The following is a 274302-nucleotide window of genomic DNA, read 5'->3' on the forward strand; positions in this document are numbered from 1 at the left end:
CAACTTCACGGCTTCAGTAAATTGCGTTTTTTTCTCTTTGAAGCATAAAAAACGTTAATAAACATGTCAAAATCCACGCTGAAACTCGCAAGCTTAAGGCATAAGATGAAAAGTGGCAGTGAAAAATGGTGGAAGACCGGGCCCCGCTTCTTCTTCGGCGCTAAAATGGGTGGCACTCGGTGCAGAAGAAGCGAAATTTCATCGTAGAAGAATGACGGATCGATAACACAAACAGTGTCGTGCCTTTTCTTTGGATTACATTACATTTCCCATTGTGAAGAGAAAGGCTAGGGTTAGGGTTAGAGGTAAGAGGAAACCTTTGAAGAGTGTATTCAGTTGATTGAAGTCAGGTGCTACTTATTTAGGAAGACACCTGATTGGTTAAACTGTTGGCAATAGATCGGTTGGAACAAAGACCAGGACCAACTCCGGAATCGGTTTGACACCCTTGTTATACATTTTGAATCGGCATTGAAAATGCCTCTTAATCGTCCTTCGTCATCTAATGCATCATAGATGAATCGACCGTGTGTTGGATTGGATAACTTTATTCATCCCGTATTCGGGAAATGTCGTTGTCACAGTAGCAAGAGGGTGAGGATGGAGAAATAGGAAAGGCATTTTAGACATAGATAGGTAAGTAAGTTAATAAATAAATACATGAATAAATACATAAATAAATAAGCGTGTTGCTGAAACATATACATATATATACACATATATATACATATATATATATACATATACATATATATTTACACACACATATACATATACATATATATACACACATATATATACACACATATACATATATATACACACATATATACATATATATATATATATATATATATATATATATATATATATATATACATATATATATATATATATATATATATATATATATATATAGATACAGTGGTACCTCGTCATACGACCGCTCGTCACACAATATTCTCGTCTTACAAACAGAAATTTCGATCGAATAATTCGCCCGTCATGTGATCAAAATTTTGTGATGCGACCAAGCCAGGTCTTTTTTGCATATCTTTCGTGTATAACAATATCTACGAGCACTGAACGATTAATTCAGACGAGTTTATCCTAAGCATCGACCAGGAAACGCACAACGCGCATGCGCGGGAAAAAAGCGGGCTTTCTGGGTAATGAAGTATACTCGTGCACACAACGCCGATAAGCAATGGCGCTCTTTCTCAGAATGAAACTTCATTACCCACAATCAATACGTGGGTAAGATGAGCTGTTGCATTTCCTGTTATTTTTATTATCTAATACGAGGAGTATTATCTTACTTCTCGTTCGCTGCTCCTAAGAACATCAGCGGCACTGGCTCGCAATTCCCTCTGTAATATTTCTGGTCGCAACTCTCTCTCATAGGCGCCGTTCAAAGCGGTTGCAACCAGAGCCATTACGACGAGGGAGTTGCGAGCCGGTCTTTATGAGCAGCGGAGCGATCGCTAAAATGTACAACAAGACTTTATCGTTGGCAAGTGGTCGTGGGTTATCCTATTGTGAGGACATTTGTGTGAATCATTTCCGGAATATTTTGAAGGGAATACGTAGTACAACAGCAAACAGCCCATCGATAGCGAACGTGAGGGTGGAGGCGTGGCAAACCGCCAACCAGGCAAACGAAGGTAACAAAAGATTACAACAAAATGAGAATTCAGTTTTGTGTAAAGTTACATTAAACGTATGTTTGAGTGTCTGTATATATTAATCCAAGTTAATTTAAATGTGTTTGTTCCGTTTACGAGTGCATTGTCGTGGGAAAAAAAACTCCACCCCCCACGCCCCCAAACGTCTCTGTCTCCCGTCGGCGAAATCTGCCCAATTTTAGTTAGATTAAACACATTTTATTACTATTAAACCACTAGTTATGTGTTACTTTGTTAATAGATGGCGAATTAGAAGAAATAAAACATATTTTTCAATCCAATATCCTGTTATTGGTGTTTTTTCAGTGGGTTGGAACGAATTAATTCGTTTCCCATTCATTTCAGAATGCTGACCAGGATGATGTCCATCATGGACAGCACCTCCCACCCCCTGCATGAGTCTGTGGAGTCCCTCCGAAGCTCCTTTAGCAATAGACTGCGGCACCCTCATTGCAGGAAGGAGCGCTTCCGCAGATCCTTCCTCCCATCAGCTGTCAGGCTCTTTAACAAAAAAATGGCTGAGTGTTGAGACCTACCGTATGCAAGCATGTATATATATGTGTATGTATGTACATATGTGCTAAGCAACACGCTTATTTATTTATATATTTATTCATGTATTTATTTATTAACTTACTTTTACCTATCTATTTATGTCTAAAATGCCTTTCCTATTCCTGCATCCTCACCCTCTTGCTACTGTGACAACAAAATTTCCCGAATACGGGATGAATAAAGTTATCCAATCCAATCCTATTTCAATGGGAAACGTCCGCTCGAGTTACGAGAATCTCGTCATACGATCTCAGTCCCGGAACGGATTAAGATCGTATGTCGAGGTACCACTGTATATATACATATATATACATATATACATATATACATATATACACATATACATATATATATACACACATACACACACATATACATATATATATACACACATATATACATATACGTATATATACATATATATACATATACATATATATATATATATATACACATATATATACATATATACATATATATATATACATATACATACATACATATATACATACATACATATATACATACATATATACATACATACATATATACATACATACATATATACATACATACATATATACATACATACATATATACATATATACATACATATATATATATACATACATATATATATATACATACATAAATACACAGATGTACATGCATACATACAGTAGGTCTTAACACTCAGCCATTTGTTTTGTTAAAGAGCCTGACAGCTGATGGGAGGAAGGATCTGTGGAAGCGCTCCTTCCTGCAATGAGGGTGCAGCAGTCTATTGCTGCAAGAGCTTCGGAGGGACTCCACAGACTCATGCAGGGAGTGGGAGCAATGTTCCCTTTAATTTTTTGTTTGTCTGGGCAGAAAGACAACCTTCCTGAGCACACTGAGTACCAATGTGAGCAACATCATCATTGCTCGCTATGGGCACACACCAGTATCACACCTGCCGTAAGCAGGTGCATGTCTACTACACATAAATGATTTAGTAATACTAAAATGTAATGATTAATATCTATGAATGGGCGGCCTGGCGGATGAGTGGTTCGCGCGTCGGCCTCACAGCTCTGGGGTCCTGGGTTCAAATCCAGGTCGGTCCACCTGTGTTCAATTTGCATATTCTCCCTAGGGCTGTGTGGGTTTTCTCTGAGTACTCCGTTTTCCTCCCACATCCCAAAAAGATGCATTGTAGGCTGATTGGACACTCTAAAATTGCCCCTAGGTATGGGTCTGAGTGTGCATGGCTGTCCGTCTCCTTGTGCCCTGCGATCGGCTGACCACCGATACAGGGTGTCCCCCGTCCCTGGCCCAAAGTCGGCAGGGATAGGCTCCTGGCCCAAAGTCAGCAGGGATAGGCTCCAGTACCCCCCTCGAGTGATAAATTGGATAAAGCGGTTCAGAAAATGAATGAAAAAATGTCTATGAATAAAACATCTTCATAAATGCCATTAGAATATGCACAAATCCAACTTAAATTTTACCTTATTTTACACATCTGTCCTTCTCACTTCTCATTCTCGTTCAAATGACTTTTCTGCTGACCGTGTTACTTGAGATTGTCAAGTTTCCATTTATATGCAATATTTTTCCATGATTTTGCTTTGATTTATTTAATAAGGGATAGCACATATAATGAACATATTTATATTCCTGTTAATGAACATATATATGTAAGATTGTAGCCGAGGGCTAATTTCCATTTATAGTCCACTGTGTAGGTTGAAGACAAACAATCACACATACAAGACACACACGCACGCACACAACCACACACAGCAGATTTAGACAGTTCTCACCTGATTTCGCCACTTGTTCTTCTATTTGCACAGTAAAGTAAAAAGGAATGTATTAAGAAATATTAAAAAAAGATAGAAGGGCTGTAAAACACGAAAAACATAAGAGCGGACAGACCTACTGCTACTGGCTGCCGCATGAACGGCGCCATCATGAGGAAAGAGGGGAAAAAGTTGGAGTTTTATTTTATGCGCGCCATATGATTGCTGCTGCGCGGAGAAGACGAGAGTAGTGCGCAATTGCGCACGCACGGAGCTTAGACGGAACATTGCACGGGGGGGACCTAGTGAATAATCTACAGAGAGCTGGGACCACAGTAACAAAGGCTAATATCAGTAACACAATGCACTGCCAGGGACTCATCCTGCACTTCCAGACGTGTCCCCCTGCTGGAGCCAGTACACATCCAGGCCGGTCTACGGTTCGCTGGAGCATTTGGATGAACCAGAAGAGGACTGGGAGAATGTATTATGGTCAGATGAAACCAAAATAGAACTTTTTTGGTAGAAACAGGTTCTCGTGTTTGGAGGAGAAAGAATACTGAATTGCATCCGAAGACCCACATACCCACTGTGAAGCATGGGGGTGGAAACATCATGCTTTGGGGCTTTTTTCTGCAAAGGGACCAGGATGACTGATCTGTGTAAAGGAAAGAATGAATGGGGCCATGTATCGAGAGATTTTGAGTGACAATCTCCTTCCATCAGCAAGGATATTGAAGATGAGACGTGGCTGGGTCTTTCAGCATGGCAACAAAGGAATGGCTTCGTAAGAAGCATTTCAAGGTCCTGGAGTGGCCTAGAAAGTCTCCAGATCTCAACCCCATAGAAAATCTGTGGAGGGAGTTGAAAGTCTGTGTTGCCCAACGACAGCCCCAAAACATCACTGCTCTAGAGGAGATCTGCATGGAGGAATGGGCCAAAATACCAACAACAGTATTTGAAAAGCTTGTGAAGAGTTACAGATAATGTTGGACCTCCGTTATTGCCGACAAAGGGTACATAAAGTATTGAGATGATCTTTTGGTATTGACCAAGTACTTATTTTCCACCATGATTTGCAAATAAATTCTTTAAAAATCAAACAATGCGATTTTCTCTTTTTTTCCACATTCTGTCTCTCGTGGTTGAGGTTGACCTATGTTGACAATTACAGGCCTTTCTAATCTTTTCAAGTAGGATAACTTGCACAATTGGTGGTTGACTAAATACGTATTTGCCCCACTGTATTATCACAGTGAGTACAGTACTTAAAGTATTTACATTTTTTTATATATAGATTATATTTAGGTATAAATACATTAGTATGTTCATATGCTTATTACTGTAGTATTTGATCATACACTTCATGAGAATTGTGCTTGTGTACTTGCATTTTGTATAGGCACAAAAACATGCAGTATTGTAGTAATAATAGGGGTGATCCTACTTCGTGGTTTTTCAATTATCGCGGCCATGTCTGGTCTACATTATCCGCGATATTTGAGGGAATACTGTAAATACATAATTTCCTCTTTAAAAGTGTTTGTGTGGATGCTAATGTGTGATTTACCTCCAGTGTGATTCCGCAGAATGGTGACACATCTCCACTGCTCCACATTAGCTAGTTTACTGCTTGAGCCAAACACTGTGCTGGGACCAATGAACCTAAACAGTACACCGTTAACATAGCATGAACAATGAGAAGTGCTTCTCAAATAGTGGGGGGATTTGGGGGCAAAAGTGAGGCCAAGGGAGAGTGTAAAGCAATTCTTTGGAACATCTGACTTAGAAAAACATACTTTTTTACTACAATTAAGCATAATTGCACATTTACTCAGTGGATGGCAGTGGCACACTCACTGTCAATGATAGCATCTTATGCAAAAGTGGAATTTTTAAACAAATATACTATTTACAGTGGCGGCAGAGAGTTGGGGGTATGCAAAACGTTGAATTTGTTCTGGGAAGGGTGAAAGGGCGTTTGGAGGCCCAACCAAAAATAAATAATAAGCACTGTCAGAGAAAGATGTAACAAAATCAAAGTTAGCGCAGTGTTCCTAGAGTGGAACAATCGTCAGCCAATCACAAACTTACTTAGAGGTCAAACACACGCTACCTGCTCGCTTGCTCTTCTCTTCAATGTGAATGACCAATTTCATTATATAATAGAATTTTGTGAATGATTCAATATTTGCCGATAATCCAAGTTCTGCCAAGATTGAAACCAAGTGCCTTTTTATTAATACAATAATTAAAAATGTAACAATCAGATACACTGCACTGAAAGTAAGGAACAACTCTGAAAAATGACAGTGATACAATGTAATTAATTAGACATTGTAGAGTGAAAATCTCAAATTAACCCAGAATTGAGACAATTTCGGCCAGTGGTTCTTAACCTTCTTGGAGTTACCGAACCCTACCAGTTTTCATATGTGCATTCACCGAAACCAACTTTAGTGTAAAATAAAATGTGATTTTTTTTGATGCCACAACATTCCATTGTTCATCAGCTCTCTCTAATTTCATTACTTCTGCAATATCCTCAGTTTGAAGCATGAAGAACTCTTCTTGTAGTTGATCTAGAGTACAGCTTGCATAAGAGCAGGGCAGTTATGAGAAGATATCTCACAGATTCAAATTAAGATGTTGAAATGACATCCAAATCCGCTACTTCTGCATGCTTCAGGAGGGTGTTCTTCATTAATTTCACTGTGTGCCACGCTGAGGCTGCACTTGCATGTGGAGCAATGTGAAAATGTCGGTCCTTTTCGAGACGGCGCCAATATGGGATATTTTGTTGAATAAGAAGCGATACATTTCTGAGTGTCTGGATTTCTTAAACATTTCGTCCAAATTGTGATCTATATCCATTTTGCGTTTATTCCGAGGAGTCATTATTGAGAAGTGCTGTGTACGCCAACTTGAACTTCCTTTAGAACAACCCCGGAAATGAAAGGATTGTTTCAAAACAAAAGACTGGTAGTTTAGTCAGCCTTAATAATACTTACTTGAAATTCCCTTATGAAAAAAAAAAAACAAATGTTAATGCAATCGTGGCCTACACCTATGCAATCGATTGCCACGCTGAAGTCGCACAAGACAAATCATTTGTCAGAACTTGTAACTCGGATGATTCACAGTCCACTTGTGTAACTGAATTCTTCTGGTTTAAAATGCAGTTGAATAAAGATGGCGGAAGCCGTAGCAATGGTGTGAATTTCGATGCATTTAAATTTGAAATTTGGTACTTTTCCAAAATAGTTGCTTAAAAAAAAAAAGAAGTGACAATTTCTTTGGATTTACGGACTTTAGGGAGGCTGTCTTGAGTCTCATATGTTGCGTTGTATTTCCGGGTTAACTCCGGAAATTCCGGGGTAGTTGGCAGCTCTGAATGATTGGCCAAACAATGTCACGTGATCATCTGCAGCCAGTGATGGTCAAGCAGGGCATGTCATTGTGTATAGACATGAGTCGATGTGTCTTGACCTTCGAGGCAAAGGCTTCACCAAACCTGAGATCGATTCAACGAACCTCTAGGGTTCGATCGAACCCAGGTTAAGAACCACTGATTTAGGCATTTCCCTTCCCTGTGTAATGTGACGAGTGACGGGATTGGCAGCCCAAAATGTTGAAAGAGACACATTGGACGAAAAAAAATGTCAGTTTTTTTCTTATTTTATTATACATTTGTCTGCAACGAAGTATGAGCTTGCCCTTGTATTGAAGAACGCTTTACTCGCCTTCAGTTATGCGCACATTATTATTATTATCATACAAGCTTGCTTGTGTAAGCTTTGCTCCGCTTGGAAAATAGACTGAAACCATGGATCGAACATGATATAACAGCAAGGAGGAGCATTGCGAACAGCTTGGGAGTGATAAATGTCGGATGGTCGACTCCGAGGAATACAAAAATAAACCAGCCTTATGATTGGTTTACGCCGTAGATACAGCCGTGAAGCTGGCATGACGAGAGGACGTCAACACACTGCATGGGGCCACATGGCCATGAAGCTGGCATGGCGAGAGGACGTCAACACACTGCATGGAGCCACTCGGAAGGAGACTGATGATGACGTGGTCGCTGCCAATGAATTTGGCAATCGTCTTGACTGTGTCAAGATGACAACAACAACAGCAATATTTCTACAAGAAAAATGCCTCTCGAATCTGATGAGGACTTGAACTCAGGGCTGCCAACTACTCCGGAATTTCAGAAGTTTCTCCGGCAATGCAACACAAACACCGGGACTCCGGACAACCTCCCTAAACTCCGGAAATCCCAAAACATTTCCCCCCCCAAAAAAATTCTGAAGCTGATGTGTTTTTTGAAGATACAATACAGTTCTATTATACACGTTCTACAGTGACTACTTTAGATTGTATCAGTGTCATTTCTTCACTTTTGTTCCATGAAAGGATAATTTTTTAAAAATGCAGAAAGCGGTGGGTGTACTCACTTCTGTGAGAGCCTGTATATCTATCTGTATGTTGATCCAAATAAAGTATCATGACACCACACACAAAAAATACTTAAAAGCGGGACCCTCGAAAATGTCCATGACATATTACAAACTTATTGGAACAGTGCAAGTCTAGGTAATATTAGTCTGTGCAAAAAAAAGGTTTCTGGGCAGAAATTGATTGACTTCTTTGGAATCAAATTATTCGAGAAATGTATTCAGCAATGAAAGAACCACTAGCTGGTATCTATAAATTCAATAGGTGTGTGTGTGTACATACGCAGCTCGTTTCCAAACCATCACCAGCTTGTCATCTCCCCCAGAAGCCAGGTACAGGCCGTTGTTGGACCAGCGCACGCAATTCACGCACGCTGCACACAAACACAATTCATATATTATATATACCCACAAACACATAAGGAGATCAGAATTAAAGACCTTGTTTCCACATCTCCTCGTTCCATATTTCCAAGTCACCTCATATTTTCTCTGTCAGGTTTGTATTAACTACTTGACGCCAAGTCTTTTGTTATGTTCTTTGCCTCCAGTTTAAGTTATTAAAGTTATTAGTATTTTTTTCCCCAAGATGGAACCGTCAGGCGGCAGCCGGTAGCAGTAGCTCTGCGCATAAAAACACGACATGCAAAAAAACTGCAAATAGAAGGCGCCGTCCGTGCCTCGATGACGTCACGATAAAATGGCACCGTTGCGTGCACCGTGACGCAAGCGAATGCCGATAGTCATTTATTTCAAACTAGAGAAAAGATAAACAGATAAAACACTAAACAAAATTCCACTTTGATTGTTATAAAAAATACGCTGTTTTCTGTTGTTTTCATTAAAAGGCATGTTATATCCTTTTCGTTCAGGCAGCTAGGCGGACAGCTTCGGTCCTATAATCATAGTTTGAGTTGTGGTCTTTAGTAGAGAACACCGCAAACGTTTCCAGCGGAGTTTGATTGTGTTCATCAAAGTTGACTGTAATGTGTTGTGAAAGAAGAATGCTACGGACCACGGGCCACATGAGGCCCATTAAACGTTTTAATCTGGCCCGCCGAACATGATAATATTATATTAATAAACCTTGTTAATTGTTATTTTCCCTACAATTCTGGTTTTGTCCACTAGGTGACACTGCAGATGCATTGGCTTCGTTGAGGTGAAGCGTAAGGCTTTTTCCTCCACGTTTGCTATTATTTCCTCTTTAACCCTTCTCAATCCATCAGCCCTTCGGTAAAGATGAGCGGACCTAAGAAACGGAAAGTGGACAAAGAATGTCGAGTGTTCAATACGGATTGGACAACTAAATATTTTTTCACTGAACACTCATCTGCTGTTTGCCAATTATGCCAAGAAACTGTTGCGGTTTTCAAAGGGGATAATTTTACCCGGCACTTTGCTACAAAGCATGCTAATGATGCTAGCAAGTTGTCAACAAAAGAAAGGGAAGCTGCTGCTCAGAAGTTGGCAGGTAATTTAAAGGCTCAACAAAGTTTTTTTCAAAGGCCAGCAAAACACTGTCTGAGGGAGAATTTTTAAAAGAATGTACGGTGGAGACAGCAGGTATTTTGTGCCCGGAGACCCAAAATTTGAGAAAATCAGTTTATCACGGCAGACAGTGACTCGGCGTGTGGAACTAGTAGATGAAGATATCAAGAGCATTCTAAACAAAAAGATGGAGTCATTCACATTGAACAGTGGTACCTCGACCTACGATCAGCTCTACCTACGACATGCTCGAGGTACGATGAAAATTTCGATCGAATAATTCGCCCACGATACGATCAAAATTTTGAGATGCGACCAAGCCAGGTGCCCATGACATGAGGCTGTTTATCATTGTAGCGCACTGTCTTTTTTTGCTGCATCTCTTTAGTGTATAACAGATATCTACGAGCACTGAATGATTTATTCAGACGAGTTTCCTCCTACGCATCGACCAGGAAACGCACAATGCGCATGCGCGGGCAAAGAGGGCTTTCTGGGTAATGAAGTATACTCGTGCACACAACACCGATAGGCAATGGCACCCTTTCTCAGAATAAAACTTCATTACCCACAATCAATATGTGGGTAGGCTGTTGCATTTCCTGTTTTCCCTGTTTTTGTTAAATGATAGAACCCATTGTGGCCCGCAAATCAAAAAGTTTGCCGACCCCTGCTCTACATTGTTAATTAATTGGATTTAATATAAAGCAAGCTGAAGAATCATCTGTGTGCCTTCCTCTCATTCTCTTACCGGAGTATCTGTGTAGATGGTGTCTCAGCGCGATCAATAACATCGCAACGCTAAGCTAACTGGCTAATATTGATTTTTTTTCTCGTATTTCTTGTTCGAAGGAGACAACTATTGGAGTAATATGAACCATCGAAATAATTTTGATATTTTGACATTAAATCAATATGGCTGCCACAACATCAACTTCTGGTAAGAAAATTGTAATTTCTGTAATTAGAAAGCCTCAGGTTCTCATCAAGATACTTATTTCTTTTATTTCTTTATATATATGCATATATATAAATATGTATATGTATGTACAGTTGTGGTAAAAAGTTTACATACACTTGTGAAGAACATAATGCCCTTGCTCCAAAAGCGGCACCTTAAGGCTCGACTGAAGTTTGCTGCTGATCACATGGACAAAGATAAGACCTTCTGGAGAAAAGTTCTGTGGTCAGACGAAACAAAAATCTAGCTGTTTGGCCACAATGCCCAGCAATATGTTTGGAGGAGAAAAGGTGAGGCCTTTAACCCCAAGTACACCATGCCTACGGTCAAGCACGGCGGTGGTAGTATTATGCTGTCTGGCTGTTTTGCTACCAATGGAACTGGTGCTGTACAGAGAGTAAATGAGATAATGAAGAAGGAGGATTAACTTAAAATTATTCAGGATAACCTAAAGTCATCAGCCCAAAGATTGGGTTTGGGTGCAGTTGGGTGTTTCAACAGGACAATGACCCCAAACGCACATCAAAAGTGGTAATGGAATGGCTAGATCAGGCTAGAATTAAGGTTTTCGAATGACCTTCCCAAAGTCCTGTCTTAAACCCCATTGAGAACTTGTGGACAATGCTGAAGACACAAGTCCATGTCAGAAAGCCATCAAATTTAACTGAACTGCACCAATTCTGTCAAGAGGAGTGGTCAAAGATTCAACCAGAAGCTTGTGGATGGCTACCAAAAGCGAAAAGTGCCTAATTGAAGTGAAAAAGGCTAAGGGACATGTTACCAAATATTTGCGCTGCTGCATGTATATTTTTGACCCAGCAAATTTGATCACTTTTTTTCTGTTCACCCACAATAAAGTCATAAAAGAATCAAACTTCATGAATGTTTTTGTCACAAAGAAGTATCCGTTCCAATCACTCTAGAGAAAAATCAGAGTTGTAGAAATAACTGGAAACTCATGAGAGCCATGACATTATGTTCTTCACAAGTGTATGTAAACTTTTGACCACAACTGTACATGTATATATATATGTATACAGACGCTCCCCTACTTACGAACATACGACTTACGAACAACGGTACATACGAACGTCTGCAAATTGCGTTTAAGTCCAAAAATGTTCGCAAGTCCAATTTTGTATTTCGCGCCTTTTTCGGAGTAGTACTTCTTTCCGCCGCTAATACCGACGCCTGGCGCTGTGAGAGCTCAGCTCACCCAGCATCTACCTTCTTCTTCGTTGCAATGCGGAAGTGCGTGAATGTATCTCCAGTGTGCAAAGAACCTTTTTCATTTGTATCATTAAATATCTCATGCATCCAATATTGAATATGGTTGGTAAAAAGCTAAAGGCTTCTATTGAGGGAGTTGCAAGGAAGAGGCAAGCCATTTCATTTGAAACGAGTGGCAATAATAACGAAGCTTGATGCGCGTGAGAGTGGTGAGCGTTTCACGGGCATTTAATCGTTCGACCGTCGGTACCATTTATAAACAGAAAGATCGAGCAGCAGGACCCAAATATTGAACGTTGCACAAAGTTTGCAAATCAATTGAATGATCCCATACAGTGCTACCGCATCATTTATGATGAAAAAAAGAAGAAAACTGTGCAATCGTCATTAGGTCGCTTCTTTTGGCCAGTTTCTAATACATAAATCTCTCTCTACAGTACTGTACATATTCTCTCCATTTTATTAAATGTTTTTTTTTCAGTACAAACCAATGCGTGTTACTTATACAAGCCTTAAACATACAAATGCACTTATATAAACCTTCAATATACTTATATCGGCCTTAAACATAAATTATAATACAAAATATAGCACTGAATCAACTTACAAACAAATTCAACTTATGAACAATCGCTCGGAACCAATTGCGTTCGTAAGTAGGGGAGCGTCTGTATATGTGTGCGTGTATGTGTGCATGTGCGTGTATATGTGTATATGTATATGTATATATATGTATATATATATATATATATATATATATATATATATATATATATATATATATATATAAATATATATATATATATACATTATTATATATATATGAATAAAGAATAAAATGAGTATGCACGTGTGGAATTTATTGTTGGTCTTGAGCTTAGAATGAAGTTATGTAGTTTATTAAAAACCATACCTAGATGATTGTCCATCTGGCAAAGCATTTTGGGAATGTTCTCACTCTGTTCATCTTCCTCACGGAGGACAGGAGCCATGTTCCAGATCATCACCTTACCCGAATCCTCACCTGACAATCACAAATAATCTCTTGATATCAGTCATGATTTTGACTTGTACATGAATGTGCTTGTTGTCGATGTGCTTGATACCTTGGCCACCGGTTGCAAATTTGCTTCCATCTGGGTGAATGTCAACAGAAAAAATAGGCTTGCCTGTTAAAAAAATGTATTATTAAGAGACAAAATAGTGAATTATTGAGCAATTAATAGCCTCTCGCTTAGTTGAAATATCCTCTGGACTTAGGGTAACAAAAACCTGAGAGACATACCCCAAGCGACTTGCAGCTGTAATTTCAGCACAAGGTGGCGTTACAAATTATTACTACCAGGCGGCCGAATAATTTAGCACAACCCACTTTTCAGATTTTATTTGTTGAAAAAGTTTAAAATATTGAATTTATTTCGTTCCACTTCACGATTGTGTCCCACTTGTTGAAAATTGGCCGAAAATGTTAATTCTATATCTTTATGTTTGAAGCTTGAAATGTGGCGAAAGGTTGAAAAGTTCAAGGTGGCCAAACACTTTCACAAGGCACTGTATCTTTATTTATACACAGTCATACCTTGAGATACAAGCTTAATGCGTTCCGGGACTGAGCACGTATGTCGAATCAACGTTTCCCATGAACTCAATACAAATTAATTAGTTCCCACTCTCTGAAAAAAAAACACCAAAAAACAAGATATACAATGGAAAAACATTTTTATTGGTTGTAATTTACCATCTACTAACAGAGTAACAAATAACTGGTGGTTATGAGGTTTAATAATAAAATGAGACATTATTCAATACAACGCGGTGTTCTCGGATGGGGGAGAGAAAGAGTTCACGGATGCGCTCGTAACGTAACATAAACTTTAAATTTAACTTAAGTGAACTTAGATTCCTATACACACTTTAGTTTTAATCTTACGTTACACTAAATTTAAACCTTGTGCAGTAACCAAGGCAAAGAGGTTTTCCACCGTGGCTTTCGAGGCGAACTTCCTGCTTCTCTATACGTATTGGCGAGCCAGTTCAGTCACGCGTACACGCTACAGTAATCCCTCAAATAACGGTTAACGTGGACCGGACATGGCCGCGATAATCGAAAAACCGCAAAGTATGGTCACCGCCAATGTTCCCTCTAATTTTTTGTTTGTCTGGGCAGAAAGACAACCTCCCCGAGCAACATCATCATTGCTCGCTATGGGCACACACCAGTATCACACCTGCCACAAGCAGGTGTATGTCTACTACACATAAATGATTTAGTAATAATAAAATGTAATGATTAACATCTATGAATGGGCGGCCCGGCGGATGAGTGGTTCGCGCGTCGGCCTCACAGCTAAAAAAAATAAAAATGGGGATTTTATTTTGTGCGCTCCATATGATTTGCTGTGCGCAAAGACGAGAGTAGTGCGCAATTGCGCACGCGCGCAGCTTAGAGGGAACATTGGTCACCCCTATCAAAAAAATGTAAAAAACAAAAAAATTCTTCAGTGCTGAGTACTAGTAGCAAGAGTGGCTTCTGGTTACGAGTTTCAGGGTGGATTTTCACATTTTTAATAACTTTAAAAACGTTTTTTTTTCAGTGCTGAGTCCTAGTAGCAAGCGGAAGTTAGGGGAGTTGCTCCTGCTTGCGAGTTTCAGCATGGATTTTCACATTTTTGTGAACTTAAAAAAATACGCAAAAATAAAAAAGCATTTTTTTTTTTTAATCCCCAGAAAAAAATCTGCGATGTAGTGAAGACGCGAAAGTTGGACCGCGAAAAGGCGAGAGATTACTGTACTCATGTTTTGCGATTATTTCGTGCTTAATATCGATTGACATCATATGCCTCGTCTTCACACTACCCTTCATTGCGCCGGCTTGCTTTGGACCCATTGTGTTTCCCTTAATTCTGCACTGACTAATGCAAAAAAACACGGAAAAAATGCAATGCTCCGCCCAGTGCTCGTAGAGATCTTTGCACGAGGGAGATGCAGCGAGAAAGACGTTGAAATCATAAGCAGCCTCTCGCGGCCACCTGGCTGTCTCATATGCTCGTATCTCAAAATTTGTCTCGTATCTCAAGGGAAATATTCGCTCGGAATTTTACTCGTGTCTCAAATTCCTCGTATGTCGGGGCACTCGTATGTCAAGGTATTACTGTATATGTATACAAAAGGCGTGCAGAAATAATAGGCTACTGAGTATTTTGACTATATCACAAAGCTGCCAAACACCGAAAATCGTATTTCAGAATGGGTTAAGAGAATTTTCAGATTTTGGGAGATTTTTTTTCCTACTGGCGTTTAAGAGCACAAGTTCAAATTTTAAAGTCATTTTTTGGATAATTTTATCACTTATTTTGTTTTAAAAGCCGCAAACAAAACAATGATTATTGAGAACTTGAATACACAAAATTTGTGTGAATGCAATCATGTCAAAATATTTGTGGCAATCAACATTTTCAATTCAAAAATGAATAATGAAAGACCTACAAATGTTATACCACATGCAAATGTCTGGTCTACATTATCCGTGATATTTGAGGGATTACTGTAGGACGATCTTGCCAACCTCAATTCTAGCCACTTCACAACCATCTGATGACAGAGACAATCTAGAGAAAGTGGCGGGAGCTATAGATATTACCTGGAAGATCTCAGGATGAATACTGTCAGGGTGCAAATATAGACCTAGATCGCTAGGTCAGAAATACACTTAATTTCCCCCAAATAAAAGAGCAAAGAATGTCACTTAAAATATTTTTCTAACGCGTTTAGATCCATCATCCAATCAGCAGCTCTATATTGTTTGAAGATTCCTCCAATGGAAAATGTCTCAATTGCCTCTTGTTCAGGTTGAGCGATGTCCTCACAATAGGATAACGCACGACCACTTGCCAACGAAAAGTATATACGCCATCCGCACTGACAAACGGGGAAAAAATGCAACGCTCCGCCCAGTGCTCGTAGAGACATTACACGAGGGAGTTGTGACCAGAAAGACAGTGCCAATTATGTTCTTATGAGCAGCCTCTCGCGTCCACTGTATGCTCGTATATCAAAATTTGTCTCGTATCTCAAGATAAATATTTGCCCGAAATTTTACTTGTATCTCGAATTGCTCTTATGTTGGGGTACTCTTCTGTCGAGATACCACTGTATGTTGGGACACTCGTATGTCAATGTATTACTGTACGCGTATTTCCGTATAGTTGCGAAAATGTAATATGGTAGTAATAATAGGGGTGATCCTCCGTGTTTTTTTTTAAATTATGATGACCATGTCTGGTCTAAATTATCCATGATATTCGAGGTATTACTGTAGTACCATCTTGCCAACCTCAAGTCCTGCCACTTCACAGCCATCTGATGACAGACCCAATCTAGAAAAAGTGGCGGGAGCTATAGAAATTACCTGGAAGATCTCAGGATGAATACGTACTATATCAGAGTGCAAAGATAGAGCTAGATAGCTAGGTCAGAAACATACACTTTGATTCCTCCAAATAAAAGAGGAGCAAAGAACATCACTAAAAATATTTTTCTAACGCGTTTAGATCCATCATCCAATGAGCAGTTCTATATTTTTTGAAGATTCTTCCAATGGAAAATGTCTCAATTGCCTCTTGCTCAGATTGAGCGGTGTAATATTTTCGCAGTGGAGATATGCAACAATCAATGTTATGTCTCAGGTTAGATCCACAGACTAATTGACGACACAGACGATTGCTGCTCCAAACGAACCTATGCTTTATTTTCTGAAGACCATGTTTTCTTCACTCTTGAATAAACTAATAAAATCAACCCAAATAACCATGGCTCACAGAAGTCTTAACACCTGAAGTCGTGATCGCAGTTGACCATGCCAACGGCTAACTTAGCAAAGTGACAGCAGTTAGCCGTACCGGCCGACGTCAAAAGCTAAGTTGGAGGGGGCTACCAGACTCGGGAGCTCGGGTGAGTAAAAATTTGGGGCCGAGGGACACCCACCGTAACTAAGGCTACTCGTCCGCTTCGGGTTGAAGACGTACCGAGCGCGGATGTTGAAAGAGTGTGATACCACCAACCCAAACGCTAGCCTCCGGAGCCCCCAACGACAACAACAAAAGCCCCAACTTGGTCAAAGAGAGACTCCCTTAATTACCGTTGTGGCTCACCCAGCTCGGCTTCAGCAGCTTCATAATCTTCAAATCAGTTATTTTTTCTTGTGGCCTATTTTAACTTTTAATTGTTATAACGTTATCACTCCTTGTCCAGTATGGCGTCTGGCTTTTGTGTCTCAAACTCCGGCCGTCGTTCCCGTGTTTTTGTGAAGCTTCCACGCCATCGCGGTTTAGGGCTGCAGTAACCCCGCCGAAGCGAACCGGACAGACGACGCCAAACTGCGCAGAAGCGGAAGTTTATTCGTCTCATTTCCAGCGTCGAATGAAGTCCATTCCCATCCTTTTCAATATTAAGTCATCAACTGTAAATATTTTTCCGAGGAAAATCAAAGATAGTGTTAATTTTTCTTATCTATGACTATAATTTTGAAATTACGAGTTATAGTTTAGAGCTAATAAGATTGCCCACTCCCTTAAACATTTGACCTTTAACTTTGAAACTTTACGTCAAAGCGGAAACTGATATTTAACCGGATTATAATTTCTGAGTACTTGCCGACGTTTGCAAACTATATATATTCTCACCAGCCTATAACCCTTTTGACATTACTCACACTAATCATGTATTGTTTATATTATTATTTATGTCTTGGAGGTGTTCACATTGATGCTTATTTGTCCTACACTTTCCACACTTATATTGAGACCCATAATTCCTTCTCCGTTAAGCCCTGACTCTCCAGGAAGGTATGATATATTTTTCAATTCTGGCATGAAAGATCCTGCCATTATTCTCAAGACCCTAGTGCTCAATCTTGTTAATTAACAGACCAGCTGGCTGGAGAAAAATCCTTATATGGATATTCCTTTTTAACTGAAACCCACCCACTGATATTCAAATTAACCCCAACAGGCAAAAGTGGGTAAATAGTCTATAAACGGGAGTCAGATAATCAGGGGTTGTCTTTTCTCTTGCTAATAAAGAATGTTGTTTTGTGAACTGACTCACAGCTCTGGGGTCCTGGGTTCAAAGCCACCTGTGTGGAGTTTGCATGTTCTCCCCAGGCCACTGTGGGTTTCTTCCGGGTATTCTCATTTTATCCTCATTAGGGTCGCGGGGGGTGTTGGAGCCAATCCCAGCTGTCTCCAGAGGCAGGGGGACACCCTGAACTGGTGGCCAGCCGATCGCAGGTCACAAGGAGACGGACAACCATGCACACTCACACCCATACCTAGGGGCCTGTGAGGCCGACGCGCTAACCACTCGCTCCACCGGGCCACCTCCCTGTCTTTATTAGTTCTGTTATTATTTCCTCATTAAAGTCCTAATTTGTGCACTAGCACTTCCCTCGTTTTTCTGCTTCCCACTCCTAGGTTCCATATCGCAGCCGAAGGTGAATTCATGACAATAGCAGTGAGAAAGAAACGAGAGGAAAATAAGAGAAGAGACGACAGAAAATGGAGAAACGTAGCGAGAATCAGGAGAATAGTGGGTCGAAGATCGACCAAGTTAGCCAGCAGCTGAGAAGTTATGATGCACATTTCAAGATGATGGTGATAAATGAGGCAGTGCCTTCAAACAATTGCAAAGCGGCTGTGAACTATGGCTTCCCAGAGCTCGACAGGAAATGAAAGGACGGGATGCCCATCAGCAGAGCTGCCATTCAGCTCAAATAGCCAAAGAGCTAAATACTATACTTTGCTAAGTTAGCCGTTGGCATGGTCAACTGCGAACACGTCTTCAGGTGTTAAGACTTCTGGGAGCCACGGGCTATTTGGGTTGATTTTAATAGTTAATTCAAGAGTGAAGAAAACATGCTCTTCAGAAAATAAAGCATGGGTTCGTTTGGAGCAGCCATTAAGTCACCTGTCGTCAATTGGTCTGTGGATCTAACTTGAGACATATCCATTGATTGTTGCAAATATCCACTGCGAAAATATTACACCGCTCAATCTGAGCAAGAGGCAATTGAGACATTTTCCATTGGAAGAATCTTCAAAAAATATAGAGCTGCTCATTGGATGATGGATCTAAACGCGTTAGAAAAATATTTTTAGTGACGTTCTTTGCTCCTCTTTTATTTGGAGGAATCTAAGTGTATATTTCTGACCTAGCTATCTAGCTCTATCTTTGCACTCTGATATAGTACGTATTCATCCTGAGATCTTCCAGGTAATTTCTATAGCTCCCGCCACTTTCTCTAGATTGGGTCTGTCATCAGATGGCTGTGATGGCAGGACTTGAGGTTGGCAAGATGGTACTACAGTAATACCTCGAATATCATGGATAATTTAGACCAGACATGGTCATCATAATTTTAAAAAAACACGAAGGAGGATCACCCCTATTATTACTACCATATTACATTTTCGCAACTATACGGAAATACACGTACAGTAATACATTGACATACGAGTGTCCCAACATACAGTGGTACCTCGACATAAGAGTACCCCAACATAAGAGCAATTCGATATACAAGTAAAATTTCGGGCAAATATTTATCTTGAGATACGAGACAAATTTTGATATACGAGCATACAGTGGACGCGAGAGGCTGCTCATAAGAACATAATTGGCACTGTCTTTCTGGTCACAACTCCCTCGTGTAATGTCTCTACGAGCACTGGGCGGAGCGTTGCATTTTTTCCCCGTTTGTCAGTGCGAATGGCGTATATACTCCTTTTCGTTGGCAAGTGGTCGTGCGTTATCCTATTGTGAGGACATTTTTGTGCATCATTTTCGGAATATTTTGAAGGAATACAAAAGCAAACAACCGTCGATAGGTTGCATCCAATGTTCCCTCTAATTTTTCGTTGGTCTGAGCAGAAAGTCAACCTCCCTGAGCGCACTGAGTACCAGTGTGAGCGACATCATCGGTACTCGGATGATTCGCCTAAAGACGTTTCGCCGACGGACGTTTGACAGACGGGCAGGTCGCCGAATGGACGTTCCGCCGAACGTTCATTCGGCCGAACGGAGGTTTCGCCGAAACGGGATTTGCGCGCTCGCCCCGCCCCCGGATCCTGTGTGTACAAGTCTTTCAACCTCGGCCCGCGGGCCATATACGGCCCGTTAGGATTTTTAATCCGGCCCGCCGCCGGTGTTGTCCAAATTATAGTAAAAATCAATGTTAGTCTACCATCAATGGCAGCCCGGGAATAAGCACTCTTGGGCGGGCAGATGTAGCAGAACCGAGCCGTAAAATGACAGCAATCGGGTCAAATCCATCCTAAAACAGCATTTAATGATGAAATACAAATACTGCAGCTCTTCGGACATTGGAACCGAGCCCAGGGAAGTGAATTCCTTGGTAAAATGTCGTGATGATATTGCGATGGAGGCAAAAAAACGTCTTTATACGTCCATTCGCCAAACGGCTCAAAATGCTCTCAAATTCGGTCAAATCCAGCCAAAAACAGCGTTTAATGATTAAATACAAATACTGGAGCTCTTTGGACATTAGAACCGAGCCCAGGGAAGTGAATTCCTCGGTAAAATGTCGCGATGATGTCCTCTCGATGTGTCTCTCAAATTCGGTCAAATCCAGCTGAAAACAGCGTTTAATGATTAAATACAAATACTAGTATTTGTATTTAATCATTAAACGCTGTTTGAACGAACGTTCATTCGGAGACCTGTCCATCTGTCAAACGTCCGTCGGCGAAACGTCTTTAGGCGAATCATCCGGTCACGACATCATCATTGCTCGCTATGGGCACACCAGTATCACACCTGCCACAAGCAGGTGCATGTCAATGTTCCCTCTAATTTTTCATGTAAAACATGCTGTAAAACACGAAAAACATAAGTGGACAGAGCTACTGCCACTGGCTGCCGCTTAAACGGCGCCATCATGAAGAAAGGGGTGTAAAAAAAAAAAAAAAAAAAAAAAAAAAAATCCGTTTTTTTTTTTTACTGCGCGCCATAGGATTGCTGCTGCGCAGAGAAGACGAGAGTAGTGCGCAATTGCGCACGCGCGCAGCTTAGAGGGAACAGTGGTTGCATCTGAAGGTCAGGGTAGAGGCAGGGCAAATAGAGCCAACCTGGGAGAAGAAAGGTATCAAAAGTTAAAACAAAATTAGAACTAAGTTTAGTGTAAGATTAAATTTAGAGTGTGTCATCGTAATCCAAGTTCATTTAAATTTGTTTGTTATGTTACGAGCGCATTGCCGTGCAAAAAGTCCCCCCCCCCTCTCTGTCCGTCTCTCTCTCTCCCCTCTGTGAAATCCGTCTAATTTTAGTACTATTGAACACATTTTAGTACTATTAAACCACTAGTTATTTGTTACTTTGTTAATAGATGGCGAATTAGAATAAATAAAAATGTTTTTCCAATCCAATATCCTGTTTTGGGTGTTTTTTCAGAGGGTTGGAAACAATTAATTTGTTTTTAGTTCATTTCTATGGGAAACGTTCATTTGAGTTACGAGCAAATCGACATACGAGCTCAGTCCCGGAACGAATTAAGCTCGTATCTTGAGGTACCACTGTACGAGAAATTTGAGATACAGTGGTACCTGGAGATACGAGCTTAATCCGTTCCGGGACTGAGCTCGTATGTCGATTTACTCAATTATCTCAAATAAGCACGAAATACCAATAATTCGTTCCAACTCTCTGGAAAAAAAACACAAAAAAATGGATAACATTTGTATTTGTTCTTATTCGCCATGTGTGGCACCGACAGGCGGCAGCCGGTGGCAGTAGCCCTGTCTGCTCTTTTTTGTTTTTTGGTGTTTTACAGCCTTTCTATCTTTTTTTTAACTACATTTTAATATTTATTAATACATTGTTTTGTGCTTTATACTTTTTACTTTAATATTTTTACAACTTTCTTTGTTCTATTAGCTTAGTTTCTTTCTGCTAGTTCTTTTCTGGAACAATTCAGCCATGCCTCCACTGTCATACACATGGGATCGATCAGCTGTGAACATTACGCAGCAGAAAAAGCAACACGTCGATGCAGCTGGAAATCCGGAGCTGGACAAAAGTGCCGGGAGAAGAAGGGATGCTTCAGACCAATCATTCCATCTATTATTGTGGTGAAATTGAGATCCATCCCCGATAAAATGGAAGAGTCGTCAGTGATTACCAGGGCGGAAAGGGAGTATCGGGAGTGTTGTACTCTGTTACTGTTGATTCTTCAGCCAGACTAATGAAGGACTGTGCGGTTAAGCTTGGAAGAGTGATTCTGCATATTTTCAACTTCTGTCTCAGTCTGCAGAAGGTCCCCAGCTTGTGGAAGACTTCCTGTGTGTGGTTCCAGTTTTATCTAGCTTTACAATGTCTTTTTTTGTGTCTGCATCTGTTCCTGCTACTGCAACCAAGACGGCGCCGCTCAAGTGGCAGCCGGTAACGGTAGCTCCGCCTGCTCTTGCATGTTTTGTGTTTTTGCTGCTTTTCTATCTTTTTTAATTGCTATTTAATATTTCTTAATGCTTTCCCTTGTACTTTGCTTTGTTTTTTTGCGACCTTGGGTTCTTTGTGCTAGTCCTAGACGTCTTTGGAGCCGTTCAGCCATGTCTCCACTGTCCTGCACGCGGGATCAGCTGTGAACAGCGGACGATAGTGCAACCAAGGGAATTTCCCAAATAGGATGAAATAAAGTAATCTAATCAAATCCCAACCCCAATCCCAAAGATTAACAGATACAACGCTAAATGACATTTATTTTGACGTCTATGAATGAAATTCAAGAAAAAAATGTATGTATCTTGCATAAAACGTGAAAAAACTCACGTTCCCGTCACTGCTCGCTCGGGACACAGCCATTTTACCTAGGTCCCGGGGCAGCCATTTTACCTAGGGTGCTGCCATCTAAACCTAGTTAAACGTGCTCTGACTGGCCAGACGCGAGCAGCCTTGATTTTGAAATAAAACAAAATTCCACTTTGATTTTTCGTTTAATTTTTTGTTCGAAAGTGACAAACAACTATTGGAGTAATATGAACCATCGAAAGAATTGAGATATTTTGACATTAGAAGCAATATGGCTGCCACAACATCTTAAACTTCTGCTAAGAAAATGATAATTTATGTAATTAGAAAGCATCAGGTTCTCATCAAGGTAGACTTATTTCTTTTTTCAGATTGAATAATTTGATATTTTGCATTTACAAAGACAGGCATATTAACTTCCTTATGATATTGATCCTAATAATATGCTTTTGATTCATACAGTATCTCAGGAATACCACTTGTGATGATTTTTCTTAAGATTTTCCCTTCAAAGTAACACATTTGTACTCCCTTTTAAAACCATGAATATGGAGGTGAAAATTGGGAATCAGGGTTCGGCTTATACGTGAGAAATTGTAAAATTAAAAAAAATTAAGGGTGCGGTTTACGCGCGTGGGCGGTTTATATGCTAGTAAATATGGTAGTACTGTTCTCGTATTGGCGAGCAAGCTCCCGCACGCTTACACCATTGTCGTTCCCTTTATTCTGCACTGACTAACAGGGAAAAACACAGGAAAAAAATGCAACGCGCTGCCCAGTGCTCGTAGAGACATTTACACGAGGGAGTTGCGGTGAGAAAGAAAGTGCCCATGCTGTTCTCACAAGCAACCTCTCGCGTCGGCCACCTGGCTGGATGCTCTTATATCAAAATTTGTCTCGTACCTCAAGGTAAATATTTGCTTGAAATTGTACTTGTGTCTTAAATTGCTCGTATGTCAGGGCACTCCCATGTCAAGGTGTCACTGCACAAGGAAAATATCGAGCAAATTTTTACCTTGAGATACGAGACAAATTTGAGATACGATAATACGAGACGGTTCCCGATGAGGCTGCCAAAAGAAAGTGCCCATGCTGTTCTCACAAGCAACCTCTCGCTTCGGCCACACCTGGCTGGATGCTCTTATATCAAAATTTGTCTCGTACCTCAAGGTAAATATTTGCTTGAAATTGTACTCGTGTCTTAAATTGCTCGTATGTCACGGCACTCCTATGTCAAGGTGTCACTGTACAAGGAAAATATCGAGCAAATTTTTACCTTGAGATACGAGACAAATTTGAGATACGATAATACGAGACGGTTCCCGATGAGGCTGCCAAGTGGCCGAGTACAGACGCTCCCCTACTTACGAACGAGTTAGGTTCCGAGCGATTGTTCATAAGTTGAATTTGTTCGTAAGTTGCTCAGTGCTATATTTTGTATTATAATTTATATTTAAGGCCTAAATAAGTATATTGAAGGTTTATATAAGTGCATTTATATGTTTAAGGCTTGTATAAGTAACACGCATTGGTTTGTACTGAAAAAACATTTAATAAAATGGAGAGAATACATACAGTACTGTATACATACATTAGAGAGAGAGAGAGATTTACAAGAAACTGACCGAAAGAAGGTATCTAATGACGATTGCAGTTTTCTTTTTTTCATCATAAATGATGCGGTAGCACTGTATGGCATCATTCAATTGATTTGCAAACTTTGTGCAACGTTCAATATTTGGGTCCTGCTGCTCGATCTTTATGTTTATAAATGGTACTGACGGTCGAACGATTCAAGTTGTATTCCCGTGCAACGCGCATCAAGCTTCGTTATTATTGCCACTCATTTCAAATTAAATGGCTTGCATCTTCCTTGCATCTCCCTCAATAGAAAGAAGCCTTTTGATTTTCACCAACTATGGATGCACGAGATATTTAATGATACAAATGAAAAAGGTTCTTTGCGCACTGGAGATACGTTCACGCACTTCCGCATTGCAACGAAGTGTGCAGAAGAAGGTAGATGCTGGGTGAGCTGAGCTCTCACAGCGCCAGGCGTCGGTATTAGTGGCGGAAAGAAGTACTACTCGGAAAAAGGCATGCAATACAAAATCGAACTGACGAACATTTTTCGACATAAACGCAATTTGCAGACATGTTCGTATGTACCGTTGTTCGTAAGTCGTATGTTCGTAAGTAGGGGAGCGTCTGTATGCGAGAGGCTGCTTATGAGAACAGAATTGCCCTGTCTTTCTCGGCACATCTCTCTCGCGTAAAGATATCTCTGGGCACCATCGTACAGGTTCCATTTTTTGCATTAATTTGTGAAGAATTAAAGGGAAAAACAATGGGTCCAAAGCCAGGCAGTGCAATGAAGGGCCAACCATCAGCAGTGACATTCATAACGAGATGGAGAGCCTTTGTTTAATATGGTTCAAAGATAAACAGTTTGCGGAAGATAGCGTGCCCATATCGATAATCTGCGAATAAACCAGCGGAATCAACTTGAAAGCAAAACAAGCATCTGAAAAAGACATCATTCAAAGCAATTCGTGCCTAGTTCGATAATTTAAAAAAAGACGAACACTGTTCTGAGGCATGTAAGCAGCAAGTTCCGCGTCGAAAGCCGCGGTGGAATACATTAACATCTTTGCCTCGGTTATCACACAAGGTTAAAATTTAGTCTAACATAAGATTAACTTATTTTTAAGTGTGTTTATAGTAACCTAATTTCATTGAAGTTAAATGTAAAGTTTATGTTATGAACGCGTTGCCGTCAAGTCTCTCTCCCTCCTTCTCCCTCCCTCCCTGCCTCTCCTTCTCTCCCCCTCAAACTCCCTCCCTGCCTCTCCTTCCCTCCCCCTCAAACTCCCTCCCTGCCTCTCCTTCCCTCCCCCTCCAGGTTTCTTGGTGCTCCCTGGAACTTTTTTTCTGTTGGTACACCCATCCATCCATAAATTACGCTTTATTTATTCTATAATCCTTACAAAGCGTGATATATGGATGGATGTGTGTGTGCACCTGGAAACCACACTGGAGTGCTTCCGCGTAGTCATTTCCAATTGAAGTTAGTTGCATTAACTACGCAACGACACCGCTATTGTGAGTATTTATTTTTGTCATATTTTCACTTTGGTTTACAATGTTTTACCAAAAATAACACCCAAACATTGCTTGGATACATAAAATGCGTCAGCCTTTCTTTTGAAATTGACCGTCAATTTTCCTTACTTTTTCCTAAAAGGCATACTCCTGCTTCTGTATAATTATACATTCCTTTTTTGCAACAATTATGGCACATAAGAGTTCTCATTTTGTATCGAGTTGGGAAAAGGCATAAACAATTCAACCACACCAAGATGGCAGAACAATCTTCTGCATTCCAAAGTGGTGGCGAGGCTTCGACCTCGGCGGTCATCTACCATCCTTATAAAGCGTGATTTATGGATGTGTGTGTGTGTGTATGTTAAGATTCTCTCGCTACGTTTGTCCAAACCGTGCATTGTAGAGAGTTGAATTTTTTTATGGTGCCTAGAGACGGGTAGGGATACGTCATCGCTTTCACCAACTTTGATTGGCTAGTGATAGAGTGGACGAGCCAGAGCTAACAAACTGTATCTGGAGCGAGCTGCACAAGCAAATATATTGTTGTGTTGATTTAAAGCCATTTTCAAGAAGGACTATGCCAAAAATACGACAGGACAGGCTCAACTTTCAGCATTAGCTTTGATGGCGATAGAAAAGAAGGAAGAAAGAAAGGAGGATGGATATTGTGTACAGTTAAAAAGGATTTTTGGTGAGTAAAATATGGCTATATTCCTATATAATATTTCAATTGTATGAAATTGCCGGGGAAAGTCGTCCTCCGGGCCCGGTTTCGATATCTGAAAAGCTCCAGTGTTTGTATTTAATCAATACATGCTGCTAGGAAGTGGATTTTACCCCATTTTAGTGCAATTTTTGCCGTTTCGCCATTGACGTCCATCGCTGTCTTTTCCCGGGGAAATCACCCCCCTGGCCCAGTTGTAATGTGTGAAAAGCTCCAGTATTTGTATTTAATCATTAAATGCTGCTAGGAAGTGGATTTTACCCCATTTTTGTGCAACGATTTATTGATTATTTTTTTTGTGTCGCAGCTGTAGATGCAGTAGAGGTTTTATATCCGTAAAATAGTTTCTGCTGAAGGCGTCACTAGGAAATGCACGGACCACCACTGCTGTATACCCACCGTTGGTGTAAAAGAATGATGCAGTATAACGGCCTAAAACTGCGACGCAGAACAAGTCTAGCCCAGCGGCTTGAGAAAGAGTGTACTTGGAAACTTCTACTGCAGTGGGTCCTATAAATCCAACAAAAGCATCAGATAATTGGACTACATCTACATGTGTGTTTCAACCAGAATAACTGAACCTATTGAGAGGATGAGTCTGTATGATAGAACTCAATATGCTGGGAAAAGGGACACTACTGTGATTAAAGGGAAATCCAAAACAACTATGGATGACAAGGAACATTGTTGCGTGTTGTTTGTAATGAAAACACTATTTTCAATTATTGACTCACAAATATAACTTTCAACTAAATTTTTATCCCATTGCATTTCAATGGCAATGCACAAGTTCATAAACCATGACAATGAAATAAAGAAATGCAATGAAGTTTGGAATATCTCATCTCATTTTCTGAACCGCTTTATCCTCTTTAAGGTCGCGGGGGGTGCTGGAGCCTATCCCAGCTGACTCCAGGCCAGAGGCGGGGGACACTCTGAATCAGTGGCCAGCCAATTGCAGGGCACAAGGAGACGGACACCCATACCTAGGGGCAATTTAGTGTCCAATCAGCCTACCATGCATGTATGGGATGTATTTATGTTATAAAATGGATCAAGATCAGTGGTGAGTAAACATTTGTCTTGCCAGGTAGGTGAGGTTATTAGTAGTTCAGGTAAAAAAAAGCATTGATGATGCATTAAATTACTAATTTCCATAACTCTTATCCTCATGAGGGGATGTGTAAACATGACTAATAAAAACTCATTGTTAATCTACTTTTGTTTCTTATAAATAGTACGTTTGGAAAATCGGCATGACTGAGCACTCGTTCGAGATTTAAAAATTGCTGTCAGTGTATAACTTTTCGTCAAATTTTCTTAACGATTCAAAAGAAAATACACATTGTTGTAGAAACACTTCAACTTCCTTTTAAAAAAACTGCATAAACAGCCATCAATCAATTTTTCCCCACAGTGGTGATCTTAGATTGATTAACATACAGTGGGGCAAATAAGTATTTAGTCAACCACCAATTGTGCAAGTTCTCCTACTTGAAAAGATTTGAGAGGCCTGTAATTGTCAACATGGGTAAACCTCAACCATGAGTGACAGAATGTGGAAAAAAAAACAGAAAATCACATTGTTTGATTTTTAAAGAATTTATTTCCAAATTAGAGTGGGATATAAGTAACGTATTTTCACACTAATAAAATGTGCCATGTGATAGGGTGGTCTCATTTGTAGGTATATTTTCAGTTTTTTTTTGTCAATACATTGGCTGCCTCGTCCGATAGGGTGCTACCATGACACAGGGCTAGCGTATGTTATGCTAGCCGCTAGCGTATGTTATGCTAGCCGCTAGCGTATGTTATACCATCCGCTAGTGTATGTTATGCTAGCTGCTAGCGTATGTTAGGCTTGGCACTAGCGTTTTTTTTAAAGACAGCACGAGCAAAACTGAGTTTGATAATGCTTTATTGAGGTCAAAGGTACACTCTGATATAAAGAGTTTGGCATTTAACATGCTAGGCTCCACTGTCAGTCAGAGTTGTGTATTCCGGGAACTTGATTCCAGCTTTGGCGAAGGCTCGAACAGTGCTGGCTGACACTGGAGCCGTCATTCACAATCCATTGTAACTCCCGACATGCATCACTCCCAAGCCTTTGATTCTCTTCACTGTTATATCGGCATCGACAATTCATTCCAAATCGTCACATAACTCGTAAGACGCTGCCTGCCCGAACTACAATGTTGGCCATCCGTTAGCAAAGCTGTTAAATTGTGTTCGATCCATGGCTTCAGTCCATTTTCCAAGCGTTCACACCCGCATTGTGTTGTCATTCATGCCGGGCATTTCCTATGTATAGCTCTGATATGCTGTTTCTTTACCTATTGAGTGTTTAGAGGGTTAAAAGCGCTGCAAACACACGGAAGTCAAATGCCTTGCCACTCCCCTGGGATGTTTTGAATGGATTTACCATAATGCTTGTAATGCATGGGGACTATTTTTAGGTGAACGTCCGCTGGGTTGATCGCAATAAGTAGCGTGCCGGCAAGAAATAAAACCAGTCACTCAAGCGGTCGGGGCCATACAAAAATTGAGTTTAGTGCACAGACGAAACGCACCGACCGTTTGGGCGCATCGACCATTTTAGAGAAAATTTTAGACTTTTAAGTGCGCCCTATAGGTGTGAATATACGGTATTTGGTCACCTACAAACAAGCAAGATTTCTGGTTGTCAAAGAGGTCTAGCTTCTACTAACGTGGTCTTCACTCGTTACCTGTATATACAGCATCTGTTTTAACTCATTATCGGTATAAAAGACCTGTTCACAATCTCAGTCTCTCACACTCCAAACTCCACTATGGCCAAGACCAAAGAGCTGTCGGATACCAGAGACAAAATTGTAGACCTGCACCAGGCTGGGAAGACTGAATCTGCAATAGGTAAAACGCTTGGTGTAAAGAAACCACTGATAATCTCCCTCAATCTGGGGCTCCATGCAAGATAAAAACCATGTGGCATCAAAATGATAACAAGAACGGTGAGCAAAAATCCCAGAACCACATGGGGGGACCTAGTGAATTAGCTACAGAGAGCTGGGACCACAGTGACAAAGGCTACTATCACTAACACAATGCGCTGCCAGGGACTCAAATCCTGCACTGCCAGACGTGTCCCCCTGCTGGAGCCAGTACACATCCAGGCCCGTCTACAGTTCGCTAGAGAGCATTTGGATAAACCAGAAGAGGACTGGGAGAATGTGTTATGGTCAGATGAAACCAAAATAGAACTTTTTGGTAGAAACACAGGTTCTCGTGTTTGGAGGAGAAAGCATACTGAATTGTATCCGAAGACCACCATACCCACTGTGAAGCACGGGGGTGGTAACATCATGCTTTCTGGCTTTTTTCTGCAAAGGGATCAGGATGACTGATCTGTGTAAAGGAAAGAATGAATGGGGCCATGTATCGATAGATTTTGAGTGAACATCTCCTTCCATCAGCAAGGATATTGAAGATGAGACGTGGCTGGGTCTTTCAGCATGACAATGATCCCAAACACACAGCTAGGGCAACAAAGGAGTGGCGTCGTTAGAAGCATTTCAAGGTCCTGGAGTGGCCTAGCCAGTCTCCAGATTTCAACCCCATAGAAAATCTGTGGTGGGAGTGTAAAGTCTGTATTGCCCAACGACAGCCCCAAAACATCACTGCTGTGGAGGAGATCTGCATGGAGGATTAGGTCAAAATATCAGCAACAGTGTTTGAAAAGCTCGTGAAGAGTTACAGAAAACGTTTGACCTCCGTTATTGCCAACATAGGGTACATAAAGTATTGAGATGAACTTTTGGTATTGACCAAGTACTTATTTTCCACCATGATTTGCAAATAAATTCTTTAAAAATCAAACAATGTGATTTTCTTTTTCTTCTTCCACATTTTGTCTCTAATGGTTGAGGTTTACCCATGTTGACAGTTACAGGCCTCTCTAATCTTTAAAGTAGGAGAACTTGCACAATTGGTGGTTGACTAAATACTTATTTGCCCCACTGTACATATGATGGGGAACATGAGAACATTTGTTTCTCACATTTATGACATTTCTGGTAATCATCACGGTCCAGCTGTTCCTCGGAAGCTTGCTTCGATCTGCTCCAGTGTCTGGCCTTTGGTTTCGGGAACAACGGTGATGGTAAAGACCACACTGAGGAGGCACATGCACGAAAAGAGCCAGAAAGTTCCCGCAGTGGTGAGGAGAGTCTGAAAGAGACCCGTTGAGCTCATTACAAAATAACTGACAACCTTTTGCCCCTAGTAACGAGAATTATAATTACGGAATTTATTACCAACATAATCCTCGACATTCCAGTTGGTATTATTTTAGATAATAATAATAATAATAATAATAATCGGACATAGGCCATGTCGTCATACTACTTCCTGTAGCACATCTATGTTGAAATATTTGCCTGGTCAGATTGATCAGCGGGCAACCCGGTGGCGCGAGTGGTTAGTGCGTCATTCTCACAGTTCTGGGTTCAAATCCAGGTCACGTCCACCTGTGTGGAGTTTGCATGTTCTCCCCGGGCCTGCGTGGGTTTCGTCCGGGTACTCCGGTTTACTCCCACATTCCAAAAACATGCATGGTAGGCTGATTGGACACTGCCTCTAGGTTGAACGCTCATATATTGATTAACAACAATAATGAGCAACAAACAATGTTTTATGATTTATTTGGAATTTAATTCTTTACCCATTTTATTTCTCGCTACTGTTTCTCACCTGTTTGAATTTAAGGTGCCCTTCTACAGTGCAGGTTGACGGACGTTTTGGAAAAAAAAAACTATCCAAAGACGATTGCCTTTTAATGTTTCTATAATGCAAAAGACAAACGTAATCAAAGTGGGCGATCGCACAACTCATGAACATATTTTCTGGTTGTTTTTTTCTACGGAGACAAAAAGTTTGTGAAATTTCTCCAGCGTTTCTTTGATTTTTGTTGTTCTCCTCAGCCGCCTTCTCGTTATATTCCTTCTGTTGCCGAGTGTTCCATTAACTCTTCAGAGTTCGTTTTTGTGCCCCTTGACCAACTCGTCAATGTCCTCCTCGCTGACCACTTCTTTTCATTTGCACTGGTAATTTTCACAAAGTGAAAAAGTTAAAAATACAAAAACCAAACTAACCCCCCCAAAGGAACCAAAACCTAACAGAAGGGTCGCAGATCATTATGGTCCCTGATACCAGACATTAAAGGGAAATATTTTAAAATTCTTGGTCTAAAAAAGATTGTTATCATAGATATATAATAAGTCGCAAAATAAGGTACAATCTGACTGGGTAGATTGCTTCCTAACTAGTGAGGTGAAAAAAGTCAGGAAACCAACCGATTGACTGACATTATTTGTGCACTTAGTGATGTGTTAGGTGCTGACCATCATGTCCTGGAAGTTTTTGGTGACGATGAAGGCCATGCCCCAATTAGTCAGCACACAGACAGCGCTAGCGAATCCACGAACTTTCACAGGGAAGATTTCAGACATCACCAACCATGGGATGGGGCCCCAACCCAAGGCGAAGCCTACACATAAACACACATGAAACAGAAACAGACAGTAGGTTGTTCTTTGGCGCATAGTGCACTTCAGAAAAATAACACATGTTAAGCTGTAACTCCTGAGTTTCCTCTCTGTAGATCATCTGACGTAACTAGCTATTAGTGTAGATGCTATTTTTTGTGTACCGTATTTTCACGACTATAAGGCACACAAGTCTTAAATTTTCTCCAAAATCGGTAGGGCGCCTTTTAATCCAGTGTGCGTTATATATGGACCAATACTAAAATTGTCATCACGATAAAATAAAATAAATCAGTCGATAGGGTGCACCATCCTCTACAGCTCTCACAACTACGGCAAGCAGCCCTCGACTCTACTATTTTCCCCGTAGAAAAAGTACTGCACAGTGACTGCTGGGATTTATAGTTCTTTTGTCAATACACCCAATGGATTGTGGCCTGGACATCGACATCAACACAGCTTTACGAAGCATGGAAGGCAGCATTGGAATAGTTACGCTAGCTACTAGCTAGCTACTATTTGCAAACGGATTGTGGCCTGGAGATCGACATCAACACAGCTTTACGAAGCATGGAAGGCAGCGTTGGAATAGTTACGCTAGCTACTAGCTAGCTACTATTTGCAAATGGATTGGGGCCTGGACATCGACATCAACACAGCTTTACGAAGCATGGAAGGCAGCGTTGGAATAGTTACGCTAGCTACTATTTGCGAATGGATTGTGGCCTGGACATCGACATCAACACAGCTTTACGAAGCATGGAAGGCAGCGTTGGAATAGTTACGCTAGCTACTAGCTAGCTACTATTTGCAAATGGATTGGGGCCTGGACATCGACATCAACACAGCTTTACGAAGCATGGAAGGCAGCGTTGGAATAGTTACGCTAGCTACTATGTGCGAATGGATTGTGGCCTGGACATCGACATCAACACAGCTTTACGAAGCATGGAAGGCAGCGTTGGAATAGTTACGCTAGCTACTAGCTAGCTACTATTTGCGAATGGATTGTGGCCTGGACATCGACATCAACACAGCTTTACAAAGCATAGAGGCACCGTTGGAATAGTTACACTAGCTACTATTTGCGAATGGATTGTGGCCGCCTGGACGAACGTATAAAACTCACTTTTCGATGACTCATTCGGACAATTGTTCAATTCGGACACAGAAAATTAGGACTTTGATGGATTTGTGGGTGATGATGACGTGAGTACATTGTAAAATGGCTAACTAAAGTACAACCGAACTCAGTTTTGCTTCTGTTGCCTTTTTAAAAACGTGTTTTTAGCATGTGTCCGTATGTTCAAGCTGGTGTATGTTTTGCCATGCCTGGCTGCGTCTTTAAAAACGGTGCGTCCTTTGTGCGTGTCAAATACAGAAATAGCACTCGTTACTGATATTGCGGCTTAAAATACGATGCGCCATATAGTCGTGAAAATACGGTACTCATCCGCAAATAGAGCTCTGTGAGTGGACTGGACGGCCAGGAGCCTCGGTGAGGGTGGATTTTTTTTCTGAAATGCGAGCCCCTGGCAACTTTACAGCGGACGCTGTCGCCCTTATCCGAAAATAGAGCTCTCGGAGCAGACAGCCGACAGCCTTGGGATAGCGAAGCTGATGATGTAGGAGCAAAGGGGAAATTAAGTTTCCGTTTAAGTCCAGGCAGCGGGCGGACGCCATCCCTCTTATCCAAAAATAGAGGTCTCTGGGCAGGAGCGAAGTGGAACTTTAATTTCCCTCAAAACAATGACGATAATAACGATGAAGAAGGTGGTCTTAGTACTTTGAGAAATCGGCAACAAATTTTCAATATGCCTCACAGTTTGAAACAAAGCGTCCCAGAGATTGATGACAACATGATCATGTCTTTGTACAAAAGCATATTTGTATCAAAAAAGAAGCAGGGATTACAACTTTGCTTCTTGAAACTGACGAAAAGTACTTGGACGAAAGCTCCCTGTTTTGGGGAATTTAAATGAAGCGAAGAGGAATTTTTTTCATGTGAGTACAGAACTTAAAGTATTTTCATTTTTTTAACATATAGATTATATTTAAATATACATACATGTCTTTTCACATGCCTATAACTGTAACATTTAACAAATACACTTCTTGATAATTGTACTTGTATTTTTGTATAGGCGCGGAAACATACTACTAGTATGTTAATAATAATAGGGGGATCCTAATTCGCAGTTTTTCGATTATCGCGGCCATGCCTGGTCTACAATATCTGGGAAATTGGAGGGATTACTGGAGAACAGTCTAGGCCCCCTCTCTGTGCACCCTTCAGTGGGTTCTGGGTTGGACTCTCTCAAGATATGTCCACTTTTAAGTCTATATGCAAATGAACAAATGGGCCCATTCCCAGTGAGTGTAACAAATGTGTGTAATGAATAGAAAGACTACTAAAAAAGGAGATGGGTTGAGAACAAAAATGCAATCAGTACTCACTGATATCAACAATGCATCAAACCAAGCATTCTTTAAGGGTCCCCTACAAGGTAAAAAAAACAAGTCAAGTAAGAAACTTGTTTTCCTTACATATATCGGAAAGGGAATTCCATATGCCTCCAGGCTACAAAACTACAAATCATTTCAATGACAGAATTCAGTGGAATATATGAAATACGTCTATTGGTGTTTTCTATTTTTGAAAAAGTGTTGCGTGGACTGCACAGCTCACCGGTGATGAAGACAACCATGCTGAGGAGGGCCAACCAACCCATGTTGGCGTGATGCTCCTCCGGTGAGGCACTCCTGGACATCAAGTGGAAATATAGCCCAAATGCTGCTGTGCTTATCACCATGACCAGGCCTATAAATAAACACAGTGACACAGGAAAAGGGAAGTCACAAGTAGGCCCAGGTCAAGTCATGTGAGTCCCTGGCATCTAACAATTTCTTCGACGATTTTGACATGTCCAAAAATATCTTAAAAATCTCACCTGAAATGACGAGCAGCACTTTCCTTCCTGCCTTGTCCATGATGAGCGCCGCCACACAAGTAAAGAACAACTGAACTGTGCCCACCATCACCGAGGCCAGGTCACTCTCCTAAAGTAAACAGCATCAACAAGGCATCCGTGTTAAGGGGAATAACACTTAACACCCCGCATTAACATTTAAAATGAAAACACTGAAAAATTTATTCAGTACTTAAGCAGGGAAACCCCGGAATCGCAGAAAGCACAAGAGGGGCCTGAAACGGATGGGTATAAAGGAGAAAATTGACCCCTTTCTATTGATCAGCCCTGGAGCAAAAGGAACACAATGGGCCCCTTTCTACAGATATTCCAGAGAAGGAAGCAAGAGGCACCAAGAATTTTCATTCTTCTTGTCGGCAGATCTAATAAGGAACATCTTCCTCACCTGGCTGACAACGGGCAGGAATTTAAGACACTGTGGCCTAATCAGAGACAGACACAATATTTCCTTGGGCTTTTACTCCTGTAATAGGGTTTATGATTGGTCAATCTACCACATCTCTGCTAAGGCTAGGATAGTTGTAATAATTGACGGATCATGCTGAACTGTAATCCTCCGTCATGGGCAATAAATTGTTTGGCTGTTAAAATGTTGTTTGAGGCGGCCTGGTGGGGCAAGTGGGTTGGTTCAAATCCAGATCACGTCCACCTGTGTGGAGTTTGGATGTTCTTCCTGGGCCTGCGCGGGTTTCCTCCGGGTACTGCGGTTTCCTCCCACATTCCAAAAACATGCATGGTAGGCTGATTGGACACTCTAAATTGCCCCTAGGTATGGGTGTGAGTGTGCATGGTTCTCCGTCTCCTTGTGCCCTTTGATCACCTGGCCACCGATTCAGGGTGTCCCCCGCCTCTGGCCCGCAGACAGCTGGGATTGGCTACAGCATCGCCCGCGAACTTAATGAGGATAAAGCGGTTCAGAAAATGAGATGAGAGCTGAGATGTTGTTTGTTATTGGAGTTCTTTTATGGAAACGAACACGCATGGAACCTTGAGGATTAAAGATTTAACAAAAGACTTAAAACACAGGTTCCTTCGCTTGACAACTCATCTTGACTTGGCTGACCTTGAAGTGCGCCTCCGTAAAGATATTCTGTGCGTAGAACATGACAGCGTTTATGCCCGACATCTGTTGGAAGATCATGAGCATCACACCAATTACCAAAGGCTTGTACACGCCCACATCCTTCAGGTCTGACACATGGAAGCTGCAACCCTGTTGATGCCATAATAGACAGAAATTATCAGGTGGATAAATTTCTAAAGAATAACTTTTGTGTTCTGTTTCCGTTGGGTGTATTAAGCTTATAACTTTTTTACAGCCTCTTCTCCTGTATCAAAATGCTATTATTCTTTTGCTAGTAATGAACGAAATTGACCTTCACTCGATCATGTGTTAAAAATAGTCTCCGCGACACAAAATGAAGTTTTTCTTAAAACCTATCAACAACCAGAATAATATCGGGGCCTGAGCACCAATGTTCCCTCTAAGCTGCGCGCGTGCGCAATTGCGCATTACTTTCGTCTTCTCCGCGCAGCAGCAAATCATATGGCGCGCACAAAATAATATCCAAACTTTTTTTCCCTCCTTCCTCATGATGGCGCCGTTCATGCGGCAGCCAGTGGCAGTAGGTCTGTCCGCGCTTATGTTTTTCGTGTTTTACATCCCTTCTATCTTTTTTAATATTTCTAAATACATTCCTTTTTACTTTACTGTGCAAATAGAAGAACAAGCGACGAAATCAGGTGAGAACTGTCTAAATCTGCTGTGTGTGGTTGTGTGCGTGCGTCAGTGTTCCCTCTAAGCTGCGCGCGTGCGCAATTGCGCACTACTCTCGTCTTCTCTGCGCAGCAGCAATCATATGGCGCGCAGTAAAAAAAAAAAAATCGGATTTTTTTTTTTTTTTTTTTTTTTTTTTTTTTTATTTTATTTATTTTTTTTTACCCATGATGGCGCCGTTTAAGCGGCAGCCAGTGGCAGTAGCTCTGTCCACTTATGTTTTTCGTGTTTTACAGCATGTTTTACATGAAAAATGGACAGGTCGCCGAATGGACGTTCTGCCGAACGTTCATTCGGCGACCTGCCCGTCTGTCAAACGTCCGTCGGCGAAACGTCTTTAGGCGAATCATCCGAGTACCGATGATGTCGCTCACACTGGTACTCAGTGCGCTCAGGGAGGTTGACTTTCTGCTCAGACCAACGAAAAATTAGAGGGAACATTGGCGTGCGTGTGTGTCTAGTATGTGTGATTGTTTGTCTTCAACCTACACAATGGACTATAAATGGAAATTAGCCCTCGGCTACAATCTTACATATATATGTTCATTAACATGAATATAAATATGTTCATTAATATGTGCTATCCCTTATTAAATAAATCAAAGCAAAATCATGGAAAATTATTACATATAAATAGAAACTTGACTATCTCAAGTGGCACGTTCAGCAGAAAATATGAGAGAATGAGAAGTGAGAAGGACAGATGTGTAAAATAAGGTAACATTTAAGTCGGTTTTGTGCATATTCTAATGGCATTTATAAAGATGTTTTATTCATAGATATTTTTTCATTCATTTTCTGAACCGCTTTATTCACTATATCACTCGCGGGGGGTGCTGGAGCCTATCCCTGCTGACTTTGGGCCAGAGGCGGGGGACACCCTGTATCGGTGGCCAGCCGATCGCAGGGCACAAGGAGACGGACAGCCATGCACACTCAGACCCATACCTAAGGGCAATTTTAGAGTGTCAAATCAGCCTACAATGCATCTTTTTGAGATGTGGGAGGAAAACGAAGTACTCAGAGAAAACTCACGCAGGCCCAGGGAGAATATGCAAATTCAACACAGGTGGACCGACCTGGATTTGAACCCAGGACCCCAGAGCTGTGAGGCCGAAGCGCGAACCACTCATCCGCCGGGCTGCCCATTCATAGATATTAATCATTGCATTTTATTATTACTAAATCATTTGTGTAGTAGACATGCATCTGCTTATGGCAGGTGATACTGGTGTGTGCCCATAGCGAGCAATGATGATGTTGCTCACACTGGTACTCAGTGTGCTCAGGGAGGTTGTCTTTCTGCCCAGACAAACAAAAAATTAGAGGGAACATAGCTGAGCACCCTTCAGTGCGATGGGCTCTATTCTTCTAAAGATAAAATAATCATTCATAGCAAACTAAATCGCTTTTATGGAGTACACTTAACATTCTCAAATGTTGACCAATCATGCCGGATGAATAGATCTTGGTGAAAATTTAGAAATGGTGGTGTTTTCGAGAAAATCGTACAAAAACTCTCTAGAAATTTCAAAATCACATCTTAGTCCCTTTTTTTCAACCTTGAGCTATGGAATTTGGTGAGTCGAAACATTGCCCCAAGCTGCACAAAAAAGTCCCTGCCACCCGCAATTTTTGGCCCATTTTGGCCATTACCAGCGTCAACATTTTAACTAACTCGTTCTAGAGAACTTCAAAATTGGTGGGTGGGTTCATGAGACTTGGTAGATATAAAGTTTTCAAAACGGTGAGTATTCACCAATAAGGGGTAATATTTATAGGTGGGTCTACATATATGTTATAGCTACAACATAAAAAACACAATCAGGGTAAAGATAAACATAAAATAAGCCACTAAATAATAATAATAATACAGTGGTACCTCGTCATACGACCGTTCGTCATACGGAATGCTCGTCTTACGGGGGAAATTTCGATCGAATAATTCGCCCGTGATGCGGTCAAAGTTTCGTGATGCGAGCAAGCCAGGTTGCCATGGCATTTTTTTTGGCATATCTTTCGTGTATAACAATATTTACGAGCACCGGATGAGCTATTCAGACCAGGAAACGCACAACGCGCATGCGCGGTGAAAAGAGGGCTTTCTGGGTAATGAAGTATACTCGTGCGCACAACGCCGACAGGCAATGGCACTAGGCGCCGTTCGAGGGGATGCGAACACAGATGCTACAAGCTAAAAGGAGCCGCTAGCCAGCGCCCCCGAAGCTCCCATGCGAATCCAACAAAACCACCCAGAGCTGCCACCCAGGAACGTGGCGCCCTACGTTTTTCATCCAGCCGGAGATATTCGCACTGCCCCACACCTCCGGCTACCCCCTGGATGAACTAATCCGCGTTCCAGTGACAGCTCTAGCGCTGCTGAGGGTAATCCTCAAGCGCCTGAGGTGGCCCAACAACAACAACAACATGAGCAGCGGCGCGATCGCTGATAAAAGACTGCTGCTCGTTGGCAAGTGGTCGTGCGTTATTCGATTGTGAGGACATTTGTGTGCATCATTTTCGGAATATTTTGAAGGGAATAGTACGACAGCAAACAGCCCATCGATAGCGAACGTGAGGGTGGAGTGTTTGTTCCGTTTACGAGTGCGTTGTGTTGAAGAAAAAAAACGAAGCCCCCCGCCCCTTTTGTGCCCCTCTCCCCTCGGCGAAATCTGCCCAATTTTAGTTAGATTAAACACTTTATTTCTATTAAACCACTCGTTATTTATTACTTTGTCAATATATGGCGAATTATAAGAAATAAAACTTTTTTTTCAATCCAATATCCTGTTTCTGGTGTTTTTTTCAGAGAGTTGGAACGAATTAATTTGTTTCCCATTCATTTCAATGGGAAACTTTACCTCGAGTTACGAGTAACTTGTCATACGAGCTCAGTCACGGAACGGATTAAGCTCGTATCTCGAGGTACCACTGTATAATAATAATCGGACATAGGCCCTGTCGTCATCATCAACAACAAAAAGCCTACTTGTCATCACACCCAGAAACTGCATATGACGAAATTGGTGGTGCTTCTCCATAAGCTGCGTTTACTCGGCAAAAGACCAAAATAAGTGATAGTTACGGACTTGTAATTTGCCGATAGTGATTAAATCCTGGCGACTGTAGGATAACGAACGACACCGAACTGGAGAGCATAGAGCCGCTGCGTCAGTGCGCGACGCCATCTTGGATGCATCCCATGTCAAATGAAAAAATGTCAAAAAAGCGGTAAGATGTTCTTGTTCTTAGATGTGGTATACATTTTCTGCAATAACCCAAGAATGTATATACAGTTAGCTCTATTTACGAATATCTCTACTTGTGAAATATTTTGCTTTCGAAAAGTGTCAACGGGAAAATTTTGTTCCAAGATACAAAAGAAATTCAAGTTAAGAAAAATCAAACATCAAAGAATAAGCTTGAACTTATTATTAATCTGGCTTTGCTTATCATTATTAGCATCATATTTGCTTGCAAGTAAGTAAAAGTTTTGCTCCTGATAACCTTGGTTAGTCTAAACCAGTGGTTCTTAACCTGGGTTCGATCGAAGCCTAGGGGTCCGGGGAGTCGGTCTCAGCGGTTCGGTGGAGCCTCTGCCGCGGAGGTCAAGACAGATCGACATATCATGTCTATACACGATAACATGCCCCGCTTACCATCACTGGCTGAAGATGATCACGTGACATTGCTTGGCCAATCAGTGCTGCGAAGAATTTCTATTGTACATATCTTGAATTTGAAAAAAAAAATCATATTTTATTTTACACTAAAGTGGGGTTCGGTGAATCCGCATATGAAACTGGTAGAGTCCGGTAACTCCAACAAGGTTAAGAACCACTGGTCTAAACAAAGAGGAGCCAGAACTCCTTGGAAGCTGCACCTGTGACATCTCCCTCCACCATAGACACTCCCCAATGTTTCCTGAAGTTTGGCTTTGCTAATAAGCTTTACTCCTGCAAGACTAAACAAAGAGGACCCAGAACGTCTTGCAATGCTGGGAATTTGGTCTGGGAACTGTACCTTCGTCCACCACAGACACTGCACAGGGCTTCCTGACCCTTGGGTCCTCATCTGTTTTGACTTTTGACTATTGACATTTCACTTGTGTTTCCACCCACCCCTTAGAGCCGAGACATCCATGTAATCAGGTAATAAAACAACTTCAAAGATGTGTAAGGTCAGAACAGAGTTGGGAAGCTTCCTCAGCGGCTGTTCTCCTTGCAAGTAAAAAATCCTGAAGACTGTCTCTTCGTCTTGTTTTGTGTGAATTTGGGAATGTCTAATGGCGAACTTGACATTTATTTGGTCCTACTGAGCTGGGAGGCAATATAGCGAAGGAATCCAGAGCCTGAGTCAACATCCAGGAATAACGTTGCCACGGCATTTTCAGACATTTGTAACAGCTGGACTTCGGCTCCGCACCTGGGTACCGGAGGTTAACGACTGATCCGAAAGAGTGGAAGACATCTCTGTTGAGTAAACCGTTCATATGAATGTCCATTCGTGAGTGGTATCCTGAATGTGTAAGTCCGCGTCTATGGGACGGTAACAAAAATCCAGGGAATACTAGTCACTAGGTGTACAGACAGTGAGTCTATAAAACTGATAAGAGGGTTTCATTGTCCTGTACTAGTACTTAAACGCTGAGTGTATGATTGTGTTGCATGTGTTTTGATAACCTAAGGAAAACAATAGGATGAGGAAATTGCTGCCCTGATCCAATATAAAATCGATTTTGTCACTATGGGTGATATATATTTACACAAAAATGGGTAAATCCGACAGTAAAGCAGCTAATGATAATAGCCTTGAACAACGTCTAACAATGTTAGAGTACAAATGTAATGATTGACAAGGACAATCTTAGAGAACGGGAAATTGACATTTTTCTAAGCTCCAAAACCTCTAACTAAGAAACAAATTACCGTAATTACTCGAATATAACACGCATATTTTTGCTATATAATTAATTCCAATAGTTGGGGGTGCGTGTTATAATCAATAACTAAAATAAATTACAAATTTTCGATCGAAAAAAGCATTGTCAAACTCACTTTGACGCAAGGACATTGTGCAATTTCCAACTTTGAATTCAAAATACACGCATATTAAAGATCGTCAAGCCTCACAAACATCACAATCCTGCATTAATAAGCTGGAAAGTAGAATACTACATTGTAGTGTAGTACGTACTTGTATTTAGAAATATGTCCAGCGGGGAGCAGTACATTCCCTTGTTACATGTGATAGTCTTTTCCATTGTGCATATCTTCAAATCATTTATTTATTCAATTTGTATGTTCCTTTTCTTGTTTGAGAATGACAATAGATATTTGAATTAAAACATGGTATTGTCAATTGAAATGTAGTCAATGTTCAAGGAAGTCTAAAAGGTATTGCAACATAACATGTCTACATGATGTTTGTCCACTCTGTGTATCATCTATTGCCCTAAAATTCAAACGCATAACTCCATCAACTGCACGACACTCGACACGCTCGTACCTGAAGATTTCTCTATCCGGTTTTGAACAAAACAATCGTGAAACGAAGAAAAAAAGGTAAGATTTCTGATTTTCGTCAGCGGGAAATTTTAGGTGCGCACTATATTCGAGTACTGCGTTTTTCCAGATTTTTTTGGCCCAAAATTACCTGCGTGTTATTTTCGAGTGCGCGTTATATTCGAGTAATTACGGTATGTCGCTTTTGGGTTGGACAAACTGTTGTGGTGAATGTGTTCTAAATTACTTTGGGAATGTGGCTCCCATTTCTAAAATAATGTGTGAGGAAAATTTGGACATTAGTCCTATTTTGCAATAGACGCCCAAGATTGAACAGACCTTTCAAGGCATTGAACAAGTGCTAGTTTATAGTCAACATTAGCACTTCTGAAATTATTCTTTATGTCGACGTGTCATCGAAGAATTAATGGTATGGGCAAAGCTCAAACTGGATATAATATATTGACCGCTACTAATATTTTAAAAGCAGAACCATTACTGCTTCATTACAATGCACAAGTAGCAAAACCGATAGCATTAACAGAGGTGTATAACGTAATTCAAAACGAGGAGTTTAAAATTTATACGGTTAATGTTTGTGTGTGGGGGTGTGTTGTGGATGTGTCACGTTTTTTCAACCCCAGAGATAAGAGCCTGCCCCAGAGTCCCTGGCTCTGCTTCCTCATGGGAAGGCGTGTCGGTGGAATTGAGGTCTACATAGTATTCGGCCCACCAACATCCTGAGTCAAGGTCGGCAGCGCTCCATCCCCACTATAAACTGTGTTGATGGTGCACTGCTTCCCCCTCCTGAGACGTCGTATGGTGGACCAAAATTTCCTTGAAGCCACCTGGAAGTCGTTCTTCATGGCCTCACTGAACTCCTCCCATGCCCTGGTCTTTACCGCGGAGGCAGTCCCATGGGCCAAAAGGGTCCGATAGGACTCCTTTTTCAGCCTGACGGCATCTCTTACCGACAGTGTCCGCCAGCGAGTTCTGGGATTGCCGCGATGACAGGCACCGACCACCTTGCAGCCGCAGCTCCGGCCTGCTGCCCCAGCAATAGAAGCGAGGAACGCTCAATGTCCCCCGCCTGTTCCCAGAAATTAGAGAAACTCTGTCGGAGGGGAGAAATAGAAACTCCTTCTGACAGGGCACTCCACCAGGCATTCCAGCATACCCTCATAAAACGTTTGGGTCCCCCGGGCTGCACGGGCATCTGTCCCCACCATCGGAGCTAACTCTCTTTACCCGATTGTCCCAGACATGCGGCCACAGATCCGATCACGTGACCACAAAGTCGATCATCAAACTGCATGCTCAAATTTGTCTGGTCCCTCAGAGCAGTTTGCCTTAGGTGACCCTACCAGGGGCACAAGGCCCCAGACAACATAGCTCCAAGTATCACTGGGACACACAAACCCCACCACCACAATAAGGTGATGACTGATCAGGGGACAATGGTATCTCTATTGCCAAAATTAAATTGGTAGTGGTAGCTTTACACACGTGCTTCAACATACAAATTATTCAAGGTACAAAAAGCCTAGATGGGAAAGCTTTTTTCTAAGATACAAAAAAACAAATACCAAAATGTAAACTTTGAAGCCCCCCTTTCCGCTGCTGCTGATCAGGTGATAGGACAGCTTTGGAGGATCAAGGCAAGGAAGATGATCACCTCCAGACTACTGAGGGACTCTGCGGATCAGCTTGAAAGAGTGATTCTGCATATTTAAACTCAGTCTCAGTCTGTAGAAGGTCCCCACCTTGTGGACTTCCTGTGCTTGGCTCCAGTTTTTGACCTACGTCTACAAATCAAAATCAAAAGCTTTATTGTCATCATACACAGCTGCGTATAACGACATTGGTGGTGCTACGCCACAAAGTGCATTTTCCCAGTAAAAAAAATAAAAAATAAGTAATATAAAATCTAAAATGTCACATCCTGGCAAGGTAAATTCTAAAATATTGCACAATCTAAGACATTGCACATTGTTATTGCACATCCCGAAGTTATTGGACAGAAGGGATTGTGTGTCGTGCTAACGCAAGTTCAGAGTCCTGATGGCTGTGGGAAAAAAACAGTCCCTAAGTCTATTTGTCCGTGCTTTGTGAGACCTGTAGCATCTGCCAGAGAGCAGCAGCTGGAACAGGTTGTGACCAGGGTGGTATCGGTCCCTAACAATGTTCCCGGCTCTGCTGAGGTAGCGAGGGCTGGCGATGTCATCCAGTGAGAGCAGAGAGCAGCCGATGATCTTCTGGGCGGTGTTGATCACTCTCTGCATGGCTTTTCTGTCTGCTGCCGTGCTTCCAGCGTACCACACTGTAAGCTTAGTGTGGCCAAGTTGTTCCTCCAGAGTACCCTCAGGAAATTGAGTCGTTTTTGGGCCTTCTTCACCACTGCCGTGGTGTTGGTCGACCAGGAGAGCTTGTCCGTGACGTGGACCCCCAGGAATTTGAAGGACTGGACCCTGTCTACGCATACTCCATTTATGAGGAGTCGGGCCAGATCTGTGCCGTGTTTGCGAAAGCCCAGGATTATTTCTTTAGTCTTCGTGGTGTTCAGTGTGAGACTGTTCACCGAGCACCACGAAGACAGTTTGCTGACCTCATCTCTGTAGGCCGACTCATCCCCTCCTGAGATGCGTCCGAGCACAGTGGTGTCATCGGCAAATTTGATGATGGAGTTAGACTGGTGGGTCGGTGTACAGTCCTATGTGTACAGGGAGTACAGAAGAGGACTCAGTACACAGCCTTGGGGGGAGCCAGTGTAATGGAGGAAGAGAGGTGGGGACCAAGTCTAACAGTTTGTGGACGGTTGGTTAGGAAGTTCTTAATCCAGAAGGAGATGGAAGAGGATAGTCCAAGGTGGGAGAGTTTTTCAGCCAGAATGTCTGGTAATATAGTGTTGAAGGCTGAGATATAGTCAATGAAAAGCATCGTCACATAGTTTCCATGGTGCTCCAGGTGGCTCAGTGCTGTGTGTAGAGCTACAATGTCTTCTGTGTCTGTGCTTGCTTCTGTCTTGCTACTGCATGCAACCAAGGAAATTTCCCGAAAAGAGGATGAAATAAAATGATCTAAAAATCTAAAAATCTAATCTCAAACAGAAATACACTTCCTGTAACAGTTATTTATTTTTTGTTTTAATTTAGCTTTCTCAACACCTCACTGGCCTCCCATTCTCCAGAAGGAAGTTGCGTCTTCTGATGCTGGAACTGAGGTTAGCGCGCTGTAGGCAGACTCTAGAGCCAGCTCTGGCCCCGAGCACGGCTCCAGCCCGGCTTGAAGACTGTATGCTCCAGATGGACAACAGTGCCAACCCAATATGTGGTTGCGGCCACCAGTAGTGTTTGAGCTCAACTGTCCAACCAAAAGCCCTCTTTTTCCAGGCACTTTTATTCTGGGAGGTAAGGGAGCAGCTGCAAAAGCATCTGCCTCTGCCAAGGAAGAATATAACTTCCTGGCCCCGTATTGTTTCACAAGAGGAAACCTGGGGGTAAACCCCTGCAAGGTTTTTCCCGCCCCCTGCTCATGGCGCCAGGCGGAGACGGCGGCGTAGAGCTTCCTCAGGCCGTCCTGCCGACTTGGACTCCCAGCTGTTGACCCCCAAGAAGTGATTTTATTTACATACTTTTATAATGGGTAAACGGTGGGGTGAGCCTTCTCGGGACTCTGAGGAGGATGGCAGCCAGGCCACTAGCCAGAACGTGTCGTTTGGCCGGAGGAGGAGGCGAGCACCATGGTGAGGGAAGAAGAGTTATCGATGACCGAGCTGCTGAGCTGGCACTCCATTCGACAGCACCAATTTCTGCTCCACGGTCACCATCACCGGTGCCTTCTCCACGTTCACCAGAGGCGGTGCCTGCTCCTTGCTCGCCAGCACCGGTGCCTGCTCCTTGCTCGCCAGCACCGGTGCCTGCTCCTTGCTTACCAGCGCCGATGCCTGCTCCTCGCTCACCAGCACCAGTGTCCGCTCTTCGCTTGTCAGTGTCAGTGCCCGCTCATTGCTCGCCAGCGCTGACTCCTGCTCCTCGCTCAACAACGCCCACGCCGTCGTCTCACCAAGCCCCGGTCGATTCAGCTCCTATGTCGCCAGCGTTCTGGCGGGTAGGCGACAGCGAGGCCAGTGAGATGGATGCCAGTGATGGCCATGATGGCGGAGACCAGGACAGCGCCCAGGACGGCCGAGGACATGACGGTGGAGGCCAGGGCTGCGGGCATTATGGCAGTGATGGTGGCCATAACAGCCATGATGGCAGTGACTATGGCCATGACGTCAGAGGCCAGGACGGTAGAGGTCAGGACTGCGGCCAAGACGGTAGAGGTCAGGACTGCGGCCAAGACTGTAGAGGTCAGGACTGCGGCCAAGACGGTAGAGGTCAGGACTGCGGCCAAGACGGTAGAGGTCAGGACTGCGGCCAAGACGGTAGAGGTCAGGACTGCGGCCAAGACGGTAGAGGTCAGGACTGCGGCCAGGATGGCAGTGACGGTGGCCTTGACGGCAGAGGCCACGACCGCAGGTAGGAAGGCGGAGACCAGGACATCATAGAGGCAGACGCCGGCGACGTGGAGGACACGGATGCAGGGTAAGGCGACCTGCAACATTGCCATCTCTCCTCCATAGACCATTCATAGCGAGGCAACCTGCGACATGGCCGCAGCTCCTGCAGAGACTGTTCAGGAGACTGTTCAAAGCAAGGCGACCTGCAACATTCCCATTAGGGTGAGGTCCCCAACTGCTTGCTCGTGGGCCGGGCCGGACGACCGCCGCTTCTTCGTGGGACGGCCCGGACGACCGCCAAACCGCCACTTCCTTATGGAACGGCCCGGACGACCGCCAGACCGCTGCTTCCTCATGGGATGGCCCGGACGACCGCCGGACTAGCCAGACCCCCACTTCCTTGTGGACGGCCCGGACGTCCACCAGATTGACTTAGTTTCGTGTTTGGTAACACTAGAGAAGCAATACTTCACAGCCTGTTAATTTAACTCATTCCTGTTGTAGGTACAGTATTCCCTGGATTATCGCGGTTAATATAGACCATACATGGCCGCGATAAACGAAAAACCGCAAAGTAGGGTCACTCCTATCTAAAGAATTTTTTTTTATTTTAGTGCTGAGTTCTAGTAGCAAGCGGAGGACAGGGGAGTGGCTTCTGCTTGCGAGTTTCAGCATGGACGTTCACATTTTTGTGAATTTACAACAACAACAAAATCCCCCAGAAAAAAATCTGTGATGTAGTGAAGTCGCGATATTCGAGGGATGACTGTACTTGTTTTCTTGTCAGCCTGACAGGCTAAGTTGGCTTGGTAAACCGTAGGTTATTACTGATCCATTATCACCACGGAGAGGGGATGACCACAGTGTCCTGGAAATTACTCATGTACAATGGGTCAACGCTTCTTACATTTTGTTCTGAGCATTTGCTTTTCAAGTGTGGCATTTAGTTCACGTGATGAGTGAACATTTAAAGCAGGGGTAGGTAACCTATGGCTCGGGAGCCATATGTGGCTCTTTTGATAGGTTCAAATGGCTCCGCTATTGAGAGAGCTCAGTCCTGAATGCATCAGTAGGAGCATTACAAGCATTGTGGCGCCAACACTACCTGAAGTGCGGCTTGAAACTTTTTTTCAATTAAATTATTCTGTATGCATACTCCCATTGATTATCATTGATTAGCAACTGCGCGACAATGTTACCAAAAGATCTCAGAGAACGTTTGTGGTGACATTACTACAAATAGCAAACATTTTAGTGTATTTTTACTTTTAAATTTTGAGTATGGCTCTAAAGGAATATTTGAAAATATGAATTTTGTTATGGCTCACTCCGTCAAAAAGGTTCCCGACCCCTGATTTAAAGGGACCGTCCGCTAAACGTACCACGCCTTCGTTTGTTAAGAGAAGTCTCAGAAATCACAGTATAAGTCAGTGAACTTCCGTAAACCACAACAAAGCGGTAGTTTTAAATATCCTGTAAAAATTCATGCTAATTCAATGTAAAATTATGATTCTACTTACAAAGAATCAAGGTTACGTAACGCTTTCTGGAACTAATTACAAGTAGAGATACCATTTTATAAGGGAATTTTTAAAATGGCGTATTTAATGTACCTGTATGCATGTTATTGGGTAAGCAAGTGTGTGTATAATAGTGTGTGGATCTATGTCAGAATTTGTTCGTGAGTACGTAAGATGGTAGGAGTGAGTGTGTGCGGATTCACGTGTGTGAGAAACAAGGTGTGTATATAGTGCTGTGTTTTAGGGAATGCGTGTGGTTATTTTTTCCTATCATTATTTCTGCATATGCGAGTAATTATTCTGTATGTATTAGTTCATGTCTACATTAAAGTGTTTGGGAGAATGTATGTGCATGTGTTAATGGAATGTTTGGCTTTGTAAGTACATCATGCATGGACGTGTATACAATTGTGTGTTTATACGTATATATACAGTGGTACCTCGAGATACAAGCTTAATTCATTCCGGGACTGAGCTCGTATGTCGATTTTCTCGTAACTCAAACGTTCAACCCTCTGAAAAAACACCAAAAACAGGATATTGGATTGGAAAAACATTTGTTATTGTCCTCGCAATAGGATAACGCACGACCACTTGCCAACGAGAAGTAATACAGACGCTCCCCTACTTACGAACGAGTTAGGTTCCGAGCGATTGTTCATAAGTTGAATTTGTTTGTAAGTTGATTCAGTGCTATATTTTGTTTTATAATTTATGTTTAAGGCCTATATAAGTATATTGAAGGTTTATATAAGTGCATTTGTATGTTTAAGGCTTGTATAAGTAACACACATTGGTTTGTACTGAAAAAAACATTTAATAAAATGGAGAGAATACATACAGTACTGTATACATACATTAGAGAGAGATATTTACTAGAAACTGGTCGAAAGAAGCGATCTAACGACGATTGGACAGTTTTCTTCTTTTTTTCATCATAAATGATGCGGTAGCACTGTATGGCATCATTCAATTGATTTGCAAACTTTGTGCAACGTTCAATATTTGGGTCCTGCTGCTCGATCTTTCTGTTGTATGCCCGTGAAACGCTCACCACTCTCACCCGCATCAAGCTTCGTTATTATTGCCACTCGTTTCAAATGAAATGGCTTGCATCTTCCTTGCAACTCCCTCAATAGAACCATTTCGCTTTTTACCAACCATATTCAATAATGGATGCACGAGATATTTAATGATACAAATGACAAAGGTTCTTTGCCCACTGGAGATACGTTCACGCACTTCCGCATTGCAACGAAGAAGGTAGCTGCTGGGTGAGCTGAGCCCTCACAGCGCCAGGCGTCGGTATTAGCGGCGGAAAGAAGTACTACTCGGAAAAAAATACTAAATTGGACTTACGAACATTTTTTGACTTAAACGCAATTTGCAGACATGTTCGCATGTACCGTTGTTCGTAAGTTGAATGTTCGTAAGTAGGGGAGCGTCTGTATATATAACTCTCGTATTAGCGATCGCCTCGCCATTCGCAATGACTAACGGGAAGAAGAAAAAAAACACTGAAAAAATGCAACGCTCCCCTCAGTGCTCGTAAAGACATTACACGAGGGAGTTGCGACCAGAGACATTACACGAGGGAGTTGCGGGGAGAGAGACAGTGCCCATGATGTTCTTATGAGCAGCCTCTCGCGTCCGCTGTATGCTCGTATATCAAAATTTGTCTCGTATCTCAAGATCAATATTTGCCCGAAATTTTACTCGTATCTCGGCGCACTCGTATCTCGAGGTACCACTGTAGGTGTGTCATGTGCATTAGTACTAGCAAGTGCGAGTGCCTGGGTCCTCTATTAGACGACCAACCTGCCTGTTGGCTGCAAGCATCCTGTATGCGGGTGCACTCCCACGCCACAGCTGCATGAGGCCCCCGCAGAAAGCGCAACGCCTCTTCAGCTTCACGCTGTTTGCCCTGTGAAAGCAAGAAGCGCGGGGTCTCTGGCATGAAGCACATGGAGGCTACCAGCAGCGTTGGCGGCACGGCTGCGCACAGTGCTAGCCAGCGCCAGTCCACAAACAGACCTGAAAGAGGCCACATAACACAAAAACACAATGACTGATGGGCTTACTACTTAACTAACTCTAAAGAAACAGATACCAAAGTGCAGTGTCTCTCTGGCAAGATAAACTTAAAGGGAAAGGCAGCGCATCATCGTGTGGATCCCATAGCTACTAACCTCCATCGACCCCATTTCAGGAGTTTAATGTTTTCATCAGGAGTGAATGCGATTCGCGCAAAATCAATTTGAAATGTAAAAAAAATTACGGAGGACAATTTAAATCAAACTATTATTAGCATGCTTGGATAATTCCCCATGCACTCGTTACCCAATTCATCCAGTTTACAGTGCAGTTGAATCAAATGCGTAAGAAAAATGGCAGAGGCTGTAGCGATGGTGTGAATTTTGAGATATTTAAATTGGAAATTTGGCCCTGGTGACCTGCGTCCGGGCGAGGGAATACGGCGTTCAACAGTCTTTCTCATCATAAGAGGTCTTCTGAGCCATTCTTTGTCAGGTCCCTCCCCTTAGACCAGTTTACCATGGGTCACCCTATCAGGGGCACAAGGCCCCAGTCAACTTAGCTCCAAGAATTACTCGGACACACAAATCCCACCACCATGATAAGGTGATGACTCATCGGGGGGCTGCTGTGATATTTTTTAGTAATTTTTTTGTAATTTTTTGGATTGTTTAATTTCTAAATCAGTACTACTTTTCTCACGCAAAAAAATACATTATTAGCTCTGATATGGTAAGGGTATCTTTAGTGACATGCATGACTTAAAACTCAACCTACTGTGATCCTCCACCACTTCGGGGCTTCAGTACATCGCATTTTCTTTATATTATTTTTTTAATTTTTTTGAAAGTTCATAAAACTGTCAAAATTACGCTAAAACTTGGAAGCAGAAGACACTTCCCTCTCTTCCACTTGCTAATATAAAAATGGCAGAAGACAGAGGGCTGTCACGAAATTTTCAACTTACAAAAAAGTTCTGGAACCAATTAATTTTGTAAGTAAAAGCTATGACTATCTTCAACAGTTCCTAGCAGTGCTTACACATACAATGGTAGCCAATAATTAAATCTACATTAAAATTTTGAGGTTACGAAACCTTTTTCTAGGGCAAAAACAAGATCCAAGTTACGAAAATCCCCCTAAGTTTAAATACATTTACTCTATCTGTTATTTTATTTTGAAATTGTTGTACCGTTGCATTCTGCTTGACAATCTCCCAACACTCCGCTGGCCTCGTATTGGCTGTCTAACAAAAATAACTCTCTTGAGCGACGTTTGTCATCACGGAGGTTGAACAGGATTTCTTTTTTTCGTTTTTTTGAGTGTAGCTAAAGCAATTTTGGTCTTTATTTTAAATTATTTTTGTGAATAAAATGAAGCGGGCTGGTGATCGACCCATGACTGATATTGTAAGGCAATACGGCCCTAACCCACTTACGATTGTTACGATATTGAAACAAATGGAAGCATTAGAAGCGACAACTCCTTGGCACGGCCTCTCTGTACTGAACGATGAGATGGAAAGATTTTTACTCTTTTGGAGTTCTATTTATTGCTAAGTTGTTTTTAATTCATAATTTGAAGCTATTTAGTGTTTATGTGCATGTGTTTATGTGCATGTGTTTATGTGCTTTGTCTGTTGCCTAACGGTAGCTTCCTCTTTCCACTCCTGATCGAATAGGAAATGTTTTTGCATGTTTGTTATTCATTTTAATATATTAATAAATAATTTGCTTTTCATTTTTCTCAGTTTTGTGTGTCACTCAAGTCTTTAATGCAAAATTGGGACACTGACAAAGTGTTGAGTAGGTAGTTTTTTCAAGGACCGTGGAACAGATTAGAGAATTTACATATCAAGTAGGAGAGGTCCAGTGCCCGAGAAGTTAGTGCATCGGGCCCACAGTTTTGAGATCAAGGGCTCGATCCCATGTCTGGACCTTCCTGTAGGGAGTTTGCATGTTCTCCTTGGGCTTGCGTGGGTACTCCAGTTTCCTTCAACATCCTAAAAGCATGTATGGCAGACCAGTTGAACACACTAATTGCGTATGAGTATAGCACGAATGATTTTCTGTCACTTTGTGCCCTGTGATAGGGAGAAGAAGATAACTCTGGATCCCAACATGATTAGAACTGAAGCCAATACCTTTAATGATAGTTTATCTCCCGACAAAGTCATGGCATTCTTCTAATTCGTCCATTTTTTCTTCATCCAACCGTTTATTCTTCGGGTCTTGTTCAACGAAGCTATAGCGCTTACGAGATTCAGCGCTTACGAGGTTCAATTTTGAATCCAGGAAGTGGAGAGTGATGACTGTATGTCTGAATTTCCATTCATCAAGCTGATACCAAATCTCTTATTAGGGAGTACAGCAGTGACGTCACACAACATCCCAGCCCAAGTGATTGGGTGCAGACAGGCTCAAAAGAAAAACAAATTTACTTTTGTTTCTCTGTTGTGCAAGATGAGTCTCCAAACGGTTCTCACACCCGTAAGTGCGGATTTCAAACGCAAAGCATATCATTTGTGGACGTAAGACCATTCACACACACATTTGATTAATCTGTGAGTGTTCCGTGTCAGATGTTTATAATCCAAAAATATGTGTTAGTTCCTGGCACACGTGTTTGTAAATCACAAATTCCCAATGTGTTTCTCTTCTGAGCAAGATAAGACTCAATTATTCTTACCCGTAAGTGCGGATCTCAAATGAGTGTGTGAGTGTGTGTGTGTGAGAGTGTGTGTGTGTGTGTCTGTGTGAGTGAGTGTGAATGTTTCTTTTAAAGCGGATCTAGCCTCATACTTGTGATTAAGCGCTGCTGTGTCGTTAAAACAGCCTCATGTTTCAGCACTTTTTTAGCGATGGAATAGTTACGCTGGCTACTAGCTAGCTACTATTTGCGAATGGATTGTGGCCTGTACATTGACATCAACACAGCTTTACGAAGCATGGAAGGCAGCGTTGGAATAGTTACGCTAGCTACTAGCTAGCTACTATTTGCGAATGGATTGTGGCCTGTACATCGACATCAACACAGCTTTACAAAGCATGGAAGGCAGCGTTGGAATAGTTACGCTAGCTACTAGCTAGCTACTATTTGCGGATGGATTGTGGCTTGTACATCGACATCAACACAGCTTTACGAAGCAAGGAAAGCAGCGTTGGAATAGTTACGCTAGCTACTAGCTAGCTACTATTTGCGAATGGATTGTGGCCGCCTGGACGAACGTATAAAACTCAGCGTTTTCGATGACTCATTTGGACAATTGTTCAATTCGGACACAGAAAATGAGGACTTTGATGGATTTGTGGGTGATGATAACGTGAATACATTGTAAAATGGCTAAATAAAGTACAACCAAACTCAATTTTGCTTCCGTTGCCTTTTTAAAAACGTGTTTTTAGCGTGTGGGTGTAGCGTGTATGTTTAAGCTGGTGTATGTTTTGCCATGCCTGGCTGCATCTATAAAAACCGTGCGTCTTTTGTGTGTGTAAAATACAGAAATAGCACTCGTTACTGACACTGTGGTTAAAAAATACGATGTGCCGTATAGTCGTGAAAATACGGTATATATTTCTTTCAATTGCTTCCATGATTGTGCATGAGCTTGAAGAATCACACATTTATGGGTATTAATTAAGCAAACAAATCTTTCTTGCTAAGCATTAGTAATATGGTTTTATAGGAAAAATACCTCGGACAGTACCCAACTGCGGTCTGTTTTCCATGTCTCCCCCCATGAAAACACCTGAATCAAATAATCAGGATCGATATCAAACTTGTGGACAACTTGCTGATGGGTTTATTATTTGATTCAGGTGTGGTAGAGGAGGAAAACAGACTGTATAATTTTACTCATATCAGTGAATGGTGCCAATGGTAAAATTAAACAAAACTCCTCCTGAGATGTTCATCACAGGACCACAGTTTTTGTTTGTGCATAACAGCTTAGGGCATCTGAGATGCTACGCCTTTGCAGTATATACAGTTGTGGTCAAAAAATTACATACACTTGTGAAGAACATAATGTCGTGGCTCTCTTGAGTTTCCAGTTCTTTCTACAACTCTGAATTTTCTCTGAGTGATTGGAACAGATACTTCTTTGTCACAAAAACATTCATGAAGTTTGGTTCTTGTATGACTTTATTATGGGTGAACAGAAAAAAGTGATCAAATCTGCTGGGTCAAAAATATACATACAGCAGCGCTAATCTTTGGTAACATGTCTCTTGGCCATTTTCACTTCAATTAGGCACTTTTGGTAGCCATCCACAAGCTTCTGGCAAGCTTCTGGTTGAATCTTTGACCACTCCTCTTGACAGAATTGGTGCAGTTCAGTTAAATTTGATGGCTTTCTGACATGGACTTGTTTCTTCAGCATTGTCCACAAGTTCTTAATGGGGTTTAAGTCAGGACTTCGGGAAGGCCAATCGAAAACCTTAATTCTAGCCTGATTTAGCCATTTCATTACCACTTTTGATGTGTGTTTGGGGTCATTGTCCTGTTGGAACACCGAACTGCGCCCAAGATCCAATCTTCAGGCTGATGACTTTAGATAATCTTGAAGAATTTGAAGGTAATCCTCCTTCTTCATTATCCCATTTACTCTCTGTAAAGCACCAGTTCCATTGGTAGCTAAACAGCCCCACAGCATAATACTACCACCACCGTGCTTGACGGTAGGCATGGTGTACTTGGGGTTGCTGGGCAATGTTGCCAAACAGCTCGATTTTTGTTTCGTCTGACCACAGAACTTTCCTCCAGAAGGTCTTATCTTTGTCCATGTGTTTAGCAGCAAACTTCAGTCGAGCCTTAATGTGCCACTGTTGGAGCAAGGGCTTCCTTCTTGCACGGCAGCCTCTCAGTCCATGGAAATGCAAAACACGCTTGACTGTGGACACTGACACCTGTGTTCCAGCAGCTTCTAATTTTTGACAGATAGGCTTTTTGGTGATTCTCGGTGGAATCTTCACCCTCCTGACCATTTTGTCTCAGCAGCAGGTGATAGCTTGCATTTTCTTTCTGAACGCGGCAGTGACAAAACAGTGCCATGCACTTTATACTTTTAACTTTAAACAATTGTTTGCACTGTTGCTTTCGGGACCTGCAGCTGCTTTGAAATGGCTCCAAGTGACTTTCCTGACTTGTTCAAGTCAAGGATTCGCTTTTTCAGATCCATGCTGAGCTCCTTTGACTTTCCCATCGTAGCGTTCGTGGACGTTTGCATCCAATGAGCCCTATTTAAATGGCCTCAGAGAAGTCACCAGCTGTAGTCACTCGAAAATAAAATAAATAAAATCAGACATAGGCTTGTCATCATCATTGACTAGTCAAAAGCCTAATTGTCATCATACCCAGCTGAGTATGACGAAATGGCAGTGCTTCTCCACAAAGTGCGCTTTTCCCAGGCAAAAGCCCAACCAAGTGATAGTTTCAGACTCGCTGGCACTCTGCCGTGATGGATACATCGCATCACCTCCCGAGCGCAACCAAATCCCGGCGACTGCGAAAAGGTTTGCCTCACCGATGCCAACAAAGAATAAAATGGATCACTTACCTCCCACTGTCTTCTTACTTACCTTCAGTCAGCCAGCAGGAAGCAGATCACTCACAAGAAGTTAAGAGGCCATGCTATGAAGCTCATTTCACTGACACAACTTTCTAAGTCACCAAAATTGCTAATTTGTGTTGCTGTATGTATATTTTTGACCCAGCAGATTTGATCACTTTTTCTGTTAACCCATAATAAAGTCATAAAAGAACCAAACTTCATGAATGTTTTTTGTGACAAAGAAGCATCTGTACATCTTAGACCAGCAGAGGCAATACTGATACTTCCTGTCACTGAACCTACACTTATCATGGCAAGGTAATATCAGCCAAGATGCTGTATTTTATGTTTTCAATACCGTGGATTGAAATACACAGAGCAAGTTACCATCCGTGTTATACTTTATACTGCCTGAGCGACATTTGAGCCCTTATAGACGTCCAGGTAAGCCCGAATTTCCAAAAAGCCCGGGGTAATTTGGGAAATGCTTAACTTTGAGCCCTGACACACAAAAGCTCAGCCCAACGAACAAACCGAATTGATGGCTTACAATTTGGCGAGGGAATCTTAATCTTATCTGAGACAAAAATAATCAAGTAAACGCTAAAACACATAAATAATAACAAATGCACACTCATTCAATCGCTCCTTCACATCTCAGTAATTTGCTACTAAAACTTAAGCCACGCACCAGCCAAGTAGACTCCAATGATGCCGAGCACCACCATTAGCTGCACACATGAGCCCAGAGTTCCTCGCACTCGCTCGTGAGCCATCTCTGAGATGTACAGCTGCCATAGGAAAACACAAGATCGAGATCATTTGACAAGATGCTACATCAAATTGACAGGAAGTTGTTATGAAAAAGGGCATATCAAGAAGAAAAGGAACAAAAAGTGTGCAAAGGGGCACTAAGGCTAACTAGAAAAGTGAAAAACTGGGAGTGTGGGAAAATGTAACATATTGAAAGGTGACAGGAAACAAGGGAAGAGGGACAGTAAGAGATACAACAAAGAATGAAAAGACAGGAAATGTCAGTGTCATAACGACTCTAACCGGAACAACGAGCGATGTGCCTCCACTAGCAAGCCCAGTGAGGACACGTCCGGCGTAAAGCATCCACACATCTTGGGCGGCGATGATGATGGTGAAGCCAAAGACGAACGGCAACGAGCAGAACATGAGTGTCAGCTTCCTCCCTGCCCGGTCCACTATGCAGCCAGTAAGCAGCCCCCCTGCCGCTGCACCTAGTGTAACAACCGACTGAGGGCAAAAGCAGCATTACCACAGAAGACAAAGCAAAAGTGATCTTTCAGAAGATACTCAAGCCAGCAAATCATGCAATGTCCCTTTCTCTCTTACCCCAAACCAGGACGCCTGCACATTGTCCAGCCGCAATCGGGGGTCCGTGCTCTCAGCCAGCTCCGGAATGGCAGGCGAGCTGTAGCCCAGCACAAAACCGAAGCTCAAAGGGCCAAGCACGGACACCAAAGTGGCCAGATACAACTTGCTGTTATTTACTTTGCTTCAAAATAAAGCAAAAGATGGTAACAGAGGAGCATGTTAAAAATTAGCACTAAACAGGATAATACAACTTGATTGCATTCAGAAAGTCATGGAGGCCATTCATGGCATCACACATTAAAACATCACACAAACCGCCAACTTTTCATAATACACATAAAAACAAATAAATTCTCTCATATTTACTTTGAAATCTTTTTTCTTTTATCTGGGTTTGATAGTTCGATCCCAGGTCGGTTCTCACATGTTCTCCCTGAGCTTGTGTGGGTTTTCTCCGGGTACGCCGGTTTCCTCCCATATACCAAAAACATGCAGGGTAGGCTGGTTGAGCACTCTACATTGGCCCGAAGTATGAGTGTGACCGTGAATTATTGTCCGTCTCCTTGTGGCCTGTGATTGGCTGGCCACTGATTCAGGGTGGCAATTGCATGGTGGCCATAGTTGGCTGGGATAGGCTGCAGCACCACCCACGAACTTGAGTAGAAGTGGTTTGGAAATTGTATGAATGAATGGAATTTATTTTTATTTGTGTTTGTGTGTGTATTTGTGTGTGTGTATTTGTGTGTGCGTGTATTTGTGTGAGCGTGTATTTGTGTGTGCGTGTATTTGTGTGTGCGTGTATTTGTGTGTGCGTGTATTTGTGTGTTTGCGCGTTTGTGCGTGCGTGCGCGCGCATGCGCGTGCCTGCCTGCGCCTGCGTGCCTCCCTGCCTGCGTGCGTGCCTCCCTGCCTGCGTGCGTGCCCGCCTGCGTGCCCGCCTGCGTGCCCGCCTGCGTGCCCGCCTGCGTACCCGCCTGCGTGCCCGCCTGCGTGCCCGCCTGCGTGCCCGCCTGCGTGCCCGCCTGCGTGCCCGCCTGCGTGCCCGCCTGCGTGCCCGCCTGCGTGCCCGCCTGCGTGCCCGCCTGCATGCCCGCCTACGTGCCCGCCTACGTCCCCGCCTGCCTGCGTGCCTGCATGTCCGTGCGTGTCTGCATATCCCTGTGTATGTCCCTGTGTATTCGTATTAGACACAGACACAGAGACAGAGACAGAGACAGAGACAGATACAGAGACAGACACAGACATATACTGGGCTCAAATCCAGGTCACGTCCACCTGTGTGGGGTTTGCATGTTTTCCACGGGCCTGTGTGGGTTTCCTCCGGGTACTCCGGTTTCCACTCACATTCCAAAAACAGGCATGGTAGGTTGATTGGACACTCTAAATTGCCCATAGGTATGAGTGTGTGTGCATGGTTGTCTTTTGTCTCCTTGTGCCCTGCGATCGGCTGGCCACCGATCCAGGGTGTCCTCCGCCTCTGGCCTGGAATCAGCTGGGATAGGCTCCAGCACCCCCCGTGACCCTACTGAGGATAAAGCGGTTCAGAAAATGAGATACAGTAATAGTTTGCCATACGAGTGCCCTGACATACAAGGAATTTGACATACGAGCAAATATTTACCTGGAGGTACGAGACAAATTTTGAGATAAGAGCATTTGAGACAGCCAGTTGGCCAGGCCGCGAGAGGCTACTTAAGATTTCACTCTCTCTCTCGCCGAATCTCCCTCGTGCGTGACTTGGCAATACGTATGGAGAAGCAGGAAGTTCGCCCTGAAAGCCGCGGTGGAATACATTAACCTCTTGCCTTTGTTATCGCACAAGAAAGTTTAAATTTAGTGTAACGTAAAATTAAAACTTTTTTTAAGTGTATGTGTATAGTTTAAGTTAAATTTAAAATGTATGTTACGTTAGGAGCGTATCCGTCAAGTGAATCTCTCTCTCCCCCATCCGCAAACTCCCCATTGTATAGAAAAATGCCTCATTTTTTTATTGAATATCATAACAACTTGTTACCATTTGTCACTATGTTAGTAGATGGTGAATTGCAACCAATACAAATGTTTTCCCACTGTAATATCCTGTTTTTGGTGTTTTTTCAGAGGGTGGGAACAAATTAATTTGTATTTAGTTAATTTCTATGGGAAACGTTGCTTTGAGATACAAGTCAATCGACACACGTACTCAGTCCCGGAACGCATTAAGCTCGTATCTCAAGGTACCACTGTTCATACATATATACACCATATTTACTCTCATATAAGCCACTTTTGTCGGACAAAAAATGATGACTGACTCGAGGGTACGGTTGATATGCACATAAAAACACAACATGCACGAAACTGCAAGTTGACGACACCATGACAAGATAACGTCATGACAAACTGGCGCCGTTGCGTCATGACGCAACAGCTGTGACGTCATGACACAAGACAATGCGGCCGATACGGTAAGTTATTTCAAAGTAAAGAAAAGATAAACAGATAAAACGCATATTTTTACATCTATGAATATAATTCAAGGAAAAAATAAACCGTGTCTTGGATAAAACGAGAAAAAAAACTCACGTTCCCGTCACTGCTTGCTCAGAGCATCGCCATCTTACCGTAGTGTTGGAGTAATCATTATTATAAATGTGTTTGCAAAGCTTATTTAGGAATATAAAGCCTTATTATTAAGATGCTTACAACATTAATCAATATATTTGCTTATTAGGAATAGTAATGCTCATCCTAAATGTGTAACAATATTAAACAATATATATGTGTTGATCGCTGTGCTTTTATGTTAGAGTTATTGGCATTAATAAAAGCCATTTTAATGCATCTCTTGCTAAAGTAAGGACTGTGGTTCACATCAAGAGGACAGGGAATGGCCTTGGGCATGGAGAGTGCTCACAACAGGTGCTCTTGGGAACTGAGGACTGTTTACGGCTTCGGAAGATGGTCTCACAACAAGCGCTCTTGGGAACCATGGACTGTTTTGGGAAGCACCTCTTCACTGGAGGGTTCGCATCGAAACTCTCCTGGGAAGATTCGACAAGACCTACAATTGTTTTGAGAACTGTACAAAATTGTTGTGAGACTCTACGAATGTTTAGACTTCTGTGGGGCATGGCGTTAAAATCTTATGAATAAATTAGCAAGACGGACTTCGAGTTGTTAGAATAATCTTGACCGGACGAGCGGGTGGATGTATTCTCTTCTTGCAAGAATTAAATGGAGATGTGACTACAGATGCCTTTTTTTATTGAAAGCTGAGTTTGGAAATACCTAAGGATAAACCTAACATTTGGTCCTTTGAGCCTGTGGTCAAGATACCGAAGCAGAATCCAGGTCGCTTCCGTTCGATATCTGGAAAGACCGTGCACGGCGCTTAAATACCCTTTTCCGGGCAGGATGACTAGAAGGGGCGCCTGGATTCTCGACGGTTGACAACTAACCCTCTGAAAAAGACATCTGGTGGCATATCTGGTAAGTCCACGTGAATGTCTGCGTTTGTTGACGGGTTCCAAATGCGCGAAGGGGCATTGCACGTGAGGTCCATTTTTTAAATGAGACTCGCGTCCAGGGGACTGCGTAAAACCCTGGGCATACTAGTCACTACCAGGTAAAGAGACAGAGTATGAGTCTATAAAACTTGGGGCAGTTCGGGGTGTCCTGTGCCGCGGTCCGGAAAGGTACAAATATAGCTCTGACAGTATTTCACGCTAGGTTATACATTAGGAATTTGGGGCAGTTCGGGGTGTCCTGTACGGAAAGGTACAAATATAGCTCTGACAGTATTTCACGCTAGGTTATACATTAGGAACTTGGGGCAGTTCGGGGTGTCCTGTACGGAAGGTACAAATATAGCTCTGACAGTATATCACGCTAGGGTATACACTTGTGTTGCGTGTGTTACGTGTGTCGTTCCGCGGAAAAGAAATTTGCTAACTGATAACTGAGTGCACGCGAGCTCCCTTCAAAATGGGCAGCTCGAATATCAAAGCGGCTAGAGACGACGATCTGAAACAGCGTCTGCGGTGTAAAGATTAGAAATTGTTGCAAATCAAAGCGCTACAAGGGTTAAACACCTAAATTTATGGATAAACAAATATGGGTTTGCTGGCCAGCTTAAATATGCATGAAATATTAAAACCTGCAGGATAAAATACGCACTAAGCATAGAAGTAATCTATATATAATATGTGAAGGGAGATACAAGCGAGGCGGCTTGTTCCACAGAAAGAAGGGTGATAAAACCGGTCCGTTGTGTGAAAAAATAAAAGATAGCGCGGCCTCCTCGGCTGACGGGGAGAGGATAGGAATGTAAGCCAAGAGGTGGGAAAAAACAAATGAAATCGGGTTTTCAAAAATGCTAAGTGCTGGGTTTGTGGAGAATTGGGGCATATATCGCGTGATTGCCTGGACAAAAAGGTCTCTAAAAACAAGACAGGCCTGCTCAAAATGATTTGAATGAGGATTTTGAACATGAGGATGTTGAGCTAATTTTAAACCAGAGATCACATCCTTTGTGAATGAATTCAATTGGAATTTTTTGTGTGATGCTGAAAGTTGTAAAACGGCAATTAAAATGGTTATTTCCAAGTGCTAGGCATACTTTGTTAATAGTAACTAAATGTACTGTCAATGTACTGGAATGAAATGGCTTATTGTGGCTTATCCTGGTTTCGTTCCCGTCTGCTAGCGGGAATATTTTGGTTAACAGAAATACAAAACGGCCAATTAAATGTTTAGCGGGGTTGCCAAAACTGTGTTTTTGTCATACTCTAGACTTGCCAAATAATGCATCGATTGCGGGGGAAGCGCTCTGTTTTGGTGCGGCTGATTTGACGGTGTTAGACATTATAATACAGTATAGTATGCGCGCGGACCGCACAAGCGACTAAAATTTTTGGGGGACCCCTTCCGTGGAGAATATTACAATAATTGGCCTTGGGGTTGCTGAAGCAAACTTGAGGGCAGAAATGGGTTTTTGCTATGATATAGTTATGCTTGCAGCATATTGTGATTATGGGGTCTTGGCAAAATATTGTGATATAGTTGGATATCGGGAGAGTAATTCATTTAGTCTTCTCTAAAAAGCGTTATAATTTTGCACAGGAGGCGAAGCATTGTGCTCAAAAAGAAAAAGAGAGCACTTAGGAATGTCAACAAAAGATAAGCTGCTTCCCAGCATTCGTGAAGGTCACAGTTAGCGGCTAAGAGCGCGCTTCCGTTAAACACTTCATAATAAAAGCAGCAGGGTTTCCGCAATGACCTTCGCATTTATTTTTGGGATTTAATAAGAAATGTCTTTTGAGGTGATAGAAAATCTGTTTGGAAAAAGAGATTTGGTAAAAGCTTTGGAATTGGGAATAATGCTATTATTATTATTTTTTTGTTTTGTGAAGTTCAAAGGGCTCTTAATTGAAGAGAGCTAGTTTTGGAGGATAAAACGATATTATTACTGTTTTTGAATGGTTGGATTGTTCAAAATACTTTAATATAGGAGATTGGCTGGTTAAAGAAAAATGAATGGATTTTTTTTTACAATATTATGGCATATTGGTGACAATTTGTGGGTCCTTTATTAATTGAAAATTGTAATTAGGAAATGCCTAGTAAAAGGTTGATTTCTCTAATTTAATTATTGCAGATTTTTATTGTGGTAACAGAGAGCTATAGGAAATAGCTCTTATCTTAAGTAAACATAGTATGGGGTGATTTGCAAATTATGTCTTAGGTATTAAGAGTTATTTGGTTGTTAAAAAGATCAGACATGAAATTAACAATGCAGAAATGGCATGAGAAATTTCGTGGCATTCGTCCAAATTATTAGGTAAATTGAACCTGGCTGGAGTAGATAAGATAATTGATTTAGGATAGGCATAGTTTCCCTAGAAGAAACATGGGGCGTCTTTATTAAGTGCACAAAAGACATTCCCTGTTTGGCCTGAAGGGGGAATATGCTTTGGTATAGGTCATATTGATGACTATTGGGACATTACTGTCTATTACTTTAGGGGCATACAAATTAAGAATTTAGCCAAAACTTACTGCATTGCAATTATGGGGTTAATACACCTAAATATTACGGTGATAACGATTGGCAATAACAAGCTTAGATAAAGGGGAATATCTACAACAAATTCTGGTGGGGCCTTTCATGGTGTGAAACAAGTGATGAAATAATGTCTGTGTTTAGAAAATAACATCTCCAAATTATAAAATATCAACCTTTGAGAAATGCTTTAAGTAGATGGGTTTACTAGAATGGGCAAATTCGATAGCGTTGAAAGGGGGCAATGTTCCCTCTAATTTTTCGTTGGTCTGAGCAGAAAGTCAACCTCCCTGAGCGCACTGAGTACCAGTGTGAGCGACATCATCGGTACTCGGATGATTCGCCTAAAGACGTTTCGCCGACGGACGTTTGACAGACGGGCAGGTCGCCGAATGAACGTTCGGCAAAACGTCCATTCGGCGACGTGTCCATTTTTCATGTAAAACATGCTGTAAAACACGAAAAACATAAGTGGACAGAGCTACTGCCACTGGCTGCCGCTTAAACGGCGCCATCATGGGTAAAAAAAAAAAAAAAAAAAAAAAAAAAAAAAAAAAATCCGATTTTTTTTTTTACTGCGCGCCATATGATTGCTGCTGCGCAGAGAAGACGAGGTAGTGCGCAATTGCGCACGCGCGCAGCTTAGAGGGAACACTGAAAGGGGGTGTAACTTAATGCAGAACATGGAGATAAAGTTTTTACAAACGGTTAAAATACTTAAAGGGGGTGTGTGTGTGTTTCAATGTGTCACTTCCGTTATTGCATTATTGGCGAATAGATAGTTAATCACAGCCACTAGCATGGCAGTCCACATACTGACTGACTGGGGTAAGGGGCGGTGGCAATTGAACAAATTTCTATTTTTAGATATGTGGCACGTGAATCTAATACATTAATTACCTAGTTTCTTCAGGCATCAACCTTGCGGTTCGAGGATCTACTAATGCGGAGTGGATCCAGACCTTCCGGAGTGTGGAGTATTCCTGGTGTCCTCAAGAATTCGTAGGTTTTCTCTGGGTACTCCAGTTTTACTCCAACAAACCAAAATTATGGATGATTGAGGGGAGCACTCTAAATTTCTTGATTATGAGTGCGAGCGTGGATGAGTGTATGTCTTTTGTGTTTTAATTGGCTGGCCACCAAGATATATAAATATTCTAATATCAAGGTGGAATATTTCTGAAATCGCTGATAAGCCTTTCGAGGACGGCGGTGGCAGAGTAGGACAGAAACAAAAAGAAAAGAATTTCGCCAAATGAATTTTTTTGATTTCTACAATGGGACATTTTGGGAACCTGGGGGACTAAACAAAAACAAAAGACTTATCTAGGAGGGCTGCCATTTTGAGTCATGGTAAATTTCATGCCTCAAAAAAGGGGGAGGTTATGGATTCAATCTATTTGCGGAATATATGGCCAAAACACGGGCGATTCCCCCTTATGTCAAGCTACAAAAGCTACATATCCATTTCAAAGGATACATATGGATTTTATAGAGAATATGTGTGGTACATAACAGTCCTAAAACAGATTGGGGAAACCTTGTTGCAGAAACTGGTCTAGATTGGCAAGCTTGGATGACACACGCGTGCGAAGAACCATCAGGCCTTTGATAAAATTAACCCATACGGTGGGGGCATTACAAATCATTATTCAGACTGACAAATTAACTTGTGGATCCTTGTCTGACGGTTTTCCTAAGTCCATGGGCAGGTGGAGAAGACTCTTTTTACAAAATTCTACAATTGCGTCTCAACAACAATGACCATGTCTATGGAGACGGTAAGAAAATCGTCAGAGATGGAAACACCCGGATCCGCCATAGTAAAATTAAAATCTGAGATGACCAGAGAATTCATTTCCGCAACAGGGAGTTCCCAAACGGGAGGCGGTGAGAAATAATTGGTTATTGTTGATGGAAAATGCAGCTATTATAAATCAAACCTGTATAACATGTAGGGGGCCGACCTCTCTTAAGAGTAGTGCCCGCGCAAATTACTCCTTATTGTGTAATGGAGATAATGACAAATGTAAGCCCCAATTGTGAGAAATGGAATAATGTATACCCTGTTACAAGAGCAGCAAAGGACAAACCTAACTTTTCAACACATATTGCCTTTGATCATTTTACCTGCTTACATCTTACAGGGCTTGGTCTGAAGCTGGGCGCGATAAATGAGACGTGGTGCGCTCGAATTCTAAAAACAGACTGCACCCCTGATTCCACGTTCTGACCTGTGGTGGTGGTGTGGTGGAAATAAATTATACGACTCCTGCCGAAATTTGGCGGGACTATGTGCTTTGGTCTCACTGCTCTTACCAGTATCTGTTTTTCCATCTACAGTGGAGGAGATACAATTGGCTGCGCAGAAATCCAGTATGTTGGCGGGCCCCTCGTGACGGCGTCGATCGGCATCGAGAGAGGGTGATCCGACATACATTGATGCGATTGGCATCCCCCGGGGCGTAGCAGATGAGTATAAGCTGGCTAATCAGATCGCAGCAGGTTGGGAGTCTATTTTTCTTTTAATTACTCCAAACAAAAATGTTGATCGGTTAAATTACCTGCATTACAATGTCCAAAAACTTGGAAATTATACTGAACAGGGATTTGTGGCGATAAAGGAACAATTGGCAGCCACCAGTCTTATGGCGTTCCAGGATCGCATAGCAGTTGATATGCTGCTTGCGGAGCAAGGGGGCGTGTGTGCAATGTTTGGAGATCAATGTTGCACCTTCATACCGAATAACACGTCACCCGGTGGGTCCCTCACCCGGGCCATTGATGGCCTGCAGACCCTCAACCGCATTATGAAGAAGCATTCTGGAGTCGGAGCATCCGCCTGGGAGAGCTGGTGGCATAAGTCTTTTGGAAAGTATAAGGATTTGGCCCAATCTGTTGCATTTTCCGTAGCCCTTTTTGCTACGATTTTGACATTATGTGGGTGTTGTATTATTCCCTGCTTAAGATCTTTGATAAGCCGACTTATAACCACTGCGATTGCCCCTACAAATTCTAAATTGCATGAATTATATCCTCTGCTGATGAAACGTACTGAGGAGAGCAGTAAATTCCAGGAGCATGGTAATTCCGAGGATGAATTGGGCGAAAATGATTTTGTTTTCTGCTTTTCAGACCAGCCGTGCCAGTAAGCGGGTAAAACTAAAGCCAACGGGAAACGGACATTTCCTCTCCATTTTTATTTTTGCCATAAAATGAATTAATGGAATAAAGCCGAAAGGAAGTTTTATTAAGGAGATCATGTGCAAATTTATAATATAGGGGGGAATGTTGGAGTAATCATTATTATAAATGTGTTTGCAATGCTTATTTAGGAATATAAAGCCTTATTATAAACATGCTTACAATATTAATCAATATATTTGCTTATTAGGAATAGTAATGCTCATCCTAAATGTGTAACAATATTAAACAATATATATGTGTTGATCGCTGTGCTTTTATGTTAGAGTTATTGGCATTAATAAAAGCCATTTTAATGCATCTCTTGCTAAAATAAGGACTCTGGTTCACATCAAGAGGACAGGGAATGGCCTTGGGCATGGAGAGGGCTCACAACAGGTGCTCTTGGGAACTGAGGACTGTTTACGGCTTCGGAAGATGGTCTCAGAACAAGCGCTCCTGGGAACCATGGACTGTTTTGGGAAGCACCTCTTCACTGGAGGGTTCGCATCGAAACTCTCCTGGGAAGATTCGACAAGACCTACAATTGTTTTGAGAACTGTACAAAATTGTTGTGAGACTCTACGAATGTTTAGACTTCTGTGGGGCATGGCGTTAAAATCTTATGAATAAATTAGCGAGACGGACTCCGAGTTGTTAGAATAATCTTGACCGGACGAGCGGTTGGATGTATTCTCTTCTTGCAAGAATTAAATGGAGATGTGACTACAGATGCCTTTTTTATTGAAAGCTGAGTTTGGAAATACCTAAGGATAAACCTAACACGTAGTTAAACGTGCTCTGACTGGCCAGACGCGAGTACACATACTTGTGTCTGCTATTGCTCGCTCAGGGCGCCACCATCTTACAGCAGTTAAACATGCTTTGACCGTAGCGTTTACCATGTCGGCACATCACAATAGTTAAGGCTGATCGAAGGTCTTGTGGTTGATCGTTAAACTATAAACCTTGATACCTGCATAATGAATATGCTATTATTGCACTCAGAGACTTGGTGAACGCTACGTATACCATACCTGTCAACCTCTGCCGATAACTGTCCTTATAAATGATTATTGATTCCCCTTACAAACCCCCAAAAAAACTTACAAACACCGTACGAGTCGTACGGTGTTTGTAAGGTTTTTTGGGGGTTTGTAAGGGGAATTAATAATCATTTATAAGGGCAGTTATCGGCAGAGGTTGACAGGTATGCGTATACAGACGCTCCCCTACTTACGAACATTCGAGTTACGAACAACGGTACATACGAACATGTCTGCGCATACGGCATATGTCGAAAAATGTTCAGAAATTGATGCTGTAAGTTCGTATGTTAGATTTTGTATTGCGCGCCTTTTTCCGAGTAGTGCTTCTTTCCGCCGCTAATACCGACGCTTGGTGCTGTGAGAGCTCACCCAGCATCCACCTTCCTCTGGGAAGAGGAGGAGGAAGAAACGCCTGTCCCCATTAAGAAATTCGAGACGAAACTAAATAAAGCCATCGCACTCTTCGAGCAGCAAGACCCAAATATTGAACGTTGCACAAAGGTTGCAAATCAATTGAATGATGCCATACAGTGCTACCTCATCATTTATGATGAAAAGAAGAAGAAAACTGTGCAATTGTCGTTAGATCGCTTCTTTCGGCCAGTTTCTAATAAATCCTCCGAGGAAGATACTCATCAACCCTCATCTTCTTCTCCTCGACCCTCAACTTCTTCCTACATTGAAGTTACGGAGGAGGAAGTAACTTTTGAAGTCCATTCCAGCGACGACGAAGACCCTCTGATGATATAAAATCCTCCTCCTTCTCCTCCATCATCTCCTTAAGCATCGAGTACATCTTCCAAAAGTAAGTTAAACTTCATTTTAACGTACGAACGAATTCACCCTACGAATGATCGCTCGGAACGTAACTCGTTCATTAGTAGGGCAGCGTCTGTACCGCTCTGGGCATATTTCTTGGTTGTGCTTAAGTTATTTGGATTTGATTGGATAACTTTATTCATCCTGTATTCGGGAAATTTCATTGTGACAGTAGCAAGAAAAGGCATAGTTATAAGTTAGACAGTACAGTCGCAAAGGCCGCAAAACAACAAAGCAAAAGCAAAAGCACAAAGTACAAAGCAAATCAAAGTCAATGGGATCATTAAGAATCACCAGAGCAAAGCCACAAAACGAGCAAGAGTGGACGGAGCTACCGCCACCAGCTGCCACATGAACGGCGCCATCTTGGTTTGACGGATAGACGTTGTAAAGTTGGACAAAAACTGGAACCACATACAGGAAGTCCTCCACAAGATGGGGAACCCCTACAGACTGCGACCGAGGCAGAGAACATGCAGAGTCACTCCTCCAAGCCCATCCGCACAGTTCCTCAGTAGTCTGGAGCCGTAGACAACAGCAGCAGAGTAGGGCACCTCGACTCCGTTGCTGGTAAGCGCCGACAGCTCTTCCATCTTATCCCACGGTGGGATGGTTGGTCAGAAGCGTTGTCTCTTCTCCCGGCACTTTTGTCCAGCTCCGAATCTCCGGCGGCACCGAGGTGTTGCTCCTTCCGCTGCGTATTGTAACAGCTAGTCCCATGTGTGTGACAGCGTAGGCATGGCTGAATGGTTCCAAAAAAGAAGTAGAAGAAAGAAGCCAGGCTAACAGAACAAGGAAAGTTGTAAAAACATTAAAGTAAAAAGTATAAAGCACAAAGTAAAGTAAAAAGGAATGTATTAACAAATATTAAAATGTAATTAAAAAAAAAGATAGAAGGGCTGTAAAACACGAAAAACATACGAGTGTACAGAGCTACTGCCACTGGCTCCCGCGTGAACGGCGCCATCTTTGATTTTTTTTCTTTTTTTTTCTTATTGAATTTGTCTACGTGCAGACAACGCCCTGCCTTTCAGAACAAAATGGCGCCGTTGAATGCGCCGTGACGCCATGACGCAAGCGAATGCCGATACGGTCATTTATTTTTAAAATAGAGAAAAGATAAACAGATAAAATGCTAAACAAAATTAATTTTGACGTCTATGAATGAAATTCAAGAAAAAATACGAACGTATCTTGCATAAAACGTGGAAAAAAACTTACGTTCCTGTCACTGCTCGCTTGGGGCACAGCCATCTTACCTAGGTCCTGGGCAGCCATCTTACCTAGGTCCTGGGCAGCCATCTTACCTAGGTCCTGGGCAGCCATCTTACCTAGGTCCTGGGCAGCCATCTTACCTAGGTCCTGGGCAGCCATCTTACCTAGGGCGCTGCCGTCTAAACCTATTTAAACGTGCTCTGACTGGCCAAATGCGAGTAGCCTTAATTTTGAAATAAAACTAAATTCCACTTTGTTATAAATGTCCTATGTTTTACATTGTTTTCATTAAAAGGCAGGTTATATCCTCCTTTTTGTTCAGGCACCTAGGCTTGGGGTCCTTTAGTTGTAGTTTGAGTTGTAGTCTTTAGTAGAGAGCATCGCGAACGTTTCCAGTTGATTCAGTGTTCATTCAAAGTTGACTGGAATGTGTTGTCAAAGAAGAATGGATTGGATTGGATTGGATAACTTTATTCATCCCCTATTCGGGAAATTTCGTTGTCACAGTAGCAAGCGGGTGAGGATGAAGAAATAGGAAAGGCATTTTAGACATAAATAGACAGGTAATAAGTGGGTTAATAAATACACATATACACATATATATATATACACATATATATACGTATACGTATACGTATACGTATACGTATACGTATACGTATACGTATACGTATACGTATACGTATACGTATACGTATACGTATACGTATACGTATACGTATACGTATACGTATACGTATACGTATACGTATACGTATACGTATACGTATACGTATACGTATACGTATACGTATACGTATACATATACATATACATATACATACACATATATATATATAGTGGTGCCTCGAGATACGAGCTTAATCCGTTCCGGAACTGAGCTCGTATGACGAGATTCTCGTAACTCGGGCGGACGTTTTCCATTGAAATGAATGGAAAACAAATTAATTTGTTCCAGCCCTCTGAAAAAACACCAAAAACAGGATATTGGATTGGAAAAAATGTTTTATTTCTTCTAATTTGCCATCTATTAACAAAGTAACACATAACTAGTGGTTTAATAGTAATAAAATGTGTTTAATCTAACTAAAATTGGGCAGACCCTCACGTTCGCTATCGATGGACTGTTTGCTGTTGTATTGCCTTCAAAATATTCCCAAAATGATGCACACAAATGTCCTCACAATAGGATAACGCACAACCACTTGCCAACGAGAAATAGTCTTTAAAGAACAATCGCGGAAGATTCTTTCCTTAGAAAGAATAACAGGAAATACAATAGTTGAGCTTACCCACGTATTGATTGTGGGAAATGAAGTTTTATTCTGAGAAAGGTTGCCATTGCCTATGGGTGTTGTGTGCACGAGTATACTTCATTACCCAGAAAGCCCCCTTTTTGCCCGCGCGTTGTGCGTTTCCTGGTCGTATGAGGAAACTCGTCTGAATTAATCGTTCCGTGCTCGTAGATATTGTTATACACGAAAGATATGCAAAAAAGACCTGGCTTGGTCGCATCACGAAATTTTGATCGCATGACGGGCGAATTATTCGATCGAAATTTCCGCCGTAAGACGAGAATTTTGTATGACGAGTGGTCGTATGACGAGGTACCACTGTATTTATATATATATATATATACATATATATATACACACATATATATAGATACAGATATACATATACACATACACACATATAAGCACACATATACATACATATAGATGTACATGCATGCATACGGTAGGTCTTAACACAGCCATTTTTTGTTAAAGAGCCTGACAGCTGATGGGAGGAAGGATCTGCGTTAGCGCTCCTTCCTGCAATGAGGGTGCAGCAGTCTATTGCTGAAAGAGCTTTGGAGAGACTCCACAGACTCATGCAGGGGGTGGGAGGTGCTGTCCATGATGGACATCATCCTGGTCAGCATCCTCCACTCTCCCACTTCCTCCACAGAGTCCAAAGGACAGCCCAGAACAGAGCTGGCCCTCCTGACCAGCTTATTCAGCCTGTTCCTGTCCCTCTACGTGCTACCGCATCCCCAACAGACCACTGCATAAAACACTGTAGATGCCACCACAGTGTCGTAGAAAGGCCTTAGCAGTGTCCTGCACACTCCAAAGGACCGTAGACTCCTCAGTAGGTAGAGGCGGCTCTGGCCCCTTTTGTACAGGGCATCTATGTTTGTGGACCAGTCTAGTTTGTTGTTGAGGTGAACACCCAGGTACTTCAAATTCTCCACGATTTCAATGTCTGTACCTTGGATGTTCAACTGAGTGGTCTGTTGAGGATTCCTCCGAAAGTCGATGGCCATTTCCTTTGTCTTACTGGTGTGGATGTAGAGGTGGTTTTGCCTACACCAGTCAACAAAGGCTGTGATGACTCCCCTGTCCTCCAGGTCGTTCCCGTCCGTCACTCGTCCAACAATAGCGGTGTCGTCAGAGAACTTCTGGAGGTGGCAGGAGTTCTCTGACGACAACGCTATTGTTGCTCTTTATTGTCAATTACTTTGATTTGATATAAAAGCTTCTGTGCGTGCAGCGCTTTTAACCCTCAAAAACACTCTCAATGCTTAAAGAAACAGCATATCAGAACTATACACAAGAAATGCCTGGCGTGAATGACAACACAAAGCGGGTGTGAATGCTTGGAAAATGGACTGAAGCCATGGATCGAACACAATTTAACAGCTTTGCTAACAGATGGCCAACATTGTAGTTCGGGCAGGCAGCGTCGCACGAACTACGTGACGATTTGGAATGAATTGTCGATGCCGATATAACAGCGAGGAGAATCAAAGGCTTGAGAGTGATGCATGCCGCAAGTTACAATGGATTGTGGATGACTGGGCTCAAGTGTCGGCCAGCACTGTTCCAGCTTTTGCCAAAGCTGCAATCAAGTTGCCGGAATACACAACTTTGACTGACAGTGGAGCCAAGCATGTTAAACGCCAAACTCTTTATATCAGTGTACCTTTGACCTCAATAAAGCATTATCAAACTTAGTTTTGCTCGTGCTGACTTTAAAAAAACCATGCTACTGCCAAGCCTAACATACGCTAGCAGCTAGCATAACATACACTAGCGGATAGCATTATATACGCTAGCAGCTAGCAGCACATACACTAGCCTAGTGTCATGCTAGCGGCTTATTGGATTGGATAACTTTATTCATCCCGTATTCGGGAAATTTCATTGTCACAATAGCAAGAGGGTGTGAATGCTGATAGAAGAAAGGCATTTTAGACATAAATTGATAGGTAATAAGTAAGTTAATAAATAAATATATAAGCATGTTGCTGATATATATAGATATAGATATAGATATAGATATAGATATAGATATATATATATATATATACAGACGCTCCCCTACTTACGAACGCAATTGGTTCCGAGCGATTGTTCATAAGTTGAATTTGTTTGTAAGTTGATTCAGTGCTATATTTTGTATTATAATTTATGTTTAAGGCCGATATAAGTATATTGAAGGTTTATATAAGTGCATTTGTATGTTTAAGGCTTGTATAAGTAACACGCATTGGTTTGTACTGAATTTTTTTTTTTTAATAAAATGGAGAGAATATGTACAGTACTGTAGAGAGAGAGAGATTTATGTATTAGAAACTGGCCAAAAGAAGCGACCTAATGACAATTGCACAGTTTTCTTCTTTTTTTTCATCATAAATGATGCAGTAGCACTGTATGGCATCATTCAATTGATTTGCAAACTTTGTGCAACGTTTAATATTTGGGTCCTGCTGCTGGATCTTTCTGTTTATAAATGGTACTGAATGTGCAACGCTCACCACTCTCACGCGCATCAAGCTTCGTTATTATTGCCACTCGTTTCAAATGAAATGGCTTGCCTCTTCCTTGCAACTCCCTCAATAGAAGCCTTTATCTTTTTACCAACCATATTCAATATTGGATGCATGAGATATTTAATGATACAAATGAAAAAGGTTCTTTGCACACTGGAGATACATTCACGCACTTCCGCATTGCAACGAAGAAGGTAGATGCTGGGTGAGCTGAGCTCTCACAGCGCCCGGCGTCGGTATTAGCGGCGGAAAGAAGTACTACTCCGAAAAAGTCGAAATACAAAATTGGACTTGCGAACATTTTTGGACTTAAACGCAATTTGCAGACATGTTCGTATGTACCGTTGTTCGTAAGTTGAATGTTCGTAAGTAGGGGAGCGTCTGTATATATATATATATATATATATATATATATATATATATATATATATATATATATATATATACACATATACAAGTGGCGGGCCGTGCATTTCACACCTGGGCCTTCAATAGTGCTACGTGTGAATCAATCCAACCCTCAATAAGTATTTTATGTCTATAAAACCTTTAATGCAGCTACAGCTGCGACACAAAAAGAATCAATAATAACCTCAAATATTTAAATATTATTTCAGAAAATAGACAGTTTACTCAACAAAAATTCTTTTTATTTATACACAAAATCCATCCTCCTTTCTTTCCTCAAGAAATTTTCAATTACTCTGTCCTACAGATTACACGTGCGTTTCAGGTCCATCAAGAAGTTCCTTTCTATGGCCATCAAAGCTAATGCTGAAAGTCTAGTCTGTCCTGTTGTATTTCTGGCATAAATTTTGATTCTATTTAGGGCTGAAAACGTCCGTTCGACAGAAGCAGCGGACACGGGGATGGTCACTGCCAAACACATTAATGTGTACAGCTGCCCCATACTCTCACTCAGATTTTTCTGCTGAAGGAAGTCAAGGAGATCAGTGGGAGATTTTCCTGCAAAATCATCCATGGCATACATAACTATCAGTTCTGTTCTTAGCCGAGGCAGTTCGAAAAGTGTTCCGTGGCTCTGCGTTAAAGTGGAGAAGGCTGCATGTGGGAAAGTTTCCTGGTATTCCTGAAACATCTGCGAGTCGAGAAGGGAGAGAAACATCAGTCTTTCGTGGTCTTGAAATCTGGTCCGCATCTGGCAAATAATATTGTCCAGAATCCTGTCGTGAAGTTGTTGGTAGTGCACGCGAGAATTTTGCGCTTGACCTCTTCGTGCGCTTGGAGCACCCGCACTGTGTTCGGTGGCCTCGTAGATTTCCTCATATCGGCTCCTCTCGCATTCAACTGTGCCACAAAACTCCTTTACTCTTGCAAGACAAAACTGTACATCCATTTTGTCGTTCTGTAGTATTGAAAAAAGCACGTCTGAATGCTCAAAAATGCCATTAAATGTGTGAAGCAAAAAACAAAATTCTAAATCATCCAGACGTGCTTTAAATCCATCAGCACACCGCACAGACTCCTTGTCGTACTTGTCATGATGCTCCAGGATGTGATGAAACAGTTCCTTTAGAGCAGCTCTCTTCTCAAATACTGTATTGACCACCCTGGATGCGTACTGCCACCATGTTGGTGCCACACGGGGCAGACGCCGCTGGCAGATTTCGTCCAGCAGCTGTGTGCGTCGAGGCGATCTCGAAAAAAATGCAGCAAAGCCATTCAGGTGAGCAAAAAATATCTTGCATTCTTTAAGCTTTGAGGCCCCCTGAGTCAGTACTAAATTGAGCCGATGGGCATAGCAGTGTATGAATAAAGCTAACGGTGCTCTCTCCTTAACTTTACCCTGCACCCCATTTAATCCAGAAGACATGACCGCTGCACCGTCATAACACTGTGCCACAACTTTACCCAGACATTCATTTTCCACCAAAAATTGAATGATGAGACCTGCAATGTCATCGGCTCGCTTCCCACTGGTAACATTTTCAAATCTGATGAACCGCTCCTTGACACCTTTGCCCGTGACGTAACGCAGAACCAGTGCGAGCTGCGCTGCGTTACTCGCGTCTGTCGTCTCATCCACCTTTACAGAGACAAACTGTACTTTTTTTATTTCGCTTCTGATCTCTTCATCCATCACTTGAGCAATAGCAGTGATCAGGTTGTTTTGTATTCTGCCCGACGTGCCACTAAATACTTTATTAGTGGACAGGTGGTAATGTAAATCCGTGTTTTTCTCAGCAAAAAGAGAAAGAAGTTCCACATAATTTCCTTATTCGTGTTTTACAGCCCTTCTATCTTTTTTTAATTACATTTTAATATTTCTTAATACATTCCTTTTTATTTTACTTTGTACTTTTTACTTTAATGTTTTACGACTTTCCTTGTTCTGTTAGCCTGGCTTCTTTCTGCTACTTCTTTTTTGGAACCATTCAGCCATGCCTACGTGTCATACACATGGGACTAGCTGTTACAATACGCAGCAGAAGGAGCAACACCTCGGTGCCGCTGGATATTCGGAGCTGGACAAAAGTGCCGGGAGAAGAGGCAACGCTTCTGACCAACCATTCCATCATGGGATAAGATGGAAGAGCTGTCCGCGCTTACCAGGCCAGAAACGGAGTCGAGGGGTTCTGCTCTGCTACTGTTGTCTTCGGCTCCAGACTACTGAGGAACTGTGTGGATAAGCTTGGAAGAGTGACTCTGCATATTCTCTACCTCGGTCACAGTCTGCAGAAGTTCCCCACCTCGGTCACAGTCTGCAGAAGTTCCCCATCTTGTGGAAGACTTCTTGTGTGTGGTTCAGGTTTTTGTCCAACTTTACAACATCTTTTTGAGTCTGTATCCGTTTTTGCTACCGCAACCAAGATGGCGCCGTTCAAGTGGCAGCCGGTGGCGGAGGCACCATCCACTCTTGCTCGTTTTGTTTTTTGCTGCTTTTCTGTCTTAATGATTTGATTTGGTGATTCTTAATGATCCCATTTACTTTGATTTGCTTTGTACTTTGTACTTTTGCTTTATTGTTCTGCGGCCTTTGCAACTGTACTGCCTAACTTATAACTACAGACGCTCCCCTACTTACGAACATTCAACTTACGAACAACGGTACATACGAACATGTCTGCAAATTGCGTTTAAGTCCAAAAATGTTCGCAAGTCCAATTTTGTATTTCGCGCCTTTTTCGGAGTAGTACTGCTTTCCGCCGCTAATACCGACGTCTGGCGCTGTGAGAGCTCGGCTCACCCAGAATCTACCTTCTTCTTCGTTGCAATGCGGAAGTGCGTGAATGTATCTCCAGTGTGCAAGGAACCTTTTTCATTTGTATCATTAAATATCTCATGCATCCAATATTGAATATGGTTGGTAAAAAGCTAAAGGCTTCTATTGAGGGAGTTGCAAGGAAGAGGCAAGCCATTTCATTTGAAACGAGTGGCAATAATAACGAAGCTTGATGCGCGTGAGAGTGGTGAGCGTTTCACGGGCATTGAATCGTTCGAGCGTCAGTACCATTTATAAACGGAAAGATCGAGCAGCAGGACCCAAATATTGAACGTTGCACAAAGTTTGCAAATCAATTGAATGATGCCATACAGTGCTACCGCAACATTTATGATGAAAAAAAGAAGAAAACTGCAATCGTCATTAGGTCGCTTCTTTTGGCCAGTTTCTAATACATAAATCTCTCTCTCTCTCTACAGTACTGTACATATTCTCTCCATTTTATTAAATGTTTTTTTTTTAGTACAAACCAATGCGTGTTACTTATACAAGCCTTAAACATACAAATGCACTTATATAAACCTTCAATATACTTATATCGGCCTTAAACATAAATTATAATACAAAATATAGCACTGAATCAACTTACAAACAAATTCAACTTATGAACAATCGCTCGGAACCAATTGCGTTCGTAAGTAGGGGAGCGTCTGTATGCCTTTCCTGTATCTGCATTCTCACCCTCTTGCTACTGTCACAATTAAATTTCCCGAATACAGGATGAATAAAGTTATCCAATCATATCAAATCCAAAAAGATTAGATTCATAACTGCATTTAGAATGATCTAATTTTTATTAACATTATCATTTATTTGATTGTCTAACAATTTAATATTATATGGTCATATTACATTACAAAATGTATTGAGTCAAATAAATTACATTACATGTGTGTACTCCATCTTGGATATAATGGAACATATTCATTTTGTGAACCGCTTATCCTCACAAGGGTCGCGGGTGTTGCTGGAGTCTTCACAACTTACTATGGGCACCAGGCAGGGGACACCCTGAAACAGGTGCCAGCCAATCGCAGGACACAAGGAGATGGACAACCATTCACGCTAACACACATTGTTTTTCATTCATTCATTTTTCATTCCACTCAATCACTCGAGAGAGAATTTAGAGTGCTCAACCAGCCTACCATGCATGTTTTGGGGATGTGGGAGAAAACCGGACTGGCTGGAGAAAACCCACTCAAGGCCGGGAGAATATGCCAACTCCACACGGCGAGGACCGACCGGGGATCGAAACCTCGACATAAGAACTGTAAAGCAGACGCGCTAACCACTCGCCCTCCGGCCGTCATAATTTACTTTATTCGCCCGGTCCATGCCGCTTATCCTCTCACGGGTTGCGTGGGGTGGTGGAGCGAACCACGGGCATTTTGGGGTTATTTTTTTAAATTAAAAGGAAAATCTGTACGCAAACACATTGCGTTAGAATTTGGATTGTTTACCTGAGATAAGCCTCGTACTCTGATATGAGACCACTGGGATTATCATCTCGACCGTCAGCATTCAACAGACTCTTGCGCTGCTGTTGGATGTCCATCGCAATTTAAACTTATTTTGACTTTCGTTAACGACGTTAAAACTGCGCAACACAATGCATTGATCACGTGATTCAGTTTGGTCGCGTCAGCCAGGAATTACCCAGAGCCAGAGCCATATAGAAAGAGAGTTGCTACACTCCCGTAGGGACCCATGATACAATTTTACTCTGGAGCACTTCCGGGACGGGCGCCTTTCATTTGAATGGCCGAATGTGAAGTATATTTAGAGACCATTTGGTTGAATAGCTAACTCATTTTAAGTTTTAACTCTCCATTTTATTATAATCTATATGACGTATATGTTGAACAATATTTTTATGTGCATGGCGTATTTACTTTGATTTTTTTTTATCTTGATTAAGGAATAATTTCCTCCTTTTTCATGCTGACTGGGAAGGATACAGTGCCGTGAAAAAACGATTTACCCCTTCTTGATTTCTGTGTTTTTTGCATATTTATCACACACACACAGGTTTTAGACCATCAAATCAATTTTCACACGACAACCCAAGGAAAGAGAAAATGTAGATTCTAAATGATGATGTTATTTACCAAGGCAAAAAAATACAAACTTGTTTGGCCCCCTTTGAAAAAGTAATCGCTAAATTGTTAAATGGCAAAATAACTGACTAATCACATTGTAGGAAAGCTGAGTTCAATTTCACAGGCCACGCCCACACCTGATTACCACCACGTGTGTTGAATCAAGAAACACTTAACACTTAAATAGAATGTGTCAGACAAAGTGAAGCAGGCTACAAGATCGGACAGACATTCAAAAATAAATTCGAGAAAAAAAAGTGATGGACATCTATCAATCTGGAAAAGGTTGTAAATGAAGGGAAATATTTCTCATAATCACATATATTCTTTCATTGCATTCTATACGTAGGTTCTGCACTGGACCATCACTGGCTGCAGATGATCACGTGACATTGCTTGGCCAATCAGTGCTGCGAGAAATTTATATACAGTGGTACCTCGACATACGATCGTAATCCGTTCCGAGACTGAGATCGTATGACGAGGTTCTCGTAACTCGAGCGGACGTTTCCCATTGAAATGAATGGAAAACAAATTAATTCGTTCCACCCCTCTGAAAAAAACACCAAAAACAGGATATTGGATTGGAAAAAATGTTTTATTTCTTCTAATTCCCCATCTATTAACAAAGTCACACATAACTAGTGGTTTAATAGAAATAAAATGTGTTTAATCTAACCGGGGATACTATTGCGGGGAGTTGCGAGCCAGTGGGTAAAGTTTTATTCTGAGAAAGAGTGCCATTGCCTGTCGGCGTTGTGTGCACGAGTATACTTCATTACCCAGAAAGCCCTCTTTTTCCCGCGCATGCGCGTTGTGCGTTTCCTGGTCTGAATAACTCATTTGGTGCTCGTAGATATTGTTATACACGAAAGATATGCAAAAAAGACCTGGCTTGGTCGCATCACAAAATTTTGATCGCATGAAGGGCGAATTATTCGATCGAAATTTCCGTCGTAAGACGAGAATATTGTATGACGAGCGGTCGTATGACGAGGTACCACTGTATCTTGAATTTGGAAAAAAATCATATTTTATTTTACACATAAGTAGGGTTCGGTGATTGTGGATATGAAACTGGTGGGGTTTGGTGAAGGCGCATATAAACCTGGAGGGGTTCGGTAGCTCCAGCAAGGTTAAGAACAACTGACCGACAGGCATTCGTAAGTACAGTCATACCTTGAGATACAAGCTTAATGCGTTCCGGGACTGAGCTCGTAGGTCGATTTACTCGCATCTCATTTTAGCTCATCTTCTGAACCGCTTTATCCTCATTAGGGTCGCTGGAGCATTTCCCAGCTGATTCCGGCCCAGAGGCGGGGGACACCCTGAATTGGTGGCTAGCTAATCACAGTACTCATATCTCAAATCAATGTTTCCCATAGAAACAAACTAAATACAAATTAATTCATTCCCACCATCTGAAAAAAAACACCAAAACAGGATATTACAATGGAAAAACATATTTTTATTGGTTGTAATTCACCATCTACTAACAGAGTAACAAATAACTAGTGGTTATAATGTTTAATAATAAAATGAGGCATTATTCAATACAACGGGGAGTTTGCTGATGAGAAAGAGAGAGAGAGAGACACTTGATGGATGCGCTTGTAACATAACATAAACGTTAATTGTAACTTAAATGAACTTAGATTCCTATACACACCCACACAGTTTTAATCTTACGTTACACTAAATTTAAACCGTCTTGTGCAATAACCAAAGCAAAGAGGTTAATGTATTCCACCGCGGCTTTGAGGCCAACTTCCTGCTTCTCCATACGTATTGGCGAGCCAGCTCAGTCACGCGTACACTGTTTTTCAATTATTTAGGGCTTAATATCGATTGTCATCATACGCATTTTCTTTGCACTACCCTTCATTGCACCGGCTTTCTTTGGACCCATTGAGTTTCCCTCAATTCTGCACTGACTAACGCAAAAAACATGGAAAAAATGCAACGCTCCACTCAGTGCTCATAGAGATATTTGCACGAGGGAGATGCGGCGGGAAAGACAGTGCGCTGAAATAATAAGCAGCTTCTCGCGGCCTGGCCACCTGGCTGTCGCGAATGCTCGTATCTCAAAATTTGTCTCGTATCCCAAGATAAATATTTGCTTTGAATTTTGTTTCAAATTCCTCATTTGTCGGGGCACTCGTATGTCGAGGTATTACTGTCGAGTTTTGACTGTATTTTATAATGCTATGCTGGCACTCTATGCATTAAGAACATGTTGCGTTTCCTCTGCATGTCACTATTAAAATGTTCCAACACTTTTACTATATTAATGAAATGTATTTAGTTTAGCTGGGTTATATAATATTTTTTTAATTTACAACTGCATCTCTTAATATTTGAACATTAAATGTGAAAATTCAGCTATGTTTCCAGGATGACAGGTGAGGCAATGCCTCTGAGCATGCATTGTGTATGAGCACGAGGGTTTATAGGTTTGTGTATATGACAGCCTGCACCTTCTTCAATGTGTGCCTTTTAATTATCCACCCCCCAACCCCCCAGTTTGAAGTGAATGAGTCTTTCCGGTCTTGGATCCGAAATGTTCCAACAACAGCTAGATACAACAGAACCTTTTGACCTGTCCTTGTTTTGTTTTTCTGCTTCACTTCCACCCATTCATCTCCTTCAGCTTGCTGATACTTGTGCCATTGACAGGTGTAGCGGGAGGGGGAGAGAAAATGGGCAAAGTTGATGTCTTCTTGGACACGCCAAAGGCATTCAAAAGCGAGCGGCACACCGAGAGCTTCTTCTCCTTCTTTGTTATGTCTTTCTTTTCCAGAGTTGTTGTTTTTTCAGTGGCACCTTTCCCCTTTGATGTAACTTTTATCTCCGGTGTACCTTTATTTTCTGGTGTATTTTTCTTCTCCTTTTGTGATGTCAGCGACATGCTCTGTGGATGTTAGTCAAGACATAGAAAGTTTTTAAACCCCCAGGAGTCGATACACGTGCCGGCATATCCTAAGCATATGTCATTTTCAAGCTATTACAAAATCTTCCATCACTGAGCTCCTCCTGAACTGCAAAAAAATGTTTAAAAAATTCCAACAGATCAACGCTAGTGGTGAGTGTGTAATTCCCTTCAGAAAGAGTGCATTTGGCCAAAGCACCTTCTCTGTTTTACCATACGTGAACTCCCGTCCCTGAACCTCTTCGCCAATCATCTTAAAACCTGGCTGTTAGACGAACAAAATTGCGATCACAACTCTGTCTAAAACTGTGCTACTTGCGTGTGCGTGTGTGCGTGTATGTGTCATCGATTACCTTCAACCTGCACAAGCAACTAAAGATGGAAATTGGCCTTTCCCTATAATTTTACATATATTTACATAGATATGTTCATTAATATGTACTGTGTCCCTTTATTAACTAAATCAAACTCAAACGTTCACATCCATGCTTGCTTCCCTTGACCCTCATTTTTACCCAGCATCAATACACCACGTAAAACGGTGCATAGTGTCATTTAAGTTTTAGTCTAATTGCCCTCATAAATAAGCTTTTCAAATGCTGCATGAATAATGCATTTCTGTCCATATTTTCCCAAATCTGAAGTCTAAGTCGAATTACAGTTCTAGTCAAACTAGAAATGGCAATTCTTACACGTGAGGACGGGGGAGGGTTGCACCAACTACCAGCTCATACTTTTTTCCACCAAGATCTACTTCTCAAGTAGCCGACGTACCATGATCTACCTGTTTGTTTCCAGGCTCAGCTGTTAGATATGTTGATTTACTAAAGAAATGACCAAGTCATGATCTATTCTACCCATATATTTATGAAGAAAAATATTGAGGATTCTAGCAATTAATGTGAAACCACAAATGTACACTACTCTGTTTTTATAGTGTTGCGTTTGTACGTGACTGCGTACGTACAAGTTAACACACCGGTGCTTGAGAAGAAAGAGATATGCTGCTGCTCCTAAAATTGTCAAATTCACTCGGAACTGAGTTCGAAGGGAGGGCTGCTGAGACGGCTCTCATCACCACCAAAGGTGGCAGATTACAGCACACGTTTGAAGTGTCCAAGATCAATATATCACTTAACATGCAGCGGTCACAGCTTAATTAAGTTAAGGTCATTGCTACCACACATAAAAAGAGGGTGATGATTGTTAAGAGTCAGATATGCATGTTGAAAATAAGTGAGTATTGCGCTGGGCACATTACGATGTCGCTGTACAAAGAAGACATTGATCAAGCATAATGGAAACTAACAGACTGGATCAAATCTTACTGTTATACAATCTACCAATAGTATATATTGGCGACTGAGTTTGTGAAAATTTGGGGGATTTTAGGTTCCTCCTGAAATTTGACATCAACCACAAATACTACTGTGATCCTTCACTATTTCATGGCTTCAACATTCACGTTTTCAGTACATTGCATTTTTTATATGTATATAATATGTATTATAAGTATAAAAAACAGAAAATTGTCAAAATTCATGCTTAAACTCGCAAGCGGAAGACAGGAAATGAAAAATGGTGGAAGTCAAGGGCGCTGCTTCTTTTTTGGCACTGAAACGTGACCGGATGATTCGCCTAAAGACGTTTCGCCGACGGACGTTTGACAGACGGACAGGTCGCCGAATGGACGTTCCACCGAACATAGGTTTCGCTGAAACGGGATTCGCGTGCTTGCCCCGCCCCCGGATCGTGTGTGTACAAGTTTTTCAACCTCGGCCCGCGGGCCATATATGGCCCGTTAGGATTTTTAATCCGGCCCGCCGAGTAGGTAAATCATATCCCTACGGTCATCGGAGGGGTTTCTCCCCGGGAACAGTGCTTTGTGGGCGGATTTTAATGACACATGCTGAGTTTCATTATCGAGCTCCATATATTTCCCGAGTTTGAGCACTTTAAAAATCGGAGGGGTTCCCCCCGAGCCTATCCGAGAATAGTGCACCGTGAGCGGACTGGGTTGGACGACGCCCCGCTGAATTTCTGCAGCTCCAGAAATTTTTCAAATTTGAGCAAATTCGGGAATAAGCACTCTTGGGCGGGCATGTCAGCCCAGGAATAAGCACTCTTGGGCGGGCATGTCAGCCCAGGAATAAGCACTCTTGGGCGGGCATGTCACTCTTGGGCGGGCAGATGTAGCAGAACCGAGCCGTGAAATGACAGCAATCTGGTCAAATCCATCTTAAAACAGCATTTAATGATTAAATACAAATACTGGAGCTCTTTGGACATTAGAACCGAGCCCAGGGAAGTGAATTTCCCGGTAAAATGTCGCGATAAGGCAAAAAAACGTCTATATACGTCCATTCGCCATCGGCTCAAAATGCTCTCAAATTCGGTCAAATCCAGCCGAAACAGCGTTTAATGATTAAATACAAATACTAGTATTTGTATTTGCGACATCAAATGTCGGATAGGCACTGGGGAAAACACCGTTGATGTGTGTGGTGCTCATACTTTGAAAAAAAATCTGGAGCTCGAGTCTTCAGCGGGGCTTCAGCAACCCATATCCACCCATGTGTCAATATCCTCGGATAGGCCATGGGGAAAACACTGTTGATGTGTGTGGTGCTCACACTTAGAAAAATTTATGGAGCTCAGGATTTCAGCGGGGCATCAGCCAACCCAATCCGCTCATGTGTCACTATCCTCGGATACGCTCGGGAAAAAACCCCGCCGATGTGTGTGGTGCTCAAGCTTAGAAAAAAATTATGGTGCTCAGGATTCCAGCGGGGCATGTGTCACCCCTGTCCGCCCACAGAGCACTGTCAAACGTCCGTCGGCGAAACGTCTTTAGGCGAATCATCCGAGTACCGCACTGAAATGGTTGGTACTCAGCGCAGAACAGGGTTAGAACTGTTTTCATTGTTAGTAGAGTATTTAAAGTATTTTCATTTTTTATATAGATTATATTTAGATATTGATACATTAGTCTTTTCATATGCTTATAAATGCAATATTTAATAAATACACATAATTTTACTAGTATTTTGTCTAGACGCGAAAACAAAATTACTATGGTAATAATAATAGAGATGCTCCTACATCACGATTTTGCAAAATTTGAGGGATTACTGTATCCCTACCTTGTTGTAAGGCACAACAAAAAATGGGCACTACATACACAGCAGCAAAGCATCCAGCAGCTGAGCTTGGCGGCGTTGCGTCCCGAGCCGGCGTAGCGGTTCTTCTTGGGTAGCAGCAGAACAAAGGACAGGGACAGTGACAGGTGGTAAAAGCTGTGCACGTAGGCATAGTCCCATTCCTGACACACACATACACAGAGTGATGCAGCACAGGCACAAAAAACAACTAGCTGGTGGCGTGTTAATGACAAACCTCAAAGTAGAAGCGCAACATGAGGGCCAAAGCGCCAAAACAGCAACCAGGACCGACCTGCTGAGTGTAGACATGCTTGTCAGGGTACACTGCTCGCAGCTCTTTCATCTTTTGAAGCTGAGGGTAGGAAGAGGAGAGATTAGGTGAAATTTTTCTTTAGCTTGAAGTCAGATGGGATAGACTCCTGGACCCCGTGAGCCGGACAAGGATAAGAAGCGTTTGATAATAGATGTATTATTAGAGTTGAAGATAAAAAGGGTGTGAGAGGGAGGAAAAGAAATTAAGAGGAAATGGAGGAATGATGAATAATTGAAGACAAAGTGGAGGGAAAACAAAGACCGAAGTAGAGACGATGAAAAGTAGGGGATAAGGAGGACGTGATGACGATTGTCAAGAGGGGTGGGGTGGAAAAAACGATAGACAGTATTTGGACAATGAGTGAAAGAAAAGGAACAAGTAGTAGTGTGCTCAAAGCAAATGAAGCATGTAAATTCATGTAACAGGAAAATAATCTGGAAAGGCAGGGTAAAAGAGGAGGAAGAGAGGGTGAACGGGAGGTGAGATAAAGATGCAGACCACGCACTAGTTGAAGTAATAGAAAACAGATTCATCTGGTACCCGAGATTCCACCGGTTGCATCGTGGTAAAGAAGCTCACCCATTTGACAGTGATGATAAAGACAGCTGAGCCAATAGGAACCGAATAGATTCCGTATCCCCAGCGGTCCTGGTAAATCCGTACTGCAATGCTTAGAACTCCAAACATGGTAATGCTGGAACGCTGAGGCTCCTCAAAGTCACCCACAGCTGAGCATACAAACCTAATTAGAAGTCATCAGACTAAAAACCACCTCCAATTGTTATCACAAAAAAAATCAGTCCATATCGATAATTATCACGATAACTATCACATCTTTTTGTTTCAAATTTGCAACTTCTAACTTCTGTGAATAAATGAATAAATTACTTTTGTCATTATTGAAATATGAAAGTAACCATGTGACCTTACTTTATGAGAAAAGAGAATATGAAATAATGATTTTAAAAAGTATTTTTGTTGTTCTGTTGTGCAATAAAGATAAGACCTGCAGAAATTTTGACAGGCATCTTTATTTGATTAAATTTGCCTTCAAACCAAAAGTTGCTTAGCAATATGAAATAAATAAAATAATCAACTGAATACATTGACAAGCAGACTACTTTCAGCCCTTTGGAAAAGAAATAAAATAGAAAAGTTGGATGAACTTAACCCATTTTAACCCATATTATTTTTTTCATTCATATTCAGATTTTGTCTGAAATCTGCCACCATCATCCCTGTCCCCAAAAAGCCAACCATTGGCGGCATGAATGATTATAGGCCTGTTGCCCTCACGCCTGTGATCATGAAGTGCTTTGAAAAGTTGGTAGCCCGCCATATCAGGAATACAATCTCTCCCTCAATTGACCCTCACCAGTTTGCTTATAGAGCAAACAGGTCCACTGATGATGCTATTGCCATTGCTCTTCATACAGCACTGAGCCACCTGGAACACCCTGGGAACTACGTTAGGATGCTCTTCATTGACTACAGCTCAGCCTTCAATACCATTAAACCGGACATTCTGACTGACAAACTCTCCCACCTTGGACTATCCTCTTCAATCTGCTGCTGGATAAAGGACTTCTTGACCAACCGCCCACAGACTGTTAGACTTGGTCCCCACCTCTCTTCCTCCATTACTCTTAGCACTGGCTCCCCTCAAGGCTGTGTACTGAGTCCTCTTCTGTACTCCCTGTACACCCACGACTGTACACCCACCCACCAGTCTAACACCATCATCAAATTCGCTGACGACACCACTGTGGTCGGACTCATCTCAGGAGGGGATGAGTCGGCTTACAGAGATGAGGTCAACAATTTGTCTTCGTGGGGCTCGGTGAACAATCTCACACTGAACACCACGAAAACTAAAGAAATCATCCTGGACTTTCGCAAACACGGCACAGATCTGGCCCCACTCCTCATAAATGGAGTATGTGTAGACAGGGTCCAGTCCTTTAAATTCCTGGGGGTCCACGTCACGGACAAGCTCTCATGGTCTACAAACACCACGGCAGTGGTGAAGAAGGCTCAGACACGACTCCATTTCCTCAGGGTACTTAGGAAGAACAACTTGGGCACCAATCTTCTGAGAACCTTCTATAGAACCACTGTAGAGAGCATCCTGGCGTACGGCATCACAGTGTGGTACGCTGGAAGCACGGCGGCAGACAAAAAGGCCATGCAGAAAGTGATTAACACTGCCCAGAGGATTGTCGGCTGCTCTCTGCCCTCACTTGAAGACATTGCCAGCCCTCGTTACCTCAGCAGAGCCAAGAACATCATAGGGGACCCTTACCACCCTGGTCACAATCTGTTCCAGCTGCTGCCCTCTGGCAGACGCTATAGGTCCCACAAAGCACGGACAAATAGGCTTAAGGACAGTTTTTTCCCCACATCCATCAGGAATCTAAACTCGCGCTAACATAACACACATTCCCCTCTGCGGTATATGAACAGATGTTTGGTTGGTGATCTGCCTCCTACTAGCTGACTGAGGAAAGGTAAGTGGAAGACAGTGAAAGGTAAGCGCGAGGTAAGCGACCTGTATCCTCAACAGCGGAATGACATATTACAAGTCCGTAACTTACACTTATTAGGTCTTTTGCCGATTAAACGTAGCTTATGGAGAAGCACCATCAATTTCGTCACACGCAGTTTCTGCGTGTGATGACAAGTAGGCTTTTGTGTTGTGATAATGACGACAGGGCCTATGTCCGATTATTATCATTATTATTATTATATTAACCCAAGAGAAGTTTTACATTTTTGCAACGTTTTCAGAACATTTACATAAAACCGGAAAACATCTTGATATCAGGCGGCGAGGTGGAACCAGTGGTTAGCGCGTCAGCCTCACAGCTCTGGGGTCCTGGGTTCAAATGCAGGTCACGTCCACCTGTGTGGAGTTTGCATGTTCTCCCCAGGACTGCGTGGGTTTCCTCCCACATTTAAAAAACATGCATGGTAGGCTGATTGGAAACTCTAAATTGCCCCTAGGTATGGGTGTGAGTGTGCATGTTTGCTCGTCTCCTTGTGCCCTGCGATGGGCTGGCCACCGATTCAGGGTGCCGGGTTCGCTCCCTCTTATGAGGGGGAGGTAGACAGAGAGTTTACTGAAAGCGAGCAACTAGGTAATCTCTCGCTCTCAAAATTATAATCATAAGAGAGAGAGTGAGTTTGTAATTGCATTGACAATGTAAAAGCATTAATATCAAAATATCGCTCGCTCCCGGCAGATCTATTGGCGTGTGTGTACATGCTAGTCAGCGCCGGATTCGCACGCTCGCCCCGCCCCCGGATTCGCTCGTATTGGCGTGTGTGTACAGTTTTTCAAACTACAGCCCGCGGGCCATATACAGCCCGTTAGGCTTTTTAATCCGGACCGCCGACGTTGTCCAAATTATAGTAAAAATCAATGACCTCATTCATTTCCCTTTGCCCTGCAATACCGGCTGCCATTGACGGCGATGGACGTCAGGCTGCCATTGACGGCGGTGGACTTCCGGCTGCCGTTTACGGCGATGGACGTCCGGCTGCCATTGACGGCGGTGGACGTCCGGCTGCCATTGACGGCCATGGACGTCCGGCTGCTATCCATTCTTTTTGACTTGCGGGCCAGAATGGATGGCAGCCAGACGTCCATCGCCGTCAATGGCAGCCAGACGTCCATCGCCGTCAATGGCAGCCGGACGTCCACCGCCGTCAATGGCAGCCGGACGTCCACCGCCGTCAATGGCAGCCGGACGTCCATCGCCCTCAATGGCAGCCGGACGTCCATCCTAAAATTAGACAGCATTTGGACACGCAATGTAATTCATCAAACCTGGGGATTGAAATATAAGAAAAAAGACACAATTGAAGGTGAAAAATTTATTTTCAAATTTAGTTTCAACATTAAGAACATATTATTATTCAACGAAAGAAAGCAGTCTTTAAATTGAGAGTGATGAGCGGTATTGCAGGGCAAAGGGAAATGAATGAGGTCATTGATTTTTACTATAATTTGGACAACGTCGGCGGGCCGGATTAAAAAGCCTAACGGGCCGTGTATGGCCCGCGGGCCATAGTTTGAATAACTGTACACACGCCAATCCGAGCGAATCCGGGGGCAGGGCGAGCGTGCGAATCCGGTGCTGAATAGCATGTACACCCGCCAAAAGATCTGCCTGGAGCGAGCGATATTTTGATATTAATGCTCTTTTACATTGTCAATGCAATTACAAACTCACTCTTTCTTTCATGATGATAATTTTGAGAGTGAGAGATTACCTGGTTGATCGCTTTCAACAGTAAACTCTCTGTCTCTCTCCCTCTCATAAGAGGGAGCGAACCCGGCGGCCAAACGTCCGTTCAACCAAACGTCTGTCCTACCAAACGTCCGGGCGACCAAACGTCCGGGCGACCAAACGTCCGGGCGACCAAACGTCCGGGCGACCAAACGTCCGGGCGACCAAACGTCCGGGCGACCAAACGTCCGGGCGACCAAACGTCCGGGCGACCAAACGTCCGGGCGACCAAACGTCCGGGCGACCAAACGTCCGAGTACCGTTGCTCGCGGACCGGTACCGGTCCAAGGACCGGAGCTTGGGGACCACTGTCATAGAAAACCAAAAATATCCTCACAATCTTATTACCAATCATTTAAAATCATGCAAGGTGTAGTTTAGCAAGTTGACAGAGATTATAAGTAAACGTACCTATTAGCGTAACCCACATCGACAGCGCCGTTCCATACACATTGAAGTACTCCAGAATGTCATATTTCATGAAGCATAAAATGGCCAGACCCGGCCCTTCACAAGCATGAAAGATCTACACACAACACACAACAAACAAGAGTTTGTATCAGATTCAGAAATGGTAACCAAAATGTGCTATTTTTATTTTATCTGCATGCTTTAATTTATTACAATTTTCTACCTGGAAAATGTTAATTAATAGACAACTATCCACAAGTATGTTTTTGGAAGCTCACAAATAAGCATTTTGAGCAAAGGTTCTAACTGAAATTTAGCCTGAGTGTGAGTGAATAATATGGATTCAAAGTAAAGACGAGTTCAGAAAAAGTAATCCAACATAAGATCGAGGTCTCACCATACTGAAGAACATGGTGAAGAAGTAGACCATGGCCTCCATGTGGAAGCCTCGTTTGGCAGCCACGCTGGCGGCGGGTAGGAATACCACACTGCTAATGGTGGGCAGCAACATCTTTGCAATGTAGGCGCCCATCTTGGTGAAGGAAATGATGAAAATGCATGTGTTGCACAAAAAGATATGTGGATAGAAGCAGGAGATTGAGCCAGCTGTCGTGATGGAGCTTTAACAGCCTCAATGGCTGCTGAGCGTGCATGGTATGCACAAGCATTGAGCATGTGTAGAGTAATCACATGGCAGCTGTTTGTGCAGCAGCTGTGCCTAGTGGAATGTCACACATAACCCATTTGCTGATACACTTCTTGGTGTCGGTGCTAGCTTTAGCTTTAATCCTTGAGTGGAATAAAGAGCAATGTTAATGAGAACATTTGAATTAACTAGAATAGAATTGAATTGAATTGAGGCGGCCCAGTGGTGCTGGTGGTTAGCACGTCAGCCTCACAGCTCTAGGGTCCTGGGTTCAAATCCCGGTCGGTCCACCATTGTAGCGTTTGCATGTTCTCCTCGGGCCTGTGTGGGTTTTCTCCGGGTACTCCGGTTTCTTCCCAAATTCCAAAAACATGCACCGTAGGCTGATTGAACACTCTATATTGCCCCTAGGTATGAGTCTGTGCATGGTTGTCTGTCTCCTCGTGCCCTGCAATCGGCTGGCCACCGAAGTCAGCTGGGATAGGCTCCAGCAATGCCCCTAATGAGGATAAAGTGGTTCTGAAAATGAATGAATGAATGAATTGAATTTAATGCTTTTATTGTCATTATAAAAGTATAATCAGATTTAAAGCTTTCACCACGTAGTGCACAAATAACAACAAACAGACAAATAAATAATCAATAAATAAGAAATAAGTAAATAAGTAGTCCAAGTTAGGTCAGCAGAGTGGAGCGGGCTTATTCCGTCTGAAGTCCAGGATGAGTTCCATGGTTTGGGAGATGTTCAGCGCCAAGTTGTTGAGAGCACACCACTCGCTGAGTCTATGGATGCAACAAGGTCAAAAGTCGAAGTCAAGTCAAAAGCTTTTATTGTCATTAGACAACAACTGCGTATAACGAAATTAGTGGTGCTATTCCATAAAGTGCATGTTTCCCAATAAAAACATAAATGAGTAATTTAAAAAAGTCTCGTCCGGGCAGGATAATAGGAAAAAAAAGAATATTCTAAAATATTGCACATTGTTATTCCACAACCCAAAGTTATTGCAGAGAAGGGATTGTGTGTCGTACTAATGGAAGTTCAGAGCCCTGATGGCTCTGGGGGAAAAACTGTCCCTTAGTCTATTTGTCCGTGTTTTGTGAGACCTGTAGCGTCTGCCAGAAGGCAGCAGGTGGAACAGGTTGTGACCAGGGTGGTAAGGGTCCCTGACAATGTCCACAACTCTGCTGAGGTAGCAAGGGCTGGCAATGTCATCCAGTGAGGGCAGAGAGCAGCTGATGATCTTCTGGGCGGTGTTGATCGCTCTCTGCATGGCTTTTCTGTCTGCTGCCGTGCTTCCAGCATACCACACTGTAATGCAGTATGCCAGGATGCTCTCCACAGTGGCTCTGTAGAAGGTTACCAGAAGCTTAGTGTCCAAGTTGTTCCTCCTGAGTAGTCTCAGGAAATGGAGTCGCTTCTTGGCCTTTTTCACCACCAAACAAACAAACAAACCAACCAACCAGCGGACCAGCCGACCAGCCAACCAGCCAATAAACAAACAAACAAATACCAATATACTATATTTTCACACCTATAAAACACACCGTGTGGTAGGGTGCAGTCTCATTTGCGGGTATATTTTCAGTTTTTTGTCAATACATTGGACGCCTCGTCCGATAGGGCGCCAGCATGACACTAGGCTAGCATATGTTATGCTAGCCACTAGCGTACCTATGTTATGCTAGCCGCTAGTGTACCTATGTTATATCTGCTAGCGCACCTATGTTGTGCTAGCTGCTAGCGTACCTATGTTATGCTAGCTGCTGGCATATGTTATGCTATCCGCTAGCATATGTTATGCTAGCTGCTGGCATATGTTATGCTATCCGCTAGCATATGTTATGCTAGCTGCTAGCGTATGTTAGGCTTGGCTCTAGCGTGTTTTTTTTTAAGACAGCACGAGCAAAACTGAGTTTGACAATGCTTTATTGAGGTCAAAGGTACACTCTGATATAAAGAGTTCGTTTAACATGCTAGGCTCCACTGTCAGTCAGAGTTGTGTATTCCGGGAACTTGATTCCAGCTTTGGCGAAGGCTCGAACAGTGCTGGCCGACACTTGAGCCCAGTCATCCACAATTCATTGTAACTCGCGACATGCATTCTCCTCGCTGTTGTATCGGCATCGACAATTACTTCCAAATCATCACCTAACTCGTGCGACGCTGTCTGCCCGAACTACAATGTTGGCCATCCGTTAGCAATCCGTTAGCAATCCGTTAGCAAAGCTGTTAAATTGTGTTCGATCCATGGCTTCAGTCCATTTTCCAAGCGTTCACACCCATATTGTGTTATCATTCATGCCAGGCATTTCCTCTGTATAGCTCTGATATGCTGTTTCTTTAACTATTGAGAGTGTTTTTGAGGGTTAAAAGTGCTGCAAGTACACAGAAGTCAAATGCCTTGGCACTCCCCTGGGATGTTTTGAATGGATTTACCGTAATGGGGCGAGCCGGTGCTGAGCGTTTGGGCAGATGAGAGGTGGTGACTGGTGACCCAGCTTCACGTGCTGGGGTCGGTTTACCAGAAAGTCCTCATTCCAGGAGCCCCAGGTTGGCCAACTTGGGGATAAGAATGTCCGGTCTTATGGTGTTAAAGGCTGAGCTGTAGTCGATGAAAAGCATTCTGACATAGCTCCCTCTTTTCTCAAGGTGGCTCAGTACAGCGTGGAGGGCGGTGGTTATTGCATCTTCGTTGGATCTGTTCGGGCCGATATGCAAACTGATGCAAGTCATGGATGAGGGGAAGACAGGCTTTGATGTGTTTCAGTACCAATTTTCCAAATCACTTAGTGATGATTGGTGTGAGAGCTACTGAGCTGTAGTCGCTCAGATTGTTAGCGGATGACTGCTTGGGTACTGGGATGATGTTGACCAATTTCAGACAGGCTGGGACGGCGGCTTGTTCTAGTAAAAGGTTGAAAATGCCTGTGAAGACTGGTGCTAGTTGGTCAGCACAAGCCTTAAATACTTTGCTTGGTATCCCATCCGGTCCTGTGGCCTTCCGGGGGTTGACTGTACGGAGCACACGTCTCACATCCACTACCTCCACAATGAGTGGGGTGTAGCTTTTTCCCAAGCTTGGTGTGGGATGTTGAAGTGGTGTGACTGGTTGGTGGGCTTGGGACTCAAAGCGGGCAAAAAAGTTGTTTAGGTCCTCTGCCAGGCCCTTTTAGATGGTGAGAGTCCGTATGCTCTGCCACATCGGGGGTTGTCAAATTGCCGTTCTATCTTCACCTTGTAGTTTGCTTTGGCAGCCATAATCCCTCTTTTCAAGTTGGCGCAGCTGTGCTGTAGAGTGCCCTGTCACCAGAAGGCTGCATCTCGGGCCCGGAGAAGTGATTGGACCTGGCTGGTCATCCACGGCTTACAGTTTGGGTACACCTGGATGGTCTTCTCCACAGTGACCGTAGCCAATTTGCATAATAAGAATAAATCTGATGAAGTGTGATAGGTTCACCAATAGGCATTCCCTAAATGCACGCACAAATAAAGAGAAAAAGACAGTATTCTGTAATTTTGAACTGAAGGGGGAATGTGCAGACATAGGAAAGTTCAGTTCAATAATGTACGGAGAAGGAACGCAGTGTGCAGAAGTCTCCGCAGCTTGCATCATTATCAGCAAAAACTATCAATAACCAAAGCGTCAGCGGCTCCCAGCTGGCTACGGGGCTGAGTCATCATAAAGATTCACCACCAATCCTACTTCCCAATATAAAGGTTTTGTCTCGCGAGTGAACCATCGACGGACTTTCACTCAACATTTGGTGACCCCGACGCTGAAAGGGGGAAGAGACCTCCTCTCCATATGCACTTAGCTCTTGGATGAAATCGTGGCGCGACAATTGATAGGGTAAGAAGAAATTTATCTTCTTAAGTTTGATTTTGCTCTGAGCCTTACAAATGTATAAGGAGACTTGGAAATGAAATGTGAGTTTGGAGTCAGATGTTAAAATAGTAAATCTGTCCAAATGCCATTTAGAACTGTGCGGCCTAAGGCAGTGATATAATAAGGGAAATACCGTTTGGAACGGGACGACCAAGGGCAGCGATATCATCGAAACAAAACGTTTGGAATGTAGTGCTAATCCATAAAATACAGTGAAAGGTGCGATTCAGCTTTCAAGACGGTTTAAGAGATAGTAATTTGGTGTAGTGACAGTACTGAGATGGACAGAGAATTTGATCGTGAGAAACAATGGTTTGACCTAAGGATTATACCTGAGAGTGACCATAAGGTGTTGCCAAGGGACCAGTTGAAAAACGCTATTAAGGTGGGTGTGGAGGCCCTCCCTGAATGCAAGAGAAAGGAGCGGAAAAAAAAAGCGAGTTGAATAAATGAATGCATTACTGTTGTAAGGGTGAATGGATACCACCATTGTTGTCTACAGCGTCATTGGTGTTTATCATGAAGGAAATTGAAAAATGTTTTTGAAGCGGAAGGAGGAATTAGAGATAGAAGTTGTGGCAACCTATTTTTTTTCTGTGAAAGGCAGGAAGGCTAGAGCGGGGTTGAAAAAAGTCAGAGAGTTGCTAGAAAAGGCCTGATTACTGAGAATGGGAAGTTCTCTTTGGATAGCATTAGGATAGCGCGTTTGCAAGTTGCCTCTCTGATTGAGTTGGGAGATAAGAAGGCACCCAGTGCCCCTCCCGCTGCTCCTCTCGCACCGCCGCCCCACAATCTGAAAAAAAAAAAAAAAAAAAAAAAAAAACCTCCCTACACTGAGAGTAAGGAAATGCTGAGAGAAGCGACCGACTTGGCGTGCCCCGTTTTGACGGTGTCAAAAGGCTCATTGTTGTGTGATTGGGACAAGTAAAAAACTAACTAGATGAAAATCGCAAAACTGCCGATAATATAGCAGCGGCTTTGGCTTCAGGTGTCACTGCTGCAATAGAAGACATGCAGGTATTGTTTGACCGCCTGGTAGAAAAGAGCAACCATAATACCGATTTTCGACAACAAAAGTTCATCTCAATACTTTGTTATGTACCCTATGTTGGCAATAACGGAGGCCAAACGTTTTTTTTTGTTGACAACTTGCTAGCATAGTTAGCATGCTTTGTGGCAAAGTGCTGGCTAATATTATACTCTTTAAAAAACGCCACATTTTCTTGGCATATTAGGCAAACAGCAGATGATGGGTGTTCAGCGAAAAAATATTTAGTTGTCCACTCTGTATTGAACACGAAATATTATGTCCACTTTTGTTTTCTTAGGTCCGCTCATCTTTACAGAGGGGCTGATGGGTCGATCGAGAAGGGTCAGAGGGTAAAGTGCAAACGTGGAGTAATAGGCCTGTGCTTCACCTCAACAAAGCCAATGCATCTACAGTGCTATCTAGTGGAGAACATTACAATTGCACGGAAAATAAAAAAATAACAAGGTTTATTAATTAAATATTATCAAGTTCGGCGGGCCGGATTCAAACATTTAACGGGCCGCATGTGGCCCCCGGGGCGAAGTTTGCCCATGCCTGCGCTAACCACACAGCCGCTGGGCCGCCCGGTCAATATCATAAGGAAGTGAATATGCCTTTGTAACTGCAAAATATCAAATTATTCAATTTGAAACAAAGTAAGTTTATCTTGATGACAACCTGATGCTTTTTAATGACAGAAATTACAATTTTATTACCAGAAGTTTAAGACGTTGGTTCTAATGTCGAAATATCTCGATTTTTTTCGATGGTTCATATTACAGTGGTACCTCGAGATATGAGCTTAATTCGTTCCCGGACTGAGCTCATATGTCGATATTCTCGTAATTCGAACGAACGTTTCCCATTGAAATGAACTAAAAACAAATTAATTCGTTCCAACCCTCTGAAAAAACACCCAAAACAGAATATTGGATTGAAAAAAAGTTTTATTTCTTCTAATCACCATCTATTAAGAAAGTAACACATAACTAGTGGTTTAATATTACTAAGATGCAGTGGCGGTTGGTGCATTTCCTAGTGACGCCTTCAGCAAAAACTATTTTATGGCTATAAAACCTCTACTGCAGCTACAGCTGCGACACAAAAAATAATCAATAAATCAATGCACAAAAATGGGGTAAAATCCACTTCCTACCAGCATTTAATGATAAAATACAAATACTGGAGCTTTTCAGACATTACAACCGGGCCAGGGGGGTGAATTTCCTGGGAAAAGACAGCGATAAATGTCAATGGCGTGCCGGCAAACATTGCCCGAAAATGGGGTAAAATACAGCCGAAAACAGCATTTATTGATTAAGTACAAATACTGGAGCTTTTTAGACATCAGAACCGGGCCCGGAGTATCATTTCCCCAGGAAAAAGACAGCGATGAACGTCGATACGTCCATATGCGAAACGGCAAAAATTGCACTAAAATGGGGTAAAATCCATTTCCTAGCAGTATTTATTGATTAAATACAAATACTGGAGCTTTTCATACATTACAACTGGGCCACAGGGGTGATTTCCCTGGGAAAAGACAGTGATCGATGTCAATGGCGAAACGGCTAAAATTGCACTAAAATGGGGTAAAATCCACTTCCTAGCAGCATTTAGTGATTAAATACAAATACTGGAGCTTTTCAGACATTACAACCGGGCCAGGGGGGTGATTTTCCCGGGAAAAGACAGCGATGGATGTCCATGGCGAACCGGGAAAAATTGCACTAAAAAGGGGTAAAATCCACTTCCTAGCAGCATTTATTGATTAAATACAAACACTGGAGCTTAAATACAAACACATATAACAAACAAATTTAAATGAACTTGGATTACGATGCAGATACACTCAAAAATAAGTTTAATCTAACCTTACACTAAACTTAATTCTAATTTTGTTTTACATTTTTATACCATTCTTCCGGCCGGGTTGGCTCTGTTTGCCCTGCCTCCAACCTGACCTTTAGTATCGATGGGCTGTTTGCTGTTGTATTCCCTTCAAAATATTCCAAAAATGATGCACACAAATGTCCTCACAATAGGATAACGCACGACCACTTGCCAACGAGAAGTAGTCTTGAATTAGCGATCACTCCGCTAACAGGAGCTAACAGGCTAAGGGAGGAAAAAACACTGAAAAAAATGCAAAGCTCCGCCCAGTGCTCGCAGAGACATTATAAAGAGGGAGTTGCAACCAGAAATATTACACGAGGAGTTGCGGAGCCAGTTCCCCTGATGTTCTTATCATTTTAAGTAATATAATAATAATAATCGGACATAGGCCCTGTCGCCATCATCAACAACAAAAAGCCTACTTGTCATTACACCCAAAAACTGCGTATGACGAAATTGGTGGTGCTTCTCCATAAGCTGCGTTTACTCGGCAAAAGACTTAAATAAGTGATAGTTACGGACTTGTAATTTGGCATTCTGCTGTTATGGATACAGGTCATTTACCTCTCACTGTCTTTCACTTACCTTCAGTCAGCTAGTAGGAGGCAGACCACCACCCAAACATCTTTTCATATTACCTCAGAAGGGAATGTGTGTTGTGTTACCGCAAATTTAGAGTTCTGATGGATGTGGGGGAAAAACTGTCCTTAAGCCTATTTGTCCGTACTTTGTGGGACCTATAGCGTCTGCCAGAGGGCAGCAGCTGGAACAGATTGTGACCAGGGTGGTAAGGGTCCCCTATGATGTTCCTGGCTCTGCTGAGGTAACGAGGGCTGGCAATGTCTTCCAGTGAGGGCAGAGAGCAGCCGACAATCCTCTGGGCAGTGTTAATCACTTTCTGCATGTTCCATATATACCTCGTAGTAGCGATCGCTCCGGCATTCGCACTCAGTGACGGAAAAAAACACTGAAAAAGATGCAACACTCCGCCCAGTGCTCGTAGATATCTGTTATATACGAAAGATATGCGAAAAAAAAGCCAGTGCGCTACAATGATAAACAGCCTCTCATGTTTTGGCCGCCTGGCTTTCTCGCCTCTCGAAATGCTCGTATGTAGGGGTGCTCGTACGCCGAGGTTCTGCAATAGTTGTCACTTTCGAACAAGAAATAAAAAGAAAAAAAATCTAAGCGGAATTTAGTTTTATTTCATTATCACACATTTACAATCATTTCCTTTCTGTTTTCGAAAGGAAGGGTGTTGGCTGCACGTAGACAAATTCAAAAAGGAAGTAACGTAAGCATAACCAGGAACTGTGTCCATAGCGTTATAGTGTTCATCAACTCTCTGGGTGCAATAATAGCATGGGATGCACATTATGCAGGTATCAAGGCTGATATTTTAGCAATCGACCGCAAGACCTTCGATCAGCCTTAACAACTATTGGGATGTGGTGACATGGTAAAAGGTACGGACCCATCTATCAAGGCTACTCGCGCCTGGCCAGTCAAAGCACGTTTAACTAGGTAAGACGGCAGCGCCCTAGTTAAGATAGCGACGTCCTGAGCGAGCAGTGACAGTCAAAAAAGAGTTTTTTTTCACGTTTTATGCATGATACGTTTTTTTTTCTTGGATTTCATTCATAGACGTTGAAATAAATTTTGTTTAGCATTTGATCTGTTTATCTTTTCTCTATTTTGAAATAAATGACCGTATTGCCCGTATTGTCTTGCGTTATGGCGTCATGGCATTATGGCATTATGGTGTCATGTTTCGTCTTCGTCACCTTGCAGTTTCATGCATGTCATCTTTTTATACACATAAACCATGCCCTCGATTCAGTCATCTTTTTTTCTACCAATAAATGTGGCTTATATGCGAGTAAATACGGTAAGCGTTTTACCAATCACATTACAGCCATTATTTGTGTCCAGAAATCTCCCTGGAGGCCATCACAATCAGTTCTGTGGGCCCTGTAGCATAAAATAAGTGTCGATAAAACTGTTGCTTTAACCAATAAGCTTTCGAGTTGGCGACACCAAGGCCTTCTCGCAGGCGTAGTTTTAACAAACTATGTTTGGCTAGTGATAAAGCGTACTAGCCAGACCTAGCAAACTGTAGCTGTGGCGACCTGCACAAGCAAATATTTTGGATTTAATAGCGGTTTTGTCAACCCACAATGGATGACGGAGGAGAATAAATGGATTTGGTTGCAGATTTAATGTCAAGGCCATTTTTCAAGACGGACTTTTCAAGAAAAGCTGGACATCATTAAGAAAGGTTGGGCAACTCCGAAAGTAGGCTGCAGTAGCTAGCCAGTTTAGCAGAAAAAAACTGAAAATCACTTTGTTTGATTTTTAAAGAATGTATTTGCAAATCATGGTGGAAAATAAGTATTTGGTCAATACCAAAAGTTCATCTCAATACTTCGTTATGTACCCTTTGTTGGCAATAATGGAAGCCAAACATTTTCTGTAACTCTTCAAAAGCTTTTCACACACTTGCTGGTATTTTGGCCCATTCCTCCATGCAGATCTTCTCTAGAGCAATGAAGTTTTGGGGCTGTCGTTGGGCAACACAGACTTTCAACTCCCTCCACAGATTTTCTATAGGGTTGAGATCTGGAGACTGGGTAGGCCACTCCAGGACCATGAAATGCTTCTTACGAAGCCACCCCTTTGTTGCCTTGGCTTGTGTGTTTGGGATCATTGTCATGCTGAAAGACCCAGCCACGTCTCATCTTCAATGTCCTTGCTGATGGAAGGAGATTTTCACTCAAAATCTCTCCATACTTTGACCACCCTCTTCCCCCACCGTAACAATTGTTATGGGCACAGGAAATGGCCAAAAATCAGGCCAAAATAGCAAATTTTTCCAATTTCCTGCTCGGTTTGGGACTTGGGTGCCAGAGACTTTTTTGTGCAGTTTGGGGCAAAGTATTGACTCACCAAATTTTATAGCTCGACATTGAAAAAGGCCATAAAACTCAATTTTAATTTTTTTTAGGGAGCACTGCTGTCTTTTTTTAAATGATTTTCCCAAAATCCCCACCATTTGTAAAAAAAATTCCAAGATCTATTGATCCGCCAATTTTTTTGCACACGGGTGTTAAGGTTCTCCAAAAAAGCAAGTTAGTTTAGTCAATGATCAACCAATGTTTGCCAACGTGCCAGACTTACTATATTGCCAAACACTTCCAAGGCCAATGTTCAATCATTCAGATCTTTGACCTGATTGACAAGTGTCATATTTGTCTTGGTTTTGTAGGTGGGTGTGGCTAAACAACAGAATGATGCCCCCTTTAAGGTTTCATCGAAATTTCAAACTGACCTAACTCAGCTGTAATTAAACAATTTTAGTCCAAACTTCCCAAGTTCATTGAGTCGTGCCCTAAACAGGCAAGTAGGGATGATATTCAACAATTCTACACCGCCAACATTCATTCGTTTTCTGAACCACCTATCCTCACTAGGTTCGCAGGGGGTGCTGAAGCCGATCCCAGCTCACTTTACAATCATTACCTTTCTGTTTTCGAAAGTAAGGGTCACCCTGAATTGGTGGCCAGCCAATTGCAGGGCACGAGGAGACGGACAACCATTCACTCTCACAATCATACCTCGGAGCAAGTTAGAGTGTTCAACCAGCGTACCATGCAGGTTTTTTGGAATGTGGTAGGAAACTAGAGTACCCGGAGAAAACCCAGGCAAGCCCGAACATGCAAACTCCACACAGGAGGACCGACTTGGGATCGAACCCTTTTTTTCTGTCTGTGAGGAAGCACGTACAGCCAGGAAATTTTCAATGTGTGTTCCCGGTGGCCCAAATCGAATATTGCTTTGGTTTCAGTGGCTCCTCTTCAATTTTTGTCATTTTGAACCACCACAACTTGCAACTTTATTGCAATGTATCTGCCCCAAACTTTGTATGCTTTATCATAGTTACATCCTGAATAGGGTCATTTGCGAATACTCTACTACGCCAATTAGTAGCAACAAAAAGTAAGTTTTTTCCACTCAGTTTTAGTCCAGGTTACCTTTGTTATACCATATTTCAAGCCATGCGAGTTCTGTTGCAAAATTGTTTCCAACTCTCAAGATGTTCTTTCAGGCATTTGAGTGTAGGGTGCATTGTGAGTCCTACAATAGGTTTGTTGTGGAGTTTTGTAGAACAAAACTTTGTTGAACAAAAGTTCTCTTTTTCGATTGGTTCTTTCATTGTTTCTCCTCTTCTTTCTTTCCTTGCATGACTTCTCCCATTAGTAGCTAGATTATATGGTTCTATATCTAATAAAGGTTCTATTTGAGATGTCCACAAATGATTTATTAAATATTTTTCACAGCTTTTATGAGCGCTGTCGGATCGTGATGGTAAACCCAAATTTTATTTTTTTAAAGTTTTTCACACAGTTTCTACCAGACATACAATTATTGGTGATCTTATGGTGGAACCATTGTAAGTACGATCAGTGTGTATGTGTGTTTATAGGTTCTGTTTCAGATTCAGATTTTTTCCTATGAGGGTTATCTGCACGTCTTATGTTTAATCAATGTACATGGTGTAAAATGCTGCCCCCTAGCACACGAGGACAAATCCCATTTTGAGCATTAAGAGCCAGTCGAAGGTTCTTGTTTTTGTTGTTCTTGGGCATTGGCCACTTTCAGCTCCATTTTTATCGAGGCATAGGGGAGCATTGTGGGAAGTAGGGACTCGTCAAGGGAGGAAACGGCGAGGTGTGAAGTACACGTCCATGGCCAGCTTCAGACTTAAGTCCCATTTAGAAGTTTCAGCGACCACCTCACCCAAAATCCCCCACTCCTCCAAAGCACTACAAACAGCCTGCTGATTTAAGAGGAAGACGGATGCGAGCAAACACCTTACCACCCTCTTTCCTCCCTCACTTTCAATTTTCCTAGCTCTCTTCCTTGCGTCTCCTCACTCAATACTCACTCAGACACGCACAACTCAACAACCCCATCATAGACATAAAAAACACGCATACCCACTCACACGCATGCATGCGCACACACCACACACACATACTGAGCGCTATCCCTGACACAAAATCAGACGCCCTTGGACTGCAGTGGGGGAGGTGAGTTTGAGGTAATATGTGAAACCTGCTGCGTGAGTGTGTTTGTGCTTATTGATCTGTGTTCATGAGCCACACCACAACCACTGTGTGTTGCATGTTTCTTGTGCAGAGAATTGGCGTTCCTCTTTTAATTAGTTATTTTAAAGGTTACATCTGAGTTTCTACCAAAGATTCTAATCTAATTCTGTTTGCATTTCTACCAGACCATTCATCAGTTTTGCAAAAACGGTTTTATGGCAGGTTCCACCCATAAGGTATTTTAAAACATTTACTATGAGTTAATACTAATAATCTTTTCATGGGTTCATCTTTTCATCAGAATCTTTACCATTAGTAGAACTTTGTAATACTGTCCTGTAGAATGTTTGATACACATTTTTGAGGACCGAAGAGAAGAAAGATATTAGAGCTATTTTACTTGTTGCAACTTACATGACCAATTCTATCCCAAATGATCTACTAGGTTGTGTGCAAATTTTCCACCTGACAAGTGGAACTTTCATAGGTATTACTTGAGGATCATTGGAAGTTATTTTTCTTTATAGTGGCTCTACCATCACGTGTGTGTGTGTGTGTGTGTGTGTGTGTGTGTGTGTGTGTGTGTGTGTGTGTGCGTGCGTACGTGCCTAGCTACAGGTTCCATCATGGGTTGGCCATGAACCTCTATTATCGGTTATACTGTAAAAAGTAGTACACGACACAAAAGTTCTACATTTTCCAAAAAAGGTTTTTAAGAATTTATTTTATAGATTCTACCCTTGGTTAAGGTCATAGATTGTGCTCTAGGTTCTATCAGACATTCTTTAACAGCAGATATTGGAGGTTCCGTTTCTGATAGAGCTGTCAATAGCCTTATTATAGGTGCATTCATTGGCCATCCCAATGGCTCAATCAGATGTTCCAGACATGTTTTGCATTATATTTTTGTTTTTTCTTGGGTTCTTACATAGGGCCCATCAGAGGTTGTACCAAAGGTTTTATTGTAGGGGTAAGCCAGAGGCCCTCACACGTTTTTCTTCCAATATCTACTTTTCAAGGAGCCAACCTCCCACAAAGTTAATCTGTTATGGATTTTAATATACTAAACAAATGACCAAGTCAAAATGATTTATTTTAACCATATATTTATTCAGAAATAGATTGGGTATTTTTTAAACTCATTTTGGTACAAATTGAAAAAACACAAATGTACAATTCAACTTTATTTGTAAAGCATCATTTGTATGCGTGCATGTTAACAAAAGACAAGAGAGTGGTATTTTGAGTGGTTTCACCCAACATCTGATTCAAAGTTCATCACTCCTACACTTGAATCAATTGGAAATTCTATAACTGGCTATCATTTATTTATGAGTTCTACTCTAGGTTTTGACAAAGAACTTTTATTATAGCAGAGCTGCCAACCTCCATCGACCCCATTTCAGGAGTACCCTTGTCCCTTTTCCGGAGTATTTCCGGAGTGAATGCGATTTACGCAAAGTCAATATTAAAAAAAGCGTAGAACAATTTAAATCAAACTGTTATTATCATGTTTTTACATTAATTGAAATATTGTGTTTTTGTAAACTATTGAAAAAGTATAGCACAATGAAAATAAGTATCTTACTTACCAGTGCTGTGTACGCCTACTTCCTTTCGAACAACCCCGGAAATCATAGGATTTGTTTCAAAACAAAAGACAGATGGTTTAGTCAGCCTTAATAATATTTACTTCTCTGATGAAAAAACGAATTTCGAGGCATTTAAATTGGAAATTTGGTACTTTTTCCAAAAAAGTTGCTTCAAATTTTTTTTTGTGAACATTTTTGGGGATTTCTGGAGTTTAGGGAGGTTGTCTGGAGTCCTGGAGTGTGTGTTGCATTTCCGTAGAAACTCGGGAAATTCCAGAGTAGTTGGCAGCCCATTTATAGGTTCTACACAAAGATTTTCCATCATCTAGAATTTTTATTAATTTATTTTCCAAACCACGTATGCACACAAAGGTCGTGGGGGGTGCTAGAGCCTATGCTAGCCAACTATGGGTTGCAAGTGGGAGACATCCTGATTTGGTTGCCAGCCAATTGCTGAACACAAGACAATGGACAAACATTCACGTTCACATGCATACCTTAGGACAATTTAGCGTTTAACCAATTGACCAAACTAGAGTACAGTCATACATCTACTTACCAATGCCTCTATGTACGAAATTTTCAGGTTATGAAATTTTCTATATGCAAATTAGGGACTCGAGATACAAAAAGGACCAAGTTACGAAATCCCCCAAAAGTAAATGCATTTCCTTTTCCGTTATTTTATTTTGAAAAATATTGTCGCTGATGCGTTGATTCTCACTTAGGAGACCTGCTAACCTCTACTGGGGTCTCATTTCATCGCTCTTATTCTATCTCATATAATGACAATAAAAGCATTCAATTCAATTCAGTTGGCTGTCTCACAACAACCACCATCCATGTTTCAAGATTCTCTCTTACATACCTGTCCACCTCAGCTAAATGCTCCCCTTATTATCTCATCTCATCTCATCTTCTGAACCACTTTATCCTCACTAGGGTCGCGGGGGTGCTGGAGCCAATCCCAGCTGTCTCCGAGCCAGAGGCGGGGGACACCCTGAATTGGTGGCCAGGGGTCGCAGGGCACAAGGAGACGGACAACCATGCACACTCACTCATAGGGGCAATTTAGAGTGTCCATTCAGCCTCCCCTGCATGTTTTTGGAATGTGGAAGGAAACCAAAGTACCCGGAGGAAATCCACGCAGCACATATTTTCACACACACACGCACATAGGGCACAGTGGAGAAACATATTTTTATTGGTTACAATTCACCATATACTAACAGAGTAACAAATAACTAGTGGTTATGATGTTTAATAATAAAATGAGGCATTATTCAATACAAAGGGGAGTTCGCGGATGAGAGAGAGAGAGAGCGAGAGAGAGAGAAAGAGAGAGAGAGAGAGGGAGAGAGAGCGAGAGAGAGAGGGACTTGATGGATGGGCTCATGACAACATTAACTTTAAATTTAACTTAAATGAACTAAGATTCCTATACACACACTTTTAAAAAGTTTTAATTGGACATTACACTAAATTTAAACCTTTTTGTTCAATAACCAAGGCAAAGAGGTTAATATATTCCACCGCGACTTTCGAGCCGAACTTCCTGCTTCTCCATACGTATTGGCGAGCCAGCTCAGTCACGCGTACACTACTCATGTTTTTCGATTATTCAGTGCTTAATACCAATTGTCATCATATGCCTTTTCTTTGCATTACCCTTCATTGCACCGGCTTTCTTTGGACCCATTGAGTTTCCCTTAATTCTGCACCGACTAACGCAAAAAAACACGAAAAAATGCAACGCTCCACCCAGTGCTCGTAGAGGCGAGAAAGACAGTGTGCAGACTCTTGCGGCCACCTTGGCTGTCTCGTATGCTCGTATCTCAAAATTTGTCTCGTATCTCAAGGTAAATATTTTGCTCGTAATTTTACCCGTATCTCACGAGGGCCGTGGAACGAATTAGATAATTTACATATAAAGTACACCTCTACTTATGAAACTTTCAAGTTGCAAAAAAAGTTCTGGAACCAATTAATTTCGTTGGTAGAGGTAAGACTGTACTTGGACAAAAGTCACGCAGAACATGCAAACTCAGCAAAGTAAGGTCAGATCACGCTGAGGATTGAATCATAGATATCAGAACTGTGAGATGGATGGAGTCACTACTCTTCCACTGGGCCACTCTAACATTTTTTATTAAAGGAATTTCTCTTCTTTTCTGGTTTTCCCTGAGGGTCCCTCTGTAGTTTCGCCATCGGTTCTATTAGAGAGTCCATCTAACTTTGTTTTTAGGTTGTTTCAATGTTTGAGCACTGGCTCCCCTCAAGGCTGTGTACAGAGTCCTCTTCTGTACTCCCTGTACACTTATGACTGTACACCAACCCACCAGTCTAACTACATCATCAAATTTGCTGATGACACCACTGTGGTCGGATTCATCTCAGAAGGGGATGAGGCGGCCTATAGAGACGAGGTCAACAAACTGTCTTTGTGGTGCTCGATGAACAACCTCACACTGAACAACACAAAAACTAAAGAAATAATCCTGGACTTCCGCAAACAGCACAGATCTGGCCCCACTCCTCATGAATGGAGTTCCTGTATACAGGGTCCAGTCCTTTAAATTCCTGGGGGTCCACGTCACGGACAAGCTCTCCTGGTCCACAAACACCACCGCAGTAGTGAAGAAGGCCCAGAAACGACTCAATTTCCTGAGGGTACTCAGGAGGAACAACTTGGACACTAAGCTTCTGGTAACTTTCTATAAAGCCACTGTGGAGAGCATCCTGGCATACGGCATCACAGTGTGGTACGCTGGAAGCACGGCAGCAGACAAAAAGGCCATGCAGAGAGTGATTAACACTGCCCAGAGGATCGTCGGCTGCTCTCTGTCCTCACTGGAAGATATTGCCAGCCCTCGTTACCTCAGCAGAGCTGGGAACATTGTTGGGGACCCGGATTACCCTGGTCACAACCTGTTCCAGCTGCAAGTCTGAAACTATCACTTGGTTGGGCTCTTGCCTGGGAAATGCGCACTTTGTGGAGAAGCACTTTCAATTTCGTCATACGCAGCTGGGTATGATGACAATTAGGCTTTTGTCTAGTCAATGATGATGACAAGCCTAAGTCTGATTTCATTCATATTCTAGGCAGCAGAATTATTTCCACAAGATTATTTGGGTCGAGATTTTTTTTTTAGATGATCCTTCATGTATTCTACTTTGTGTGCTCATCAGAATTTCAACCAGAGCAGGGGTGGTCTGTCAATGTTTCTCATGATCTTAATAAGAATAAGAATAAGAATATATTGCAGAGGCAAAAAATTCTAAATCTTGGATTGGATTGGATTGGATTGGATAACTTTATTCATCCCGTATTCGCGAAATTTCATTGTGACAGTAGCAAGAGGGTGAGAATGCAAATACAGGAAATACATTTTAGACATAAATAGATAGAAAGAAACCAAGCCACGCGACGGGTGGGGCCGAGTCGCAAAGGCCGCAGAACAACAAAGCAAAAAGCACAAAGTACAAAGCAAAGCAAAGTATATGGGATCATTAAGAATCATTAAATCAAACCATTAAGACAGAAAAGCGGCAAAAACACAAAACAAGCAAGAGCGGACGGAGTTACCGCTACCGGCTCCCACTTGAGCGGCGCCATCTTGGTTGCAGTAGCAAAAACGGATACAGACTCAAGAAAAAGTCATTGTAGAGTTGGATAAAACTGGAACCACACACAGGAAGTCTTCCACAAGATGGGGAACTTCTGCAGACTGTGACCGAGGTTGAAAATATGCAGAGTTACTCTTCCAAGCTTATCCGCACAGTTCCTCAGTAGTCTGGAGCTGAAGAATCAACAGTAGCAGAGTAGAACCCGTCTACTCTGTTTCCGGCCTGGTAAGCGCCGACAGCTCTTCTATCTTATCGGGGATGGATCTCACTTTCTCCATAATAATAGATGGAACGGTTGGTCTGAAGCGTCGCTTCTTCTCCCGGCTTTTTTGTCCAGCTCCGGATTTCCAGCGGCATTGAGGTGTTGCTACTTCTGCTGCGTATTGTTCACAGCTAGTCCCATGTGTATGACAGCGTAGGCATGGCTGAATGGTTCCAAAAAAGAAGTAGCAGAAAGAAGCCAGGCTAACGGAACAAAGAAAGTTGTAAAAACATCAAAGTAAAAAGTATAAAGTACAAAGTAAAGTAAAAAGGAATGTATTAAGAAATATTAAAATGTAATAAAAAAAGATAAAAAGGCTGTAAAACACGAAAAACAAATAAGAGTGGATAAAGCTACTGCCACTGGCTGCCACATGACGGCGCCATCTCAGAAAAAAAGTCTTCTCCAGTTATTGATTGTGTTTCTATGTTGAAATAAATGAATTAGATATTTCCATATTTTCCAGCTTCTGTAAAAAATATGTCATTCTTAGATAATGGCAGCGTTGTTCGACAAAAAATATTTATTCAGTGACATTTATGCAAAACCATGGTAATTGTGCAAAAGTTTAGTTCTTTTTCGATTACAGTAACATGACAATGATTTTGCTTTTGACTTTTTATTGAGATATCACAATGTATTTGTATGCCAGTATACAACAGAAACATTTTTTTTCCACCTGCCAAACATTGCAGAAAAAACCTAACGAAACTGCTTCCATTGGATTTTGTTGTGGTATGTTTTGTATTTTTTTTTATTAATGAGAAAAATCTAGTCTGTTATTCCTTGAAGTAACATGAGTAGCGGTGCCACGCCGTGAACCTTACAACTCTCATCTAAAGCCAAGGGGAAGAAAATTAAAACTTCCCACTTCACGTTGAGCTGAAATTGGAGAATCTCGGCGTTTTCCTCCACCCCTATGGTAACTGTTCACCTGGACAGCAGGACTTTCTCAAATGCTTCTATTTTTTTCTGGACATATTAACACCCCAGAGTCCATAAAGCACTCTAACAAATCCTCCATCTGAAAATAGATTATAATTCTTTGCGATTATGGGGGATATAACAACTCTGCTTCCCGGGCTCCATGTGGCCTTGTTATTTTTCTTGCTCTGCTAGCAAATATGCGAATATCGGTCGCCCCGCGGGCCACATGTACAAAGTGACGTAGCACTTCGCTCCTCTGATCGTATGCCTTGTATAATACAATGTGTGGAGTTGACCATTCAAGGAAAAGGGGTTCCAACCTCTCAGGCAACTCAGGTTTACCCATATCAAATGCCAGTATTTCGGCTAAATTTAGCTGAACATCTTCATATTGAAAGTCTTTGTTCAATTCCTCTTGAGGAGGCATGCCGGCTAGTCATGCCGAATGGGCCTCGTTTTTAGACGCCTTCTTGTTTGGGCAATCAGGCGATATATGACCCAAATCTCCACACACCTAGCAGGCAGCATTTTTGAAAACTCGATTTCTGTTTAACCATTTCTTTTCTCCCAGTCACTCTACCATTCTTTTGGGTAACATTCCTACGCCCCCGCCACTTATCTTGGTAAAAAAATTCTCCTTCAGTCGAGGAGGCCCCCTATTCTTTTTTCCTTTCTGTTTCAGAACCCTTTCAGCATGCAACTTTTGATTTATGTATTGGTCAAGCGTACCCATAGGTTTATCGACCCAATGTTTCTCAATCCATTGCCTAAGTAAATAATTTGAATGAGCGTGGAGGACATTTTTCAGCTGCTCCTGATAAAGACCACCCACAGTGTGATCTTCAGTCATGCCGCTGTTGGCTTAAAACATGCCGACATCCTGATTCTATAGTCTTCAAAAGCTTCACCATATTTTTGCTTAGCTCTGCCAATAGCGGTATAATTTGCTCTTGTCTTAAATTTCTCCGTGGACCGTTCAATCATGACACGCACTCTTGAGTTCAGTTCATGTCTGTCATGATCTAATGGGCCAAGATCAGTTTTTGGATTCCAATCCCCCCTAATAGTGTGCCAATCACCCTTTAACGCGGCCATCCAAACTTGCTGTGTTTCCACCCCGTTTAGATGATAAGATCGTCTGATGTCTTCCATTTGTAGGATAAATTCCGCCACATCAACGCTATGCGACGTGACGCCATCTACAGCCTTTTTCACGTCGTCCTGTGTCCAAGTTCTATGAACCAAGATAATAGGGGGCTGCTCAACATCCACATTAGGGTTGGCAACCTCGATCATGGGATATTGATCAGCAAAAATGTCCCTTGATTGTGGCGCACTAGGCTGGGGGGATAGTGTTTTTCCCCACACTTTTGACCATTCTCCCACAGCCCCCCCTGACCTCGTTAAACGGTCAGGTGCATACGTCGGAGGTGGCAACAACGGATACAACTGTGTCCCTTCTGTATTCACCGATAAATTTCCCTCGACATTTTCCCTTTTCAGGCCCCCTTTTTTACCCACCGGACCCGTCTCATCATTCTCATTTCTTTGGAAGAAAATAGCATGTTCTGCTTTTCCAGCCGCCTCGCTCTTATCAACATGCTCTTTCCCATTCCACTCAACTTTCTTTGCATTTGCATCACATCTTTTTTTGCCATCAAAAACCAATAATTGGAATCATCATATCCATCTTTCTCCATTTTATATAGATCACCCCTTCGTTTAGTGTGAATTTTGTCCTGCAGGTCTACTATTTTTTGTCTATTAAGCTGGCCAGCAAATCCATATTTGTTTATCCATAAGTTTAGGTGTTTAACCCTTGAGCGCTTTGATTCTCGACAAATTTCCAATCTTTACACGCCAGCCGCTGCTTCGGATCATCTTCACTAGCCGCCTTGCTATTCGATCATCCCATTTTGAAACAGCTGCGTAATCAGTTCAGAAAATTCCCCCTTCATTTTTCCTGCTTTCCTTAGGTTACCACGACATACGCAACACACAACTATACTCTTGGAGCTTAAGTACCGACCGGCTTAGGTACAGGACAATCGATGCCCTCACAGTTTTATAGACTAATACTCTCTCTCTTCACCTATTAGTGACTAGTATTTACAGGGTTTTACTGTCGCAGTCCCCCAGACGTGATCTTATCCATTTGGCTTTCCCTCACAAATGGACCTTCACATGAATGCTTCCCCCACATTCGGAAACTCCTCACGAATGCATACATTCATGTGGACTTACCAGAGATGTCTTCAACTCTTTTAGGATGAGTCTTCAACCGTCGGGAACCCAGATGCTCAGCTGAATTCCAGCCCGCAAAGGGTCTTAGATGCCGTGGCCACGGTCTTTCCTAGATGTTGACTCAGCGCCTGGATTACTTCGGTATATTGACTCCCAGGCTCGACGGACCAATATGATAGGTTCACCTATAGGCATTCCCAACGCACTCACAAATAAAGAGAAAAGACAATCTTCTGGATTTAAATCTTGCAAGGAGAAATCGAACTAGTGAGGTCAAGTCCCCGCTTCCTTCTGGCCTCACATGCTTCTTTTCTTGTTTATTAACTTCAAGGACCCTAGTTACACTGGACGTCTCAACTCTCAATGGAGGGGTGGGAAACAGAAGTGAGACGTCAAATAATCAAAACAATTGAAGGTCATGTGCAGCCGAATGATCTTCTCCACATTCCAGCAGTCCAAGTGGATTCGGCTTCCCTTTTGTTTAGTCTAATTAAGGAGAAAAGCATTTATTTCGTTGCAAGCAGGCATTTTAGATGTTGTAAGCAAAGCACTTTCTTCATTGTAAGCAGATCAGGCCTATAATAACTTTTCTAATGTTAATGAGCTAAGTAAAGCAAAGCGTTCTTCATTGCAAGCAAGTATCAACATTAGCCAAGCATTCTTCATTGCAGATAATTATAATAATAATGTGTGTGATGGATTAATTATTAATACAATGTAATCATTATTAATACAATTTAATCAAACAGGAAGACATCTTTAAACATACACTGGTTACAAATTGCAAGGAGAATCACTCTCAACTCGCCTTTGTTCAAGAGGATTCTGAAGAGCGGCATACTCTTCTCTCCATTTAGTCGCGCCATACTCAAAACATTTAATGTAATCAGATTCAAAACAATTGCATAAGCTAACCGAATAACACCATTAAGGTCAAAAAACAACTGCCTCAACAATCTCATATTAGATCGAAACAACATCAAAAACAACTGTGTAAGAATTTGCAGAATAAGCATAATACTTTCTTTATAAGGTAAACAAAGCAGCCGTATTTTTAAACAATAATGAGTCCAAGTCAAAGCAATTTAAGAGTCCCTTGAAGATCAGCATCCTTGGCCTGGAACAAGGTGTTTCTGTTCAGTCAATAGTCCTGAAAACAATTAACTGGCCTCAAAAGCAGCTGTGGGGGAAAGTGTCTTACTTGGTCCCAACATAAAGCACAAATTAATTTATAGCATTAATACAATTAAAATGCCTAATGAACATATAAAACATCCCAGAATAAATCCAACAGTGTGACCAACAACCCTGACACCCAGCCTCAGTCATGTGTCTTTACTCATTTTTGCATGCTTTGTTTTATGATGCCAACTCATGATATACTCATAAACACGGCAGTACAAAAAACTGGGTTACCACTGACTGAATAAATATTTATTTGTCCATATTTTCTTGCAATTACGACATTAAGTTCATTTGAGCTTGATTTATTTAATAAAGGGACAATACATATTAATGAAATACACGTTAATAAGCAAGATTATAGCTGAAGGCTAATTTCCATCTTTAGTCCCTTGGGCAGGTTGATGTAAAAACAGGATAAAATAAATAAGGCAATGATAGTGTGGAAGAAAAAAAAGACAAAAGACTAGAAAGCAGCATAGAAACGATGAGACATACACAAATAGCACAGGTCTATGGAGTGTTGTGGTAACAATATTGTTCATCCAGCAGCCATGCTTTAAGATGATTGATTGGCAGAAAGGTTGAGAGACATGATTTCACATATGGTATTTGGTTTTGAGTTGCGGGTATATGAGGCACGAACAGAGAAGATGGTTTGGCTAAGTGTACTCTTTCTAAAGGGAACTATACAGTCACCTCAAGAACCAGTTCTTATTGATCTGTGGGATTTTTTTTACACATTTTTGCAGTGGAGGAGGAGCTTTGTGATGGAATATTTTGGAAACCAAGATGGCGTCAGCATATTTAAAAGTAATGTCCCAATGTGTTTTTTTTTAATATCTGACAGTGGTGGTACATTTTAGTTTTTTTGTCCAATAATTTCAAAGCTTGGTTATAAACGGCAACAATTGTTTTTATTAGGCAGTAAGACGTGATATGATCAGTGTGTCAAAATACAGTTTTGCTGACTCAGGAGTTAGATTGTTTCTAATGAACCTAAAGTTGGACATTCTATTCCGAGTATTTTTATCTGTCATTTAAAGATAAGTTGTGAGTCAAGAGTGATCCCTAAGTATTTAAATTCTTGGACTACATTGATTGTTTTACCTCGGACAAAAACGTTGGGATCACTGTCAGTTGACGCTCTTTTTGAGAAGTACATACAGACAGTTTTAGATATCTTTAAATACAGTCGGGATTTTTCAACCCAGTTATCACCTCAGCCTCCTGGTGCATGCAGAGCTGGACCCTCTGCAGTTTGCCTATCGTCCAGGCATTAGTGTGGAAGATGCTACCACCTACCTGATGCACAGGTGTCTTTCACACCTGGAGAACACGGGAAACACGGGGAGAATAATGTTTTTTGACCTCTCCAGTGCGTTTAAAACCATTCAGCCAGTCCTGCTGAGAGGGAAACTGGAAGAGGCTGGAGTAAGGAACCACCTAGCCCAGGAATGGGCAAACTACGGCCCGGGGGCCACATGCGGCCCGTTAAACGTTTTAATCCGGCCCGCCGACCTTGATAATAGTGAATTAATTACTAATCTTGTTATTTTTTATTTTTCCTACAATTCTAATGTTTTCCACTAGATGGCACTTGTTAGGTTCATCCAATTGTAGGTTTATCCTTAGGTTTTTCCGTATTCAGCTTTCAATAAAAAGGCATCTGTAGTCACATCCACATTTAATTCTTGCAAGAGAGAATACATCCATCCGCGTCTCCGGCCAAGATCATTCTAACAACTCGAAGTCCGTTTCGCTAATTTAATCATAAGATTTTCACGCCATGCCCCACAGAAGTAAACATTCGTAGAGTCTCACAACAATTTTGTACAGTTATCAAAACAATTGTAGGACCTGTCGGATCGTCTCACAACAATTCTGTACAGTTATCAAAACAATGTAGGACCTGTCGAATCTTCCCAAGCGAGTTTCGATGCGAACCCTTCAGCGAAGAGGGGCTTCCCAAAACAGTCCTTGGTTCCCAAGAGCGAATGTTTTGAGTCCATCTTCCGAAGCCGAAAACAGTCCTCCGTTCCCAAGAGCACCTGTCGTGAGTCCTCCTTCCGAAGCCGAAAACAGTCCTCAGTTCCCAAACAGTTCGCAGTTCCCAAGAGCAATTGTTTTGAGACCTCTCCCTGCCCATGGCCATTCCCTGTCCTCTCGATGTGAACCACAGTTCTTACTTTAGCAAGGCATGCATTAAAATGGCTTTATTAATGCCAATAACTCTAACATAAAAGCACAGCGTTCAACACATATATATATTGTTTAATATTGTTACACATTCAGGATGATCATTACTATTCCTAATAAGCAAATATATTGATTAATATAGTAAGCATGTTTATAATAAGGCTTTCTATTCCTAAGTAAGCATTGCAAACACATTTATAATAATGATTATTCCAACATTCCCCCCTATATTATAAATTTGCACATGATCTCCTTAATAAAACTTCCTTTCGGCTTTATTCCATTAATTCATTTTATGGCAAAAAATAGAAATGGGGAGGAAATGTCCGTTTCCGTTGGCTTTAGTTTTACCTGCTCACTGGCACGGCTGGTCTGAAAAGCAAAAAACAAAATCATTTTCGCCCAATTCATCCTCGCAATTACCATGCTCTTGAAATTCACTGCTCCCCTCAGAATGTTTGATCAGTAGAGGATATAATTCATGTAATTTAGAATTTGTAGGGGCAATCGCAGTGGTTATAAGTCGGCTTATCAAAGATCTTAAGCAGGGAATAATACAACACCCACATAATGTCAAAATCGTAGCAAAAAGGCCTACGGACAATGCAACAGATTGGGCCAAATTTTTATATAGGGGGGAATGTTGGAATAATCATTATTATAAATGTGTTTGCAATGCTTACTTAGGAATAGAAAGCCTTATTATAAACATGCTTACTATATTAATCAATATATTTGCTTATTAGGAATAGTAATGATCATCCTGAATGTGTAACAATATTAAACAATATATATATGTGTTGAACGCTGTGCTTTTATGTTAGAGTTATTGGCATTAATAAAGCCATTTTAATGCATGCCTTGCTAAAGTAAGAACTGTGGTTCACATCGAGAGGACAGGGAATGGCCATGGGCAGGGAGAGGTCTCAAAACAATTGCTCTTGGGAACTGCGAACTGTTTGGGAACTGAGGACCGTTTTCGGCTTCGGAAGGAGGACTCACGACAGGTGCTCTTGGGAACGGAGGACTGTTTTCGGCTTCGGAAGATGGACTCACAACAAGCGCTCTTGGGAACGAAGGACTGTTTTGGGAAGCCCCTCTTCGCTGAAGGGTTCGCATCGAAACTCGCTTGGGAAGATTCGACAGGTCCTACATTGTTTTGATAACTGTACAGAATTGTTGTGAGACGATCCGACAGGTCCTACAATTGTTTTGATAACTGTACAAAATTGTTTTGAGACCTCTCCCTGCCCATGGCCATTCCCTGTCCTCTCGATGTGAACCACAGTTCTTACTTTAGCAAGGCATGCATTAAAATGGCTTTATTAATGCCAATAACTCTAACATAAAAGCACAGCGTTCAACACATATATATATATATTGTTTAATATTGTTACACATTCAGGATGATCATTACTATTTCTAATAAGCAAATATATTGATTAATATAGTAAGCATGTTTATAATAAGGCTTTCTATTCCTAAGTAAGCATTGCAAACACATTTATAATAATGATTATTCCAACAGCACTGTAGACACATTGGCTTTTTTTTTAGGTGAGGCGTACTTTACCCTTTGACCCTTCTCGACCCATCAGCCCCTCTTTAAAGATGAGCCGACATAAGAAAAGGAAAGTGGACATAAAATGTCAAGTGTTCAATGCAGAGTGAACAACTAAATATTTTTTCACTGAACACCGATCATCTGCTGTTTGCCTAATATGCCAAGAAACTGTGGCGGTTTTTACAGAGTATTCTATTAGCTGGCATTTTGCCACAAAGCATGCTAACTATGCTAGCAAGCTGCCAACAAAAGAAAGAGAAGCTGCTGCTCTGAAGTTAGCAGCTAATTTAAAGGCTCAACAAAATCAAGTAAAAGTCAGTTTTATGCTTTCATTCAAAATAGCAAAGGCCAGCAAAACACTGTCTGACGGCGAGTTTTTAAAAGAATAAATGGAAGAGACAGCATGTATTTTGTGCCCGGAGACCAAAGACAAATTTGAGTTTATCACGGCGGACAGTGATTCGCCGTGTGGAACTAATAAATGAAGATATCAAGACGAGCATCTTAAACAAAAAGACAGAGTCATTCACATTGTAGTCTTAAGACACTGTTCAGCTCTTCATTTTTATCCGGGGTATCAACGACACTTTTGAAATAACGGAGGAGTTTTTGACAATGGAGTCTCTGAAAGGACAAACACGGGGAGAGGAATTGTTTGACCGGGTGTCTGCTGTCATCGAAAATGTGAAGCTCGGATTTCGACAAAATTGACAAGTCACTTCAGTTGGTGGCCTGTCCTCTGTCACAAACCAAAACTGCTCCAGTGGAGTTGCAGCTCGAACTGATCGACCTTCAGTCCGACCCTGTCTTAAAAGAGAAGTTAAACTTTCTGAAAGTAAATGAGTTCTATACTTCACTCAATGAAGCAGCGTTTCCAAGGCTCCGGCGTACAGCGTAGAAGATACTGGTGTTGTTCGGCTCGACCAACGTGTGTGAACAGACCTTCAGCATCATGAACATCAACAAAGTCAGCCACAGATCCAAGTTAACAGACAACACCTCAGATCCATTATGAGAATCGCCACAACAAAACTAAATCCAGACTTTGATGCGCTGGCTAAAAAAGGAGACCAACAACACTTTGCAATAAAATTAAAAGTGTCTCTGTGATGCGTTGTTCTCCAAATAAATTAAATAGTGCGCCGATCAAATATAATTCCACTCCACAGAGTGATTTGGTGCCATTGTTTCATCCTTGCACTTGTCGTTGTTGTGTTTTCAAACCGGGGACACAAATTAAATAGAAGAAGCAGGACCATCTCCTATGGTTTTTGGAGAAAAAAAAGACAGGAGGAGAGGGATGGTGATATCCTGATATCCTGAAGGATAACAGAACTTTCCGTGCTTTAAAATAGAAATGGTTAGTAATTTAAAAAAAAAACCATTTTATTCATTTGATTTTCAGTGTTTTAAGACTCATTCCAAAGTCAGATATTTCGTTCTAATGCTCATTTTCATATGAAATTAAAGCACACGGATGACATTGTCAAGATGTGTATTTCTTTTTCTCCACTGAAGTGAGTGGGTTAAGAGATCCATCCATCTGCTCCTGGTCCGGCCCCTTTGTCAAATGTTAGAACCCATTGTGGCCCGCGAATCAAAAAGTTTGCCCACCCCTGACCTAGCTGCATGGATCATAGACTTCATCACTGACAGACCACAATATGTGAGACTCCAGGACTGTACGTCTGATGTGGATCAGACTTCAAACATAATACAGACACCTGCCACCTCCAGAAGTTCTCTGACGACACCGCTATTGTTGGACAAGTGATGGAAGGGAACGACCTGAAGTACAGGGGAGTCATCACAGCCTTTGTTGACTGGTGTAGGCAAAACCACCTCTACATCAACACCAGTAAGACAAAGGAAATCGTCATCGATTTTCAGAGGAATCCTCAACAGACCACTCAGGTGAATATCCAGGGTATAGACATTGAAATCGTGGAGAATCTTAAGTACCTGGGTGTTCAGCTCAACAACAAACTAGACTGGTCCACAAACATAGATGCCCTGTATAAAAGGGGCAAGAGCTGCCTCTACCTCCTGAGGAGACTACGGTCCTTCGGAGTGTGCAGGATACTGCTGAGGACTTTTTACGACACTGTGGTTGCATTTAGTGTTTTATGCAGTGGTCTGTTGGGGATGCGGGAGCATGGAGAGCGACAGGAACAGGCTGAATAAGCTGGTCAGGAGAGCAGAGGATGCTGACCAGGATGATGTATAAAAGGGGCAAGAGCCGCCTCTACCTACTGAGGAGACTACGGTCCTTCGGAGTGTGCAGGATACTGCTGAGGACTTTTTACGACACTGTGGTTGCATTTAGTGTTTTATGCAGTGGTCTGTTGGGGATGCGGGAGCATGGAGAGCGACAGGAACAGGCTGAATAAGCTGGTCAGGAGAGTGGAGGATGCTGACCAGGATGATGTCCATCATGGACAGCACCTCCCACCCCCTGCATGAGTCTGTGGAGTCCCTCCGAAGCTCTTTCAGCAATAGACTGCTGCACCCTCATTGCAGGAAGGAGCGCTTCCGCAGATCCTTCCTCCCATCAGCTGTCAGGCTCTTTAACAAAAAATGGCTGTGTTAAGATCTATCTATGTGTATGTATGTATATATGTTTATATATAGGTATGTATATATAGGTATGTATATATATGTATATATGTGTATATTGATATGAATGTATGTGTATATGTATATGTATGTATGTGTATATGTATATGTATGTATGTGTATATGTGTATGTATGTGTATATGTATATGTATGTATGTGTATATGTATATATGTATGTATGCGCACAATAATAATAATCGGACATAGGCCCTGTCGTCATCATCAACAACAAAAAGCCTACTTGTCATCACACCCAGAAACTGCGTATGACGAAATTGGTGGTGCTTCTCCATAAGCTGTGTTTACTCGGCAAAAGACTTAAATAAGTGATAGTTACGGACTTGTAATTTGGCATTCTGCTGTTATGGATACAGGTCACTTACCTCTCACTGTCTTTCACTTACCTTCAGTCAGCTAGTAGGAGGCAGATCACCACCCAAACATATTTTCATATTACCTCAGAAGGGAATGTGTGTTGTGTTACCGCAAATTTAGAGTTCTGATGGATGTGAGGAAAAAAACTGTCCTTAAGCCTATTTGTCCGTACTTTGTGGGACCTATAGCGTCTGCCAGAGGGCAGCAGCTGGAACAGATTGTGACCAGGATGGTAAGGGTCCCCTATGATGTTCCTGGCTCTGCTGAGGTAACGAGGGCTGACAATGTCTTCCAGTGAGGGCAGAGAGCAGCCGACAATCCTCTGGGCAGTGTTAATCACTTTCTGCATGGCCTTTTTGTCTGCCGCCGTGGTTCCAGCGTACCACACTGTGATGCAGTACGCCAGGATGCTCTCTACAGTGGTTCTATAGAAGGTTATCAGAAGCTTGGTGCCCAAGTTGTTCTTCCTAAGTACCCTGAGGAAATGGAGTCGTTTCTGAGCCTTCTTCACTACTGCCGTGATGTTTGTAGACCATGAGAGCTTATCCGTGACGTGGACCCCCAGGAATTTAAAGGACTGGACCCTGTCTACACATACTCCATTTATGAGGAGTGGGGCCAGATTTGTGCCGTGTTTGCGAAAGTCCAGGATGATTTCTTTAGTTTTCGTGGTGTTCAGTGTGAGATTATTCACCGAGCACCACGGAAACAGTTTGTTGACCTCATCTCTATAGGCCGACTCATCCCCTCCTGAGATGAGTCCGTTCACAGTGGTGTCTTCACCGAATTTGATGATGGCGTTAGACTGGTGGGTGGGTGTACAGTCGTATGTGTACAGGGAGTACAGAAGAGGACTCAGTACACAGCCTTGAGGGGAGCCAGTGCTCAGTGTAATGGAGGAAGAGAGGTGGGGACCAAGTCTAACAGTTTGTGGTCGGTTGGTCAAGAAGTGCTTTATCCAGCAGCAGATTGAAGAGGATAGTCCAAGGTGGGAGAGTTTGTCAGTCAGAATGTCCGGTTTTATGGTGTTGAAGGCTGAGCTATAGTCAATGAAGAGCATCCTCACGTAGTTCCCATGGTGTTCCAGGTGGCTCAGTGCTGTATGTAGAGCAATGGCAATAGCATCCTCAGTGGACCTGTTTGCTCTATAAGCAAACTGGTGAGGGTCAATTGAGGGAGGGATTGTATTCCTGATATGGCAGACTACCAACTTTTCAAAGCACTTCATGATCACAGGCGTGAGTGCAACAGGCCTATAATCATTCATGCTGTCAATGGTTGGCTTTTTGGGGACAGGGATAATGGTGGCAGATTTCAGACAGGATGGAATGATGGATTGTTGCAGGGAACAATTGAAATTTTTTGTGAAGACTCCAGCCAGCTGGTCTTCACAGTCTTTGAGCACCTTCCCAGGTACTCCGTCTGGGCCAGCAGCCTTCCTGGTGTTCACAGACCGCATTACCAGTCTCACTTCCTGTTCCCGGAACGTCAGTGTATTGCTGCAGGGTGGTGGTGGGGGTGTTGAGACTGGGTCTGATTTGTCAGTCTCAAAGCGGGCAAAGAAACGGTTCAATTCCTCCGCTAGTGAGGCATCTGCGTTAACAGACATATTATTGTTATTGTAGTTGGTAATATGTCGTATTCCTTGCCACATCTTCTTTGGGTTATTTTCTGTGAAGTGCTCCTCAATTTTCTTAGTATATGCTGCCTTGGCCTTTTTAATGCCTCTTTTCAGCTCAGCTCTGGTAGCTCTATATTTTATCTTGTCCCCTGATCTAAAGGCGGTGTTACGGCATTTGATGAGTGCCTGTGTCTCATTGGTCATCCAGGGTTTTTGGTTAGGAAAAACCCGTATTCGTTTATTTATAGTGACGTTGTCAATGCAGTTTTTTATGTAAGAAAGTACAGAGTCTGTGTAGTCCTGGAGGTTGTCGTGTACGAAAAGTTCCCAGTTGGTGCGGGAAAAACAGTCCTGCAGCTGAGAAAGTGCGTCCTCGGGCCAAGTTTTTATTATCTTTATTTGTGGCGTTTTTTGCCTCCGGAGTGGAGTGTAAGCGGGGGTGAGAGATAGGCAGAGGTGATCTGATCCATCTAGGTGAGGGAGGGAAGTGGGTTTATAAGCATGTTTGATGTTAGAATAGACATGGTCAAGAGTTTTGTCTCCTCTAGTATTACAATTTATGTATTGAATAAACTTAGGTAAAACAGTCTTTAAACACGCCTTGTTGAAATCACCAGCGACAATAAAAACTCCATCGGGGTGGTCAAGCTGTTGTTTGTTTACAGCCGTTAGCAGGAGGTTAAGTGCCGTGTTAACGTTAGCATTCAGAGGTATATAGATCGCCATTACTATGACGACCGTTAGCTCTCTCGGTAAATAATAGGGCCTACACCAGGGGTCCCCAAACTTTTTCCTGTGAGGGCGACATAACTTTTCCCTTCTCTGATGGGGGGCCGGTGTAAGTTTGTAACAGAAAAAGTGTGACGATCGTAGGGGAGCTTAAAAAAATTATTGTTTTCCAGAAAGCCACACAACCAAATAACCCTTTCCAGGTTCTTTACAGAAAAAAGTCAGGAAACAAATAATAACACTATTAATGAAATAAATAATAACTAAATAACCCTCTCTGAGTTCTTCACAGAAAAAACAGGAATTAAATAACACTGTGTGAAATAAATTATAACTAAATAACTCTCTCTGGGTTCTTCATAGAAAAAAAGCCATGGAACATTAACTTTCTGTTGTGCCATGCACAATCTTGTCCCTTTGCTCTGAAGTTTATGCACGACACCACAACCGTCATTAGCCTGAAATTGGTCCAGAAGGAGCTGAAGAGAGAGATAAGGAAGGGTAAGACCATCTACAGGAGGAAGCTGGAGAACCAACTCCAGAGAGGCAACACCAAAGAGGTCTGGAGGAGCTTGAGGACTATTTCGGGCCATGGAGGCAACAGCGAGAGAGACCCGGAGTCTGGCGGCAGGGAGTGGGCCAATGAACTGAATCAGTTCTTTAACAGATTCAGTCCTGCCCCCACTCCCCTGACCCCCCAGACCAGGAGCAACGCTCCCCCCTCGTTCTCCTCCTCCTCTTCCTCCCCCTCTTCCACCGGTCTCTGCATTACTGTCGATCAGGTGATAAAACAGCTAAAGAAGATCGAGGCAAGGAAGGCTACCGGTCCAGACGGCCTCAGCTCCAGACTACTGAGAGAGTGTGCGGATCAGCTTGGTATAGTGATTCTGCATATTTTCAACCTCAGCCTCAGTCTGCAGAAGGTCCCCACCTTGTGGAAAACTTCCTGTGTGGTCCCAGTTCCTAAGACTGCGTACCCCAGGGAGCCAAACCACTTCAGGCCGGTAGCATTAACCTCTCACCTGATCAAGACATTGGAGAGAATCATCCTCAATCACCTCAGCCCCCTGATGAATGCAGAGCTGGACCCTCTGCAGTTCGCCTATCGTCCAGGTCTTGGTGTGGAAGATGCTACCACCTACCTGATGCACAGGTCTCTTTCACACCTAGAGAACACGGGAAGCACGCTGAGAATGATGTTTTTTGACCTCTCCAGTGCGTTCAACACCATTCAGCCGGTCCTACTGAGAGGGAAACTGGAAGAGGCTGGAGTAAAGAAACCACCTAGCCGCATGGATCATCGACTTCCTAACTGACAGACCACAATATGTGAGACTCCAGAACTGTATGTCTGATGTGGTAGCTTGCAGCATGGGGGCCCCACAAGGCACAGTGCTCTCCCCACTCCTCTTCTCCCTCTACACATCAGACTTCAAACATAATATAGACACCTGCCACCTCCAGAAGTTCTCTGACGACACCGCTATTGTTGGACGAGTGACGGACGGGAACGACCTGGAGTACAGGGGAGTCATCACAGCCTTTGTTGACTGGTGTAGGCAAAACCACCTCTACATCAACACCAGTAAGACAAAGGAAATGGTCATCGATTTTCGGAGGAATCCTCAACAGACCACTCAGGTGAACATCCAGGGTACAGACATTGAAATCGTGGAGAATTTTAAGTACCTGGGTGTTCACCTCAACAACAAACTAGATTGGTCCACAAACATAGATGCCCTGTACAAAAGGGGCCAGAGCCGCCTCTACCTACTGAGGAGTCTACGTTCCTTTGGAGTGTGAAGGACACTGCTGAGGACTTTCTATGACACTGTGGTGGCATCTACAGTGTTTTATGCAGTGCTCTGTTGGGGATGCGGGAGCACGGAGAGGGACAGGAACAGGCTGAATAAGCTGGTCAGGAGGGCCAGCTCTGTTCTGGGCTGTCCTCTGGAATCTGTGGAGGAAGTGGGAGAGAGGGGAGAATGCTGACCAGGATGATGTCCATCATGGACAGCACCTCCCACCCCCTGCATGAGTCTGTGGAGTCCCTCCGAAGCTCCTTCAGCAATAGACTGCGGCACCCTCATTGCAGGAAGGAGCGCTTCCGCAGATCCTTCCTCCCATCAGCTGTCAGGCTCTTTAACAAAAAAATGGCTGTGTTGAGACCTACCGTATGCATGCATGTATATTTATGTGTATGTATGTATATATGTGCTAAGCAACACGCTTATTTATTTATATATTTATTCATGTATTTATTTATTTATTTACTTTTACCTATCTATTTATGTATGAGACTTTGGAGGGCTGCCAGATCCTAGCGAAACCTCAAAGTTTGCGCTAACTCCACGAATAAAAATGAGCAGTTGCGCTGTGTCTTGCACGTCCGTGCTTTCATCCAGTGCTAATGAAAAAAAGTCAAATTATTTCGTCTTCTGCTGCAGCTGGGCATATACATTACTCCCGATTTCTTCAACGCGTCTGGTCATTGTACTCACCGACAGACTTACGGCATTAAATGCATCTTTCTTCTCGGGACACACTTCCTCCACGACAACATCCATACATTTCTTAAAAAACTCTCCGTCAGTGAAAGGCTTACCGTTGCTTGCTATCAGTTTAGCAACCCGAAAGCTGGCCCGAACGGATGCCTGGTTCAGCTGAGCTTGGCGTAGAAATGTAGTCTGCTGAGATAATAGTCCAACTTTTAGCTTTGAGAGTTTGTCTGCTCGTATTTGGCCTTGCATGCTATCGTACTTGTCTTTGTGACAGGATTCATAGTGCCGGCGAAGATTGTATTCTTTGAATACTGCCACCGTCTCTTGACAGATGAGACAAACAGCCTTTTCTTTGCATTGAACAAAAAAATAATCGTTTGTCCACTGCAGGTTAAATACCCTGCATTCTGAATCAATTTTTCTCTTAACTAACCTTTTCGCCATTATTCCGTTCTCAAACAGGTTAAGGTTGCACAGTTTTTATATGCTTGAATAGCATCGCAATAGCGATGGCCCCAGGGCTCCACCCTCACCTGCGATCGTCCAGATGTCTCGCTAACTCTCTGCCCGCATGCATCAAAGGGAAACTCTCCCCGCGCGTGTCACCAAAGAAGCAATGCGAAGGCCCGCTTCACTGGGATGATTTGTGGGCTCAGCAGGGGTGCAATGAACCAAACACAAGATTAAAACGTCCCAGTCTTCAAGGCCAAATAGGAAAACAATCCGATAGAGTCTCTGGTATTGTTCAGAGGGTCGGTCCAAATGTGCCGGCGGGCCGTATGCGGCCCGCGGGCCGTAGTTTGGTGACCCCTGGCCTACACCGTATTGCTAATAGCTCTAAATCCGGGGAACAGTGAGTGTCAATGATCCTACGGTCACAACACCATTCATTATGTATAAACATGCACAGTTCTCCTTTGCTTTTGCCTGTTAATTCTTTTGAACGATCGTTCCGAAAAAGCGTTCGGCTAGCTAGCGATACCGCAACGTCGGGGATATGCGGGTCTAGCCACGTTTCTGTGATGAGAATAATATTACAGTTCCTAACAAAGCTGTTGGTAGCAATTCGAAGTTCCAACTCATCCATTTTGTGGGTGATGGATCGGGCGTTGGTCAAAAAGATACTAGGAAGCGGTGCTCGGTGTGGTTGTTGTTTCAGCTTAGCAGCAAGGCCCGCCCGGCATCCACGCTTCTGCTTTCTATCTCTTCGCCGCCTTCGACGTGCTTTGAGTGGGCTGGCTATCCACGGAGATCCCGGAGAGTTTGTTGTGAAATTGGATGTATCACATATCCTTCCGATAGTGATTAAATCCTGGCGACTGTAGGATAACGAACGACACCGAACTGGAGAGCATAGAGCCGCTGCGCCAGTGCGCGCCACCATCTTGAGACAGACACAGACACAGACACAGACACAGACACAGACACAGACACAGACACAGACACAGACACAGACACAGACACAGACACAGACACAGACACAGACACAGACACAGACACAGACACAGACACAGACACAGACACAGACACAGACACAGACACAGACACAGACACAGACACAGACAGACACAGACAGACAGAGACAGACAGAGACAGACAGAGACAGACAGAGACAGACAGAGACAGACAGAGACAGACAGAGACAGACAGAGACAGACAGAGACAGACAGAGACAGACAGAGACAGACAGAGACAGACAGAGACAGACAGAGACAGACAGAGACAGACAGAGACAGACAGAGACAGACAGAGACAGACAGAGACAGACAGAGACAGACAGAGACAGACAGAGACAGACAGAGACAGACAGAGACAGACAGAGACAGACAGAGACAGACAGAGACAGACAGAGACAGACACAGAGACAGACAGAGACAGACACAGAGACAGACACAGAGACAGACACAGAGACAGACACAGAGACAGACACAGAGACAGACACAGAGACAGACACAGAGACAGACACAGAGACAGACACAGAGACAGACACAGAGACAGACACAGAGACAGACACAGAGACAGACACAGAGACAGACACAGAGACAGACACAGAGACAGACACAGAGACAGACACAGAGACAGACACAGAGACAGACACAGAGACAGACACAGAGACAGACACAGAGACAGACACAGAGACAGACACAGAGACAGACACAGAGACAGACACAGAGACAGACACAGAGACAGACACAGAGACAGACACAGAGACAGACACAGAGACAGACACAGAGACAGACACAGAGACAGACACAGAGACAGACACAGAGACAGACACAGAGACAGACACAGAGACAGACACAGAGACAGACACAGAGACAGACACAGAGACAGACACAGAGACAGACACAGAGACAGACACAGAGACAGACACAGAGACAGACACAGAGACAGACACAGAGACAGACACAGAGACAGACACAGAGACAGACACAGAGACAGACACAGAGACAGACACAGAGACAGACACAGAGACAGACACAGAGACAGACACAGAGACAGACACAGAGACAGACACAGAGACAGACACAGAGACAGACACAGAGACAGACACAGAGACAGAGACAGAGACAGAGACAGAGACAGAGACAGACACAGAGACAGACACAGAGACAGAGACAGAGACAGAGACAGAGACAGAGACAGAGACAGAGACAGAGACAGAGACAGAGACAGAGACAGAGACAGAGACAGAGACAGAGACAGAGACAGAGACAGAGACAGAGACAGAGACAGAGACAGAGACAGAGACAGAGACAGAGACAGAGACAGAGACAGACACAGAGACAGACACAGAGACAGACACAGAGACAGACACAGAGACAGACACAGAGACAGACACAGAGACAGACACAGAGACAGACACAGAGACAGACACAGAGACAGACACAGAGACAGACACAGAGACAGACACAGAGACAGACACAGAGACAGACACAGAGACAGACACAGAGACAGACACAGAGACAGACACAGAGACAGACACAGAGACAGACACAGAGACAGACACAGAGACAGACACAGAGACAGACACAGAGACAGACACAGAGACAGACACAGAGACAGACACAGAGACAGACACAGAGACAGACACAGAGACAGACACAGAGACAGACACAGAGACAGACACAGAGACAGACACAGAGACAGACACAGAGACAGACACAGAGACAGACACAGAGACAGACACAGAGACAGACACAGAGACAGACACAGAGACAGACACAGAGACAGAGACAGACACAGAGACAGACACAGAGACAGACACAGACAGACACAGAGACAGACAGAGACAGACACAGAGACAGACACAGAGACAGACACAGAGACAGACAGAGACAGACAGACAGAGACAGACAGAGACAGACAGAGACAGACAGAGACAGACAGAGACAGACAGAGACAGACAGAGACAGACAGAGACAGACAGAGACAGACACAGAGACAGACACAGAGACAGACACAGAGACAGACACAGAGACAGACACAGAGACAGACACAGAGACAGACACAGAGACAGACACAGAGACAGACACAGAGACAGACACAGAGACAGACACAGAGACAGACACAGAGACAGACACAGAGACAGACACAGAGACAGACACAGAGACAGACACAGAGACAGACACAGAGACAGACACAGAGACAGACACAGAGACAGACACAGAGACATACAGACATACAGACATACAGACATACAGACATACAGACATACAGACATACAGACATACAGACATACAGACATACAGACATACAGACATACAGACATACAGACATACAGACATACAGACATACAGACATACATACATACATACATACATACATACAGTTGTGGTCAAAAGTTTACATACACTTGTGAAGAACATAATGTCATGGCTCTCTTGAGTTTCCAGTTATTTCTACAACTCTGATTTTTCTCAGTGATTGGAACAGATTTTGTCACAAAAAACATTCATGAAATTTGGTTCTTTTATGACTTTATTATGGGTGAACAGAAAAAAATGATCAAATCTGCTTGGTCAAAATATACATACAGCAGGACTAATATTTGTTAACTTGTCCCTTGGCCATTTTCACTTCAATTAGGCGCTTTTGGTAGCCATCCACAAGCTTCTGGTTGAATCTTTGACCACTCCTCTTGACAGAATTGGTGCAGTTCAGTTAAATTTGATGGCGTTCTGACATGGAATTGTTTCTTCAGCATTATCCACAAGTTCTCAATGGGGTTTAAGTCAGGACTTTGGGAAGGCCATTCGAAAACCTTAATTCTAGCCTGATTTAGCCATTTCATTACCACTTTTGATGTGTGTTTGGGGTCATTGTCCTGTTGGAACACCGAACTGCGCCCAAGATCCAATCTTCAGGCTGATGACTTTAGATTATTTTGAAGAATTTGAAGGTAATCCTCCTTCATTATCCCATTTACTCTCTGTAAAGCACCAGTTCCATTGGTAGCCAAACAGTCCCACAGCATAATACTACCACCACCGTGCTTGACGGTAGGCATGGTGTACTTGGGGTAAAAGGCCTCACCTTTTCTCCTCCAAACATATTGCTGGGCATTGTGGCCAAACAGCTCGATTTTTGTTTCGTCTGACCACAGAACTTTCCTCCAGAAGGTCTTATCTTTGTCCATGTGATCAGCAGCAAACTTCAGTCGAGCCTTAAGGTGCCGCTTTTGGAGCAAGGGCTTCCTTCTTGCACAGCAGCCTCTCAGTCCATGGAGATGCAAAACACGCTTGACTGTGGACACTGACACCTGTGTTCCAGCAGCTTCTAATTCTTGGCAGATCTTCTTTTTGGTGATTCTCGATTAAATCTTCACCCTCCTGACCAATTTTCTCTCAGCAGCAGGTGATAGCTTGTGTTTTCTTCCTGATCGTGGTAGTGACAAAATAGTGCCATGCACTTTATACATGACTTGTTCAAGTCAAGGATTTGCTTTTTCAGATCCATGCTGAGCTCCTTTGACTTTCCCAATGTAGCGTTTGTGGGCGTTTGCATCCAATGAGCCCTAGTTAAATGGCCTCAGAGAAGTCACCAGCTGTAGTCACTCATAATCACTCACAAGAAGTTAAGAGGCCAGGCTATGAAACTCATTTCACTGACACAACTTTCTAAGTCACCAAAATTTCTAATTCGTGTTGGTGTATGTATATTTTTGACACAGCAGATTTGATCACTTTTTCTGATAACCCATAATAAAGTCATAAAAGGACCAAACTTCATGAATGTTTTTTGTGAAAAAAGAAGTATCTGTTCCAATCACTCTATCAGAGAAAAATCAGAGTTGTAGAAATAACTGGAAACTCAAGAGAGCCATGACATTATGTTCTTCACAAGTGTATGTAAACTTTTGACCACAACTGTGTGTGTGTGTGTATATATATATATATATATATATATATATATATATATATATATATATATATATATATATATATATATATACATATATATGTATTTTCCTGTCTGTATTCTCACCCTCTTGCTAATTTCCCGAATACGGGATGAATAGTTATCTAATCTAATCTATACACACTTCTCATAGCCTGTGTCAGTTCTCATGTCAGTTCCCTCTGTTGATTGGTTAGCATTACTGATTTTATGCTAATCACATGGACTCGATGCACACACTGTAAATAGGTTCCATTTGGTCAACGACCGTTTGGCAGAACGGACGTTTGGCAGAACGGAAGTTTGGCAGAACGGACGTTTGGCAGAACGGACGTTTGGCAGAACGGACGTTTGGCAGAACGGACGTTTGGCAGAACGGACGTTTGGCAGAACGGACGTTTGGCAGAACGGACGTTTGGCAGAACGGACGTTTGGCAGAACGGACGTTTGGCAGAACGGACGTTTGGCAGAACGGACGTTTGGCAGAACGGACGTTTGGCAGAACGGACGTTTGGCAGAACGGACGTTTGGCAGAACGGACGTTTGGCAGAACGGACGTTTGGCAGAACGGACGTTTGGCAGAACGGACGTTTGGCAGAACGGACGTTTGGCAGAACGGACGTTTGGCAGAACGGACGTTTGGCAGAACGGACGTTTGGCAGAACGGACGTTTGGCAGAACGGACGTTTGGCAGAACGGACGTTTGGCAGAACGGACGTTTGGCAGAACGGACGTTTGGCAGAACGGACGTTTGGCAGAACGGACGTTTGGCAGAACGGACGTTTGGCAGAACGGACGTTTGGCAGAACGGACGTTTGGCAGAACGGACGTTTGGCAGAACGGACGTTTGGCAGAACGGACGTTTGGCAGAACGGACGTTTGGCAGAACGGACGTTTGGCAGAACGGACGTTTGGCAGAACGGACGTTTGGTAGAACGGACTTTTGGTTACATGTTTTTCAACCTCGGCCCCCGGGCCATATACGGCCCGTTAAGCTTTTTAATCCGGCCCGCCGCCGGCGTTCTCCAAATTATAGTAAAAATCTATGACCTCATTCATTTCCCTTTGCCCTGCAATACCGCTCATCACTCTCAATTTAAAGACTGCTCTCTTTCGTTGAATAATAAAATGTTCTTAATGTTGAAAGTACATTTGAAAATAAATTTTCACCTTCAATTGTGTCTTTTTTCTTATATTTCAATCCCCAGGTTTGATAAATTACATTGCGTGTCCAAATGCTGTCAAATTTTAGTATCCATTCTGGCCCGCAAGTCAAAAAGTTTGCCCACCCACCCCTGGTATAGACAAACTTGCCTCTTTTATATTATTATTGTCCCAAATTAAACACATTATCAATAAGCTGCCATTCAAAAAGTTTGCCTACCCCTGGTATAGACAAACTTGTCTCTTTTATACTATTATTGTCCCAAATTAAACACATTATCAATAAGCTGCCATTGACTGCGGTAGACTAATAACAGAAATAGCCTCTGCCCCTCAGTCAACATGAATCGGACGTCTATCGCAGTCAATGGCAGCTTATTAATAATGTGTTTAATTTGGGACAATAATAGTATAAAAGAGGCGAGTTTGTCTATACCAGGGGCAGGAAAACTTTTTGAATGGCAGCTTATTGATAATGTATTTAATTTGGGACAATAATAGTATAAAAGAGGCAAGTTTGTCTATACCAGGGGTAGGCAAACTTCGATTGGCTGGCCACCGATTCAGGGGGTTCCCTGCCTCTGGCCCGGAGTCAGCTGGGATAGGCCTCAGCAACCCCTGCGACCCTAGTGAGTATAAAGCGGTTCAGAAAATGAATGAATGAATGTGCGCGCATATACAGTTATGAAAGAGAGTGAGAGAGGAGGTGGGGGGTTGTAGATGACCGGCGTAAAGCCGTCATGGTAATAACATGAACTCAAATTGACGTAAGACTAACAATAACTTCAGCTGACATTGATGTCGCGGTGACAATAACATATGTTCATGCTAGCAATTGTTCAGTCTCCTCTACTTTTACAACATTTATCTAAATTCTCACGACCACTTTAGCTCCACAGGATGCGTGTGTGGCCCTGGGAGGTGTTTGCGGAGACAGGTGTGGTCTTGATATCCGTACTCATGCTGATGATGGGACACCTCACCACCACGGCAACACCAATGCAGGTGGAATACCACCTATCTTATGTCTTCTTTTTGCATCTACTTTGTTGTGTCCTTATTGGCTTTCCTTTTATGTCAATTGTGTTTTCAGGTAATTAAACTCAGACAAGATTAGCTGACTGTCCCATGCCCTCTAAGTGTGTCCCTCAAACTGACCCTTTGCACACCTGGGTGGGGGGATGGGTAGATAGGTAAATACAGTAATACCTTGAGATACAAGCTTGGGGATTCGTCCCTTAAGTGGGGGGTACTGTTATGTCTAGTTGGGGTTTTGGGATGGATGTGTGTGCATTCCCCTTGTGTGTCCTGTCCGTGTGATTATTGTATGTGTTCCGCCCATTGTGGTTTCCTTTCCCTCGTGTTCCGCCCATTGTGGTTTCCTTTCCCTCGTGTTCCGCTCATTGTAGTTTCCTTTCCCTCGTGTGATCAGGTGTGTATTTTGACTTGCTGTTGAAAATACCTCCTAAATATTGATGTTCCTTGATATGCTGAATGGGTAGTATGCAACTGCATGCATCTACAGTCTGGCAATCTTTTGTACATACTAATTCAGCTGGTAGGAACTATGTCAATGTTAAGAGGGATTAAGAGGGAGACACATGGGAAGTGAACACTCTTCCCCTCTGGAGATGCACGCATGTTGTGGCACGCGAGAACTCTCATCTCAAATCATTTTCTGAACCGCTTTATCCTCATTAGGGTTGCGGGGGGTGCTAGAGCCTATCGCAGCTGACTCAGGGCTAGAGGCGGGGGACACCCTGAATCGATGGCCAGCCGATCGCAGGGCACAAGGAGACGGACAACAATGCACACTCACACCCATACCTTGGGGCAATTTAGAGTGTCCAATCAGCCTACTATGTATGTTTTTGGAATGTGGGAGGAAACTGGAATACCCGCAGGAAACCCACGCAGGCAACATGCAAACTCCACACAGATGGACGTGACCTGGATTTGAACCCAGGAACCCAGCGCTGTGAGGCCAACGCTCTAACCACTCGCGTCACTGGGCTGCCCCATATAACTGTGATATATAATAAATACACTTCTTAATTGTACATTTTTGCATAGGCGCGGAAACAATATGGTTTGTCGTAATAATAGGTGATCCTACTTCACGTTTTTTTCAATTATTGCGGCTATGCCTGGTTTACATTATCCACAATATTCGAGGGATTACTGTACACGGAAGGAGCAGTGGGAAGATTATCCAAAAGGGCCGACACCAGGGTGTATTTTTTTCAAAATCAATAAAACGTAAGGCGGAGGCTTCATGATGGGTCGGATCGTACTGTTAGGGTTTTCGGTAGGCAACCCTAGTTGGACCCATACGCAGGAAAACAGGCAGATATGAGGAGTTTGGGTGCATCAATGTAAACTTTAATGACATAAATGGAATCCCAAAAAAGGAAACCCGGAATACAAAAAAACCTGGGAAAATCAACAAACTACAACTTAAACAAAAACCAAAGCTATGGGGGAATCACGGGGGCACAAGGAGCGCTAGACAGAAAGGCATGAAAATCATTGAACGCAGAACAGACAATCCGAAAAGAACAGAAAAAATACAGAGGGTTTAAATAGATAGACACAGGTTGACGAGACAATCAGAAACACTGAAGTGACATGGGAGGCAGCGAACAGGAGAGACATCAGGGGCGAAAATCAGCAGGTGAAACCAATGGGCAATCACAGGAAATGTCACAAAGGGGAAAAACCAAGACTACAAAAAACAACCTAATCCCCAAAAACCTATATACTATCTAACAGTAACTTTGCATGTTCTTGTGTATTGTATGTCTTTTGTCTGTTTGTCTTTGTATGTATGTGTTTCTTTCACCATCTGAATATTTTCATATATAAATGTGTTTATGTTTGCACTTGCGTACATGTTTGAGTTTGACTATTTAAAGTACTACATGTGTGTGTATGTACCCGTGCAGGAGGAAGGCATCGTGGCCTCCAACAGTTTGGAGGAACTCCAAGTGATGACGTTCTGGTGGGGCGAGTGGGCCAAGTGGACAGCATGCACACGCACTTGCGGCAGAGGTGTGAAATCGCAAGAGAGACACTGCCTCAAACAAAGGTCACTACACTCTTGTTTGTCTGGTATTCCCTGAGGGCTAAACCTGAGGTTTTTCCATGTGTTTTTTTTTCAAAAGTAGGAAAATTGCTGCTTTCAAGGAAAACATGACGTGCTTGGGAACCTCCAAAAGATACCACCTATGCAATGAACAAGTTAGTTGTACCGACACAAACACCCCCCACCCCAACGTCCCACAAAGACAGATAACACCAGGTGTCTAAAACTCGCACAGAGAAAAATATGAGTTTTTTTCCCTCACAAAATAAAAGTGATATTAGAACAATTTCAGCAGCATCCAACTGCAATCTAACGACCAGGCTCAGCCCCCCCAAAAACAAATAGACTCTCCAGGTCAGGGATGAGATCCTTCCTCAAGAGGAGGGGTGAAATCTTGGGCTCTCGTTACCTATATATAGACAATTCTTTAATTTGATCAGAGTTCAGATTAAAACTATGATAAAATACGCAGTTTTTGGCATTTAAAATACAGTAATACCTTGACTTACAAGTGTCTCTACATACGTGAAATTTGAGATACTCCCTCTCTCCCTCTCTCCCTCTCTCCCTCTCTCCCTCTCTCCCTCTCTCCCTCTCTCCCTCTCTCCCTCTCTCCCTCTCTCCCTCTCTCCCTCTCTCCCTCTCTCCCTCTCTCCCTCTCTCCCTCTCTCCCTCTCTCCCTCTCTCCCTCTCTCCCTCTCTCCCGTTCTCAATGGGGTTTAAGTCAGGACAAATATATATGTATATATATATGTATATATATATATATATATATATATATATATATATATATATATGTGTGTGTAAGTCTGTGTATTTTAAAAACAAAAAAGCGGCTTACTGTAAATATACAACACACAAAGTGTCAGAATGTTTGTTTACACGACACAGGACTGTCCAGCCAGTGGTCAAAGCTTCCGGGAGGAACAGTGCTGGTCTTTCAACTCGCAACTTTACAATGGGCACAGCTACCAGTGGAAACCTCTCTATCCGGGTACTAAACTTATTGTTTTCCAGACTTGAGTTTAAATGGTCTATTTAAGGCTATAAAATAACATTTCAAATAAGTGTGTCCATTTAACGACAGCCTATAACTTTCCCTCACATTTTTTGGTAAATATTACAACAGGCACGATCAGACTTTTACACAAATAGAATTTCATGGTATTTAAACATTTTTATTAACCCCCTGATGGTGTTGTGGTGCACTCGCCTGACTTCGGTGAAGGCGGGCGTGGGATCGATTCTTGCTCGGTGCGGTATGATTGTGACTGTGAATGGTTGGCTTTCTCTCAGTGTGCCCTACTGCCTACTGACAATCAGTCTAGGGTATAATCTGCCTTAGGCCCCGGCAACCCTCAAAATCCTTGCAAGGAAGGAATAAATGAAAAGTTTAATTTGGTAAAACAATACAATTTAATGCTTTTTTATCAATGAGTGTTTTAGGCTGCTCCTAAATCGGTCTGTTTTTGCACTAAAATCTTTGCACAGTTTGAGTAAAATTTTCATCTTGTCACACTAGGGTGAGGTTGTTGCTGCTTCAGTTTCTGCTTTACTAACAAAATATTACCGTATTGGCCCGAATATAAGACGATCCTGGTTATAAGACGACCCCCTCTTTTTCAAGACTCAAGTTTGAAAAAAATACTTTTTGAACATTAATTCCTTTTTTTATACAGAAAATATTATAGTACATATGAAACAAATGATTATAACAATATATTTGAGAGTACTACCATGTTATTTTGCCTGATTTAAATCATCCAAAAGCTGTCTATCACATCTTACTATCTGAACATTTACATTTGCAAATTAAAGTGCGATAGAATTTGTAAATGAATGGCTACTGGTTTGTGAAATGTAAATTAATCAATCTACTGTGATAAAACAACAAAATTGCAATAACTGCATTAACCATCAAAGTGTTCAGCATTCGCTTTAAGGATATCTGGCACCATCTACCGTTGTGAATGGGTGTAATGTCCAGACTCCGAATTTAGAAGAGCGAAACTTCTTCAGTCTTATTTCAATGCAAAAAACACTGTCTTGTAATCGGGAAAATACGGTACTCTCCTCGTTTCTGAATGATTAGCGCATCAGCCTCAGAGTTCTGAGGATATCTAGTGGATATATAACAAAGTTCTGATACGGTATTGATATTGTATACAATTAAAATGAATAAAAACACTCGAGGGTTGATTCTTTTTCATACCAATTATCTCATGCATGTCATGACAGTGATAGACCCCCAATTCAAACTGGGAAGACTGGCTGTGAGTACTCATTTATCAGGATTGAGAGAATGAAGGTTCAGCTGCACCTCACAGTCAACATGAATCGGACGTCTACCACCATCAATGGCAGCCGATGGGTTAAATGAGTGCTGAGTATTCTGCACCTCACAGTCAACATGAATCGGACGTCTACAGCCGTGAATGGCAGCCGATGGGTTAAATGAGTGCTCTATAAGGGTTAAAAATAATATAATTCAGTGTATCAGAGGCTTACATGGAAGTTCTGATCCAACCACTTTAACAGAGGTGTTGGGACATGACAATAATAGTATAAAATGTGGGATGGGCACGGGTGAGGCAAGTTTGTCCATACACACACGAGAACAGGACGTTTCGTCCTTGTCACCCAGGAACACATAAATTGAAAAACATGTACACACATGCCAATAATATGCAATTTATTGATAATTTTGATATTAGATATTTAGATATTAATGCTCTGACATTGTCAATGCAATGACAAACTCGATCTCTCTCATGATTATAATTTTGAGAGCGAGAGATTACCTGGTTGATTGCTTTCAACAGTAAACTCTCTCTTTCTCATGATTATAATTTTGAGAGCGAGCGAATCCAGCGACGCATTGTCCGTCGACGAAATGTCCGGCGACGAATTGTCCGTCGACGAAATGTCCAGGGACGAAATGTCTGTTCGACGAACTTTTCGGCGACCAAACGTCCGTTCGACGAAACGTCCGGGAACGAAGTGTCCGTCGACGAAACGTCCGGGTATCGGACGAGTGGGTCGGCGGCGGCAACTCTCCGGACCCTGTTAGGGTTGCATGGTTTTATGCTTTTTTCCCCCTGGTGTCCTGTCTGAGTGATTGCCCATTGTTTTCAGCTGTCGTTACTCTGCCCCTGGTGCATCCCCTGCCTGCTCCCTCATGTGTTTCCCAGGTGTTCCTAATTGTCTCGTCAACCCATGTCAGTCTATTTAAACCCCACTGATTGTTATGTCATTCGTCGGATCGTCTGCTTTTGTTTGTCCACGAAGTGTTTCCACGTTACCTCGATCCGTGTTCCATGTGCCTCGTTCCTCGCTTTCCCGTGTCTCCCCTCGTCAGGTTTGGTTATGTGATTTGATTTCTAAGTCTTTGTTATTTTCGAAGACTGCTCAAGTTATTAAAGTTTTGGTTAGAGCACCACCTCCCTCGTCCTCGCCTGCTTCCCTGTGATTGGGTCCTAATTCCCTGCTTCTTCGCCTCGACGTCTTGCCACAGACATAACATCACCTTAGTTTACAAAATCTTGCATCACAAAGCTTCTCCTCCACTGCAAGATTTTGTAAGAAAAAATTCCAAGACATCAACAAGGGCTGGCTCTAGAGGTGACTGTGTAGTTCCCTTCAAAGAGAGTGCATACAGCCAAAGCACCTTCTCTATGCGTGCCTCACATACCTGGAATTCATTACCAATTACCATACGTGAACTCCCGTCTCTGACTCTCTTTGCCACTCATCTTCAAGCCTGGCTGTTAGATGAGCAAAATTGCGATCACAACGCTGTCTAAAACTGTGCTATTTGTGTGAATGTGTGAGTGTGTGTGCGCGTGTGTGCTTGTCTGTGTGCATGTGTGTGTATGTCATTGTTTACTTTCAACCTGCACAAGGGACTAAAGATGGAAATTCGCCCTCGCCTCTAATCTTACATATTTACATGCAATCATACCTCAACTTACGAATGCCTCTAGTTACGAAATTTTCACGTGACAAAACCTCTTGAGATGCAAATTAGTGCCTCAAGATATGAACAAAGATCCAAGTTACGGAACCGTCAATACATTTCCTATATCCATTATTTTATTTAGAAATTTTCGCGGATGCACTGCTTCTTGATTGACAATTCCCATACACTCTACTGGGCTCTCATTGGCTGTCTCACTAAACCCTCCATGTTTCTTTGACTGCCGTTGTCTGCTTAAACTTATGCTTAGAAGAAGCTGTGGTCGAGTGCCTTTGACGGACTCACAGTCGAGCCTCAACCTGTACCGCAGATTGTGGTGGGCGAAAATGTGTCGCGGGGGCAGGCGATGGGGCTTATGGTCGGTAACTAGAACGTTGACGAGTTGGTCGATGGGCACCAAAACGAACTCTCAACGGGAAGGCGGCTGAGGACGAAGCAGCCACCATTCCAACAGCCCAAATCAGAAAAACAATGGGGGATTTGTCCTCTGCCATCACGCAAACTGTCCTGACAGTCTAGTGGTAATTTGCATGCTGACAGTAAATGAAAGCCCACCCACACTGGAATCTGGTTAATTTTGTTGACTACCGTATTTTCACGACTATAACGCGCACATAAAAGTCTTAAATTTTCTTCAAAATAGACAGGGTGCCTTATAATCCAGTGCGCTTTATATATGGACCAATACTAAAATTGCTACTAGCTAGCTACTATTTGCCAATGGATTGTGGCCGCCTGGACGAACGTATAAAACTCAGCGTTTTCGATGACCAATTTGGACAATTGTTCAATTCGGACACAGAAAATGAGGACTTGGATGGATTTGTGGGTGATGATGACGTGAGTAAGTTGTAAAATGGCTAAATAAAGTACAAGCGAACTCAGTTTTGCTTCCGTTGCCTTTTTAAAAACGTGTTTTTAGCGTGTGGGTGTAGCGTGCAAGAACCGGAAATAGAGTCTGGGGCTGCTTCCGGTAGCCAGCGCTATTCATCAATATATAATATATATGCGTGTAAAAAACGGTGCGTCCTTTGTGTGTTTAAAATACAGAAATAGCACTCGTTATTGACAATGCGGCTAAAAATACGATGCTCCATATAGTCGTGAAAATACGGTAAATTAATTGGCACACTCTTTGTCACATTATGAGTTATTTCGGCTGAGAACTCGCATTGTAAAAAAAAATAAAAAAAATAAAATAAAATCACTCCCACCCATAGACACAAATTCCAAGTTATTTCATAAAACTCGTGGATATCAGAGAGGCCGTATCAATTCTAAGGGGACTCCCCAAAATTCTGTGAGATAACTGCTGTGAACGAAAACTATGACAAATATCAAAGTAGCAAACAAACGTAGGTATTTTACAACATAGTTTCCTAAAACAGATAGGTTGAAGGTTGCCGGGATGCGTCACTAGATGGACACAGAGGCACAACACAACAGACATTATAATATTAGATTTATACAAATAGGGTAATGGGACACAGGTAAAAACAATAGGAAATAACATGAGGAATGGTAAGTGCTCTGAAATGAGGACAATAATAATTAAAAAATAAAACAGGAACTGAAGCACCAACAACCTCACCACGGTTTGCCATATCTCCGTTGGCAGAGATGACTCAATTGTCATCAGATAGTTTTGCTTATTTAATCTTGTAATTTTTCAAATTGATAAACCTCTGCCCCATTTTCCATTCCAGTTGTTTGTGAATTTGTGTAAAACTGATTATTTACTTTTACTCCCCTATTCAATTTAAATTGTGTGACACATAATTTTTCTGGAGACGACTATGTGCACATATCCAGCAACCCGTGTGACCTCCACTGCACTACCTCCGATGGCGAGCGGCAGCTGATGGTACCGGCTCGCGATGGCACATCCTGCAAGTACAGTAGCTACCGCGGTGTCTGCGTGGATGGTAAGTGTGAGGTGAGTCCACACTCGACCAGGATTTCAAGGTAGTAGTGTTTTTCCAGAGGAAAATGTTTGCATGTCTGTTCATATTCATAAATATTTTTCTTGTGTAGAAAATAGCTGACATTCCCTCTGATGTTTCATAGCCAATTGGATGCGATGGTGTTCTGTTCTCGTCAAACACGCTTGACAAGTGTGGAGTCTGCCAGGGCGACGGCAGCAGCTGCAACAGAGTGACCGGAAACTTCCGCAAGGGCGCCACAACGCTTGGTGAGTGACGCCACGCCTTTCACCTGCCACTTCTGCCCCCTATAAATACAGGTGCAATGCCAAACTGCTTATTGCCCCCACTCTCTGACGCTGTCATCTTGTTTCTAGCCCACCAGTCTCTCTCTCCACTGACTGGGACAATGGCTTCATGGCCATTTGGATACTTTGAAACTAAACTCCATTGCAGACGTTAAACAAAATACTGAAATTCGAAAACTGACTTATTTATAACCTTACTTTTTTGTTTAAAACCCAGCCTTGAATTTTGTATTTAGAACCCTAAAAACATAACAAATAAAAAAAAAACATACCTTGAGATTGAAAGCTCAAAACTCTAATCCATACTTCAAACTGTTATGTAAGCGTGGTGTCATAGTTGGAACCAAATGCAGAGAAGCAAACACGGGGACAAGGACATGGAGTGTTCTACCAAAACTTTAATAAGTGAGGCAGGAGGGGATTCAAGAAAACAACAAGGACTTAGAAATAAATAATAAAATTAAACCTGACATAGAAGACATGGGGAAAAGAGGAACAGGGAGCCTGGCATGGCAACGTGGAATGAAGCAAAACAAAGCAGATGACCCGAAAATGACTCACAGACACACAGGGTTTAATTAGACAGACAAGAGTTGATTAGAAAATCACGAACAGCTGGTTACAAGAGGAAGGGAAGCCCAGAGGTACACAAGAGTCAAAAAGCACACACACACACACACCTCCACCCAAAACACTCACAAGACATGTCAGTACCTCGCACTTAAGCGATGAATCCCAGACATCCCAAAACCAAACTCAACATTTAAAAAAAAGGAGGGCGGCATGCGTGTAGTCCAAAAAGCGAGAAAAACCCTTGATGTCCATAACAGAAAATACAGGTAGGAAGGGCGTGGTGGAGCTTCGAAACATAGTCTGGCCGGTCTGGAGGTCGTCTGGTCTGGCCCGTGAGAAAGCAGCGAGCTGGCCGGTCCGGCGCACCACCCCGAACGGACTCCTGAACACAAGAGGGGTCACCGCCGCCTTACCCTGAACGAGTGACGAGCTGCCGGCCGCCCCGTTCTTGTCGCTTGGAGGCTTTGGGCTGCCCAGTGCGGCGGTCGTCTGGTCCGGCCCGGCCCATGAGGCGTCCGACTGGCCAGTCCGGCGGTCGTCCAGTCCGGCCCATGAGGAGGCGTTGGGCTGGTCGGTCCAGCCCGTGATGAGGAGTCGGGCTGGCCGGTCTGGTAATCGTTCGGTCCGACCCGTGAGGAGGCGTGCCCTGAACGGACTCCTGAACATGAGAAGGGTTGCTGGCTGCTTACTGCTGAACAAGTGATAGGTCACCGCCCACCCCGTCCTGGTCGCATGGAGGGCCTTGTCTTGAGAGCCGGCTGCCCTGTCCTGATGGAGGGACGGCAGACGCCTTGCCATGGGAACATGGTCGGTCGCGGGCGTCAAGGCGCCCCTCCTGGAGCACCTCGCCATCTAGTGGTGGAACGGACGCTTGAGCATGCGGCATCGGCACGGGTGCATGATTATGGGGAGCAGAGCTGAGTGGGCTGACTATCCACGGAGATCCCAGTGGTCTCGAGATGTCCTCGGGGATATCGTAGGTCTGTTGGTATTCTGTTGTGATGGATATATTGCATCTCCTCCCGAGAGTAATTAAATCCTGGCGACTGTAGAAAAAGTTTGCCTCGCAGATGTTAATAAATAACGATAAGATTGAGAAAACAAAAAAACAAAACTGGAGAGCATTAATCTAGCAAAGGCATCCTTGTCCTAGCAAAGATTTGATAGAATGCCAAAGTATCTTTATCCTGCAAGCGCCGTTATACAACTTGAGGACAAAGGAAAGGCTCATCCTCCCGTGTCCATCGTCCCAGGGCATGGGAGACTCGGGCCCCAGCAGTGCCTTCCGCCGAGAACATAAGGGAGTGTCCGGCCTCCTGCTTGTAGTCATTTCCCTGGCAGGGTCATCGTATGTTTGTGTTATTGCTGCATTTTTATGGCCTCTTCCTGCCCAATTCCCTGCTTGGGAAAACAGACACAGCTCTTCTGGAAGTTACCAACTTTAATGTTTATTTGTATTTGCCTGTTACTTCTGCATGTTAAATGTTACTTTCCTTCAGTCCCCCTTTTTGATCAATACTTATGTATAGATCAACCAAACCAAACACAAATATTGGTAAACTGCAAAATTCAAAGGATAAACATATGAAGAACACAAAAACAGAGTAAAAGATAAGACACATACTAATTATCCACAAGCCCCAGTGACAAACCCTCATTCCCCTCAGCAACCAAAGGAACTAAGTCAGGGGTAGGGAACCTATGGCTCGGGAGCCACATGTGGCTCTTTTGATGGGTGCATCTGGCTGGCTCTTTGCTAACCTGTGAGCTAAAATATGGAAATTGCTGGTGACAGAACTGAGATATTACATCTAGAACTGCTTTAATCTTCATTTTTTTGTAGTAGACTCTTCTGGAATGCATCCTCTCATTGATTAGGAACAGTATAAGAATCTTTTAAAAAATATTCATTTTTTTCCACTTAAAAAGTGGTGAAATTACACCAAAAAAATGAAAAGGCACTCGTTTACATGTATGTATTTTGACTTTTAAATTTGTAGTATGGCTCACAAGGAACAACATTGGAAAATATGAATTGTTTGTGGCTCTCTTCGTCAAAAAGGTTCCCGACCCCTGGACTAAGTGATATTGCCCCATTGGATCACTCCCATCTAATGCCTTTTGCACAATTCTAAGAATAAGGCTTCTGAGGCATGGGAAAACACAGCAACCCAACAAAGCAAGTACAGCTAAGACAATTACGATAATGGTTCCGAGGGTTGCAAAAAGGCCTTTCCATTTACCAAAAAATAGATCCAGCGCCGTGTGAAAGCTCTGGTGACCTTCCCATCTGGAGCTGTGTTATTTGGGATGATGGTGCAGCAATGACCCTTGATACGAGAACAAGCACCCCCTTCCTCAACCAACATGCTCTCGAGTACTAATGTATTTTGGAAGGCCATATTTGAGGTCGCGGACAATTGTTCATGAACCCCTTCCGCCAATTGAGAGGTAAAATTAATTAATCTTTTAATTTGGTAATGATGGTAATTAATGAAATCAACATTTTTGTTGGGCGTCACCCATATAAAAATGCTCTCAAACCCAGCTGCATTTTGAATCTGAGCCTTAAAGTCATCCGGGTTGCCTCTGGGTACTCTGACGGCGTCGAGGTATGTTGCATCCTCCTCACTCGCCCAGGCACTACCACCCACGTGGAAGACACTTATCACCTGCCAGGACCGATGCACGTTGCCCCATGAATCCTGATCCTAGGCGAAGTCACCTATACGGTCAATTTCCTGCTCAGAAAGAGGTTTAATCACATTCGGAATTATCATAGAGATTAATGCACAAGTCCCTGTCCATCCTCTTGCCAGAAAGTCCCACAATAGGCCTTCCCCACACATCCACCAAAGGTCAGACCTAGCCTTGCTAAGACTGGCTGCTGTAATGATGTCAATTGAGATAGTAAAATTACAGAACTCTGGGTTCAAGTGGCCAATTGACAAAGGTTTTTCATTACCTGGTCCAAATCCTATATCGGACTTGTTTTGGGAAATACAAGAAAGAGCGAGAACCATTTTAGCATCATAGAGGGGAGCCCCTTTTACCTTAGTCAATGGGTATACATGGTCCCACCGCTGGCAGTCACCCTCCAGGTTATCTCTGGTCATCTACTGATATGCGCAGGTTGACTCAAACCTTCCGAAGTAATCTCCTTAAACCACAAATTTTCCGTGTTGATGCCAGCTATCCGACCTTTTGCCTGCTAAAATGTGTGTTCATAAACCACTTCCTGGACTAGTTTATTATTCAATTTGTAGCCTACAACATAAGGGTGTGAAAAATAATGGGAACCGCATTCTCAGGAACACCCAGATCATATGCCTGCCTAATTAGTTCATCATTAGAAACTTTAACAGGTTGGTTCCAGTTGATAATAATCTGGACTAAGGGGTTTCACCGAAACGGGATTCGCGCGCTCGCCCCGCCCCCGGATCGTGTGTGCACATGTTTTTCAACCTCGGCCCGCGGGCCATATATGGCCCCTTACAGACAACATTCATTTAGGAACAACAAGGGCATTTATTCATGGCCAAACACACAGAACAGTACGTGACAGAAGAAATAGAGAAAAGAAAGTAATGAAATTGTAAATCCAGAAATCCTACTCCAGAAAATTTACACCATCATAAAAAATGTTGAGATTAATCTTTGAATTAAGGTTCTTAACGTTTTCTATGCTGGTTTAAATTTTCTGGAGTAAGATTTCTGGATTTACAATTTCATTACTTTCTTTTCTCTATTTCTTCTGACACGTACTGTTCTGCATGTGTTTGGCCTTGAATAAATGCCCTTGTTATTCCTAAATGAATGTTATCTTTAACGGGCCGTATATGGCCCGCGGGCCGAGGTTGAAAAACATGTACACACACGATCCGGGGGCGGGGCGAGCGCGCGAATCCCGTTTTGGCGAAACGTCCGTTTGGCGAACTGTCCGTCGGCCAAACGTCCGTCGGCGAAACGTCTTTCGGCGAATCGTCCGGTCATGCGTGACACCAGTCCACCTGTTGGGAGTCTTCTGCCTCGGCCTCAGTGTTAACAGGTTCTTGGTACCCATGGCCGCAATCAATACTCATTACGCACAAGTATATCTTCCACCATGACAAACATATCCGTATAGTCCAGCAACCACCACTTCATTTGGGCAACGACTCATTTAAGTGGGCTGCATCATCTTCTTTGTCGTAGGTCCAACACTGTAACTCTGACATATTTCACAAGTAATCCAAATTATTTTACCTTACAGAAAAGATCTGGGTGCCACCAAACGCGCAGCTTGTGCAGCATCGAACCATAGCTTTCATGCGCCAAACCATGCGCCTTCTCAATCACTGCCTGCATGAACTTCCCCGAAGGCAACATCAACCTCCTCGATCCCCTATTTTGGTCAAACCTCATTCTCTCCTTTTCAATGTATTCCGCTACCGTCTCCTGCCACTTACTTTTCTCAACCTCCGAGGCAGCCTCTTGGCGGTCGCGCACCACAAATCGTCACCGCAGGAAGGAGATCCACCAACCAAGCATGTTTTGTGACATAGTTACCTTCACTGTTCAACTGATAGCTAGCCGCCTTCTTTGCTGCCGCATCTGCAGCGTCATTACCTTTGGCGACAAACGTGTCTGCCTTTACATGTCCAGGACACTTGACAGCGGCAACTTCAGCTGGTCTCTCCATTGCCTCACTCAACCTTTGAATCAAAACAGTCTGCGCTACAAGCCCCCCTGCCACCGTCAGAAAGCCCTGTCATCTCCATGCGGACAGATCAATAAACAAATATCCCACCACATATGCTGAATCCGAGTAATAGTAACTTTCTGACCTTCACTCAACTCAAGCGCCATGCACATGGCCAGTAGTCTTCTACTTTATCCAGTGGGGCGCTAACATAAGGTAGGACCCACCTGTTACCGCCCAGCTTTTGAAATAAAACCACATTAGCAGTATTTTTGGTCACTCGCACATCCAGATGAAAAAGTTGGTCATAGTCAGGTTGAGCTAAATGAGACGCTGCTGCCAAATCTCTTTTCAAGTGTGTAAATAGACGTTCAGTCATGTCAGTCCAGTCAAGAGAGGCATGGAGGATACGCATGCCTTTTTCCTTGAGTAAATCTCTCAACACTCTAATCCTTACAGCAAAGTAAGGGACAGATGCCCGAGAGTATCCGCATAGGCCCAGAAATGAGAGCATTTCTTTCACATTGGTTGGTCTAGGATGTGACAAAATAGAGGAACAGTGAGAAGAACTTAGCGTCAAACCCCTCCCTGAGATTATCCGTCCTAGAAATGTCGTCTGTTGTCTACAACACTGGAGTTTCTTCCTGGACACCTAAAACCCAAAGTCAGCGAGGTGGGTCAACACAATGTTGATTGCCTTCAAACAGGTTTCAGCTAAACTTCCTGCGATCAACAAATCATTAACATATTGAACCAATAGAGTGCCTTCTGGTATGTTTACATTGGCCAATTGTTCACGTAAACAATGATTGAATATCCCAGGGCTGAGCTTCCACCCCTGAGGGACCCGTGCATACTGCAGTTTGCAATCTTTGTAAGTAAATGCAAAGTATTTGCGGCATTCCTTTGCCAGGGGTACACAGAAGAAAGCATTGGACCAAAAACACCCAAACAGCGATGTGGATCCGGAACGCAAGTTGTTTTAGTGATGTCATTTATGCATCTCAAATCATGTGCTATTCGAAAATGTACCCCATCTGCCGTTTTTACCGGTAAAATAGGAGTGTTGAAAGTGGAGACCCATTCTTCCAAGAGGCCTCCCACAGCCCCAACAGCATCTCTTCAATGCCTGTAGCCGCTTCCTTTTTCCAAGGATACTGGGGGACCTTGACTTGAACTGTGGGGTCTACCTCGAATGCAACTGGCTCAATTGTTGAGCAAAGTTCAACGTCGGCAGGTCCTCCAGACCACAACTAGTCCAGTAGCAAGTTCAACAGCCTTTTGGTGTCCTTGTGGTCTGAAAGTTCTCTGCCATGAAAGCTTGTCAAAGTTGCATGTTCCAACACCCCCACAACTTATAACTATGCCTTTCCTGTATCTGCATTCTCACCCTCTTGCTACTGTCACAACGAAATTTCCCGAATACGGGATGAATAAAGTTATCCAATCCAATCCGCTCTAGTGACCTGTATACAAAAGCATTTAGTACTAGAAGAATACAGCACATATGGTATTTGACCTTGTTTCAAATCCATTACCGAACGGCATAATCTCACCATGGGTCCCAGTTCTCGAGCTTCGTGTCCCAATGCAAGTGCTAGTGAAATGTCGGGATAGGCTTTTAGACGCATCATGTACCACTTACCCTGATCCCGAATAAGTCCTGTGGCCGCTGCCACCCCGTTTGCCTAAATAGATGCATGTGCTATCGTGCGTCCAACTTTCCCCTTTAACTGATTCAAATGCTTCTTGATATACCAAATCACCGTCTCTATCATAATAAAGGGGAAGGGGTCTATGAGGTAAGGGAGTCGATCCAGGTCTTCCACCGCAGAAAGGCAGAGTAGACGCCGCCTCCCTCTTTGGTCTCAGGGTTGAGTCGGACCCAATAAATGTCCGCCGTTGCTTCGAGCAGTTCTCGTAGAGGCATGTTCCATCCTATGGAAAATTCAATCCACAGTTTGTCACCATCCCGTCTGGGAAGCAAATAGTCGTTTCTTCTTGACTGCAGAGGATGGTCACTCTCAATTTAATGAGTAAATCTCTACCCAGCTAATTCACTTGGGCTCCTCCTTTTGTCAAGACAAAGCAATGGTTGAGCGTCTGTCCTGCAATTTCAGTTTTTAATAGTGAAGTGGAGAATCGGCAGACTCATGGGCACCCGTAAAGCCCATTAAGGTGGTCGTCTTCCCTGATTGTTTAGACACAGAGGAATATGTGGCACCTGTGTCTACCAACATGTGAATGTCCATTTTGTCCACCTTCACCACGATAACAGGTTCTGCCTTACCTCTATCCCTAGACCCAGGGCACTCCTATTGATAATCAGTCCAATTCTCGTCAGAGTAGAATTGGCCAGATGATTGCTGTTGTTGTTGCCATGGTGTCGGCCACATCCTCCCCTGCCACGTGGCTGTCCGTAGCTTCCTCTCTGAGGCAGAACCCCTTGGGCATCCACTGTCAGTTGCTGCTGTTGTCTCTGTGGAGGAGTCGTACATTGTCAATACCAATGTCCATATTGACCATATTGAAACATGCTTGGTCTGGTGGAGGTTGACGGGCGGTTCCCCTGCCCCCATTGGAGGAACCCCTTCTATGATTCCTGCCTTGACCCCTCCTCTGTGCTTGTGCCATCAACATCTGACTATCTGTTTCACCCCTTTTGTTTTTCTTTCCTCCCTGTTTTATGTCTGATGCTATTTTCCGGCCCTGTGCTAATTGCAACTTCAGAAGTTGTTCCTTCATATCGTTCAGCTCATCCGATGATTTGTGGTGTCTGTCAATAAAGAGTTTTAAATGATGAGTTACGTGATGATTAAAATAACCATCCCCTTCTTCTAATAGGTCAGGGTCATCTTTTAGTTTTTCTCTAACTTCCTCTGGCTGTGTCTCTAATAATGCAATGCGACAAATCACCCTCGCCGCCTGATCCCGGGAGGGGTGAAACCCTGTTTTCTCTGTCCAAACACTTGTGCATTGGTCGAGGTGAGAACTGGGATCCATAAGAGTTGTGAAATCAGGGAGCTTTGGCACCGTTGGTGTGGAGGATGGAAACATGTCGCGAATGAGAGTGAACACTGGAGTAGCAAAAGGACAAACAGAATTTCAGATTCAATGTTATTTAAACCAGGACGAGACAGAATTTTATCAGACCGAAATACAACATGCACGGATCAGCCTCACTATGTCATCACACGCCAGGCTCATGCCGTCTGTCAGTTTCTTTAGCGCCTGGATCCACATTTCTCCACCAGCCACCAATCCTGGTAGCCGTTTCTGTAAAAATTCAAGATCTTTTAACGTTATTTCTTGGTAGATTAATCCACCTTGCTGACTTGGGTTCATAGGGTAGTTTCCCAGAGTTGGAGTGTATCTCGTCGGGCTCTTAATTCTAACTCCAGTCCGGGATCCAGTTTGAATTTGATCAGACGAAGGCTGGTAGGCGCTTGCCATCTGCTTTCTAGCTTCGCCGGAGGTCATTTGTTTGCCTGCCTGCGTCGTCTTTCATTCCCTGTCAGGTTGCTGTCGACTAAAAGAGGGGTGGGAGGGGTAAATCTCTGCGGTGGGAAATTTTTCTCTAACCTCGTGAAGTTCGTCATTTTCGTCGGGAAATTCGAAGTCAGACTCGTCATTATGGTCTTTTAGTTGTGAATGTCTTTTGTTAATGCTGGAAGTCGCTTCTTTCTGACATGTTGTTGGCCATGTCTGGCTGTGGAGCGTCTGGCCCCGCGGGGGCAGGGGTCGTGCCGGCCCCCATCTTTGTTTTGCTCCCACTGTTGTCTCCCCTATTAGCTTGCTCCTGTGGACTTAAATTTTGAATTGAAGCGGTTCTACAGTGGGGCAAATAAGTATTTAGTCAACCACCAATTGTGCAAGTTATCCTACTTGAAAAGATTAGAGAGACCTGTAATCGTCAACATGAGTAAACCTCAACCATGAGAGACAGAATGTGAAAAAAAACCCAGAAAATCACATTTTTTGATTTTTAATGAATTTATTTGCAAATCATGGTGGAAAATAAGTATTTGGTCAATACCAAAAGTTAATCTCAATACTTTGTTATGTATCATCATAAGCTTTTCACACAGTGTTGCTGGTATTTTGGCCCATTCCTCCATGCAGATCTCCTCTAGAGCAGTGATGTTTTGGAGCTGTCGTTGGGCAACACAGACTTTCAACTCCCTCCACAGATTTTCTATGGGGTTGAGATCTGGAGTCTGTCTAGGCCACTCCAGGACCTTGAAATGCTTCTTACGAAGCCACTCCTTTGCTGCCCTGGCTGTGTGTTTGGGATCATTGTCATGCTGAAAGACCCAGCCACATCTCATCTTCAATGTCCTTGCTGATGGAAGTAGATTTTCACTCAAAATCTCTCGATACATGGCCCCATTCATTCTTTCGTTTACACCGATCAGTCGTCCTGGTCCCTTTGCAGAAAAAAAGCCCCACAGCATGATGTTCCCACCCCAATGCTCCACAGTGTGTATGGTGTTCTTCGGATGCAATTCAGTATTCTTTCTCCTCCAAACACGAGAACGTGTGTTTCTACCCAAAAAATATATTTCGGTTTCATCTGACCATAACACATTTTCCCAGTCGTCTTCTGGGTCATCCAAATGCTCTCTAGCAAACCACAGACGGGCATGGATGTGTACTGGCTTCAGCAGTGGGAAACGTCTGGCAGTGCAGGATTTGTGTCCCTGGGAGCGCATTGTGTTACTGATAGTAGCCTTTGTTACTGTGGTCCCAGCTCTCTGTAGGTCATTCACTAGGTCCCCCGTGTGGTTCTGGGATTTTTCTCACTGTTCTTGTTATCATTTTGACACCATGGGGTGAGATATTGCATTGAGCCCCAGATTGAGGGAGATTATCAGTGATCTTGTACATATTGTCTTCCATTTTCTAATAATTGCTCCCACAGTTGATTTCTTTACACCAAGTGTTTTACCTATTGCAGATTCAGTCTTCTCAGCCTGGTGCAGGTTATTTCTATTTCCCTGTTACTTCTGCATTGTCCAATCCATTACCTTTCCTTCACACCCAAGAAAGCTTATCTACCAAATTGGCTTTTCCCCCAGTGCTTCCACAATCCCCATTTTGCAGAGCAGCATTTGTTTATCCACACCTTGTTTCAAATTTGGACTTTGCTGCTGCATTTCATTTAACTTTCATTTTATAAAATATCTCTGCCCTGATCTGTCGCTGCTATCCCTGAAAAGGGCTTTTTGGCAATTTCAGAGATCAATTCCAAATTTCCAAATCTTTTTCACCTTCATATTCGATCAATTGATTATATCTCGGTGGCCAGCCAATCAAAAACATGAGAAGATGGACAACCATTCACGCTCACACTCACAACAAGGGGTACTTTGGAGTGTCCAACCATCCTAGCATGCAAATTCTGGTTTGTGGGAGGAAACTGGAGAACCCGTAGAAAACCCACAAATTCTCAAGGACACCATGCACACTCCAAACATGATAATGTTGTAATCCACCCGGGATTCAATAGTCAAGTGATGCAAATTTTTATCACAAATGGAGAAGGACATCCCCATGAACGGCAACATGGCTCCCCCCACCAGCAAACACGCACAAACAGACATAACGTTTGTATGAATTTTTACATCCTTGTTTTTAAATTATACACCTCTCTTAATGTTATCAGTTTAGCTGTTTGTGCATAGAAATGAGGTGGTAATAGCTCTGCTTCTAAAATTTTAGTAGCGGTCAATATATTGTGTCGTGTGTGAGTTTTTTCCAATCCATTAATCCTTATGTGACCCATGTTCATAAAGAATTTTGTGTTACTCAGAGGTTAATATTTCATAATTTGGAAGTGCCAGTCTTGACCATACGCTAGCAAGCACGTGTTTTATGCCATGAAGGCCTGCTAAATTTCGAGCGTCTAGTGCAAAATAGATCTAATTTCCAAATCCCCTCAAATTGGTTTTGAAATGGGAGCCACATTCCCTAGGTAATCTAGAATAATAATCTACTTTTTAGTTGGTGGTTTTGGATCTTGGAGTATTGTCAATTCCCCACTTTTTAAGGTTGTCCTTGTCACTCGTTACATTTCTACTCACATTTTTACATTTAGCTGATTAGACACTGTAATTGCAATGCCATGTCTGAAAGTTTTAAGTCTAACTTCTCCCAATTTTTATGCTTTTAAGGCAATGGTAAGCAACACCATCTAGTTGACATCAATTGTTCAATGCTTATGCAATCCTTAAATATTCTAATAGTCATCAATATGATGCATGGCAAAGCCCACCCAGGAAAGGACCGGGAATGTCTTCCGTGCACTGAAAACACTCCGTAGCCTAGGGAAATTATGTCTATTCTAAGTAATTAAATAATTCTAAATAATATAAATAATTTATCCAAACCAGCAAGCTACTATCTACGTAATTGTTTGAATGTATCCCGTTTCTGCATTGTTGTTTCATGTTTGATATCATTGAAACCCTAAAACTTCTTAAAATTGAGGATGTAATTTTCAAATCACCCCCATATTGTTAACCTTCCCAAGGACAGCGAAACCACTGGCTGACTTCATCCTGCAACCGACTCGTGTCACCCCTACCAAGGAGGCACTGTTTACGTAAGATAGGAGCCACATTCTGTAGCTTGCTGTTATCACAATTAAACTCAACAATAAGCAGATTAGAGAAAAATAACCTTTCACTAAGCATGTCCCAATGCTAAATTTTAGTGTTTGATAAAAAGACTCCCAGATTGTTTCCAATATGCAATCATATTGTCAATATTCTCTTCCTTTTATCTTTAACCACTTAATTACCAATGTTAAAGTATTTTTTTAATAAAACGCCCATTCAACACAATATTAATAAACATTTTATCACTGAAAGCTAGTTTTATCATTAAATAGGTGAAAAATCCAATTTAGGTTTCGCTTACTCCTAGGAGCCCTTTGAAATCATCAAATTGATTTGCTTTTATTTTGAGCCGCTAACTGTGAGCTTTAGATTCACTGCAAGTCCTACTTTATCCCAAAGATTATGACAATGCACGGCACCGTCATACATTTAACTCCTTCGTCTAGCAATTTTTATACTTCTCTATATTTCTGCATCCTCACCCTCTTGCTACTGTGACAACGAAATTTCCCGAATACGGGATGAATAAAGTTATCCAAAGTTATCCAATCCAATAACGCACAGGCTTAAGCATGATAAAAAGAGAAATAACAACAACGATGATAGACGGAAAAAATCCTGGCCCAGTTTGATAGCAACAATAAACACACATCACATACACATAAATCACAGCTGTTAGAATACTTAGAGACAGAAAAAGAAAAACATGAAGACACGGGACTGTGACATACGAGTTCGAGTGCACTGATAACCAATTCGGACATCCGAAATGAGATGTCTTACTCTTTTCTCTAAAACCACCAGTTTTCTTTTTGTCTCTTTATAACTACCTTTATCAATATATTTTATCTTTTGTACCAAATTTACTTTTATCTGCAGGTTTACCTTTTTCTCATTTTATTAAGCTGGCCAGCAACACACGCAACACAATCATACACTCACAAATGGACACATTCACATGGACTCGCCAGAGATGACTTCAATTCTTTTGAATAAGTCATCAACATTTGGTACCCAGGTGCGGAGCCGCAGTCCAGCCCTTTAAAAGGGTCTTAGGTGATGTGGCGATGGTCTTCACCAGATGTCTCAGGCTCTGGGTCCTTCGGCATATTGACTCCCACGCTCAAAAGACCAATAAATACAATAAATGTTAGGTTTGTTAATAGACAAAATCAACTAGCTTCGTTTAATGTCACTAAATCAAGATCAAACGCAGACTGCAAGTTTATATCAAACCGAATAGTGAACCGTTGGGACAAAATGATTTCAATTCAAACGTTTTAGTCAATGTTGGTTGTACACAAACAGAGTTAATCTAAATTCTCCTCAAGCGAGCAATACAGTTCAAAAGAATGCAAAGGTCACAGTAAAAATAAAAAATGCACACTCCTCTCCTCAGCCTAACACTTCTGTGAAGGGAGGGGTGTGTTGCCACACCCGCTCATACACTCTTTGCTGGCCTCCTCGACAATCAAATCACTCTCGGAATGGAAACACCTCACAACTCTTGCAGAGATTTCAACACTGCTCTACATAATTTACAGCACACACATGGAAAACACCACAACCCTTAATTCCCTTTCCTTACCAAATTCGCACCAGAATATCGAACACAAATGCTTTAACTCTCATTGTACTATTTCTTGTTACAAACTAGCTCAATTTTGTCTTTACCGTTCCAGAAGTGACTAGTCAGACAACAACATTTTTCCACAAGGAGTTCTAACAACCCGTTTTTCACACTTTTTCTACACAGTCCTAAGCATATGATAGGATACCATTTAACACTTTTTCATTAGCTTCCGGTCCAAAAGCACTCGAGATTCCCATGAGGCAAACAGCTCGGGATAACAGCCGCCCTAAAAATGCTCTAAAAAAATTCTTCCTTTTTCCAGTGAGATTCCAATCAGCTGTTTACCTGCTAGACTCTAGCCATTTTTTGATAAAACGCACTGTTGGGTTTATTATATATCTACTTCGCTTTCTTTAGGTTTATACATTATCACATATTGGAAATGGTTTGTTTAACTCAGCTTATTGACACTAAAAAGGGTCACTTTAGTACATCTGCTTGCAACCCTGATAAACAAAGGGAAAGGTCTCTATCAAGTTGGACTTATCAAAATTGTTTTGAAACCTTGACTTCTCACCCAGTCGCAAGTTCACAATGAAGATCCGGGAAGGACTCTTAATTGTTTTGACTTGGATTCCAGGCCAGGTGGCGATACTGTTCACCCTTCGAAAAGACTCGCAATTGTTTTGATTCCTGTGTTTTGAATGGATGCTTGCTTGTTTTAATTCTTATGCAATTGTTTTGATTCCTGACCTTAAGTATTTTGAATAGATAACCTTAATTGTTTTGACTGTAATGTAATTAAATGGGCAGGAGAGGATTCAATTCTTTAGAATGATCTGGGACGAAGGCGAGTCAGGATCGATTCTCTCTTGCAAGAAAAACTGGATATGCGTTCCGATGTCTTCCTTATATTAAAGTATATTCATTGATGAACCTATCACCCACAGATTTTCTTCTCCGTGCGAGTGGGTCCTCACCTCCTATCTTTTTTCAACACAGGTCCTTTTCGCCTGGGAAGTTAAGAACAACAGCATTGAAGCCACACACACACACACACACACACCATATGGCCAATCAAATGGTAAGAAATCCTACCTTTTTAAGGGCATTGACCCGCAATACGACGTGCGCGCGGCGCAACCAGCATTCAACGCTTCTCATGATGCCAATTATTGAGATTCGAACAGACTGCACGCTCAGGCAGGTTCTGGTTTAGACAGGGCGAGACCCAAATCTTTATTTGCCAACCTCGCGTCTTTTATAGGACATTATCATGAAAGATCTACCCTTTACCGTCATTGTTTTGGCAGAAACCTACCGTTCTAGGACGTTCTCTTCGCAGGTCAACATGACTCTGGTGTGTGTGCACAGGTCTACGCATACTTGATTAATTAGTTCTCATTCCACAATATACACAATTTACTAGAAATAAATAAGAAAGTCAAACCTGACATGGAAGACATGGGGAAACAAGGAACATGGAACACGGAGCATGGCCTGGCAACGTGGCATGAAACAAAACAAAGGAGATGATCTGACAATGACTCACAAACACACAGGGTTTAAATACACAGACCGGGGTTGATTACAAAATCACGAGCAACTGGTTACAAGAGGAAGGGAAGCCCAGAGGGACACAAGAGGCGAAAAGCACACACACACACACACACACACACACACACACACACACACACACACACACACACACACGCACACACACACATACAAACGCACACACATGCACACTTCCACCCAACACTCTAACAAGACGTGACACAAACCCTAACATTAAATACTATTTTAACAACCTATAAGTACTTTAAAACACTAGGTACTGCGAACCACTAGGCTTTTGTTTCATCATCTTACCCGTGTTTGTAAAGCTACCATAAATCCAAAACCATGTTTAAGAGTCTAATTTGCAATTTCTAACCCTTAGTCATACATTGTGCCACTTTAATTCCCCGCACTGCCAACCACATTTTCCTATCGTTTGGATTTTAAACCTACCAACTACATGCCGCGACTCAGTGCTCAGCACCACCCCTCCCCAGTCCTCACAGCCACCACCTAATTCATAAAATGTAGTCTCCTTTCCGATTTCCAGGCTATGTTTTCATCACACAAATTCCAGAAGGATCATGGGACATCCAAGTCATCGAGAGTAAGAAGGCAGCGGATGTTCTCGGTCAGCGTTTGGCCATATTGAGATTTTTTCTCTCACAATAAAGCCAAGCAAAATGTCAAACATTATTCGTCTTTGCAGCCATGACCGACCAGGCGGGGAACTTCTTCTTCAATGGAGCCTACAAACTGGACACCCCTCAGAACTTCCATGTGGCGGGCTCCATCTTCAAGTACCGTCGTCCAATGGATGTCTATGAGACAGGCATCGAGTACATCGTTGCTAAAGGGCCACTGAACCAGCCCGTCAACATCCTGGTACTCAAAGTTTCATGTTTCAAAGGAGAGTTTTGTTTTCAAATTAGGGATACAAGGCAGTTTTAATTTAGCGTCATAATGTGTAAGTTAACCTTTTAAAATTAGGTCTACTTGTTTAGAATTAGAATTTCAAGATTCAAGATAATCTTTGGTTACCAATTTTAGGCTCTTACTACATAGCTTGAAACAGAGGATAAAATCTTTCAAGAAAGGTTTGCGTAATATGCAACTTCATGTGTGTATTGGAATTTTAAATATGATTGAACTAGGGCTAGACAATCTCGCCCTGAAAATATCACATTTTAATCAAACTGTCCGATCTTTTGGATTTATGGAAAGATTGTTGACAATGATATTGTAACTGAAACATCAAGGCATTAGGTCGCTAAATGTGTACCAGTAAAATTAATCAGATTTTAATATATGCTTTTTGATGGAATGGAATGGAATTAACTGGATAATTTTATTGTCATTGTAACAAGGAAAATGAAATTAATTCCAGGGACAGCCCGACCAACAGAGTTTCAACTAGAGCTGGGTGATATGACAAAAATTGTTATCACGATAAGAAAAAAAAGTATCAGCCGATATCGATAATTATCACAAGAACTATCACATCTTTTTTGTTTCAAATTTGAAACTTCAAACATCTATGAACAAGTATATAAATTACTCTCCTCCTTATTCAAATTTGAAAGTAACTGTTACCTTACTTTAAAAGAAGATAATATGAAATATGATGATTTTAAAAAGTATTTTTATTGTTCTGTTATGCAATAAAGATAAGATAACTCCCTCCTTACACTATGAAAAACTAAGAATAAAACCTGCAGAAAATTTGATAGGCATCTTTATTTTATAAATTTGGGTTAAAACCAAAAGTTGCTGTGCAATATGAAATAAATAAAATAATCAACTGAAGAAATCATCACCTTTGGCAAGCAGTATATTTTCAGACTCACAAAAAGAAGCAGAGTACATTTACCTACACACATGGCCATTTACAAAAAATAAAATGAAAAAGTTGGATAAACTTAACCCATCTTAACCCAAGATAACAAGTTTTTGATTTTTGTAACGTTTTCAGAACATTTACATAAAATGCGAAAACATCTTGATATAATGTAAGAAAAATATTAAAGGTTGTCCTCAAATGAAGACAGTGGCTTAAGGACATCTCAATAAAGCTGCTCTTTGCACAGAAAAAAAGAAAAAAAAATCAGGATCTTTTAGTGCAGGGGTCTCAAACTCAATTCACCTGGGGGCCGCTGGAGGCCGAGTCTGGGTGAGACTGGGCCGCATCAGGATTTCCACAAGAAAAGCGCTGATAAAACATTCCAACGTTATCAAATATCTTTATTTTTTTAACAAAAAATAATGAATTAAATAAATTAACTTAAAGATGAATAAAAAAAATAATCAATCAGTAATACAAAAATAAAATAATAATAATGAGCATACAGTAGTTATACACTGGCTGGGTAAATAGAGAAAATGAATTATTTTTATTCCGTTTCAAATGTCTGTATTAACAGCTCTTTAACCTTTAACTTTCTGAACTTGAATGGAACATTGAACATGAAATATTCTGAACACGGCTTCTCTTGCCTACTCCTTGCTGCTAGAGACCTGGCAGCGCTTCTTCTCACAGTCACATTTGGCTTGAAGGAGGAAGCAGTGGAGACCCTCAGTAGAGCTTGAAGATGCTCATCAGTAAGTCTGGACCTGTACTTGGACTTATTGAAGTTCAAGGTGGAGAAGAGCTTCTCACACAAGTATGTGCTCCCAAAAAGGCACATGGTCCGCTTGAACCTTCGGGAAAGTTCAGGGAAGCTGGGGGTCAACACTCTCAAAAATTGCCCAAGCTTGTCTGCTTCTCCACTCACCTCCCTGAACTTGGCTTTGAGTGCAGAGTTGCACTGCAGGTCAATGAGCTCCATTTGAAGCTCAGGAGGGGCATCTTGCACATCAAAGGAGAAGGGGTCCGCAAAAATTTGAAATGTGGCTTTGTGTGTCTTGAAGTCTGCAAATCTGTGATCAAATTCCTCCTGTAGCTTCGAAATGGCCTCAACATACTTCTCACCACTGAATGGTGTGCCTGCATCCACGAGAGCCTTGCATGCTGGGAAATGGCAAAGGTTTGTCTGAGAGAGCTGGGCTTTCCATAACACAAGTTTATTGCAGAATGCTCTCACGTTGTCATCGGCAGCACTGACAAGTTGCCCCTGGCCTTGTAGCTTCTTGTTCAGTACATTAAGCTCATGTGTGATATCAACAAGAAAAGCCAAGTCCAAGAGCCATTTGGGATCACTTAGCACAGGAACAGCAACCCCGTCTATCTCCATGAAGTCTTTTACTTCTGCTCTCAACTCAAAAAATCTCTTCAATACGTTTCTCCTGCTGAGCCAACGTACCTCAGTGAAGTAGAGCACCCATATTCTGACTCCATTTCCTCTAAAAAAGCACGGAACCTTCTGTGCTTTAAGCTCCTGGATCTGATTTGGTTGATGCATTTCACAACGACAGACATCACATTGTCAAACTTCAGGCATCTGCTGCAAAGGGCCTGCTGATGGATAATTCAGTGCAGAGCTATGGCCTCCTCCACACCCTCCTCTTCCAGTTTTTTTGAACAAGTGCTACCAGTCCATTCTTCCTCCCGGTCATTGATGGGGCTCCATTGGTTTTTATTCCAACAAAGCTCTTCCATGGCAAACCGGCATTCTCAATGGCATCACACAGCTGGTGAAATATTTCCTTAGCGGTGGTCTGGCCATGCATTGGAATTACTGTGAGCAACTCCTCCATTACTTCAAAATTGTCATCAACACCACGGACATATATTGCGAGCTGGCAGTGTCTGTGATGTCTGTGGTCTCATCAAGAGCCACTGAATATACACTGAAACATTGTGCTTTCTCACACAGTTGATCATAAATCATACCTGTCAACCTCTGCCGATAACTGCCCTTATAAATGATTATGATTCCCTTTACAAACCCCCCAAAAACCTTACAAACACCGTACGAGTCGTACGGTGTTTGTAAGGTTTTTTGGGGGTTTGTAAGGGGAATCATAATCATTTATAAGGGCAGTTATCAGCAGAGGTTGACAGGTATGATAAATGTCACTTGACAGGTGAGAAATGCGCTCTGCCACGGTGTTGGCAGAAAGGCTGATGTGGTTGAACTGACTTTCCTTTTCTGGACAGACAATATGTGCAGCCTGTAATATGCACTTTTTGATAAATTCACCTTCTGTGAATGGCTTTCCTGCTTTAGCAATCAACTCACAAACGGCGTAGCTAGCTTCGACTGCTGCATTACTGTCTTTGGTAGCCTTCTTGAAGAAATCCTGTTGCCTCAGAAGACGTGTTTTAAGACTGGCAACCTGGTTGGCTCTCTCATCTCCCTGGTATTTTTCGTACTCCTCAGCATGTCTCGTAGTATAATGACGTTTCAAATTGTATTCCTTGTGCACCGCAACTTTTTCAGTGCAAATGAGGCACGTCGGGGTGCCCCTGTGTTCAACAAAGAAATATTGCACTCCCCACTTTTCTTGAAACTGTCTGTGCTCATCACCGACCTTTCTCTTCACGGCAGGCTTTGAAAGAGACATCTCTGGGGCTCCGTAATATGTGTTTCCACTTGGAATGAGCCTCGGGTTGAACATTAACTTTCAGTCGCGCGGGTCTGTGGCGCATGCGCACTTTCGCTCTCCGATCGTATTGGATTACGGCAGTTCTCCGAATTTCTCAAGTGTCATGTTAACGCACTTACTGTTAAGTTTCAGTTTCACTCGCGGAGATGGGTACAGATACTGACACAGGCTAGATCACGGATCATAGGGCCTCATTCAGTTCTATGCTGAGAGCAGTGGATGAGTGTGCGCGCCGAGCGGAGTGATCGGCTTCACGGCTTCTCCTCCGCCCAGCTGATTGAGGAATGAATGAGTGAGTGAGCGAGGCACTGGACAGCCCGGCCGATGTCCCGCCCTCCAGAGCCGTATACCTCACCGTGATTGGTTCATTCAGCTCTGAACACAACAAGTGTCATTCATATCAATCTTGCGGGCCGCACGAACATTAATCTTCCACATTAAGACGGGGGCCGCAAATTATCGTCCCGAGGGCCGCAGTTGGCCCGCGGGCCGCGAGTTTGAGACCCCTGTTTTAGTGGGTCAGCTCGGTGTTGTGTTGCATCTCATGATCGCTTATTTTGGCCGTGTCATTGTCCTTTTGTATTCATACTCCATGTTAGCCTCTCGTTTCACCCTGTTCTCCTGAGCGTTGGTCTGGAACTAGCGTTCAACAGCGCCCCGTTCTCCATGGTGGTGGTGTGGCATAATTACAGTTTAAATGATCGAATTTTTATAAAAAATTGACCAAAATTATTTCACGATAATTATTGTTATCGTTTTATCGCCCAGCTCTAGTTATAACATTATCTACTATATCGGGGATACAAGAAAAGCTTTATGCCGACTCGCCATTGCAAGGGCTGCGGTAACAGTGTGAAAACAATGGAAAGAGATGGATAAACACTGTTTATCCAGCGGTGGCCAACTCCGGTCCCCAAGAGCTCCTATCCAGTCTGTTTTTCATATCTCCCTCCTCTACCACACCTGAATCAAATGATCAACTCATCAACAAGCTGTCCAGAAGCTTCATACCGATCTTGATTATTTAATTCAGGTGTGTTGGTGGAGGGAGACATGGAAAACAGACTGGATAGGGGCTCTCGAGGATAGGACTTGGCCACCCCTGGTATACTGGATCGAAAAAAAAAACATCTTGAAAGGAATACACTGCTCACCACAAGTCGGGACGCTGACCCCCTATAAGGTAAGAATGAATAGGGTTGGACGAAAGGGTCAGTCAAAAGGACAAGGGCAGTTACAGAGACTATGCTTCATGATACATCCGTACATCCTTTCGTCTATTGGTGGGAAAATGGACCACAAATGCATTGACTGTTAAGGCAAGATTGTCAGTCCAGTGGAGTATGAAAGTTCAGTCAGTGTGGTGTGAAGGAGAAGGGAAAGGGATAGACGTTTTTTTGCCTTATCGCAACATCATCGCGACATTTTACCGAGAAATTCACTTCCCTGGGCTCGGTTCTAATGTCCAAAGAGCTACAGTATTTGAATTTGATCATTAAATGCTGTTTTAGGATGGATTTAACATGATTGATGTCATTATATGCCGTGTACTTGTATTTAGAAATATGCCCAGCGGGGGGCAGTACATGCCCTTGTTATTGCGGGGGGCAGTACATGCCCTTGTTATTCCTAAATGAATGTTATCTGTAACGGCCGTATATGGCCCGCGGGTTGAGGTTGAAAAACTTGTACACACACAATCCGGGGGCGGGGCGAGCGCGCCGGCGAAACCTCCGCTCGGCCGAAGCTCCGAAACCTCCGCTCGGCCGAAGCTCCGTTCGGCCGAACAGCCGTTCGGCCGATTTAACGTTCGGTGGAACGTCCATTCGGCGACCTGTCCGTCTGTCAAACGTCTGTCGGCGAAACGTCTTTAGGCAAATCATCCGCCCATCCTTTATCTAGTTGTATCAGAAACAGAATGAAATGGACCTCGACACATTTTGGTTCAGACGAGATATACTCTGCCATTATTGAGATCTTGCAATCATATATAGCAGGGGTCAGGAAATTTTTTGACATAGAGAGCCATAAACAATTCATATTTTCAAATGTAATTCCTTGAGAGCCATACACAGATATAAAAAGTAAAAATATACAGGAAAATGTGTGTCTTCTTTAGTCATTTCACCTCTTTTGAAGTACAAAAGGTCTAATTTATTTTAATAACGTTGTTATGCTCTTGCTAACTAATGAGTACCAATGAGATTATGCATGCAGAAGTCTAATGAAAAAATGAATTATGTTTTGACTGGTTGGTCAATGGTGTTTTTTTTTAGGTTTAGTGACCTAGTGTTACGACCGCGCCGTGGTCTCGTGCCGCGGTCGGAGGGATTAGGACCCAGTAGCAGGGAAGCAGGAGGGGACGAGGCGATTTGTGCTCATGACAACAACTTTAATAACTCAGAAAAGCCTTACAAAACAACAAGGACTTGAATCCAAAACGAAACCAAACCGGAGCATGGAGAACAAGTGACATCGAGGAGAATGGTAGCATGGCTGCATGGCCATGGAATCATACGCAGGAATTTACGCAGGTACCTTCGCAACGATGTATGCAGGATCACGCTGTACAATCCGACAATGAATACCACTTCCGTGGTGTTTAAATACACACATCAGGAAGTAATCATGAATCACGCGCAGCCTCTTGAACATAACGGCAAGGCAGGAGGGACAAACGAGCTGCTCCTGACAGTACCTCCCCTCTAAGGGACGGATTCCAGATGTCCTGGTGCCAAATGTCCATGAGAAGAGAAAAGCAGGCAGACAGGGAGGGCGGGTGGTTTACCGTGAACATTGTACGGGGGGCGTCTGCATCAGCCCGTGATGAGGCGAGGGAGTGGCCGGTCCGGCGGGCGTCCGCGCCGGCCTGAGACAAGGCGTAGGAGAGACCGATCCGGTGGGCGTCCGCGCCGGCCGGTGACGAGGCGTCAGAGTGGCCGATCCGGCGGAAGTCCAAGCCGGCCCGAGACGAGGCATGGGTGTGGCCGGATCGGCGGGTGTCTGCGCCGGCTGGTTATGAGGCGTCGGAGTGGCCGATCCGGCGGGCGTCCACGCCGGCCCGAGACGAGGCGTGGAAGTGGCCGGATCGGCGGGCGTCCGCGCCGGTCTTAGACAAGGCGTAGGAGCGACCAATCTGGCGGGCGTCCGCGCCGGCCCGAGGCAAGGCGTAGGAGAGGCCGATCTGGCGGGCGTCCGCGCCGGCCAGTGACAAGGCGTAGGAGAGCCCGATCCGGCGGGCGTCCGCGCCGGCATTTTAAGTGCTCTGCCCTTAACAGACACCAGAATCTTAGAAAGGTCGTCGGGCACCTTGCCCTGGCTGCTCCGGGGGGCGGTGACCCCCTCGTCCAGGGGCCCCGGAGAGTCGCCGCCACCGCCAACCACCTCATTCAGGGGGCCCGGCGTGTCGACGCCGCTTATGGGCGGGCAGGAACTTGGCATGCGGGAACTTGGCGGGTGGGAACTTGGCAGGCAGGAATTTGGCAGGCAGGAACTTGGCAGGCAGGAACTAGGCAGGCAGGAACTTGGCACGCAGGAACTTGCCGGGCAGGAACTAGGCAGGCAGGAGCTTGGCAGGCAGGAACTTGGCAGGCAGGAGCTTGGCAGGCAGGAGCTTGGCAGGCAGGAGCTTGGGGGGCAGGAGCTTGGTGGGCAGGAGCTTGGCGGGCAGGAGCTTGGCAGGCAGGAACTTGGCAGGCAGGAACTTGGCAGGCAGGAACTAGGCGGGCCAGCCGGCACCGGAAGCCTGGTTCGTGGCTTCGGCATGGGTGCGACTGCCGGCCCAGCCGGCACGGGAAATCTGGTTCGTGGTTTCGGCACGGGTGCGACTGGCGGCCCAGGCGGCACGGGAAACCTGGTTCGTGGCTTCGGCATGGGTGCGACTGGCGGCCCAGCCGGCACGGGAAACCCGGTTCATGGCTTCGGTAACCACTTTCTGATGAATGAATTGGCTTTTCCATCAATTTTGCTCACTGTGGATGAGGAGATCTTGCTCATTTTCAAGGGCCACATTACCCTTCTGTAGAGTATGAACTGGTAGCATTAGACCTTGAACATTCTGGGGAGTTGGTTCTGGTCAATCCTTGATAGGCCATCAGTAAGTTGTCTCATGATGGTTCTCTCCATCTTTTTATCAGACAGCTCTGCGGTGTACGGCCTCCCTAGATGTTTGATGAGTTGCTCAGAGAGCAGGGGGATTCCTTCTCCCCCAATGACAAAGGTGGTGTTTCCATTTCTGACTCCTCTTCTGAGTGACAGGCTACGGAATTTGGAGGGTTTGATCTTCATCCTGGCCCATGATGTCAACTCGTCCATCCTCTTCAGCAGTCAAGATGTGCATGCTGCTATTTGAAGGAGGCTGGTGACGTTGTCCATGTAGTTACTCAATGGGGGTTCTAATTTGCCATCTATTAACAAAGTAACAAATAACTAGTGGTTTAATACTACTAAAATGTGTTTAATATTATTAAAATTATACGGATTTCGCGGAGGGGTAGAAGGACAGAGAGAGGGGGAGACTTTTTGCACGGCAACATGCTCGTAACATAACATAAACAAATTTAAATGAACTTGGATTACAATGTGGACACACTCAAAAATAAATTCAATCTATTTTTACACTAAACTTAATTCTAATTTTGTTTTGAATTTTGTCGGTCTTTACAAATTATGATTCCGCTTTTATTACCACCCAGAGGATTATTGTGCCTCTGTAAGAATGGCGTCTTGAGTCCTCCGTCGTCCTGTGATGGTGGCTCGTCACGCCACATGTTGGAGTTGGGCGCTCGCTCCACCTCTTCTCATCGTCAGACTCCCGGATGGATCCTCTTTGTTTAGATTTCCAGGAGTAAAGTTTATTAGCAAAAGGCAGGTAGGAGTCCAGTCCGTTCTTGCTCCAACTAAGGCTATCAGGAGTAAGCATTTACTTCTTTAGAAGCAGGTATGATACTTAAAACGATGAGCAGAGCAAGATCAATGGTTAAGCAAAGCATATTCTTCGTTGCAAGCAAATGTATAATAATGTGAAATAAAATCATGACATTCCCCCTTTTTATTATATATTTCCATAAAATCTAATGTCCTTAAGCCAATATTTTAATAACTCATTTTTATGACAAATATAATTCCACCTGGGAGGGAATGTGCAGGTCTGCTCTTTACCCGAATCCCCCTTACTTGTAGGTAAGGTCTGAAAAAGGAAGAACAAAATCAATCTCGTCCAATTCACTTTCATATTCATCATAGTCATGGACATCAATGCCCTCACCAGTCGGCTATGTAACAAGTGGATACAATTCTTGCAATTTGGAATTTGTAGGCGCATTTGCCGTAGTTATAAGTCAATGAGTGCGTAAGCAGGGGATAAGACAACGCCCACACAATGTCAAAGTAGTAGCAAAAACAGCTATTGAGATTACTACAGAGAAGGCCAATTCTTCACACGTCTTTCCAAGCGGACAATCAAACTCCAGAATGCCTCTTCATATTCTGGTCCAGGGTCTGCAGGTCTTCATCGGCTCTGGTTAGGGACCCATCGGGTGACGTGTCGTTGGGAATAAAAGTGCAACATTGATCTCCAAACATTGCACACACGCCCCCTTGGTCCACCAGAATCACATCAACCGCTTTGCGGTCCTGGAAAGCCATGAGACTGGTGGCTGCCAATTATTCCTTCATTGCTACAAATCCCTGCTCTGTATAATTTCCATTTTTGGACATTGTAATTGTCAGGTCCGCTCTGAACATTCAATAAGGTCGAACACAAGTTAGCACACCAAGACAAATGGAGTGAGATTTTAACCGCTTCTGCAGGAGGGGGAGCACGGAAAGAGACGGACAGAGTTCAATCTTCCTGCGCTCTACGCATGGTCTCCGAGTGGTCTCCCGACCCACACTTCCGCATCGACGGGTTTTATTGAAACAAGATCACGTGACACAAAAATAGGCGGTGACACAAAAATAGGCGGTGACACAAAAGTAGGCAGTGACGTGCACGCCTTAACACATAGGGAGTGTAGTGGAAAATTCCATAGGCGGTGTTACTGTAAAATTCCATTTAGTTACAAAAGAAGCATGTTAGGTTGGCTTTGTTCTAAAGAGAATACATTTCACAGTAATGGATGTCGTTTATCCTATCCATATTTTATTTGGATTAAAGGTTAAGAACCACGGCACTATAATACGCTACAGGCTGTTTTCTCCGACCACTGCACGTCTCTTGCATTAGCACTGCAGATGCATACAGATTATGTCGGTTTGACACGTACAAGAAGAATGTTGTGCCATAATCTCGTGCAGCCAAGCTGTTTGCATTTTATGTTTGATTGTTTCCAACACAATTCTGGACTCATTAGTCCAGTTCAATGGCCTCCTCAATGTTTGGTTTTCGCTCTCCTTCATTAGTTATCTCAAGAGCACTGTTTTAACCTCTAGCTATATTATCCAGTTTGAGCTAAAGCCAATTATTCCCAAAAAGGTCATCGTCTGACCCACGGTACGCAGAATTGCCACTTTACTTACTCCTTCCAACTGAGAAGGTGCCACTGAAATTGTCCCATGTGAAATAACTCATTCCCAGTTATTCAACCTCGGGCTGGTAATAATGCCGCTTTGCCAAGAAGGTTTTATGTACCCCCTCAGGGAGTCTTTGTAGTAGTTTAATTGAGTCTCTATGGCAGTCTTCGAGCGTTGGCACGTAGATCAACCATTTGTCTACATACTGTAAAACAGTAATATTTAGTTGTATCCCTTCAAGGTCCTCCTTCAATAAATGGTTACACACATGTGGACTATGTTTAAACCCTTGTGGCCTTCACGTATAACAATATTGTTTCTCTTTGTATGTGAACGCGAACAAGAGTCTTCATGTAACGGGACACCAAAAAACGCTGAGCACAAGCAAAATGATCACTTCTCTTGGTTTTGAGATCATGTACTTTCCGCATTAAATTTTTATCTTTGTCCCGTCTGGGGACACGAAAATTAGCAGATTCTCTGCCGCTTTCCAAGTTAAACGTGACACAGTTTTTATCATTGGTCCCAAATCTTTGGACACAAAACATTCATTCACCAGCAGTTATGTGTGGCTAGGAGTTAGGTATATTGTACCATTGCGCAAGAAAGGCATTTGATTCAACATTTAATGCAGCATCCTCCTGCCCAATAATGATATATTCAGTGGTCAGTGTCAGCAGCATGTTTCTGGTTTGTGTTTCCCATTTTTCTTCAAATGTTTCACTACATGATGGATTGGATAACTTTATTCATCCTGTATTCGGGAAATTTCGTTGTCACAGTAGCAAGGGGGTGAGGATGCAGAAATAGGAAAGACATTTTAGACATAAATAGATAGGTAATAAGTGGGTTAATAAATAAATACATGAATAAATATATAAATAAATAAGTGTGTTGCTGAATTATATATCTATCTCTATATATATACATATACACATATATATATACATATATACATATACATACACATACACATATATATATAAGCACACATATACATACATATAGATGTACATGCATGCATACGGTAGGTCTTAACACAGCCATTTTTTGTTAAAGAGCCTGACAGCTGATGGGAGGAAGGATCTGCGGAAGCGCTCCTTCCTGCAATGAGGGTGCAGCAGTCTATTGCTGAAAGAGCTTCGGAGAGACTCCACAGACTCATGCAGGGGGTGGGAGGTGCTGTCCATGATGGACATCATCCTGGTCAGCATCCTACGCTCTCGCACTTCCTCCACAGAGTCCAAAGGACAGGCCAGAACAGAGCTGGCCCTCCTGACCAGCTTATTCAGCCTGTTCCTGTCCCTCTCCGTGCTCCCGCATCCCCAACAGAGCACTGCATAAAACACTGTAGATGCCACCACAGTGTCGTAGAAAGTCCTCAGCAGTGTCCTGCACACTCCAAAGGACCGTAGACTCCTCAGTAGGTAGAGGCGGTTCTGCCCCCTTTTGTACAGGGCAATTGTACAATGGTACTAAGACCGCGGCTTTGTCGCTTTTGGAATTTGTGCAACAATGTACTTTTTCCACTTAACAAATATTTACACTTAATTTGCACAAGGCATCTCTTTCCCAACAAATTTACAGGTGTCTGCTTGGATATGAGAACTGGCATTGTAGTTGTTTCTCCCCTCACCGTTAGTTGAATTGGAGCTGTCATTGTTATTGTTTGGACAGTTCCTGAGAATCCCACTGTTTTGTCGTATTTACCAGACATCGGAAGGTCTGAAGCGTATTGGGTTTATAGAAGTAAAGGTTGCTCCAGTGTCAACCAACATGGGTATTTGTTTCTCTGCAATTTGGACCTGTGTTACTGTTTTTTTATAGATGTGACTATTGGCAACTGACCTTCCCTCTGATTCTCTGAGCACCCCTAATATCCATTATTCGTCAGTCCCCATGGATTAACTGGACCGAATTATGTCGTTGCGAGTTGGAGCCTTGTTGCTGATTTCTCTTCCTCGCTCTGCCCTATGTATTAGACATAATTCCACAAGATTTGTCATCCCTTTTATGGAGGAGTTCAACCACATCCATTTTGAGGTTGTTCCCAGTAACCTGGTCACTCGCCACATACAGCTTGCGATACAACTCCCCCATCTAAACGGAGCCTTTGACCAATTTGGGGAGCTGATCCAATTCAGAGTGTGCCGCCAAAGCCCTTTGAAAAAGGCTGTAACATGGTTCCACCAATGGCAACAGCGTGAAACCCACAACCATGTGTCCAATCCATCTTCCATGTCCTCGATGTGCAGATTCGCTAGGTACACGAACTTCGAAGCAGAAATCCATTGTATATCCGTCCAAATGAATTCCACCAAGGCAAGCAGGCTCTCCTTCTCCTGCTCTCCTTGTAGAAAAAAAATGGTCAAAAATGTTGAAAGATCAGGTTACCAATTCCAATAATTTTGGCATAGGAAGGGAGTGGATATCAGCCTATTAGACAAAAGAAAGATATACAAAGAGCCCGCGTGGATGGCGGGTGGGCTACTGAAGCTTATCCCAACCAACTATGGGCACCAGGTGTGGGGACACCATGAATTGGAGGACAGCCAATTTCAGGGAATAAGGAGATGGAAAACCATTCACTCACACGTTTGGGCAATTTTGAGTGTTCTACCAGCCTACTATGCATAGTTTTGCCATCTGTGAGGAAATGCAAGTCGGGGGAGAACATGCAAACTACACCCAGGAAGGTCGGAACCCACCTGGGATTGAGCCATTGATTCCAGAACTGTGAGGGCAACACGCTAAACCAGGGGTGGGCAAATCGGTCCTCAAGGGCCACTGTGGGTGCAGGTTTTTGTTCCAACCGATCCAGCGGCGACAGTTTAACCAATGGGATTTCTGCTGAAACAAAAAGCACCTGACTGCACAGATTGCATTTCAAAGAGACATTTGTGGAAAGGTTTCCTCTTTAGAAGTTGGAACAAAAGTCCACACCTGCTCTTGAACAATTCATCTCAATTCTTTTTTAGAATCAACACAAAACTCCAAGAGCACACAAAAAGTCATACTATGTAATAGTAAAATATTAAAATTGTAATTTACAAGAGAAAATTTGTATTAGTATGACATTGAATTCGTTTTGTTCCTTTTTTGTGTTGCACGAACCAGAATTGTTTTGGTTTCACGAGTGTCAGTTTCGCCATTAGACATTCCCAAATTTCCGCACAAATAAAGAGGAAAACACAGTCTTCTGGAAATGTTCAGTTGCAAGGAGAACGACCGCTGAGAGAGCTTCCCAACTCCGTTCTGAACTTACATATCTTTTCTGTTGTTTTATTAAATTCGAGGGCCCTGACGCTTCAATCCTCGTCTGTTTTGACTACACGTATCAACGCACATGCATGCTCCGACGTCTTACTTGTGTTTCCACCTCTCCCCTTGGAGTTGAAACGTATATTGTAATATACGTATATTGTAATATACGTATATTGTAATATACGTATATTGTAATATACGTATATTGTAATATACGTATATTGTAATATACGTATATTGTAATATACGTATATTGTAATATACGTATATAGTAATATGCGTATATTGTAATATACATATACCATTGTAATATACGTATATTGTAATATGCGTATATTGTAATATACGTATATTGTAATATAGGTATATTGCAATATACGTATATTGTAATATACGTATATTGTAATATACGTATATTGTAATATACGTATATTGTAATATACGTATATTTTAATATACGTATATTTTAATATACGTATATTTTAATATACGTATATTTTAATATACGTATATTGTAATATTCATATATTGTAATATACGTATATTGTAATATACGTATATTTTAATATACGTATATTTTAATATACGTATATTGTAATATTCGTATATTGTAATATACGTATATTGTAATATACGTATATTGTAATATTCGTATATTGTAATATACGTATATTGTAATATACGTATATTGTAATATACGTGTATTGTAATATACGTGTATTGTAATATACGTGTATTGTAATATACGTGTATTGTAATATACGTGTATTGTAATATACATGTATTGTAATATACGTATATTGTAATATATGTATATTGTAATATACGTATATTGTAATATACGTATATTGTAATATACGTATATTGTAATATACGTATATTGCAGTGGTGGGCCGTCAGGGCCTTCAAGGCCTTCTCTGCTGGCCTAAGAAATATCTGAATCATATTATATTTTGTCCATCAATACTTATTTTTCCAAATTGTCTGTTAGCTTCCTTTCATTGCTTTCCCCCTGGTTGCACTGCTTCCAGATGTGTGTTTCCATATTGAAGCATTTAACCAATCACATTTCAGCCATTATTTGTTACCAGATCAGATCTGCCTCAAAGCCTTCACAATCAGTTCTGCGGGGTCTGCTGCATTAAACAAGACTGTTGCTTTTAACCAATCAGATTTCGAGTTGGCAACCCCACAATGATTTTCATAGGCGTTAGCATTTTGCTGGCTGGGATACGTCATTGCTTTTACCAACTATGAATGGCTAGTAGGCGGGCCAAAGCCATAGTTAGGCAGCCTCCACCCACAATGCCGGAAATATGACAGGACAGGCTCGACTTTCATCATTAGCGTCGATAGCGATAGAAAAGAACGAAAAAAGAAAGGAGGATGGATATTGTGTATATATATATACATATATATATATATATATATATATATATATATATATATATGTATATATATGTATGTATATATATATAAATATATATATATATATATATATATATATATATATATATATATATATATATATATATATACATACAGACGCTCCCCTACTGCTGGCCTAAGAAATATCTGTACTTATATAATACAAATACAATACTTTTTCGCAGCCATTGGCATTTTGCTGGCTGGGATACGTCATTGCTTTCACCAACTATGATTGGCTAGTAGGCGGGCCAAAGCCATAGTGAGGCAGCCCATGATCGCAAACTCCATCCACAATGGCCGACCCAAAAACAAATGGATTTGGTTGCAGATTTGCGCACAAAGATCTTTTCCAGATGGACTTTTCCACTTTTCTGCTAACTACAAAGAGCTACCAAACTGTATTTAGAGCTAGCTGCACAAGCAAATATATTGTTGTGTTGATTTAAAGCCATTTTCAAGACGGACTATGCCGGAAATATGACAGGACAGGCTCGACTTTCATCATTAGCTTTGATGGCGATAGAAAAGAAGGAAGAAAGAAAGGAGGATGGATATTGTGTACAGTTAAAAAGAATTTTGAGTGAGTATAATATGGCTATATTCCTAAATAATATTTCAATTGTGGGCCCGGTTCTGATATCTGAAAAGCTCCAGTGTTTGTATTTAAGCTCCAGTGTTTGTATTTAATCACTAAATGCTGCTAGGATGTGGATTTTACCCCAGTTTAATTTTTGCCGTTTCGCCATTGACGTCCATCGCTGTCTTTTCCCGAGGAAATCACCCCCTCGCCTGGTTGTAATGTCTCAAAAGCTCCAGTATTTGTATTCAATCAATAAATACTGGTACGAAATGGATTCTACCTAATTTTAGTGCATTTTTTGTCATTTCAAGTATGGACGTATCGACGTTCATCGCTGTCTTTTTACCAGGGAAATGATACTCCAGGCCCGGTTCTGATGTCTAAAAAGCTCCAGTATTTGTATTTAATCAATAAATGCTGTTTTCGGTTGGATTTTACCCCATTTTGGGGCAATGTTTGCCCGTACGCCATTAACGTTCATTGCTGTTTTTTCCCGGGAAAATCGCCCCCCTGGCCTGGTTTTAATGTCTGAAAAGCTCCAGTATTTGTATTTAATCATGAACTGCTGCTAGGAAGTGGATTTTACCCCATTTTTGTGCATTGATTTATTGATTATTTTTTATGTGTCGCAGCTCTAGCTGCAGTAGAGGTTTTATAGCCATAAAATAGTTTTTGTGGGTTGGATTGATACGTTGAAGGCGCTACAAGAAAATGCACCGACCGCTACTGGTATATTGTAATATACGTATATTGTAATATACGTACATTGTAATATACGTACATTGTAATATACGTACATTGTAATATACGTACATTGTAATATACGTACATTGTAATATACGTACATTGTAATATACGTACATTGTAATATACGTACATTGTAATATACGTACATTGTAATATACGTACATTGTAATATACGTATATTGTAATATACGTATATTGTATATATAGGGGAGGGGTGGAAACACAAGTGAGATGTCTGAGCGTGCATGTGCATTGATACATGTGTAGTCAAAACAGACTAGGATTGAAGTGTCAGGGCCCTCGTCTCAATTTGATGCTAATCATGATGAGCAAAGCAAGTTTAATAGTAAAGCAAAGAGAATTCTTCGTTGCAAGCAACTGTAGAATAATATGAAATAAAATTCTGATAACGAACTTCAACTTTTGGCGATGTAAGGCCAGTGACTGCTTTTGGAGTATTATTACATTATATTTAACTAATATTATCATAAGGTACTATTAAAAATAAGATATTAAAGTCATTATATTAAAAGAGCTCATTAAAAGAGCAGATATGTTTCGCGAACAATAATAACAAAAGTATTGCATGTCCTGGCTTGTGAGTATATTGCACATTTTCAGGTTTGGCTTTAAACATTCATATAAGCACGCACGACAACATGATAACAACATTTGATAATTTCCCAGCCACATCCACTTGGCTTACATAAAACAACAACATCTGGTCACTTCACACCCATGTCCAGAACTTTGTTGGACAGATATTTTGGAACAGTAACTTGCATATCAAAGCGTTAAATAACCTGAAAAATTCTGTATGTATTTTATTAAGACTTTACTGTTTTAAGTACATAAATCCTGTTCAACTGTTTAGTTAAAGCTTCTGAGTATGAACCCTAAAAAAATGTCATTAAAACAACCAGGCAAAGTCTTTGAAAAGTGGTACTGGTAAACACTTTTCTATCTAAGCAAAGTGCTGATATTAATTGTCAATTACTTGTATATATTCTTTTACATTAAACCAATAATATCCCACTAATAATGAAAAATAACTAAACTCAATGATGAAAGGGCAGCCCAGTGACCAAATGTTCTGACACTGTTCTGAGATCAAAGGTTCAATTCCAGGTCGGGACCTCTGTACATTCTCCCAGGGCTTTCCTGGGTTTTCTCTGGGTACTCCAGTTTCCTCCTCCATCCCAAAAACAAGCATGCTAGGCTGGTTGAACACTCTAAATTGTGTAAGTATGAGTGTGAGCCTGGATGGCTGTCCATCTCGTGCCCTGCGATTGGCTGGCCACAAAATCAAGATGTCCCCCTCCTGGTTCCCTTAGTTAGCTATTATAGGCTCCAGCACCCCCCGCGACCCTTGTAAGAATAAACACTACGGCTGATGAATGAATGAATTAATGAAAGTGCAAAGTGTGAAACACTGATCTACAAATCACCAACATTACACATTGCAGCACAGGTATCAAAGAGATTCCACAAAGGCCTAGGTGGGTGCAGATTTTCCTTACAACCTTTTAACTGAAACAGCACAGAGTTTTAGCAATGAGGTTTCTGGTAAAACAAGCAACACCTGCCTGCAATCCACCACCGTATTTTCTCGCATATCAGCCGCCTCCACGTATATGCCGTACCCTTAAATGTGCCTTAAAATCATTGAAATTTACAATTTCTCTCATATAAAATGCCCACTGACACAATTTGTACCTCAATATTCATGGTTTTAATAGAGAGTACAAATGTTACTTTGAAGGGGAATTTTTAGGAAAAATCATCGCATGTAGTATTTCTGAGATACTGTATAAATCAATTGCTGGATTATACATTCCTAAAGCGTGTTGCCAGCACGTAGACAAATTCAAAAAGAAAGTGAAGTGAGCAGTAAAACCAGGAAGTGTGTCCGTAGCGGTCTGATTTGTCAACCCTAGGTAAGATGGTGTGTCCCTGAGGAAGCAATCGCAGGCACAAGTAATTGTGTTTTTCCTAATTTTAAGCAAGATGTGGTTTATTTTCTTCTTGAATTTCATTTATAAACGTCAAAATTAATTTGTCTTGCGTTATGGCGTTTCATCCTTGTCACCTTCAGTTTCGTGCATGTCAAGTCTAATTTGTGCACATATAAGCCGTACACTCGATTCATTCATCTTTTTTTTACCGACAAATACGGTATATATGTAACAAAATATGATAATTACAGTTGAAGTAGAACAGATTGGTGCCAAAGTGTCGTCTTCATTGGTTGGTAGGAAAACCTGCACCCACTTGGCCCTTTATGGAATTGGTTTTACATCTGTGCATTACAGCTACTGTCGTCCTTCACCTCATGGCTTCAACATTTGCGGCTTCTGTATTTTTATTATTTTTATTATTATATAAAGCAATGGTCTCCAAACTATTCCACATAGGGCCGCAGTGGGTACGGGTTTTCATTCCAACCCAGAAAGAGGACACCTTTTCACCAATCTGGTGTCCTACAAGTGAAATCAGTGGATTGCAGTCAGGTGCTTCTTGTTTTCTGCTGAAATCTCATTGGTCAAACTGTCTGTGCTGGATCGGTTGGAACAAAAACCTGCACCCACACCAGCCCTCGAGGACCGGTTTGGGGACCCCTGATATAAAGTATCCAAACCAGAAATGTTCATGAAAATATAAGAATTCACGCTGAAACTTGCAAGCGGAAGACAGAAGATGGAAAATGGTGGGAGTCAGGCACTGCTTCTTTTTCGTCGCTGAATTGAGTGGCACTCAGTGCCGAAGAAGAAATGAAATTTCACCGTAGAAGAAGAATGACGAGCCGAATGGCATAAAACGCCAAGAAGGACGACGTCTTGCCTTTTCCATGTTTTGTTCCGATTTTATTTCACATACATTCGTGGAGGAAGACTACGCCGAGCATATTCCAGCTTTGTTCAGATTTCGAATCGAAAATGCCTCTTAGGCGTTTTGGGTATAGTTAGGGTTAGGGTTAGTTAATCCAAAACATACAACGAGCCCAAGAAAAAATGAGACATGATGACAGTGACAGAAAAAGTGACATTGCTAGATATGCTAAAGGCGTAGCACACCATTCGGCATGAATTGATCTACCGTGCATATACCAAAAAAGAAGTGAACATTCGGAAATTGGCAACAATATCCTTTACCAATGCCTGCAAGCGAGTGGTAACTAGAAATAACAAAATGAACCAGCATATTATGAGGGATTTTTGTCGTATATAACGCCATGAAGATGGCATAACGTGTTTGGATTTTGAATCGGCCTTGTAAAAACTCCTCTTAAGGGCCCTGCATCATGAATGAATCTACTGTGCATTTCATCAAGAAGGAAGAAGTGAACATTTGGTAACCACGAGGAATAAATTCATCGTTAAGATGGAGAATGACCTATCAGGAGAAGATGATTCCTCTGGATACTAACATAATTAGAACCAAAGCCAAGACCTTTTACGATAGCTTAGCTCCTGACGAAGACAATGAAGATAACCTCAGCTTTGTTCCAGTGCCGCAAGTGAATAAGACTGCAGACCAGGAGGCAGCGAAATGCAACTTTGAGGAAAAGTTCCCTCAAATAATTCAAGGGAATGGTTAGTTATCTTCCGGAGCAAGTTTTTAAACATGGATGAGACTAGTCTTTTTTTGGAAGAGGATGCTTTCACGGACATTCTTATTTAAAGACGAACTGAAAGTGCCGGGGATCACATAGATCCTCATCTGTGGGGATGCTGCTGGATGGCTTCACGGTAAAGCCAGCTTTAGTTTGACCATCCTCATGTTATAAAAAACAAGAACAAAGCCGTACTGCTGTCTAATGGATGAGCAACCGGAAAGCCTGGATCATGAAAGCATTTAGAAAGGACTGGTTCTTAAACTGTTTCATCCCGAGCGCTGAAAGGGAGCTGCCCTTCAAGGTCTGGACTGTGCACGAGGACTTGGACTAAAACTCCCATTAACCATTTTTTTATTTATATCAAGCAGAGAGGAACTATTTTCGCTGTGAGTACAGTACTTAAAGTATTTAAATTTTATAAAGATATAGATTAAATTTAGGGCGGCTCGGCGGAGAGTGGTTAGCGCGTCAGCCTCACAGTGGGGACCTGGGTTCAAATCCAGGTCATGTCCATCTGTGTGGAGTTTGCATGTTCTCACCGGGCCTGCGTGGGTTTCCTCTGGGTACTCCGGTTTCCTCCCACATTCCAAAAACATGCATAGTAGGCTGATTGGACACTCTAAATTGCCCCTAGGTATCGGTGTGAGTGTGCATGGTTGTCCGTCTCCTTTTGCCCTGCGATCGGCTGGCCACCAATTCAGGGTGTCCCCCGCCTCTGGCCCGGAGTCAGCTGGGATAGGCTCCAGCACCCGCCGCAACCCTAATGAGGATAAAGCGGTTCAGAAAAGGAGATGAGATGAGACTTCATGATAATTCATCTTGTGCACTTGTATTTCTGCATAGGTGCGAAAACATGTGGTATGTAGTAATAACAGGGGCCATCATACTTCGCAGATTTTCGATTTTCACGGCCATGGGTGGTCTACATTATCCGCAATATTCAAAGGATTACTGTCTATAACGCATTTTTCTGTGTGGTTTTCTGATATTTAGTGGCGTAATGCCCTGTTTTTTTTACTACTCTTTCATTCACACTCAACCTCGACTGCTTAAGGCCAGCACACTCAAGCGCCGCCCCTCAGTTACAATACGTACGGCCTGTGGCCATTGGTAATGTGCACAAGCTTAGCATTAAATAGAATTTGCTATATGAGTCAAGGATGCATAACAGGGCCTGCTTCTATATTTCATTCGCACCAGTAATCTTAAATAGAGAAGAAAATTGCAGGCCTCAAAGTTAAGCCTCAAAGTTTTGGGGTTGAGGGTTCGATCCCACATCAGTCCTCACCTAATGGAGTTTGCATGTTCTCCCTAGGCTTGCGTGGGTTTTCTTCAGGTACTCAGGTTTCCTCCCACATACCAAAATCTAGTGTTTTCCAACCACTGTACCGTGTCATACTGGTGTGCCGTGATTGGTGGTCAGGAGTTATTTAAGAAGTCATATATTGTAATATTCTGAGAGAAAAATCTTAATATTCGCAGATTAAAATGAAAATTATGAGATCCAAATATGACAAACTTAACTCATAGATTGTGTGTGTATGTATGTATATATATACATACATATATATATATATATATATATATATATATATATATATATATATATATATACCGCATTTTCACGACTAAAAGGCGCACTTAAAAGTCTTAAATTTTCTCCAAAATAGACAGGGCGCCTTATAATCCAGTGCGACTTATATATGGACCAATATTAAAATTGGTATCACGATAAAATAAAATAAATCAGTCGATAGGGCACACCATCCTCTACAGGTCTTGCAACTACAATAAGCAGCCTGCGACTTCATTTTCCCCCATGCACGGTTCATGCTGGGATATGTAGTTCTTTTGTCAATACACCCAGTATGACGGCGAGCACACTAATTTGGTGCTCGCCGTCATTCCGGGTGGATTGACAAAAGAACTCCAGACTTTTTGCACCGGTGAATCGTAATATTACATAAACAAATTTAAATGAACTAGAGATAATTATTTGCTCGAAATTTTACTCGTATCTCGAAATTCTCGTATGTCGCGGTGCTCGTATGTCGAGGTACCACTGTATATCAGTGGCGGTCCGTGAATTTTCTTGTGATGCCTTCAGCTATCGGAATCAATCCAACCCTCAAAAACTATTTTATGGCTATAAAACCTCTACTGCAGCTACAGCTGCGACACATAAAAAATCATCAGTAATAACCTCATACAATTGAAATATTATGCAAGAATACAGCCATAATTTACTCACCAAAAATCCTTTTTAACTGTACACAATATCCATCCTCCTTTCTTTCCTCCTTCTTTTCTATCGCCATCGAAGTTAATGCTGAAAGTCGAGCCTGTCCTGTCGTATTTCTGGCATATGTTTTTATTTGATTTAGTGCTGAAAATGTTCGTTTCCGGTTGTGACAGGCTTGCTTGCTTTGGAGTTGCCCGACCTTACTTAATGATGTCCAACTTTTTTTTCTTGAAAAGTCCGTCTTGAAAATGGCTTTGACAGTAAATCTGCAAACAAATCCATTTCTTCTCATTCAGCCATTGCGGGTTGACAAAACCGCTATTAAATCAACACAACAATATATTTGCTTGTGCAGCTCGCTCCAGTTTGGTAGCTCTGGCTAGTCCACTCTATCACTAGCCAATCATAGTTGGTGAAAGCGATGCAGCCCCCGACTCTATTTTCCCGGTAGAAAAAGTAGTGCGCAGTGACTGCTGGGATATATAGTTCTTTAGTCAACCAATTGACAGTGGCCGTCATTTACTAGGGTGGATTTATAAAAGAACTCCTGCCGCTAGATGTTGGCAACAACAGAGCATTCAGAGCTAGACTGACAACTATATATATATATATATATATATATATTTATATTTATATTTTTATATATATATATATATATATATATATATATATATATTTATATTTATATTTTTATATATATATATATATATATATATATATATATATATATATATATATACATATATGTATGTATATATATGTGTGTGTATATATATATATATATATATATATATATATATATATATATATATATCAGTGGCGGTCGGTGCATTTTCTCGTAGCGCCTTCAATGTATCAATCCAACTCTCAAAAACTATTTTATGGCTATAAAACCTCTACTGGAGCTAGAGCTGCAACACATTAAAATAATCAATAAATCAATGCACAAAAATGGGGTAAAATCCACTTCCTAGCAGCAGTTCATGATTAAATACAAATACTGGAGCTTTTCAGACATTAAAACCAGGCCAGGGGGGCGATTTTCCCGGGAAAAGACAGCGATGAACGTCAATGGCGTACGGGCAAACATTGCCCGAAAATGGGGTAAAATCCAGCCGAAAACAGCATTTATTGATTAAATACAAATACTGGAGCTTTTTAGACATCAGAACCGGGCCTGGAGTATCATTTCCCTGGTAAAAAGACAGCGATGAACGTCGATACGTCCATACGTGAAATGACAAAAAATGCACTAAAATTAGGTAGAATCCATTTCGTAGCAGCATTTATTGATTGAATACAATATTGGAGCTTTTGAGACATTACAACCAGGCGAGGGGGTGATTTCCTCGGGAAAAGACAGCGATGGACGTCAATGGCGAAACGGCAAAAATTAAACTGGGGTAAAATCCACATCCTAGCAGCATTTAGTGATTAAATACAAACACTGGAGCTTAAATACAAACACTGGAGCTTTTCAGTTATCAGAACCGGGCCCACAATTGAAATATTATTTAGGAATATAGCCATATTATACTCACTCAAAACTCTTTTTAACTGTACACAATATCCATCCTCCTTTCTTTCTTCCTTCTTTTCTATCGCCATCAAAGCTAATGATGAAAGTCGAGCCTGTCTTGTCATATTTCCGGCATAGTCCGTCTTGAAAATGGCTTTAAATCAACACAACAATATATTTGCTTGTGTAGCTAGCTCCAAATACAGTTTGGTAGCTCTTTGTAGTTAGCAGAAAAGTGGAAAAGTCCATCTGGAAAACATCTTTGTGCGCAAATCTGCAACCAAATCCATTTGTTTTTGGGTCGGCCATTGTGGATGGAGTTTGCGATCTTGGGCTGCCTCACTATGGCTTTGGCCCGCCTACTAGCCAATCATAGTTGGTGAAAGCAATGACGTATCCCAGCCAGCAAAATGCCAATGGCTGCGAAAAAGTATTGTGGGGTTGCCAACTCGAAATCTGATTGGTTAAAAGCAACAGTCTTGTTTAATGCAACAGAGCCCGCAGAAATGATTGTGAAGGCTTTGAGGCAGATCTGATCTGGCAACAAATAATGGCTGAAATTTGATTGGTTAAATGCTTCCATATGAAAACACACATCTGGAAGCAGTGCAACCAGGGGGGAAAGCAATGAAAGGAAGCTAACAGACCATTTGGAATAATAAGTATTGATGGACAAAATATAATATGATTCAGATATTTCTTAGGCCAGCAGTAGGGGAGCATCTGAGGTTATTACTGATGACGCTCCCCTACTTACGAACATTCAACTTACGAACAACGGTACATACGAACATGTCTGCAAATTGCGTTTAAGTCCAAAAATGTTCGCAAGTCCAATTTTGTATTTCGCGTCTTTTTCGGAGTAGTACTTCTTTCCGCCGCTAATACCGACGCCTGGCGCTGTGAGAGCTCAGCTCACCCAGCATCTACCTTCTTCGTTGCAATGCGGAAGTGCGTGAATGTATCTCCAGTGTGCAAAGAACCTTTTTCATTTGTATCATTAAATATCTCATGCATCCAATATTGAATATGGTTGGTAAAAAGCTAAAGGCTTCTATTGAGGGAGTTGCAGGAAGAGGCAAGCCATTTCATTTGAAACGAGTGGCAATAATAACGAAGCTTGATGCGCGTGAGAGTGGTTGAGCGTTGCACATTCAGTACCATTTATAAACAGAAAGATCGAGCAGCAGGACCCAAATATTGAACGTTGCACAAAGTTTGCAAATCAATTGAATGATGCCATACAGTGCTACTGCATCATTTATGATGAAAAAAAGAAGAAAACTGCAATCGTCATTAGGTCGCTTCTTTTGGCCAGTTTCTAATACATAAATCTATCTCTCTCTCTACAGTACTGTACATATTCTCTCCATTTTATTAAATGTTTTTTTTTCAGTACAAACCAATGCGTGTTACTTATACAAGCCTTAAACATACAAATGCACTTATATAAACCTTCAATATACTTATATAGGCCTTAAACATAAATTATAATACAAAATATAGCACTAAATCAACTTACAAACAAATTCAACTTATGAACAATCGCTCGGAACCAATTGCGTTCGTAAGTTGAGGAGTGTCTGTATATGTATGTATATATATGTATATATGTATATATATGTATATATGTATATATATGTATATATGTATATATGTATATATATATGTATATATGTACCGTAATTACTCGAATATAACACGCAGATTTTTGCTATATAATTAATTCCAATAGTTGGGGGTGCGTGTTATAATCAATAACAAAAAAAAAAAAAAAACTTATTATTATTTTATTTTATTTATTTATTTTATTTATGTTTTATTTGACCAATTGCTGCGAGTGTAATTTGTATTTGACGTATCGATCAATAACTAAAATAAATTAAAAATTTTCGATCTTAAAAAGCATTGTCAAACTCACTTTGACGCACGGATTTTACGTCATCTCGTAAAGCCAATCGGATGATGTGTTGTGGGAGGAAGAGGAAGTTGACGCATACCGGCTGTAGCCAATCCATTCATTGCTTTCGTTTCCTGTATTTAAGTAGCGACGCGTCATCACATGTCGCCGGATCGTTCACTATCGTTGACTATCATTGACTGTTGTTAGCGGTTGCTAGCGGTCGCTAGCTGTCGTTATTCTGTTGCCTCTGTCCGTATGCGCGCCGCATGCGGCCACGTTTGTTTCCACGCCTTGGTTGATTCATTAAAGGACTCGACCGTAACAGATGCCCCCGATCGCGCTGCGACGACCCAGCGACGCGGCGCGATCATAACAAGAGGACAGACAAAGAGAGAGAGGAACTCTTCATTTGAAGGATTCTAATGAATAAATTTGTTTGAACAAAACAATCGTGAAACGAAGAAAAAAAGGTAAGATTTCTGATTTTCGTCAGCGGGAAATTTCAGGTGCGCACTATATTCGACGACTGCGTTTTTCCAGATATTTTTGGCCCAAAATTACCTGCGTGTTATTTTCGAGTGCGCGTTATATTCGAGTAATTACGGTATATATATATATATATACAAGATTTCCATAACCATTCTCTCGTCCGTCTTCTTCGTGCCATCGCTGACTTGCATTGGCTCCCCCTCCATCGCCAAGACAAATGGTGACTCATTGACGTCGTCCTCCCAGTTAGCCAATAGCCTATTCCCTGCTGAGAGCCCCAGATGTCCCTGGCACTCACTGGCTCCCTCAATCCCTCAGCCAATTCTGCAGCCGAATCAATCAGTTTCTCCTGAACAGACTAGTATCACCAGCAGCTACTTCATCTTTCACCCAGAGAGACAGCCCATCACAAAAGATACCACACAGTGCAGCACCATCAAAGCCACAGTCCATGGCCAAAATACAAAACAGAATGAAGTAGTCCGCCGCCATTAGGTCGCCCTGAATCAAGCAGACGACTGCCACCTGGGACCTATCACTAGCGAATGTGTGGGGCTGCTGGTCAAAAATTAAGGAACACTGGTGCAAAAGATGCTGGCAGGCGCTGGGGTTGCTCCCATAATGGTGGGGATGTGGCAATATCCATTCTTGAGCATGTTTCCATTTTTTCAAGGGCAGCGTCAATCCTATCAACGGAACAAAAAGGTGAAGCCAACATATTTATCTTTGTGATTAGTACCCCTATCATGTCCACTGTTCATGCTTGCTGATCATATGGACATGATCAGAAATGGTCTGTGGGATCCATATGGTTAACCTATTGGGTTACGAAACGGCAAAGTGTTGAAGGTATATCCCGACACAGACTCAGAAACAGGAAATCATATGCATAATAATGTTTATTAAATAAAGAGAGCACATCAGAAAATGCGGGTAACAAAGTATAACAATAACAGCGCCACCGAGTTGGTGAGTAAACTAGGGTGACAAGGTACAAAAAGAAATGCACTTGGGCTGGGGGGGGGGGGGGGGGGGGGGGTTGTTGTATTATACACACATGTAAACATGGCAATAGCCCAACCAACCAACAACCAAAGAAGAAAAACTGGGAGCAAGACAACGACATGACAGCAACCTTGGATAAGAAAGCACTCTATCCAAGCTGGGCATGAGGCGGGGGACACCCTGAATTGGTGGCAGGGCACAAGGAGACAAGCAACCATTCACGCTCACACTCATGCCTAGGGGCAATTTAGAGTGTCCAATCAGCCTACCATGCATGTCTTTGAAATATGGGAGGAAACTGGAGTACCGGGAGAAAACCCACGAAGGCCCGGGGAGAACATGCAACCTCCACACAGGTGGACAGACCTGGATTTGAACACAGGACCGACCATTGTGAGACCGATGCGCTAACCACTCATCTGCCGGGACGTCTTGGTTTCTTTAGATTGTTGAAAATTTCAGGATTTTTTGTCACCTTGTTAATCAGAGGCCAAAATTTAGGATGGGGGGACTGCAAAATTTTATCACCTCAAATGTGATTCAGTATTTTGAAATTCAATTTATTTTCACCTCCGGGCTAGGGTATCTAAGAAGGACTCCAAGCAAGGATTTAGGTTCTGAAAAGAGGTTAAAGTTTCAAAGTAGGGTTGGGAGTTCCAAATCACTAAATTAATATTGGTATATGTGCCTGATTATGGTACATCCACTCAGTGACAGTGTGAATGTAAATCCACAGTATGACTTGAGAGTGGGAATGGTTGTCTCTCTTTGTGTATGCCTTTTAACTGACTGGTGTCCAATACAGGGTGTAATTCTCCTTTCATACAGAGTCGGCTTATATAGACTGCAACAACACGTCCCTAACCAGAATACCCAATGTTGAAAATGGATGGTTTGAAGCTCTGAAATGTTCTTTCAGGTATTGAGTCTAAATGGTCACACACCATACATCACATATGAGTACACAGTTCAGCGAGACTCTCTGCCGCCTGTGCCACCGCCTCCTGTTTACACGGGCGCCGACACCTCACTTGAGCTGCCCGCACCTAATGCTAGCTGCTATCAGCGGACCTCTGTCGGGCGGCGTACAGAGGGGCCGGATGAAACCGCTCAGCAGGAGACCAACGAGGTCTATGACGATACTGCACCCATACTCTGTGACACGAACAAACACTACACAGGTAAGCTCCCACTTTATTTGTATTTTTTGTGTTGTTGATCTCCCTTTTGAGTCATTTTTTTTTTTTTTAAATGGTATCCACAGGACCGAATGGGGACATGTGCTGTTTCAAAATAGCTGCAATGCACTGCATGTATGTGCCTGATTTTCTTTATTTGTGTCTGGTAGTGATGATAGTAGCATTGCATTATTGAAGTTCTGCACATAAAAAAGCATATCAGTAGTTTAAATGGTCGACCGATATCAATCGGACTTCATCCAACATCGGCCATCGGTCGATGAACACACAAATAGCAAAAAAAAGTAATTTTGATTCGGACTCAATACGAGCAACTGTACCCGCTTTGCCTAACGGAAAGACTGTGGACTGAGACATTGTCTGCAACAGTAATCCACAATGAGACATTTGGTTTGAAACACATGGTAAGTTTTCTTTTTTGTTTTGTTTTTTCAAAAAATAATATGCAATGTTGACTTAGGTTCTGTGAGATGTTCTTTTCTTTGTTCTGAATGATCTGGTGAGACAAGTGTTAACAAAAATAGAGGCAAGACATTATTGAAGCTTCCATGACCAGTTCTCTTTATTGGCTCAAGAAAAAGCGAGATTCCCATTCTGACTCCATTTCTAAAAGCCTTCAATGCCTCCGCCCAAAGTGGGCGTTAATTTGAATACAAGTGGGTGGGTTTCAATTACAAATACTGTTGGGTCTTAACTTGGACATTTTTTGAGGGAGAGATTCTAAAGATATGATACTTTCCTTCGAACCATAAAAACAGGATCTTTAGGCAGGTCAGGAAAAGTTTTACAACTGCCAGAACACAGTTCAATTGTTTATACAACAAACACCCAGGACTACCTGCTGTTTTTTGACACATTGTTGTGAAGACTCTGCCCAAACACAATGATCAGATAGAAGCAATCACTTTGGTCTGCAAGCATGAACCATCCTACATTCTGGCGGGAAAATATCTTATAAATATGAAACAAACCTTTAAATTATTTTTATAGCAAATAATTCATAACAGTTCCTAAGGTCTTTCCTTAGTTATGCATCGGCATCAACGAGGAGCGAGACGTAGTCAGTGAAGGCTCCAAAATGTATTCTTTCAAAAAGCTGTGCCAAGCGGCTGTTGTGTTATTGCCATTTAGTAAGCTTAGTATATGTCCACTACATTGGGTATTTATTTGATTAAAGTTATGTCCCACTTGCAAATGAGGAAAATAGACTGAGTAAAATAAAAAATAGTCAGCTGTCGGGCGACCACAACGAGTATCAAGTAACCCACACATGGTCTCTTTATTAAGTGTGACTGACACAATGTTGGAAAACACAAGAATTGGGTAAAAAGTGGCAACTTGTTTGCGTATAAAATGCAGTGAGCCACTGTGGACATGTGGGAGCATGTACAAAAGCAAGCATTGTGGGCTCTGCTCCATGTCTTATTTGCCGCCGAGTGGCGGCTGCAAGGGGATTTTGAGGAGTGGGTTCTACGTTTGTACTTCAGCCACTATGCAGCTGCTGCTTGCACAAGCTTTATAGTAGTGTGGCAGACGGTAGGACCAATAAGTTACTCACAGCCAAAATTTGTTTGCTCTAATCTTACTTATTTATGTTTTTACTGGGAAAACGCACTTTGTGGAGTAGCACCACCAATTTCGTTATACGTAGCTGTGTATGATTTTTTTGATTTTGCTAAAGTAACGTCCTCGTAGATTTCCTATGCAATCGCCTAATCGCCAATGCATAGTGAACAGTCACATGCAGCATTAGATAATGGTGTTATCAAATCTGAACGCAAAGCAAAATTATTGTTCTTTAATCTAGTTTTTTTCTGAAACAATAAACTTAAATTTTGTGCCAGTGATGGAAATTAGGCAGTGGTTAGCGTGTCGGCCTCACAGTGAGACCTGGATTCAAATCCAGGTCGGTACACCTGTGTGGAGTTTGGATGTTCTCCCGGGCCTGCGTGGGTTTTCTCCAGGTACTCCGGTTTCCTACCACATTCCAAAGACATGCATGGTAGGCTGATTGCCCCTAGGTATGAGTGGGAGCGTGAATGGTTGTTGGTCTCCTTGTGCCCTGTTATTGAATGGCCACCAATTTAGGGTGTCTCCCGCCTCTGGCCCGAAGTCAGCGGGGATAGGCTCCAGCACCCCCGCAACCCTAGTGAGGATAAAACGGCTCAGAAAATCATATGAGATGAGATTTTGGACTGTTATTTGTATTGTGGGAAAATTGTGTTTTTCTTAGATACTTGAACCAGCACATTCAACTAAAGCCACTTTTCAGTTTAGTTTGAATTCTTTAATAGCAGCTGTGTGGTGTGCTTGATTCTGTTCTGATCAAAAATATATTTGTCAGAGATACTTGATGTCACGATGGTCACGGGGGGTGCTGGAGCCTATCCCAGCTGACTCCGGGCCAGAGGCGGGGGACATCCTGAATCGGTGGCTAGACGGACAACCATGCACTCTCACAACCATACCTAGGGGCAATTTAGAGTGTCCCATCAGCCTCCCATGCATGTTTTTGGGATGTGGAAGGAAACCTGAGTACTCAGAGGAAACCCACGCAGACCCTAGGAGAACATGCAAACTCCACACAGATGGACATGACCTGGATTTGAACCCAGGACCCCAGAGCTGTGAGGCCGACGCACTAACCACTCGCTCCACCGCCCCCCCCCCCCCTGTTTGTATCGTGAATTCCTTTTTTGCACCAAGCTAGTATTTTAAAAAGTGCCTTTCACATCCTAATCTGTTTTTAAGAATAAAATTGTTTATATCGGCAATCGACCCCAATTTTTTTTTTTTAATCGGCCTTCAAAAATCCTATATCGGTCGACCTCTATATAAGAAACACTACACTAAAACACATTACTCCATTACACTGCAGAAGGGGAAGATGTTGAGAGAGTATGGAGTGGACTTCTCATGTTGCTTTGTATCTTAAACTCTTTCTATCCTCGTTTACCAGAGGGCAACAGTAGCCACACAGGAAGAACGGCCAACCCAATCCCTGCCAGCATGCCTTTGGACCCAGAGGAGGATACTCACAACCTCATTTGGAGGGTTCTACTGGAAGGGGGTGAGGCCCCAGATGAGCTGGTTGTCAACATTTCAACCAATCAACTGCTTGAGATGGAAGAAGACAATTTGTTCGTGGTGGAAGAGGAGGACCCTAGTGGCCTTGAGGCTGACAGGCCATCCAGACTCAACCAGACCCTGCAGTTCACAATTGGACGCAAACGAAACAACAGCAGCTCAGACTTTTCTCACAAGACGCTGTATGCCACAGGCAGGGAAAGCAACTATTCGAACAATACCAGGTAACATAACAGAACCAGGTGAACAAGATAACAAGGAGGTTCTGCAAAAAACTAGAAAGTTGCAGACAACCAGGAAACAGGGGGAGATGTCTGTGTGTCTGTTTGTCTATAAATACCTCACCTCATCTCATTTTCTCAACCGCTTTATCCTCATTAGGGTCGCGGGGGGTGCTGGAGCCAATCCCAGCTGTCTCCGGGCCAGAGGCGGGGGAGACCCTGAATCGGTGGTCAGCCTATCGCAGGGTACAAGGAGACGGACAACCATGCACACTCACACCCATACCTAGGGGCAATTTAGAGTGTATATAAGTATGTAGGCGGGCCGGTGGTTGAGTCGTCAGCGCGTCGGCCTCACAGCTCTGGGGTCCTGGGTTCAAATCCAGGTCACGTCCACCTGTGTGGAGTTTGCATGTTCTCAGCCTCCGGGTACTCCGGTTTCCTCCCACATTTCTAAAACATGCATGGTAGGCTGATTGGACACTCTAAATTGCCCGTAGGTATGGTTGTGAGAGTGCATGGTTGTCCCTCTACCTGTGCCTGGAGATTGGCTGGCCACCGATTCAGGGTGTCCCCCGCCTCTGGCCCGGAGTCAGCTGGGATAGGCTCCAGCACCCCCCGCGACCCTAATGAGGATAAAGCGGTTCAGAAAATGAAATGAGATATGTATCTATGAATGTGTATGTGTGTGTGTGTGCTTGCGTGTGTGCGTGCGTGCGTGCCTGCGTGTGTGTGCGTGTGTGTGTGTATGTATGTATCTATATGTAAGTGGAGCAAATAAGTATTTAGTCAACCACCAATTGTGCAAGTTCTCCTACTTGAAAAGATTAGAGAGGCCTGTATATATATATATATATATATATATATATATATATATATATATATATATATATATATATATATATATATATATATATATATATATACATACATACATACATACATACATACGTACGTACGTACGTACGTACGTACGTATGTATATATATATATATATATATATATATATATATATATATATATATATATATACATACAGTGGGGCAAACAAGTGTTTAGTCAACCACCAATTGTGCAAGTTATCCTACTACTATATGAAATGTAAAAAAAATAAGCGTAGGACAATTTAAATCATACTTTTATTATCATGTTTTTACATTAATTGAAATATTTTTATTTGTAAAATATTGAAAAAGTAGAGCAAATTGAAAATAAGTTCATCTTTGTGTTTGGGTCCTTCTATGTGTGTTTTACAGTCAGTAATTCCACCATGTGTCATGTTGTAGTCGCACATGCATGTTCTGCAATGTGCAAACGTCCGTCCTTTTGGAGACGGCGTCAAACTGTGATATTTCGTCGAATAAGAAGACTCCTTTTCTAACCTCACGGCTTTTCTATTGCTTTATTACATTTGGTGATCCTGATTACATGAACATCTCAACTCTAAAGGGAGGGCAAATGAGACGTCTCGTTTTTTATCTATGTGACCAAAACACGCCTACAATAGTCAAAGAATTTTGGACCGAAGTCTCAGGAAGCCTCTTGGAGCACCCTTGGTGGAGTGCAGATGTCGCAGGTTCCCATTACACCAAGGCAGGGGTCGGGAACCTTTTTGACAGAGAGAGCCATGAACAATTCATATTTTCAAATGTCACGAGATATGTATCTATGAATGTGTAGAGCCATACACAAAAGTAAAAAGACACTAAAATGTGTAGTATTTGTAGTAATGTCCCCACTTTTTAAGTATACAAACGCTTTCTGAGGTCTTTTGACATTGTCGCGCTGTTCCTAATCAATTGGAGTGTGCATGCCGAAGAATCTAGTGGAAAAAAATGTTTAAAGCCGCATTAGAGGTAGTGTCGGCGCCACAATGATCACGTCTGTGACGATTGGGGATAGAGGACCACAAAGCAGGCAAAGGCAGCAAGTCTGGATATCAAATCTTTATTAGAATCGTCCAAGAGACAGGCAAAGGCACAAAAGGGAGTAGCGTAGGCGAGTAGTTAGTCGTGGAAGGGAGGTCGGTAACCGTGAAGTATGTTGTGGAGTCCAGAGTGGAGGGTACAATGAGTGAGAGCGAAGTCATTGTCCGTGGTCCATGGTCGTGGGGCTGAGCGTGGTCGGGATCCTGGGAGCAAAAACAAGAGGTCGTAGATTAGTAGAGGCAGGCAAGGAGACAATACAAGAGGGTACTTAACAGTGAACTGATTAAGACGATCCAGCAGCGTGGTCATGTTCTTCTTGGCTTTAAATATTCCCCACTGTCTGATGAATCACACCTGGAAGCGTTTGAGTGATTAGAGGTTGGGCCTGTGATTGGGTGACAGGCACAACCAGCCATAAATCTGGTCCGGGGCCTGACAACGTAACGCTCCTATTGATGCATTCAGGACTGAGCTCTCTCAACAGCGGCTCCCATATTTTACCTCAGTTTACACCGACGAGTAATTACCTTGACGTGGTGGTGGGGTTTGTGTGTCCCAATGATCCTTGGAGCTATGTTGTCTGGGGCCTTGTGTCATGGCAAACTGGTCTGAGGTGAGGGACCAGACAAAGCATGACTCAGAAGACCTCTTATGATGAAAAACATAATTGGACAATGTCTTCCCTCGCCTGCACCTGGGTCACCGTGGCCCCACTCTGGAGCCAGGCCCGGAGGAGGGGCGCAATGGCGAGCGCCTGGTGGCTGGGCCTACACCCATGGGGTCCGCCCGGCCGGACACAGCCCGAAGAGGCGACGTGGGTTCCCCCGCACATGGTCTCACAACCTGTGAGAGGTCGGGTGCGAAGACAGTTGGGCGGCAGCCAAAGGAGGGATCCTTGGCGGTCCGATCCCCAGCTGCAGAAACTAGCTCTTGGGATGTGAAATGTCACCTCTCTGGTTGGGTAAGAGCCTGAACTAGTGCGTGAGGTTGAGAAATAAAGAGAGGGGCGGAACTTTCAACCAATCACCACCCAGTGGTGATTGGTTCTGATGGTGGGGACAGATGCCAGTGCGGCCCGGGAGACCCAACGTTTCATGAGGGTCTGCTGGGAATGCCTTGGCTCGGGCATCTGATCAGGATGCCCCCTGGACGCCTTCCTCGGGAGGTGTTCCGGGCACGTCCCACCGGGAGGAGGCCACGGGGCCGACCTCGGACACGCTGGGGAGACTATGTCTCCCGGCTGGCCCGGAAATGCCTTGGGATACTCCTGGAAAAGTTTGTTGAAGTAGCTGGGGAGAGGGAAGTCTTGGCTTCCCTGCTGAAGCTGCTGCCCCCGCAACCCGACTTTGGATAACGCGGAAGAAAATGAGATGAGTTACGCGGAGCACCTATCAAAACAGCCACATATGGCTCCCGCACCTTAGGTTCCCTACCCCTGCTACAAGGTGTCCTGGCTCCTCTTTCTTTAGACTAAACAAGGCTTTCAGAAGCAAAGCTTATACTTCATTGCAGGCAAGCATGATAATAATAATGTGCGCATAACTAAGGGTGAGCAAAGCTTTCTTTAAAAGCAAAGCAAAGCCCATACTTTGTTGCAAGCAAATGTATCATAAAGTGAAATAAAACCCTGAGACATAGCAAACTCAACAAATCAGGTAACGCATCATATTAAGTCTTACGTGGGTGTTATGCTGCACAGAGGGAGTCCGAGGCTCTACCAGAAGAACCCGAAGCTGAGTCCAGCTGACATGTACCGCTGGAAGCTTTCCTCGCAGGAACCCTGTAGCATAACCTGTTCCATTGGTACTATCCCACGGCGGGCTTCTTATTTCTAATCAATCAAGAGCAGTTTGACCTTGATATGCTTACAGCTATGATTGCAATGTTTTGCAGGCGTGTCCAAATCCTTTGTCACGTGCACTCGTTACGATGGCATGGAGGTTCACGATATGTACTGCGATGCTTTAACCCGACCAGAACCAGTTCATGACTTTTGCATTGGACGCGAGTGTCCACCCAGGTACAGTATTCACAAAATTTAAATGAATTCAGGCTCACCTCATCTCATTTGCTCAACCGCTTTATCATCATTAGGGTCACAGGGGGTGCTGGAGCCTATCCCAGCTGACTCCGGGCCAGAGGCGGGGGACACCCTGAATCGGTGGCCAGCCGATTGCAGGGCACAAGGAGACGGACAACCATGCACAATCGCACCCATACCTAGGGGCAATTTAGAGTGTCTAATCAGCCTACCATGCATGTTTTTGGAATGTGGGAGGAAACTGGAGCACCCGGACGAAACCACACGCAGGTCCGTGGAGAACATGCAAACTCCACTCAGGTGGACAGAGCTGGGTTTGAACCCAGGACCCCAGAGCTGTGAGGCCGACGCGCTAAGCACTCGCTCCAACGGGCCGCTGAATTCAGGCTCTTGAATGAAATTTCAGGATGAACCTAAAATGCTCATGTTAATAATGAAATTTCTTTTGATCTTTGAATGTCTCATTATTTATCATTGGATTTTGTCTGACAGGCTGGTAAATGCCAAACGTTAGTGGACCAAATATTTCCAAAACAGAAAACGATACTGCAATAGAACCAGGAATTATGATGAATTAAAATATTAGTAAACATTGTTAAAATTTAAAAACAGAAAGGAAAACTGATAAGAGAGAACAGAAAATAGACCATAATTCACAAAAACCTAGCACTGCAAAGAACTGCAAAGACTGCAACATAATGCGGAACAAGAATGGGAGCAGCTGCTGTATCGAATAAAGCAGAACATAAACTAAAATGAGGCCAACAGTGAGTCACCCATCATTGCAAGCCTCTAAACTGGAAGTTCTAGTAGAGTGTGTCACAGAAAGTAATGGGAGGGGACTTCTTCTCAAATGTTAATTCATTAAACACCATAAGAATTGAGTCTGTTTACTGATTTTTAACAGATATTCCTGTTCACTATCAGGTGGGAGGCCAGCAGCTGGAACGAGTGCTCCCAAACCTGCGGCGAGGGCTTCCAGTTCCGGCAGGTCCGATGCTGGAAGATGCTCTCGCCTGGCCTAGATAGCTCTGTCTACAGTGACTTGTGCACCATTGCCAACCTGGAAAAACCCATGGAGAGGCGGGCTTGCAAAAGCCCCGCATGTGGTCCCCAGTGGGAGGTGGCTGAGTGGACGGAGGTAATATAAAAGATCGGTGTATCACATAAAAAGCAAGTATAGAACATAGCCATATACTTGAACTACCAGTAGTAACTAGTGTAGAATGAATCAGGCACTCTAACAGAATCAGGGAATGAAACAGTAGTACCAGGTAATTCAAATTAACCAGGTAAAACTGCACAATACAAACATGAAAAAAATCAATTCCCAAATCAAAACCGCAGACAACTGAAACTAAATCTTTGAAGCATGTTCTGAAAGATTACTTAAACTTAATCCTTAAAAAGATGTTAACCAGGCTAGGTATGCTAACATAGTGTACTGCCAAGTGCGGCCGAAGAGATCAGGTGACCCGTGACGTCCGCTGCTCAGACGAGAGTCTCCATTGCGATCCCATGACCAAACCGGCTGGTGTCAAGAACTGCACAGGCCCGCCTTGCGAACGACATTGGACCGTGTCTGAGTGGGGGCCTGTAAGTGGATGTCACAATCCGACATTCTGCACTAACTATCACGTGGTTGTGCAACATTCAGTATTTTTTCTTCTGATGCTGCAGTGCTCGGGCCTGTGCCCGCAGGGGAGAATGGTGCGTCACGTGTACTGCAATACTCCGGATGGCCTCGTGGTTGCTGAGGATCAGTGTCCTGGGGAAGAGAAGCCACTCACCGTGCAGCCCTGTGGGGAGATGGACTGCCCCGCCCACTGGCTGAGTCAAGATTGGGATAAGGTGTGCCTGTTTGAGATTTAAATGTGTGTTACACCTCCATATAATCTTTACCTTCCTTTTTATCTTAGTTTTCTTATTTTATTTTTATTTCCATCCTACATTTGTTCTGTGTGTGATACCCGACTGTAAGCAGTGCAACACCACATGTGGACGCGGCGTCAAGCATAGGTTGGTCCAGTGTGTGGGCATTAGTGCTGGCAAGTTCCTGATATTAGATGAAGAAGCGTGTAGTGCTGATGACAGGCCTGAGAATGAGAGCACCTGTTTCGAACGGCCGTGCTTCAGGTGGTACACCACACCATGGTCTGAGGTAAACTTACGTAAACCAGTGCAGTGTGTGCTCTATGACATTATGGTATTATATGCGGCAGGGACCAGATGGTATATGACATACATACCGCCCCAGTACGTACATGATTTTAATTTCCAACCTGTATTTCCAGTGCACCAAAACTTGCGGTGTGGGCGTAAGGATGCGCGATGTCAAGTGCTACCAGGACCGCGAGTTGACGCGAGGCTGTGATCCTCTCACCAAGCCCGTTTCCAGGCAGACATGCAGTCTACGGCCATGTCCCACCGAGCCACCAGGTGTGTGTTTTTTATCCAGGTATTTTTTTTACAATGAATCAGGTGTCCAATAACCCATTAAAAATTAAAATTCTGGCTCTAACACAGTACAGACGCTCCCCTACTTACGAACGCAATTGGTTCCGAGCGATTGTTCATAAGTTGAATTTGTTTGTAAGTTGATTCAGTGCTATATTTTGTATTATAATTTATGTTTAAGGCCGATATAAGTATATTGAAGGTTTATATAAGTGCATTTGTGTGTTTAAGGCTTGTATAAGTAACACGCATTGGTTTGTACTGAAAAAAAAACATTTAATAAAATGGAGAGAACATGTACAGTACTGTAGAGAGAGAGAGAGATTTATGTATTAGAAACTGGCCAAAAGAAGCGATCTAATGACGATTGCACAGTTTTCTTCTTTTTTCATCATAAATGATGCGGTAGCACTGTATGGCATCATTCAATTGATTTGCAAACTTTGTGCAATGTTCAATATTTGGGTCCTGCTGCTCGATCTTTCTGTTTATAAATGGTACTGACGGTCAAACGATTCAATGCCCGTGAAACGCTCACCACTCTCACGCGCATCAAGCTTCATTATTATTGCCACTCGTTTCAAATGAAATGGCTTGCCTCTTCCTTGCAACTCCCTCAATAGAAGCCTTTAGCTTTTTACCAACCATATTCAATATTGGATGCATGAGATATTTAATGATACAAATGAAAAAGGTTCTTTGCACACTGGAGTCCATTCACGCACTTCCACATTGCAACGAAGAAGAAGGTAGATGCTGGGTGAGCTGAGCTCTCACAGCGCCAGGCGTCGTTATTAGCGGCGGAAAGAAGTACTACTCCGAAAAAGGCGCGAAATACAAAATTGGACTTGCGAACATTTTTGGACTTAAACGCAATTTGCAGACATGTTCGTATGTACCGTTGTTCGTAAGTTGAATGTTCGTAAGTAGGGGAGCGTCTGTAATTCAGGCCATATAAACACTTTCAAAATCTCATCTCATGTCATTTTCTGAACCACTTTATCCTCATTAGGGTCGCGGGGGGTGCTGGAGCCTATCCCAGCTGATTCCAGGCCAGAGGCAGGGGACACCCTGGATCGGTGGCCAGCCGATCGCAAGGCCACTTTCAAAATATGGAATAATTTATATTCAATTTTTAAAAAGGTGATTTCTCTCCCCGGTTCAACGTTTCAGGAGCGAATCTCTTTCCACAAACATACGATGTGGATAGCCCCATTAAAATTAATTTATGTAGGCTGTTCAACCAGGCCATTTGAGTACAGAAATGTAATACTGTGATCCTTCTTGACTTTGGGGCTTTAACTTTTGCGGCTTTACTACATTGCAGATTTTTTTGTGAGGTACAGACGCTCCCCTACTTACGAACATACGACTTACGGACAACGGTACATACGAACATGTCTGCAAATTGCGTTTATGTCAAAAAATGTTCGTAAGTTCGATTTTGTATTGCGCGTAGTGCTTCTTTCCGCCGCTAATACCGACACCTGGCGCTGTGAGCGCTCAGCTCACCCAGCATCCACCTTCCTCTGCCCAGTTCGTTGCAGTGCGTAAGTTGCGTAAGTGCGTGACGTATCTCCAGTGCGCAAATAACCTTTTTCATTTTTATCATGAAATATCTCGTGCAGCCATTATTCAATATGGTTGGTGAAAAGCGAAATGCTTCTAGTGAGGGAGGTGGAAGGAAGAGGCAAGCCATTTCATTTGAAACGAGTGGCAATAATAACGATGCTTGATGCGCGTGAGAGTGGTGAGCGTTGCACGGGCATACAACTTGAATCGTTCGACCGTCAGTACCATTTATAAACAGAAAGATCGAGCAGCAGGACCCAAATATTGAACGTTGCACAAAGTTTGCAAATCAATTGAATGATGCCATACAGTGCTACCGCATCATTTATGGTGAAAAAAAGAAGAAAACTGTGCAATTGTCGTTAGATCGCTTCTTTCGGCCAGTTTCTAATACATAAATCTCTCTCTCTCTCTCTCTATACAGTACTGTACATATTCTCTCCATTTTATTAAATGTTTTTTTCAGTACAAACCAATGTGTGTTACTTATACAAGCCTTAAACATACAAATGCACTTATATAAACCTTCAATATACTTTTATAGGCCTTAAACATAAATTATAATACAAAATATAGCACTGACTCAACTTACAAACAAATTCAACTTATGAACAATCGCTCGGAACCTAACTCGTTCGTAAGTAGGGGAGCGTCTGTATATATAAAAAAGTTATTAAAATGTCTAAATCTACGCTTGACCTCGCAAACGGAAGACAGATGAAAAATGGCGGAGGTCAGAGCAGCGGCTCATCGCTCTGTGCCGAAGAAGGTATCTAAAATAGAGGGAGAATGGGTGCGCCAAATAACATAATAGAGTGCCTAGATGCATTCGTCTTGCCATTTCCTCTTTTGTTGCGAGTGCATTTTGCCTTTTGTTTTTTTGATTCGCCGTTGAAAATGCCTTCTAAATATTGTCGTTCCTTGGTATGCTAAAGGAGTAGCACGCCATTGCGGCATAAAATAATTCAGCTGGTAGGAATCTTTTTTAATGTTAATGGGGTCCGTCGTGCGGTTAAAAGTAAGACACAGGAAGTGAATGCTTTTCCCTCGAAGATCCATGTGTGTTGTGGCGATCTGTTTGCCGCAAATAAATAAAAATAAATTCTCGTGAGCTGAAGAGGTCCGAGGTGTAGCGGGTGGTCTCTCCGCCCAGGTTGGCGTACTCCACATCGCAGCGACCCTTCTCCCTCCCTGAAGCGCTGCTGCCTTCCTTGGCCACTAGCGCGCATGTGCCGTTGTTCACCGCCTGAACTGCCTCTCAAATCTGACAAAGAGGACTTGGACTAAAGCTCCAAAACCTGATTTTTCATGATTTAAGTCACGCGTAGAGGAATTATTTTCACTGTGAGTACAGTACTTAAAGTATTTGTTTTTTTAATTTATAGACTATATTTAGATATCAATACATTATAGTCTTTATATGCATCTAAGTGTGATATTTAATAAATACTCTTCTTGATAATTGCACTTGTGTACTTATATTTTCATATAAGTGCAAAAACATGTAGTATTGTATGTAGTAATAATGGGTTTTTTTTCGATTATCACGGCCTTATCTGGTCTACATTATCCGCGATGGACGAAGGATTAGTGTACTGTAATCCTTCTTTACTTCGGAGCTTCAATTTTCGCGGCCTCACTACGTCGCAGATTTTTTTCTGGGGGATATTAAAAAAGAAGTTCATAAAAATGTTTAAATCTACGCTGAAACTCGCAACCGGAAGACAGATGAAAAATGGTGGAGGTCAAGGCAGCACTTCATCTCAGCGCCAAAGAAGGTATCTACAAGAGGGAGAATGGGCACGTCAGATATATATACAGTGCCAGATGCATTACGTCTTGCCATCCCTCTTTTGTTGCGAGTGAATTTTGCCTATTTTTTTGAGTCACCGTTGAAAAATGCCTCCTAGATGTTGATGTTCCTTGATATGCTAAATGAGTAGCACGCAATTGCGGCATAAATTAATCTGCGTTGTGGCTTTCTTTAGTACATCATTCAGCTGGTATCGTACGTGTATAAGCCACAAGCCTGAAAATTGCTCTGAAATTTTTGAATTTTACAATTTCTCGCGTATAAGCCGCCCCCGGTTCCCAATTTTCACCTCCATATTCATGTTTTTAATAGGGAGTACAAATGTGTTACTTTGAAGGGAAAATCTTAAGAAAAATCATCAAGTAGTATTTCTGAGATACTGTATGAATCAAAAGCACCTTATTAGGGTCAATATCATAAGGAAGTTAATATGCCTGTCTTTGTAAATGCAAAATATCAAATTATTCAATTTGAACGAAGAAATAAGTCTATCTTGAAGAGAACCTGATGGTTTCTAATTACAGAAATTACAATTTTCTTACCAGAAGTTTAAGATGTAGTGGCAGCCATATTGCTTCTAATGTAAAAATATTTCAATTCTTTCGATGTTACTCCAATATTTGTCAATTTCGAACAATAAATAAAATGAAAAAAATCAATATTAGCGAGTTAGCTTAGCGTTGCGATGTTCTTTGATAGGGGTGGGACACCTCATCTACCAAGATTCTCCGGTCAGAGAGTGAGACGAAGGCACAGATTATTCATCTTATTTTATATCAAATCCAAGTAATTGACAATGTAGAGCATTCTTCTATGACAACAAATTCCAGTCAACTTTGATGAACGCTGAATCAAACTTCGCTGGAAATGTTCGTGGTGCTCACTACTAAAGACTACAACTCAAACTACAACTTTAGGACCCCAAGCTTTCCGCCTAGGTGCATGAACGGAAAGAAGGATATAACCTGCCTTTAATGAAAACAACGGAAACACAGGAAATTTATAATAATCAAAGTGAAATTTGGTTCTATTTCAAAATCCATGCTACTCGCGTCTGGCCAGTCAAAGCACGTTTAACTAGGTTTATACGTCCGCGCCCTAGGTAAGATGGCTGCCCTGGACCTAGGTAAAAAGGATATACCCCGAGCGAGCAGTGACTGGACCGTGAGTTTTTTCATGTTTTATGCAAGATACATACTTTTTTTTCTTGAATTTCATTCATAGACGTCAAAATAAATTGTGTTTAGGGTTTATCTGTTTATCTTTTCTCTATTTTGAAATCAGTAAAAGTATTGGCCAAATTCGTGACGTCACGCGCCGACACAACGGCGCCATCTTGAAGTGATGTCATCGTGTCCCGGCGCCGTCAATTCGTAATTTTTTTGCATGTCGTATTTTTATGCACATACAGACGCTCCCCTACTTACGAACGAGTTAGGTTCCGAGCGATTGTTCATAAGTTGAATTTGTTCGTAAGTTGCTCAGTGCTATATTTTGTATTATAATTTATGTTTAAGGCCTATATAAGTATATTGAAGGTTTATATAAGTGCATTTGTACGTTTAAGGCTTGTATAAGTAACACGCATTGATTTGTACTGAAAAAAACAAATTAATAACATGGAGAGAATACATACAGTACTGTATACATACATTAGAGAGAGAGAGAGAGAGAGAGAGAGAGAGAGAGAGAGAGAGAGAGAGAGAGAGAGAGAGATTTACTAGAAACTGGCCGAAAGAAGCTATCTAATGACGATTGCAGTTTTTTTTTTTCATCATAAATGATGCGGTAGCACTGTATGGCATCATTCAATTGATTTGCAAACTTTGTGCAACGTTCAATATTTGGGTCCTGATGCTCGATCTTTATGTTTATAAATGGTACTGACGGTCGAACGATTCAAGTTGTATTCACGTGCAACGCTCACCACTTTCTCACGCGCATCAAGCATCGTTATTATTGCCACTCATTTCAAATGAAATGGCTTGCCTCCTCCTTGCACCTCCCTCAATAGAAGCCTTTTGCTTTTCACCAACCATATTGAATAATGGATGCACGAGATATTTAATGATAAAAATGAAAAAGCTTCTTTGCGCACTGGAGATACGTTCACGCACTTCCGCACTGCAACGAACTGGGCAGAGGAAGGTAGATGCTGGGGGAGCTGAGCTCTCACAGCGCCAGGCATCGGTATTAGCGGCGGAAAGAAGCACTACTCGGAAAAAGGCGCGCAGTACAAAATTGAACTTAGGAACATTTTTCGACATAAACACAATTTGCAGACATGTTCGTATGTACCGTTGTTCGTGACTCGAATGTTCGTAAGTAGGGGATCGTCTGTATAAGCCGTACACTCGATTCAGTCATCATTTTTTTATCCGACAAAAGAGGCTTATATGAGAGTAAATACGGTAGTTACCATTTTAATGTTAATGGGTTCCGCTGTGTGGCTAAAATGGAGACGGGAAGTAAACGCATTTCTCCTCTGGAGATGCAGATGTGTTGTGGTGATCTGTATGCTGCAAATAAATACAAAATAAATTCTCGTGAGGTGAAGAGGTCCGAGGTCTAGCGGCCGGTCTCTTCGCCCTGGTTGCTGTGCTGCACATTGCAGGGAGCTTTCTTCTCCCTGAAGCGCTGCCGCCTTTCTTGGCCACCGGCGCGTACGTGCCGTTGTTCACCGCCCGAAGCTCGCATCTTCCGAGGTGCGTGTTAGGGTTATTAGTCTTACATTATTATATATTTGCTTGCAATGAAGAACGCTTTGCTTCATTTAGGATTATTGGTCTTAAATTATTATATATTTCCTTGCAATGAAGAATGTTTTGAGAACCATCGACTTCTCACACTGTCGTTCACACCGCTCCTTTGGGAAGATCCGGAGGACTCTCAAATGTTTTGACTTCTCACAATGTGGTTCACACCGCTCCCTCCAGAGGACTTTCAATTGTTTTGAGAACTGAGATGCCTGTTGTAAAATCTTATGTAATAAACAGCAAGATCGATGCGTCGAACGGCAGAATGATCTTGGACAAACACGTGTCAGGATCGATTTTCTCTTGCAAGGACACCTCAGATGGGTCTGATGTCTCCATTATTTGTGCATGCATTTGGGAATACCTATTGGTGAACCTATCAGTGCAGAACTGCAAATTCTCGTGTGGACTAAGCCTCTGACTCCGAGGAATAAAAAAATGAACCAGCATTATGATGGATTTACACCGTAGATATGGCTGTGAAGCTGGCATGGCGATAGGACATCAACACACTGCATGGGACCACTCAGAATAAGACTGATCACAACATTGACGAATGACGGAGCCATTGAATTTGGCAATCGTCTGGACGGTGTCAAGAAAAAAACAACAGCAATATTTGTGCAAGAAAAATGCTTCTCCAATCTGACGAAGAGAACTTGGACTAAAGCTCCAATAACGTTTTTTTTAATTATTTGAATCAAGCAGAAAGGAACTTTTTTCACTGTGAGTACAGTAACTCCGAACGGACGTCCCTCCCGCCGAACGGACGTCCCTCCCGCCGAACGGACGTCCCTCCCGCCGAACGGACGTCCCTCCCGCCGAACGGACGTCCCTCCCGCCGAACGGACGTCCCTCCCGCCGAACGGACGTCCCTCCCGCCGAACGGACGTCCCTCCCGCCGAACGGACGTCCCTCCCGCCGAACGGACGTCCCTCCCGCCGAACGGACGTCCCTCCCGCCGAACGGACGTCCCTCCCGCCGAACGGACGTCCCTCCCGCCGAACGGACGTCCCTCCCGCCGAACGGACGTCCCTCCCGCCGAACGGACGTCCCTCCCGCCGAACGGACGTCCCTCCCGCCGAACGGACGTCCCTCCCGCCGAACGGACGTCCCTCCCGCCGAACGGACGTCCCTCCCGCCGAACGGACGTTCCGCCGCCGGACATTTCATGGAACGGACAATTCGACGACGGATTCGCTCGCTCTCAAAATTATAATCATGAGAGAGAGAGTGAGTTTGTAATTGCATTGACAATGTAAGACATAATATCTAAATATCTAATATCAAAATTATCGATAAGTTGCGTATTATTGGCGTGTGTGTACATGTTATTCGTCGCCGGATTCGCTCGCTCGCTCCCGGATTTGCTCGCTCTCAAAATTAGCAATAAGTTGCGTATTATTGGTGTGTGTGTACATGTTATTCGTCGCTGGATTCGCTCGCTCGCTCCCGGATTTGCTCGCTCTCAAAATTAGCAATAAGTTGCGTATTATTGGCGTGTTTGTAGATGTTATTTGTCGGCGGATTCGCTCGCTCTCAAAATTATCAATAAGTTGCATATTATTGGCGTGTGTACATGTTATTCGTCGCCGGATTCGCTCGCTCTCAAAATTATCAATAAGTTGCGTATTATTGGCATGTGTGTACATGTTATTCGTCGCTGGATTCGCTCGCTCACTCCCGGATTCGCTCGCTCTCAAAATTATAATCATGAGAGAGAGAGACTTTTAAATGTCAGAGCATTAATATCTAAATATCTAATATCAAAATTATCAATAAGTTGCGTATTATTGGCGTGTGTGTACATGTTATTTGTCGCCGGATTCGCTCGCTCGCTCCCGGATTCGCTCGCTCTCAAAATTATAATCATGAGAGAGAGAGACTTTGTAAATGTCAGAGCATTAATATCTAAATATCTAATAGCAAAATTATCAATAAGTTGCACATTACTGGTGTGTGTACATGTTATTCGTCGCCGGATTCGCTCATATTTGCGTGTGTACATGTTTTTCAAACTACAGCCCGTTAGGCTTTTTAATCCGGCCCGCCGACTTTGTCGAAATTATAGTAAAAATCAATGACCTCATTCATTTCCCTTTGCCCTGCAATACCCTCGTTTCCCCGATAGATGACGCACTAGTCTAGACCTATGTTGGAATGTAACTTGGAGAACAACATGCCGCTCATCACTCTCAATTTAAAGACTGCTTTCTTTCGTTGAATAATAATATGTTCTTGATGTTGAAAGTAAATCTGAAAATACATTTCAATCCCCAGGTTTGATAAATTACATTGTGTGTCCTCCCCTCTGTGATTTTTTTTTATTAGAGCTCCATCAAGTGGATATACAACGCAACAGTCAACAGTAATCTCTCTCGCTCTCGCGCTCTCTCGCTCGCGCTCTCGCGCGCTCTCTCGCGCGCTCTCTCGCACGCTCTGTCTCGCGTGCACTCTCGCGAGAGTGCATGCGAGAGAGTGCACGCGAGAGTGCGCGCCACTGTTCCCTCTAAGCTGCGCGCGTGCGCAATTGCGCACTACTCTCGTCTTCTCTGCGCAGCAGCAATCCTATGGCGCGCAGTAAAAAAAAAAAAAAGGATTTTTTTTTTTTTTTTTTTTTTTTACCCCTTTCTTCATGATGGCGCCGTTTAAGGGGCAGCCAGTGGCAGTAGCTCTGTCCACTTATGTTTTTCGTGTTTTACAGCATGTTTTACATGAAAAATTAGAGGGAACATTGACATGCACCTGCTTGTGGCAGGTGTGATACTGGTGTGCCCATAGCGAGCAATGATGATGTCGTGACCGGATGATTCGCCTAAAGACGTTTCGCCGACGGACGTTTGACAGACGGACAGGTCTCCGAATGAACGTTCGTTCAAACAGCGTTTAATGATTAAATACAAATACTAGTATTTGTATTTAATCATTAAACGCTGTTTTCAGCTGGATTTGACCGAATTTGAGAGACACATCGAGACGACATCATCGCGACATTTTACCGAGGAATTCACTTCCCTGGGCTCGGTTCTAATGTCCAAAGAGCTCCAGTATTTGTATTTAATCATTAAACGCTGTTTTTGGCTGGATTTGACCGAATTTGAGAGCATTTTGAGCCGTTTGGCGAATGGACGTATATAGACGTTTTTTTGCCTCCATCGCAATATCATCACGACATTTTACCAAGGAATTCACTTCCCTGGGCTCGGTTCCAATGTCCGAAGAGCTGCAGTATTTGTATTTCATCATTAAATGCTGTTTTAGGATGGATTTGACCCGATTGCTGTCATTTTACGGCTCGGTTCTGCTACATCTGCCCGCCCAAGAGTGCTTATTCCCGGGCTGCCATTGATGGTAGACTAACATTGATTTTTACTATAATTTGGACAACACCGGCGGCGGGCCGGATTAAAAATCCTAACGGGCCGTATATGGCCCGCGGGCCGAGGTTGAAAGACTTGTACACACAGGATCCGGGGGCGGGGCGAGCGCGCGAATCCCGTTTCGGCGAAACCTCCGTTCGGCCGAATGAACGTTCGGCGGAACGTCCATTCGGCGACCTGCCCGTCTGTCAAACGTCCGTCGGCGAAACGTCTTTAGGCGAATCATCCGAGTACCGATGATGTCGCTCACACTGGTACTCAGTGCGCTCAGGGAGGTTGACTTTCTGCTCAGACCAACGAAAAATTAGAGGGAACATTGGTGCGCGCTCTCTCTCGCGTGCACTCTCGCTCACTCTCTCGCATGCACTCTCTCGCACGCACTCTCGCGCACACTCTCGCGCGCCCTCTTGTGCGCACTCGCGCGCTCTCGCGCGCACTCTCACGCACGCACTCTCGCGCGCCCTCTTGCGCGCACTCTCGCATGCACTCTCGCACGCACTCTCGCACACTCACTCTTGCACACTCGCACTCTTGCACACTTGCACACACTCGCACACTTGCACACTCTCGCACACTCGCACACTCTCACACACTCTCACACACTCTCACACACTCTCTCACACTCTCGCACTCTCTCTCACACTCTCGCACGCTCTCTCACACTCTTGTACGCTCTTTCACGCTCTCTCACGCTCTCTCACGCTCTCACACACTCTCACGCTCTCACGCTCTCACACGCTCTCACACTCGCTCTCTCTCTCACACTCGCTCTCTCTCTCTCACACTCGCTCTTTCTCTCACACTCGCTCTCTCTCTCTCACACTCGCTCTCTCTCTCACTCTCTCTCTCTCTCACACTCGCTCTCTCTCTCACACTCGCTCTCTCTCTCACACTCGCTCTCTCTCTCTCACACTCGCTCTCTCTCCCACACTCGCTCTCTCTCACACTCATAATTTTGAGAGCGAGTGAATCCGGCGACGAAACGTCTGTTCGACGAAACGTCCGTCGACCAAACGTCCGGGGACGAACTGTCCGTCGACCAAGTGTCCATCGACGAAACGTCCTGGTACCATGTTTGTATAGGCGCCAAAAAATGTAAATGGTATGTAGTAATAATAGGGATTAGTGTACATGCAAAAACATGTCCAATGCATTATTTCATTAGTGTATTGAAAGACGGGTGGAATATAAGTTGCGTGCATGGTTTATGGAATGTGGACATGCAAGCCTTCCGTCCTTACTTTGTGTGCGTGATGATGTTACCACACGAAAACAACATGCCAATTGATGACAAAATAAATGAATTATTGACCTTGTCATTAATATTGGCAGGATGTCAACATGGCCTTTATCTCCTTTTGGTTCAAATTTTCGCAGTCTGCCGAACATCTACTTATTGTGAAGTGAGTTGAATTTACTTTTGCCATACAACACTCTTATCTCCATCTTTTTCACTGTCTGGTGTTCAGATGAGAGGTGCCAGGACCGGCCCACCACCAACTGTTTGCTTGCTCTTAAGGTCAACCTGTGCAGTCACTGGTACTACAGCAAGGCCTGCTGCTACTCCTGCAGGGCCCTACGATCACCTGCCTCTTAAAGCTCCAAAACCCCCCTGGCTTGCTTCCCTAAACTAATGTACATGGATTTTGTTCATCAGGTAGCCTGAGTGAAACGTTTACATTCAAGTTAATGTGGGTTGTTCAATTTGGGGGGTGGAGGGGCTATTAGACATGAGGCATGTGCAGTAAAATTTTAAAGTAGTTAAATAGGTTGGAAAAGTGTTTTAAAATGTTCTGCAGTATTTATATTTTAGGATTTTTTTTATTGAAGTCAGAGCAAAGTGGAAGTTGAAGTAAGTGATCATATTCACAGTCGGTTCCAGACACAATTTATTTGTCGCTGCCCGTTTATCGCTACTGCTTTTTACCTGTTTGGCTTTACGTCCCCCTTTAACGCTGCTTTTTCAGAAATAGTCGAGTCTCTCACTATATTTCCTGCAATTTCTTTTTCCTCTATCTAAAAGAGTATCAGTCTCTCCAGCTCGTCGTCCAGTGATGACCTTTTTTTTTGGAAATCACAGAGACCATGCGAAGGAGTTGTAGCTTTTAATGCTTCCTTCTGCGTCAATATCGTAGCATTTCAAACTGATTAGAAGGACATGTATGTCATCACATCTGTAATTGTATGATTGCCTGCTAACCAATGAAGGTTACTGTCAAAGCTTTAATTATATCACTGAAATAATGAGTAGCTTGGCGTTCAAACGTAAAGTCATAGAAACCTCATTTGCTTGACAGTTTTTGTTAATCTTTCATATTTTTGGCATTCTTTCGGGCATCAAAGCACTGTGTAACTGGCTGAATTGCCATCAATACACTATTCATTCATTTTCCGCTTATCCTCACAAGGGTCGTGGGGGTCCTGGAGCCTATGCCAACAAAATATGGTCAGCAGGCAGGGACAACCATACAAGCTCACACTCACCTTGGTGAAATTTAGACTGTTCAACCAGCCTACTATCGATGTTTTTAGGATGTGGGAGGAAACCGGACTGTACGGAGAAAACCGACGCAGCCCCGGGCAGAACATGCAAACTCCACACAAGACGGTCAGAATCTAGCTGGGATTGAACCCTTCATTTAAGAACTGTGAGGTGGGCATGCCAATCACTGGCCTACCGGGTGCCCATACCATCAATGCATTGTGCCTTATTTTATTCATTTTGGACTGTTTACATTTTTCAAGAAAGACAATGTTATGACAGATGTGATTATGATTAAATTTTTGTACAGCTTATCGTCACAAAGGTGCTGGAGCATATACTAGCCAACTATGGGAAGGAGGTGGGGGACAGTTTATGTCATAAACTTTATGACATAATTGATAATTAAAATGAATAGGTTTTATATTCTTTGTTCACCTTTGGAAAAAAAGGGGCGTCGGCAGAATCAGAATCGCCTGAGTTGTTATACATATAGGTCACTCAGCAACCTGGTTTATTTCACAACAGTTGATTCCAAAACTAGTAAGTAAAAGTCAAACTTTTACAATGTGAAGAAATAATGTCATGTGAATTTGAGTTCTTTTTAAAATGTTTAATCATTTATTTATGGAAACTATTGGACATGTACATTTTCAATCTACGATATATTATCAATTCAATTATTTTTCATCTATGTGAATATGGAAATGTCTTAATTGGTAGTGTTGATATGTAAATCACATGTATTATAAAAAACATAGAATTTACAAAAATAAGATGAATAGTTATCATAATGTAACTGGTCCCCAAATAAATGGAACAACTCTCATACAAGAACATTTTCATGCACTGGCTGTTGAGCTTCTCAGACAGGTCACTATGTTTTCTGTCTTTTCGCATTAGTCGCTCAACAACCAGAATAATACCATAAGAAGATTAATATTTGTTCCATCATAAAATAACCAAAGGCAGTTTTGTCTTTCTTACCACAGGAACAGAACGCACATATGTCAGGGAAGCCTACGTCCATAAGTATTAGTAAAAATTGGAGGCATTAATATGCAGATATACAGCTGGTACAGGAAGTCTTTAAAATATGATAGCAAATTAAGCAAGTAAAACTGCAATGTCTCTGTTTTTATTCTAAGAAGATAAATAAAAAAACGTTTCCTGTGGATTTTTAAAATCAATATATAGGGACTTTTTGGACACTATCACTTTTTTATAACATGATCTTAAATGAACATTTATATTTAAACAAGAACAATATTGATGTTGGATAGGATGGTGCTACTCCTCTTACCTGGCACCCAACTTTGTGTATCTCTGACCTTCTTTGATTCAATTATTCATTCATTTCCTGTATAGAGTTATCCTCGTAAAAGGCAATTCAGTTAATAACTATTATGTGCACGCCAGCATATTTATTAATCATTGGATATTTTTTTAAAAAGGGTGCTTTTAGTTTTAATACACCTGCCTCACTGCCAATTGTAACCATTGGTTTCCAATGAGACAAAAAGAGGAGATACAAGAATATCATTGCAGACAGGGGAACTGAGATTCCTGACACTTGAAATTGTATTAATTTCTTTTTCACTTATCTTTTCTATGAATATAGGAGAGTACCTCTTTGTATGATGCACCATGACACAAACGAAGGTTGTTGATATATACGTATCAAACACTTTTCTTCTTGCTTGACTTTTCAATTTCACTATTATTGGGCAGAGATTTATAATACAAAATAATGGAGGGAAAGTTTGACAATATGTTATAGTCCCATAACCATTATTTTATGTTAGTGTGGGTGACAGTTTTTTTAAATATACTGTATGTATGTGCTTTCCGGTACTGAGACACAATGTTTTAAAATTCAACCATCCTAAACTATCCCAAATCATAAGTAACAGTGTTAAATTACAGTTAACACTGTATTATGTTTAGTATCACTGCAAGGAAAACTACATATCAAACAGAATTACTTGGAAACTAGGGCTTATCAAATATGTATTAAAACAACAAGCAATTCATGTTTAAGGGGAGGATGAATTTGAGATTAATTTAAGTTCCTGTGAATTTTTAATACAGGTTTGAATTGATGACTCAACATCTCAGAATATAAATTATGCATTCAGATAAGAATTTGCTGCTCTTGAAATGGGGAAAAAAGTAATACATGTCTAAAATATTGAAATTTAGCTCTAAGTTGAGTGTAATTCTAATTTTTACGTGAGGTGGTGTGACAGAATATATGCATGTACAATACAGAAAATTGCTATGCTGTCAAGAAAATAGCTAGTCATCTTGTGTTTCATATAACAATATACGTAACGAATTGACGATATTCATTAGTCAACTCTAAGCCTTTGTAGAAGAACAAATGGAAATCAGAGAAAAAGATTGAACCATATCCTTTTAATGCAAACTGTCCTAGGGATGTTTAAAACTTTAGATTCAATAAAACAAACAAACAAAAAGGATTAACGTGTGTGCGTGTGTGTGCGTGTGTGTGCGTGTGTGTGCGTGTGTGTGTGTGCGTGTGTGTGCATGTGTATATAAACGAGAGAGTATGACAGGATTTCAGTAGTCCACAGGGGGAAAATATTTAGTGTTTCAATAGTGTGTGTGAGAGCATTTGTGCTTGTGACAGTGTTTTACTGTTATGTGAGAGGTTATCCTGAATCATGCGCCTGCCCTCACCGATGAGACCTCAAGAGTGTTTGTGAGTCATCGCCCAACCTCTCGCACCATCTACACATCTGTGCTAATGCTGCGTGTAACCACCTCTCGTGTGGCTACGGAGCGTATGATATCCAGCTTGCGGTAGAACCCAACCAGTTCGGCGGGAATTTCAAAGTCTTGGTACACGGTGTGGTACCTGCCTCGCCCTCCTTTGCAGAGCTGCTCCGGATGATGCAGGTAGAAGGGTAGTGTGCAGCGGGCACATGCTGGGCAGAAGCCGTGTGTCCTCTGGCACCGGCGTGGAGGTAGCTGAGGTGTGAAGCTGGTGGGCCCATTGGCCTCTGTCAAGAAGGTGGGTGGGTATGTCTCTGATTCGTTGTAACGTTCTGGTGTGAGCGGCATTGGGGGAGTCGAGAGAGCCAGGGGGTGCGAAGGGGACATAGTGGAAAGCTCCGGTTCCTCCTCCTCCGCCTTTGTGGACTCTTCCTTCTTACAGCAGTAATACTGAAAGAGGAGTTTACACTTAATTCCTCTTACAATCAGTTACAGCAGTGCTACAAGATGTATGTATTTGGAATAATTAGTGTATTATAATGTACTGTACCTGCTATAGTTTTTTTTTTTTCAAAGTTTATGTGAGAACATGTTAAAATGTTGCACTTAATACTGTAAAGCGTTGGTCTGCATCCTGCACAACTTTTAAAGACAAAGTGGAGTGCGTGTGGGGATGCGGAGGTGGGTGGGCGTGATTTTTGTGATGCTTACTGTCACAGCGAACCTGTCAACCTCAGCCAGTTGCTCCCCTTATTAATGATTGCAATTCCCCGTATTAAGTGATAATAAACCGTACACACACACAACGCGGCCCATATTTATTCGCATAGGGCGCACTGTGAAGTATACAATTTTCCCCTAAGTGGACGGGGTGTCATTAGCCTTTTGTATGCACTAAATTCAAGATTCTGTAGATGTTGTATGACGCTGACAGCTTGATTGTCTGGGTACACGCTATACAGTGAAAAGGCGGGCGTGACGGATGCGGGTGCGCACATCTTAAAGCATGACAATACACTGTATTGTCATGCTTTAAGATGTCCACTCGCAGCAACTTTCACGTCTTTATTGCAAGGGACACAGAATGAGAATTGAGTGCCTCTTAACGATGCTTTAATCCAGCCATCATATTCACCTTGAAGTAACTCCCATTCTTTCTGGTGTCGACCCGATCCTTGAGTTTCTTACTAGGTGGCTCCTCCATGCTTGCTTCCACGATATTTACTCTATGTATATCTACGCATGCGCATGTCATCCTTTATCGATATTGCCGTACGCACCGCTAAAAAAATACATACGATTGAGGATAATTTTTGCTGGTATACCGTGACAATAGTAACGATCGATGACAGTAGCGTCGTTGGCTACCAGCCTACGAGACGATCTGGATTTTAGCCAAAACGGTCTTGTTGAGATCGGTTTTCATAAATATTGGCGATTTTTTTTTCCCCGTACAAAAGTCGGTGTACGGCGTACATGATTTGAAATGGTAAAAAAACGTATAAAACGTACAAGTTGACAGGTATGTCACAGACAACGGCTGAAGACCGCGGCACGGAATGCAACATGTTAAAGAAACAAGTCCCAAGCACACTTGTACCATGTATTATCACGACTTTTTTTTTCATTTTAAGTAGGTGGGCATGCCGCCTTGTGGTTTAGAGGTTGACTCGCCTGACTTCGTTGCGGGCAGGCGTGGGCTCGATTCCAGCTGGGGGCGGTATAATTCGGAGTGCAGATGGTCGTTTGTCTCTCTGTGTGCCCTACGACTGACTGGCGATCAGTCTACGGGTGTACTCTGCCTTTCGCCCGACGCCAGCTGGGTTATGTTCCAGCAACCCCCGCAACCCTTTCGAGGATGGGCGGAATGGAAGATGAATGAATGAAAAAAAGAAGGGCGAGATTGCTGCGATTTGCTGGTCACAAATTCAGAGTGTCTCCCGCCTGGTACCCGTAGTTAGCTGAGATAGGCTTCAGCACCTGCCGTGACCCTTGTGAGGATGAGCGGTTCAGAAAATGAATGAAAAAAAGGGCGAGATTGAAAATGCTGGACTAGCGCGTGTTATGACGGCCTTTAAGTGTCCAGAAGCTCGGAAAAGAGCAAGAGAATGCATATATGGAATGGTTTGACAAACAAACATTGAACAGGTTTCTGTGCAGTGACTTGAACCTAAAGGAGGACCAACTGACTTAGTCGGGAGTAGTGACACGTCAAAATCGGGAAACGCATACCCATAGTGTGCCGCAAGGCTTATGTGGGAGATGTTGATTTGTTTCTTGGCTTTACACACAATTCCTTTGTGTACTTGATTTTCACAAGTGTCAATATATATTTGTGTTCAGTCAATATATCGCTTTCCACATTGCAATTGAAGTTATCATTTGCGAGACTATGATTTCCGAGGTGACATGAAATTCCCCTCCTATTGTAAATTGGGAAAAATTCTCGCCAAACTGACTGGGTTGTATGTATTTTGTGATTGGTTTGGGGTACAGAGCACAAGTGCCTCATGATCTCCATACTTGGGGTCTTGTGTGCATAAGATTTAAAACGTTAGTATGTATTTATTTCTCTGACGGACCGGCACCAGGTTGCTCGCAGACCAGTAAGGTGGTTGTGGACTGATGCTGTATTAGCACAAGGGTGTTAAAGCGCACCATAGGCCAAAGGCTGGGCATTCATTACCTGGCCAGCTAGCAATACACAGTATCATGATAAAGTATTTGCCACCTTCCTTATTTTTGTGTTTTTTGCATATTTATCACAGACAGGTTTCAGACTATCAAACCAATTTTGGTATGGCACAGAGACAACCAAAGGAAAGAGAAAATGTAGTTTCTAAATGACAATTTTATTTACCAAGTCAGAAAAAAATACAAACTTGTCTGGCCCGCTGTGAAAAAGTAATTGCCCCCCTTTGTTAAATCATAAAACAAATGTGACTAATCACAATTGTAGGAGATCTGAGTTCAATTTCACAGGCCACACCCACCCCTGATTATCAAGAAAACAGTTAAATAGAATCTGTCAGACAAAATGAAGTAGGGTACACGATCCAAAGAAATTCAAGTAGAAATGCGATAAAAAGTGATGGAGATCTAACAGTCTGGAAAAAGCCATTTCCAAGGCTTTGGGGCTTGTTATGAATTTGCTATAAAAAATAAGTTAAAGGTTTGTGTCATATTCAAAATATATTTTCCCGGCAGAATGTAGGATGCTTCCTGCTTGCAGACCAAAGTGATTGCTTCTATGTGATCATTGTTTGGGCAGAGTCTTCACAACAATGTGTGAAAAACAGCAGGTAACTGGGTGTTTGTTGTATAAACAATTTAGCAGTGTTCTGGCAGTTGTGAAGCTTTTACTAATTTGAGTACATCCAGTTCTCATCTCATCTCATTTTCTGAACCGCTTTATCCTCATTAGGGTTGTGGGGGTGCTGGAGCAAATCCCAGCTGTCTTTGGGCCAGCCGATCCCTGGGCACAAGGAGATGGACAACCATGCACACTCACACCCATACATAGGGGCAATTTAGAGTGTCCAATCAGCTTATCATGCATGTTTTTGGAATGTGGGAGGAAACTGGAGTACCTGGAGGAAACCCACGCAGGGGAGAATATGCAAACTCCACACAGATAGACATGACCTGGATTTGAACCCAGGACCCCAGAGCTGTGAGGCCGATGTGCTAATCACACGCGACACCGGGCCGCCCACAGACATCCTGTTCCTTTAGTTGAAATAAAGGTGTTATATTCTGAGAATCTTTTACCTCAACAAATGTTTAAGTTAACGCCCACTTTAAGTGTAAGGCTTTAAAAGTTGAGTCAGAATAACGAGAATCTCGCCTTTTCTCGAGCCAATAAAGAGAACTGGTCATTGAAGCTTCAATAATGTCTTGCCTATATTTTTGTTAACACCAGATCTTTCAGAACAAAGAAAAGAACATCCAACAATCTCTAGTGAACCACTGTGTCAGGCCCCGGACCAGATTGGTGGCTGGTTGTGCCTGCCATCATATGACAGGCCCAGCCCCTAATCACTCAAATGTTTCCAGGTGTAAGTCATCAGCCAGTGGGGAATATATAAAGCCAAGAAGAACATGACCAGGCGGCTGAATCGTCTTATCAGTTCACTGTTAGGTACCCTCTCGTATTTTCTCCTCGCCTGCCTTAATTAATCTACGACCTCTTGTTTTTGCTCCCAGGATTCCGACCACGCTCAGCCCCCACGACCACGGACAACGACTTCGCTCTCACCCTTTGTACCCTCCACTCTGGACTTCACGGCGGACTTCACGGTTACCGACTTGCCCTTCTCTTGGACGACTCTAATAAAAGATTCGATATCCAGACCTGCTCCCCTTGCCTGCTTTGGGGTCCTCTATCCCAGATCGTATCACTGTCACAGCAATTATCCACGAATCGAGAGAACTGGGAATAGTGGCAAAGCTTCCCTGGAGTGTTCGGCCAGCTAAAATTACTCCAAATCAAATCAAAAGCCTTTATTGTCATCATACACAGCTGTGTATAACGAAATTGGTGGTGCTACTCCACAAAATGCGTTTTCCCAGTAAAAGAACATAAATAAGTAATATAAAAATATAAAGAGTCACATCCTGTTAAGGTAAATTCTAAAATATTGCACAATCTAAGATATTATTGCACACCCCGAAGTCATTGCACAGAAGGTATTGTGTGTCGTGCTAACGCAAGTTCAGAGTCCTGATGCCTGTGGGGAAAAAACTGTCCTTAATTCTATTTGTCCGTGCTCTGTGAGACCTGTAGCGTCTGCCAGAGGGCAGCAACTGGAACAGGTTGTGACCAGGGTGGTATTGGTCCCTGACAATGTTCGGCTCTGCTGAGGTAGCGAGGGCTGGCAATGTCATCCAGTGAGGGCAGAGAGCAGCCGATGATCTTCTGAGTGGTGTTGATCAATCTCTGCATGGCCTTTCTGTCTGCTGCCGTGCTTCCAGCGTACCACACTGTAATGCAGTATGCCAGAATGCTCTCAACAGTGCCTCTGTAGAAGGTTACCAGAAGCTTAGTGTCCAGGTTGTTCCTCCTGAGTACCCCCAGTTTCTGGGCCTTCTTCACCACTGCCGTGGTGTTGGTAGACCAGGAGAGCTTGTCCGTGACGTGGACCCCCAGGAATTTGAAGGACTGGACCCTGTCTACGCATACTCCATTTATGAGGAGTGGGGCCACATCTATGCTGCGTTCGTGAAAATCCAGGATTAGTTCTTTAGTTTTCATGGTGTTTAGTGTGAGATTGTTCACCAAACACCACGAAGAGAGTTTGTTGACCTCATCTTTGTAGGCAGACCCCCTGAGATGAGTCCGACCACAGTGGTGTCATCGGCAAATTTGATGATGGAGTTAGACTGGTGGGTCGGTGTACAGTCGTATGTATACAGGGAGTACAGAAGAGGACTCAGTACACAGCCTTGAGGGGAGCCAGTGCTCAGTGTAATGGAGGAAGAGAGGTGGGGACCAAGTCTAACAGTTTGTGGACGGTTGGTTAAGAAGTTCTTAATCCAGCAGCAGATGGAAGAGGATAGTCCAAGGATCGAGAGTTTGTCAGCCAGAATGTCCGGTATTAGTGTTGAAGGCTGAGCTATAGTCAATGAAAAGCATCCTCACGTAGTTCCCATGGTGCTCCAGGTGGCTCAGTGCTGTGAGTAGTGCTACGGCGATGGCGTCCTCAGTGGACCTATTTGCTCTATAAGAAAACTGGTGAGGGTCAACTGAGGGAGGGATTGTATCCCTGACGTGGCGGGCGACCAACTTTTCAAAGCACTTCATGATCACAGGCATAAGTGCAACAGGCCTATAATCATTCATTCATTTTTTAGGGACAGGGATAATGGTGGCAGATTTCAGGCAGGATGGGATGATGGATTGTTGCAGGGAACTATTGAAAACCCCAGTCAGCTGGTCAGCACAGGCTTTGAGAACCTTGCCACGTACTCCGTCAGGGCCAGCAGCCTTCCTGATGTTCACAGTCCACAGTACCTGTCTCAGTTCATGTTTCTGAAGCTTCAGTGTACTGCTGCAGGGTGGTGGTGGATGTGTTGAGACTGAGTCTGATTTGTCAGTCTCAAAGCGGGCAAAGAAACGGTTCAGTTCCTCTGCTAGTGAGGCATCTGCGTTAACAGACACATTATTTTCATTGTAATTGGTAATGTGTCGTATTCCCTGCCACATCTTCTTTGGGTTATTTTCTGTGAAGTGCTCCTCAATTTTCCTTGTTTATGCTGCCTTGGCCTTTTTAATGCCTCTCTTCAGGTCTGCTCTGGCAGCGCTGTATTGTAACTTGTCCTCTGACCTGAAGGCGGTGTTACGGAATTTGATGAGTGCCTGGTTCTCACTGGTCATCCAGTGATTTTGGTTAGGAAAAACCCGGATATGTTTATTAACAGTGACCGTGTCCGTTCGGTTTTTGATGTAGGAAAGTACAGTGTCCGTTTAGTCCTGGTGGGTGTGGTGTTCAAAAAGTTCCCAAATGGTGCGGGAAAAACAGTCCTGCAGCTGAGAAAGGGTGTCCCCAGGCCATGTTTTTACTATCTTTATGTGTGTCCTTGTTAGCCTCCGGAGTGGACAGGCAGAGATGGTCGGATCCAGCTAGGTGAGGGAGGGGTGTGGCTCTGTAAGCATGTTTGATGTTAGAATAAACATGGTCTAGAGTTTTATCTCCTCTGGTGTGACACTTCACGTACTGAATAAACTTAGGCAGAACAGTCTTTAAACATGCTTTGTTGAAGTCACCAGCGACAATAAAGACTCCATCGGGGTGGTCTAGCTGCTGTTTGTTTACAGTCGCTAGCAGGAGGCTAAGTGCCATGCTAACATTAGCATCCGGTGGGATGTAAACAGCCTTTACAATGACAATCGTTAGCTCTCTAGGTAGCTAGAAGGGCCTGCACCGTACTGCCAAGAGCTCTAAATCAGGGGAACAGTGAGTGTTAATGATCCTACTGTTGCAGCACCAGTCGTTGTGTATGTACACGTAAAGTCCCCCCTTGCTTTTCCCTGATTCTTTCGAACGATCGTGTAGGTGTAGCATGCGGCTAGCTAGCGATACCGCGGCATCGGGGATTTGCGGGTGTAGCCACGTTTCCGTGATGAGAATAATGTTGCAGTTCCTGACAAAGCTGTTGGTAGCAAGCTGAAGTTCCAAATCGTCCATTTTGTGGGTGATGGATCTGGCGTTGGTCAAGAAGATACTCGGAAGCGGTGCTCTGTGCGGTTGTTTCCTTAGCTTAGCAGCTAGGCCCGCCCGGCATCCACGCTTTTGCTTTCTTTCCCTTCGCCGTCTCCGTCGGACTCTGAGTGGGGGGACTATCCACGGAGATCCCGGTGGTCTCGAGATGTCCTCGGGGATATTGTATTTTCGTTGGTAATCTGTTGTGATGGATATATCGCATCTCCTCCCGAGAGTAATTAAATCCTGGCGACTGTAGAAAAAGTTTGCCTCGCAGATGTTAGTAAATAACGATAACATTGAGAAAAAAAAACCCAATCGAGAGCAAAGAGCCGCTGCACCCGTGCGCGCCGCCATCTTGGATCCAAGAGTGCGATGACTCAACCAGAACGTCACAAAAGAACCTAAAAAAACAAGAGCTTTGTCGCGAACCTGAACCGCCCATTGCCACTCTGGCCATTCCGCGGGATTATCAAACGAGAAGTTTGACAGGGGATTGATTTTCGCCATGCTGCTGTCATGCTTTGTCTTTTTATCTGACCACTTCTGACACCAGTAGAATGATCCAAGTCACTCGAGTACTTCAGTTTACCTTCTTTACTAACAACAGCAACAACATTCCCCCGATTTGGGAATTCTGGACATTATATTTTGACCCACTCAGCCATGCCTCCGCTGTCTTACACAAAGGATCAGCTGTTAGCGCTACGCAACACCTGGATTCCCCTGGACCTGGACCTGGACCTCCCCGCGGAGTTAAAGAGGAAGAGAAGAGGATGCAGAGCTGGACGAAAATGTCAGGAGAGAAAGCGACGCTTCAGACCCAGCATTCCATCTATTATTATGGGGAACGTAAGATCTCTCCCCAATAAGATGGAAGAGCTAACGGCGCTGACCAAACAACAACGACAATATCGGAATATCTGCATTATGTGCTTCACGGAGACCTGGCTGAATGAACTAATTCCGGACTCTCTCGTCTCCTTGGACGGTTTTCAGCTGGTGAGGGCGGACAGAGATGCTGAGGAGAGCGGTAGGAAGAAAGGGGGGGGACTGGCTGTTTTTATTAATAGTAGATGGTGCAGCCCCGGGCACATTACTGTGAAGGAGCGACTCTGCACTCGAGATATCGAGCTAGTAGCTGTTAGCATCAGGCCGTTTTACATCCCCCGGGAGTTCTCGCACGTTATCATAATAACTGCGTATATACGTCCCTCGGCCGATGCGACAGTCGCCCGCGAGCTGCTTCACGCCACTGTGTCCCGGCTGCAAACGTCACACCCCCAGTCTCTCCTTCTTATCTCTGGTGACTTTAACCATGCTCATGTACATTTATGTGTATGTATGTATGTATATATGTCCTAAGCAACACGCTTATTTAATTATATATTTATTCATGTATTTATTTCTTGACCTACTTATTACCTATCTATTACCTATCTATTTATGTCTAAAATGCCTTTCCTATTCCTGCATCCTCACCCTCTTGCCACTGGAACAACGAAATTTCCCGAATACGGGATGAATAAAGTTATCCAATCCAATCCAATCCAATATCACAGACGCTGTAACTTGTGTTACTCCTGTTACTTATTAAAATTTATACTTTTACTAGTCTATAACCCTTTTGACTTTATTCATACTGATCATGTATCTTGTTTGTATTATACTTCAAATCATCTATGTATTTATACTTTTAGTTTCATGCCTAATCTTTATAACTGGTTTTCAACACAGTTCTCCTTTGTTCTGCAAATTCAGCCTTATTCTTTAGGACTCATAATTCTTCTTTTGAAGCACTGGTTGTCTCAAGCTTCAGATGGGGTGCAGCGTGGGATGTTCCAGCTCTGGCCTTGGTTCCAAATACCATAATAAAGTTCCTACTATTTTATCAAGCATCTGAACGATAAGACAGTTTAATTGCCAAAACTAGTTAGCAATGAAAAACAACTCAAAATTTAGAAGTTCCTTCTAAACCAGGGGTGGGCAAACTATTCCACAAAGGGCCGCAGTGGGTGCTGGTTTTCATTCCATCCCATAAAGACAACATCTTTTCACTAATCTGGTGTCCTACCAATGCAATCAGTGGATTGCAGTCAGGTGCTTCTGTTTTCTCATTGGGCAAAGTGTCGGTGCTGGATCGGTTGGAACAAAAACCTGCACCCATAGCGGGCCTTGAGGACTGGTTTGCCCACCCCTGTTCTAAACTGAAACATGCCTACTAATGTGGAAATTAAAGCCCATCTTTTGCTGGAGATATGGGTGTCAGATGTCCAATTGGTTTTTGCCCATGGGACTCCGGAGGCAGCTGATAGGTACCGGGTGGCCAAGCGGCACGTGGCGCTAGTCGTCTCTGAGGCAAAAACTCGGGCATGGGAGGAGTTCGGTGCAGCTATGGAGAACGACCTGTGGATGGTTTCCAGGAAATTTTGGTCCATCATCCGACACCCATATCTCAGAAGGGGGAAGCAGCGCACCATCAACACAGTGTATAGTGGGAATGAGGCGCTGCTGACCTCGACTCTGGATGTTGCAATCGGTGGCCCGAATACTTTGAAGACCTCCTCAACTCCACCAACACACCTTTCCATGAGGAAGCAGACCCGGATGATGCGGGTACAGATTATCTGATCTCTGAGGTTGAAGTCACTGAGGTGGGCGTTGGGGTTAGGAGTTTGTCCAACCAGTCTTAATGTGCTCTGTGTCCCCCGGGAAATCTTGAGGGGGTAATCCGGGTGTATGGGGTTCCGGAACCCCTGCTACGCGATGTCCGGTGTCCAGTGTCATAGGCTGGTCAGCGCAGCCGGCAGTAAGTCAGATCCGTCTCCAGTGGGGGTTCGACTCCGCCAAGGCTGCCCTATGTCACCGTTTCTGTTCATCACTTTTACGGCCAGAATATCTAGGCGCAGTCATGGCGTTGAGGGGGTCAGGTTTGGAGGCCTCAGTATTGCATCCTTGCTGTTTTTGCAGATGATGTAGTTCTGTTGGCTTCATCAATACGTGATTTCCAACTATCGCTGGAACGATTCGCAAACGAGTGTGAAGCATCCCGATGAGAATCAGCACCTCCAAATCTGAGACCATGGTCCTCAGTTGGAAAAAGGTGGTATGCCCTCTCTGGGTCAGGGATCAGGTCCTTTGCCAGGTGGGGGAGTTTAAGTATCTTGGGGTCTTGTTGAGGAGAGAGGGAAGAATGGAGCGGGAGAACGGCAGGCGGATCAGTGCGGCATCTGAAATGATGCGGACTCCGCACTGGTTCGTCGTGGTGAAGAAGGAGCTGAGCCAATAGGCGAGGCTCTCTGTTTACTGGTCGATCTATGTTCCCACCCTCATCTATGGTCACGAGCTGTGGGTCGTGACCAAAAGAACGAGATCCTGGATACAAGCGGCTGAAATGAGTTTCCTCCGCCGGATGTCCGGACTCCCCCTTAGAGATAAGGTGAGAGGTTCGGTCATCCGGGAGGGACCCGGAGTAGAGCTGCTGCTCCTCTGGATCGAGAGTAGCCAGATGAGTGTGCTCTGACATCTGATCAGGATACCCCCTGGACTCCTCCCTCAGGAGGTGTTCCGGGCACGTCCCATCGGGAGGAGGAAACGGGGCCGTTCTCGGACACGCTGGGAAGACTATATATTTTTCTTACATTACATATTTTATTTTTAATAAATACACTTCTAGATAATTCTACTTGTGTACTTGTATTCATGTATAGGCGTAAAAACATATATGGTAGTAATAATAGGGGTGATCCTACTTCGGTGTTTTTCGATTATGTCTGGTCTACATTATCCGTGAAATTTGAGGGATTACTGTAGTTAAAGTCCAAATTGCGTGACTGCATTGACAATAATCCACAGTGTATTAAAGGTCATTATCCTTCACAGTAACATCCTGTAAAAAAGTCATTTCACACTGTCAAGTGAGTAGACGTACCTGCAACCTACATAAACACAACACAGCAACTATGGTGAGTAAGATGACGGTAGCAAGAATTCCCCCTGCGATGACCACTGTCCCGGCTGACATTCGAAATGCTCTCCATCAACAGCCTACAAGTGATGAAGAAGAGCAGGGTGACCAACCATACAGAAACAACAGGAAGAAAAAGAGACACACCCTTGGAACAAGTTTGGAAGGGTTAGTTGCATGTTTACGCAGGAAGTCTGCATAATAAAAAAAAAAAAAAAAACAAGACTTGGAAGTTCTAGCCTCAATATTATTCACCGATATAGTTTCTCTCTCCTTTGGACATGCTCAAACCATCAAAGTCACGTCTCTCTGATCTTGTCTCCAAAACGTCTAACCTTAGGTGTCCCTCCTATCACCACATTTATAATCCTATCAAACCTGGTCACTCTAAAGGAGAATCTCAGTATTTTTATCTTCTCTACCTCTGGGTCCACATTTACTGCCTCTAGGCCAGTGTTTCCCATTCAATTTTTGGTTTGAAAGAATCTCAAGGCACAGCACCATGTGAATATTTAAAACTGTATGTCACTTTTTACCAATATAATCCTTCTCATCAATGTTTATTGAAGGGAATCAAAGAAAGATTATTCCAAGATCAACATTTTCACACCGACCTAATGTCACCAAAAGTTGATGTCTGCAGACCCCGAACATCTTGCAGTTTAAGTAATGTTATGTTAGAAATCTCATAATTTTATGACTTTTCCTCCCAAGATAATTTAAATCTAACATTATCCAAACAGCAGTTTTGTGCTCACGCAGACTTAACGTCGACAAAAGTTGAAGTCCGTGAAGCCAAACAAAATTCGGTTCACGTTACAGAAAAATAAGCAACCAAGTGATTTTAATCTCATAGTGTTATGATTTGAACATTGTGCAATACTAGTACAATCTATGATATGATATTTGTCATAATTGGATCTTGTAATAGTTGAATTGTAATCTCTGGATATTAAAATGTTTGTCTTGGAATATTACAATGTATGAATTCTTGTAATTTACATTAGCACACCTGACCATTTCTCATGCCACAACAGTGTGCTGCGGCACAGGAGTTGGGAAACGCTGCTCTAAGCCATCATATTCCAAGCTGATTCCTGTCTCACCTCAAATGTTAGTTCAATCACCATGCTGGACAACAAAAAGGGCAACTGGTGAAATCCCACTTCAAGACCAAACTCCTGCCACTCCTACTGCTCACCTCCATGCTGTAGTACAACTGCCACACATGTCCTGATCTATTCTGACATACATCTTTGCTATTACAGACTTCCCAATGCAGTACCAACATTCCTGCTCTAGGAACTGTGGTACTCCTCTTTGGGATGAAGCCTTACTTGTTAAGATCGGCATTCGTGGTGAAGCGGAGTTGGATCAAAAATGCAGGGAAGCAGACAGAGACAGAGGAATGGGGTGCACTAAAGTGTTCTTTTAATAGACATTCTCGTTCCCTTAAAACAAACCTTAAGGCAAAACCCAGGGAAATGTGACAAATTTACAACAAAGATAGACAACATTTACGAGGGAATCACACAAGGGGAATGAGGAGCACGAGAACTTAAACGTGGCATAAGTGAACAGATGATTTGACAAGGGGCACATAATGACTATGGGTTTAAATAGACAGATAGGGTTTAATGAGAGAATCAGAAACATCTGGATGACAAGAGAGGCAAACAAGGGGTGGGCAACAAACAGGGAAAATCACTGGGGAATTACAAGTTACACAAAGGGAAATGATAACACTATTCAAAAAATAACCCAAACTACCCCAAAAGAACCCAAACATAACAATACTGCTGCTCACAAATACTTACTTCCTTTCACACTCAGGTGGAGGTGTGTGTATGTGTGTCCGTGTTTTCACCTCCCCTCTTATCCAGCTGTTTTGTGTTAATTTGATTAGCCCTGGGAGGTATATAAGGAGAATGTTTGGTGACGTCAGTGTGGGAGTATTATTTCTTTCATCCCGTGTGTGGCATACGAGTAAGTCATGTTCAGGTTTTCGCCATCGTCCATGGCCTCAAAGCATGCACCGCCGTGGACGTCCATGGCCTCCAAGCATTTGCCGCTGTCGTCGTCCACGGCCTCCAAGCATGCGCCACCGTCGTCGTCCACGGCCTCCAACTATGCGCCGCCATCCAGGGCTCCCAAGAATACTTCCACCAATCAACGAACCCAGTGATATCTCCAAACCTAGTAATCCGAGCCCCAAGATATATTTTTAATTGTCACAGCCGTCACCCTATGTTGATCAGTATTCGGATCACTTTTCCCCAGACACAAATCCGGACGTTTTCCCAGCCGCTTTTTCGGACGCTTCCCCAGAGTATGACTCGGCGAAACCTTTCTGGGGGTCTCCACGTGGCGGATTGTGGGGAAGCACAGGCAGCCGCTATGCCCAGCCGGGGAACCCTTTCCCATGTCACCGACGAACGTGGCCGGACCATGCCTTCTGCCCGACAACGGTGGCGTGCATCACGGCGGCGAGGGAGGATGAAGCGGCGTGCCAATGCCCATGTCGGAGCATGGTCACAACGTGATCGTGGCGGGATGATAACTGCCATCACGGTTCATGGCGTGATTACGACAGCCATCTTGAGATGGGGCATGGTAGCGGCGGCCATTTTGATACAGGGCAGGATGACAGCTGATCGTTTAAGATGGGGGTGGATGATGGCAACCACCTTGAAGTTGGACAAATCAACTTGGGCTCTTTGAGACCCGGCATGAAAATGTAGGAAATTTTGGAGGCGTGGGAAGAGGAGGACCGTCGCTTGCAGCACCAACACCCCGCACCCTCGCGCCAACACCGGCGCCTCGCTCCAACGCACCAACACCACGCACCCTCGTGCCGACACCGGCGCCTCGCTCCAGCTCACCAACACCCCGCACCCTCGCGCCGACACCGGCGCCCCGCACCCTCGCGCCGACACCGGCGCCCTGCACCCTCGCGCCGACACCGGCGCCCTGCACCCTCGCGCCGACACCGGCGCCCTGCACCCTCGCGCCGACACCGGCGCCCTGCACCCTCGCGCCGACACCGACGCCTCGCTCCAGCGCACCAACACCCCGCACCTTCGCGCCGACACCGGCGCCTCGTTCCAGCGCACCAACACCCCGCACCCTCGCGCCAACACCGGCGTCTCACTCCAGTGCACCAACACCCCGCACCCTTGCGCCAACACCGACGCCTCGCTCCAACGCACCAACACCATGCACCCTCGCGCCGACACCGGCGCCTCGTTCCAGCGCACCAACACCCCGCACCCTCGCGCCAACACCGGCGCCTCGCTCCAACGCACCAACACCACGCACCCTCGTGCCGACACCGGCGCCTCGCTCCAGCGCACCAACACCCCGCACCCTCGCGCAGACACCGGCGCCCCGCACCCTCGCGCCAACACCGCCGCCCCGCTCTCGTGCGGGGCCCGGCGACGGCAAATTTTCCTGGCGGAGGCCAGGAAGGCAGTCATCTTGCCAGGGGCCCCGGCGACGGCGATTCTCCTGGCAGGGGCCAAGACGGCGGCAGGAACCTGAAGGACTTGGGCGGCCATCCTTCTGGTGGGGGCCAAGACGGCGGCGAGAACCTGGAAGCCTTGGGCGGCCATACTTCTGGCGGGGGCCAAGACGGCGGTGAGAAGGACAAGGACTTGGGAGCTCTGGACGATGGAGTATACTTGGGAGCCATGGACGACACATGCTTGAAGGCCGTGGACGAAGACGCATGCTTGGAGGCCGTGGACGGCGACGGCGGCGCATGCTTTGAGGCCGTGGATGACGACGGCGGCACATGCTTGGAGGCCGTGGACGACGACGGCGGCGCATGCTTGGAGGCGTGGACGACGACGGCGGCGCATGCTTGGAGGCGTGGACGACGGCGGCGCATGCTTGGAGGCCGTGGACGACGACGGCGGGGCATGCTTGGAGGTCGTGGACGACGACGCGGGGCATGCTTGGAGGCCGTGGACGACGACGGCGGGGCATGCTTGGAGGCCGTGGACAACGACGGCGGGGCATGCTTGGAGGCCGTGGACGACGACGGCGGGGCATGCTTGGAGCTCGTGGACGACGACGGGGCATGCTTGGAGCCCGTGGACGACGACGGCAGGGCATGCTTGGAGCCCGTGGACGACGACGGCGGGGCATGCTTGGGGGCCTGACGACGACGACGGGGCATGCTTGGAGGCCATGGAGGATGACGGCAGGGCATGCTTGGAGGCCGTGGAGGACGACGGTGGGGCATGCTTGGAGGCCGTGGGCGACGACGGCGCCGCATGCTTGGAGGCCGTGGGCGACGACGGGGCCGCATGCTTGGAGGCCGTGGACGACGACGGTGGGGCACGCTTGGAGGCCGTGGACGACGACGGCGGGGCATGCTTGGAGGCCGTGGGCGACGACGGCGGGGCATGCTTGGAGGCCGTGGACGACGACGGCGCCGCATGCTTGGAGACAGTGTACAACGACGGCGCCGCATGCTTGGAGGCCGTGGACGGCGCCGCATGCTTGGAGGCCGTGGACGGCGCCGCATGCTTGGAGGCCGTGGACGGCGCCGCATGCTTGGAGGCCGTGGACGGCACCGCATGCTTGGAGGCCGTGGACGGCGCCGCATGCTTGGAGGCCGTGGACGGCGCCGCATGCTTGGAGGCCGTGGACGGCGCCGCATGTTTGGAGGCCGTGGACGGCGCCGCATGCTTGGAGGCCGTGTACGGCGCCGCCTGCTTTGAGGCCGTGGACGACGACGGCGCCGCATGCTTGGAGGCCGTGGACGACGACGGCGCTGCATGCTTGGAGGCCGTGGACGACGACGGCGCCGCATGCTTGGAGGCCGTGGACGACGACGGCGCCGCATGCTTGGAGGCCGTGGCCGACGACGGTGCCGCATGCTTGGAGGCATGGACGACGCAATACTGAGGACACTGTTCATCGGACTACCTGCTCCTAGATACAGTGGTACCTTGAGATACGAGCTTAATGCGTTCCGGGACTGAGATCGTATGTCGATTTACTCGTATCTCACAACAATGTTTCCCATAGAAATTAAAAACAACAAAAAACAAATTAATTCGTTCCAATCGTCTGAAAAAGCACCAAAAAACTGGATATTGGAATGGAAAAACATTTTTATTTGTTCTAATTTGCCATCTATTAACGAAGTAACAAATAACTAGTGGTTATGATGTTTAATAGTACTAAAATTAGACGGATATCACGGAGGGGAGAGAGACAGAGACTTTGCACGGCAACGTGCTCGTATCATAACATAAACAAATTTAAATAAACTTGGATTACGATACAGACACTTAAAAATAAGTTTAATATAACCTTACACTAAACTTAATTCTAATTTTGTTTTAAATTCTTATCAGCCCTAAGCTCACATACAATATATTTCCGCCTGCTGTGCGACCTATTTCCGTGGAATCTGAGGACGTGAACTCTGACAAAGTGTTTGAGGAAGAAAATTGTGATTCATTTGCTGATGTTGAGGACTGTGACTATCTTGAGGAAACCAGATGTTTCCTGAGAAACAGCACACACCCGATTTCTGAAGCAACAAATGTGGAAATTAGCAAAAGCACACACACATCAAATATTGTACACATACACATTTGTCTGATGCAATAAATGCAGAATGCAGCTCAAAGTGGATGGGAAAAGCAAAAGAAAAAGGTTAAGAAACTCTTTTCACCCTGACCAGAAAAGTGTTTCCTGTCTCATTCCTGTGTGCTTACAAATGTTAAATTGGTGACCCTGACATTTAAATGGTCCTTCGAGCCTACCGTATTTTCTCGCATAGAAGCCGCCTCTGCGTGAAAGCCCTACCCTTAAAATTTCCTTAAAATCGTTGAATTTTAAGGAAGTTTTAAGGAAAATTTATGGGAATTTAGCAGTGGCGGTCCGTGCATTTTCTGGTAGCGCCTTCAACGTATCAATCCAACCCCCAAAACTATTTGATGGCTATAAAACCTCTACTGCAGCTACAGTTGCGACACATGGAAAACAATCAATAAATCAATGCACAAAAATGGGGTAAAATCCACTTCCTAGCAGCATTTCATGATTAAATACAAATACTGGAGCTTTTCAGACATTAAAACCAGGCCAGGGGGGTGATTTTCCCGGGAAAAGACAGCGATGAACGTCAATGGCGTACGGGCAAACATTGCCCGAAAATGGGGTAAAATCCAGTTGAAAACAGCATTTATTGATTAAATACAGATACTGGAGCTTTTTAGACATCAGAACTGGGCCCGGAGTATCATTTACCCGGTAAAAAGACAGCGATGAACGTCGATACGTCCATATACGCCCATACGTGAAACGGCAAAAAATGCACTAAAATGAAGTAAAATCCACTTCCTAGCAGCATTTATTGATTGAATACAAATACTGGAGCTTTTGAGACATTACAACCAGGCCAGGTGGGTTATTTTTCTCGGGAAAAGACAGCGATGGACGTCAATGGCGAAATGCCAAAAAATAAACTTGGGTAAAATGGGGTAAAATCCACTTCCTAGCAGCATTTTGTGATTAAATACAAACACTGGAGCTTTTCAGATATCAGAACCGGGCCCACAATTGAAATATTATTTAGGAATATAGCCATATTATACTCACCAAAAATCATTTTTAACTGTACACAATATCCATCCTCCTTTCTTTCTTCCTTCTTTTCTATCGCCATCGAAGCTAATGATGAAAGTCGAGCCTGTCCTGTCATATTTCCGGCATAGTCCGTCTTGAAAATGGCTTTAAATCAACACAACAATATATCTGCTAGTGCAGCTAAGTTAGCGCACTGAAAGTGGCGCACACACCATTTTCCCGGCTGTAACAGGCTTGCTAGCTTCGGAGTTGACCGCCCTTTCTTAATGATGTCCATTTTTTTCTGGAAAAGTCTGTCTGGAAAATAGCTTTGTGAGCAAATCTGCAACTAAATCCATTTGTTTTTGCCTCTGTCGGCCATTGTGGGTGGAGTTTGCGATCTCTGGCTGCCTCACTATGGCTTTGGCCCGCCTACTAGCCAATCATAGTTGGTGAAAGCAATGACGTATCCCAGCCAGCAAAATGCCAATGGCTGCGAAAAAGTATTGTGGGGTTGCCAACTCGAAATCTGATTGGTTAAAAGCAACAGTCTTGTTTAATGCAGCAGAGCCCACAGAACTGATTGTGAAGGCATTGAGGCAGATTTCTGATCCTGGCAACAAATAATGGCTGAAATGTGATTGGTTAAATGCTTCAATATGAAAACACACATCTGGAAGCAGTGTAACCAGGGGGAAAATTAATGAAAGGAAGCTAACAGACCATTTGGAATAATAAGTATTGATGGACAAAATATAATATGATTCAGATATTTCTTAGGCCAGCAGAGAAGGCCCTGACGGCCCGCCACTGGAATTTAGGTTATTATGGACTAATGGTAGTCTTCTCTAAAATGCAATACTCAAGGCTAACAAACGACATTTCAAACATGATACCTCGCTGGGGAGGCATTTGTAAACAGAGCAAAACAATAACTTTATGACAGATAAGCTGTGTGTGTGAGGAGAAATCCTGCTTTTTCCAGCGAGTCTAAAACTTACAGTTAGCGGGTAAGAGCGGGTTTCCGTTGAACATTTCAGAATAAGAGCAAAACGCGAGCTGCATGATATGCAGGGTTACGTGGTTACTTTCGCATTTTTTGGATTCTACACAGAAAATGTCTTTCCTTGTGATAGAAAATCTGTTTGGTGAAAGACTGGTTATTTGGCTTCAAAATTGGGAACAGAGCAAGATAGCCATTTTTGACCAATTGATTTCTAAGGGCTTGTAGAAAGAGTGAGCAAATCTTACATTGGGTTTTTCATCTATTTCATATTTAATGATAAAACTAGCTTTTGGAAGATAAAATATCATTCATATTGTTTTTGAATGGGTGGTTTGTTAAAAAAATACTTTAACATTAGGGATTTGTTGGCTAGAGAGAATGGGCTGAGAAATTTGACAATATCATGGCATATTGGCAACAATTTGTGAGTCATTTTATCAAACACTAAAATTTATCATTGGGACATGCCTAGTGAAAAGTTATATTTCTCTAATTTGCTTATTATAGGTTTTAGTTGTGGTAACAGTGCGCTACGGAAGATGGCTCTTATCTTAAGTAAACATCGTCTCCTTGGTAGGGGTGAGATGGGTCAGTTGCGGGAGGAACTCTGCCAGTGATTTAGCTGTCCTTGGGTAGGTTAACAAAATGGGTTTGATTCAAGAATTAGATCTTAAATATTAAGAATTAGTATTTGGGTGTCATTTTGTAGCACTCTTACCCCATCCTTGTCACCTCCGCCACTAATAATAATAATAATAATAATCGGACATAGGCCCTGTCGTCATTATCAACAACACAAAAAAGCCTACTTGTCATCACACCCAGAAACTGCGTGTGACGAAATTGGTGGTGCTTCTCCATAAGCTGCGTTTACTCGGCAAAAGACCTAAATAAGTGCAAGTTAAATCCTGGCGACTATAAGATAACGAACGACACCGAACTGGAGAGTCAGTGCGCGCCGCCATCTTGAGTATCATGATATATACACTACCATCTCCTTCCTTTTCTTACAGTTAGCCTTGGACCAGAATCGTGGTGCCTCTCCCCATCCTACCCCTGCTCTTCCTGCCTGAACTCTGCTCATGATCTCCTGATGATGCAGTGTATTGACAGCTTGGTCAACCTCAGCCTGGGTTTTCCACCTCCGGAACCTTGATGTTGGTGTTCCTTACTGATTGGTCAGTGGATTCTCTTAGCTCAAGAACCAGCCTAGACTTCTATTGCCTGTAGCCCAGACAGATAGACTGCAGTGACAGTTGCAGGGCATTCCTCTCATAGAGGCCCGTTTCAGAAAGGCACCATGAGAGACCGAGCCACTTTCTGATGAATGAATTGTCTTTTCCATCAATCTTGCTCATGGTGGATGATGAGATCTTGCTCATTTTCAAGGGCCACATTACCGTAATGTAGAGTGTGAACTGATAGCACCAGACTTTGTACTTTCCAGGGAGTTGGCTCTGGTAAATCATTGGCAGGCCATTAGTGAGTTGTTTCATGGTGGTCCATAACATCTGTTTATCACACAGCTCTGCAGTGTACTGCCTCCCCAGACTTTTAATGGGTTGCTCAGAGAGGAGGGAGATTTTTTCTCCCCGACGACAAAAGTGGTGTTGTCGTTTCTGACTCCTCTTCTGAGTGACAGGCTATGGGATTTGGAGGGGTTGATCTTCATCCTGGCCCATGACATCAACTCACCCATCCTCTTCAGCAGTCGAGATGTGCATGCTGCTGTCTGAAGGAACCTGGTGACGTCGTCCATGTAAATCCTCAATGGGGGTACCTCTGTCCAGATGGTAATTTGATTACTCAGACCATTTGTCTTGCTTAAATGAGGATTACCTCAAAGGCTGCCACAAAGAGGATTGGAGGTATGGTGCACCCCATTGCAATACCCACTTCTAGCTGCTGCCAACCGGTGGCCCTGGAGGGCAAAGCACATCTGCAGGTCGCGGAAGTAAAGTGCTATCAGTTTCTTCTTGTGCGGTCGATTGGTTGCCGGTCTTTTGGTCACCGGTCTTTTGGTCGCGGTCTTTAGGTCGCCCGGAAGTTTGGTCGCCGGTCTTTTTTGTCGCCGGTCTTTTTTGTCGCCGGTCTTTTGGCCGCGGTTTAGTCCCCCAAATGATCGGCTGCTGCCATCTACTGTCAATTTATTAAAAAGAAACAAAGCAAATTCACAGATGGTGTTTTTATTGAAGCAGTCCAATGAACCTTCATTCTCTCAGGGAGAACTTGCAATGTTGAAATACTTTAGATTAGATGGTCATTTTTATCAAACAAGTAAAAGTATTAGTATACTTTTAGCCCGGAACTTTGACATTAAAATAAAAGGCAATATGTACAATTAATTTATTAAAAAGAAGACAAAGCAAATTCACAGATGGTGTTTTTATTGAAGCAGTAAAACTTAAAAATTCTAGCAACCTTCATTCTCTCTGGGAGAAATAAGAGCACTCATTTAACACATCAGCTGCTGCCATCGACTGTCATAGGCGTCCATTTAACACACATTATTATTTTATTAACCAAATAAAAGTGGGGATTTGGATTAAATGGGTGCCGGGTTAAAAAAGCTCTCGCAGGACTATGGAAACCCGGCTCGATTCGAGAACAATATAGAGTACCTGCAAGCCATTGCATACAATTTGAAATAAAAACTCCCATCTGTGAATTCCCTTTGTACATAATTTGTAAGTTTGTATTTGTAATTTTTGTACAGAATTTGTAAGTTTTACTGCTAGAATTTTTAAGTTTTTCAAAAAACCGAAGGTTTTTTGAGCGTCTGCTGGCAACCCTTGGCAGTGTCCCCAATCAGAAGGAGTTTCAACTCCAACATCCGACAGAGCTTCTCACATGTCTGAGGAGAGGTGGGGGATATTGAGTCCAAGTCAGTCCAATGTTTCGTGCAGCTGGGGAGCAATGTTTGTGGTCAGTACTTCAAAAGAGACCATTACTGGTTTGAAGGGAGATTTGAACCCCTCTGCATTTCCCACTTGCTTTTCTTTTCTTTAATTTGTTTCTTCTTTTCAGCCACTAAAGTAGGATTTTTTGTGTTTGCACAACATGAGGCATTGTGGCTATCTTTACCACAGGCAAAGCAGTACCAGCGTTTTTGTTTTTTTAATTTGATTCTTTTTAATCGGCCCCTTCAAATTGGTCTTAGCATGAACTGGCTCTCCTTTCCTTCATTGAAAATTTTCAGCCGTTCCTGTGTCATCACTACTTTTTGCCTTCTTGCGACATTAATGAGGTTAGTTGGCATTGTAGACTGGCTACTTGGGTCTGAAGATTCTCAATGACATCAACACTGTGCTCATGTCTCTCTCCTGACACAATAGGATATGTATTATTTTTGACAGACAGAGCCATAAACAATTAATATTTTTAAATGTTATTCCTAGAAAAGACACTCAGACTTCAAAAGTAAAAATGCAAGAAAATGTGTGCTTTTTTATTCATTTCACAACTTTTAAAGTATAAAATGTCTCTGAATTCTTTTGTCAATTTTACGCTGCTGCTAATCAATGAGTGTCAATGGGAGTGTGTATGCAGAACAGTCTAATCAAAAACATCATTAAAAAGGCGCTAGAGGTAGTGTCGGCGCCACAGTACCGACGTGACACTCCTATTGGTGCATTCAGGACTCAGCTCTCACACAAGCGGTTTCCATATTTTACCTCACAGTGCGATATGCCACATGCACTCATCAAAAGAGCAACATGTGGCTCCCGAATCATAGGTTCCCTACCCCTGCTTTGAAGCTGGAACTGAACTTGTTGTTTAATAGTCCCCATATGTTTTTTCAATAGACTGGTTATAACTTGCTATCTGTCTTCTTCAGATTGGATCGGATTGGATAACTTTATTTATCCCGTAGTTGGGAAATTTTGTTGTCACAGTAGCAAGAGGGTGAGGATGCAGAAATAGGCAAATAGGCAAATAAGCATTTTAGACATAAATAGATAGGTAATAAGTAAGTAAATAATTAAATACATGCATAAATATATAAATAAATAGGTGTGTTACTGATATATATATATATATATAATTATTATATATCTATATATATACATATACATAAACCCATACGTGTACATACACATATATACATACATACACATACATATATAAGCACATAATAATAATAACAATAATAATCGGACATAGGCCCCTGTCGTCATTATCAACAACAAAAGCCTACTTGTCATCACACCCAGAAACTGCGTATGACGAAATTGGTTAAAAAAAAAAATCACATATATACATATATACACAGAGATGTACATGCATGCATACGGTAGGTCTTAACACAGCCATTTTTTTGTTAAAGAGCCTGACAGCTGATGGGAGGAAGGATCTGCGGAAGCGCTCCTTCCTGCAATGAGGGTGCCGCAGTCTATTGCTAAAAGAGCTTCGGAGGGACTCCACAGACTCATGCAGGGGGTGGGAGGTGCTGTTCATGATGGACATCATCCTGGTCAGCATCCTCCGCTCTCCCACTTCTTCCACAGAGTCCAAAGGACAGCCCAGAACAGAGCTGGCCCTCCTGACCAGCTTATTCAGCCTGTTCCTGTCCCTCTCCGTGCTCCCGCATCCCCAACAGAGCACTGCATAAAACACTGTAGATGCCACCACAGTGTCGTAAAAAGTCCTCAGCAGTGTCCTGCACACTCCAAAGGACCGTAGACTCCTCAGTAGGTAGAGGCGGCTCTGGCTCCTTTTATACAGGGGATCTATCTTTGTGGCCCAGTCTAGTTTGTTGTTGAGGTGAACACCCAGGTACTTAAAATTCTCCACGATTTTAATGTCTGTACCCTGGATGTTCACCTGAGTGGTCTGTTGAGGATTCCTCCGAAAATCGATGACCATTTCCTTTGTCTTACTGGTGTTGATATAGAGGTGGTTTTGCCTACACCAGTCAAAAGGATGTGATGACTCACCTGTACTCCAGGTCGTTCCCGTCCGTCACTCGTCCAACAATAGCGGTGTCGTCAGAGAACTTCTGGAGGTGGCAGGTGTCTGTATTATGTTTGAAGTCTGATGTGTAGAGGGAGAAGAGGAGTGGGGAGAGCACTCTGCCTTGTGGGGTGCCCGTGCTGCAAGCTACCACATCAGATGCACAGTCCTGGAGTCTCAAATATTGTGGTCTGTCAGTGAGGAAGTCGATGATCCATGCGGCTAGGTGGTTCCTTACTCCAGCCTCTTCCAGTTTCCCTCTCAGTAGGACCGGCTGAATGGTGTTGAACGTACTGGAGAGGTCAAATAACATCATTCTCAGCGTGCTTCCCGTGTTCTCCAGGTGTGAAAGAAATCTGTGCATCAGGTAGGTGGTAGCATCTTCTACACCAATGCCTGGACGATAGGCGAACTGCAGAGGGTCCAGCTCTCCATTCATCCAGGGGCTGAGGTGATTGAGGATGATTCTCTCCGATGTCTTGATCAGGTGAGAGGTTAGTGCTACCAGCCTGAAGTGGTTTGGCTCGCTGGGGTTCGCAGTCTTTGGAACTGGGACCACACAGGAAGTTTTCCACAAGGTGGGGACCTTCTGCAGACTGAGGCTGAGGTTGTAAATATGGAGAATCACTTTGCCAAGCTGATCCGCACACTCCCTTAGTAGTCTGGAGCTGAGGCCGTCTGGACCGGTAGACTTCCTTGCCTCGATCTTCTTTAGCTGTTTTATCACCTGATCGACAGTAATGCAGAGACCGGTGGAAGAGGTGGAGGAGGAGGAGAATGAGGGGGGGAGAGTTGCTTCTAGTCTGGGGGGTCAGGGGAGTGGGGGCAGGACTGAATCTGTTAAAGAACTGATTCAGTTCATTGGCCCACTCCCTGTCTCCGGACTCCGGGTCTCTCTCACTGTTGCCTCCATGGCCTGAAATGGTCCTCAAGCTCCTCCAGGCCTCTTTGGTTTTGCCTCTCTGGAGTTGGTTCTCTAGCTTCCTCCTGTAGATGGTCTTTCCCTTCCTTATCTCTCTCTTCAGCTCCTTCTGGACCATTTTCAGACTCTCTTTCTCCCCAGACCTAAAAGCCCTCTTCTTCTTGTTCAGGAGGGCCCTTAGATCAAAACAGTCCCTCAGTACCATGCTGGTCTCATCGGTCCACCTCTGTGGTAGGTTTTATTTTCCTCACCATTGGGATGTAGGTGGGGATCAGATGGACCAGGTTGTGGTCTGAGCGGCCCAGTGGGGGCAGGAGGACTGAGCTGTATGCCTTCTTTGTGTTGGCATACAGCAGGTCCAGAGTTTTTTGTTCCCTGGTGTGGCACTTCACATACTGAGTGAAGGTGGGGAGAGTAGAAGTCAAGGGAGCATGGTTAATGTTGGGTTTATTCTGGGATGTTAGTATATGTTCATTAAGCATTTTAATAGGTAATGAAGCTATAAATTAATTTGTGCTTTATGTTGGGACAAAGTAAGCACGAGGACACTTTCCCCCACAGCTGCATTCGAGGCCAGTTAATTGTTTTCAGGGCTAATGGCTCAACAGAACACCTTGTTCCAGGCCGAGGATGTTGATCTACAAGGAACTCATAAATTGCTTTGACTTGGAATCTGGCAGAGGGCAATAATCACATTATTGTTTAAAAATACGGCTGCTTTGTTTACCTTATAAAGAAATTATTATGCTTACTTCTGCAAATTCTTACACAGTTGTTTTGGTTTCCAATCCGGTCGGGTCACATTGTATGCTTACTTGTGCAAATTCTTACGCAGGTGTTTTTGGTTTCGATCTAAATATGAGATTGTCGTGGCAGTTGGTTTTTTTACCTTAATGGTGTTATTCGGTTAGCTTATGCAATTGTTTTAAATCAGATTAAATTAAATGTTTTGAGTATGGCGCGACAAAATGGACAGAGGAGGATACCGTTTTTCAGAATCCTCCTGTATGAAGACGAATCGGGAGGGATTTGCACTTGCAAGTTGTAACCAGTGTATGTTTAAAGATGTCTCCATATTGATTAAATTATATTAATAATGAATCCATCAGTTAAAATCACCAGAGATAAGAAGGAGAGACTGGGGGTGTGACGCAATATGCCCGGGGCTGCACCATCTATATTAATAAAAACAGCTAGTCCCCTACCTTTCTTCCTACCGCTCTCCTCAGCATCTCTGTCTGCCCTTCCCAGCTGAAAGCCATCGAAGGAGACGAGAGAGTCTGGTGTTAGTTCATTCAGCCAGGTGTCCGTGAAGCACATAATGCAGATTCTCCGATATTGTCGTTGTTGTTTGGTAAGCGCCTTTAGCTCTTCCATCTTATTGGAGAGATATCTTACGTTGCCCATAATAATAGATGGAATGCTGGGTCTAATGTGTCGCTTTCTCTCCTGACATTTTCGTCCAGCTCTGCATCCTCTTCTCTTCCTCTTTAAGTCCGCGGGGAGGTCCAGGGGAATCCAGGTGTTGCATAGCGCTAACAGCTGATCCTTTGTCTAAGTCAGCGGAGGCATGGCTGAGCTGGTCAAAATTGTAATGTCCAGAATTTGCAAGGATAAACTAAACTAATAGATCAAAGACTGCCTCTCGCACAACTTGAGTCTTAGAGTAGAGTCTTGAAAGTAAATTTTAAAACATTAAAGTATGGAATATAATATATAAAGTAAAGTAACAAGTAAAATCTTAAGAGACAATAAAATGTAAAAATAAAGGATAAAAAAGCTGTAAAAAAGCTGTAAAAACACAGAATACGAGGGAGGGTTTAGGGAGCTACTGCAACAAGCAGCCGCTTTGAACGGCGCCTATAATGAATCGTGAGTAAGTTGCAATTGCAATGTGCTGAGCAAGTTTGTCCAATATTTTAGAATTCACCTTGCCAGGATGCAGTGGCGGTCCATGCATTTTCTTGTAGCGCCTTCAACGAATCAATCCAACCCTCAAAAACTGTTTTATGGCTATAAAACCTCTACTGCAGCTACAGCTGCGACACATAAAAAATAATTAATACATCAATGCACACAAATGGGGTAAAATCCACTTCCTAGCAGCATTTAATGATTAAATACAAATACTGGAGCCTTTCAGACATTACAACCGGGCCAGGGGGGTGATTTTCCCGGGAAAAGACAGCGATGAGCGTCAATGGCGTACCGGCAAACATTGCCCGAAAATTGGGTAAAATCCAGTTGAAAACAGCATTTATTGATTAAATACAGATACTGGAGCTTTTTAGACATCAGAACTGGGCCCGGAGTATCATTTACCCGGTAAAAAGACAGCGATACGTCCATATACGCCCATACGTGAAACGGCAAAAAATGCACTAAAATTGGGTGAAATCCACTTCCTTAGCAGCATTTATTAATTAAATACAAATACTGGAGATTTTCAGACAATACAACCGGGCCAGGGGGTGATTTCCCCGGGAAAAGACAGCGATGGACGTCAATGGCGAAACGGCAAAAATTGCACTAAAATGGGGTAAAATCCACTGTAGCAGTATTTAGTGATTAAATACAATTACTGGAGCTTTTCAGATATCACGGGGAATTTCATACAATTGAAATATTATATAGGAATATAGCCATATTTTACTCACCAAAAATCCTTTTTAACTGTGAACAATCAACACAACAATATATTTGCTTGTGCAGCTCGCTCCAGATACAGTTTGGTAGCTCTGGCTAATCCACTCGATCACTAGCCAATCATAATTGGTGAAAGCGATGACGTATCCCTACGCCTGCGACAAGGCATTGTGGTGTTGCCAACTCGAAATCTGATTGGTTAAAGCAACAGTCTTATTGACGCTTGTTTAATACAGCAGAGCCTGCAGAACTGATTGTGAAGGCCCTGAGACAGATTTCTGACCCTGGCAACAAATAATGGTTGAAATGTGATTGGTTAAATGCTTCAACATGAAAACACACATCTGGAAGCAGTGCAACCAGGGGGAAAAGCAATGAAAGGAACCAAACAGACAATTTGGAATTATTTAATAAGTATTGATGGACAAAATATAATATATGATTCAGATATTTCTTAGGCCAGCAGAGAAGGCCTTGAAGGCCCTGACGGCCCGCCACTGCCAGGATGTGACTTTTTATATTTTTACATTACTTATTTATGTTTTTACTGGGAAAACGCACTTTGTGGAGTAGCACCACCAATTTCGTTATACACAGCTGTGTATGATGACAATAAAGGCTTTTGATTGATTGAAGTTGCTATCACAACAACCACTGCAGAATTTCTTGTGCCACTCGGCCCCTTCTCATGGCCAAGTGCATTACTAGCTGCAGCCGCTAAAAAAAGCACAAGGTCTTTCACCAGGGTCTTGAAAAGTAGTTTACAAAAGGCGAATATAGTTCCTCCGCAAAAGCTGAGTCTCATATCTGTAGAATGGGAGCAAGAAATTACTCACGACATAACTTCTACATCCGATGCAGTAGGGAGCAAGTTTTCAATGATCTTTCTAGAAATTTGTAAATATGACATCGTGGGATCAGTTTGGAGCAATTCAATGAGTGACTGCCAAGTATCGTAGTCCATCGAATTATTTGGTCTGGGGAACTTTCAGAGGAAAAAGGTGATAGCACCTGCGGAACATCATCTGGTCTCCGTACAATATACTGTTATCCCTGTTCACTTCGCGGCTTCACTACATCGTGGATTTTTTTCCGAAGTATAAAAAAAGTTCATAAAAATGTCAAAATCTATGCTTTAAGTCGATAGTGGAAGCCACTTTGCTGTCTTCCGCTTGCCACTAAGAAAATGGCAGAAGACATAGGACTGTGACTCAACTCCGCACCGAGAAAAAAAATGGCAGGAAGTGGGTGGTAGCCTTCATTTGTATCCAAAAATAGTGCTTTCTGAGCGGCCGTGAGCCTCTGAAATGGTGGATTTTTTTCAGAAATTTGAGCCCCGGGCAACTCGCCCTTGTCTGAAAATAGAGCACTTTGGGTAGCGAGGATGGCTGGAGGCCGTGGTGGAGCAAAGTGGATTTTCTCCAGAAATGTTTCAAAGCTCCCAGCGACGTTACGTCGGACACCATCGGTCTTGTCTGAAAATAGAGCACTTAGGGTAGCGAGGATGGCTGAACGCCGCGGCAGAACACCATGAAAGTTGAGAAAAACCGCCGAAAACCTCTCGCAAAAGCTTTCCTACGGCACCTCCTGAAGATTCCATCGATGATCCAATGCCTCTCGAATCTGACGAAGACTTGGAGTAAAGCTCCCACTAACCAGTTTTTTTTTATCTAAATAAAGCAGAGAGGAACCATTTTCACTGTGAATACAAAATATTTAAAAAATGTTTATATATAGATATCAATACATTACAGTCTTTTCATATGCTTATAGCTGGATTATTTAATAAATAAACTTCTTGATAATTGTACTTGTGTACTTTAATTGTGTATTTTTGCTTCTCGAATCAGACGAAAACGACTTGGACTAAAACTCCCAATAACCTGTTTTCACTGTGAGTATTACTTAAAGTATTTACAATTTATATATATATATATATATATATATATATATATATATATATTTATATATATATATATATATATATTTATATACTATATATATATTATCATTAGATTTTAATGCATTATTCTTTTCATATGCTTCTTGCTGTAATTTTTAATAAATACACTTCTTGATAATCTCATCTCATTTTCTGAACCGCTTTATCATCATTAGGATCACGGGGGGTGCTGGAGCCTATCCCAGCTGACTCCGGGCCAGAGGCGGGGGACACCCTGAATCGGTGGCCAGCCGACTTCTTGATAATTGTACTTGTATTTTTTGTATTTTTGTATAAACGTAATACTGTAATATTAATAGGGCTGATCCTAGTTCGCGTTTTTTTTTTTTTGCGGTCAAATCTGGTCTACAATATCCGCGATATTTGAAGGATTACTGTATCCTCAACCACTACCTTTTGGATTTCAAGCAGGTTCCCATCTCTTACTGAAAGTAATGATGCCTTTCTTTCATTGGAGAGTGAGGTGTATTCAGCAGTCACCAAGTTGTGATTGCTTGGTGAGCCATCTAAAAATGATACCAGCGGTTGTTGCCCATCACCAGTGACTGAGGGTAGTAAAACAGTGGATGTACCAGCTATGGAAGCAGGATTTTCAGCAAAGGGTCGCATGGCTTTAACGTCTTCACTGATCTGTTGCATCATTTCTCTTAGTACACCAGAACCACTTGAATACTTGATCAGGTTTCTTTAGAGTTCGGACGATGGATCATCGACACCACAATTCATTTTTACCATATTTCTTCAGGTAGTCAATTATCTGTTCATTATGTCCAGCTATTTCTGTTAGCCCACTAACAGGCTAGTGTCAGTCAGCATTCGGAATTTTAATATTTGACCTTTTAACAAAATCCAATCCCTGTTGCAGAGAAATTCACTATTGTTGCATTGGTTCTTTCCAATCTCTACATCAGGGGTGGCCAGCTTTTTTCCATATTTCCCTCCTCTACCACACCTGAATCAAATGATCAACTCATCAGCAAGCTGTCCAGAAGCTTGATACAATCCCGATTATTTGACTGGGAGATATGGAAAACAGACTGGATAGCAGCTCCCGAGGATCGGCGTTGGCCACCCCTGCTCTACATATTAGTTGTTGTTTTTTCAGTCTGGTCTAAACTGACTTTCCCAAAACAGGGTAATAATTACTATCTGTACTCAGTAATCCTCGAGCTCGACCACATGTGGCGAAGATTCTTGCATCTGCTTGTACAGACGACTGACACTCAAATCTCTTGTTGAATGAGAACTGGCTCCACACACACATGTTGGACAATCACACTATATGGTGTTTAAGTAAGCACAGAACTCCGATGGCCTTTTTTTCAAACTGTTTTTAGTCAACTCCATCGGAACGGGATGAGTATTTCAGGGTTTTATACCGTCGCAGCCCGTTGACGCGGCCGTCGCAATCACCTGGACGCAAACTCAAACATTTATAATCCTATTACAAACACACATTCAAAATCCTTTTGTGAATTTTTACTCAGCAGAGATGTCTCCACTCTGTTGGTTGTCAACCTTCGGCCCACAAGTGTGGAGCCAAATTTCAGTCCCATAAAAGGATCTGAGATGCCACGCCCACGGTCTTGTCTGGATATCAACTCTGCCTATGGAACTCCATCAAGTACTTTGACCTCCATCTCAGAAGAAACATTTAAATGTCAGGTTTGCCGTTTAGATATCCATAAAAGCATGCAGATATGAAGAAGGAACACTCCCTTTTAGAGTTTCAGTAGCAAGGAGGATGGTCGGAAACGGACGGTTGGGAACCGCTTGTCGCAATTCCCCAACTGCGCTCTACACTTTCTTTTTGTTTGTCCTATTGTGGAATATTGAGGCACCCGTTAGTCTAGATAACACCAACTGTGGCAGATAGCAACATGTGTTCATGAGCCAGGGTCACGCTGGCCTTAAAGATATCAAACATTGCCAAAACGATGACGAAGGAGGGCAGATGTCCATCATGTTCTCACTGTACTGTGCTCAGACGACAGACACGATTGCGAAGGACGGCGGATGTCCTTCAATATACTGTGTTCAAGCTTTAAAAGATGTTGAGTTTTTCAATAAAGTAGATATTGCTTCCTCTCTGCAACCAGAGCGCGTTGTGCATTTTTCCACTCCAACAGTCCATTTATTTTAATTTGGAAGCCCTGATTATATGGACATCCCAACTCTCAAAGTACTAAATGTAGCAAATATATGGTAAATGATAATGATGTGCACATAACTCTACACGTACAAATGTGATTTAATGCCTTATAGAAGATGGCTCTTGGGACTTGGAATGTCACCTCTTTATTGGCAAAGAAGCCTGAGCTAGTGTGTGTTTCAGAAGTTCCGACTAGATATAGCCAGCCACACCTCCACGCACAGGTTGGCCTCTGATGCCACTTTTTTTCAGACTGGTTGGACATTTTTCTACTCTGGAGATGGCCATGGTGACAGACGAAAGTGTGGAGATATTTTTTTTCCATGGCTCTGTGCTTGGTTGGACGATAGGGTAACCACCTGCACTTTTTTAGGTGGACTGTTCTTAACTGTTGTTTGTACTTGTGTCCTTGGAGTCTAAGGACTCTTCCTGTGTGGATGCTCATGTGGGTAAGACACGAAGACCTGGAGAGGCATGATTCAAAGCAATGCCCTCTCTGATCTCAACCCATGCAGGGTTCTACTATTGGACTATTTGAGCACTAAATACTATGTTCAGCAAAAAAAACGTCCATAAATACATTAGGTAGCAGGACACTCTAGGCTGTAGTTCGATGGTTTTGTCATCATGTCATTAAACTCAGATGGAGCCTTCAATTGATCACCCCTTGGTGCTGAGATGGCTCCAATGGTGTGTCTGATGGAAATGCCTGTCAGAGTCTCCTGTCAGAACAAGCTTCAACTTCTAATGCATCATTTGTGTAATTTGTATGTGTTCAGCGACCCGCTGGGTGAGTGGTTAGCGTGTCGGCCTCACAGTTCTGAGGTCGAGGGTTCCATCCTAGGTGAATCCTTACTGTGTTTGTTCATTTTGTTGTCGATGAGAAACTTTGTCGACTCTTAATTTTTTCACCTTCACCTGAAGCTTAACTATGATACACCCTGGAGCCTTCACACATAGATACCCACACACTATAACAACACACAGACACTGACTAACATGAACTGTTCTGCTCAGGATTGCTACAACAAAACAAGCAGAGAACATTTTCCCCATGCGCAAAGACAAAAGGAGCTGAGAACTAAATCAAAACTGAAATAACACAAATCTTTTTAGTTTCTGGTGGCCGAGTGGCTGGCGTGTGGACCTCACAGTTTTGGTTTGATCCCAGGTAGGTCCTCACTGCATGGAGTTTGCATGTTGTGTGGGTTTTTCCGGGTACTCCGGTTTCCTCCCACATCCCAAAAACATGCAGGGTAGGCCAGTGAAGAAACTCAAAATTACCCCTCGGTATGACTATGAGCATGAATGGTTTTCTGTCTAATTGTGCCCTGCAATTGGCTGGCCACCAATTCAGTGTGTCCCCTGCCTGGTGCCCATAGTAAACTGGGTTAGGCTTCAGCACTCCGAGACCCTAGTGAGAATAAGTGGTTCGGAAATAAATGAATATACGTTACCTCAACTGGAGTGCAATAAATTCCATGAAAACCATCAACATTTTTGTTTTTTGAGACTGGTGGCCATCTGCAAAACTAAACTTTTTGCACTCTTGTTATGATCACTTCGGTTGGGGAGCAGAGTAGGACCCAGGTGCAGGAAATGGAGGCAGAAAAAAGTGCTGGTGCACAAACGTAAAGTTTAATGGGAAAATGTTAACAGAATAAACCTTACAAACTAAAAATGGGGAAACAATAAAAAAACAAACTGAACAGGGGAGCACACAGACGGAAAGATGCACACCGATGAAAGGCAAAATAACCAGTCAGAAAATAATTAGGTACACACCCGACAATTACATGTGGTCTAAATGCAAAGACAGGGCTTGATGGCAATAACAAACACATAGGTCACACATGGGAAGGAGAGCCAGAAAGGACACAGCAGGTGACACTCATGTACAATTACGCGAACAGGACACAGAAGGAAAAACACACCCAACCACCAAACTCCAAAAAGATATGATGACTATAAATAGTCAATTCAATAATTCACAGCTATCACCCAGGTCAGAAATGTTTCATCCTAGGAGTACTTTCAGTATTTTAACAACATCCCATGGACAATGCACTGCTATCTCTTGCTAATAGTAAATTAATAACATCAACACAGTGATACCTCATCAAAATCACTTTGATATTGTAGTAATTGATATTTTGCTGATATGGCAGTAATTTTCTAAAACTGTAAATATGTACAGTATATATATAGTATGTAATTGCTATCTTATTATATTGTGTATATCACTAAATACCTTGATAATATCTCAGAAAATTTTATCATGCATGTTTAGCAGTCTTCTTATTTTAGCTTATCAACATCATTCATTTTCATCTTACCATCCTTAAGTCTTTCATTTAGCTTCATCTTCATCTTGCCAGCCATCATCCATGCATTCCTGCTTCACCTTGGCTTCATCCTGTCATCTATCCATCTTACCACCCACAATCGGAAATCACTATCATACTTCCATACATTCATCATAGTTAAAGTACTTTTTCTTTTAATTATCAAAATGGTGTCACATCAACCAACAAAACATCTTTAAATAGTGTGAAGTCAACTTGGGGTATTAATGCTTAATCAAGCAACACACACATTGATCTTACCTATTACTTTAGTGCTGTCTGGTTCCGCTTGCAAAAGAACACCCAATCATGCCAGGAGTGGTCAAAGTGACATCAATACAAAAAAGTTACAGAACCTGTTTGATTCCCTTAAAAAAAATTCTCCGCACACGGATGAAAACCTCTCGCAAGTAGACTAGAGCCTCTAGTGACACCACACACTCAGTCCCTGTGCTCTACTCCACTGCCCAGCGTAGAGCCACCTAGATGTGAGCGTGCCACCGCTGTGATGCACGTCACAGCTGTGTGTTTGTGCGCACCTGCAGAAATAAAAATGAAACCTTCATCTTTATCGTGTTCTCACAAATAAACATTGATCTTACCTATTACTTGTAGATAATTGTGCTACTATATGTAACTTCCCACCATTTACCATATAACTCAATCTCCATAAACCTTTATTTTACTATCTCAAAGATATTTCATTACGATCTTAATAAATCAACTAACTTAACTGGATTCAATTTTAGCACCATTTCACAAGTGACAATAAATATCTGAATATCATGCCAATAACTGACTCGTTTTCCTTCAAAATGAGATCAACAATACCTTACTAAAGACAAACTAGTAATATCTTTAACATTTTAGTATATCACATTTTCACATTCATATGAACTTAAAATCGTAAAAATCAATAACATCTAATGGAAAATTTGCTAATTGTTTCACTAATATTTTGGTAAACTCACTTTCCAGCGAAAATTTCCAGAATTTTGTGCTTTTTTTCTTTTTTTTCTATAAAAATGAGCAATATCTCATTACCTTCTCACTAATTTCCAATTGGCACTCCTTTCCCATCTCATTGATTTATTACTTGCTGTTAATTAGTCAAATATGGCCCCCCTAACCACAACAATAACTCATTAAACCGTCTGTAGCACATCTTCTCAATACCAACTGACGATTTTATTGCTGTTCCACTATTACCTCACCAATATCTAAATGTCACTGCCAACTCACAAATGTTCTCTAAAATTAATGTAATATGTTACTAATATACAGTATCTTAAGAAAAAATGGTAGAAGAAGAAATGTTTCAGGTGGTGAATAATTCAGAGCTGTGAGAGGGCTAAGATTTTAGTGTGTTGTGCAGACAACTGTGTGTAAAATTCATGAGACCTTACATTTACTCCTTTACCCCTATCCTCACATGCACACAGATTCAAACACTGGAGGCACACAAAATTCACTAATGTCACAACTATATCACTGCACATTTGATCATCTCCCAAAAATGAAAAACACATACAAACACAAATAATTAACAACTGCATGTGGTCCTACCCGTCCCACATACATCATCTCACAAAATTGAGTACACCCCTCTCATTTCTACATTTTTAGTAAATCTTTTCATGGGACAACACTAAAAAAAACGAAGTTTGATACAATGTAAAGTATTTTTTGTAGAGCTTGGATAATAACAGAAAATTATTTTATCTTCAAAATAATACAAAACACAGCAACGAATGTTTGAAATGCTGCCAACAAAATTATTTTTCTGCACCGCCTCAACCCTCTTTGGCATGTAGTTCACCAGAGCTTCACAGGTCGCTGTCAAAAGGTGAGGCGTGATTGCGTTTAAAAAGGGGAATGGACCCAATTGCAGGAAATCAGGGCCAGGCTGAGTGACGGTAACTCAAAACATTTTAATTAACTTCACTAAAAACAAAATATACAAACCAAAAACTACAGAATACAAAACTTGTAAAACAAAGATGATGCATGAATTATTTTTGTCCGTGACCCTGCCCGCCAGCAGAAAAAAAAATTAAAAAAACGAGAAACCGGCAGTTTTCGTCATACCTCGACTTACGGATGCCTCTAGGTATGGAATTTTTAGGTTACCAAATCGTTTTAGATTCAAATGTGTGCCTCAAAATACAAAAAAAGGTCAGAGTTTCGAAAAAGTCAATACAGTTCCTTTATCCGATATTTTATTTTGAAATTTTCGCGGATGCACTGCTTCATGCGTGCTAATTTCCCTACACTCTACTGGGCTCTCATTTCATGTTTCTTTAACCGCCGTTGTCTGCTTAAACTGAGTTTTCAAAATATAATTATTGTATTTATACTCGCATATAAACTGCATTTGTCGGACAAAATAATGATGACTGAATCAAGGGTATGGCTTATATGCGCATGAAAAGACGACATGGAAGAAACTGCAAGGTGACAAAGACGAAACGCTATAACACAAGACAATGCGTCCTATATGGTCATTTATTTCAAAATAGAGAAAAGATACACAGATAAAATACTAAACTAAATTTATTTTGACATCTATGAATGAAATTCAAGAAAACAATACATCATATCTTGCATAAAATGTGAAAAAAACTCACTTACCTTTGCCTGCCATTTCTCGCTCAGGGTGCCGCCATCTTTACTAGGGCCCCGCCATCTTACCTCAGGCGCCGCCGTCTTACCTAGTTAAACGTGCTCTGACTGGTCAGACGCGAGTAGCCTTGATAGATGTGTTCGTAGCGTTTAACATGTCAGCACATCCCAATAGTCGATTGTTAAAATATCAGCCTTGATACCTGCGTAATGTGTATCTTATGCTATTATTGCACCCAGAGACTCGGTGAACATTATACCGCTATGGACACACTCCCTGGTTGTGCTTATGTTACTTCCTTTTTTGAAAGGAAATGATTGTACATTTGTGATTATGAAATAAAACAAAATTGATTTGATTTTTTCCATTCAATTTCTTTTTCGAAAGTGACAACTACTGCAGTAATATGAACCAACGAAAAAATCGAGATATTTCAACATTAGAAGCAATTTGGCCACCACAACATTTTAAACTTCTGGTAAGAAAAACGTAATTTCTGTCATTAAAAAGCATCAGGTTATCATCCTAAACTTACTTATTTAACATTTGTATACATGATTCTTTAGGTGGAAGTTGTTTAAAAAATGGTTCTAAGTTCGGTATTTTGTTCTTGTCCACTCTGATGATTCAACAGCTACAGATTCTTTGGTGGTCTGGTGCTAGTTCTGGTCACAAAGCTGCAGTGTCAATGTGGTCTAGCACTAAGCTTGATAACACAAAGGTACTATAACTGGAAAGTCAATAATTGTTCTTTATTTATTATTATTTATGAAGATTATTATGACTTTGACTGTGACTATGATTATGACTATTATTGTTATTATTACTATTGACGAAACAATAACAATACAATTTAATTCCCAGCACCTTTCGAAGCCGTTAGGACGATGTTGATAACGAGATTATAAAGATGATGATATCAGTGCGTCACATTTATTTTCTGTTGCGAACCCCAGCCCACCGTCAAACCAGGAAGAATTAAGGGCGGTGCAAAGGTTTTGCACCGCCCTTAAGTCTCTGCCGCCATTGTAAATACATAGTATAATTTATTTATATATATAATTTAAAATTCCAAGTGCACTTCTGCATAAGATTGTATCTGTGTTAAAATTAACAACACTGACAGTGAGTGCGCCACTGCCATCCCCTGAGGGAATGTGCAATTCCACTCTGTTGTATGTTTTTCTAAGTCAGATTCTCCCAGGCATTGCTTCGCGCCCCCACTGGCATCACTTTGTGCCCCCTGGGGGCACACCCCACTATTTGAGAAGCACTGCCCTTGAGTGATTGATGGTGACTCCGACAAAGGCGGACTGAAGCCAATATGAAGCTTTATGCCAGGGAGCACGGGCGCGCATCTACTTGAATCTTCTGAATAATGCAAACATCTTCATTTGAAAGGTCTCAAACACGGTGACCCCTCTTTTGGAAAAAAAAGCTTCTTTTTTTCTTCTCCAGGCAGAAGATTCTGTTTTATCTCCAGTGAAGCGCATGAAAGAATAGCATCACTGCATCAGAAGGCTTTTATGTGTGTGAGCATTTCATAGGAGGGGGAAGGGGGCCTTGAAAGCTCACCATTTGGATTGGATTGGATTGGATTGTATAACTTAATTCATCCCGTATTCGGGAAAATTCATTGTCACAGTAGCAATAGGGTGATAATGCAGATACAGGAAAGGCATTTTAGACATAAATAGATAGGTAATAAGCAAGTTAGTAAATAAATATATCAATCAATAAATAAGCGTGTTGCTCTACCATGCTTATTTATATATATATATATATATATATATATATATATATATATATATATATATATATATATATATAATATACACACACACATACACACATCTTACATACATACATACATCTTACATACATACATACACACACACATACATACTGTTGGAATAATGACTAATACCCTTAAATCATTATTAGTAATATTTAATTAAAATTGGAAGACATCTTTCACATATCTGGTTACAACTTGCAAGGAGCCACACTGTGGCATACATACATACCAACCGACCGACCAGTTGGATTAAACTGGAACCACACACAGGAAGTCTTCCACAAGATGGGGAACTTCTGCAGACTGACCGAGGTTGAAAATACGCAGTCACTCTTCCAAGCTTATCCACACAGTCCCTCAGTAGTCTGGAGCTGAAGAAACAACAGTAGTAGAGTATAACCCCTTGACTCCGTTTCCGGCCTGGTAAGCGCCGACAGCTCTTCCATCTTATCAGGGAGGGATCTCACTTTCCCCATAATAATAGATGGAATGGTTGGTCTGAAGCGTCACTCCTTCTCCCGGCACTTTTGTCCAGCTCCGGATTTCCAGCGGCATTGAGGTGTTGCTCCTTCTGCTATTGTTCACAGCTAATCCCATGTGTGTCCCATGACAGCGTAGGCATGGCTGTATGGTTCCAAAAAAGAAGTAGCAGAAAGAAGCTAGGCTAACAGAACAAAAAAAGTTGTAAAAACATTAAATTAAAAAGTATAAAGTACAAAGTAAAGTAATAAGGACTGTATTAAGAAATATTAAAATGTAATAGAGAAAAGATAGAAAGGCTGTAAAACACGAAAAACAAATAAGAGTGGACAGAGGTACTGCACCGGCTGCCGCCTGAAAAATTAATGTTTTAGATATGTGCGCCACACATTTACAATTAGAAGTTTCTTTTGGAAGTCAAATTGCAGCCATTGGTCGTCACAGTCAGACAGAATGAGCGACTGCCATGCCAGTGGCTGTGATTAACCCTTTGTTTGCCAATAATGCAATAATGGGCAAAACTGTGACACATTGAAAACACGCACACACAAATAGTAACTGTTTGTACAAATTGTAACCTCCATGTTTTCCATTAAGTTATACCCCTCTGTTAATGAGGAATCAGTTTAGCCGTTTGTGCATAGAATAGGAGGTGGTAAAAGTTCTGCCTCTAAATTTTTAGTGGCGGTCCATATATATTGTGTCTTGTTCTAGTTTTTCCCATTCTATTTATTCTTAGATAACCCGTCTACATGAAGAATTTTTGCATTTTGCATTCAAAACAATATTAATAATCTTTTATCCTCTGAAAGCTAGATTTATCATTGTAATAACTTTGCAGTTTAAATAACTGTTAATATATCCATAACAGCAATAGACGGCGGAGCCCAGGGTAAAACACGTGTAGCTCTTTATTGCCACAGTCCAACTACAACACACACACACACAAACCGGACACACAACACTACTACGTCCGGGTTACGCTGTGCTACCCCACGGCTCCAGGTGGCGTGGTTAAACACTTCCATAACCCGAGGCAACTATCATTATCAATATATTACACTCCTCCCCCTTTAACTATGAAGTTCCTATTTAGACTTAGCACTCAACTCCAACAATTATCTTTGCCTCATTAACTTTTTATAATTTTACTTCTCAACTTGTAACTACATTATTACTGCTAACACAACCATTAGACTCAATATTCCAGTCTTTGACATTTCAATCTCAGGAACTCTTTTCACATTTTTGTATGAACAGGAACTCTTTTATTTTAGGAACGACGTTCCTCACAACTGACCGATCACAAATTCAGTCGCTTCGGAGGTGCTCTATCTCTCACTGGGGACCTGCGCCCACACACCTCTGGGGAACTGACTGCTCGGTTGTCAGGTGTAACTGTCTTGTCACAGGCCACTGAGCCTGGCGAAGATGTTACACGTGTCTCTTCAGGTGAGTACGGGCTACCACCTACTGCTCCAGGTGTGCCTTTCCCCCCCCCCACATCTGCGTGAACCACCACAGGGTACTTGTTTGTGATGTCCAGCTGCTCATCCGGAAGCTCCAATGTCTCTGGTCTGGACGGTTGGTTGTACAGCAGATGATCAATGTGGATCGAGCGTCGGCTTACACCATTCCACACCAGGTAGGTGACTGGTCCGAGTATCTTTTCCACTGTTCCTTTTGTCCACCTCTCCTTCCCTCCACGGAAATTCCGGATCAGAACTGAGTCACCCTCAGACAGATGTCTCAGCTTGGAGGTGGTTCTATCATGATAGTGTTTCTGCTTCTCTTGTTTTGCTTCCACCACTCGAGCGAGATCTGGTTTCAGTAAGCTGAACCTGGTCCTGATTTGACGTTTTAAAAACAGTTCCGCTGGTGCACATCCTGTAACAGTGTGCGGTGTACTCCTGTATGCTATCAGGAAGTTAGCTAGCCTGTGCTGCATAGTTATTGTGACCTTTTGTTTCTTCTCCTCGAGTACTTGTTTCAGCAGTGATGCTTTCACTGTCTGAACTGCTCGCTCTGCCGCTCCATTGGAAGCGGGATGGTAAGCTGGTACCAAAGTTTGTTTTATTCCGTTGCTCAGCAGGAATGTCTTGTACTCCTGCGAAGTGAATTGAGGTCCGTTGTCAGAAACAATCTCCTCAGGAAGCCCGTAGGAAGCAAAAATATTCCGCAACGCCTCAATCATTTTGGTTGCTGTGGTTGTTGCCATGGCGATGACCTCCAGCCATTTTGAATGACTGTCCACTAGTACTAAAAAGTGGTGTTGGTCTTTCTCTGCAAAGTCAATATGTATTCTCTGCCAAACTCTAGTCGGCCATTTCCAGACGTGTAGAGGTGCGGTTGCAAGTAGTTTCCTCACACTCTGACAGGCGTCACATTGTTGTACTGTATGTTCTATACTGTAGTCACTTCCTCCGTCTTCATCTTCCTCTCCAAAGTCGTTGTCTTGGTCATCACTACCAAAGTCATCTGCTGAATCATTTTTGGTTTTGGGGAGTTTTTCCTCGGAGTCCTCACTTTCATCCTGTGAATCCTTGGAGCGCTTGTGCTTTTGCTCATGGGGTACTGCACTCACTTTCTTGGGCTTTGAGTCACCATACTCCTCATCTGCATCGTTACCGCCCCTTGCTGGTATAACTGAGAAGATGCGTGCCCAGTCCAGTTTGAAGTTTTTGAGCCAGTTACGGCCAAGTAGGGCTGGTCTGTCACCTTTTACGATCACTAATGGTAGCTCCCCACCCTGGGTCCCATATTTTACCTTGGCCGTCACTTGTCCCATCAAAGGAATGTTCTCTCCGGAAAAAGTTGACAGCTGCACTTTACTTACTTCCAAAGGCAGATGAGAGAGATGCTTCTTATACACAATTTCCGAAACAAGTGTTACCGCCGCCCCTGTGTCCAGTTGCATCTCTAGAGGAGTTCCTTCTACTATGACCTGTACTGTCATTTCCTTCTTCCAATTCCCGACAGCATTTGTGGGATACACGGCATTCAAGCGATATGACTCCCATCGTTCATCATCCGCATTTCCTGTTGTCTCATTTTTATTTCCTTTTACATACTGTGTGTGTCCTTGCCAATTTTTAGTTTTACACATCCTTGCTATGTGTCTTACTTTTGAACACTTGTAACATGTCTCTCCTTTATACCTGCATTCATGAGCGGCGTGGTTGCTTAGTCCACATCTGTAACAGGGTTGATGATTTTCTCTTCTCTGTGGTCTGAATTTTCCACTTGTGGTTTTACTTTTCCAATCGCTGGTGGCTGGTTGGTATTTCCACGCACTTTTGCTTGTCTTTTCCTGGTCAATCTTATTTAATGTGGCAGGTTCTTCCATTTTGCTAGCGAACTCCAACGTACTCTTTGATGCCATCTCCATGGACAACGACAGTTCACATGTTTTTTTAAATGTTAGATCTTGCTCCGTGAGTAATCTTCTCTGAATAGCTTCCACTCTCAATCCACAAACAAATCTGTCTCTCATTGCTTCGTCCAACTGGAGACCAAATTCGCAGTGGCTGGATAGCTGCTTCAACGCCACAATATAATCCGACACAGACTCGTTCTCTCTCTGATTCCTCTTTTGAAACTTGAATCGCTCCGCGATCACCAGCGGTTTCGGGTTGTAATGAGATGCTAATCTTCCACTTAGCACCTCATATGAGAGGCTACTAGGCTTCTCTGGTATGCAAAGGTTTTTTAACAGTCCGTAGGTCTCTGCACCTATTATAGACAGGAACACGTTGGTTTTTTTACCTTCCTCCACTTCGTTGATGATCATCCATTGCTCAAAACGTTCCAAGTAAGATTCAAAATCTTCTTTAACTGCTTCGTATTCGCCGAGATTTCCAAAGAATCTGGCCATGATGCAGCGCCGCCGTTAGCTTAGCACTCGTGCTAATGCTAGTCTGCAAAGTCACGTTACCTCCTTGTAACGCCTTAATCTCCTCGTCCGAAACTTTTAATCCCTACCGCATGGAAAGGGATCCCATCCTCGTCGCCACTGTAATAACTTTGCAGTTTAAATAACTGTTAATATATCCATAACAGCAATAGACGGCGGAGCCCAGGGTAAAACACGTGTAGCTCTTTATTGCCACAGTCCAACTACAACACACACGCACACAAACCGGACACACAACACTACTACGTCCGGGTTACGCTGTGCTACCCCACGGCTCCAGGTGGCGTGGTTAAACACTTCCATAACCCGAGGCAACTATCATTATCAATATATTACAATCATTAAATCTAAAATAGATGAAAAACCCAATTTAAGTTTGCTCATTCCTTCTAAGAGCCCTTCGAAATCAACAAATTGGTCAAAAATGGATATCTTGCTCTCTTCCCAATTTTGAAGCCAAATAATCAATCTTTTGCCAAACAGATTTTCTCTCACCTGGAAATATATTTTTTTTGTGTAGAATCCGAAAAATGCGAAAGTAACCGCCAAACCCTGCATTTCCTTCAGATCGCGTTTTGCTCTTATTCTGAAATGTTCAACGAAAATGCGCTCTTAGCCGCTAACTGTGACCTTTAGACTCGCTGCAAAAAGCATGATTTTTCCTCACACAGTTTATCTGCCATAAATTTCCTTGTTTCGCTCTGTTTACAAATGCCTCCCCAGCGAGGTATCATGTTGAAAATGTCGTTTTTTTAGACATGAGTATTGCATTTTAGAGAAGACTACCATTAGTCCATAATGAACTAAATTCCCATCCGGTCTCCAACACAATCACACAATTTGCCGAGACTCCATAATCCCCAAAATGCTGCAAGCACAACTTTATCCCATAGCAAAAATCATTTTTTTCTGCACACACAAGTTTGCTTCAGTAACATTCCATTCGTGAGGGGGGTCCGAATGGGGGAGATCACATTCATATGGACTCACCAGAGATGTCTTCAACTCTTTTTAGTTAAGTCGTCACCTTCGGGAATCAAGGTTCTTATCCGAGACTCAGTCCGTCAAAAGGGTCTTAAATGCCATGGCCACGGTCCTTCCCAGATGTCGACTAAGTGCCTGGATTCCTTCGGTATATTGACTCCCAGGCTCGACGAACCAATATGATTCACCAATAGGCATTCCCAAATATAGGCATTCCCAAATGCACGCATAAATAAAGAGAAAAGACAATCTTCTGGATTTCTTCTTGCAAGAACAGAACTGGTCATGCCGAGTCCCCGCTCTGTTCTGGCCTCACACACCTCTTTTCTTGTTTATTAACTTCAAGGACCCTAATTCCAATGGACGTCTCAACTCTCAAGGGAGGGGTGGGAAACAAGTGAGACATCAATATAGTCAAAACAAATAAAGGTTTGAAAGTCATGTGCAGCTCATGGTGTTTTGAATCTTCTTTGCTTAGTCCACTCCAGCAGTCTAAGGTTCAAGGCCTTTTGGTATTTCGTCTCAGTAAGATCCTCAGGAGCAAAGCATTTACTTCGTTGCAAGCAACCATATAATAATATGAAACTAATAATTCTAAGTTTCCTAATTGTCTCGTCAACCCATGTCTGTCTATTTAAAACCCACTGATTGTTATGTCATTTGTTGTATCGGCTGGTTTCGTTCGTATTCGTCACGTTTCTTCGTTACCTCGATCCACGTTCCATGTGCCTCGTTCGGAAGGGTATTTTTAGGGTGAACGTCCGCTGGGTTGATCGCAATAAGAAGTGTGCCGGTAAGAAATAAAACCAGACACTCAAGCGGTCAGGGCCATACAAAAATTGAATTAAGTGCACAGACAAGGTGCACCGACCAATTGGGCGCATTGACCTTTTTAGAGAAAATTTTAGAGTTTTAAGTGCGACCTATAGGTGTGAAAATACGGTAGATGTTTACCCTTTGATCCTCAGCATAATCAAGTGCTTCTGAGACCGCCAATATTTCTGCAGACTGTTTTCAAATGAACCGTCCAGATTTAATGATGCTCCATATATTATTATTATCGGGTTTAACTACTCCCCTATCGAACCATAGATTTCCGGAGAGTGCAAAAACAACATTCATCTGTGAACAAAGAAACTGAGAACTCATTAGGGAATGTGGAAAATCCTGTCCTGAGCATTCTGTCACGTATAACGTTTTCCTCACTCCAACGCAAACCTTCCTGTATACTATACAGGAAGGTTTGCGTTGGAGTGAGCAAAGGGTGTCAAACTCATTTCACATTGCGGACCACATATGATCCCTAGGTAGACATCATGGTCCGGACCATTACAATTATAGCATACTTAGCTATAAATAACCAAAATATCATGTTTTGGTGTAAAGAAGCACAAGAACATTTTGAAATTTGAAATTTAACTTAAAATTTATTGAACAACACTTTTACAAAATATTTCACAAATTGCACAAACTTTAACAAGTAACTGCTGTTGAAAATTATAGTAATGAACTTTACGATTAAATGAGACTTATAAAGAAAGACTAACATTACTTTGCACATTTTTTAAATCACATCTTTTGGCTTGTACAAGTGCATCAACATCATGTGTCATCTCCCGACTAGCTGTCACTTTCAGAATGTCATTTAAGTGCTTGTTTGTGAGCCTTGAACACATTTTTGATTTATTGATATTCATTACAAGAAGCTGCCTCGCCTGACCTCGGTGCGGGAAGACGCGGGCTCAATTCTCGCTGGTGGTGGTATGATTGTGAGTGCGTATGGTTGTTTGTCTCTGTGTGTGCCTTACGACTGACTGGCGACCAGTCTAGGGTGTAGTCTGCCTTTCGCCCGAAGACACCTGGGTTAGGCTCCGGCAACCCCTGCAACCTTCTCGAGAATGGGTGCTATGGAAGATGAATGAACGAATGATTTTCATTACAGTGGTACCTCGACATACGAGCACCACGACATACGAGCATTTTGAGATACGAGTAAAATTTCGAGCAAATAATTATCTCTAGATACGAGAAAGCCAGGTGGCCAAGACATGAGAGGCTGTTTATCATTGTAGCGCACTTTTTTTTGCCGCATCTCTTTCATACCAATATTAGCGAGTTAGCTTAGCGTTGCGATGTTCTTTGATAGCGCTGGGACACCTCATCTACAGATACTCCGGTCAGAGAGTGAGACGAAGGCACACGGATGATTCTTCAGGCTCTTTTATATCAAATTCAAGTAATTAACAATGTAGAATATTCTTCTTTGACAACACATTAATGGTCAACTTCAATGAACACTGAATCAAGCTCCGCTGGAAACGTTCACAGTGCTCTCTACTAAAGACTACAATTCAAACTACAACTATAGGACCCCAAAATGTTCGCCTAGGTGCCTGAACGAAAAGAACGATATAACCTGCCTTTTTAATGAAAACAACGGAAACATAACAGTGACTGTAATGATAATCTTTCAGTGCCATTAATGGCGCTCTACGTCAAATCCATTTTTATTGGGGGAGGAGGGGTGGCAGTCCGCATGAAGGTACTAGAAGGGAAATGTTAACTCGGTAGTACTGCTCGTGTATTGTGTGGTTGTAGTTCTCAAGTAGTCACGCCAGGTGGATATGTTGAAAGCAGTCGCCTTTCTTGACGAAGAAACAACGCAACACAGACGAAAATGCTACAACGAAATACGTCTTTATATAACATATATATGTTTATGTTGTTACACAACAGTAGTTAGTAATATGGTTTTCAACCGAATTAACAGCCACAACGCAAACATTTTTTAAACCAACGTTTGCCGTCTTTAATTCCACTTCGTCATCAGGCGAATTATAAATCGATTGCTTGTTGGCGTGATTACGTGCCTTTGTTGCATTTTGCGTCCTCCACGGTGCTACTTTTTGACCATGGACCGTGTTTTAAGGAGAATTATCAGACGGTTTTGTTTCAGTGACCTGATTCCCGTGGTAATGAGCAGGGACGCACAAACGCATATACAGGGTCGACGAAGGATGGTGAGTTTTAATATTGTTGAGTGTTGCATGTATTTGGTGTATAACGTGTAGGGAACCTATGGCTCGGGAGCCACATGTGGCTCTTTCGATGGGTGCATATGGCTCTTCGCTAACGTGTGAGCCAAAATATGGAAACCGCAAGTGACAGAGCTGAGATACTACCCATTTACATGTTTTTTCACTTATAAATTCGGAGTATGGCTCTCAAGGAATAACATTAGAAAATATGAATAGTTTATGGCTCTCATCATCAAAAAAGGTTCCCGACCCCTGGTGTAGAATGTCATCATGCTCTGTTTATGGCTCTCATCATCAAAAAAGGTTCCCGACCCCTGGTGTAGAATGCTCTATCTACAAAAGCTTTTCAAAGTGTTGAGTTATGAATGTGTAGAACTGCATTTTTATTTGGTAGCAATTAGATCATTATCCTTATTTTAATGGGGATTATGTAGACTTACAACGTTTTTTTTGACGAAAATGGACATCCAACCCATTCTGGCTCAGTAGGATAGCAGCAAATTAAATTATTTTTTTTATTTGATTAAAAAATTGAGTTTGTCAATGAAAAACCAAGGTCTTGTATTTGACAAGCAGGGAGGATCCTCCATCACCTCTGGTGATTTGCGTTCAAAATGTCTATTGGCCTGGGAGCAATTAAACAAATTACAGTAATACCTCGACTATTGCTGTTAATGGTGGGTCTGACCCCCTGCTAAAAGTGAAAATCCGCGAAATAGGCTATAGAAAAAAAAAAAATAATTATTATTCAGTGCTGAGTCCTAGTAGCAAGAGTGACTTCTGGTTACGAGTTTCAGCATGGATTTTCACATTTTTATGAACTAAAAAAAAAAATCTTTAGTGCTGAGTAGCAAGCAGAAGACGGGAGTTGCTTTCACATTTTTGAACTTAAAAAAATATCATTTACTCGCACATGAGCCACCTGCGCGTCTAAGCCACACCCTTAAAATGGCCTTAAAATTTTTGAATTTTACAATTTCTCGCGTATAAGCCGCCCCAAATTTCACATTTTAATAGTGAGTACAAATGTGTTACTTTGAAGGGAAAATCTTAATAAAAATCCCACGTGGTATTTCTGAGATGCTGTATGAATCAAAAACACCTTATTAGGGTCAATATCATAATTTAATATGCCCGTCTTTGTAAATGCAAAATATCAAATTATTCAATTTGAAGAAGAAAAAAGTATTTTGATGAGATCCTGATGGTTTCTAATTACAGAAATTACAATTTTCTTACCAGAAGTTTAAGATGTTGTGGCAGCCATATTGCTTCTAATGTCAAAATATTTCAATTCTTTCGATGGTTCATATTCCTCCAATAGTTTTCACTTTCAAACAAGAAATAAAACGAAAAAAACCTGAAGTGGAATTTTGTTTTATTTCAAAATCAAGGCTATTCACGTCTGGCCAGTCAGAGCACGTTTACCCAGGTTTAGATGGCAGTGCCCGAGGCAAGATGGCTGTGCCCCGAGCGAGCAGAGACAGGAATGTGAGTTTTTCCACGTTTTATGCAAGATACGTTCATTTTTTCTTAATTCATAGACGTCAAAATAAATTTTGTTTAGCGTTTTATCTGTTTATCTTTTCTTTATTTTGAAATAAATGTCGGCTGCGTCATGACGTCAGGGTGGCATTGCGTCATATCGTCACAGCGCCATTGCGTCATGACGTCATCGGAGCATGGCATCGCCAACCTGCAGTTTCGTACATGTCGTGTTTTTATGCGCATATAAGCCTCACCCTCGATTCAGTCATCATTTTTTTGTCCGACAAAAGTGGCTTCTATGCGAGTGAATACAGTAATAAAAAATAAATAAGCTGCCTCGTGGTGTAGGTTAACTCGCCAGACTTCGTTGCGGGCAGACCAGGGCTCGATTCCTGCAGGCGGCGGTATGATTGGGAGTACGGATGGTCGTTTGTCTCTCTGTGTGCCCTACGACTGACTGACGACCAGTCTAGGGTGTAGTCTGTCTTTTGCCTGAAGACAACTGGGTAAGGCTCCAGCGACCCCCACGACCCTTTGAGGATGGGCGGTATGGAAGATGAATGAATTATTAAATTAAAAAAAAAAAATCAAACATTTCCCCAGGAAAAAATCCACGATGTAGTGAAGCAGCGATAACCGAAGTAGCGAGGTGTCTGTAGAATCTTTTTTTCCATTCATTTTCTGAACCGTTTTATCCCCATTAGGGTCGCATGGGGTGCTGGAGCCTATCCCAGCTGTCTTCGAGCCAGAGGCGGGGGGACAACACCCTGAATCAAGGGGACGGACAACCATGCACACTCACACCCATACCCGGGGGCAATTTAGAGAGAGCAATTAACCTACCATGCATGTTTTTGGAATGTGGGAGGAAACCAGAGTGCCCGGAGGAAACCCACGCATGCAAACTCCACATAGACCGACCTGGATGTGAACCCAGGACCCGAGAGCTGTGAGGCCAACGTGCTAACAACTCGTTCCACCGGACCACCAAATTAGATTCTAATAACAGTAATTCATTCGTCTTCTTTTTATCTATCTTTTGACCGGTTCATTTATAACAGACAATGGTGGATTCTTTTAGGTTTTAGCCACCTGACATGTTTCGTCTTAGTACTCCCGCCTTCTTCAGAGTGTCACTGGTGTAGTTGTGATGCGCCTTAATCAGCTGATGTTCCGTGAGGGAGTGATTTACCTGGGCAACCTGACCTGCGACGTAGGGTAGATCTGGCAGAAATCCTGAATGCGCTCATCCGGACCGCATCCCTCTTAGTCGACGAAGCACTGAATGCCACGGCCTCAGCGGTGGACGTTCAGAAGGGGCTCCACCTTTAAGGCCGAACCTCCATCGATCGTCAACACAGGCAGTCTGGGTGGGGGCAATAATGAGGGACCTTTCATGACCGGCTTGATCGCCAAGATGGCGGCGGCGCACAGGTGCAGCGGCTCTTTGCTCTCTAGTTTGGTGTTTTGTTTTCTCAATCTTTTCGTTATTTACTAACATCTGCAAGGCAAAGTTTTTCTACAGTCGCCAGGATTTCATTACTTTCAGGAGGAGATGCGATATATCCATCACAACACATTACCAACGAACCTACAATATCCCAGAGGACATCTCAAGACCACTGGGATCTCCGTGGATAGTCAGCCCACTCAGAGTACGAGTGCTATTTCTCTATTTAACACACACACAAGACGCACCGCACCAATACACACAGCCAAGCATGGCAAAACATACACCAGCTTAAACATATGGAAACACGCTAAAAACACATTTTTAAAAATGCAACAGAAGCAGAACTGAGTTTGGTTGTACTTTATTTAGCCATTTTACAATGTACTCACGTTTTTTGATCAATCATCACCCACAAATCCATCAAAGTCCTCATTTGTTGTGTCCGAATTGAACAATTGTCCAAATGATTCATCAGAAACGCCAGGTTCCCTCTCTTCGTTGTCAGAGCCACTCACATTGCCATGTGGCTACACAGAAATGATGCCGGCTTTGGCAAAAGCTCAAACAACAGTGCAAGCAGACACGTTAGTCCAAGCGGCCACAATCCATTCGCAAATAGTGGCGTAACTAGCCCGGCGCTGCCTGCCACACTTCGTAAAGCTGTGTTCGCCACCTATCATCCATTGTTCCCATGGCGCTTGCAACTTTGCTTTGAACGCCCGGTTGATGCCGATGTCCAGCGGTTGGAGTTCTTAAGTTAAGCCTCCGGGAATGACGGCAAGCTCAGAGTTCATTTTTGTGACTTGGTTTTTCACCGCTGCTGTTCTTCTTTTTCACTTCAGGCACCTGAGGATTACCCTCAGCAGCGCTAGAGCTGCCACTGGAACGCAGATTAGTTCATCCAGGGAGTTTCCCAGGCCGCGATGGTAGCGTTCGGCCATTAAGGCCGGACAGCGGAGCCATAGGTGTTCAGGGTGGGCAGGGGTGGGAAGAGTGTGTACAAGGGATATGGAGTTCAAGGGCGGTAAGACGGGGAAGGGTCGAAGATCGCCAGTCTGACTTCTTTTGTAACCGCATTTTGATGTTTTCATGGAGAAGGCGGTGTCGGGGATCAGAAGGAGGCAGCTGGTTCCAGGCATGTGAGATGGGCACGCGTGGAGTCGCAAATCAAAAGTGACGCCGAGCCATCACCTCACGTAGCCAATCTGTCATTTTCTCCTCGTCCATCCAGCCCTTTTGGTTTTCCTTCACGATGATGCCGGCTGGAAACTTTTCTTTTGGCATCGTCTTTCGCGGCTGCTCTATTCCCATGTCCCCCTGCATAATTGATGGCTTGAAGTTTGAACTGAGCTTTGTAAGCGTGTCTATTTGTATTATTCATTTTGGGGGGGGCCTTAGAAACCAAACCGAAATTGTTTTGCAATAAACACATGCCCACACCATATACGGGTACTTGGTAGGGGCGTGCCTTTAGCGTCCGACCCCACCCACGTCCGCCACGTCCGCCTTCTCTCTATATAATAGCATACACACGGCGCTTCGCGTTATAAGGCGCCCTGTCCATTTTGGAGAAAATTTAAGACTTTTTAGTGCGCCCTATAGTCGTGAATATACGGTACTACTTCTCGTTGACAAGTGGCCGTGCGTTATCCTATTGTGAGGACATTTGTGTGCATTGTTTTGGGAATATTTTGAAGGAAATACAAAAGCAAACAATCGAAATGTGCATGTGAAAGTCAGGATGGAGGCGTGGCAAATAGAGCCAACCCAGCCGGGAGAAGAAAAGTATCAAAATTTCAAACAAAATTAGAATTAAGTTTAGTGTAAGGTTAGATTAAATTTATTTTTGAGTGTGTCTGCATCGTAATCCAAGTTCATTTTGTTATGTTATGTTATGTTACGAGCGCGTTGCCGTGCAAAAATAAATAATTACAGCGGTACCTTGAGATACGAGCTTAATGCGTTCCGGGACTGGGGTCGTATGTCGATTTACTCATATCTTAAATCAACGTTTCCCATAGAAATGAACAAAAACATTAATTAGTTCCAACCCTCTGCAAAAAAACACCCAAAAACATTATTGGAATGGAAAAACATTTTTATTTGTTCTAATCACCATTTATTAACAGAGTAACAAATAACTAGTGTTTATGATCTTTAATAGTACTAAAATTAGACGGATTTTGCGGAGGGGAGAGAGGGACAGAGAGAGACTTTCTGCACGCGCTTCTAATTTAACAAACACATTTTAATTAACTTGGATTACGATACAGACACTCAAAAATAAGTTAAATCTAACTAAACTTAATTCTAATTTTGTTTTACATTTTTATACCTTTCTTCTCCTGGGTTGGCTCTATTTGCCCCGTCTCCACCCTGACTTTCAGCCGCAGATTTTAAAAGGAACCTATCGAGGGTTGTTTGCTTTTGTCTTCCCTTCAAAATATTCCGAAAATGATTCACACAAATGTCCTCACAATAGGATAACGCACGGCCACTTGCCAACAGAAAGTAGTATACTCCTCTCGTATTGGCGAGCAAGCTCCGCCACGCGTTCTGCACTGACTAACGGGGAAAAAACACGGAACAAATGCAATGCTCCATCTAGTGCTCGTAGAGACATTTACACGAGGGAGTTGCGGCGAGATGTTCTCATAAGCAGTTTTCGCGTAGGCTGTATTCTCGAATATCAAAATTTGTCTCTTATCTCAAGGTAAATATTTGCTCAAAGTATTACTCGTATCTCAAATTGCTCATATGTCGGGGCACTCGTATGTCAAGGTATTACTGTAGTCCAGAGGTCCCCAAACTTTTTCCTGTGAGGGCCACATAACCTTTCCCTTCACTGATGGGGGGGGGGGGGGGAGGTCAGTTTGTAACAGAAAAAGTGTGACGATTGTAGGGGAGCTTAAAAAATTTATTGTTTTCCAGAAAGCCACACATAACCAAATAACCCTTTCCAGGTTCTTTACAGAAAAAAAGTCAGGAAACAAATAATAACACTATTAATGAAATAAATAACTACCGTAATTACTCGAATATAACACGCAGGTTTTTGCTATATAATTAATTCCAATAGTTGGGGGTGCGTGTTATAATCAAGAACTAAAATAAATTACAAATTTTCGATCGAAAAAAGCATTGTCAAACTCACTTTGACGCACGGATTTTACGTCATCTCGTACAGCTGACGCACGGATTTTACGTCATCTCCTAAAGCCGACGCATGGATTTTACGTCATCTCGTAAACCCGATCGAAAATCGGAAAGCCGAGACCACCACTGCCCCCCTCTAGCCTCGTACTCGTCTCAGTTCACCCTCTCTCAGTTCAGTGTTATAATCAATAACTAAAATAAATTACAAATTTTCGATTGAAAAAAGCATTGTCAAACTCACTTTGACGCACGGATTTTACGTCATCTCGTAAAGACGGTGCACGGATTTTACGTCATCGTAATTTCGATCGAAAATCGGAAAGCCGAGACCACCACTCCCCCCCTCTAGCCTCCTACTCATCTCAGTTCACCCTCTCTCAGTTCAGTGTTATAATCAATAACTAAAATAAATTACAAATTTTCGATCGAAAAAAGCATTGTCAAACTCACTTTGACGCACGGATTTTACGTCATCTCGTAAAGACGGCGCACGGATTTTACGTCATCTCGTAATTTCGATCGAAAATCGGAAAGCCGAGACCACCACTCCCCCCCTCTAGCCTCCTACTCGTCTCAGTTCACCCTCTCTCAGTTCAGTGTTATAATCAATAACTAAAATAAATTACAAATTTTCGATCGGAAAAAGCATTGTCAAACTCACTTTGACGCACGGATTTTACGTCATCTCGTAAAGACGGCGCACGGATTTTACGTCATCTCGTAATTTCGATCGAAAATCGGAAAGCCGAGACCACCACTCCCCCCCTCTAGCCTCCTACTCGTCTCAGTTCACCCTCTCTCAGTTCAGTGTTATAATCAATAACTAAAATAAATTACAAATTTTCGATCGAAAAAAGCATTGTCAAACTCACTTTGACGCATGGATTTTACGTCATCTCGTAAAGCCAATCGGATGATGTGTTGTGGGAGGAAGAGGAAGTGGATGAAGGAAGCGTGTACGTTGATAGGATTCTCAACGAAGAGATGTATGAGAGGACAGACAAAGAGAGAGAGGAACTCTTCATTTGAAGGATTCTAATGAATAAATTTGTTTGAACAAAACAATCGTGAAACGAAGAAAAAAAGGTAAGATTTCTGATTTTCGTCAGCGGGAAATTTTAGGTGCGCACTATATTCGAGTACTGCGTTTTTCCAGATTTTTTTGGCCCAAAATGACCTTCGTGTTATTTTCGAGTGCGCGTTATATTCGAGTAATTACGGTAAATAACCCTCTCTGAGATCTTCACAGAAAAAACAGGAAATAAATAACACTATTTATGAAATAAATAATAACTAAATAACTCTCTCTGGGTTCTTCATAGAAAAAAAAGCCATACAACATTAACTTTCTGTTGTGCCATGCACAATCTTAACAAATAAAAGTTCAGCTCAGTTGTCAGAGCAGAATCTCTCTCACGTCAACACTTTGCAGCACAGTGATTGCTGGTGAATTAGGCAGTGGACTCGTAGCGAGGCGGTGAGACCCCTTTTTTCCAACTCCCGGTTCATGCGTCCCATTAGACCGCGAGTTTCGCCCACCATGCTAGGAGCCCCGTCAGTCGTGATGCTAGCTAGCTTTGACCAGTCCAGGTCCAACTTCTCCATGGTTTGGCACACTGTCAAAAATATCCTCTCCCGTTGTAGTCCCTTTGAGACTTTGGAGGGCTGCCAGATCCTCGCATATCTCAAAGTTTGCGCTAACTCCACGAATAAAAAATGAGCAGTTGCGCTGTGTCTTGCACGTCCGTGCTTTCATCCAGTGCTAATGAAAAAAAGTCAAATTCTTTCGTCTTCTGCTGCAGCTGGGCATATACGTTACTCCCGATTTCTTCAACGCGTCTGGTGATTGTACTCGCCGACAGACTTACGGCATTAAATGCATCTTTCTTCTCGGGACACACCTCCTCCGCGACAGCATCCCTACATTTCTTAACAAACTCTCCGTCAGTGAAAGGCTTACCGCTGGATTCATAGTGTCGGCGAAGATTGTATTCTTTGAATACCGCCACCGTCTCTAGACAGATGAGACAAACAGCCTTTTCTTTGCAATGAACAAAAAAATAATCATTTGTCCACTCCAGGTTAAATACCCTGCATTCTGAATCAATTTTTCTCTTACCTAACTTTTTCGCCATTATTCCGTTCTCTCTTTGACAGGGCGGGGCCTAGGATTTTTTTTGGGGAAAAAAAAATCTGGATTTTTTTTTTTCCAAATAGAAAATAAATCCGATGGCATCTCTGGTATTGTTCAGAGGGCCGGGCCAAATGTGCTGACGGGCCGTATCCGGCCCGCGGGCCGTAGTTTGGTTACCCCTGCTGTAGTCCTGCTGTGTCAGAACTGCTCTGGACATCTAAATAATCGTCGAACAAAGGAAAGCATCCAAAACAGATGGGGTTTTCACTCCTATGGCCATAGAAGGAGGAAAAGGCAAGTCAAATCAAGATGGACGCCGCGCGCCTGCTCCATTGTCTTGTCTTGTCCCCCCTCTCTCCTGGAGGTGGAAGGGGAGGGGGTGGACCGACAGAGCGCACGTCCCTCTCGTAGTCTCCTCCGTGCCAAATCCTCTCTACTACTTCCCCCTGGAGGGTTTATTCAAAAATAGGCGGTGACAAACCTTAGGCGGAACAAGGAAAAGAGGAGGTGATATATACAAAAGTAGATGACAGGCCTTGACCAATAGGTGTCAGTAAAATTCTATTCTAGTTGCTAAAGAAAACATGGTAGAATCTAAAAGAATGCATTTCAAATTTCACAACCTGCGATTGGCTAAAAGGCATAACCACCCACCTGTCTGTCCCCTGAGCCTGACATAATGATAAACAGGAAGTATTCACCCATCAACCTGTTGTTGATTTGGGATCAATAGGTCAAATAGCCTGGGAGCTATTGAACAAATTAGGTGCTAATAACAGTAATAAATTAATACATAAAAGTAGTTTGTCATAGAAAAATTTAAAGCTGTACAATAAACAGAAGATAATCACCCATCGCTTGTGTTAATTTGGTGTCAATATGTCAAATGCCTTGTGAGCGATTGAACAAATTGCTAGTTGCTAATAACGGTAAAAAAGTAATAAATGGATGGTTTGTCATGGAAAAACTTAAAGATGTACAAAACAAAAGCTAATAGTTATTGGAAAACCAAAAGCTCTTCAAAACGAAGGGAGGAACACTTTTCCTACACACTAACGTCAGATATTTTATGATTTTCTTTAAACAATTAGGCTACCTCCACTACGTTGGACAGAAGAGATGGTGTGTTCTGGGTGATGAGCTGTGTTGCTTTCACGCCAAACAAATCGTTTTGAATCGTGGCTAAAAAGATTTTGGTTTCCACTGACCAGAGCACCTACTTCCACAGACTCTCCCACCTCAGCTGTAGTTTTTCTTGGTCGATTTTCACTGGTTTGATACTCTGTCCATTTCAATATGCTTGCTTGCACAGTGCCCCCAGAGATGTTTAAAGCTTGGAAAATCGTTGTATTTCCAAATCTGGTTATAAACTTCTCCACAACAGTATCTCGGACCTGCCTGGTGTGTTTCTTGGTCTTCATGATGCTCTCTGCACTTCAAACAGAACTCCGAGACTATCACGGCGCATGTACATTTAAACAGAGACCTATTACACACTGGTGTACACAATGTGCTGCCAATTTTTTATATTTTTATTTTATCCTTGTGTTTAAAGTAGTAGCCATTTGGAGATCACGCAGAACAGTACGTGACAGAAGAAATAGAGAAAATAAAGTAGTAGTAACAGTAAGTACTACTGTAATGAAATTGTAAATCCAGAAATCCTACTCCAGAAAATTTACACCAGCATAGAAAACGTTGAGATTAATCTTTAAATTAAGGTTCTCAGCAAATCATTTTGAATATATATTTCCTAAAATAATGGTAAATTATTTAAAATTAAACTAGAAGTAAAAGTGTGTTCCATGGCATTTTCAGGTATTGTTCTCTAGCCCTCTAGTCTGTCCAAGGCACTTAGAATTTCACATAAGTCTTCTAGTGTTGTTTTTTCTCAGTGTCAGACATCAATCCCCAGCTTTGATAAATTACATTGTTTGTCCAAATGGCTACTACTTTAAACGCAAGGATAAAATAAAAAATATAAAAAATTGGCAGCACATTATAGTACGTACTTGTATTTAGAAATATGTCCAGCGGGGGGCAGTACATGCCGTTATTCCTAAATGAATGTTATCTGTAACGGGCCGAGGTTGAAAAACATGTATACACACGATCCGGGGGCGGGGCGAGCGTGCAAATCCCGTTTCGGCGAAACGTCCGTTCGGTGAACTGTCCGTCCGCCAAACGTCCATCGGCGAAACGTCTTTCAGTGAATCGTCCGGTCACGGATGCTATTCATCATTATCAGTCAACGTTGGAGGATTCAGAGATCATCACTGGATTTCTGGAGTGAGCTTGCTGCACTGAAAGTAAAGGGGCTGAATAATATTGCACGCCCCACTTTTTATTTTTTTACTTGTTAAGAGTATAACATAGCCATTAGATTTTTTTCCACTTCATAATTGTGTCCCACTTGTTGATTCTTTACAAAATGTTTTAATTGTATATCTTTGTTTGAAGCCTGAAATGTGGCGAAAGGTTGCAAGGTTCAAGGGGGCTGAATACTTTCACAAGGCATTGTATATATTTATTCATTCATTTTCTGTACCACTTATACTAGGGGTAGGGAACCTACGGCTCGGGAGCCATATGTGGCTCTTTCCATGGGTACATATGGCTCTCCACTAACCTGTGAGGTTAAAATATGGAAATCATTGGTGAGAGAGCTGAGTCCCGAACGCACTAACAAGAGCGTCACTGCGGCGTCGACACTACCTGTACCCCTATTTTAATCATAATTTTGTTTTTTATTACTCTTCTGCATGCATGATATCATTGATACTGATTTTGTAAGCCACCACATAATAATGTTGTCAAAAGAAATCAGAGACTTTTTGTACGTTAAAAGTGATGAAATGACAAAAAAAATAAAAATTACACTTTCATATGTTTTTACTTTTCAATTCCGAGAATGGCTCTCAAGAAATAACATTAGAAAATATTATTTGTTTATTGCTTTCTCTGTCAAAAAGGTTCCCGACCCCTGACTCATACTCACAATGGTGAGCCAGTGGACACCTATCCTGAATTGGTGCCAGCCAAACACAGGGCATAAGGAGACGGCCAATCATTTACACACTCATACCCAGGGGCAATTTAGAGTACTCTAGTGGCCTACTCTGCATGTTTTTGGTAAAATTGAGTACCTGGAGAAAGCCCAAGCAAGACCAGGGAGAACATGCAAATTCCACAACAGTGGTACCTTGAGATACGAGCTTAATTCGTTCCGGGACTGAGCTCGTATGTCGATATTCTCGTAAGTCGAACAAACAGTTCCCATTGAAATGAACTAAAAACAAATTAATTCGTTCCAACACTATGCAAAAACACCAAAAACAGGATACTATTGGATTGGAAAAAATGTTTTATTTTTTCTAATTCGCCATCTATTAGCAAAGTAACACATAACTAGTGGTTTAATAGTAATAAAATGTGTTTAATAGTATATTCAAATTGGACGGAATTTGCGGAGGGGAGAGACAGACGGACAGAGAGAAGGGGGGGGAATTTCCACGGCAACGCACTCGTAACAAACAAACAAATTTAAATTAACTTGGATTAATATATACAGACACTCAAACATACCTTTAATGTAACTTTACACAAAACTGAATTCTAATTTTGTTTTAATTTTTTTTAACCTTTGTTCTCCGGGTTGACTCCACCCAGACTTTCAGAGGGAGTTTTTAAAAGGAACGCATCAAGGGTTGTTTGTTTTTGCCTTCCCTTCAAAATATTTCAAAAATGACGTGCACAAATGTCCTCACAATACGATAACGCGCGACCACTTTCCAGCTTGTCATGGTGCCTCTTTTCTACAAAATCAGAAAACTTGTCACTTCGCTAGCATGTCTTTGATATCCTTTGTAGCCAGGCGGTCACCCTCTTCCACCTCCTCCTCGCTACTGAGTTCCCGCAACACCTCCAAATGTTCACTCTCCTGGAGCTCGATTAAATCCTGTGTCATTAGTTCTTCGTGGTGCTCGGCAATTAGGTAATTCACATCTACCTCGTTAACCTCCAGCCCCAAGGAATTTCCAAGTCACACGATATCATCCATGACAACGAGCAAGCTTTGTGACACGTACTCCACTCTCTTATTTTTCAATTATTCCGCACTTAATATTGATTGTCAACGTTCGCCTTTTCTTTGCACAACTCTTCTTTCCACCTGTTTGCTTCGGATCCATTGTTCACTTTGTATTATGCATTGACTAACGGGGAAAAAACACGGGAAAATGCAAGGCTCTGCCCAGTGCTCGTAGATATCTGTTATACACGAAAGAGATGCGGCAATGACAGTGTGCTACAATGATAAACAGCCTCTCATGTCTTGGCCACCTGGCTTTCTCGCATCTCGAAAATTTTCTCGTATCTAGAGATAATTATTTGCTCGAAATTTTACTCGTATCGAAATGCTCGTATGTCGGGGTGCTCGTATGTCGAGGTACCACCTGGGATTTTTGTTAAGATTTTCCCTTCAACGTAACATGGTTGTACTCCCTATTAAAACCGTGGATATGGAGGTGAACATTTTGAATCAGGAGGCGGCTTATACGCTAGATTGTAAAATTCAACCATTTTAAGGGTGCGGCTTATATCCGAGTAAATACGGTACGTGTAAAATATATAATGTAAATATTATAAATGTATTGACGTTTTGCAGGACTCGTAACTTTGATCTTTTTTTAGTATCTTGGAAAAGTAATTTGCATACCAGAGGGTTTCGTAATTTCCGAATTTCGTATGTAGGAGCATTAATAAGTAGAGGTATCACTGCATATATGTTCGGTTCTGTCAACTACAGGTCGTTGGTCTGGGTAACCCTGGGATGGAAGGAACACGGCACAGTGTGGGGATTCAGGTAGTTTGTGCCCTAGCCGCTCATCTGGGTCTGGCCGAGCATTGGCGCAGTGACAGGCAGCTGTGTGGCGAGGTGGTTGTGGTGGATGCAAGACGCTTGGTGTTGCTACGTCCCCAAGTGCTGATGAATGTCAACGGCGTGGCAGTGGCCAAAGCTGGTAAAATGCTGTGGAGGTGGACCCTGAGCTCCAGTGGAATGCATTGTGTATTTCCTTTCACTTTAGCCAGCAAGTATGGCGTGCAACCTGAGGATATCCTGTTGGTCCACGATGAGATGGACAAGCCTTTAGGAAAAGTCGCCATCAAACACGGTGGAAGTGCCAGGTTGGTGACTCTCATAGTTTGGGCCAGATAAGATTCATCCAGTAACTCAAAAAATGTGATCACAAAAGAATGTCGGTTGGTCTACCTTTAAGCAATACACTGTTCCTAAATACTAGAATATGACAGCAACACAATAGTAGCAGCACCCAAATTGTACATGGTTTTCCAATTAGTCTCAATTATATTAGTAACTAATGGGATAATTAAGTCTTGGTTGCCGAATGACAAATCATAATAAATCTACAAACAATACTGAAAAATATCAAATTAATTTTTTTGAGAAAAGTAATTTACAAATAATTTCAGCGCATTTTCCAGTCACCTCCTTGTTAGGTCTGTGGTTGCTATTGATGGCGCTAAACATCCAACCCCTTTAGACTTCAACCATAGCATTCACAGCGATCAGTTTAAATTAACTGGATCGTTCTGTTATCATAGCGCCGCGTCGTCGTGGCACGATCGGGAATGGATTCGGACCCAGGCGCGGGGAAGTAGGATTTGACGAGGTATTAGCTTCAAAGCAACATCTTTAATAACTCAGAAGGGATATCACAAAACAACGAGGACTTGTGAAACGGAAGCGATACCAAACCGGAAACAGGAGAACGAGAGGTATCGAGGAGAAAGGTAGCGTGGCTGCATGGCTACTGAATCCACACAGTGGCCTCCAGGAACATGCATGAATTGTGGAACCAACAATGATAATATAACTAATTGGTATTTAAATACTAACTCAGGAAGTCATCAACAGATTGATTCCAGCTGCTCTGCCTCTACGGCAGGCCAGGAGGGACAAAACGGGGCACTCCTGACAGTACCTCCCCTGTGTGTGAACCGTTATCATCGTCCGGAGGGCGTCCGCGCCAGCCCATGACGAGACGTGTGAGTGGCCGGTCCGGCGGGCGTCCGCGCCGGCCGGTGACAAGGCGTGGGGGTGGCCGGTCCGGCGGGCGTCCACGCCGGCCGATGACGAGGTGTGGGCGTGGCTGGTCCGGCGGGCGTCCGCGCCGGCCGGTGACGAGGCGTAGGCGTGGCCGTTCCGGCGGGCATCCGCGCCGGCCCGTGACGAGGCGTGGGAGTGGCCTATCTGGCGGGCGTCCACGTCGGCATTTGGAGAGGAGTGGGAGTAGCCGGTCCGGCAGGCCTCCCCGCTGGTCCCTTAAGTGCTTAGAACGGTCGTCAGGCACCATATCCTGGCTGCTCGGGGGGCCGCCAGCCCCCTTGTCCAGGGGTGCCGGAGAGTTGCTCGCGCCGCCGCCGCCAACCCCCTCGGCCAGGGGCGCCGGAGAGTCGCCCTCGCCGCCGCCGCCAACCCCCTCGTCCAGGGGCGCCGGAGAGTCGCCATCGCCGAGCCCCTCGTTGTCGCCGAGCACCTCGTCCAGGCCCCGGCGGGTCGCCGCCGCTTCCGGGCAGGCAGGAGCTGGGCGGGCAGGAACTAGGGCCAGCCGGCACCGGAAGCCTGGTTCGTGGCTTCGGCACGGGTGTGACTGGCGGCCCATGTGGCAAAGGGAGTTTTTTGCGTGGCTTCGGCACGTGAATTTGGGAAGCTTGGAACGGAGTGGTCGGGCGAGGCGTCTGGACGGGCGTGGTCGAGCAAGTTCTTTGGACGGGCGAGGTCGAGCGAGGAACTTGGTCACGGGTTCGAGCGTTTAGTCCCTCCTTCCGCTTCTCCCTGCGGCGCGGCGCTCGCCGCCTCCTCCGGGAGGACGGCACAGCACACCCGCCGCCACGTGGTGGCCCATTGTAGATGGCCAGCCGACACGGTGAAAGACCTCGCTGCTGCGCCTCCCCACAAAGACAAGTCGGGCGGCGTTCGAAACTCCTCCCCGCCGGCCGCAACGCGGTGGTCCACTGTAGATGGCCCGCCGAAAATGCAAATGCTGGTCGGGGTAATCCAGGTCGGAGTAATCGGAGAAAGAGTAGGGGTCAACTTCCTCCGGTGGAGTGTATCGGAGTCCGAATCGGCTAAGAAAATCACTGTCCGAGTACGACTCTCTAGCATACAAATCAATTCGCTCCTGGTCGTCCTCACCATCAGAAAATTCAGAGTCCCAACCGACAAAGATTTGGCGTTCCAACGGGGCCGATGGGGGCTGGGGATTCTCCCTCCATTGAGGAAAAGACTCGCTGGAGTTTGAATTCAGATAACTTGGGCGATGAATTAGGGGTGTCGGAACTTGGGTATTGTGACTTAGCTGTGCTGGCAGCCCAGTGCGACGGGCTGAGCAAAGGGTGGGTTTAAAGGTGGATGGAGGCTCAGAATTACCTGCTAGTCGGGATTCCTCTGCTGCCAGAACGTCTCTGAGGTGCCCACACCACGGCGTGTCCATTATAAACTCCCTAAAAGATTTTGGGGGGATTCTCGCTGAATCCATGTGGTTGGGGGGCTTCAAGAAGGGTGGCTGGCGTCGACGAGAGCGTCGGCGCGAGCGTGGGTGGCGTCCCGCTGGGTCCATGATGGTCGGATCGTTCTGTTACGATCGTGCCGCGTCGTTGTGGCACGATCAGGAATGGATTCGGACCCAGGCGCGGGGAAGTAGGATTTGACGAGGTATTAGCTTCAAAGCAACATCTTTAATAACTCAGAAGGGATCTCACAAAACAACGAGGACTTGTGAAACGGAAGCGATACCAAACCGGAAACAGGAGAACGAGAGGTATCGAGGAGAAAGGTAGCGTGGCTGCATGGCTACTGAATCCACGCAGTGACCTCCAGGAACATGCAGGAATTGTGCAGGAGCTTGCAGGAATGATCCGACAATGATAATCGAACTAATTGGTGTTTAAATACTAACTCAGGAAGTCATCAACAGATTGATTCCAGCTGCTCTGCCTCTACAGCAGGCCAGGAGGGACAAAACGGGGCGCTCCTGACAATGTCTATCATTGTCAATAGTAAGCCTGCATTAAGTCCGTTATTCGCATGGTAAGTGAAAATGAGGTCGGTATTTTTCCTGGCTGCGATTAAGTGTGATGTGTGTGCACCAATGTACTTGGCACCCCTGAAAACTTCACCCATTATTTCCATTAGAGACTTCCTTTCCTTTGACAAATGTATATGAGTTACCAATAGAGGTCGACCAATATATCGGCTGCCCGATATGTGGACTTTATCCAACATTAGGCAATTAACAACAACAACAACAAAAGCCGAAGTCAATTTGATCAAGCACGTCTATGGGAAACTGCAGCCACGATATGACTGATGGAAAGACACCAGAATGAGACAGAGACTGCAACACTAACCCACAACGAGACACTTGGTTTAAAACACATGGTAAGATTTTGTTTTCTTATTTTAGCAAAAATTAATATGCAATGTTAATTTAGCTTTGTAAGGTCCTAACAAAGTTATGCCCCGGTGGGAACGAAAGTGGTAGTCAGTGAAGGCTCTGAAATGTATTTCTTTAAAAAAGTTGGGCCAAGCGGCCGGTGTGTTAGTGCCGATTAATAAGCTCAACATATGTTCACTGGGCAATTCTAAGATCAAAGTTAGGCTTCGATTGCAAATTAGGAAATGAGTAAAATTAAAAACAGTCAGCTGTTGGACAACTGCAACGAATGTCAAGTAAACCTCACACGGTCTCTTAGGTGTGACTGACACAACATTGGAAAACCCAACGATCGGGATGAAAAAGGGGCAACTTTTTGCGTATAAAATGTAGCGAATCACTTTGGAAATATGTGAGCATGTAGAGTAGCCACCACCGCGGTCCCTGCTGTAATTCTCATGTGACGCCGACTGGCGGCTGAGAGGGGGTTTGGAGTCGGTGGCTACTTTAGTGCTACAGCCGCCATGCAACTCATAGAAGCTAGTTATATAATGGTGAATTTGATTCAAAATACATTGCTCACAAATATTAAAGGAACATTTATTTTTACTGGGCCTGGCATGAAATCAAATAAACCTGTCTGATAATTTTCTTGTTGGTTAAGCAGCCGAGGACGTCGTTGATAGCTTTCAGGTGTATTGATGTTCATGGAATTAACAATAGGTGCACTACAGTGGCAAAATATAAAAATCCCATGATAGTTTTTACACGTGAAGGTCATTTTAAGTTTTTCCCTCTTGATCTTTTTTTTCGCTTGTTTTGCACTCGTTCGGATTTTGGGTTGAGTAATTCTCTCTACTTGCAGTATGAGGGGTTTTCTTACCCTACAGCAAGAATGTTCAATGTGTCTTCCAGCACAACACCCAAAACATGGAGATATCAGGAGACTGCTTATAATGTCTCCAGCCAAAAATCAGGAACAGACTTCATGAAGGTGGCCATACGGCTCGACACTCTGTAGTCTCCAATCATTGTCATACTGGTCCCTGTGCCCACTGCCCAGCACCATGGAGCTCGGACTGGCATTTGCTCAAGCACCAAACTTTGTTTTATCCACTCCACTACTGCCTGGAATAGGGTGCCCCGGACTGCCATTAGGTATCAAGATGAAATCTTTTAACCCATTGTCAGTCCCTACTGTCGAGGAAACAAAAATAGTTTGGCGGGCGTCCAGGGCAGTCAATGAGAAAGCAGATGGCCGGCCGGTCTGGTGGGCGTCCGGGCCAGCAACCAGGCACGTGGCAGGCTGGCTGGTCTGGCCAGCGGGATCTCTCACCCGGGACTGTCTCTGGAGGGGCAACAACGGCTACTCTCCTCACCCGGAAAAAATGCAGGGGTTGCGCAGGCAGCTGCCTTGTCTGGGAAAGATGCTGGCTGGACGCGGCTGGTCGCAGCTGGCCTCATCCGGGAGAGGACGCAGATGGCCTGCCTCGTCCAGCAAAGATGCTAGGCTGGACCTTTATGTTGTTTGTGCCAACGCACCAAACAGCAGCTTTTTGGAGTCCTTGGAAGGGCTGCTGGAGAGTGCCCATCCTGGGGACTCCCTTGTTCTGCTTGGGGGCTTCAAATCTCACGTGGCCAATGTCAGTGAGACCTGGAGAGGTCATTGGGATGAACGATCCCGTTCTATTGTTGGACTTCAGAGCTTGTCATGGATTGTCATTCATGAACACCATGTTCAAGCATATGAGTTTCCATATGTGCACTTAGCACCAGAACACACAAGGCCACAGTTCGACGATTGACTTTGTAGTCGTATTAGCGGACTTGCAGTCGCATGTCTTGGACACTCGAGTGAAGAGAGGGGCTGCGCTGTCAACTGAGGTACATGGTCGATTGGTCGCCGGTCTTTTGGTCGCCGGTCTTTTTGGTCGCCGGTCTTTTGGTCGCCGGTCTTTTTGGTCGCCGGTCTTTTGGTCGCGGTTTGGTCGCCCAAATGATCGGCTGCTGCCATCTACTGTCAATTTATTAAAAAGAAACAAAGCAAATTCACAGATGGTGTTTTTATTGAAGCAATAAAACTTACAAATTCCAGCAACCTTCATTCTCTCTGGGAGAATTTAACACATCGGCTGCTGCCATCGACTGTCATAGGCGTCCAATGAACCTTCATTCTCTCTGGGAGAACTTGCAATGTTGAAATACTTTAGATGGTCATTTTTATCAAACAAATAAAAGTCTTAGTATACTTTTAGCCCGGAACTTTGACATTAAAATAAAAGGCAATAAGTAAAATTAATTTATTAAAAAGAGGACAAAGCAAATTCACAGATGGTGTTTTTATTGAAGCAGTAAAACTTACAAATTCTAGCAGTAAAACTTACAAATTCTGTACAAAAATTACAAATATAAACTTACAAATTATGTACAAAGGGAATTCACAGATGGGAGTTTTTATTACAAATTGTATGCAATGGCTTGCAGGTACTCTACA

The 274302-nt window shown here is 42.9% G+C and overlaps 6 protein-coding genes and 1 long non-coding RNA gene across 44 annotated transcripts in view; 2 read left to right on the forward strand and 5 right to left on the reverse strand.

Annotated features, from left to right (window-relative positions):
* The window catches only part of hira (histone cell cycle regulator a), a 141192-nt gene extending 62603 nt beyond the window's left edge, over nt 1-78589 (reverse strand). For 2 of the 5 annotated variants that reach the window (XM_077600086.1, XM_077600085.1), the window contains exons 1-12: nt 78393-78589; nt 57575-57737; nt 57269-57475; nt 56904-57003; nt 50450-50661; nt 36389-36538; nt 35287-35395; nt 35025-35156; nt 13273-13335; nt 13080-13190; nt 8768-8858; nt 5592-5686 (exon numbers count right to left, since the gene is read on the reverse strand). In XM_077600086.1, the coding sequence (XP_077456212.1) occupies nt 5592-5686; nt 8768-8858; nt 13080-13190; nt 13273-13335; nt 35025-35156; nt 35287-35395; nt 36389-36538; nt 50450-50661; nt 56904-57003; nt 57269-57475; nt 57575-57737; nt 78393-78487 (1528 nt within the window). In that variant the 5' untranslated portion in view covers nt 78488-78589. The remainder of the gene's footprint in view (nt 1-5591; nt 5687-8767; nt 8859-13079; nt 13191-13272; nt 13336-35024; nt 35157-35286; nt 35396-36388; nt 36539-50449; nt 50662-56903; nt 57004-57268; nt 57476-57574; nt 57738-78392) is intronic. The other 3 variants (XM_077600087.1, XM_077600088.1, XM_077600089.1) reach the window with 3 other exon arrangements.
* A 1889-nt stretch (nt 78590-80478) lies between these two features.
* On the reverse strand, nt 80479-90853 carry mymk (myomaker, myoblast fusion factor). Of its 2 annotated transcripts, none has more exons than XM_077600935.1 (6): nt 90535-90853; nt 90138-90252; nt 86014-86162; nt 85357-85473; nt 85142-85282; nt 80479-81942 (listed from the first exon to the last, which is right to left on the reverse strand). In XM_077600935.1, exons 1-6 carry the CDS (start codon nt 90667-90669, stop codon nt 81655-81657), a joined length of 945 nt encoding a protein of 314 aa, XP_077457061.1. In that variant the 5' UTR covers nt 90670-90853; the 3' UTR covers nt 80479-81654. The 2 variants fall into 2 exon arrangements, with proteins under 2 accessions (XP_077457061.1, XP_077457060.1); XM_077600934.1 differs by having other exon boundaries at nt 85975-86162.
* A 3650-nt stretch (nt 90854-94503) lies between these two features.
* Nucleotides 94504-212889, forward strand: ttc16 (tetratricopeptide repeat domain 16). Of its 24 annotated transcripts, XM_077600091.1 has the most exons (24): nt 102749-102943; nt 131603-131716; nt 133657-133799; nt 133876-133951; nt 134688-134790; nt 139563-139708; nt 139840-139963; nt 155560-155640; nt 155719-155894; nt 183783-184044; nt 187022-187373; nt 190998-191101; nt 191192-191318; nt 192267-192480; nt 192780-192935; nt 193020-193190; nt 193321-193500; nt 193634-193778; nt 198284-198345; nt 204787-204974; nt 205850-208836; nt 211746-211840; nt 212595-212679; nt 212745-212889. In XM_077600091.1, the coding sequence occupies exons 1-20, from the start codon at nt 102923-102925 to the stop codon at nt 204949-204951; spliced, it is 2922 nt and encodes a 973-aa protein (XP_077456217.1). In that variant the 5' UTR covers nt 102749-102922; the 3' UTR covers nt 204952-204974; nt 205850-208836; nt 211746-211840; nt 212595-212679; nt 212745-212889. The 24 variants fall into 24 exon arrangements, with proteins under 24 accessions (XP_077456223.1, XP_077456235.1, XP_077456236.1 ...); XM_077600092.1 differs by lacking the exons at nt 211746-211840; nt 212595-212679 and adding an exon at nt 102546-102689 and having other exon boundaries at nt 102893-102943; XM_077600097.1 differs by lacking the exons at nt 102749-102943; nt 211746-211840; nt 212595-212679 and adding an exon at nt 94504-94637.
* LOC144074039 (uncharacterized) lies at nt 189334-190994 on the reverse strand. Its single transcript, XR_013300225.1, has 3 exons — nt 189826-190994; nt 189572-189652; nt 189334-189501 (listed from the first exon to the last, which is right to left on the reverse strand). It is a non-coding gene; the product is annotated as an uncharacterized LOC144074039 (long non-coding RNA).
* Nucleotides 206347-237619, reverse strand: LOC144074037 (protein FAM163B-like). 3 transcript variants are annotated; one of them, XM_077600124.1, is made up of 3 exons: nt 234382-237619; nt 219672-219787; nt 206347-208988 (listed from the first exon to the last, which is right to left on the reverse strand). In XM_077600124.1, exons 2-3 carry the CDS (start codon nt 219762-219764, stop codon nt 208554-208556), a joined length of 528 nt encoding a protein of 175 aa, XP_077456250.1. In that variant the 5' UTR covers nt 219765-219787; nt 234382-237619; the 3' UTR covers nt 206347-208553. The 3 variants fall into 3 exon arrangements, with proteins under 3 accessions (XP_077456250.1, XP_077456251.1, XP_077456249.1); XM_077600125.1 differs by lacking the exon at nt 234382-237619 and adding an exon at nt 226329-226423; XM_077600123.1 differs by lacking the exon at nt 234382-237619 and adding an exon at nt 221525-221763.
* Nucleotides 237620-254638: 17019 nt separating this feature from the next.
* Nucleotides 254639-274302, forward strand: part of ptrh1 (peptidyl-tRNA hydrolase 1 homolog) — a 28487-nt gene continuing 8823 nt past the window's right edge. For 3 of the 7 annotated variants that reach the window (XR_013300220.1, XR_013300221.1, XM_077600120.1), the window contains exons 1-3: nt 254639-255100; nt 268157-268370; nt 268437-268536. Coding sequence is in view for 3 of the 7 variants with exons in the window: in XM_077600120.1 (XP_077456246.1) it covers nt 254993-255100; nt 268157-268370; nt 268437-268536 (422 nt within the window). In the remaining 4 variants the exon portion in view is untranslated. Of the gene's footprint in view, nt 255101-256512; nt 256610-264440; nt 268371-268436; nt 268537-271660; nt 271814-272673 lie in introns of all 7 variants that reach the window. The other 4 variants (XR_013300222.1, XR_013300223.1, XM_077600121.1 and 1 more) reach the window with 4 other exon arrangements.
* Nucleotides 257378-274302, reverse strand: part of LOC144074035 (uncharacterized) — a 70951-nt gene continuing 54026 nt past the window's right edge. The window contains exon 6 of one of the 2 annotated variants that reach the window (XR_013300218.1): nt 257378-257972. Coding sequence is in view for 1 of the 2 variants with exons in the window: in XM_077600118.1 (XP_077456244.1) it covers nt 269310-270035 (726 nt within the window). In the remaining variant the exon portion in view is untranslated. Of the gene's footprint in view, nt 257973-260847 lie in introns of those variants that run through there. The other variant, XM_077600118.1, reaches the window with a different exon arrangement.

The sequence above is a fragment of the Stigmatopora argus genome, chromosome 5, assembly GCF_051989625.1.
Source record: "Stigmatopora argus isolate UIUO_Sarg chromosome 5, RoL_Sarg_1.0, whole genome shotgun sequence".
NCBI lineage: Eukaryota > Metazoa > Chordata > Actinopteri > Syngnathiformes > Syngnathidae > Stigmatopora > Stigmatopora argus.

Excerpts from the sequence above, each read along its gene's own strand:
- mymk (XM_077600934.1), bottom strand. The coding sequence starts at position 90,669 with ATGGGCGCCTACATTGCAAAGATGTTGCTGCCCACCATTAGCAGTGTG. Across the intron at positions 90,253-90,534 it reads TCACCATGTTCTTCAGTATG|ATCTTTCATGCTTGTGAAGG; the intron begins GTGAGACCTCGA and ends TGTTGTGTGTAG. Across the intron at positions 85,474-85,974 it reads TGCAACCGGTGGAATCTCGG|CTTCAAAAGATGAAAGAGCT; the intron begins GTACCAGATGAA and ends TCCTACCCTCAG.
- ttc16 (XM_077600092.1), top strand. The coding sequence starts at position 102,923 with ATGGCAGGTTCCACCCATAAG. Across the intron at positions 134,791-139,562 it reads GTGGAAACCTCTCTATCCGG|ACGACTATGTGCACATATCC; the intron begins GTACTAAACTTA and ends ATTTTTCTGGAG. Across the intron at positions 139,709-139,839 it reads GCGTGGATGGTAAGTGTGAG|CCAATTGGATGCGATGGTGT; the intron begins GTGAGTCCACAC and ends GATGTTTCATAG.
- LOC144074037 (XM_077600124.1), bottom strand. The coding sequence starts at position 219,764 with ATGTCAGCCGGGACAGTGGTCATCGCAGGGGGAATTCTTGCTACCGTC. Across the intron at positions 208,989-219,671 it reads TGTGTTTATGTAGGTTGCAG|TATTACTGCTGTAAGAAGGA; the intron begins GTACGTCTACTC and ends CTCCTCTTTCAG.